Source organism: Rhinopithecus roxellana, chromosome 7 (genome assembly GCF_007565055.1).
Source record: "Rhinopithecus roxellana isolate Shanxi Qingling chromosome 7, ASM756505v1, whole genome shotgun sequence".
Taxonomy (NCBI): domain Eukaryota; kingdom Metazoa; phylum Chordata; class Mammalia; order Primates; family Cercopithecidae; genus Rhinopithecus; species Rhinopithecus roxellana.
The window spans coordinates 140,715,156-141,003,513 of NC_044555.1; the positions used below are offsets into that span (position 1 = coordinate 140,715,156).

The window sequence follows — 288,358 nt, forward strand, 5'->3', positions numbered from 1 at the left end:
GCTTTAGGGTAAAGATTTTGAGGTCCACAAGATATTTCCTTGTGGGAAAATTGTGAAAGAGGCATGTAGCTTTTTAAAATATTTGTAGCTATCTTATTTAAGAATAGAGTGGAAGGCAGGTTGACCCAACCTCACAGTTCCCAGTCTGACATTTCCTTTTGCTTAGTAATTTATTTTCCTTCCATACTCTAAAATTAACAGCCATTCAGGAAACTGTCAGTGTTTTATCATTCTGTCCCTTGCTCCTGGGGCAAAGTTTCTCATATGCTCCATGCATTTCTGACAAAATTGCCTCTCAAAATATAGTCTTAACATTACCTGTATCAAAATTACCTAAGAGCGTGTTAAAATGACAATGCACAGACCCCACCCCAGACCTACTGAATGAAACCCCCTAGCAGTAGTGCTGTCAAAACTGCATTTTAAAGCCTGCCCATTTGATTCTATATATGATAGCACTGATGACTGCCTTAAACTAATGTAATAGAAATAATTTCTTAAAATATACAAACATGGTAAAAAATATTAAACAGTTCAAAAGAATTTATCCTGAAAGACAAACCTCCCATATTTTCTCTGTTCCTCTGTCCAGATATAGCTGTGAACACTGAATATCTGAGACAGGTTAATTGAGAAAGTTTATTTTGCCAAGGTTGAGGACACACACCCACGAAAGCCTCGGAGATTCTAATGACATGTGCCCAAGGTGGTCAGGGCACACCCTGGTTTTATACATTTTAGAGAGAAATGAGACACCAATAAATATATGTAAGATGTACATTGGTTGCCCCCAGAAAGGCGAGAAAAGCAGAAAGGAGGCTTTCATGTCACAGGTTCATGAGAGACAAATGGTTGCATTCTTTTGAGTGTCTGATTAGCCTTTCCAAAGGAGGCAATTAGATACACATTTGTCTCAGTGAGCGGAGGGATGACTTTGAATGGAATGGGAGACAGGTATTCCCTAAGGAGTTCCCAGCTTGACTTTACCCGTTAGCTTAGTGATTTGGGGGACCCAAGATTTATTTTCCTTTCACATTTTCCCCATTAAAAAAAAAAATCTTTTGGAGAAAGCATTTAAAAAGAAAATGAGTCACTGGTCTCAGGTTTTGTCTCATCTCCCAAGTCTAGAAAGGTTTATTCCTAGACGGTGTGAAAGAAAATTAACTTTTGGGACCCCAAATTAATTTAGCCAAAGGGAAAAGTCAAGCTGGGAACTGGGTCACACAGACATGCCTCCACCTTTTGGTTCCTAAATAAGATGGCTGCAAGATAAAAAGCTACCCATCTCCCTCATATTTTGCCCACAAGGAAATTCCTGGTGAGCTGTTGAAACTTCACTAGGGCAATGCAAATTGATAGCTTATCTTTACAGACACCCTGGCCTGTTAGACACAAATGCATATCTAATTGTTCCGCTGCCCCATTTTGTCTGTATTATCTTATATAAAATGCAGATTTTGCACATTTTTCCTTTGCCCCTTTTGTTTATGTGAAAACTCTTTGCTTCCCAATGTCCCGCCCTTTCCCCTTTAAATTTGGAGCCCTCAAAATCATCTTCAAAGAAAGGCATAGATCTGTCTCTCAGGTATGTCCTTAACCTTGGCAAATAAACCTCCAAAGATGACTGAGACTTGGCTCTTCATTTTCTTTGATTGACATCTGGTAACCACGGAGGGATCCTGAGTGAAAGTGACCTGGCCTGCAGCAATTAGCCTATTGGCGCTTTGTACTGGCTTGGGCACCTTGAACCAACAGGATGAATTTCCTGAAGTTTGGGACCTATTTCCTCCAGGGATTCCTGATCTACCAACGTTTTTCGGTTGGGGGTCTGAAGTTTATTGGCTGTTTAAAAAAAATCATTTTTTTTTGTGGGAGTTTTCCCACCCGCTTCCACCAAGAATGGCAAACTCATGTGCTTCTGCATCGGCAGAGAGTGGTTTCCAGCTTGGAACCCATCACTAGGTAAGAAACTGGTTTGAGATTCTGTCTTGCAAATTCCCTAAATGACTAAAATTAGCATTAACAACCAGCTGGTATTAATTTCCTGCTTATACTTAGAGTGCTCAGAAATTATACATTTTGTGTAATTATTATAAGTTTTGCTTAACAGTTTTGTTGTTTGTTTCTGTTTTTGTGTATGTGTATATTTGTATGCTTCGGTCCCTTCCCCTATCAGATTTGACCAACTCAGAACCCTCTAGCTCATGAGTGTGGAATCTTCCACTCCAAAGAAGTAGAGCACCTTACTCCCTTCATTCGGCCTTTCAGGGCATTCTCAGGTAACTGAGAATCTCATGAGGGTGTCTAGGAGAAATGTTCCCTAAGACATACAGCAGCTCTAAATAAGTTTCCCCTTTCAGAAGAACATATTTGGTGTCTAATCTTAGCCAGCAGGTGCATATAAGAAGCCGGCCCCTCTCACACCTTGAGCTCCTGGCACATTGGTGCCAGGTAGCCATGACACGGGTGGACCAAACCTGTTCAGGGGGGAATGACCTTGAAAAGCTAGGTTCTCAAGCAGCACATTTTGGGTTCGACACATGTCCTGCCTTGGTCAAATCCAAAGAGGACCTCTAAATTACGGGGAACAAGGCCTCTAAGACCCCAACAGCTGTGGAACATAAGGTTTCCGCTTTAGAACCTCTGGCCAGGTATATGCAAAATACGTAGGCGAATTGTCATGCAAATGTTTAACCAAGTGGACCACTATAACTAAAGTAGATTCTAAGTTACAATGGCCTAAATGGAGGTCTTTTGAGATGCCCAAAGTAGTGTACCTGTGAACCAGTATGGATAACGCAGGCACAAAAACTAAGCAATCAGAATGGGAGAGTTATTTTCCTTGGTATTTGGAGAGTAGTATAGGCAAAGGCAGCCTCATCTCCCTAAAGGAGGCAAACAAGCAACTTAGAAATGCTAATCAAGAACTCCCTAATTTTTCATCTCTCTTAAAGAAATCCTCAGAGTCCCTTACTTCCTCCTTGGCACCTCTCCCGCCTCCACCTATACCCGCACTCTATCATGACCTCTCTGAACTTCTGGGGCAAGATTTGTTTTCCCCTTCTCCTCCATATTTAACACTTGCTCGACAGAAGGCAGTTGGGAATCTAACTTCAAAGACCGCATCTGCTGACGATTCCCTGACAGTCCCAATGGCCAGTTTTATCCAGGAGATATGGAACGGGGGGATTCCACAGGGATTTCTCTCATGATTGCCCCTTTTTGAGAACAACTGGTAACAGATAGGGGAACCCCAGTGATTGTTTACCAACCCTAGTGAAAGGCTAAATTATAGGCCATAGTTAAAGCATCTCCTGACCCCCATAAATAACCAATTGGGTTTGCCCGAGAATTTGAGCTGATTAGAACCTATGACTCAGGTCATTCTGACCTTTATCAGCTAGTCCATATGTTGGTCTTAGACGCTAAAGCTAAGGAATGGCTGGAGAAAGCACAATGGTCAGACCCTATAGCAGATTTGACTCCTGAAGGTCCAAAAGAGCCCTAATAACCAGTCGCCACTAAAATCCAGGAGACAGGCACAAAGATGTGCAGGAACGAGCAGCCACTCTGTTAAATATTATTCCTTCAGTGTTCCAAAGAGTTGTGGATTGGAATAAAATCCAAAAATGCCACCAGAACACAAACGAATCAATTTTAGATTATTTCACATGTTTTGATAAAACTTTAAGACAGTACTGCGGGATGTCAGCTGATTGCTTTGAAAACAGCAAAAATGATACGTTACTAAATGCGAATTTCTTACATGGACTAGATGATGATTTAGCCACCCTTATAAAATAAAACATGACAAATTGGGCCACAGCCAGAACTAATTAGCTAGTTAACTTAGCTGACCAATTATCCTGCACTATAATAAAAAAGAAAAAACAGAAGATTGTCCGGGTTATGCATTTATAGCTAAAGCAATTAACTTCTCAAACCGCTGAGCCTCAGATAGATTTTAGGCTCCCTCAGTCTGAGAACCCTTCCCTCCCAGTCTGCTACTACTGTAAAAGACCAGGACACCTTAAAACAGATGGTCTTAGGTTGAAACAAAAGAAAAGGCAGGAGAATGAAACTCAGGAAGTCTAGGTGTGCTTCGAGGAAGTACAGGGGTTTCACTTCTCCAAATATTCTACCCTGACACACAAATTGGGAGAGATTAATATAATAATAACCCATGAGCTTACAAATGCCTTTATTGACATGGGCGCCACTATATCTCTGATAAATTCCACCTTATTAAGAAACCCCATTCCTTGGAGTAATGAAAGAATTAACATGGTTGGTGTGTCTAATAAAACAATCTCATGTTTTAAGTCAAAACCTATACCTTACCATTTCATCAGGTTCAGCCACCCCCCGCCCCCGGGCTCTAAGTGTGACAGGCTCAGTAGGTCCCAAATCTTTTTTTTTTTTTTTTTTTTTTTTTTTTTTTTTTTTTTTTTTTGAGACTGAGTTTCACTCTTGTTGCCCAGGCTGGAGTGCAATGGCACAGTCTTGGCTCACCACACTCTCCACCTCCCAGGTGCAAGCAATACTCCTGCCTCAGCCTCCCAAGTAGCTGGGATTACAGGCATCTGCCACTGTGCCTGCCTAATTTTTATATTTTTAGTAGAGATAGGGTGTCACCATGTTGACCAGGCTGGTCTCGAACTCCTGACCTCAGATGATCTGCCCGCCTTGGCCTCCCAAAGTGCTGGGATTACAGGTGTCAACCACCATGCCTGGCCTCCATATCTTTCTTATATGCCCTGCGGCCCCTGTCAATATTTTGGGCCATGATCTCAAAATCCATAATGCCCATATCTCTTTTTCATCAAAAGGTGAACTTTTATTAGAATTTGAGCCAAGAGACCAAAAATACCAAATTCAAAAACGTCCTGACATTGTTCCACAGTTTAATACTACTAATGTTAAAACTTCATCTTGTGGCCAGGAAAATAAAATGGGGACAGAGAAGGAAATTTTAGGAGAGAATAAGAAACAATGGAATAAACATCAGAAAACAATAAAACTTCTTTTAGCTTACCAATTTTCCTATTAACACCAGAAGTGGAATACTTGCTCAAGGATGTCCCCTCACACTTACGGTCTCACTTAAATACAGATATAGGAAAAATATTCTCACCCACTCTAGTAAAGAAAGAGATAAACCCAAAGAAACCCCTGCCCAACCTTAAACAATATCTTATATGAAGAACACCATAAATGGAATTGCCCCTATCATACAACATTATCTGAAAAATGGGCTGGCTCATTATTCCCTGCACAAGCCTCTGCAACAATCCTATATTCCCTGCAAAGAAACCAAGTGGGAGAGGATGGAGGTTTTTGCAGGACTTGAGTGCAATAAGCTATATCGTAACACCCAGGCTCCCAGTAGTCCCCAACCCACACACCCTTCTATCAGCTATAACTACTACCAACCAGTATTTCTCAGCTGTGGATCTCTGCTGTGCCTTTTTTAAAATTCCTGTAGATTCAGACAGTCAATATTTGTTTGCTTTTACTTGGGAAGAATGGCAATATATGTGGACTGTAATTCCCCAAGGGTATACAGAAAGTTCCACTTATTTTTCCAATATTATTATTATTATTATTATTTATTATTATTATACTTTAAGTTCTAGGGTACATGTGCATACTGTGCAGGTTTGTTACATATGTGTACTTGTGCCATGTTGGTGTGCTGCACCCATCAATTTGTCAGCACCAATCAACTCATAATTAACATCAGATATAAATCCCAATGCAATCCCTCCCCCATACCCCCTCCCCATAATAGGCCCCGGTGTGTGATGTTCCCCTTCCTGAGTCCAAGTGATCTCATTGTTCAGTTCCCACCTATGAGTGAGAACATGTGGTGTTTGGTTTTCTGTTCTTGTGATAGTTTGCGAGAATGATGGTTTCCAGCTGCATCCAGGTCCCTACAAAGGACACAAATTCATCCATTTTTATGGCTGCATAGTATTCCATGGTGTATATGGGCCACATTTTCATAATCCACTCTGTCACTGATGGATATTTGGGTTGATTCCAAGTCTTTGCTATTGTGAATAGTGCCTCAATGAAAATACGTGTGCATGTGTCTTAATAGGAGCATGATTTATTTATTTATTTATTTATTATTTTTTATTTTTATTTTTATTTTTATTATACTTTGAGTTCTAGGGTACATGTGCATAACGTGCAGGTTTGTTACATATGTATATTTGTGCCATGTTGGTGTGCTGCACCCATCAACTCGTCAGCACCCATCAATTCATCATTTATATCATGTATAACTCCCCAATGCAATCCCTCCCTCCTCCCCCCTCCCCATGATAGGCCCCAGTGTGTGATGTTCCCCTTCCCGAGTCCAAGTGATCGCATTGTTCAGTTCCCACCTATGAGTGAGAACATGCGGTGTTTGGTTTTCTGTTCTTGTGATAGTTTGCTAAGAATGATGATTTCCAGCTGCATCCATGTCCCTACAAAGGACGCAAACTCATCCTTTTTATGGCTGCATAGTATTCCATGGTGTATATGTGCCACATTTTCTTAATCCAGTCTGTCACAGATGGACATTTGGGTTGATTCCAAGTCTTTCCTATTGTGAATAGTGCTGCAATAAACATACGTGTGCATGTGTCTTTGTAGCAGAATAATTTATAATCCTTTGGGTATATACCCAGTAGTGGGATGGCTGGTTCATATGGTACATCTAGTTCTAGATCCTTGAGGAATTGCCATACTGTTTTCCATAATGGTTGAACTAGTTTACAATCCCACCAACAGTGTAAAATTGTTCCTATTTCTCCACTTCCTCTCCAACAACTGTTGTTTCCTGATTTTTTAATGATTGCCATTCTAACTGGTGTGAGATGGTATCTCATTGTGGTTTTGATATGCATTTCTCTGATGGCGAGTGATGATGAGCATTTTTTCATGTGTCTGTTGGCTGTATGAATGTCTTCTTTTGAGAAATGTCTGTTCATATTCTTTGCCCACTTTTTGATGGGGTTGTTTGTTTTTTTCTTGTATATTTCTTTCAGTTCTTGTAGATTCTGGATATTAGCCCTTTGTCAGATGAGTAGATTGCAAAAATTTTCTCCCATTCTGTACGTTGCCTGTTCACTCTGATGGTAGTTTCTTTTGCTGTGCAGAAGCTCTTTAGTTTAATTAGATCCCATTTGTCAACTTTGGCTTTTGCTGCCGTTGCTTTTGGTGTTTTAGACATGAAACACCATGCCTATGTACTGAATGGTACTACCTAGATTTTCTTCTAGGGTTTTTATGGTATTAGGTCTAACATTTAAGTCTCTAATCCATCTTGAATTAATCTTCGTATAAGGAGTAAGGAAAGGATCCAGTTTCAGCTTTCTACTTATGGCTAGCCAATTTTCCCAGCACCATTTATTAAATAGGGAATCCTTTCCCCATTTCTTGTTTCTCTCAGGTTTGTCAAAGATCAGATTGCTGTAGATGTGCGGTATTATTTCTGAGGACTCTGCTCTGTTCCATTGGTCTATACCTCTGTTTTGGTACCAGTATCATGCTGTTTTGGTTACTGTAGCCTTGTAGTATGCTTTGAAGTCATGTAGCGTGATGCCTCCAGCTTTGTCCTTTTGACTTAGGATTGTCTTGGCAATGCAGGCTCTTTTTTGGTTCCATATGAACTTTAAAGCAGTTTTTTCCAATTCTGTGAAGAAACTCATTGGTAGCTTGATGGGGATGGCATTGAATCTATAAAGAACCTTGGGCAGTATGGCCATTTTCACGATATTGATTCTTCCTATCCATGAGCATGGTATGTTCTTCCATTTGTTTGTGTCCTCTTTGCTTTCACTGAGCAGTGGTTTGTAGCTCTCCTTGAAGAGGTCCATTACATCCCTTGTCAGTTGGATTCCTAGGTATTTTATTCTCTTTGAAGCAATTGTGAATGGAAGTTCATTCCTGATGTGGCTCTCTGCTTGTCTGTTACAGGTGTATAAGAATGCTGGTGATTTTTGCACATTAATTTTGTATCCTGAGACTTTGCTGAAGTTGCTTATCAGCTTAAGGAGATTTTGGGCTGAGACGATGGGGTTTTCTAAATATACAATCATGTCATCTGCAAACAGGGACAATTTGACTTCTTCTTTTCCTAACTGAATACGCTTGATTTCTTTCTCTTGCCTGATTGCCCTAGCCAGAACTTCCAACACTATGTTGAATAGGAGTGGTGAGAGAGGGCATCCTTGTCTTGTACCAGTTTTCAAAGGGAATTTTTCCAGTTTTTGCCCTTTCAGTATGATATTAGCTGTGGGTTTGTCATAAATAGCTCTTATCATTTTGAGGTATGTTCCATCAATACCGAATTTATTGAGCGTTTTTAGCATGAAGGGCTGTTGAATTTTGTCAAAAGCCTTTTCTGCATCTATTGAGATAACCATATGGTTCTTGACTTTGGTTCTGTTTGTATGCTGGAATATGTTTATTGATTTGCGAATGTTGAACCAGCCTTGCATCCCAGGGATGAAGCCCACTTGATCATGGTGGATAAGCTTTTTGATGTGCTGCTGCATCCGGTTTGCCAGTATTTTATTGAGGATTTTTGCATCAATGTTCATCAGGGATATTGGTCTAAAATTCTCTTTTTTTGTTGTGTCTCTGCCAGGCTTTGGTATCAGGATGATGTTGGCCTCATAAAATGAGTTAGGGAGGATTCCCTCTTTTTCTATTGATTGGAATAGTTTCAGAAGGAATGGTACCAGCTCCTCCTTGTACCTCTGGTAGAATTCAGCTGTGAATCCATCTGGTCCTGGACTTTTTTTGGTGGGTAGGCTATTAATTGTTGCCTCAATTTCAGAGCCTGCTATTGGTCTATTCAGGGATTCAACTTCTTCCTGGTTTAGTTTTGGGAGAGTGTAAGTGTCCAGGAAATTATCCATTTCTTCTAGATTTTCTAGTTGATTTGCGTAGAGGTGTTTATAGTATTCTCTGATGGTAGGTTGTACTTCTGTGCGGACGGTGGTGATATCCCCTTTATCATTTTTTATTGCATCTATTTGATTCCTCTCTCTTTTCTTCTTTATTAGTCTTGCTAGCCGTCTGTCAATTTTGTTGATCTTTTCAAAAAACCAACTCCTGGATTCATTGATTTTTTGGAGGGTTTTTTGTGTCTCTATCTCCTTCAGTTCTGCTCTGATCTTAGTCATTTCTTGCCTTCTGCTAGCTTTTGAATGTGTTTGCTCTTGCCTCTCTAGTTCTTTTAATTGTGATGTTAGAGTGTCAATTTTAGATCTTTCCTGCTTTCTCCTGTGGGCATTTAGTGCTATAAATTTCCCTCTACACACTGCTTTAAATGTGTCCCAGAGATTCTGGTATGTTGTATCTTTGTTCTCATTGGTTTCAAAGAACATCTTTATTTCTGCCTTCATTTCATTATGTACCCAGTAGTCATTCAGGAGCAGGTTGTTCAGTTTCCATGTAGTTGAGCGGTTTTGATTGAGTTTCTTAGTCCTGAGTTCTAGTTTGATTGCACTGTGGTCTGAGAGACAGTTTGTTATAATTTCTCTTCTTTTACATTTGCTGAGGAGTTCTTTACATCCAATTATGTGGTCAATTTTGGAATAAGTGCGATGTGGTGCTGAGAAGAATGTATATTCTGTTGATTTGGGGTGGAGAGTTCTATAGATGTCTATTAGGTCCGCTTGGTGCAGAGATGAGTTCAATTCCTGGATATCCTTGTTAACTTTCTGTCTGGTTGGTCTGTCTAATGTTGACAGTGGAGTGTTGAAGTCTCCCATTATTATTGTATGGGAGTCTAAGTCTCTTTGTAAGTCTCTAAGGACTTGCTTAATGAATCTGGGTGCTCCTGTATTGGGTGCATATATATTCAGGAGAGTTAGCTCTTCCTGTTGAATTGATCCCTTTACCATTATGTAATGGCCTTCTTTGTCTCTTTTGATCTTTGATGGTTTAAAGTCTGTTTTATCAGAGACTAGGATTGCAACCCCTGCTTTTTTTTGCTCTCCATTTGCTTGGTAGATCTTCCTCCATCCCTTTATTTTGAGCTCATGAATGTCTCTGCATGTGAGATGGGTCTCCTGAATACAGCAGACTGACGGGTCTTGACTCTTTATCCAGTTTGCCAGTCTGTGTTTTTTAATTGGACCAATTAGTCCATTTACATTTAAGGTTAGTATTGTTATGTGTGAACTTGATCCTGCCATTATGATATTAACTGGTTATTTTGCTCGTTAGGTGATGCAGTTTCTTCCTAGCCTCGATGGTCTTTACATTTTGGCATGTTTTTGCGATGGCTGGTACCGGTTGTTCCTTTCCATGTTTAGGGCTTCCTTCAGGGTCTCTTGTAAGGCGGGCCTGGTGGTGACAAAATCTCTAAGCATTTGCTTATCTGTAAAGGATTTTATTTCTCCTTCACTTATGAAACTTAGTTTGGCTGGATATGAAATTCTGGGTTGAAAGTTCTTTTCTTTAAGAACGTTGAATATTGGCCCCCAATCTCTTCTGACTTGTAGAGTTTCTGCCAAGAGATCTGCTGTTAGTCTGATGGGCTTCCCTTTGTGGGTAACCCGTCCTTTCTCTCTGGCTGCCCTTAAGATTTTTTCCTTCATTTCAACTTTGGTGAATCTGGCAATTGTGTGTCTTGGAGTTGCTCTTCTCTAGGAATATCTTTGTGGCGTTCTCTGTATTTCCTGAATTTGAATGTTGGCCTGCCCTACTAGGTTGGGGAAGTTCTCCTGGATGATATCCTGAAGAGTGTTTTCCAACTTGGTTCCATTTTCCCCCTCACTTTCAGGCACCCCAATCAGACGTAGATTTGGTCTTTTTACATAATCCCATACTTCTTGTAGGCTTTGTTCATTTCTTTTTCTTCTTTTTTCTTTTGGTTTCTCTTCTCGCTTCATTTCATTCATTTGATCCTCAATCGCTGATACTCTTTCTTCCAGTTGATCGAGTCCGTTACTGAAGCTTGTGCATTTGTCACGTATTTCTCGTGTCATGGTTTTCATCTCTGTCATTTCGTTTATGACCTTCTCTGCATTAATTAGTCTAGCTGTCAATTCTTCCACTCTTTTTTCAAGATTTTTAGTTTCTTTGCGCTGGGTACATAATTCCTCCTTTAGCTCTGATAAGTTTGATGGACTGAAGCATTCTTCTCTCATCTCGTCTAAGTCATTCTCTGACCAGCTTCGATCTGTTGCTGGTGATTGGCTGCGCTCCTTTTCAGGGGGAGATGCTCTCTTATTTTTTGAATGTCCAGCTTTTCTGCCCTGCTTTTTCCCCATCTTTGTGGTTTTATCTGTCTCTGGTCTTTGATGATGGTGACGTACTGATGGGGTTTTGGTATAGGTGTCCTTTCTGTTTGATAGTTTTCCTTCTGACAATCAGGACCCTCCGCTATAGGTCTGTTGGAGATTGCTTGAGGTCCACTCCCGACTTTGTTTGCCTGGGTATCAGCAGCAGATGTTGCAGAAGATAGAATATTGCTGAACAGTGAGTGTACCTGTCTGAATCTTACTTTGGAAACTTCCTCTCAGTGGTGTACTCCACCCTGTGAGGTGTGGGTTGTCAGACTGCCCCTAGTGGGGGATGTCTCCCAGTTAGGCTACTCAGGGGTCTGGGACCCACTTGAGCAGGCAGTCTGTCCGTTCTCAGATCTCAACCTCCGTGTTGGAAGATCCACTGCTCTCTTCAAAGCTGTCAGACAGAGTCGGTCGTGTCTGCACAGGCCTCTGCTGCTTCCCCTTTTGTTGTTTAGCTGAGCCCTGACCCCAGAGGTGGAGTCTATTGAGACTAGCAGGTTTCCTTGAGCTGCTGTGAGCTCCACCCAGTTCAAGCTTCCCGGCGGCTTTGTTTACCTACTTAAGCCTCAGCAATGGTAGGCGCCCCTCCCCCAGCCTCGCTGCTGCCTTGTGGTTAGATCGCCGCAGACTGCTGTGTTAACAATGAGGGAGGCTCCGTTGTGTGGGACCCTCCCGGCCAGGTGAGGGATATATTCTTCTGGTGTGCCTTTTTGCTTAAAGCGTGGTATTGGGGTGGGAGTTCCCCGATTTACCAGGTGTTGTGTGTATCAGTTCCCCTGGCTAGGAAAAGGGATTCCATTCCCCCTTGCACTTCCCAGGTGAGGCGATGCCTCGCCCTGCTTCAGCTCTCGCTGGTCAGGCTGCAGCAGCTGACCAGCACCGATTGTCTGGCACTCCCTAGTGAGATGACCCCAGTACCTCAGTTGAAAATGCAGAAATCACCGGTCTTCTGTGTTGCTCGCACCAGGAGTTGGAGACTGGAGGTGTTCCTATTCGGCCATCTTGCTCCCGTCCCAGGAGCATGATTTATAATCCTTTGGGTATACACCCAGTAATGGGATGGCTGGGTCATGTGGTACTTCTAGTTCTAGATCCTCGAGGAATCGCCATACTGTTTTCCATAATGGTTGAACTAGTTTACAATCCCACCAACTGTGTAAAAGTGTTCCTGTTTCTCCACATCCTCTCCAACACCTGTTGTTTCATGACTTTTTAATGATTGCCATCCTAACTGGTGTGAGATGGTATCTCATTGTGGTTTTGATTTGCATTTCTCTGATGGCCAGTGATGACAAGCATTTTTTCATGTGTCTGTTGGCTGTATGAATGTCTTCTTTTGAGAAATGTCTGTTCATATCCTTTGCCCTCTTTTTGATGGGGTTGTTTGTTTTTTTCTTGTAAATTTGTTTGAGTTCTTTGTAGTTTCTGAATATTAGCCCTTTGTCAGATGAGTAGATTGCAAAAATTTTCTCCCATTCTGTAGGTCACCTGCTCACTCTTATGGTAGTTTCTTTTGCTGTGCGGAAGCTCTTCAATTTAATTAGATCCCATTTGTCAATTTTGGCTTTTGTTGCCATTGCTTTTGGTGTTTTAGACATGAAGTCCTTGCCCATGCCTATGTCCTGAATGGTATTATCTAGGTTTTCTTCTAGGATTTTTATGGTTTTATGTCTAACATTTAAGTCTCTAATCCATCTTGAATTAATTTTTGTATAAGGGGTAAGAAAAAGATCCAGTTTCAGCTTTCTACTTATGGCTAGCCAATTTTCCCAGCACCATTTATTAAATAGGGAATCCTTTCCCCATTTCTTGTTCTTCACAGGTTTGTCAAAGGTCAGATGGCTGTAGATGTGTGGTATTATTTCTGAGGACTCTGTTCTGTTCCATTGGTCTATATCTCTGTTTTGGTACCAGTACCATGCTGTTTTCGTTACTGTAGTCTTGTAGTATAGTTTGAAGTCAGGTAGCATGACGCCTCCAGCTTTGTCCTTTTGACTTAGGATTGTCTTGGCAATGCGGGCTCTTTTTTGGTTCCATATGAACTTTAAAGCAGGTTTTTCCAATTCTGTGAAGAAACTCATTGGTAGCTTGATGGGGATGGCATTGAATCCATAAATTACGTTGAGCAGTATGGCCATTTTCACAATATTGATTCTTCCTAACCATGTGCATTGTATGTTCTTCCATTTACTTGTGTCCTCTTTCATTTAACTGAGCAATGGTTTGTAGTTCTCCTTGAAGAGGTCCTTTACATCCCTGGCTAGTTGGATTCCTAGGTATTTTATTCTCTTTGAAGCAATTGTGAATGGAAGTTCACTCATGATTTGGCTCTCTGTCTCTCTGTTATTGGTGTATAAGAGGGCTTGTGATTTTTGCACATTAATTTTGTATCCTGAGACTTTGCTGAAGTTGCTTATCAGCTTAAGGAGATTTGGGGCTGAGACAATGGGGTTTTCTAAATATACAATCATGTCATCTGCAAACAGGGACAATTTGACTTCTTTTCCTAACTGAATACCCTTGATTTCTGTCTCTTGCCTGATTGCCCTAGCCAGATCTTCCAACACTATGTTGAATAGGAGTGGTGAGAGAGGGCATCCCTGTCTTGTGCCAGTTTTCAACGGGAATGCTTCCAGTTTTTGCCCATTCAGTATGATATTGGCTGTGGGTTTGTCATAAATATCTCTTATTATTTTGAGATACATTCCATCAATACCAAATTTATTGAGAGTATTTAGCATGAAAGGTTGTTGAATATTGTCAAAGGCGTTTTCTGCATCTATTGAGATAATCATGTGGTTTTTGTCTTTGGTTCTGTTTATATGCTGGATTATGTTTATTTTTTGCGCATGTTGAACCAGCCTTACATCCCAGGAATGAAGCCCACCTGATCATGGTGGATAAGCTTTTTGATGTGCTGCTGGATTCAGTTTGTCAGTATTTTATTGAGTATTTTTGCATTGATGCTCATCATGGATATTGGTCTAAAATTCTCTCTCTCTCTTTTTTTGTGCCTCTGCCAGGCTTTGGTATCAGGATGATGTTGGCCTCATAAAATGAATGAGGGAGGATTCCCTCTTTTCCTATTGGTTGGAATACTTTCAGAAGGAATGGTACCAGCTCCTCCCTGTACTTCTGGTAGAATTCAGCTGTGAATCCATCTGGTCCTGGACTTTTTTTGGCTGGTAGGCTGTTAATTATTGCCTCAATTCCAGAACCTGCTATTGGTCTATTCAGGGATTCAACTTCTTCCTGGTTTAATCTTGGAAGAGTGTAAGGGTCCAGGAAATTATCCATTTTTTCTAGATTTCACAGTTTATTTGCGTAGAGATGTTTATAGTATTCTCTGATGGTAGTTTGAATTTCTGTGCGGTTGGTGGCGATAGCCCCTTTATCATTTTTTATTGCATCTATTTGATTCTTCTCTCTTTTCTTTGGTGGATGTGGGTTGGGGCCAACGAATCTGCACTTTAAACAAGCCTGGTAGGTGATTTTTTTTTTTTTTTTTTTTTTTTTTTTTGAGACGGAGTCTCGCTCTGTCGCCCGGGCTGGAGTGCAGTGGCCGGATCTCAGCTCACTGCAAGCTCCGCCTCCCGGGTTTACGCCATTCTCCTGCCTCAACCTCCCGAGTAGCTGGGACTACAGGTGCCCGCCACCTCGCCCGGCTTGTTTTTTGTATTTTTTTTAGTAGAGACGGGGTTTCACTGTGTTAGCCAGGATGGTCTCGATCTCCTGACCTCGTGATCCGCCCGTCTCGGCCTCCCAAAGTGCTGGGATTACAGGCTTGAGCCACCGCGCCCGTCCCCTCTTCTCTCTTTTCTTCTTTATTAGTGTTGCTAAGAGTCTATCATTTTTGTTGATGTTTTCAAAAAATCAGCTCCTGGATTCATTGATTTCTTGGAGGGCTCTTTGTGTCTCTATCTCCTTCAGGTCTGCTCTGATCTTAGTCATTTCTTGCCTTCTGCTAGCTTTTAAATGTGTTTCTCTTGCTTCTCTAGTTCTTTTAATTGTGATGTAAGAGTGTCAATTTTAGATCTTTCCAGCTTTCTCTTGTGGGCATTTAGTGCTATAAATTTCCCTCTACACACTGCTTTAAATGTGTCCCAGAGATTCTGGTATGTTGTATCTTTGTTCTCATTGGTTTCAAAGAACATCTTTATTTCTGCCTTCATTTCGCTATGTACCCAGTAGTCATTCAGGAGCAGGTTGTTCAGTTTCCATGTAGTTGAGCGGTTTTGATTGAGATTCTTAGTCCTGAGTTCTAGTTTGATTGTACTGTGGTCTGAGAGACAGTTTGTTATAATTTCTGTTCTCTTACATTTGCTGAGGAGTGCTTTACTTCCAATTAAGTGGTCAATTTTGGAATAAGTGTGATGTGGTGCTGAGAGGAATGTATATTCTGTTGATTTGGGGTGGAGAGTTCTGTAGATGTCTATTAGGTCTGCTCGCTGCAGAGATGAGTTCAATTCCTGGATATCCTTGTTAACTTTCTGTCTCGTTGATCTGTCTAATGTTGACAGTGGGGTGTTGCAGTCTCCCATTATTATTGTATAGGAGTCTAAGTCTCGTTGTGAGTCCCTAAGGACTTGCTTTATGAATCTGGGTGCTCCTGTATTGGGTGCATATATATTTAGGGTAGTTAGCTCTTTCTGTCGGATTGATCCCTTTACCATTATGTAATGGCCTTCTTTGTCTCTTTTGATCTTTGATGGTTTAACGTCTGTTTTATCAGAGACTAGATTGCAACCCCTGATTTTTTTTTGTTCTCCATTTTCTTGGTAGATCTTCCTCCATCCCTTTATTTTATAGCCTATATGTGTCTCTGCAATGAAATGGGTCTCCTGAATACAACAAACTGATGGGTCTTGACTCTTCATCCAGTTTGCCAGTCCGTGTCTTTTAATTGGACCATTTAGTCCATTAACATTTTAGGTTAATATTGTTATGTGTGAACTTGATCCTGTCATTATGATATTAACTGATTATTTTGCTCGTTAGTTGATGCAGTTTCGTCCTAGCCTCGATGGTCTTTACATTTTGGCATGTTTTCGCAATGGCTGGTACTGGTTGATCCTTTCCATGCTCAGTGCTTCCTCCAAGGTCTTTTATAAGGCAGGTCTGGTGGTGACAAAATCTCTTATCATTTGCTTTTCTGTAAAGGATTTTATTTTTCCTTCACTGATTAAACTTAGTTTGGCTGGATATGAAATTCTTGATTTTAAAATTCTTTCTTTTTTATTTTTTTTTTTGAGACAGAGTCTTGCTCTGTCACCCAGGCTGGAGTGCAGTGGCCAGATCTCAGCTCACTGCAAGCTCCATGTCCTGGGTTTATGCCTTTCTCCTGCCTCAGTCTCCCGAGTAGCTGGGACTACAGGCGCCCACCACCTCACCCGGCTAGTTTTTTGTATTTTTTAGTAGAGACAGGGTTTCACCGTGTTAGCCAGGATGGTCTCGATCTCCTGACCTTGTGATCTGCCCATCTCGGCCTCCCAAAGTGCTGGGATTACAGGCTTGAGCCACTGCACCTGGCCTAAAATTCTTTTCTTTAAGAATGTTGAATATTGGCCCCCACTGTCTTCTGGCTTGTAGAGTTTCTGCCAAAAGATCTGCTGTTAGTCTAATGGGCTTCCTTTTTTGGGTAACCTGACCTTTCTCTCTGGCTGCCCTTAACAGATTTTCCTTCATTTCAACTTTGGTGAATCTGACAATTGTGTATCTTGGAGTTGCTCTTCTCGAGGAGTATCTTTGTGGCATTCTCTGTATTTCCTGAATTTGAATGTTGGCCTGCCTTACTAGGTTGGGGAAGTTCTCCTGGATGATATCCTGAAAAGTGTTTTCCAACTTGGTTCCATTTTCCCCATCACTTTCAGGCATCCCAATCAGATGTAGATTTGGTCTTTTCACATAATCACATACTTCTTGAAGGCTTTGTTCATTTCTTTCTCCTCTTTTTCCTTTAGACTTCTCTTCTTGCTTCATTTCATTCATTTGATCCTCAATCACTGATACTCTTTCTTCTAGTTGATCGAGTCGGTCACTGAAACTTATGCATTTGTTACATGTTTCTCATGCCATGTTTTTTATTTCTGTCAGTTCGTTTATAGCCTTCTCTGCATTGATTTTTCTAGTTATCCATTCTTCCATTCCTTTTTCAAGATTTTCAGTTTCTTTGTGCTGGGTACGTAATTCCTCCTTTAGCTCTGAGAAGTCTGATGGACCGAAGCCTTCTTCTCTCAACTCGTCAAAGTCATTCTCCATCCAGCTTTGATCCATTGCTGGCGATGAGCTGCGTTCCTTTGGAGGGGGGATGCTCTTATTTTTTGAATTTCCAGCTTTTCTGCCCTGCTTTTTCCCCATTTTTGTGGTTTTATCTGCCTTTGGTCTTTGAGGCTGGTGACGTACTGATGGGATTTTGGTGTGGGTGTCCTTCCTGCTTGTTAGTTTTCCTTCTAACAGTCAGGACCCTCACCTGTAGATCTGTTGGAGATTGCTTGAGGTCCACTCCAGTCCCTGTTTGCCTGGGTATCAGAAGCACAGGCTGCAGAAAATAGAATATTGCTGAACAGCGAGTGTACCTGTCTGATTCTTGCTTGGAAGCTTCATCGCAGGGGTGTACCCCGCCATGTGAGGTGCGGGGTGTCGATCTGCCCCTAGTGGGAGATGTCTCCCAGTTAGGCTACTCAGGGGTCAGGGACCCACTTGAGCAGGCAGTCTGTCCCTTCTCAGATCTCAACTTCCATGTTGGGAGATCCACTGCTCCTTCAAAGCTGTCAGACAGAGTCGTTTGCATCTGCAGAGGTTTCTGCTGCTTTGTTGTTGTTGTTGTTGTTGTTTAGCTGTGCCCTGTCCCCAGAGGTGGAGTCTACAGAGACAGACAGGCCTCCTTGAGCTACTTGGGCTCTACCCATTTAGAGCTTCCCAGCGGCTTTGTTTACCCACTTAAGCCTCAGCAATGATGGGCACCCCTCCCCCAGTCTCGCTGCTGCTTTGTCCTTAGATCAGAGACTGCTCTGCTAGCAATGAGGGAGGCTCTGCGGGCATGGGACCCTCCCGGCCAGGTGTGGGATATAATCTCCTGGTGTGCCCATTTGCTAAGACCCTTGGTAAAGTGCAGTATTGGGGTGGGAGCTACCTGATTTTCCAGGTGCTGTGTGTTTCAGTTCCCCTGGCTAGGAAAAGGGATTCCCTTCCCCCTTGCGCTTCCCAGGTGAGGTGATGCCTCGCCCTGCTTCAGCTCTGGCTGGTCAGGCTGCAGCAGCTGACCAGCACCGATTGTCTGGCACTCCCTAGTGAGGTGAACCCGGTACCTCAGTTGAAAATGCAGAAATCACCCGTCTTCTGTGCCGCTCGCGCTGGGAGCTGGAGACTGGAGCTGTTCCTATTCGGCCATCTTGCTCCACCCCCCTCTTTTCCAAATATTAAAATCTGATTTAGGTAATATAATTTTTCCCCAGGTCTCAACAATCATTTAGTACATGAAAGACATTCTTCTTTTTTCAGACACACTATCTTCCTCCCAGGAAGATAGTCTATATTTACTCAGTTAGCCACCAAGGGACACAAGTTGTTAAAAGACAAACTTCAGTTATGCTTACTGCAATTTAAGTATTTGGGTCATATTATATCAGTCAAAGGACTGAGTGTTAACCCTGGCAGAGGGAGAGAAATTGTAGTTCCGCCAGTGCCCATCACTAGAAAACAACTTAGAGGAATTTGGGCCTGGTAGGCTATTGTAGAATCTGGATACCAAATTTCTCCCTTATGGCTCAACCTCTGTCTGCGTACCTAAAAAATGAACCATATGGTCCCATCATGTGGACTCCAGAGAGACAATCAGCTGTACAACAAATAAAGGAAATTCTAACTAATGTCTCAGCCTTAGGGCACCCAAACTACAAATTGCCTTTCTCCTTTTTTATACACAAAATTGGAGGTACTGCATCTGTGGTACCGACTCAGAAACATGGTGATCATCAGAGACCTATAGGCTATCATAGCCAATGGCTGGACCCTGTGGCTTGAGGGCTGTCTCCTTGTGTGAGAGCAATAGCAGCCACAGGCCTTCTGTACAAGTCTGTTGAAGAAATAATTATGGGTTTCCCCCTCACCATTTTTGTGCCACAGTCTCTTGAGACCCTTTGATCTCTCATTATACTAACATCTGTCTGTTGAACAGTTAGCCTCTTGTGAAACTTTGCTTTTATCAGCTCCCAATATTACTATTTGCTGCTGTAATAATATTAACCTGGACACTCTTTTTCTGGGTCCTGCCAAGAAAATCCCTCATGACTGGGTTGTGATGACTGACAGACTTCCCACCCCCAGGACAGACCTACAAGAGACACCACTGGATAATGCTGAGATAGAATGGTATACAGATGGGTCTTATATAAGAGGAGAGGATGGAAATTTTACAGCAGGACATGCTGTGGTTTTATTACTAGAGGTAATTGAAGCCAGTCCTCTTCCCCAAACCAGATCAGCTCAAGTGGCTGCATTGATTGCCCTGACCCGAGTTTGTAAACTGGCAAAAGACAAGACTGCAAACATTTACACTGACAGCCACTGTGGGGTTGCTCATGACTTTGGGATGCTATGAAAAGAGAGTATATTTAACCTCCTCAGGGCAACCCATAAAAATAGACAACAAGTATCGCAGCTGTTAGAAGCTATTCTAAAACCAAAATGTTTGGCAATTAAAAAAATTCCAGGTCACTCAAAATTAGACACTGCAGAAAGTCATGGTAACAAATTGGGTGATTCCACTGCTAAAAGAGCAGCATCCAAGCCACCAGACCCAATCCAAGAAATGACCATAAAACCTGAGACACTTAGAAACACATTGAAAGAAACCAAGAACATAGCTCCTACAAAAGAGAAATCTACTTGGAAACAAGCAGCTGGATACTTGTCTCCTGAAACAAATATGGTGTGGACCAAATAATAAACCCATTATTTCAATGGGATTTCAGGTGCCCCTTACGGAATATGTCCATAATCTAAACCATTGGAATCTAGATAAAATGATATCCTGGTGTAAACAAAATTACTTGGAAATCATCCTTCACAGTGGCACAAAAAGTTTACTTTCAATATGTTATTTGTCCCAAATATAACCCAGGGAATCCCTTCCATGTGGCCCAGGATCACTTTTCCCTCCTGGCTGAACTTTCTGAGGTGTGGAAGCTTGATTTTATCCAGTTGCCATCATCTCAAGTTTACAAGTATGTTTTAGTAATGGTCTACATGTTTTCCAATTGGGTTGAACCTTTTCCCTGCAGGTAAACAACAGCCATGGCAGTTGAAAAAAATCCTACTAAAAAAAAAAAAATGTATCCCACTGTGGGGAGTCCCCTGTGAACTGTGTCACACCTGTCACAGTGACAGGAGAACTCACTTTACTGGCTAGGTTTTTCAAAATACTTGTAAAATTTGAGCGATATTTCAACATTTCCATTGTGCCTACCATCCCCAATCCTCAGGCCTGCTGGAGAGGAACAATGGAATAATTAAGACACAATTGGCTAAGTTCACAGAGAGATTTTATCTCTCCTGGCCCAAAGCTCTTCCCCTAGTGCTACTTACACTCCAATCCACCCCTTTCGGAAAACATCAGCTGTCCCCTTTTGAAATTATAATGCGAAGGCCCATGTGTGTGAGAACAATCATAACCAATCCAACTTTTCTCAAGTGAGATATATTGCAATATTGTGAGGGACTTGTTTATCACCTTAAAAAAAAAGCCAAGATTTGGTAAAGAATTTATTTCACAGTGTGCTTCCTGAAGATAAGGTACCTGATCACAAGCTGCAACCCATACATTTTGTCTATTGGAAAAGACATTTAATAAAGGATTCCCTTCAGCCTCGATGGAAGGACCCATACCAGGTACTATTGACTAATCCCCGTGCTGCAAAATTAGAGGGTATATACTCATGGATTCACATCTCTCATCTTATAAAGGCACACCCTCCTGAATGGACTGTGACTCCCACCAAAGACCTTTGCCTCCAGTCCACTAAACATCGACCTTCAGCACAGAATTAGAAGTAGATGACAGCTGATGTGGACTAATTAAACCCAAGACACAGGACCAAGCCTGTATACAAGTAAATGCTTATGTTTATTTTACAATAACTATGATAAGTATTGTTCTAGATATACTGTCTACTGCTTTCTCATAAGGAACAGGGCACTCCACTTGTCTGATTTAACACCCTTTAGTAACTAAGATGAAGTTCACAACCTTGCTATTCTTAATCATGTATTTCTACACCTTGTTGCCAATGTCACCCACTGATGCCCATGAAACACACCTGTTTCTACAATGGGTTCAGGATTATGCAGACAGATTACAAAAGGACACCTGCTAAATACACAGAATCATGCCTCTTTCCAGGGGCTCCTGGATAGAATACCAAAAATTTATTACATCACAGAAATGGTGTGAGGCTCCGTTCCAAGATAGCAGAATAGGAACAGCTCTGGTCTGCAGCTCCCAGCGTGATCAATGCAGAAGATGAGTGATTTCTGTATTTCCAACTGAGGTACCTGGTTCATCTCATTGGGTCTGATTGGAAAGTGGATGCAGCCCACAGAGGGCAAGCTGAAGCAGGGCAGGGGGTCACCTCACTAGGGAAGCACAAGGTATCAGGGGATTTCCCTTCACTAGCCAAAGGAAGCCATGACAGACTGTAGCTGGAAAAATGGGACACTCCCACACAAATACTGTGCTTTTCCCAAGGTCTTAGCAACCAGCAGACAAGGAGATTCTCTCTTGTGCCTGGCTCAGTGGGTCCCACGCCCACGGAGCCTTGCTCAGTACTAGCACAGCAGTCTGAGATTGAACTGTGAGGTGGCAGCCTGGCTGGGGGCGGGACGTTCACCATTGCTAAGGCCTGAGTAGGTAAACAAAGCAGCTGGGAAACTCAAATTGTGTGGAGACCACCGCAGCTCAGCAAGGCCTACTGCCTCTATAGACACCACCTCTGTGGGCAGGGCATAGTTGAATGAAAGGCAGCAGACAACTTCTGCAGACTTAAACATCACTGTCTGACAGCTCTGAAGAGAGCTGTGGTTCTCCCAGCATGGCGTTTGAGCTCTGAGAATGGACAGACTGCCTCCTCAAGTAAGTCCCTGATGCCCATGTAACCTAACTGGAACACACCTCCCAGTAGGGGTCAACAGACACCTAATACAGGCAGGTGCCCCTCTGGGAAGAAGCTCCCAGAGGAAGGATCAGGCATCAATATTTGCTGTTCTGCAATATTTGCTGTTCTGCAACCTCTGCTGGTGACACCCAGGAAAACAGGGTCTGGAGTGGACCTCCAGCAAACTCCAACAGACCTGCAAATGAGGGACCTGACTGTTAGAAAGAAAACTAACAAACAGAAAGGAATAGCATAAACATCAACAAAAAGGACATCCACACCAAAACCCCATCTCTAGGTCACCAACATGAAAGGCCAAAGGTAGATAAAACCACAAAGATGGGGAGAAATCAGAGTAGAAAAACTGACAATTCTAAAAATCAGAGTGCCTCTTCTCCTCCAAAGGATTGCAGCTCCTCGCCAACAATGGAACAAAGCTGGACAGAGAATGACTTTGACAAGATGACAGAAGTAGGCTTCAGAAGATTGGTAATAGCAAACTTATCTGAGCAAAAGGAGGATGTTTGAACCCATCACAAGGAAGCTAAAAACCTTGAAAAAAGATTAGATGAATGGCTAACTAGAATAAAATTTGTAGAGAATACCTTAAATGGCCTGATGGAGCTGCAAACTATGGCATGAGAACTACATGACACATGTACAACCTTCAATAGCCGATTTCATCGAGTGGAAGAAAGGGTATCACTGATTGACGATCAAATTAATGAAATAAACAGAGAAAACAAGGTTAGAGAAAAAAGAATAAAAAGAAACAAACAAACAAAGCCGACAAGAAATATGGGACTATGTGAAAAGACCAGATCTATGTTTGATTGGTGTACCTGAAAGTCATGGGGGGAATGGAAACAAGTTGGAAAACACTCTTCAGAATATTATCCAGGAGAACTTCCCTAACCTAGCAAGGCAGGCCAACATTCGAATTCAGGAAATGCAGAGGACACCACAAAGATACTCCTCAAGAAGAGCAACCCTAAGACAAATAATTGTCAGATTCAACAAGGTTGAAATGATGGAAAAAATGTTAAGGACAGTCAGAGATAAAGTTCAGGTTACCCACAAAGGGCAGCCCATTAGACTAACAGCAGATCTCTCAGCAGAAACCCTATAAGTCAGAAGAGAGTGGGAGCCAATATTTAACATGCTTAAAGAAAAGAATTTTCAACCCAGAATTTCATATCCAGCCAAAATAAGTTTCATAAGTGAAGGAGAAATAAAATCATTTACAGACAAGCAAATGATGAGAGATTTTGTTACCAGTCTTGCCTTACAAGAGTTCCTGAAGGAAACACCAAACACAGAAAGGAACAACCAGTACCAGCCACTGCAAAAACATGCCAAATTGTAAAGACCATCAATGCTATGAAGAAACTGTGTCAATTAATGGACAAAATAATCAGCTAACATCATAATGACAGGATCAAATTCACACATAACGATATTAACCTTAAATGTATATGGGCTAAATGCCCCAATTAAAAGACACAGACTGGCAAAATGGATTAGAAATCAAGATCCATCAGTGTGCTGTATTCAGGAGACCATCTCATGTGTAGAGACACACATGGGATCAAAACAAGGGGATGGAGGAAGATCTACCAAGCAAATGGAAAGCAAAAAAAAAGCAGGGGTTGCAATCCTAGTCTCTGATTAAACAAACTTTAAACCAACAAAGATCAAAAGAGACAAAGAAGGTCATTACAGAATGATAAAGGGATCAATTCAACAAGAAGAGCTAACTATCCTAAATATATATGCACCCAATACAGGAGCACTGAGATTCATAAAGTAAGTCCTTAGAGACCTACAAAGAGACTTAGACTCCCACAAAATAATAATGGGAGACTTTAACACCCCACTGTCAATATTAGACAGATCAATGAGACAGAAGGTTAACAAGGATTTACAGGACTTGAACTCAGCTCTGCACCAAGCAGACCTAAGGGACATCTACAGAACTCTCCACCCCAAATCAAGAGAACATACATTCTTCTCACCACCACATTGCAATTATTTTAAAATTGACCACATAATTGGAAGTAAAGTAGTCCTCAGGAAATGTAAAGGAACAGAAATCACAACAAACTGTCTCAGACCAGAGTGCAATCAAATTAGAACTCAAGATTAAGATACTCACTCAAAACTGCACAAGTACACGGAAACTGAACAACATGCTCCTGAAGGACTAGTGGGTACATAACTAAATGAAGGCCGAAATAAAGATGTTCTTTGAAATCAATGAGAACAAAGACACAATGTACCAGAATCTCTGGGACACATTTAAAGCAGTGTGTAGAGGGAAATGTATAGCACTAAATGCCCACAAGACGAAGCAGGAAAGTTCTAAAATCGTCACCCTAACATCACAATTAAAAGAACTGGAGAAGCAAGAGCAAACACATTCAAAAGCTAGCAGAAGGCAAGAAATAACTAAGATCAGAACAGAACTGAAAGAGACAGAGACAAAAAAAAACCTTCAAAAAATCAAAGAATCCAGGAGCTGTTTTTTTTTTTTAAAGATCAACAAAATTGATAAACTGCTAGCAAGACTAATAAAGAATAAAAGAGAAAAGAATCAAGTAGATGCAATGAAAAATGGTAAAGGGAATATAACCACCAATCCCACAGAAATACAAAATAGCATCAGAGAATACTATAAACACTTCTACAGAAATAAACTAGTAAATCTAGAAGGAATGGATAAATTTCTGGACCCATACACCCTCCCAAGACTAAACCAGGAAGAAGCTGAATCTCTGAATAGACCAATAATAGGTTCTGAAATTGAGGCAATAATTAATAACCTACCAACCAAAAAATAGTCAAGGACCAGACAGATTCACCACCAAATTCTACCAGAGGTACAAAGAGGAGCTGGTAACGTTCCTTCTGAAACTATTCCAATCAATAGAAAAAGAGTGAATCCCCCCTAATTCATTTTATGAGATCAACATCATCCTGATACAAAAGCCTGGCAGAAACACAACAAAAAGAGAATTTTAGACCAATATCCCTGATGAACATCAATACAAAAATCCTCAGTAAAATACTGGCAAACCAGATCCAGCAGCACATCAAAAAGCTTATCTGCCACGAACAAGTTGGCTTCATTCCTGGGATGCAAGGCTGGTTCGACATACACAAGTCAATAAATGTAATCCATCACATAAACAGAACCAAAGACAAAAACCACATGATTATCTCAATAGATGCAGAAAAGGCTTTCAACAAAATTCAACAGCCCTTCATGTTAAAAATTCTCAATAAACTAGGTATTGATGGAACATATCTCAAAATAATAAGAGTTGTTTATGACAAACCCATAGCCAATATCATACTGAATGGGTGAAAGCTGCAAGCATTCCCTTTGAAAACCGGCACAAGACAATAATTCCCTCTCTTACCACTCCTCTTCAACATAGTGTTGGAAGTTCTGGCCAGGGCACTCAGGCAAGAGAAAGAAATAAAGGGCATTCAGTTGGGAAAAGAGGAAGTCAAATTTTCCCTGTTTGTGGATAACATGATTGTATATTTAGAAAACCCCATCATCTCAGCCCCAAATCTCCTTAAGCTGATAAGCAACTTCAGCAAAGTCTCATGATACAAAATCAATGTGCAAAAGTCACAAGCATTCCTATATACCAATAACAGACAGTGAGTCAAGTCATGAGTGAACTCCCATTCACAATTGCTACAAAGAGAATAAAATACCTAGGAATCCAACTTACAAGGGATGTGAAGGACCTCTTCAAGGAGAAGTACAATTCACTGCTCACCGAAATAAAGAGGACACAAACAACATTGGAAGAACACTCCAATGGAATAACAATGGAAGAACATTCCATGCTCATGGGTAGAAAGAATCAACATAGTGCAAGCAACCATATTGCCCAAGGTAATTGATTGATTCAGTGCCATCCCCATAAAGCTTCCAATGACTTTCTTCACAGAATTGGAAAAAAACTTCTTTAAAGTTCGAATGGAACCAAAAAAGAGCTCACATTGCCAAGACAATCCTAAGTAAAAGGAACAAAGTTGGAGGCATCATGCTGCCTGACTTCAAACTATACTACAAGGCTATACTAACCAAAACAGAATGGTACTGGTACCAAAACAGATATATAGACCAATGGAACAGAACAGAGGCCTCAGAAATAACACCACACATCTACAACCATCTGATCTTTGACAAACCTGACAAAAACAATGGGGAAGGATTCCCTATTTAATAAATAGTGCTGGGGAAACTAGCTAGCCATATGTAGAAAGCTGAAATTGGATCCCTTCTTAACCGTATACAAAAATTAATCCAAGATGGATTAAAGACTTAAATGTTAGACATAAAACAATAAAAACCCTAGAAGAAAACCTAGGCAATACCATTCGGGACATAGGCATGGGCAAGGACTTCATGAGTAAAACATGAAAAACAATGGCAACAGAAGTCAAAATAGACAAATGAGATCTAATCAAACTAAAGAGCTTCTGCATGGCAAAAGAAACTACCATCAGAGTGAACAGGCAACCCACAGAATAAGAGAAAATTTTTGCAATCTACCCATCTGACAAAGGGCTAATATCCAGAATCTCCAAAGAACTCAAATAAATTTACAAGAAAAAACAACCCCATCAAAAATTGGGCAAAGGATATGAACAGACATTTCTCAAAAGATGACATCTATGCAGCCAACAGACATATGAAAAATGCTCATCATCACTGGTCATCAGAGCAATGCAAATCAAAGCCACAAGAAGATACCATTTCACAACAGTTAGAATGGCAATCATTAAAAAGTCAGGAAACAACAGATGCTGGAGAGGATGTGAAGAAATAGGAACACTTTCATACCGTTGGTGGGAGTGTAAATTAGTCCAACCATTGTGCAAGACAGTTTGGTGACCCCTCAACGATCTAGAACTAGAAATACCATTTGACCCAGCAATTCCATTACTGTGTATATACCCAAAGGATTATAAATCATGCTACTATAAAGACACATGCACATGTATGTTTATTGCAGCACTATTCACAATAGCAAAGACTTGGAACCAACCCAGATGTCCATCAGTGGTAGACTGGATTAAGAAAATGTGGCACATATTCACCATGGAATACTATGCAACCATAAAAAAGATGAGTTCATGTCCTTTGCAGGGACATGGGTGAAGCTGGAAACCATCATTCTCAGCAAACTATATATATATATATATATATATATATATATATATATATATATATATATATATATATTATATATATAATATATATATATATATATATATATATATATATATATATATATTATATATATAATATATATATATATATATATATTATATATATAATATATATATATATAATGGTCTGGTATTCTTAGTGCTGGCATGACAAAAGACAATATTTATAGTTGGCTCATAAAAAATACTCTTAAGGAGAAGGGACATGGGAAAAGATTTTCAGTGCAAAGGACCATCTTATTAGCTCTCACTTTAGCATTCTCCCAACTAAAACAGAAGGTGGTAACCATGCCCCAAACAATGGCCCATTTTCAAAATTGAATAATGCAAATGTGAATAATTGAATAATGCAAATGTGAGATGGATTTATCTGGCTCACCCCTTTGTTTGGCCAACTCAGCCAAATGCTCTTTTGTGCTGAGATCAAAGAAATCACACCAAGGACCTATACCCAAACACTACACGAGATATGGGGTGGATATCTAAAAGACATTGTGACCACATTATCATATCACAAGACACTGACTGGCATGCCATCAATTTGGTGCAGTGACCAAGTATTTATTGGCTAGCTCCAAATGAAACATGTTGGTTTTGTGGCACTAATTTATGGCTGTGGTTACCTCTAGGGTGGCTAGGATAATGTTCCCTAGGTTATGTTTGGGGTACGAGAATAATTCAGACCCTGCCAAAACCAGCAAACCGTTTCCATTTAAAAATCTTGGACATGTTTGGTATTCCAACGGTATAATCATTTTGTTTCAATCTTTATACACAGATAGGTATTTAAGATGTTATATGGCATATAGGGGCCTTAAAGAATTATACTCAAAAGTCCCTGAATGATAGCCACATGAGAATCTATCTCTTTGCTAAATGATGAGGTCATGCTTATGAGGAAAGTTGAGCTACAAAACTGTATGACTTTAGATATACTAATGACAACACAAGTGGGGAATTGTGCCATTATAAAAACTGAATGTTGTGTGTATATTCCAGATGAATCAAAGAATATAACCCAACTTAGGACTGATATGAAAACCTAGAAAACCAAAGTGCCAGATCAAAAACCGTTACTAACTGATTGGTTGAGCAGTTGATTTGAACCCTGGGGAATTCTGTGACAGAAACTCTTTCTTATAATATGATAATAATAATGATTTGTGTTCTGTCCTGTTTTTACTTACAATGTTGTTATTGTATGTGCTTGCAAATAGGTCGATGTGCAACTGGAAGGGCGAGGGTAATAATTGCCCAGAAAATTGCTCTGAGGAGGCAGTGATATAGCCTAACCCAACTTCTAGGTTTGCTTTCCTTTCGTTGCCATAAATCTGACCTAGGTTCTTATATAATATTTTTTCTTTCTTTCTTTCTTCTTTCCTCCCTTTTTCCCTTTTTTCTCCCCCTTTTTAAAATTTATTTTATTTTATTTTATTTTATTTTTTTACCTTCATGGGACAAGACTTCCTAGAAACGAGCCCTCATAGTGATGTGGGACCTGAACATCTAGGAATGAGCCTTCCTAGTTACATGAGACCTGAACTTCTAGGAATAAGCCTTCCTAGTGACATGGGACCTAAACTTCTAGGAATAAACCATCCTAACAATGAGAAACTAGCAAAAAAGGAGAGAGAGAAAAAAAAAGAAAAACAACCTGAGGCGAATAACCCATATTCATTTTAAAATGCTTTTCTCCAAAAGATTCTAAAGAAAAAGGTTGGGGGGCGGAATGTGGAAAGAAAATACATTTTGGGACCCCAAACTAATTTCTCAAAAAGGAAAAGTCAAGCTGGGAACTGGGTCACGCAAACTTGCCTCCACCTTTTGGTTCCTAAATAAGATGGCTACAAGATGAAAAGTGACCTGCCTCTCCCATATTTTTCCCACAAGGAAATTCCTGGTGAACTGTTCAAAACTTCACCAGGACAATGCAAACTGATAGCTTATCTTTACAGGTGCAGTCATCCTGGCCTGCCAGACAAAAATCCATATCTGATTGCTCCCTACCCCATTTTGTCTGTGTCATCTTATGTAAAATGCAGATTCCACACATTTTTCCTTTCCCCCTTTTGTTTATGTGAAAACTCTGTGCTTCCCAATATCCTTCTCTTTCCCCTTTAAATTTGGAGCCCTCAAAATCATCTTCAAATAAAGGCCATAGACCTGTCTCCCAGATGCATCCTTAACTTTTGCAAATAAATCTCCAAAAATGATTGAGACTTGTCATGTTATTTTCTTGATTGACAATGGGTATGTAGCAAGTTATTAGAAAAGCTCATTTTAGCAGGATGTGAAGTCTTATGTCCTATGAAGAGAAATTAGGGGAAGAGAGAAAAACAACAACAAACAAAAGAACAACCCTGGAAAATTGATATCAGCCACATTACTTTGGGGTCCGTACACAAGTAGGCAGGTATAAAAGTGGCTTATATATGTAAATAGGTTGCTGTTATTTTCTTCTGAAGTTTAATTTGTCTGGCTTCAGTTTTCAGGGCTTTAAGAAAGCACAGCTTAGTTATCAGTGGTTTAATATTAGAATAAATGAGGGAAAAATGAAAGAAGAAAAAAATAAAAACATTATTCTGGATACTTGCAGCCATTTAGAGTTAGAATGAAGTCCAAATTGTAGAAAATAATAGCAATTGAAAAACATTAGAAAAGACTAGAATGTAATAACCGATATACTATAATTTTTGAAACATTTTTTCTCTCTCCAGTTTTTTATTTTTATGGAAGACAAGTCATAGTAGGTCGGATTTGCTTTATTATTCTTGGCCAAATTATTTGTATACATTGCAGCAAGAATAATTATTATTCACATGGGCTTTTTAAGTTGGCTTTGATGGAACATTGTTCCATAGAAGGAATCTCAGATAAGACTTTTTAAAGTTGAGCCCAGCCATGGATTTGTACCATTGAGTATCTATGAGTTGGGTAAATTCCTCTTCTCTTGGGGTCCCAAGAAAAATTGGGGCTCCTAGGTCTGTCAGAAAGTGATGATTTTTACTAACCACAGATCAGGAATCCTGTACAGGAACTGTGTAGACAAGGTGTGAGGTCAGTTTTCCCAATGGGCTTTTATTGGCTTTATAAATCAAATTTGATTCCTTAAAGGAAAGAACACCATTCCAGTCAAAACCTTAGTAAAATAACCAGTTCTTCCAATTGTGGCCGTTACAAAGAAAAACAGATTCTTATTCCACTTATGCAAATAACTTTATTGCCATAAGTTAAGAATACTCAGTTTCCAAATTCTGGAGAAATCAGGTAGAGAGAAATATGCTCCAAATGCTGTTCATAGGAGTATACTTTACTTAATTGTTAAAAACTGTCAACAACTCGAAAGTTTTCTTGACTCTGAAAAACGAAACAGAGGATGAGCAACGTTTTAAGACAAAAGTAAAAAAGATTACTTCAGTCTTCTATTAGTTCAATCCATGAAGTTAATTCCTGTTCTGCTTGATATTCATGAACATTTTAACTCTCCATGAGTCCTGAAAGTTTCTCCTCTATTCTGTTGTCACAATCTCCAAAATTACAGGCATTTGCCACCAAGCCCAGCTAATTTTTTTTTTAATTTTAGTTGAGATAGGGTTTTGTTTTATACATAACCTTTAAATATGCTTGTATTTAACTCAAACTCCTGACCTCAGGTGATCTACCTACCTTGGCCTCCCAAAGTGCTGGGATTACAGACATGAGCCACTGTGTCCAGCCTTTTCTTTTTTTTTTCTATCATAGGCTTGCAAACTCTTGATAACCTGTTTCCTTACCCTAGCAGTTGTTAGCTAAATAGCCTTAAATCTTCATATTAAAGGAAACAACTCTTAGGTGAAAAATCAGATAGCAAAAGTTGCATCTCAAGGTACAGAGAGAAAAGTCTGGTAGTGCTGAAGAGATTAATGGTGGATACCAAATCAAATATACAATTATAGAAATCTATCATAGGATTGTATAAGGAGCCCAATTTTATTTAGATAGGGACTACCTATCTTACAACTGAATGTCTGAGATCTGGAAAAAGCCCACACTGAAACCATCAGTCTTCAAAATGGGAGAATTAATAAGAGCCTAGACCACGTGTGCTAGCAAAAAGGTGCACTTTTTATGTAAGTAAAACCCTTGAAGCAGCCAAAATAAAAGAATTTTCTTATTTTTTCTTTTGCTAGCTGTTTTTCTCCCCCTTACCACATCACCTTTGTGTGAGGGGAGAAGATGGAATTTAGCCACTTCAGAGGCCTTCTTCCCCATAATTTGGGACTTTCCTTTGGATTTGATTAAGTCAAATAGAGTTGGTCAAAACCAATGGAAAAAAAGACTGAAACAACAACAAAAACAGAAACAAAAAAAGCAGATAAGCAAAACAAACAAACAATCACACAACTTATATGATTACTGAGTGTTGTTAACGGTAAGGTGAAATTAAAACTAGCAGATTATTAATCTGAACTTTAGCCAAGAAAAATCCCAATTCAGTTACCTACCTAGGGATAAGTCTCAGGCTGAAGACTGGTCCCTACCATCCTAGAAGAAGGAAAAAACACAAACTCATCTTCTTTATTGGAAGTGAGCTCAAATTTCATAAAGGAGTTATCTGCCTTCCATTATCATGGAAGCAGGAAAACTTGCCTTCCTTGTATTGAAAACAAGAAACATTGCAAAAAAAAAAAAAAAAAAAAAAAAAAAAAAAAAAAAAAAAAAAAAAAAAAAAGAGTTGTACAGCAAAATAAACTTTAGATCTCGACCAAATTTGGAGAGGTCATGGATTCTCTGAAGGCAAAACCTTCAGGCCTTAGCAAATTGTCCTGTTGATTTGAGCCATAAAGATAGTTCAACCTCATGCCAAGCACTGATAGGAGATTTGTGAAAGGTCAGGGGCACCTCCATTCAGAACCCCTTTGTGGTTTACCAAAATGCAAACCCCAAATGTCTGAGACCCTTCTCAGCCAATCATGCTAGACTAAGTTTAGGACAATGTCTGTCATAAAGTAGATGCTCAAAATGCTTTTATTTTTCATTGACATATGATTCCCATATTATATAATTTGCCCATTTGAACTGTAAAATTCAGTGGTTTTTAGTATATTCACAATATATAATCACTTTATGTAATTCACATTATGTAATCATAACCATTATCTAATTTGAAAACGTTTTTTATTATTCCCAAAAGAAACCCCATACCATTAGTAGCACGTTTCATTCTTTCTGACCCCCATTCTCTGGCAAACACCAATCTACATTCTGTTTCTATGGAGTTGTCTATTTTGAACATTTCACAAAAATAAAACCAAATAATGTGTTGCCTTTTGTGTTTGCCTATGTTCACTTAGTGTGTTTCTAGGGTTCATCTTTATTGTACCATGTATTAGTACTTCATATCCACTTGCTGCAGCACGATTTATTGAAAGACTATTCTTTCCTCCATTGAACTGTTTGAGCATCCTTGTTTCAAATTTATTACAAATATATGAGTTACATTTTGGGCTCTCAGTTCTATTGCATTCATCTGTATGTCTGTTCTTATGCCAGTACCACACTGTCTTCATTACTATAGCTTTGTATTAAGTTTTGAAACTAGAAAGTATGAATGCTATAATTTTATTTTTACTTTTCAAGTTTGCTTTGGCTATTCTGGCTTTCATTCATTTATAGATAAATTTTAGAATCAGATTTCAGTTTATGAATAAAAGTTAGCTGGCGATTTAATAGGCCTTGTGTTGAATTTGCAGATGAATTTGGGGGAAGATTGCCATCTTAACAATATTAAGTCTTTCAATACATGAACATGGGCTGCTTTTCCATTTTTGTAGGTCTTATTTATCTTATTTAATTTATTTCAACAAAATCTGTACTATTCAATGTACCTGTCTTTTACTTCTTTTCTTAAATTTATGATTAAGTATGTTGTTCTTTTAAAATTTTTATTTTAGGTTTGGGGTATTTGTGAGGGTTTCTTACATAGGTAAACTCATGTCACAAAGGTTTGTTGCATAGATTTTTTCACACAGATATTAAGCCTAGTACAGAATAGTCATCTTTTCGGCTCCTCTGTTTTCTCCCACACTTCACCCTTAAGTAGACCCAAGTGTCTGTTGTTCCCTTCTTTGTGCTCATCAGTTCTCATTATTTAGCTCTCACTTATAGGTTAAAACATGTGGTATTTGGATTTCTTGTCCTGCAGTAATTTATTAAGGATAATAGCCTTCAGTTCCATTCATGTTGCTACAAAAGACACAACATCATTCTTTTTTATGACTGCAAAGTATTCCCTGATGATTAAGTACCACATTTTCCTCATTTTATCTGTGATATACGGACATCTAGGTTGATTCATATCTTTGCAATTGTGAATAGTGCTGCAATGAACATTCACATGCATATGTCTTTTTGGTACAATGATTTATATTCCTCTGGGTATTTACCTCGGGATTTCCGGGCCAAATGTTAGTTCTGTCTTTAGGTCTTTGAGAAATCACCATACTGTTTTCCACAATAGTTGAACTAATTTATACACTCACCAAGAGTATATGAGTGTTTCCTCATCTCTATAATCTCACCAGCATCTGTTTTCTTTGGTTTGTTTTGTTTTTACTTTTAGTAATAGCCATTCTGACTGGTGTGAGACTGTATCTCATTGTGGTTTTGATTTGAAATTCTCTAATAATCAGTGATATTAAGTTTTTTTCATATGCTGTTGCTTACATGTATGCCTTCTTTTGAAAAGTGTCTGTTCATGTCCTTTGCCCACTTTGATGGAGTTGTTTATTTTTCTCTTGTAAATTTAAGTAGCTTATAGATGCTAGATATTAGACCTTTTTCAGATGCATAGTTTGCAAATATTTCCTCTCAATATGTAGATTGTTTAATCTGTTCATAGTTTCTTTTGTTGTACAGAAACTTTTAAGTTTACTTAGATCCCATTTGTCATTTTTTGGTTTTAGTTGTGATTGCTTATGCTGTCTTTGTCAAGAAATCTTTGCCCATTCCTATATAAAGGATGGTAGTTCCTAAGTTGTCTCCCAGGGATTTTATAATTTGGTGTTTTACATTTAAGTCTTTAATCCATATTGAGTTGATTTTTTTTACATCGTGTAAGAAAGGAGTCCAGTTTAATCTTCTGCATATGGCTAGCCAGTTATTTTACCAGCATTTATTGAATAGGAACTCTTTTACTCTTTTTCCCACTGCTTTTTTTTTTTTTTTTTTTTTTTGGTCAAATTTGTCAAAGATCAGATGATCATAGGTTGGTGGCATTATTTTCAGGCTCTCTATTGTGTTTCACAGGTCTATGTGCCTGTTTTTGTACCAGTACCATGCTGTTTTGGTTACTAAAGCACTGTAGTATAGTTTGAAGTTGGGTAACATAACGGCTTCAGCTTTGATGTTTTTGCTTAGGATTGCCTTGGCTATTCAGGTTCTTTTTTTAGTTGCATAAGAATTTTGAAATAGTTGTTTTCTACTGTGAATAATGTTGTTGGTAGTTTGAGAGGAATAGCATAAAATCCGTAAATTGCTTTAGGCAGTATGACTGTTTTAATAATATCGATTCTTTTTTATCTGTGAGCATCATTGTTTTTATTGGTTTGTGCCTTCTCTAATTTCTTTAAGCAGTGTTTTGTAATTCTCATTGTAGAGATTGCTTACCTCCCTGGTTAGCTGTGTTCCTAGGTATTTTATTCCTTTGTGGCAACTGTGAATGAGATTGCGTTCCTGATTTGGCTCTTGGCTTGGCTGTTGTTGATGTATAAGAATGCTAGTAATTTTTCTACATTGGTTTTGTGTCTTTGCATCCTGAAACAGTTGAAGTTGTTTATCAGCTGAAGAATATTTGGGCCAAGACTATGAGGTTTTCTAGATATAGAATCATGTTGTCTGCAAACAGGGATAGCTTGACTTCCTCTTTTTTTTATTTGGATGCCTTTTTTTTCTTTCTCTTGTCTGATTGCTCTGGCCAGGACTTCCAATATGAACTGAAAAGAAGTGGTGAGAGAGGGCATCATTGTCTTCTCCCAATTTTCAAGTGGAATGCTTCTAGCATTTGCACTTTCGTTATGTTGGCTGTGGGTTTGTCATATATGGTTCTTATTTTTCAAGGCATGTTTCTTCAATACCTAGTTTATTGAGAGTTTTTAACACAAAGGGTGTTAGATTTTATCAAAAGCATTTTCTGCATTTATTGAGATAATCATTTGGCTGTCTTTAGTTCTATGTGATAAATCACATTATTATAATTGATTTATGTGTGCTGAATCTACCTTTTATCCCAGGGATGAAGTCTTCTTGGTCATGGTGGATTAGATTTTTGACGTACTGCTGAATTTTGTTTGCAAGTTTTTTGTTGAGTACTTTGTATTAATGATTCCATTTTGGAGATTGTTATTGGTTATTGGTCTGTTTGGGAAATCAGTTTCTTTATGGTTCAGTCTTGGGAGGGTGTATGTGTCCAGGAATGTTTCCATCTGTTCTAGGTTTTCCAGTTTGTGTGCATAGAGGTGTTCATAGTAGTTTCTGGTGGTTATTTTTAATTCTGTGGGGTCATTGGTAACATTCCTTCCTAATTTCTAATTGTGTTTATTTGGATCTTCTCTCTTTTCTTCTTTATTACTCTAGCTAGCAGCCTATCTTGTTATTTTTTCCAAAAAACCAACTCTTGGATTGATCTTTTGAATCTTTGTGTGTGTATGTGTGTGTGTGTGGTGTGTGTGTTTGTGTGTGTGTGTCATGAATTCCTTAAATCCAGCCCAGATTTTGGTTATTTCTTGTTTTCTGACAGGTTTAGTAGCTATGAATTTCACTCCTTAACACTGTCTTAGCTGCGTCCCAGCCCCTCCTTCACTCCTGATATTAATAATTTAAGCTTTCTTTTTTTTGGTCAATCTAGCTAAAAGTTTTCTCATTTTAAAGTATTTTCCAAAAATTAAGTTTTGGGTTCACTGATTTTTCTCCTTTTTTTGAGACAAAATCTTTCTCTGTTGCTCAGGCTGAAGTGCAGTGGTGTAATAAGAAGTCATTGCAGCCTTAAACTACTGGGCTCAAGTGATCCTCCTGCCTCAGCCACCAAAGTAGCTGAAACTATATATATAGGTCACCACACTTGGCTAATTTCTTTTTAGTTTGGTAGAGATGGGGTCTCACTATGTTGTACAGGCCAGTTTCAAACTCCTAGACCCAAGCCATTCTCCTGCCTTGGCCTCCCCAAACACTGGAACTACAGCATGAGACATAGAACCTGAACTTTTCTAAATTCTCTATTTCATTTAAGTCCACTCTCACTTATTATTTCCTTCTTTCTGTTTGCTTTGGGATTTGTAGTTTGCTTTTTTTTGTTCCATGTCATAAAAATGGAGGACTAGGTTACTGATTTGAGGTCTTTCTCCTTTTTTTATGTAGATGTTTTGAAGCTATACATTTCTTTTTAAGCATTGTTTTCACTGTATCCCCTAAGTTTTGTGTGTTCTGTTTTTACTTTGAGTTCAAAGCATATTTTAATTTCCACTGTGATTTATTTTTTGACTCATTGATTATCTAGGTGTGCATTTCCACATACTTGTAAATTCTCCAACTTTCCTTCTAATTTATACTACTGTGGTCCAAATATATACTTTGTATGGCTTCCATACTTTTAAGTTTATTTATTTATTTACTTATTCATTCATTCATTTTAATATTTTCACAGTGGTAACATTTAACACGAGATATACCCTGTAAACACATTTTAAAGTGCACAATATAGAGGTTGGCAGAGCAAGATGATGGAATAGAAGGCTCTACCAATCATCCCTCCCCCAAGCACATTAATTTAACATCTACATAAAGACACATCTTCATAATAACTGAAAATCAGATGGGTACTCACAGTACCTGATTTTAATTTTATATCACTGAAAGAGGCACTGAAGAGGCAGGAAAAACAGTCCTGTATCACTGATATCACCCCACCCCTACCCAGTGGCAGTGACAGCGAGGTGTGGAGAGTGTTTCCGTGTGCTGGGAAGAGGAAAAACTTAGAAATTGAGGAATTAAACTCAATGCTGCCCTGTTATACCATAAAGAACCATCAGACCAAACTCAGCTGATGCTTGATCACAGAGGGAGCATTTAAACCAGCCCTAGTCAGAGAGGACACATGGATCTCAGTGGTTAGAACTTGAGTTCCCAAAAGCCTCACCACCACTGGCTAAGGGCTCTGCAGTACTAAATAAACATGAAAGGTGGTCAGGCCAGAAAGATTGCAATTTCTAGGTGAGTCCTAGTGCTGAACCAGGCCCAAAGGGATTAGACTGGGTGGTGGAGATTACCTATTGAGACATCAGCTGAGGCAGTTAAAGGACTGCTGGCATTAATATTATTTGAAACACAGGCTGCAGACCTTATAGTTCAAAAAGACACTCCTTACCTCTGCTTGAAGAGAGGAGAGGAAATAGTGGGGGAGACTTTCTCTTGCTTCAAAAGGGCCATTATAAGAATTATTGACCCTAAAGGGAACATAGAGACATCAGGGTAGACAATTTATTTAAAATAAGTATAGACATCTTCTAAAACCTACAGAAATACATCAATATTGAATTATGAAAAGGTTATAAAACACCAAGAAAATTTATCCCAAAGACTACTTCAAAGGTATTTAATAATCAAACTTATAAAGGGAAAGGACAAAAGGATTCTAATAGCAGCAAGATAAAAACAAAACACATAACATAAAATGGGGTTCCAATACATCCAACAGGAAAGTCTTCAGTGGAACACTTACATGTCAGGATAGTGAGAGGCAAAATTTTACCCTAGAATTGTACATCTGGCTAAAATATTCCTCCTACATGAAGGAGAAATAAAGACTTTCTCAAAAAAACAAAAGCTGAAGAATTACATCAACACCAAACTGTTCCTACGATAAATAGTAAAGGGCATACGTCAGTCAGAAAAAAAAAAAAAAAAAAAACAACAACAACAATGTGCACTAAGATTACACAATTAATCAATTATAAGGAATAAATACAACAATTTTTTAACATATACATAGTATAGTAAGATAACAATAGAGATCACAAAAAGTTAAAAAGTGTGTGGACAAGCTTAAGATGTAGAGTTTTTCTTAGTTTTCTCTTTGCATGTTTGCTTGTTTGTTTATGCAAACACTGTTATGTTGTTGTCAGCTCAACACAGTGGGATATAAAATAATATTTGCAGTTCTCATGGTAACCACAAATCAAAAATACACAGAATAAATACACAGAGAATAAAAATCAAGAAACTAGGAGGGGCGGAGCAAGATGGCCAAATAGGAACAGCTCCAGTCTCCAACTCCCAGCGCGAGCGACACAGAAGACCGGTGATTTCTGCATTTTCAACTGAGGTACTGGGGTCAACTCACTAGGGAGAGCCGGACAATCGGTGCTGGTCAGCTGCTGCTGCCCGACCAGCGAGAGCTGAAGCAGGGCGAGGCATCGCCTCACCTGGGAAGCGCAAGGGGGAAGGGAATCCCTTTTCCTAGCCAGGGGAACTGAGACACACAACACCTGGAAAATGGGGTAACTCCCACCACAATACTGCACTTTAAGCAAACGGGCACACGAGGAGAATATATCCCACACCTGGCTGGGAGGGTCCCACGCCCACGGAGCCTCCCTCATTGCTAACACAGCAGTCTGCGATCTAACCGCAAGGCAGCAGCGAAGCTGGGGGAGGGGCGCCTGCCATTGCTGAGGCTTAAGTAGGTAAACAAAGCCGCTGGGAAGCTCGAACTGGGTGGAGCTCACAGCAGCTCCAGGAAACCTGCCTGTCTGTGTAGACTCCACCTCTGGGGACAGGGCACAGCTAAAAAACAACAACAAAAAAGCAGCAGAACCTCTCCAGACGCAAACAACTCTGTCTGACAGCTTTGAAGGGAGCAGTGGATCTCCCAACATGGAGGTTGAGATCTGAGAAGGGACAGACTGCCTGCTCAAGTGGGTCCCTGATCCCTGAGTAGCCTAACTGGGAGACATCACCCACTAGGGGCAGTCTGACACCTCACACCTCACGGGGTGGAGTACACCCCTGAGACGAAGCTTCCAAAGGAAGAATCAGACAGGTACACTCACTGTTCAGCAATATTCTATCTTCTGCAACATCTGCTGCTGATACCCAGGCAAACAGGGTCTGGAGTGGACCTCAAGCAATCTCCAACAGACTTGCAGCTGAGGGTCCTGACTCTTAGAAGGAAAACTATCAAACAGGAAGGACACCTATATCAAAACCCCATCAGTACGGCACTATCATCAAGGACCAGAGGCAGATAAAACCACAAAGATGGGGAAAAAGCAGGGCAGAAAAGCTGGAAATTCAAAAAATAAGGGAGCATCCCCCCCTGCAAAGGAGCGCAGCTCATTGCCAGCAACGGATCAAAGCTGGTCAGAGAATGACTTTGACGAGATGAGAGAAGAAGGCTTCAGTCCATCAAACTTCTCAGAGCTAAAGGAGGAATTACGTACCCAGGGCAAAGAAACTAAAAATCTTGAGAAAAGAGTGGAAGAATTAACAGCTAGACTAATTAATGCAGAGAAGGTCATAAACGAAATGACAGAGATGAAAACCATGACACAAGAAATACGTGACAAATGCACAAGCTTCAGTAACCGACTCGATCAACTGGAAGAAAGAATATCAGCGATTGAGGATCAAATGAATGAAATGAAGCGAGAAGAGAAACCAAAAGAAAAAAGAAGAAAAAGAAATGAACAAAGACTGCAAGAAGTATGGGATTATGTAAAAAGACCAAATCTACATCTGATTGGGGTGCCTGAAAGTGAGGGGGAAAATGGAACCAAGCTGGAAAACACTCCTCAGGATACCATCCAGGAGGACTTCCCCAACCGATTAGGGCAGCCAACATTCAAATTCAGGAAATACAGAGAATGCCACAAAGATACTCGTCGAGAAGAGCAACTCCAAGACACATAATTGCCAGATTCACCAAAGCTGAAAAGAAGGAGAAAATCTTAAGGGCAGCCAGAGAGAAAGGTCGGGTTACCCACAAAGGGAAGCCCATCAGACTAACAGCAGATCTCTCGGCAGAAACTCTACAAGCCAGAAGAGAGTGGGGGCCAATATTCAACGTTCCTAAAGAAAAGAATTTTAAACCCAGAATTTCATATCCAGCCAAACTAAGTTTCATAAGTGAAGCAGAAATAACATCCTTTACAGATAAGCAAATGCTTAGAGATTTTGTCACCACCAGGCCTGCCTTACAAGAGACCCTGAAGGAAGCCCTAAACATGGAAAGGAACAACCGGTACCAGCCATTCCAAAAACATGCCAAATGTAAAGACCATAGAGGCTAGGAAGAAACTGCATCAACTAATGAGCAAAATTATCAGCTAATATCATAATGGCAGGATCAAGTTCACACATAACAATATTAACCTTAAATGTCAATGGACTAAATGGCCCAATTAAAAGACACAGACTGGCAAACTGGATAAAGAGTCAAGACCCATCAGTCTGCTGTATTCAGGAGACCCATCTCACATGCAGAGACATACATAGGCTCAAAATAAAGAGATGGAGGAAGATCTACCAAGCAAATGGAAAACAAAAAAAAAGCAGAGGTTCCAATCCTAGTCTCTGATAAAGCAGACTTTAAACCATCAAAGATCAAAAGACACAAAGAAGGCCATTACATAATGGTTAAGGGATGAATTCAACAGGAAAAGCTAACTATCCTAAATATGTATGCACCCAATACAGGAGCACCCAGATTCATAAAGCAAGTCCTTAGAGACTTACAAGGAGACTTAGACTCCCATACAATAATAATGGGAGACTTCAACACTCCACTGTCAACATTAGACAGATCAACGAAACAGAAAGTTAACAACGATATCACGGAATTGAACTCATCTCTGCACCAAGCGGACCTAATAGACATCTATAGAACTCTCCACCCCAAATCAACAGAATATACATTCTTCTCAGCACCACATCGCACTTATTCCAAAATTGACCACATAATTGGAAGTAAAGCACTCCTCAGCAAATGTAAAAGAACAGAAATTATAACAAACTGTCTCTCAGACCACAGTGCAATCAAACTAGAACTCAGGACTAAGAAACTCAATCAAAACCTCTCAACTACATGGAAACTGAACAACCTGCTCCTGAATGACTACTGGGTACATAAGGAAGTGAAAGCAGAAATAAAGATGTTCTTTGAAACCAATGAGAACAAAGATGCAACGTACCAGAATCTCTGGGACACATTTAAAGCAGTGTGTAGAAGGAAATTTATAGCACTAAATGCCCACAAGAGAAAGCAGGAAAGATCTAAAATTGACACTCTAACATCACAATTAAAAGAACTAGAGAGGCAAGAGCAAACACATTCAAAAGCTAGCAGAAGGCAAGAAATAACTAAGATCAGAGCAGAACTGAAGGAGATAGAGACACAAAAAACCCTCCAAAAAATCAGTGAATCCAGGAGTTGGTTTTTTGAAAAGATCAACAAAATTGACAGACCGCTAGCAAGACTAATAAAGAAGAAAAGAGAGAGGAATCAAATAGACGCAATAAAAATTGATAAAGGGGATATCACCACCGACCCCACAGAAATACAAACAACCATCAGAGAATACTATAAATACCTCTATGCAAATCAACTAGAAAATCTAGAAGAAATGGATAATTTCCTGGACACTTACACTCTCCCAAAACTAAACCAGGAAGAAGTTGAATCCCTGAATAGACCAATAGCAGGCTCTGAAATTGAGGCAATAATTAATAGCCTACCAACCAAACAAAGTCCAGGAGCAGATGGATTCACAGCTGAATTCTACCAGAGGTACAAGGAGGAGCTGGTACCATTCCTTCTGAAACTATTCCAATCAATAGAAAAAGAGGGAATCCTCCCTAACTCATTTCATGAGGCCAACGTCATCCTCATACCAAAGCCTGGCAGAGACACAACAAAAAAAGTGAATTTTTGACCAATATCCCTGATGAACGTCGATGCAAAAATCTTCAATAAAATACTGGCAAACCGGATTCAGCAGCACATCAAAAAGCTTATCCACCATGATCAAGTGGGCTTCAAACCTGGGATGCAAGGCTGGTTCAACATTCGCAAATCAATAAACATAATCCAGCATATAAACAGAACCAAAGACAAAAACCACATGATCATCTCAATAGATGCAGAAAAGGCTTTTGACAAAATTCAACAGCTCTTCATGTTAAAAACGCTCAATAAATTCGGTATTGACGGAACAGAACTCAAATTCATAAGAGCTATTTATGACAAACCCACAGCTAATATCATTCTGAATGGGCAAAAACTGGAAAAATTCCCTTTGAAAATTGGCACAAGACAGGGATGCCCTCTCTCACCACTCCTATTCAACATAGTGTTGGATGTTCTGGCTAGGGCAATCAGGCAAGAGAAAGAAATCAAGGGTATTCAGTTAGGAAAAGAAGAAGTCAAATTGTCCCTGTTTGCAGATGACATGATTGTATATTTAGAAAACCCCATTGTCTCAGCCTAAAATCTCCTTAAGCTGCTAAGCAACTTCAGCAAAGTCTCAGGATACAAAATTGATGTGCAAAAACCACAAGCATTTTATAAACCAGTAATAGACAAACAGAGAGCCAAATCATGAATGAACTTCCATTCACAATTGATTCAAAGAAAATAAAATACCTAGGAATCCAACTTACAAGGGATGTAAAGGACCTCCTCAAGGAGAACTACAAACCACTGCTCAGTGAAATCAAAGAGGACACAAACAAATGGAAGAACATACCATGCTCATGGATAGGAAGAATCAATATCGTGAAAATGGCCATACTGCCCAAGGTTATTGATAGATTCAATGCCATCCCCATCAAGCTACCAATGAATTTCTTCACAGAATTGGAAAAAACTGCTTTAAAGTTCATATGTAACCAAAAAAGAGCCCGCATTGCCAAGACAATCCTAAGTCAAAAGGACAAAGATGGAGGCGTCACGCTATCTGACTTCAAACTATACTAGAAGGCTACAGTAACCAAAACAGCATGGTACTGGTACCAAAACAGAGATATAGACCAATGGAACAGAACAGAGTCCTCAGAAATAATACCACACATCTACAGCCATCTGATCTTTGACAAACCTGAGAGAAACAAGAAATGGGGAAAGGATTCCCTATTTAATAAATGGTGCTGGGAAAATTGGCTAGCCATAAGTAGAAAGCTGAAACTGGATCCTTTCCTTACTCCTTATATGAAGATTAATTCAAGATGGATTAGAGACTTAAATGTTAGACCTAATACCATAAAAACCCTAGAAGAAAATCTAGGTAGTACCATTCAGGACATAGGCATGGGCAAGGACTTCATGTCTAAAACACCAAAAGCAACGGCAGCAAAAGCCAAAATTGACAAATGGGATCTAATTAAACTAAAGAGCTCCTGCACAGCAAAAGAAACTACCATCAGAGTGAACAGGCAACCTACAGAATGGGAGAAAATTTTTGCAATCTACTCATCTGACAAACGGCTGATATCCAGAATCTACAAAGAACTCAAACAAATATAGAAGAAAAAAACAAACAACCCCATCAAAAAGTGGCCAAAGGATATGAACAGTCATTTCTCAAAAGAAGACATTCATACAGCCAACAGACACATGAAGAAATGCTCATCATGACTGGCCATCAGAGAAATGCAAACCAAAACCACAATGAGATACCATCTCACACCAGTTAGAATGGCAATCATTAAAAAGTCAGGAAACAACAGGTGTTGGAGAGGATGTGGAGAAATAGGAACACTTTTACACTGTTGGTGGGATTGTAAACTGGTTCAACCATTAGGGAAAACAGTATGGCAATTCCTCAAGGATCTAGAACTAGATGTACCATATGACCCAGCCATCCCACTACTGGGTATATACCCAAAGGATTATAAATTATTCTACTACAAAGACACATGTACACGTATGTTTATTGCGGCACTATTCACAATAGCAAAGACTTGGAATCAATCCAAATGTCCATCTGTGACAGACTGGATTAAGAAAATGTGGCACATATACACCACGGAATACTATGCAGCCATAAAAAAGGATGAGTTTGCGTCCTTTGTAGGGACATGGATGCAGCTGGAAACCATCATTCTTAGCAAACTATCACAAGAACAGAAAATCAAACACCGCATGTTCTCACTCATAGGTGGGAACTGAACAATGCGATCACTTGGACTCGGGAAGGGGAACATCACACACTGGGGCCTATCATGGGGAGGGGGGACGGGGGAGGGATTGCATTGGGAGTTATACATGATATAAATGATGAATTGATGGGTGCTGGCGTGTTGATGGGTGCAGCACAGCAACATGGCACAAGTATACATATGTAACAAACCTGCACGTTATGCACATGTACCCTAGAACTTAAAGTATAATAAAAAATCAATAAGTAAATAAATAAATAAATAAATAAACACAAAAAAGTCAAGAAACTAAATTTTATCACAAGAGAAAATGACCATCACTAAAAGGAAGACAGTAAGGAAAGAAAAAAAAAGAAAACCACAAAACAATCAGAAAACAACAAAATTATAAGAGTAATTTCTTACTTATCAATCATAACATTAAATTTTAAATTCAAATGGACTAAATTCTCCAATAAAAATGCATAGAGTGGCTGAATGGATAAAGAAAGAGACCAACTGATCTGTTTCCCACAAGAAACACACTTCACCTACAAAGACACACATAGACTGACAATAAAAGGATGGAAAAATATTTTTCCTGCTAACAGAAATCAAAAAATGAACAGGAGTAGCTATACTTACATCAGACAAAGTAGATTTGAAGATGGAAAACAATAAAAGGCAAAAAAACTATACAATGATAAAGAGATCAATTCCACAAGAGGATATAAAAAATTTTAATATCTATGCACCTATCATTGGATCATCTGTATATATATATATATATATAAGGCAAATATTGGTAGAACTAAGGAGAGAGAAGGACTCCAATGTGATAATAGCTGGAGACTTTGGCATCCCACTTTTAGAGTTGGACAGAACTCCCAGACAGGAAGTCAACAACAACAAAAAAAATGGCCTTAATCTATACTATGGAACAAATGAACTCAATAGGTATTTACAGAACATTATATTCAAAAGCTGAATAATATACATTTTTTTCCTCAGCACATGAATCATTCTGAAGGATAGAGCATATGTTAGGTAACAAAGTAAGTCTTAAAACACTCAAAAAAAATGAGATAATATCAAGCATCTTCTCTGACCACAATGGAGTAAAAATAGAAATTAAAGAAGAACAATACTTTTGGAAACTATGCAAATACATGGAAATTTAAAAATATGCTTCTGAATGACCAGTGTGTCAATGAAGAAATTAAGAAGGAAAGTGAAATTTTTTGAAATAATTGAGAAAGAAAACCCAACATCCCAAAACCTATGTGGTACAGCAAAAAGAGTACTAAGAGATGAGTTAAAAGCTATAGAGCCTACATCAAAAAAAGAGAAGCTTCACAGAAACAACCTAACAATGCATCTTAAAGAAGTAGAAAAGCAAGAAAAAGTAAATGCAAAATTAGTAGAAACAAAGACAGAATAAATATCAGAGCAGAAATTAATGAAATTAAAATGAAGAAATTAATACAAAAGATTAATGAAATAAAAATTTGGTTTTATGAAAAGTTAAACAACATTGACAAACCTTTATCCAGACCAAGAATAATGCAGAGAAGATCCAAATAAATAAAATCAGAGATGAAAAACAAGACATTTCAACTGATACTGAAAAAATTTAATAGATCATTTGTGGCTAATGTGAACAATATGCCAATAAAATGGAAAATCTAGAAGAAATGTACAAACTCCTAGACACATAAAACCTACGAAGATTAAACCATGAAGAAATCCAAAACCTGAACACACAAGTAACAAGTGGTGAGACCAAAACTGCAATAAAATACCTTCGGGTAAAGAAAAGCCTGGAAACTGATAGCTTTACTGCTGAATTCTACCAAACATTTAAGAACTGATATAAACACTACTCAAAGTATTCCCAAAATGGCAGAAGAGGGAATACATCCAAACTCGTTGTACAACCAAGTATTACGTGATACCAAAATCAAAAACTCATAAAAACAAACAAACAAAACAACAACAACAACAAAAACCCAGAAAACAAAAATTCGCAACAAAATACTTGGAAGCTGAATTCAACAATACATTCAACAATTATTATCACGTCCCAGTGTGATTTGTCACTGGGATGCATGGATGGTTCAACATATACAAATCAATTAATATGTACATCATATCAACGGAAAGAAGGACAAAAGCCATATGAGTATTTCAATTGATGCTGAAAAAGCAATTGATAAAATTCAACTTCCTTTGTGATAAAAACAATAATAAAAAAAAACTGGGTATAGAAAGAATATATCTCAACATAATAAAAGCCATATACCACAGACTCACAGCTAGTATTATACTGTATAGGGAAAATCTGAAAGTCTTTTTTCTAAGATCTGAAACATAACAAGAAGGCCCACTTTTATCATTGTAATTCAACATAGTATTGAAAGTCCTAGCTAGATTGATGAGACAAGAGTAAGAAATAAAGGACATACAAATTGGAAAGGAATAAGTCAAATTATCCTTGATAATAAGTCAAATTATCCTTGTTTGCAGCTGGTATAATTTTATTTTTCAATACCACACTTTATTTTTAAATATTTTTTATTTGTATAATTTTTAACATTCAATTTTTCTGGGTACATGGTAGGTATATGTATTTGTGGGGTGCAAGAGATGTTTTGATACAGGCATGCAGTGTGGAATAAGCACATAATGAAAAATGGAGTATCCATCCTCTCAAGCATTTATCTGTTGTGTTAAAAACAATCCAACTATATTATTGTAGATAGTTTAAAATGTACAATTAAATTATTATTTATTATAGCCACCCTGTTGTGCTAGTAAATTCTATGTCTTATTTAGTCTTTGTATTTCTTTATGCCCATTAGCCTTTCTCACCATCACCCCCTCACCCCTGCCCCACTGCCCCTCCCTGCCACTGGTAATCATCCTTCTACTATGTCCATGAGTTTAATTGTTTTGATTTTTAGATTCCATGGTATCTCACATTTTTTATATAAAAAGCACTTACTAATGGTCAGCATCATTGTTACCCATTTCAAGTTGTAGGTTTATAGGGTTTTTTTGAAGGTTTCTACTCATTCAGGCCTCCTATTTACACGTTTTTCAATACAATTTCTTTTACATTTTCTGTCTTTCATCATCTTCTATGACCTGTGTTAATATAATTTTTCAAAAATTTCTGTCTAAGTGAAGTTGTAATAGGGCTTTTACTTCTGACACATCCAAGAAGGTACAAATTGGTCACATAAGCCAATATTTAATGACAAAGTTTGGATATGTTTTCCTTACATGTCATCTATCTTTTAATGTGAAATCTTCTAAGGAAAACACTATCAATTCATAACTAATGTGTCTTTTCTGGCCTGGCAGCAATCCAGTGGCTTTAAGGTCTTAACCAAGGAATATCTGAGAAGAAACTCACAGACTATGAACAAACATATTCATATAATTTTGCCAGGGTAATGGCTACAGGGAAGGTAAGTACTGTTTTCATTTGTATACCTGGCCTTGAAATTACAAGAATGCATTTACCTGCTAGATATCCTTACTTCGTTAAGGCTCCAAAAGCTTGAACTTTGCAAATATTTTGGGAAAGGTGAATTAGGAGCAAAGTACCTGGAGAAGAACAATTTAGTACACAGAGTCTTAAAGTTTGCTGAAGGCATATGGGTCATCAGGGTCAGGTAAACATTTTTGCTACATTTGATGATACCTGGAAGCGCTAGATAATGATTTTCGGATAGCTTTATTTGCACAAAATGACTACGTAAGTGGTGTGATGGAATGACAGAGGGAGAAGGAAAGACCACATCTTAATGAAAAAATTAATTCCTTCAATGGCCAAACCAGGTGCTTGAAATGCAAATGGTTATTAAGATTGAAGTAAGAGTGATTGCTGGAGAGAAACAAATTGCAGTGGTGCATTTATCAGATTAATCTGTTGTTTAATAAGACTAGAACCTGAAACTCACAGTTTAGTTAGAGGAATAGATAGAGATAAATCTAGGCCTAATTTGAGGAACTGGGTAAATAGAATGAAGTTTCTAGGAAGATGGTCCTACTAGCTGAGGGCACTGGGATTAAAGGGATGGGGACCGCTCAAGGTGAGGCACAGATTAGAAAGGACATTGAAAACAAAGGTGTTTCACAGTTTTTTTTTTTTTTTTTTTTTTTTTTTTTTTTTTTTTTATTATACTTTAAGTTCTAGGGTACATGTGCATAACGTGCAGGTTTGTTACATATGTATACTTATGCCATGTTGGTGTGCTGCACCCATCAACTCGTCAGCACCCATCAATTCATCATTTATATCATGTATAACTCCCCAATGCAATCCCTCCCTCCTCCCCCCTCCCCCCTCCCCCCTCCCCATGATAGACCCCAGTGTGTGATGTTCCCCTTCCCGAGTCCAAGTGATCTCATTGTTCAGTTCCCACCTATGAGTGAGAACATGCGGTGTTTGGTTTTCTCTTCTTGTGATAGTTTGCTAAGAATGATGGTTTCCAGCTGCATCCATGTCCCTACAAAGGACACAAACTCATCCTTTTTTATGGCTGCATAGTATTCCATGGTGTATATGTGCCACATTTTCTTAATCCAGTCTGTCACAGATGGACATTTGGGTTGATTCCAAGTCTTTGCTATTGTGAATAGTGCCGCAATAAACATACGTGTACATGTGTCTTTGTAGTAGACTAATTTATAATCCTTTGGGTATATACCCAGTAGTGGGATGGCTGGGTCATATGGTACATCTAGTTCTAGATCCTTGAGGAATTGCCATACTGTTTTCCATAATGGTTGAACTAGTTTACAATCCCACCAACAGTGTAAAAGTGTTCCTATTTCTCCACATCCTCTCCAACACCTGTTGTTTCCTGACTTCTTAATGATTGCCATTCTAACTGGTGTGAGATGGTATCTCATTGTGGTTTTGATTTGCATTTCTCTGATGGCCAGTGATGATGAGCATTTTTTCATGTGTCTGTTGGCTGTATGAATATCTTCTTTTGAGAAATGTCTGTTCATATCCTTTCCCCACTTTTTGATGGGGTTGTTTGTTTTTTTCTCGTATATTTGTTTGAGTTCTTTGTAGATTCTGGAAATTAGCCCTTTGTCAGATGAGTAGGTTGCAAAAATTTTCTCCCATTCTGTAGGTTGCCTGTTCACTCTGATGGTAGTTTCTTTTGCTGTGCAAAAGCTCTTTAGTTTAATTAGATCCCATTTGTCAATTATGGCTTTTGCTGCCGTTGCTTTTGGTGTTTTAGACATGAAGTCCTTGCCCATGCCTATGTCCTGAATGGTACTACCTAGATTTTCTTCTAGGGTTTTTATGGTATTAGGTCTAACATTTAAGTCTCTAATCCATCTTGAATTAATCTTCGTATAAGGGGTAAGGAAAGGATCCAGTTTCAGCTTTCTACTTATGGCTAGCCAATTTTCCCAGCACCATTTATTAAATAGGGAATCCTTTCCCCATTTCTTGTTTCTCTCAGGTTTGTCAAAGATCAGATGGCTGTAGATGTGCGGTATTATTTCTGAGGACTCTGTTCTGTTCCATTGGTCTGTATCTCTGTTTTGGTACCAGTACCATGCTGTTTTGGTTACTGTAGCCTTGTAGTATAGTTTGAAGTCAGGTAGCGTGACGCCTCCAGCTTTGTCCTTTTGACTTAGGATTGTCTTGGCAATGCGGGCCCTTTTTTGGTTCCATATGAACTTTAAAGCAGTTTTTTCCAATTCTGTGAAGAAAGTCATTGGTAGCTTGATGGGGATGGCATTGAATCTATAAATAACCTTGGGGAGTATGGCCATTTTCACGATATTGATTCTTCCTATCCATGAGCATGGTATGTTCTTCCATTTGTTTGTGTCCTCTTTGATTTCACTGAGCAGTGGTTTGTAGTTCTCCTTGAAGAGGTCCTTTACATCCCTTGTAAGCTGGATTCCTAGGTATTTTATTCTCTTTGAAGCAATTGTGAATGGAAGTTCATTCCTGATTTGGCTCTCTGCTTGTCTGTTGCTGGTGTATAAGAATGCTTGTGATTTTTGCACATTAATTTTGTATCCTGAGACTTTGCTGAAGTTGCTTATCAGCTTAAGGAGATTTTGGGCTGAGACGATGGGGTTTTCTAAATATACAATCATGTCATCTGCAGGTGTTTCACAGTTTTACAAAGGGTTGGCCCTTATGATGTTTTCCAGAACTTGTGACTCTGAAAAATACTCCACAGTCCACTTGCTTAGTAAAACCACTATAATGAGTATCATAAAAATCTCAAGTCAGAATCTTGAGTTAAACCAATATCTTTTCACATTGTGAAGAAATTTGAAGCATTCACATCACACCTCCAAGATATCCAACTTGTGATTTTCACACTCAATCCACTCCCTCCTATCTCTCTTTCTTAACCACCCTCACTCCCACTCCACCCTCATATTTACTTCTAGTGCCTTGCACATTCTTTATTTTTCCACCAGATTATTCTGCTTCTGGCCTTGTTTTTCCCTCCTGTTCAGTCTATATATCAAGGTTTACAATTTCAACAATGTACTCAACACCTTTCTAGATTCCCTTTTTTACCCCGGGCCAATCCAAGTAACCTCATTTGTCACTTTGGTCCCCTAGGTTATGGAGCACCCTAGAAGTCCCAAGCAAGTTTCAAAATGTCTCCTTTAGAAAAAAAAAAAAAAAAAAAAAAAAAAAAAAAAAAAAAAAAAAGGACAACCAAACTACCTCCCTTCTTCAAGAGAGAATAGCCTAAGGCAAGGTTTTGGGGACAGAGCCCTGAAGGAGTGGAGAGAAAAATATTAAAAGTATAGGATTGCCAAAAGAGAGGGTGAAGGGGCTCCAGGGATGCCAAACATTCTGCTGTTTAGGATTGGGGAGCTAAATGATATATGTTGGAAATGATTGGCAGAACTCACTTCTCTGGTATGGAGCGCTTCCATGCACATGGTTGCACTTCTTCTTCCGAACCTTACCCTAGCCTAAGTTTCAGAGCCAGGGAAAGCTAAAACAAGCAGGAAGAGGTAAGTGGGGTTTCATTCTTCTTAAATTACCACTGAAATTATTTATTTCTCAAATATAATAAGCAAGTTAAAGGGGATTGTTTCTAAAATGCAACCTTTTCTCCAAAAGAAAAACACACCCAGGAGATGTAGTAAAGGGCACTAACTACTGAATGGGAAACTCTGATTACTGGTTTATTCCTCAGAAAAAAAAAATACAGATAATTTTCCCTTCCCTCTCCCATAAAAGCTACTGTTTTGCTTATTAGATTGATGAGGGATAACTTATGCTTCAAAGCTCAGTGTCCTAAGCCAATCTCTACTTTGCAGTAACTTTCACTGGTGCCTAAGAATGAAGAATTTTGCTTCTCAAACAGAGCTGAGTATACTTCCCCCAATCCTCAAATTTAAAGAAAGTTTTATTTGCTCAAAAAGATGCTCAATTGTTTTCTCATATTCATTTCTTCTCTCTTTTTCTAATTTCTTTAATTTTTGTACTGTTTTTATTTTCCTGTGATGAGGAGGAAAGAAGAATGCATTCAAGAAAATGTGATTATAACCGTGAATCTTTCTTCCACACTGACCATTGTCTGTTCTAGTAAACTGTAGGGGTGTTATTTAGGAAGGAGAAATATCAGGGTTTTTTGTCATTAACAGTTATGTTAAACCAATCCCTCTGTGGCCACACCACCATGCACACAGAGTCGATACTCTGGCACATAGTCTTACAGGATTTTACTAGCAGTTTTTAATCTGCTTTGTTTATTGCTGCCAACTAGTTCAGTAAACTTTGATGAGAAAGTTCTCAATGGAAAGTTTCTCCAGTATGAACTCTCCAAAAATTATGTCACTTCTTAAAGTAATTTTTGATTCTGATTTTATAACATGTACAGCTCTATAGCACTTATAAGGCAAATTTTTAATTAAACTTTCTATTTTGAGATTATTGTAGATTCACACGCAGTTGTACAAAATAATATGGAGAAATTGTATGTATCCTTTACCATTTTCCCTGAATAGTAACATCTTGTAAAATTATGGTACATCACAGCCAAGAAATTGATATTGATAAAGTCAAGATAGAGAACACTTAAAGTACCATACCAGTTGCTTTTTTGTTTGTGTCAGATGAAGTGTCACTCTGTCCCCCAGGTCGGAGTGCAGTGGTGTTATCTTGGCTCACTGCAACCTCTGCCTCCTGGTTCAAGTGATTCTTGTGTCACAGCCTCCCTAGGAGCTAAGATTACAGGTACACGCCACCACACCCAGCTAATTTTTGTGTTTTTAGTAGAGACAGGGTTTCATCATGTTGGCCAGGCTGGTCTTGACTCCTGATTTCAAGTGATCTGCCTACATTGGCCTCCCGAAGTGCTTGGATTACAGGCATGAGTCACTGCACCTGGCCTCCCATGTTGGTCTTTTATAGCCACAGTCACATCTCTCCTGCCTACTGCCAGTACCATCTCTAATCCCTGGAAACAATTGATATATTTCCCATCTCTATAATTTTCTTATTTCAAGAATGTTATATAAATGGGCCAGGCTTGGTGGCTTCTGCCCGTAATTCCAGCACTTTGAGAGGCCAAGGCAGGTGGATCACCTGAGGTCAGGAGTTCTAGAACAGCCTGGCCAACATGGTGAAACTTTGTCTCTCCTAAAAATACAAAAATTAGCCAGGCATAGTGCACGCCTCTAGTCCCAGCTACTAGGGAGGCTGAGGCCGAAGAATTGCTTGAATCTGGGAGGCGGAGGCTGCAGTTAGCCGAGATCGCACCACTGCACTCCAGCCTGGGCGACAGAGCGAGACTCCATCTCAAAATAAATAAATAAATAAATAAATAAATAAATAAATAAATAAGAATGTTATATAAATGGAATTAAATTATAGACTATGCAACATTTTAGAATTGGTTTTATTCACTCAACGTAATTATCTGGAAGTTCATCAAAGTTGTACATATCATTTCATTTCCTTTTTTAAATTGCTGGATAGTATTCCATGGTATGGATGTTTGTTTACAACAATGTATGCACTGAAGAACATCTGAATTGTCTCCAGTTTGGGGCCATTATGAATAAAGCTGCTACTAACATTTGCATACAAATTGTTATGTAAATATAAGTTTTCTGGGATAAATCCCTGGGAGTGAAATTTCTGGGTCACATGGTAGTTGCATGTTTAGTTGTTTTAAGAAACTGTCAAATTGTTCTTAAGAGTTTCTGTACATTTTTAGATTATTACCAGCAATATATGACAGTTCCAGCTTCTCTGCATAACACCTTCTTATTGTACCTGTTCTCATAGGTATGTGTAGTAATATGTCATTGTGATTTTTAAAAACAGATTTAAAGGTAAAAATGCAGTTGTGTTACATGGCTATATTGTATAGTGGTTAAGTCTGGGCTTTTAGTGTACCCACCATCTGGGCAGTATACATTGTACCCAATAGGTAATATTTCATCCCTCACCCCCTTTCCATGTTACCACCTTTTGGAATCTCCAATGGTTAATGGTCCACTCTGCATGTCCATATGTACCCATTGTTTAGCTCCCACTAATAAGTGAGAACACATGGTTTTTGAATTTCCATTTCTAAGCTGTTTCACTTAGAATAATGGCCTTCAGCTCTATCCATGTTGCTGTAAAATATGTGATTTAATTATTTTGTATGACTGAGTAGTATTCCATTGTGTGTATGAACCACATTTTCTTTATCCAATTATCCATTGATGGACACTTAGATTGATTCCATGACTTTTCTATTATAAATAGTGTTGCAATAAACATTTAAGTGTTTTTGATATAATTTATTTCCCTCTGGGTAGTTGCCCAGTAGTGGCATTACTGAATTGAATGGCAGTTATATTTTTAGTTATTTGAGAAACCACTGTACTGATTTTCAAAAAAGTTGTACTAATTTAAATTCCCACTAACAAGTGTTTAAGTGTTCCTTTTTCTTTGCACCCTCACCAACGTGTTTTCTGACTTTTTAATAATGGCCATATTGACTGGTGTAAAATGGTATGTCATTGTGGGTTTAATTTGCATTTCTCTGATGATTAGTGATGATGAGCATTTTTTATGCATTTGTTGGCCAGTTGTATTTATTCTTTTGAAAAATGTCTGTTTGCGTCTTTTGCCCACTTTGTAATAAAATATTTGTTCATTTGCTTGTTGATTTGTTTTTGTTCCTTATTGATTCTGGAGATTAGCCCTTCGTTGATGAATTGTTTGCAATTTTTTTTCATTCTGTAAGATATTATTTCTTGTGCAGTGCAGAAAATTTGTAGCTTAAGTCTTATTTGTCTATTTTTTGTTTTGTTGCATTTCATTTTAAGGACTTAGTCATAAATTATTTGCTTACTTCTTTTTCTGTGCAGAAAGTTTTAGTTTAATTAAGTCCCATTATTAGTCTATTTTTGGTTTTGTTGCATTTCCTTTTGAGGACATAAATTTCCCTTTTGGTCACAAATTATTTGCATAGGCCAGTGTTCAGAAGAGTTTTTCCAAGATTTTCTTCTAGTATTTTTATAGTGTTAGGTCATGCATGTAAGTTTAATAAATGTTTAGTTAATTTTTATATGGTGAGAGACAGGGGTCCAGTTTTATTATTTTAATTTTTCCAGCACCATTAACTGAATAGGATATCATTTCCCCAGTGTATATTTTTGTTTACTTCATCAAATGTGAGTTAGTTGTAAGTATGTAGCTTTATTTCTGGGTTCTCTATTCTGTTCCATGGGTCTACATGTCTACTTTTATACTAGTACCATAATGTTTTAGTTATTATGTAGCCTTATACTATAATTTGAATTCAGCTAACGTGATGCCTCCAGCTTTGTTCTTTTGGCTTAGGATTTTCTTTGGCTATTCAGGCTCTTATATGGTTCCATATAAATTTAAGAATCATTTTATAATTCTGAGAAAAATCACATGGTAGTTTGACAGGAATTACATTGAATGTGTAGAATACTTTGGGCAGTATGGATATATCAGTGATATTGATTCTTCCAGTCCATGAGCATTTGATGTTTTTTCATTTGTTTGTGCCATCTATTGTTTCAGACCATCCTTGCACTGCTATAAGGAAATACCTGAGACTGGGTAATTTATAAAGAGAAGAGGCTTAATGGGTGCATGGCTTCACAGGCTGTACAGGAAGCATGGCTGGAGAGGCCTCGAGAATCTTTCAATAATGGCAGAGGATGAAGGGAAAACAGGCATGCCTTACATGACCAGAACAGGGGGAAAATTGAGTGAGAAAGGTGCCACATTTTTTAAACAACTAGATGTCTTGAGGACTCACTCACTATCATGAGAGCAGCACTAAGGTGGAAATCCACTTCCATTATCCAGTTACCTCCCACCAGGCCCTACCTCCAACATTGGGGATTGTAATTTGACATGAGATTTGTGTGGGGACACAGGTACAAACCGTATCATTGTGTTCCTCTCCTCTCCTAAACCTCATGTCCTTCTTACATTGCAAAATAAAATCATCCCTTCTCAACAATCCACCAAAGTCTTAACTCATTCCAACACTAACTCAAAAGTCCTCAGTCCAAAATCTCATCTGAGATAAAGCTAATCCCCTACATCTATGAACCTATAAAATCAAAAACAGTTTGTTACTCCCAAGATACAATGGGTGTATAGCCATTGTGTAAATACTACCATTCCAAAGGGGAAAAATGGCCAAAAGAAGGGTGCAACAAGCCCCATGCAAGTCTGAAAACCAGCAGTTCAGTCATTAAACCTCACAGCTCCAGAACAACTCCTTTGACTCCATGTCTGTCACCCAGAGCACACTGATGCAAGGGGTGGGCTCCCAAAGTCTTGGGTAATTCTGCTTCTGTGACTTCATAAGGTTCAGCCCCCACAGCTGCTATCATGGGCAGGCATTTAGTGTCTATGGCTCCTCCAACTGCAGAGTTCAAACTGCTGGTGTATTTACCATTCTGGGGTCTGGTATGTGGCGGCCCTCTTCTCACACCCTCACTAGGATGTGCCTCAGTGGGGACTGTGAGGAAGCTTCAATACCACATTTTCCCTCTGCATTGCCATAGAGGAAGTTCTCCTTGAGGGCTCCACTCCTGCATCAGGCTTCTGCTTGGACATCCAGGCTTTTCCATACATCCTCTGAAATCTAGACAGAGGCTTCCAAGCCTCAACTCTGGCACTCTGTGCACCTGCAGGCTTAACACTACATGGAAGCCGCCAAGGCTTATGACTTGCACCCTCCAAAGTAGTGGCTTGAGCTGTACCTTGGCCCCTTTCAGCCACAGCTAGAGCTGAATTGCTTGGGATGTGGGTCCCAAGGCTGCACAGGGCAGTGGGGCCCTGGTCCCAGAACATGAAACCATACTGTTCTCCTAGGCCACTGGGCCTGTGATGCGAGGGGCTCCCACCCTGGTCTCTGAAATGACTTCAAGGTCTTTTCTCCATTGTCTTGGCTATCATCATTTGCCTTCCATTTAGTTATGCAAATTTCCATGGCCTGCTTGAATTCCTCCCTGACAATGAGTTTTTTCTTCTACAACATGACTGGGCTGTAAAGTTTTCAAACTTTTGCACTGCACTTCCCTTTTAAATATAAATTTTAGTTCTATATCACTTATTTGTTCATGAATATGAGCATAGGTTGCTAAAAACAAGCAGGCCACATCTTGAGTGTTGCTACTTAGAAATTTCTTCTGCCAGATGACCTCAATCATCACTCTCAACTTCAAATTTCCACAGATCCCTAGAGCAGGGGCACAATGAAGCCAACTTATTTGCTAACTTTCAACAAAAGTAGCCTTTTCTCCGGGTCCCAATAAGTTGCTCATTTCCATCTCAGACCTCATCAGTCTGGCCTTTACTGTCCATATCACTATCAGCATTTTGGTCATAACAAGTCTCTAGAAAGTTCCAAACTTTTCCTCATCGTCCTGTCTTTTTCTGAGCCTTCCAAACTGTTCCAACCTCTGCCCGTTACCCAGTTCCAAAGCTGCTTCCACATTTTCAGGTATCTTTACAGCAATGCCCCACTCCTGGTACCAATTTTCTGTATTAGTCTGTTCTTGCACTGCTATAAAGAAACACCTGAGACTGGGTAATTTATGATGAAAAGAGGTTTAATTGGGTCACAGTTCCACAAGCAGTACAGGAAGCATGGCTGGGGAGGATTCAGGAAACTTTCAGTTATGACAGAAGGTGAAGGGAAAGCATGTCTTACATTGCTGTAGCAGGAGAAAAAGAAAGAACAGACAGGTGCCACACACTTTTTATACAACCAGATCTCATGAGCACTCATTCCATATTATGAGAACCAATCACCTCCCACCAGGTCTTACCACCAACATTGGGGATTAAAATTTGACATGAGATTTGAGTGGGGACACAGACCCAAACCATGCCATCTATGATTTCTTTTATCAGTATTTTGTAATTATCCTTGTAGACACCTTTTATATTTTTTGCTATATTCCTAGGTTTTTTTTTTTTTTTTTTTGGTAGCTATTACAAATGAGACTGAGTTCTTAATTTTGTTATTTGCTTGAATGTTATTGGTGTATAGAAATGCTACCAATTTTTGTACATTTATTTTGTATCCTGAGACTTTACTGAAGTTGCTAATCAAATCTCAGAGTCTTCTATAGGAGTCTTTATGGTTTTTGAAGAATACAATTATGTTTTCAGTGAGCAGAGGTAATTTGACTTCTTCGATCTGAATGCCCTTTATTTCTTTCTCTTGCCTAATTGCTCTAGCTAGGACTTCTGGTACTATGTCGAATAGGAGTGCTGAAGGTAGGCATCTTTGTCTGGTTCTAGTTCTTAGAAGGAAAGATTTCACAGTTTCCCCAATCAGTATGATGCTAGCTTTCGTTTATCATATATGGCTTTTATTATTTTGAGGTATGTTCCCTTCATTCCTAGTTTGTGGAGGGTTTCATTCATGATGGGATGTTTGGCTTAATCAAATTTTTTTTCTGCATCTATTGAGTTGATTATATGCTTTTTAAATTTAATTATATTTATGTGGTGAATCACATTTATTGGGTTGTGTATATTGAACCATTCTCCCATCCCTGAGATAAAACCCACTTGATCATATTGCATTATTTTAATGTGCTATTGAATTTGGTTTGCTAATATTTTGCATCTGTGTTCATCAGAGAGGTTGGCCTATAGTTTTCCTATTTTTCTTGTCCTTGCATGGCTTTGTTATACGGATGATGCTAATTTCATAGACTGAGTTTGAAAGCATTACCTCTTTCTTGGTTTGTTAGAACAGTTTCAGGATTGGTATCAGTTCTTCCTTGTACATTTGGTAGAAAGCAGCTGTCAATGTGTCTGGTCCTGGGCTATATAGTCTTGTTATATAAGAAGAATTGAATCAATCTCTTTACATAATGACCTGTGTCTTAGTTCATTTTACATTGCTGTAAAAGAATACCAGTGGTTGGAAATTTATAAAGGAGTATCCTGAATTTTTGATTGTTTTATATTTAAGCTATCTATTTTGTTGAATAATTTTTTCCTTTATTTCTTGTATCTTTTTTTGGATTTCCTTGCATTGGGCTTCATCTTTCTCTGGTCCCTCCCTTATTAGCTTAATAACTAACCTCCTGAATACTTTTTCAGGTGAGTCAGGGTTTTCTTCTTGGTTTGGATCCATTGTTGGTGAACTAGTATGATTTTTGGTGAGTGTTGTTGAGCCTTGTTTTGTCATATTACCAGGGATGCTTTTCTGGTTCCTTCCCATTTGGGTAGGCTATGTCAAAAGGAGAGTCTAGGGCTGAAGGCTGCTGTTCAGGTTTTTTTTTTTTTTTTTTTTTTTTTTTTTTGTCACACAGGGTGTTCCCTTGATGTAGTACTTGCCCCCTTTTCCTGTGGTTGTGGCTTTCTGTGAGCTGAAATGCAGTGATTGTTGTCTCTCTTCTGGATCTAGCCACCCAGTGAGTCTACCCAGCTCCTGGCTGGTGCTGGGGGTTTCTACACAAAGTCCTGTGATGTGAACCATGTGTGGGTCTCAGTCACGGATACCAGTGCCTGTTCTGGTGGAGGTGGCAGAGGGTGCAATGGACTCCATGAGGGTTTTTAGCTTTGGTGGTTTGATGCTCTATTTTTATGCTGGTTGACTTCCTGCCAGGAGGTGGCACTTTCCAGAAAGCATCAGCTGTAGTAGTGTGGAGAGGGACTGGCAGTGGGTGGGCCCTGAATATCCCAAGATTATATGTCCTTTGTCTTCCACTACCAGGGTGGGTAGGGAAGGACCATCAGGTGGTGGTGGGGGTATGTGTGTCTGAGCTCAGACTCTTTGGGCAGGTCTTGCTGCAGCTGCTGTTGGGGATGGGGTGAGATTTCCCATCACTGTAGTTGTGTACCTAGGAAGATTGTGGCTGCCTCTGCTGAGTCATGCAGTTTGTCAGGGAAGTGGGGAAAGCCAGCAGTCACAGGCCTCGCCCAGCTCCCACACAAACTGAAGGGCTGGTCTTACTAATACCATGTCACCCAAAACGGCCCTGAGTGTGTTTCCAGGCGGAGGGTGGGCTTGAAAACTCGCTGGAGGCTTTCTTCCCCGAGTTGTGAAGGAGAAGGACTTCAGTTCTTACGCGGCCGAATTCGCACCTTTTCCCAAGGTCTGGCCAGGAAGCTTCTCACCCCGCCCAAACCATTACAAAGTTCAGCTACGGAAGTCCTTCTTACTGGTGGGGTTTTACCGCCTGCTCCTCTGGCCTCCCTCCTGATGGATCCCTGTGGTGCCAGGCAGGAATGGGCTGCCTGGATTCAGTGAGCTCCCAGGGCCTCACTGCTGCCTCCTCCACCCCTGTATTTCGCTTGGCTGGGCTCTCTAACTTGAATCAGCTCCAGGAAATGTCGAGAACTTCTCCTCCAAACAGACCTTCAGCTTCGCTAGTGGGGGTGTGTGTTTGAAAAACGGGGGTCTCCCATTCCCAATTCCACAGTTGGGGCACTCGCAGTATTTGAGATCTCTCCTGGGTTCTGCAGGAGCAGTCTGCTGCCTTCAGAGGGTCTGTGGGTACTCTCAGGATTACTTATTTGTTCTTGCAGTCGATCTGGAGCTAAAATTCACAGTGCAAGCCTTTGCAATGCTGCTCTATCTGGAGCTGCAATCTAGTCCTGCCTCCTGCCTGCCATTATCTGCAGAAGCTCCAGGAATACATTTCAATGTGACATTTGGAGGGGACAAATATCCAAATGATAAAAACAAATTTTTTTTTTTTTTTTTTTTTTTTTTTTTTTTTTTTTTTTTTTTTTTACTGTTGTTGATTGAAAGTCTGTTTTATCCAATATAAGCATAGCTACTTCTTGCTTTTTGTTTCCATTTGTGTGGAATATATGTTTGACCTTTTAAATTTGTGTCTGCAGTGTCTTTACCAGTTAACCAGGTTTTTTTTAATAAGCAGTATATACTCTGATTCTGTTTTTTTTGTTGTTGTTGTTGTTCGTTTGTTTGTTTTAATCCATTTCATCAACCTATGTTTTTAAGTGGAGCATTTAACCCACTTATGTTCAAAGTTAATATTGAAATGTGAGGTTTTGTTCCTGTCTTAATGTTAATTTTTACCTTGTTCCTTTGTAGTCTCAATTGTGTAATTGTTTTATAATATGTTAGTTTTAAACTTTTGTATGTTTTGATGATTGTGGGTAGTGACCTTTCACTACCATGTTTAGAAGTCCCTTGAGCATTTCTTGTAAGACTGGTCTAGTTGTAATGAACTCCTTTAGTGTTTGCTTAACTGGAAAAGGTTTTATTTCTCTTTTATTTATAAAGCTTAGTTTAGGTGAATACAATATTCTTGGCTGGAAGTTTTTCTTTTAGAATGCTGGAGGTAGAAACCAAGTCTCTTCTGTTTTTCTTTTAGGTTTTTGCTGAGAAGTCCACTGTCAGTCTGATAAGACTTCCTTCATTGGTGATAGACACTTCTCTCTTGCTGCTTTTGGATTTTTTTTTGCCTTTACATTGATTTGGGGTATTATGAAGACAATATACCTTGATGAGGTTCTTCTTGCAATATATCTTCCAGGAGTTCAGGTGTTCTCTGAGTGTCTTGCATCTGGAATTCTAAAACTCTAGCAAGACCAGGGAAATTTTTTGAATTATTTCCTTAAATAGGTTTTCTATACTTTTTATTTTTTTTCTTCCTCTAGAATACCTGTAAATGGTACTTTGGATACTTTACGTAATCCTGTATTTCACAAAGGCTTTGTTCATTTTTTAAAAATTGTTTCTCTTTATTTTTATCTGACTGGGTTAATTCAAAACATCTGTCATCCAGCTTTGAAATTCCTTCATCTGTTTAGTCTAACATATTGTTAAAGCTTTAAAATGTGTTTTATAATTTCTTCAAAATTTTTTTATTTCTATAAATTCTATTTTCATTTAAAAATATTTATGTCTTCTTTCATATTATGAATTGTTTTTCTGATTTATTTGTGTTTGTTTTTAACTTTCCCTTGGATCTCATTGAGTTTCCTTCCAATCGATATTTTGAATTCTTTATCTCTATTTTTGAATTCTCATTTTGATTAGATCTATTGCTAGAGCGGTGGTGATGCTTTGTGGGGATCATAACACTATGTTTTTTTCATACTACCAGAGTTCTTACACTGGTTCCTTCTCACTGTAAAAACTGTCTCTTCTTATTTTTGAATTTACTTTCATTTGGATGGGACTATTTTTCCCTCAAATATGTGACTGTAATATTTGTTGTGCATGGTCATTTGGCTTCACTTCTATGTTGCTTTCAGGTGGCCAAGGCTCTGCATGAGTTCCTTCACTATAGATAGGTGTTGTCGAGTGGCTTTCTCAAACGCCTCTTGTACTAGTGATTTACTGGGCATATGAGTAGGCTCGCTGACTTCTGAAGTACCAGGATTGTGGAGGTCTCAGAAATCTTCTCTCTTTCCTCAATATTGTGTGCTTGTGTTAGCAGGTTTTGTATTGGGTTGTGCAGTTTAATTTGTAGGCCAGTAGGTGGCGTTTATGGCAAAAGCCACCTGCAGCTGAAACAGATGGGTATGTGTTTGATCTTTGTTTACTGGGAGGTGCCCTGTTGTTTCAGGTGATGGGTGCTGGGCGGGTCTGTGGAATGCTCAGGTGCCCTGAGTTCTTGACCCCTCCCACCTCAGTGTGGGCTTGAGAGATAAAGATAGACAGAGCTGGACTACCATTCTTGCCCACAAATACCCCCAATGACAAGCAGCATAGGCCCCAACTCTGATGGGGGTGGCAGTAGAAGTTCCTTTTGAAATGTACCAAGGTCTCCACACAGTGGGAGGGTGTGCACCAGCTTAACATCCAAGGGAAGCAGGGATAAGATCTGTTTTTCTATCCTACCTCTGTCCCAGGAATCATGACTCTTTTTTTTTTTTTTTCCAAAAAAATATATTTAATGTGATTTAAAAATCTAAAACTGTAGACTGAAATGTTTCCCTCCTACCTTTCCTTCAGAGATAGTTGATGCATAAACAAGTGTATATATTCTCCCCATTTACTTTGTTTTTCCTCCAAGGTCTCAGTGTAATTTTATTTTCTTTTTAATGTTTGTTTGTTTGTTTTTGAGACAGGACTCGCTCAGTCGCCCAGGCTGGAATGCAGCAGTGCAGTCACGGCTCACTGAAGCCTTGATCCCCAAGGCTCAGGTGATCCTCCCACCTCAGCCGTCCAAGCAGCTGAGACTACAGGCATGTGCCACCACACCTACCTAATTTTATATTTTTGTAGAGAGAGGGTCTCACTATATGCCCCAGGCTGATCTCTCTCTCTCTCTCTCTCTCTCTCTCTCTCTCTTTTTTTAATTATACTTTAAGTTCTAGGGTACATGTGCATAACGTGCAGGTTTGTTACATATGTATACTTATGCCATGTTGGTGTGCTGCACCCATCAACTCGTCAGCACCCATCAATTCATACTTTATATCATGTATAACTCCCCAATGCAATCCCTCCCTCTTCCCCCCTCCCCATGATAGGCCCCAGTGTGTGATGTTCCCCTTCCCGAGTCCAAGTGATCTCATTGTTCAGTTCCCACCTATGAGTGACAACATGCAGTGTTTGGTTTTCTCTTCTTGTGATAGTTTGCTAAGAATGATGGTTTCCAGCTGCATCCAGGTCCCTACAAAGGATGCAAACTCATCCTCTTTTATGGCTGCATAGTATTCCATGGTGTATATGTGCCACATTTTCTTAATCCAGTCTGTCACAGATGGACATTTGGGTTGATTCCAAGTCTTTGCTATTGTGAATAGTGCCGAAATAAACATACGTGTGCATGTGTCTTTGTAGTATAATAATTTATAATCCTTTGGTTATATACCCAGTAGTGGGATGGCTGGGTCATATGGTACATCTAGTTCTAGATCCTTGAGGAATTGCCATACTGTTTTCCATAATGGTTGAACTAGTTTACAATCCCACCAACAGTGTAAAAGTGTTCCTATTTCTCCACATCCTCTCCAACACCTGTTGTTTCCTGACTTCTTAATGATTGCCATTCTAACTGGTGTGAGATGGTATCTCATTGTGGTTTTGATTTGCATTTCTCTGATGGCCAGTGATGATGAGCATTTTTTCATGTGTCTGTTGGCTGTATGAATGTCTTCTTTTGAGAAATGTCTGTTCATATCCTTTGCCCACTTTTTGATGGGGTTGTTTGTTTTTTTCTTGTATATTTGTTTGAGTTCTTTGTAGATTCTGGATATTAGCCCTTTGTCAGATGAGTAGGTTGCAAAAATTTTCTCCCATTCTGTAGGTTGCCTGTTCACTCTGATGGTAGTTTCTTTTGCTGTGCAAAAGCTCTTTAGTTTAATTAGATCCCATTTGTCAATTTTTGCTTTTGCTGCCGTTGCTTTTGGTGTTTTAGACATGAAGTCCTTGCCCATGCCTATGTCCTGAATGGTACTACCTAGATTTTCTTCTAGGGTTTTTATGGTATTAGGTCTAACATTTAAGTCTCTAATCCATCTTGAATTAATCTTCGTATAAGGGGTAAGGAAAGGATCCAGTTTCAGCTTTCTACTTATGGCTAGCCAATTTTCCCAGCACCATTTATTAAATAGGGAATCCTTTCCCCATTTCTTGTTTCTCTCAGGTTTGTCAAAGATCAGATGGCTGTAGATGTGTGGTATTATTTCTGAGGACTCTGTTCTGTTCCATTGGCCTATATCTCTGTTTTGGTACCAGTACCATGCTGTGTTGGTTACTGTAGCCTTGTAGTATAGTTTGAAGTCAGGTAGCGTGACGCCTCCAGCTTTGTCCTTTTGACTTAGGATTGTCTTGGCAATGCAGGATCTTTTTGGTTCCATATGAACTTTAAAGCAGTTTTTTCCAATTCTGTGAAGAAATTCATTGGTAGCTTGATGGGGATGGCATAGAATCTATAAATAACCTTGGGCAGTATGGCCATTTTCACGATATTGATTCTTCCTATCCATAAGACTTTGCTGAAGTTGCTTATCAGCTTAAGGAGATTTTGGGCTGAGACAATGGGGTTTTCTAAATATACAATCATGTCATCTTCAAACAGGGACAATTTGACTTCTTCTTTTCCTAACTGGATACCCTTGATTTCTTTCTCTTGCCTGATTGCCCTAGCCAGAACTTCCAACACTATGTTGAATAGGAGTGGTGAGAGAGGGCATCCCTGTCTTGTGCCAGGTTTCAAAGGGAATTTTTCCCGTTTTTGCCCATTCAGAATGATATTAGCTGTGGGTTTGTCATAAATAGCTCTTATTATTTTGAGGTACGTTCTATCAATACCGAATTTATTGAGCGTTTTTAGCATGAAGGGCTGTTGAATTTTGTCAAAAGCCTTTTCTGCATCTATTGAGATAATCATGTGGTTCTTGTCTTTGGTTCTGTTTATATGCTGGATTATGTTTATTGATTTGCGAATGTTGAACCAGCCTTGCATCCCAGGGATGAAGCCCACTTGATCATGGTGGATAAGCTTTTTGATGTGCTGCTGAATCCGGTTTGCCAGTATTGTATTGAGGATATTTGCATCAATGTTCATCAGGGATATTTGTCTAAAATTCTCTTTTTTTGTTGTGTCTCTGCCAGGCTTTGGTATCAGGATGATGTTGGCCTCATAAAATGAGTTAGGGAGGATTCCCTCTTTTTCTATTGATTGGAACAGTTTCAGAAGGAATGGTACCAGCTCCTCCTTGTACCTCTGGTAGAATTCAGCTGTGAATCCATCTGGTCCTGGACTTTTTTTGGTGGGTAGGCTATTAATTGTTGCCTCAATTTCAGAGCCTGCTAATGGTCTATTCAGGGATTCAACTTCTTCCTGGTTTAACCTTGGGAGAGTGTAAGTGTCCAGGAAATTATCCATTTCTTCTAGATTATCTAGTTGATTTGCATAGAGGCGTTTATAGTATTCTCTGATGGTTGTTTGTATTTCTGTGGGGTCGGTGGTGATATCCCCTTTATCATTTTTTATTGCATCTATTTGATTCCTCTCTCTTTTCTTCTTTATTAGTCTTGCTAGTGGTCTGCCAATTTTGTTGATCTTTTCAAAAAACCAACTCCTGGATTCATTGATTTTTTGGAGGGTTTTTTGTGTCTCTATCTCCTTCAGTTCTGCTCTGATCTTAGTTATTTCTTGCCTTCTGCTAGCTTTTGAATGTGTTTGCTCTTGCCTCTCTAGTTCTTTTAATTGTGATGTTAGAGTGTCAATTGTAGATCTTTCCTGCTTTCTCTTGTGGGCATTTAGTGCTATAAATTTCCCTCTACACACTGCTTTAAATGTGTTCCAGAGATTCTGGTATGTTGTATCTTTCTTCTCATTGGTTTCAAAGAACATCTTTATTTCTGCTTTCATTTTGTTATGTACCCAGTAGTCATTCAGGAGCAGGTTGCTCAGTTTCCATGTAGTTGAGCGGTTTTGATTGAGTTTCTTAGTCCTGAGTTCTAGTTTGATTGCACTGTGGTCTGAGAGACAGTTTGTTATAATTTCTGTTCTTTTACATTTGCTGAGGAGTGCTTTACTTCCAATTATGTGGTCAATTTTGGAATAAGTGCGATGTGGTGCTGAGAAGAATGTATATTCTGTTGATTTGGGGTAGAGAGTTCTATAGATGTGTATTAGGTCCGCTTGGTGCAGAGATGAGTTCAATTCCTGGATATCCTTGTTAAATTTCTGTCTCATTGATCTGTCTAATGTTGACAGTGGAGTGTTGAAGTCTCCCATTATTATTGTATGGGATTCTAAGTCTCTTTGTAAGTCTCTAAGTACTTGCTTCATGAATTTGGGTGCTCCTGTATTGGGTGCATATATATTTAGGAGAGTTAGCTCTTCCTGTTGAATTGATCCCTTTACCAGTATGTAATGGCCTTCTTTGTCTCTTTTGATCTTTGATGGTTTAACGTCTGTTTTATCAGAGACTAAGATTGCAACCCCTGCTTTTTTTTTTTGTTCTCCATTTGCTTGGTAGATATTCCTCCATCCCTTTGTTTTGAGGCTATGTATGTCTCTGCATGTGAGATGGGTCTCCTGAATACAGCAGACTGATGGGTCTTGACTCTTTATCCAGTTTGCCAGTCTGTGTCTTTTAATTGGAGCATTTAGTCCATTGACATTTAAGGTTAATATTGTTATGTGTGAACTTGAACCTGTCATTATGATATTAACTGGTTATTTTGCTCGTTAGTTGATGCAGTTTCTTCCTAGCCTCGATGGTCTTTACATTTTGGCATGCTTTTGCAATGGCTGGTACCGGTTGTTCCTTTCCATGTTTAGGGCTTCCTTCAGAGTCTCTTGTAAGGCAGGCCTGGTGGTGACAAAATCTCTAAGCATTTGCTTATCTGTAAAGGATGTTATTTCTCCTTCACTTATGAAACTTAGTTTGGCTGGATATGAAATTCTGGGTTTAAAATTCTTTTCTTTAAGAATGTTGAATATTGGCCCCCACCCTCTTCTGGCTTGTAGAGTTTCTGCCGAGAGATCTGCTGTTAGTCTGATGGGCTTCCCTTTGTGGGTAACCCGTCCTTTCTCTCTGGCTGCCCTTAAGATTTTTTCCTTCATTTCAACTTTGGTGAATCTGGCAATTGTGTGTCTTGGAGTTGCTCTTCTCGAGGAGTATCTTTGTGGCGTTCTCTGTATTTCCTGAATTTGAATGTTGGCCTGCCCTACTAGGTTGGGGAAGTTCTCCTGGATGATATCCTGAGGAGTGTTTTCCAGCTTGGTTCCATTTTCCCCCTCACTTTCAGGCACCCCAATCAGACGTAGATTTGGTCTTTTTACATAATCCCATACTTCTTGCAGGCTTTGTTCATTTCTTTTTCTTCTTTTTTCTTTTGGTTTCTCTTCTCGCTTCATTTCATTCATTTGATCCTCAATCGCTGATACTCTTTCTTCCAGTTGATCGAGTCGGTTACTGAAGCTTGTTCATTTGTCACGTATTTCTCGTGTCATGGTTTTCATCTCTGTCATTTCGTTTATGACCTTCTCTGCATTAATTCGTCTAGCTGTCAATTCTTCCACTCTTTTTTCAAGATTTTTAGTTTCTTTGCGCTGGGTACGTAATTCCTCCTTTAGCTCTGAGAAGTTTGATGGACTGAAGCCTTCTTCTCTCATCTCGTCTAAGTCATTCTCTGACCAGCTTTGATCCGTTGCTGACGATGGGCTGCGTTCCTTTGCAGGGGGAGATGCGCTCTTATTTTTTTGAATTTCCAGCTTTTCTGCCCTGCTTCTTCCCCATCTTTGTGGTTTTATCTGTCTCTGGTCTTTGATGATGGTGACGTACTGATGGGGTTTTGGTATAGGTGTCCTTCCTCTTTGATAGTTTTCCTTCTGACAGTCAGAAGGACTGTCTGTCGGTCTGTTGGAGATTGCTTGAGGTCCACTCCAGACCCTGTTTGCCTGGGTATCAGCAGCAGAGGTTGCCGAAGATAGAATATTGCTGAACAGCGAGTGTACCTGTCTGATTCTTCCTTTGGAAGTTTCCTCTCAGGGGTGTACTCCACCCTGTGAGGTGTGAGGTGTCAGACTGCCCCTAGTGGGGGATGTCTCCCAGCTAGGCTACTCAGGGGTCAGGGACCCACCTGAGCAGGCAGTCTGTCCGTTCTCAGATCTCAGCCTCCGTATTGGGAGATCCATGGCTCTCCCCAAAGCTGCCAGACAGAGTCGCTCACGTCTGCACCGGCCCCCGCTGCTTCCCCTGTTGGTCTTCAGCTGTGCGCTGTCCCCAGAGGTGGAGACTACAGAGACAGGCAGGCTTCCTTGAGCTGCTGTGAGCTCCACCCAGTTCGAGCTTCCCAGCGGCTTTGTTTACCTACTTAAGCCTCAGCAATGGCGGGCGCCCCTCCCCCAGCCTCGCTGTTGCCTTGCGGATAGATCGCAGCAGATTGCTGTGTTAGCAGTGAGGGAGGCTCCATGGGCGTGGGACCCTCCCGGCCAGGTGTGGGATATATTCTTCTGGTGTGCCTGTCTGCTTAAAGCGCAGTATTGGGGTGGGAGTTACCCGATTTTCCAGGTGTTGTGTGTCTCAGTTCCCCTGGCTAGGAAAACGGATTCCCTTCCCCCTTGTGCTTCCAGGTGAGGCGATGCCTCGCCCTGCTTCAGCTCTCACTGGTCAGGCTGCAGCAGCTGACCAGCACCGATTGTCCGGCACTCCCTAGTGAGATGACCCCAGTACCTCAGTTGAAAATGCAGAAATCACCGGTCTTCTGTGTCGCTCGCGCTGGGAGTTGGAGACTGGAGCTGTTCCTATTCGGCCATCTAGCTCCGCCCCCGGAATCATGACTCTTAATTCAGTTAGACACCATAGTCTATCTTCAGGCCACAATGAAGCTAGTAGTCACATGAAATGATTGTATCACAGTCCTTCATGGAAATGGTTTCAGGGAGAATCCTCTTTCCTGAGCCTAATGCAAGTATCTTTGTGGGTCATCTTTTCTCCAGTGCAACAACACTGCTGCTTTGTGTAGAGACAGAAAGAGGCTGTACCTTTTGGCACATGTGGGTTGGTGCCATATGTGATGGTGTTGTCTGTTTGGGTCAGTCTGACCTCAGATGTTTGGGGGAGTGATCAGGTGCCAGTGGTGATAAAGTGGTCTAGGCAATCCCTCAATCTCCAGGCACTTAGAGAGGCCCCCCAATAGTATGTTCTGTCCTAGAGGGACTAGATCGGGGACTGGACCAGAAGAATTTTCTTCACGTGCTGATTGTAATAGGGACATGTGGACTGGTTGTCAGGATACCAGTAGAATGCTCAGGCAGGAGAAGAGTACCTGCACTGCAGGCTCACCACCAGGGAAGGCAGACCCCTCTCACTCGGAGATGTACAGGCAGGCAGCTGTGCGGGGGCATGACTTGCTCACACCTCTGTCTGGCCACAGTGGTTACAGTATCTGTCCCTGGTTGGTATAAAGGTGCCTGATCTCCCCACTCCCCTCCCAGCCCACTGGTGGCAGGAGTGGCAGTGTCAGCAGCAGCCCCAGGGCAGAACACAGGCAGATGGGACTGTCAGGGTGGTGCTGGGCAACAGCTGTTCAGGGCTCAAGAGCTATAAGACTCTATGTGAATTCAAACAATTACTATAGGCAGCTTCCCATGTTTATCTGGAGGCCCGTGAGAGTCAAAAAGCTCTCCTGTAATCATAAATGATAAAACTCCCTGGCAAAAGTGTGGAGCATTGAGGGTTCCACATTCACCCCTTCTCAATGTCAGGGAACCTCGCCTGACTCCATATCAATCCCAGCTCAGCAGTTTGCCTGGTTTCACTCTCCTTTGCTTTCTATAATTCTCATTGCTTTCCCTGGTGAATTCCAGTGTTCTCCCTTAGATAATCAATTCTAAGTGTGAATATTTACTCACTATATTGATTCCTCTCCATGCAAGAGGTGCCCACTAGCTGCATCTAGTCATCTATCTTGAATCAAAACACTATTGTGATTTTAATTTGCATTTTCCTACTGGCTAATGATGTTGATTCCTCTTTTTCATGCCTTTATCTGCCATCTGTATATCTTCTTCAATTGAAATGTTTCTTCATGTCATTTGCCCATTCTTTTATTAGATTATTTTGGTTAAGTTTTTAGAGATTTTTAAAAAACATATTCTGCTTATTAGACCTTTGTGAAATATGAAGTTTGCAAAATATTAGTTCCCAAAATATAGCTTGTCATTTCATCCTATGATCAGGGTCTTTTGTAGACTAGTTTTATTTTTTATTTTGATGAAGTTCAATTTATGTATATTTTTTTCTCTTAAGGACAATGTTTTTGGTGAAAAGACTAAGAAACCTTTACTTAGTCTTAGATTCTAAAAATTCTCTATTTTTTTCAAAAAGTTTTATATTTGTATATTTTTTATTTGAATCTACTATGTATTTTGATTTAATTTTGTATAATGTGTGAGATGTAGGTTGAGGTTCTTTTTATTTCTTTTCTCTTCTTTATTTCTTATTTTTACTTTTTTTTTTTTTTTTTTTTGCATATACATGTCTAGTTGTTCTGGCTCCATTTGTTGAAAAGTCTATCATGCCCCCATTTAATTGTTTTTACACCTTTGTCAAAATCAGTTGAACATATACGTGTGGCTCTATTTCCAGATTCTCTATTCTATTCCATTGATCTGAGTGTCTATCCCTCCACCAATACCAACAGTCTTTGGTACTGTAGCTACATAAGTCTTGAAATCAGGTGAGTGGGTCCTTCTTTCTTTATTCTTTCTTTTCAAATTGTTCTTGCTATTCTAGTTCCTTTGATTTTCCACATAAATATTAAAATAATTTCATCTATACTGTGAAGATTTTGCTGGAATTTTGATAGGCATGTCATTAGTCCCGTAAATAAACTTGGGATGAACTAAAGTCTTTATTATTTTAGTTTTTAAATCCATAAACACCATATTTCTCTTAATTTATTTGACCATTTTATTTCTTATATTGTTCTTTTGTAGTTTTCAGCATACACACTTGTACATGTTGTTAGATTTCCAACTCAGTATTTCAACTTTTCAGAGATTATAAGTGGTATTATACTTTTAATTTTGATGTGCATGTTTATTGGTAGTATATAGAAATACAATGGATTTTTATATGTTGATATTGTATCTGCCATAGTGCTACTCATTTACTATTTTGAAGAGGAGTACTTTTTTTTGCAGACTCCTTAGGATTTTCCATGAAAACAATAATGTCATCTTCAAATTGACAGTTTTATGTTTTTTCTTGTTTTATTTCACTGATTAAAACTTCCTTCATTATGTTGAATAACAACAGTGAGAGTGAACACATAAAAATCCTTGTCTTAATCCCAATCTTAGGGATTAGGTTATAGTTTTTGTAGATACTCTTTATCAGATTAAGAAATTTCTCCTCTATTACTATTTTTCTGATAATTTTATTCATAAAAATGTATTAAATTTTGTCAAATTTTTCTTTGCATCAATTTATATTATCATGTGATTTTTCTTCTTTTGCTTGTTAAAACGGTTAATTACATTGATTGATTTTTGAACATTGAACCAATCTGGCACTCACAAAATAATCCTCACTTGGTCATGGTGTATAATTATTTGTATACATTGCCAAATTTTGTTAATATTTTGGTAAGGAATTTTCTTCAATCTTCATGTAGTTTTGGTATTTTGGATTTATTTTCAACTATAAATTTTATAGTTTTCTCTGTTTTTGTATTACCTTTGTCTGCTTTTGGTAACAAAGTAATTCTACCTTCATAAAAGGAACTGAGTAGTGTGATTTAAATTATGTGGTTAATTCACTGAATAGTTATAAAACCGTTGAGATTATCTATTACATATTGAGTGGGTTGTGGTAGTTTGTGTTCTTCAAGGACTTCATCCATTTCATCAAAATTGTCAAGTTTATGTGTGTGGAGTTGTTTTTAGTAGTCCTTATTATTCTGATGCCTGCAGGGTATGTATTTATATTCCCTCTATCACTATTAGTGATGATAATTTGTGTTTTCATTCTTTTCTCTTTGGTAGCCTTGCTAGAGGTGAATCAATTTTATTCATCCTTTCAAAAAATATACTATTCATTTCACTGATTTTATCTATTGTTTCCCTGATCCAATTTTACTGACTTGTACTCTTATTTTTATTATTTTTCTGTCTGCTTGGTTTTATCTTATTATGCTCTTCTTTCTAAAGGTTATTTGGGTGGAAGCTTAAAGATTTGACTTTCTCTATTTTAAGGTATGCATTCAATGCTATTCATTCCTCTCTAAATAATGTTTTATTTGTGTCCCACAAATTTTATGTCACATTTTTAAAAATTAAGTTTACCGAATTTTTGTATTACATTTGAGACTTTTGTTGGGCCCATAAACTGCTTAGAAATGTGCTGTTTTCTTTGCAAGTATTTGTATATTTTTTCTGTTATATTGCTCTTGTTGAACTCTAGTTTGATTTCATTGTGGTCAGAGAATACTCTCTGTATGATTTAATTCTTTAAAATGTGTTGAAGTTTGTTTCATAGATCAATATATAATCTATTTATGTTCTGTGAACACTTGAAAAGAATGCTGTATAAATGTAGATTAGATCATGTTGGTTGATGGTGTTTGTGAGTTCTTTTATAATGCTGCAAATTTTGTTTTTAGTTGTTTTCTTAATTATCGAGAGATATATGTTGAAATATCCAACTAAAACTGTACTATAATTATAAATTTTTCTATTTCACGGTTAAATTCTATTAATTTTTGCTCCATATATTTTTTATCTCTGTTACTAGGTGCATACACATTTAGGATTGCTATGTCTTCTTGGTGGATTTCTTAATTGTGGTGTAATGTCCATTCTATTTCTTTGCTCTGGAGTCTATTTTACCTCATATTAATATAGCCGTTCCTACTTTCATTACTTTATACATAATATATCTTTTTTCTATCATTTTACTTTCAATCAGTCAACATTATTCCCATTTGGAATGGCTGTATTTACCCAATGCCTGTACTCTCATTGCATCCAGGAAGTAACTAACTTACTTTTGATTTTACAGGCTCATAGGTGGAAGGGACTTGCCTTGTCTCAGGTGAGACTTTGGATTGTGGACTTTTGAGTTAATGCTGAAATGAGTTAAGACTTTGTGGGACTATTGGGAACTTGTGATTGGTTTTGAAATGTGAGGACATGAGATTTGGGGGGAACCAGAGGTGGAATGATATGGTGTGGCTATGTCCCCACCTAAATCTCATTTTGAATTGTAACTCCCACAATTCCCATGTTCCATGAGAGGAACCCAGTTAGAGGTAATTGAATCATGGGGGCGGTTCTTTCCTATGCTATTCTCCAGATAGTGAGTAAGTCTCATGAGATCTGATGGTTTTAAAAATGGGAGTTTCCCTGCACAAGGTTCTCTCTTTGCCTGCTGCCATTCATGTAAGATATGACTTGTTTCTCCTTGCCTTCTGCCACCCCAGCCACATGGAACTGTAAGTCCATTAAAGCTTTTTCTTTTGTAAATTGCCTAGTTGAGTGTGTCTTTATCAGCAGCATGAAAATGGACTAATACAATGACTTAACAAACTATCTTGGTTGGGTTACTAATTCATGGTGTTTGTCAAATAAAAATAAGAAAAGTAAGGTGGAACTTTTAAAGCTGCTATATTATCAGAGAATTCTCAAACTTGGTAAGTAACATGTACTTATTCAATCCATAAACCAGTAGATTTCAGATTTGAGCATGCATCAAAATTACCTTGTTAAACTACGGATCCCTAGGTACCAGAGTTTCTGATTCAGTAGATCTGAAGTAGGCTCAAGAATCGGCATTTCTAACAAGTTCCCAGATGATACTGGTGCTGTTTGTCCAGGGGCCACACTTTGAGAACCACTGACCTAAGTCAATCTCTAGTTCCTAGAGGCACCGAGAGAAAGCACGCTGCTAATGAGAGCAGCTTTATTAAGATAATCCAAATGCCTATCTCAGATGTGCCCATGGAGGAAAATGAACATACTCCAAGGAAGCAAAACCAGAGGCTCACAGGTCAGGTGATTGAGGGTCTCATTCTTATTGCTAGGGCAATACATCCTATTCCAGTCCAGAAGTGTATCATGTTTTATGGACTGAGGACCACGGAGTGTTATTTCCCATTGTCTCATAATCCAAATGATAAATTTTATTGCAATAATTTTGTTCTCTCTCCACCACTGCATGTTGAGGTAGTTAAAATTTTGCTCCTTTTTTATGAGGCATAGACAAGTTGATTCTAAAGTTCATATAGAAAAATAAACACAGAAGAATGGCTAAGAAAACACTGAAAAGGAAGGTCTTGAGGCAGGAGAGAACTAGCCCCATCAGATATTTAAGCACTCTACCAGAAAGCCTCCATAAGTCAAACAGAATAGCATTGGAACATTGTACAGATAAATCAATGTGATAGAATAATAAGTTCAAGGGAAAAAAAGCCAGCTACATATAAAAATGTAGTGTATGAGAAGGGTAGTATTTCTCAAATCACTTTGGAAAAGTTAGTGTTTTTACAACTGGTGCTGGAAAAACTAGATAGCCATTTGGAAAAGGATACAATTAGATACAGTCCTAACACCACACAAGAATAAAACCGAAACAGATGATAGAGCTAAATGTAAAGTATAAAACTATACAAATAGTAGAAGAAAGCATATTATTCTATAATTTACATATTGAGAAAAGCTTTCTAACTACAAGCAAAAATCCGGATAGAATAAAATAAAAATATAGTTTTGATTACATAAAACAAGTTTGAAAAATTTGCATGTAAAAGTATTGTAAAAAAAAAATGACAAATCTGTGAGAACAAATTTGCAACATATATCAGAGATAAATGGTTAACAGCCCTAATTTACAGAAAAGACTTTTCAAAGTTGAGGAAAAGAGACCAAAATCTTTTTTTTATTTATACTTTAAGTTCTGGGTTACATGTGCAGAACGTGAAGTTTTGTTACATAGGTATACATGTGCCACGGTGGTTCACTGCACCCACCAACCCGTCACCTACATTAGGTATTTCTCCTAACGTTATCGCTCCCCTAGCCTCCCACCCCCCCAACAGGCTCCCTGTGTCCATGTGTTCTCACTGTTCAACTCCCACTCAGGAGTGAGAACATGCGGTGTTTGGTTTTCTGACCCTGTGATAGTTTGCTGAGAATGATGGTTTCCAGCTTCATCCACATCCCTGCAAAGGACACGAACTCATCCCCTCTCATGGCTGCATAGTATTCCATGGTGAACATGAGCCACACCCTCTTATTCCATTCTACCATTGATGGACATTTGGGCTGGCTCCAACTCCTTGCTACTGTGAACAGTGCCACATCTTATAGACACAAAAATATAAAAACATACTCAACCTCACTCATAATAAGAAAAATACAAACTAAAACTACAATGAAGTGCCATTTCTTACTCTGCAAGTTGGCAAAGATATCAAAGTCTGTCTATGCACTCTGTCGGCGAGGCTAGGGAAAATCAGGTGCTCTCATATACTGCTGGGAAAGATATAAAATGGCATAATGCTTATGGAGGCGATTTTGACAATAGTTAACAAAATTAAACATGTACTTATTCTCCAATAGAGCAATCTCAATTTCAGAAATTTCTTAAAATGATACATCAGCAGTATGAAAATGTATACACATAAGGTTATTTATTGCAGCATTATTTGTAATTGTGAAATATTGGAAATTACCTGTCAAAGCACAGGAGTTTAGTTGGATAAACTATAGCACATATACACAATGAAGTACTATGCAGCTTTAAAAATGTATAAGGAAGCATACATATACATTTGCTTATCTTTGAATTAACACATAAAGCATGAACCCCAAAACAATGAAGTTGGTTACCTACAAGGAGTATGGGAAAATGGGGTGGGGAAGACAAAGAAGAAAGTGACAGTTCTCTGAGTATACCTTTCTGGTTTTTACTTTTGAAAATATGTTAATATCTTCTACATATTCAAAAAAAATCAGTAAGAACAGAAAAATGGGGCTAAAACTGAAATTAAATGTAAACAAATAAACCCAACTAAATTTCAAATGGAAAACACAATGATACTGAAGAGAAACTACAACAAAACTTATCTATAAGTCAGCCATCATCCCTCCCTGAGGGAACTATAAATCACCTAGTTCTTTGTTCTGAAGTTACATTACAGAGATGGATCATAATTCAGGTATTCTTTTCGGGTAATGGTGGTATATGCATTATATGTAGGCATAGGCATTTAAAAATTGCACATATGGGAAGGATACTGAGTAGCCAAAAGGAGAATCGGAAATTTAGTTTGCTATCCACCACCTATTTGCCCTTATTCTGGTTACAATGCATTACTTTCCTTCAGAGGGATCACCCCTTTTCCCCCTTTCAGTTCAATTATTTCTTACGGAGTTGACTCAACCCCGAGGAGCTACACATGAGAGAGGAGGTAAAGTTTTGACCTGCTATTTCCATCTTGCTATTGTAATGCCTGAGAATGGGCCAGCCAAACTGAAAACAGATCTGAGAGATGGAGAAGAAAATGTCCCCATGACTTTTGACTAAGATATGAATCTGCCAGTAATCCCTTATGCTTTTTAAACCAGTTTAGCTATGGAACTAGTACTTGCAACCAAAAAAATGTCCTAATGGATTTGTTGCAAAATCATGGTTAAAGACATTATCCAGTTCCATGCCCCTTGTATAAGGTTCTTCTTTTTCAAATGCTTTAAAAACCTTAGTATCAGCAAAAAGTATCTGTTGAAGAATTAGCATTCTTCCTCTCACATAATTATGGAACCTGCTAAATATCTCTTCTTGCCTTTCCTGTCAGGAAGCTCAGAGTTAAATTAATGTTCAAGTAAATTCCTTATTATCCCTGGCTCTTGGCATACTTTTTGTTTTTCCTTTAATTTTCATGATTTTATGTTTCACTTTAGCATCCTTATTGTACATAAGGCTGTTACCATAAACAACCTTGAATCTCTTTTAGAAAGAGAATAAAATCAGTGTCTGGCACAGAAACAGAATACACATTTGTTCAGTTAAAAAAAAAAGTGAAAAAAATACTATTAGCGAAGTATTTCTGTCAGAAATGGAACAATCAGAGATGTCACATATGGTGGTGTACTTTACAATACTTTCTTTAAAAAAAAAAAAAAGTGTAGATCACCGTACCTACATTCGGAAAATATACCATATGTATCTGAGAGTCCTAAAGCAAAAGGAAAGAAAAAGGCAAAACCTGGGTTCTAACCTATGCTTAGGCATGGAGGTGGGCCAGAGGGATGAGGAAATAACAGACCTACAAATAGGTTGCTTTGTGCTTGGGTAGAGTAGGTTCTAGTTCTGGAAGAAGCCAATAGTAAAAGAATGTAAACTCCATCTTCAGAAATATGTCCCCAGCAGTTTCAATCTGTTTGTTCAAGAGGACACGTGGGGAATCATGGGAGAAGCAAATTGTGGTCTGATACTTCTATCTTTCATTTTGAGGTACTTTGAGGGTACCTCAAAGTTAACCATCCTAGCTAACACGGTGAAAACCCGTCTCCACTAAAAAATATAAATAAATAAATAAATAAATAAATAAATAAATAAATAAACAAATAAATAATCCGGGCATGGTGGCAGGAGCCTGTAGTCTCAGCTACTCGGGAGGCTGAAGCAGGATGGTGTGAACCCGGGAGGCAGAGCTTGCAGTGAGCCAAGATCGCGCCACTGCACTCCAGCCTGGGCGGCAGACAGAGACTCCGTCTCAAAAAAAATAAATAAATAAATAAATAAAAATAAAAATAAAAATAAAAAAAACAAAGAACAAACAAACAAACAAACAAAAAACCCTGTATCATGTTTAGTTTGGTAAGCCTAAATTATTTAAAGGTCTCATTGACCAAAAAATTGCATTACCTATTTTGGTAGCTAATGCTTAAAATAAAACTGCAGAATGTAGTAATACTTTTGTAAGAATAAGTTTCTTAAACTATTAGGTATAAATGGTGATCAGATATTTTATTAAGGGGTTGTGAGATGGAAGACATAGCAAAAGCAGAAAAGAGATTAAAAAGAGGTGGCCAGTAGGAAAGCAATTTTTGCACACTTACCAAAGTTGGCCTAGTGTCAGTCCTGTTTACCTTAAGAAGTTGATTGAGAGAAGCAGAAGTAGTACATGGCGCTCTCAATCACCAGGCTCCAAATGCATTTTTGACCCGCATATGAAATAAAATTTCTGTGTATAAGTACAGCTGTTATAAATTAACATGGCATACACATGTGACTTTTTTCATACATTTCTGTTACTCTACTTGATTCTGAGCTTTAAACATTTTTGCCAATCTTTAGACTAATTTTATTTATTTTTTTTGCTGTAGAAAAGGTTGTCACCTTATCTAACTTGCAAACAAATGCATTTTCCTGATAAGTCCTAAAAATACTGTAAGCTTTAATGTTCATTTTATTGAATTTCCTTGCCTTATGAGAATATTAGAAGAGTAAGTGGGAAAAATACTAGAGCTTAGGATATATCAGGGTATATGCATAAAAAACCAATATCCTGAAACACCTGTTACATCTGGCCCCTGAAGAAGGTGTATCATTTCCAATGAATTCTGCAATTAGCTGTATGTGTTTAATAAAAGCAGACACAAAATTTTATATCCAAAAATGATCAAGCAAGGTCAATGGTACAATGGTAAAAATGTTAGAAAGTTGCAGCCTTTTTATTGAGTACCCAGAAAATGCCAGTAATTTAACACATCTTGATAATTGTTGCTCACAGAGTTTTGACAAGAACAAAAATAAATATAACTTCTATGCCTTCTTTGGCATGTTGTAAATTCAGAATGATAGCCATTTCTTTAGCAGCATTGTGAGAAAAAAAAATTGTAAAATGCACTACTGGATTTGGTCTTACATGATAAAAAATGTAGTATAATAAATGAAAACTTTAATGTCAAAAAACCCAATGGTTTAAAGAAAACATTAATAAAATAAATGGAACATAAAATTCATAATATAGTCAGAAAAATAAAATAGTTTTTGAACATTGGGGATTAACTGCAGCTTTTAAGTTTTAAGTACATGTAAATCAAATTTACACACTTTTATTTAATGCCATTTCAGTCTTCAGAAATGCAATGAAATGTCAGTGTGTATATATATATATAGTGTATATATATATACTATATATCGTATATATATATACACTATATATCATATATATATATATATATATATATATATATATATATACTATATTTAATATCAGAAATAAGTTTAGGAATTCAAAAGTGCTTGGGACGTGTTGGCAAACTAATTTTTTAAAAATGTGGCTACAGCAAACTGTGGTCGCTTCATAAAGCCTATGTAACTCTCCACTACCAACAGTACTTCCTGTTTTTTTTTTTTTAATCAAACAGAAAAATCACCTTCTCCCTTTTTTCTACTTTGGAATTTAATGCAAGATAAATTCTAACTTACAAACCATGCTGGCATTTGGATATTTAAGGTTTCACGTGTAACTTTTTAAATCGCTGTTTCTTTTCTTTCTTTCTATTTTTTTTTTTTTTTTTTTTTTTTGAGACGGAGTTTCACCCTTGTTGCCCAGGCTGGAGTGAAATTGGCACAATCTTGGCTCACCGCAACCTCTGCCTCCTGGGTTCAAATGATTCTCCTGTCTCAGCCTCCCGAGTAGCTGGGATTACAGGCATGCACCACCTCGCCCGGCTAATTTTGTATTTTTGGTAGAGACAGGGTTTCTACATGTTGGTCAGGCTAGTCTCAAATTCCTGACCTCAGGGTGATCCACCGCCTCAGCCTCCCAAAGTGCTGGGATTACAGGCATGAGTCACTGTGCCCGGCCGGCTGTTTCTTGATAGACTGCTTTCCTGCTGCTAAAAATAATTTTATAATACTAAAAAACAAACCTACATATTTGTTATAAAACAAACCTACATATTTGTTATAAATGGTAGCAACTTCAGAGAGAATGAATTTGGAAAGAGAAAGAAAATGTGAGCTGAGCAATATTAGTTCATAGGAAAGATAAAAGTAAATAACCTAATCGGTAACATTTTGACAATTTTTAAGAAACGAATGCAGTTAGTACATTCTCTATAATTGTCCACCTTAAATTAGATGCTTAATATCTTTTGAAGAATAAGTTAGTTCCCATAACTAGACAGTTGGAATTATAGCAAAACAGTCATCCACAGAAGCTCTATTGTCCAGCGTTTAGAAATGTGAATACAAAGCAAACCCTAACTTGGAAATTACATATATATATATATATATTTATAAGCATTTAGCTAAAATTTATTTAGTGAATAATTGAAACATACATAATTTGCCAATATAAAGTAAGCTTGGATTTCCATATTCTAAAAGTACTTTTATGTCTTTCTAAATATTTCAAAGAAACTTATGTCTATAATTTAATATCTTCAAGTATAGTTCCTTTTTCTTTTATGTATTAGCAATCAAACTGAATTTTAGGTGATCAAGCATAACATTTTATTCAAAGTATATGATGGAATTCACTATACTGTAAGACTAAAACCAGGAACAGTGCATCCATTAGTATATGTTGTGAATAATCACTATCAATGCCACTATATTCCCACATAAAAAGGCAAATAGTCCACTATTGATTTATTCTGCTAATTTCAACAATCATTGATCTTGAGGTACACGCCAAAAATGTCCGAATAAGCTTTGAAATGTAAAACAAAAATGTTTTGAAGAAATTTAATTGCAGTTGGCCAATATATATTTAATATGGTGTGCATTTTTATTTTGAAATAGTATTGTGACTTAAAGGATTTCTAGGTCCTAAAATCTAGAAAAGGGATCTAGAAAAATTTGGACTCCATGATTAATTTGGATTCAATCTTTCTGTGCTTTTTTTTTTTTCTTTATAACAGGAATGGGACGGCGGTTGGGGGGAATAAAACTTCTTACGCTATATAGGTCATGTACTGTGAGAAACAATAACACAAAACTATGGGTTTAAAAACAACATATGCAGAAATAACCGCCAATCTCTGTCTACCTCCACATCACTTTATCATAGAAGTTCATTAATTGTGATTAAAAAGCTTAAAAGATTTTAAGAGAAAAGGTAGATTGAGAAGTAGAAAGGAAGTAGGAAGGAAATTGTGCAAAAAAAAAATAAACAGTTTATTAGATACTCTGACCCTGGGACACACTGTTCCTTTCCCCAAAAATATCTTCCCTGATAAGAACTGAATTTAAAATTATTCTCACCTTGTTAGATTGCCTGAAGATCCAGCAACTAGAAACTTGATTAATGCACAACTTCCTTAAAAATGTCAATTAACTATTAGCTACTGACAGAAAAATGTAAATTAATTTAATAGGATAGTTTTCCTTTCAACTTTTTAGCTGGAAATATCTGTTCTGAGAGAATGGATATCCTGATTTGGGGAAGAGGAAGAGGAAGGAACAAGGAGTAACGACCACAATCACACAGAATCCTCCTGGGGATAGGGTAAACTTCATTGATGGAGTATTGCTGTGAGGTGCTCAAGAAGGATAGATAGCATGAAGGGGCTGGAAAGCCAGCAGAAAGAGAATGTACACAATACCACAAACATGCTTTGCCTACTTTAAAGCCTAAGTTTTCTCGCGGGCCTTCGGGTCAATATAAATGGTTGTTTTCCTTCTTCATATATAAAAGACTTCTATCTAGAAAAGACTAGTCAATCTGTATGCAAGTTTCTCTGGGCACTACTATTTTAACATGTTGTTCCAATGGGCAGACATTATAAATACCAAGCATCTGTTCTTAAGGTTGTGGGTTGCCTAAACATATGGAATCCCTTTGAGCCAAACAGAGGTGCTATCAAAATTGCTTTATTGTGTTGAATTACGAATGACAATAAATTACAAAAAACAATGTTTAGACATTGCTGAGTCTAACAAAATAGGCTGAAGTTTGATCTTTGTGAAAGTACTTGAAACCATTGTTCTTTTTTCCCACAAAAATCCCCATCACCAGCACTGCATTCTAATTTTCTTGAAAATTGTTTCCTGAGTTTATTCATGGTAGTATGTGCTTAAGGACAACAGGTTGTTAGTCTATTTGAGCAAACCTGATGTTTTCTCTAAGAAAAACAAATTCAATATCCTCCCCCTTCAAGAACAATAAAACCCCAAACTGTGCTATCATTAAATACTACCAAAAAACATTAACTAGAAAAACACAATGCAAAATAATTATTCAAGAACCCATTAGAAACCACAGTATTCTAAAGTCTTATAGAAAAGATGTGTTTTTACTAGTTACGCATTGATAGATGGCCCATCAAAAAAATGTTCAATCCAAATCTGCATTTTTGGCTATAGAGTTCTAGCCAAACTGGACAGGATTAGGCATCCTTACCTGGGCTCCTTCTACAAAATTGCAGTGTATTTTGAAGCTTTCCCATATAATAAGGTTTCCCCCTACTACTGTTGTTACGCTAGCGTATTTGAGTTCTTCAGCAGAAAACCCTCAAACAATTATCGGGTACATCCAGTAGCACACCTGTGTCTTTTATACACTATCGATCCTCACTGGGTGATCAGAAATCATGCTGTTCATTGTTTAATTCTTATAGTGTTCCTTTTACGATAGGACTGTATGGCATGACCTTTCTGAGCAAGCTAATTTAAAATTAATTAAGACTATCTACTTTTTAAAGCCACTGATTATAGAAAACCTGGAAGTTATTTTGTAATCATTTTTCATTTTCCAATTTCACTTCCCCTAATTTTATTACTTAAAATTCATCGATGGAAATAGTAGCTCTGTCCTGAAAACTTCAACACCAAATTCACACCTCTGAGTTTAACATATCAATTCTGATAGGAAGAAGGTATAACAGCACAAGATAATGACAGAAGGAAAATAAGTCAGAATCTATACATACAAACTGTTACATGCAAGTACATATAGTAATAAAGCAAATGAGGAAAAAAAAGCCAAATGGAACATAAAAAACCATAAGACATGATACCTACTTCTAAGTAATTATTTTTCATGTGGCATAAATTGTTCTTTAACCTCTTTCAATTATTTCCAAAAGATACCTCAAAATAAGAATACATACTTTTATATATCACACCCAGGAAACAGATCTTTGTGCATGGGGTATAGATTATTTACATTACAAAGAGAATATGTATAGTTTCTTTTATTAAATACCAAAGTTACAAGTTTCCTAGTCTAAATTGTATAATTCAGCACTCAGTAATCAACTTTCTCTCTGAATGAAGCAAAGTAAAATACATAGCAAATAGTACACCTAACACACACAAGTAGTTCACTTATATTCACTAAAGAAAACTGTGATAATCCTCCAGTTTACATTCATGAATTCTTTCTGTCAGCAGCAGCAGCAGCAGCAGCAGCAGCAGCAGCAGCAGCAGCAGTAGTAGTAGTAGTAGTAGTAGTTGCTGCTGCTGTTGTTGTAGTAATGGTATTTTCTTCAACAGCGTGAAATTATTCTTTAGCATTTCATCATTTAGAGAAAAGAATACATACTACACAGTGGTTCTTAATTATACATTAAATAAGACCAATTTGGCCAGCTTTTTTTTATAAATATGATTTTGAAATGTGCTCAAATTTTATGTAGACCATTAATATTATTCATATTTAAAATGTTAGTTTATCTTCATGAAGTAAAATGATTAAGTAGCATTGTCTAAAGTTTACTGTAATACAATATACTATATCATGTGTGCTATATGCACAAGTCCACTACAGTAAGATGTCAAACTGTATTATCATAGGATTCAAGGTAGAATAATATGCTACACTGTACTTCAAAGCACATCGAAGTCAGAAAAACAACAGTGTAGTTCATTTATAAAGGGGATAGATGATGATTAAATCCAACTGGTTAACTTGAAAGTCGGTTTATATAACACCAGGATAGTGTCAACACCACATACTTCATTTTCAAAGGCTTAACTATGACCTATTTATAAGATTACACCAACAGTATAAAGCCTTTGGAAAAAAAAAAAAAGCTTCACTTGTACTAAATTTCCATGTGATGTAAAATTTACAGAAGCCTTATAAAAACCTTTATTTCTAAATGAGGCCACTTATGGATAATATACAGATCTGCCTGCACACATTATCTGAGATGTAATTCTTCTATAAAAACTTTGGCACCAACTATATCAAGAATTCATATATTAGCACAAATGTATTTTGCTCTGGCACCAAACCACTATGTTTACATTTTAGTACAGTGAGTCAAACAAATGGAGTCCTTTGGTTTTACAGAATAACTAGCTTTTATAATATGTTTTTATTGTTTTTCTTTTTTTAAAAAAGTCTATCCTTCAGGATCTGATGTTAAAAAATACTAACATTGCTTGTCATTATACTATATATATATATATATATATATATATATATATATATATATATATATAGATTGTTGGTAATGACGCCCCAAACCATAATTGTATGAAAAAAGAAAAAATATTAAAGTAACTTTATTTGAAAGGAATTTTAGAAGCTAGTGTGCAGAGAAGTTGTGAGGACCTGGTGGACACCAACTATATGCTTAAATAAACACTTGAACACTACTGCAAACACACAGTATGAATATTGTGGACCTGTGCATGGTTTTTTAAATCTCACTTCCCCTAAAAATGGGGATTTATATTACTTAATATTCAAGTAATTAAGCAGAAAATGATGCCTTTGATAAGATTAGGAAAAAAGCCACACATTTAATTTCATCTTCATCCAGTTTTGCCTAGGAACACCACAAATCTTACAGGCCAGTTGATGTTCGCTTTTTCATGCTCCGTCGCTGGGCTAAGCTTGAAGCAGCTACAGGCTCTAGGACTGGTTGAAAGGTCTTGTGAGTCAGGGCAGAGTATGTTGCAACCATTGCTCCCTACAGTAATGAGAAAATGTCACAAACTAAGTACAAATTCTGGAGTTAAAAAAAAAAAAATTCACATGATATTATGAGACATATATCTAGAACAAAATGTCTTTTCCTAGGAAAATAATTGAATATATTAGATCTGTGCACTGATGAATCAATATTACTTGTATGTTTTTCATTTAAATAACTATGCATTTTACAAAAAATTGTTAAAACACTAATATTTAAAACCTTGGTTCAATGTATATGGATATAGGAATGGTTTCATGAACAGTTATAAATTAAGAACTAACAGCAATCTTTTGTTTCAATATGAAACTTGCATTTAGCCCAATCCTAATTCCAGCATCTCTCAAAAGCAAGGCGGGTACAATCAAGAAATTTTTATTGTTTCAGCCGAAAGGCAGTGGTAAAGTAAGCTAAGAAAAGCACATGGTTGTTAATATAAAAAAATCTATCTTTAAAAAATAAAGATATTTTAAGGAATTATTTAAGTGTCATTAGCAAGTGGCACACAATGGGTTTATTACGTATCTGATATTTTGAAGGCACATAAAAGTATGTTTGTTTTACCTTAACAACATGTGACACATCATTTCTCTTTGGCTGATCATTTGGCAACTGGTCTCTGTGAGTTATCCATGAGTGCTTTAATATTTGTTCAGTAGTATACCGCTGACGTGGGTCCATATGAAGCATATGGGAAAGCAAATCCTAAATTAAAATTTAAAAAAGTGTGTGTGTATATGTGTGTGTATACACACACACACACACACACACACACATACATATATAATTTTACAGTTACTGAAAATGTGACAGCACTGATAGCCTTGCAATCTATTTATTTTACCTACATTTATGTAAAGTAAAATCTATACTCTACACAGTTAACTCTCAAGAGAATCTTGAGAGAGATTTTTCAATATATATTAAATCCCTATACAACACTTTTAAATCGGAAGATGCCAAATCTGTGAAATTAGATGTGTGATTAATGAGGGAGGAGGAAAATGTAAAATGGCAGAAGTCATCCTGGAATATGCTAAATCTTCAGCAGGAGACAGGAGCTACTGAACTTTGCTGTTAAGCTGTGCCCCAAGGTGTAAGGGTACGTGTACACAGATAAAACATAGAGGGGAGGGCCCCATGTAGTTAATTCATTCAATAAATGGTGGCTTACTATATAACATATTAAGAAAGCAAACCATAAATCCAATGTTAGCAACTGGCTTCTATCATAGTAGTGCTCAGAGTATTGTAAGTTTTTCATCAGAGTAAGTGTGAGTTTGCTTATGTTATCTCTGTTGTAATAAAAAAAGTTGTAAATTTAATACAATCACACAGGAAAAGTTTTCAGTATATTAAGAGATGTAATAAACTGTATCTCCAAAATATCCTTTAGAGAAATGAGAAGTAAACTCCTTAAGAAGCATTTTTGGAGAATCTGGCAAGATGGCCAAGTAACAGCTCTGGTCTGCAGCTCCCAGTGAGACAAACGCAGAAGGTGGGTGATTTTTCCATTTACAACTGAGGTACCCAGTTCATCTCATTGGGACTGGTTAGCCAGTGGGTCCAACCCACAGAGGGTGAGCAGAAGTAGGGTGGGGCATCGCCCCACAGGAGAAATGCAAGGAGCCAGGGGACCTCTCTCCCTCAGCCAAGCGAAGCCTTGAAGGACTGTGCTACCCAGCCCAGATACTACGCTTTTCCCACGGTTTTTGCAATCCACAAATCAGGAGATTCCCTGGTGTGCCTACACCACCAGGGCCCTGGGTTTCAAGGACAACACGGGGCAACTGTTTGGGCAAACACTGAGCTAGCTGCATTTTTTTTTTTTTTGTTCATACCCCAGTGGTGCCTGGAATCCCAGCGAGACAGAAACATTCACTCCTCTGGAAATGGGGCCGAAGCCAGGGAGCCAAGTGGTCTCGCTCAGTGGGTCTCACTCCCACGGATCCCAGCAAGCTAAGAACCACTGGCTTGAAATTCTTACTGCCGCCAGCATAGCAGTCTGAAGTCAAACTGGGACAATTGAATTTGGTGGGGGGAGGGGTGTCCACCATTACTGAGGCTTGAGTAGGCAGTTTTCCCCTGACAGTGCTAAGGGGGCCAGGAGGTTTGGACTGGGCAGAATTCACCACAGCGCAGCAAAGCGGCTGTGACCAGATTGCCTCTCTAGATTCCTCCTCTCTCGGCAGGGCATCTCTGAAGGGCAGCAGCCCCAGTTAGGGGCCTATAGATAAAACCCTCTTTTCCCTGGGACAGAGCACCTGGGGGAAGGGGCAACTGTGGGTGCAGCTTCAGCAGACTTAAACTTTCCTGCCTGCTGGCTCTGAAGAGAGCAGCTGATCCTGACAAGGAGGATTCTCCCAGCACAGCGCTCTAGCTCTGCTAAGGGACAGACTGCCTCCTAAAGTGGGTCCCTGACCCCTGTGCCTCCTGACTGGGAGAGACCTCCCAACAGGGGATCAACAGACACATCATACAGGAGAGCACCAGCTGGCATCAGGCTGGTGCCACTCTGGGACAAAGCTTCCAGAGGAAGGAGTAGGAAGCAATCTTTGCTGTTCTGCAGCCTCCACTGGTGATACCCAGGTGAACAGGGGCTGGAGTGGACCTCCAGAAAGCTGCAGCAGACTTGCAGAAGAGGGGCCAGACTGTTAGAAGAAAAACTAACAAACAGAAAGCAACAACATCAACATCAACAAAAAGAACCCCCCCACAAAAACTCCATTCAAAAGTCATTAGCCTCAAACATCAAAGACAGAAAAATCCACAAAAATGAGGAAAAACCAGCACAAAAACGCTGAAAATTTCAAAAAAACAGAATTCCTATTTTCCTCCAAATGACTGCAACTCCTCTCCAGCAAGGGCATAAAACTGGACAGAGAATGATACTGATGAATTGACAGAAGTAGGCTTCAGAAGGTGGGTGGTAATAAACTCCTCTGAGCTAAAGGAACATGTTCTAACCCAGTCCCAGGAAGGTAAGAAACCTGATAAAAGGTTACAGGAACCGCTAACTAGAATAATCAGTTTAGAGAGGAACATAAATGACCTGATGGAGCTGAAAAACAGCATGAGAACTTCGTGAAGCATTCACAAGTATGGATAGTTGAATGGATCTAGTTGAATCGATCAAGTGGAAGAAATGATATCAGAGATTGAAAATCAAATTAATGAAACAAAACGTGAAGATTAGAGAAAAAATAATTAACAGTAACGAACAAAGCCTCCAACAAATATGAGACTATGTGAAAAGACGAAATCTACAATTGACTGATGTACCTGAAAGTAATAATGGTGGGGAGAATGTAACCAAGTTGGAAAACACAGTTCAGGATATCATCAAGGAGAACTTCCCCAACCTCGCGAGACAGGCCAACATTCAAATTCAGGAAATACAGAGAACACCACTAAGATACTCCTTGAGAAGAGCAATCCCAGGACACATAATCATCAGCTATTCCAAGTTTGAAACAAAGGACAAAATGTTAAGGGTAGCCTGAGAGAAAGGTCGGGTTAACCTACCAAGGGAAGCTCATCAGACTAACAGTGGATCTCTCTGCAGAAACCCTACAAGCCTGAAGACAGTGAGGGCCGATATTCAACATTCTTAAAGAAAAGAATTTTCAACCCAAAATTTCATATACAGTCATACTAAGCTTCACAAGCAAAGGATAAATAAAATCCTTTCCAAACAAGCAAATGCTGTGAGATTTTGTCACCACCAGGTCTGCTTAAAAGAGTTCCTGAAGGAAGCATTAAATATGGAAAGGAAAAACTGGTACCAGCCACTGCAAAAACACACCAAAATATAAAGACCAATGACAATATGAGAAAACTGCAACAACTAATGTATAAAATAACCAGCTGGCATCATGATGACAGGATCAAATTCACACGTAACAATATTAATCTTTAATGTAAATGGGCTAAATGCTTTCCATAAACAGAACCAATGACAAAAACCACGATTATCTCAATAGATGCAGAAAAGGCCTTCAATAAAATTCAACACTACTTCATGCTAAAAACTCTCAATAAACTAAATATTGATGAAACATATCTTGAAATAGTAAGAGCTATTTATGACAAACCCATAGCCAATATCATATTGAATGGGAAAAAGCTGGAAGCATTCCCACTGAATACCAACACAAGACAAGGATGCCCTCTCTCACCATTCCTATTCAGCATAGTATTGGAAGTTCCGGCCAGGGAAATCAGGCAAGAAAAAGAAATAAAAGTATTCAAATAGAAAGAGAGGAAGTCAAATTGTCTCTGTTCACAGATCACATAATTATATATTTAGAAAACCCCATCGTCTCTGCCTAAAAACTCTTTAAGCTGGTAAGCAACTTCAGCAAAGTCTCAGGATACAAAATCAATGTGCAAAACCCACAAACATTCCTATACACCAATAACAGACAAGCAGAGTGCCAAATCATAAGTAAACTCCCATTCACAATTGCTATAAAGTGAATAAAGGAGTACAACCTACAAGGGATATGAAGGACCTCTTCAAGGAGAACCACAAACCACTGCTCAAAGAAATAAGAGAGGACACAAACAAATGGAAAAACATTCCATGCTCATGGATAGGAAGAATCAATATTGTGAAAATAGCCATAGTGCCCAAAGTAATTTATACATTCATGACTTTCTTTGCAGAATTAGAAAATACTAATTTAAGTTTCATATGGAACCAAAAAAGAGCCCTTATAGCCAAAACAATCCTAAGCAAAAAGAATAAATCTGGGGGCATCAGGCTACCTGACTTCAAACTACACTACAAGGCTACAGTAACCAAAACAGCATGGTGCTGGTACCAAAACAGATATATAGACCAATGGAACAGAACAGAGACCTCAGAAATAACGCCAAACATCTACAACCATTTGATTTTTGACAAACCTGACAAAAATAAGCAATGGAAAAAGGAGTCCCTATTTAACAAATGGTGCTGGGAAAACTGGCTAGCCATATTTAGAAAACAGAAATTGGATCCCTTCCTTATACCTTATATAAAAATTAACTCAAGATGGAGTAAAGACTTAAATATAAAACCTAAAACCATAAAAGTCCTACAAGAAAACCTGGGTTATACCATTAAGGACACAAGCATGGGCAAAGACTTTATGACTAAAACATCAAAAGTACTTGCAACAGAAGCCAAATTTGAAAAATGAGATGTAATTAAACTACAGAGCTTTTGCACAGCAAAAGAAACTATCATCGGCATGAACAGGCAACCTACAGAAGGGGCTAAAATTTTTGCCATCTATTCATCTGACAAAGGTCTAATATTCACAATCTACAAGAAACTTAAACAAATTTAGAAGAGGAAAACAACCCCATCAAAAAGTGGGCAAAGGATATGAACAGACACTTCTCAAAAGAAGATATTTATGTGGCCAAAAACACATGAAAAAAAGCTCACCACCACTGGTCATTAGAGAAATGCAAATTGAAACCACAATGAGATACTATCTCATGCCAGTTAGAGTGGCGGTCGTTAAAAAGTCAGGAAACAACAGATGCTGGCAAGGATGTGGAGAAGCAGGAATGCTTTTACACTGTTGGTGGGAGTGTAAATTAGTTCAACCATTGTGGAAGACAGTGTGGCAATTCCTCAAGGATCTAGAACCAGAAATACCATTTGACCAAGCAATCCCATTACTGGGTATATACCCAAAGATTATAAATCATTCTTGTATAAAGACATATGCACATGTATGTTTACTGCAGCACTATTTACAATAGTACAAATTTGGAACCAACCCAAATGCCCATCGATGATAGACTGGATAAAGAATAGATGGCATATATACAACATGGAATACTATGCAGCCATCATATCCTTTGCAGGCACATGGATGAAGATGGAAACCATCATTCTCAGCAAACTAACGAAGGAACAGAAAACTAAACAGTGGGTATTCTCACTCATAAGTGGGAGTTGAACAATGAGAACATATGGACATGGGGAGGGGAACATCACAAACTGCGGCTTGTCAGGGGTTAGAGGCAAGGGGAGGGAGACGGGTGGGGGAGAGCATTAGGACAAATACCTAATGCTTGCGGGTCTTAAAGCCTAGATGACGGGTTGCTAGGTGCAACAAACCACCATGGCACATGTATACCTATATAACAAATCTGCACATTCTGCACATGTATCCCAGAACTTAAAGTAAAATTTAAAAAAAAAAAAAAAACTGTTCTAATATAGAAACAAAATCATTGTATGCAAATGTTTCATCAATTGCAGAAGCAGTGAAACTAAAGACTCTAAGTAGTACTATCAGATTCTGAAGAATAATGTAATTGGTTGAAACCATGTAAGGGACTAGGGCAACCAATCAAAAGCCATACTGGGGAAAAATGTGCAAAAATAAATGGACAATTAATACTAAAAAGAAGATAACCATGATTTCAATGAAACAAACCTAAATGGTTATTGGATAAATGATAAAATTTCAATAGTCCGAGGCTTTCTTCTTCTGGTCAAGATGAAATACCAAGGACTGGATGTGCCTATCTGCCCGAAACAACCAATTAAAAAAGAACATAAAATATAGAATATGTCAACAGTTTTCAGGTTATCAGATGTTAGGCAATAAAGGAAAGTGATTCCTAATAGTGGGAAACAATCGGGTTAGCATAGTGATAGCTTCAGCTTACAAACCCGAGAGAGTTTTTTTTTTTTAATTTTTATTTTTTTTATTTTTTATTTTTTTTTATACTTCAAGTTTTAGGGTACATGTGCATAACGTGCAGGTTTGTTACATATGTATACTTGTGCCATGTTGGTGTGCTGCACCCATCAACTCGTCAGCACCCATCAATTCATCCTTTATATCATGTATAACTCCCCAATGCCATCCCTCCCCCCTCCCCCGTCCCCCCTCCCCATGATAGGCCCCAGTGTGTGATGTTCCCCTTCCCGAGTCCAAGTGATCTCATTGTTCAGTTCCCACCTATGAGTGAGAACATGCGGTGTTTGGTTTTCTCTTCTTGTGATAGTTTGCTAAGAATGATGGTTTCCAGCTGCATCCATGTCCCTACAAAGGATGCAAACTCATCCTTTTTTACGGCTGCATAGTATTCCATGGTGTATATGTGCCACATTTTCTTAATCCACTCTGTCACAGATGGACATTTGGGTTGATTCCAAGTCTTTGCTATTGTGAATAGTGCCGAAATAAACATACGTGTGCATGTGTCTTTGTAGTATAATAATTTATAATCCTTTGGGTATATACCCAGTAGTGGGATGGCTGGGTCATATGGTACATCTAGTTCTAGATCCTTGAGGAATTGCCATACTGTTTTCCATAATGGTTGAACTAGTTTACAATCCCACCAACAGTGTAAAAGTGTTCCTATTTCTCCACTTCCTCTCCAACAACTGTTGTTTCCTGATTTTTTAATGATTGCCGTTCTAACTGGTGTGAGATGGTATCTCATTGTGGACAAACCCGAGAGAGTTTTGTAGCTGCTGTGCAGGTAAGGGAAACTCGGGTGAAGCCTGGTTGGTTTGAGCTGAGGAGATAGAACTGAGACTCAGGGGAGACCAAGGCAGACATAGTTAGCAGGACAGGGTATGAAAGGGATGAGAGGAGCAGAGAGAGAGAATTACAAGGCTCTATAAAAGGTCTCACTAAAGTATCTAGCAGATTACTACTGATAAAGACATGTGAGGAAACAACCCAAGACCTTGGAAAGAACTATCTGAAAGGATTGGATGAAAATCAGGACTCACACAGGTGGGGTGGATTGCCTGTTTTCACTCGCCAAAATGGAAAACATCATAATTCATGAAGTATATTACACAGTATTTCGAAGCACTTTGCCTAAACAGTGAGTAGCCCTAAACACTAGTCTGGCCCTGCCTAAAAAAATTTAAAAGGAGGACCCAAAAGTATGAAACTGTTTCCAGTAACTTAACTGCTGCCCACAATAAAGTTCAAGCATACTCACAGGAAAATGAAGAGCAAACTAAACCAAAAATTAGGAGAAAATAAATAATAAACATCACAGAATAAATAAACAAAATAGAGAAAAAAACAAATGATAAGTGAAAAAGAGTTGGTTTTATGAAAAGATAAACAATTGACCAACCTTTAATGGGACTAAGAAAAAAGAGAGATGATTGAAATAAATAAAATCCAATGGAAGACATTACAATGGTATCACAGAAACAGAAAGAATTATGAGACTATTACAAACAACTATATGCCAACAAATGGGAACACCTAGAAGAAATTGATACATCTCTGGATACATGAAATCTATCAAAATCGAATCGATAAAATAGAAAATACGAACAGACCAATAACAAGTAGCAGGATTAAATCAGTTACAAAAAGTCTCCCATCAATGAAAATCCCATTATCTGACGCCTTCACTGATGAATACTTATAATAAATACCAATCCTTTTCAAACGATTCCAAAGAATTAAAGAGGAGAGAATCCTTCCAAATTCATTGTATGAAGCCAGACTAACCCTACTGTTCTAACCAGACAGAAAGAACATAACAACAACAAAAACTATAGGCCAATAGCCTTAAAGAACATAGATGCAAAAATCCCCAACAAAATACCAGCAAACTGAGTTTAACAGCACATTAAAAACATCATTCAACATTTTCAAGAATAATTTATCTCAGGAATAAAAGGATGGCTCAACATATGCAAATGAATACACATAACACATCACATCAACAGAATCAAGGACAAACACCATAGGATAAATTTAAAATGCAGAAAAAGCATTTGATAAAATTCAACATCCATTCATGATAAAAAAAATTAAACAAATTAGGTATAGAAGAAACATACCTCAACATAATAAAGGTCACATATGACAAACCCACAACTAACATCATACTGAATAGGGGGAGGTTGAAAGCTTTTCCTGTATGATCTGGAATAAGACAAATATGCCCACTTTTACCACTTTTATTCAGCATAGTTCTGGAAGTCCTAGCCAGAATAATTGGGGAAAAGAAGAAAGGGGCATGCAAATTGGAAAGAAGGAAGTAATACTGTTACTGTTCACAGATGACATTATCTTATTTATAGAAAACCCTAAAGATGTGACCAAAAATTGTTAGAATAAACAAAGTGCAGTAAAGTTGCAGGATACAAAAGCAACATATATAAATCACTAGCATTTCTATATGACAATAGTGAACTGTCTGAAAAAGAAATCGAGAAAGCAATTCCATTTAGGACCTGCAAAAAAATAAAGTAGACAGGAATAAATTTAACCAAGGATGTGAATGATCTCTACAATGAAAACTATAAAACACTGATGGAAGAAACAGAAGAGGATACAAATAAATGAAAAAATATTCCATTTTCATGGATAGCAATAATTAATATTGTTGATATATCTATACTACCCAAATCAATCTATAGATTCAGTGCAATCTCTATCAAGGTATCAATGGAATTATTCACAGACACAGAAAAAAATTATAAAATTCGTATGGAAGCACAAAAGACTCCAAATAGCCAAAGCCATTTTGAGCAAAAAGAACAAAGCTGGAGGCATAACACTGACTTCAAAGTATTCTATAAAGCTACAGTAACAAAAACAGGATGGTGTTGGCATTAAAATAAACATATAGACCAATGGAACAGAACAAACAACACAGAAATGTATTGATGCTCTTACAACCAACTGATTTTCAATAAAGGCACCAGGAACACACACTGGGTAAAGGACAGTCTCTTCAATAGACAGTGCCAAGAAAACTGGACATCTATATGTGGAAGAATAAAACTAGACCACCATCTCTTACCATATATAAAAATCAACACAAAATGGATTGAACACTTAAATGTAAGACCTGAAACTATAAAACTACTAGAAGAAAACATGGAGGAAATGCTTTGTGACATTGGTCTGGATAAGAATTTTTGGATAAGAATTCAAAAATACAGGCAAGAAAAGCAAAAACAGACAAATGGGATTACCTCAAATGAAAAAGTTACTGCCCAACAAAGGAAATAATCAACAGAGGAAAGAAACAATCTATAGAATAGTAGAAAATAATCTGCAAAGTATATATCTGAAAAGGGATTAATATCCAGAATATATGAAACATTCAAATAACTTAATAGCAAAAAAATACATAATTTGATTAAAAAGTGGTCAAAAAATCTAAATAGACATTTTTCAAAAGAATAAATACAAATATCCAATAGGTATATGGAAAAATGCTCAATATCACTAATTATCACAGAAATACAAATCAAGACCATAATGGGATATTATCTCACCCCAATTAGAATGGCTAGTACAAAAATGACAAATGCTGCCATGGATGTGAAGAACTGGGAAATGTGCTATACTATTGGTGGGAACATAAACTAGTACAGCCACTATGGAAAACTGTATGGAGTTTCCTCAAAAAATTAAAAACAGTACTACCATATGATCCAGCAGTCCCACTGCTGGCTGTTTACCCAAGCGAAATGAGAACAGTATATTGAAAAGATATCTGCACTCCTCTATTTACTGCAGCACGATTCACAATAGACAAGATATAAAAGCAACCTATGTGTTCACCAACAGATAGTGGATTATAAAATGTGGTACATACAAACAATGGAATACTATTGGTCAAAAGAAATGCTGTCATTTGTGGCACTATAGATAAACCTGGAAGACATTATGTTAAATAAAATAAGCCAGGCACAGAAATACAAATACCATATGATCCACTCATTTGTGGAATTTACAAAAGTTGATCTCATAGAGGTACAGAGCAGAACAGTGGTTACTAGGGATTGAGGAGGTTAGGGTTGAGGGAGGGATGGGGAGAGATTACTGAATGGGTATAAAATTATAGACAGGAGAAGTTCTGGTGTTCTACTGCAGAGTAGAGTAAATATAATTAACAATACTGTATTATATATTTCAAAACAGCTAAAAAAGAGGATTTTTGAATGTTCTCATCACAAAGAAATGTTAAATGTTTAAGGTGATGGATAAGTTAATTACCCTGATTTGATCATCATACAATGTACACATGTATTGAAACATCACACTATACCTCATAAATATGTACAATTTTTATGTGTTAATTAAAAATAAATCTTAAGAAAAACACATTTGACATTAAGAAAATAGAGCTGGGCGTGGTGGCTCACGCCTGTAATCCCAGCACTTTGGGAGGCCGAGGCGGGCGGATCACAAGGTCAGGAGATCTAGATCACCCTGTCTAACATGGTGAAACCCCATCTGTACTAAAAATACAAAAAATTAGCCGGGCATGGTGGCAGGCGCCTGTAGTCCCAGGTACTCGGGAGGCTGAGGCAGGAGAATGGTATGAACCCAGGAGGCAGAGCTTGCAGTGAGCCGAGATCCAGCCACTGCACTCCAGCCTGGGTGACAGAGCTAGACTCCGTCCCCCTCCCCCCACCCAAAAACAAAGAAAGAAAGAAAGAAAGAAAGAAAGAAAAGAAAAGAAAAGAAAAGAAAAGAAAAGAAAGAAAGAAAGAAAGAAAGAAAGAAAGAAAGAAAGAAAGAAAGAAAGAAAGAAAGAAAGAAAGAAAGAAAGAAAGAAAGAAAATAGAATACTTATAGGAATATAAAAGTATCTAGCACCCACCAAGGTAAAATTCTCCACATTTGGTATCTTCTCAAAAATTAGTGGCCAGGCAAAAAGCACAAAAATGAGGAGAAAGAAAACAATCAATCAAAACTGACCCAGAACTGACACAGATGCCAGAATTAGCAGACAAGGATATTCAATAGTTATTATAACTGTATTCCTGATGTTCAAAAATTAAGTAGAGATAGAGAAGATATAAAAAAAAAAAAAAAAAAAAAAAAAAAAAAAAAAAGACTCAAAGCCGGGCATGATGGCTCACGCCTGTAATCACAGCACTTTGGGAGTCCAAGGCGGGCAGATCATGAGGTCAGGAGTTCGAGACCAGCCTGGCCAACATGGTGAAACCCCGTCTCTACTAAGTAAATATACACAAATTAGCTGGGTGTGGTGGTATACCCCTGAATCCTAGCTACTCAGGAAGTTGAGGCAGGAGAATTGCTTGAACCTGGGAGGCGGAGGCTGCAGTGAGCCAAGACTGTGCCACTGCACCCCAGTCTGGGAGACAGAGCAAGACTCCATTTCAAAAAAAAAAAGAGACTCAAATCAAACTTCTAGAGATAAAAACTAAAATGTGAGATAATAAATAATGAAACTAAATCAAATAGACACAACAGACACTTTCCAAAAAGAAAAAAGAGTATAAAACAACAAAAGAGCTGTTTGAGTGAGCTGTGAGACAACTTCACATGGTCTAATATATACATGTAGTTGAAGTCCCAGAAGAAAATTGGGAGCAGAAAAGAATATTTAAATAAATAATGGCCCCCAAATGTCCAAATTTGATGAAAACCATAAATTCACAGATACAATAAAGTCAATAAAACCCAAGTACAAGAAAAATCAAGAACACCACATCAAGGCACACCAAAACCAAATCACTCAAAACCCAAGACACACAGAAAATATTAAAAGTAGCTAGAGAACAAAAGGACATGTTATATGTGAAACAAAGATAAGGATAACAACAGATTTCTTGTCAGAAAAAAAAAATTGAATGGGAAGACTGTGGAGCTATATATTCAATATACTGAAAAAAATGTCAACCAAGAATTTTATATTGTATGAACATATCTTTCAAAAACAATGGCAAATATTACAAGGTATAAAGAAGGTCATTTCACAACATAGAGGGGATAAGTAATCAAGAGAAGAAAATTATAAACGTTTATTCATGTAACAAAGCTTCAAAACACATGAAGCAAAAACCATTATAACTACAAAGAGAAATACACAAATCCATAATGATAGCTGAAATGAGAAAGTAGACATCAGTATAGATTACAGTGGTTACTAGCAGATATTAACCAGTTAGTAAGAAAATATTATAAGAAAAACTTCATGCCAATGTGTTTGACAGTGGACAAATCTTTTGAAGTAAAAAAAATGCCAATGCTCACTCAAGAAGAAACAACTAAATAGCCTTATACCTTTTTAAGAAATTGAATTTATAGTTAAATATTTCCAACAAAGAGAACTGTAGGTCCAGATGGCTTTACTGATTAATTCCAATAAACATTTAAAAATAAGAAATTCTAATTCTAAATAATTTTTTCAGAAATTTGAAGAGGAGGCAATGTTTCTCAACTCATTTAAGGCCAGTATTACACTGAAAGCAAAATCAGACAAAGATACTTACAATAGTACATTCATATCCCTCATGAACACAGATGTAAACATTGTCAACAAAATTTTAGCAAATCAAATTTAGCTATATACAGTCTATTACGATCACGTGGTACTCATCCTGGGAATAGAAGGTTGGCTTAGCATTTGAAAATAAAGGTAATTCAAATGTATATCAATGTAACAACAACAATAAAGAAAATCATGTGATTATCACAGCAGACATAGGAAAAGCCTTTGACAAAATCCAACATTCATCTCCAATACAAATTTTCATCAAACCAGAAACAAAATGGAACTGCCTCTATGTAATTAGAAGCATCCATGGAAAACCTACAGCTAACATCATCCTTAATGGTGAAAAATAAATGCTTATACTCAAGATCAGGAACAAAACAAGAATGTCCATTCCTTCCACTTCTACAACACTATACTGGAAGTTCTAGTCATTGAAAATTAAGAAAAAAGACATCCATATTAGAAATCAAGCACTAAAACGTCCTTATGTAAATATTATCATCTATGTAGAAAAACTGATGAAATCTAGAAAAAAGCTACTAGAATTCATAAGTGAGTTTAGCAAGCTTATAATATATAAGATCAATATAATAAAAATAATATTTCTGCATACTAGCAACAATAAATAGAAAATAAAATTTTAATGCCATTAATATGATTAAAAACAAAATATTTGGGGAAAATATATGATAAAAGATGTTTAAGACCTGTATATTTAAACATATAAAACATTGTTGACAGAAAGTAAAGACCTAATTGGAAAGAGATACTGTGTTTATAGATAAGAAATGTCAATGCTGTTAAAATGTCAATTCTTCCCAAATTGATCTATAGCTCCATCATCATCTCATTCAAAATCCTAATGGACTTTTTTTTCTGATAGAAATTGAGAAGCTGATTATAAAATTCATATGGCAAAGGACCGTAAATAGCAAAACAACAACAAAAAAACCTCAAAAAACTCTGAATAAGAAAAAAGCTGAAACACTCATGGTACCTGATTTCAAAATTTAATTATAAAGCAACATAATTAAGATAGTATGATAAAAGTGTAAAGATAGACAAGTAGATCAGTGAAACAGAATAAAAGTATAGAAACAGAACCATGGATATTTGGACAATTGATATAAATACAAATGCAATTTGGTGAAGAAAGGATATTATTTTCAAAAAGTGGTACTGGAACAACCGCATATTCATTCACATGTAAAAATGAACTTTGACCATATGTTGTACCATATACATATGTTAAATTAAAAAAAGAACATTGATCTAAAGATAAAACCTAAAATGATAGAACTTCTAAAAGAAAACACAGGGGAAAATACACATGCTCTCATTTATTAAGGGGTTACGGCCTTGAAAAATACAGACTATTGATTGTTAACCCTCATAATCACATGGCTGACTGGGAGCAACTACCTAGCATTGCCAGAGTATTTTACTGCACATTGCTAGCCCAGGAAAAGATAACAATTCAAAGTCCAAAGTAAAGTTTCTATTGAATGCATGTTGGTTTCGCTCTATCATAAGTCAAAAAATCATCAAACGATCCTGAAGTTGGGAAACCTCTGTATTTGAAATCTTTGGTAAAGCAAAAGTTTATTAGCTCTAATATCAAAAACATGACATACGAAAGAAAAAGAATAATCTTTATCACATTAGAAAGGACTGTTCTTTGAAAGACACTTAAGAGAATTAAGAGACAATCCATAAAAAGAAAATAATTGCAAAGCATAGATCTGATAGAGAACTTGCATTTAAAATATTTTAGGAACACTCAAAAACCCAGTGAAAAAGGGAAAGGTAAAAGATAAATGGGCAAATAAACACATGAAAAATGCTGAACATCTAGGGAAATGAGAATTAAAACTACTTTCAAATAGTATTACACACCTCTTAAAATAGCTAATTTTTTTTAAAGGACCATATCCAGTGTTGCCAAAGATGTGGAAGACTAAAATTTTCATATGCTAATAGTGAAAATGTAAAATAGTTCAGGTAATTTGTAAAACAATTGAGTGGTTTCTTAAAATGTTAAACACATGACTCAATCATTCTGCTCCTAGGTATTTATACAAAAAAATAAAAAGAAATACACACATAAAACCACTGACACATATTCATAGCAGCTTTATTGGTAACAACACAAAACAAATGTCCATCAACAGGTGAATAGATGGACAATGATGTATCCATAAAAAGAAATACTATTCAGCAATAAAAAATAATTAACCATTGCTGTACTTCAACATAGATAAATCTCAAAATAATTATCATATATAAAAGAGATCAAAAGACTGCAGACTTATGATTTAATTTGTAAACATTTCAAAAAACATATAAACTTGTAGTGGCAGACAGCACAACTGTGTGTGCCAGAGAATGAGGGGCGTGGAAGATTATAAATTGAAGATATAGGGCAGAAGGAAAGGAATTACAAAACAGCATGAGGAAATGTTTATGGTAATAGATACGTTCATTATCTTGATTTTCATGGTGGTTTCATGGGTGTGTATATATGTCCTAACATTATATACTCTACATGCATTTCATTTGGTATCAATTCTACCCCACTATAGTTGCTTAAAAACAAAACAAAACAAAACAAAAAAAACTCAACAGTCTAGCATATAAGTTCTTGAGGGCTGGTAAGACGGCCGAATGGGAACAGCTCAAGTCTGCAGCTCCCAGCTAGATCAACAAAAAAGGTAGGTGATTTCTGCATTTCTAACTGAGGTACCCGTAGTTGATCTCATTGGGACTGATAAGAGAGTGGGTGCAGCCCACAGAGGGCGAGCTGAAGCAGGATGGGGCATCACCTCACTCAAGAAGGGCAAGGGGTCAGGGAACTCCCTCCCCTATCCAAGGGAAGCCGTGAGGGACTGAGCCACGAGAAACGAAGCATTTTGGCCCAGATACTACAGTTTTCCCACCGTCTTTGCAACCTATAGACCAGGAGATTCCCTTGGGTGCCTAAACCACCAGGGCCCTATGTTTCAGGCATAAAACTGGGCAGTCGTTTTTTGGCAGACACTGAGCTAGTTGCAGTTTTTTTTTTTTTTTTTTTTTTTTTTTTTTTTTTTTTTTTTCTTTTTCATACCTCAGTGGTGCCTGGAACGCCAGCGATACAGAACTATTCACTCCTCTGGAAAGGGGGCTGAAGCCAGGGAGCCAAGTGGTCTAGCTCAGCAGATCTAACCCCCACAGAACCCAGCAAGCTAAGATCCATTGGCTTGAAATTCTCGCTGCCAGCACAGCAGTCTGAAATCAAACTGGGACACTTGGTGGGGGAAGGGGCATCCACCATCATTGAGGCTTGAGTAGGCAGTTTTCCCCTGACCGTGTAAACAAAGCCACCAGGAAGTTCAAACTGGGCAGAGCCCACTGCAGCTTGGCAAAGCAGCTGTAGCCAAACTGCCTCTCTAGATTCCTCCTCTCTAAGCAGAGCATCTCTGAAAGAAAGGCAGCAGCCCCAGTCAGGGGCTTATAGATAAAACTCACATCTCCCTGGGACATAGCACCTAGGGGAAGGGGCAGCTGTGGGTGCAGCTTTAGCAGACTTAAACGCTCCTACCTGCCTGCTCCAAAGAGAGCGGCGGATCTCCTAGCACAGTGCTCGAGCTCTATTAAGGGACAGATTGCCTCCTCAAGTAGGTCCCTGGCCCCCACGCCTCCAGACTGGGAGACACCTCTCAGCAGGGGTCAACAAACACCTCATACAAGAGAGCTCTGGCTGGCATTTGGCAGGTGCCCCTAACACCTCATAAAGGAGAGCTCTGGCGTCTGGCAGATGCCCCTCTGGGAGGAAGCTTCCAGAGGAAGGAACAAGCAGCAATATTTGCTGTTCTGCAGCCTCTGCTGGTGATACCCAGGCAAACAAGGTATGGAGTGGACCTCCAGCAAACTCCAGCAGACTTGGAGCAGAGGGGCCTGACTGTCAGAAGGAAAACTAACAAACAGAAAGGAATAGCATCAACATCAACAAATAGGACGTCCAGACAAAAACCCCATCTGAAGGTCACCTACATCAAAGGTCAAAGGTAGATAAATCCATGAAGCTGAGGAAAAACCAGTGCAAAAAGGCTGAAAATTCCAAAAACCAGAATGCCTCTTCTCCAAAAGATCACAACTACTCGCCAGCAAGGGAGCAAAACTGGATGGAGAATGAGCCTGACAGATAGACAGAAGTAGGCTTCAAGAGGTGGGTAATAACAAACTCCTCTGAGCTAAAGGATCATGTTCCAACCCAATGCAAGGAACCTAAGAACCTTGAAAAATATTAGAGGAACTGCTAACTAGAATAACTAGTTTAGAGAAGAACATAAGTGACCTGAAGGAGCTGAAAAACACAGTGTGAGAACTTTGTGAAGCATACACAAGTATCAAGAGCTGAATTGATCAAGTGGAAGAAAGGATACCAGAGATCGAAGATCAACTTAATGAAATAAAGTGTGAAGACAAGTTTGGAGAAAAAAGAATGAAAAGTAACCAACAAAGCCTCCAAGAAATATGGGACTATGTGAAAAGCCCAAACCTACATTTGATTGGTATACCTGAAAGAGATGAAGAGAATGGAACCAAGATGGAAAACACTCTTCAGGATATTATCCAGGAGAAATTCCCCAACCTAACAAGACAGACCACCACTCAAGTTCAGGAAATACAGAGAACACCACAAAGATACTCCTTGAGAAGAGCAACCCCAAGACACATAATCGTCAGATTCACCAAGGTTGAAATGAAAGAAAAAATGTTAAGGGCAGCCACAGAGAAAGGTTGGGTTACCTAAGAAGGGAAGCACATCAGACTAACAGCAAATCTCTCTGCAGAAACCCTACAAGGCAGAAGAGAGTGGGGGGCCAATATTCAACATTCTTAAAGGAAAGAATTTTCAACCTAGAAATTTCATATTTAGCCAAACTAAGCTTCATAAGTGAAGGAGAAATAAAATCCTTTACAGACAAACAAATGCTGAGAGATTTTGTCACCACCAGGCCTGCCTTACAAGAGCTCTTGAAGTAAGCACTAAATATGGAAAGAAAAACCCAGTAACTGCCACTGCAAATACATACCAAATTGTGAAGACCACCAATACTATGAAGAAACTGCATGAACTAATGGGCAAAAGTACCAGCTAGAATCATAATGACAGGATCAAATTCACACATAACAATGGGAATGCTTCCAGCTTTTGCCCATTCAGTATGATATTGGCTATGGGTTCGTCATAAATAGCTCTTGCTATTTTGAGATATGTTCCATCAATACCTAGTTTATTGAGGGTTTTTAGCATGAAGGGGTGTTGAATTTTGTTGAAGGTCTTTTCTGGATCTATTGAGATAATCATGTGTTTTTTGTCATTGGTTCTGTTTATGTGATGGATTATGTTTATTGATTGGCATATGTTGAACCAACCTTACATCCCAGAGGTGAAGCTGTCTTGATCGTGGTGGATAAGCTTTTTGATGTGCAGCTGGACTTGTTTTGCCAGTATTTATTAAGGATTTTTGCATCGATGTTCATCTGGGATATGTTGTTACAAGAACTTACAAGCGATGCCCATTGGCTATGGGTTCGTTGAGAGTTTTAGCATGAAGGGGTGTTGAATTTTCTCTGATGGTTTTTTGAAAAGATTAATAAACTAGATAGACTGCTAGCCACACTATTAAACAGGAAAAGAGAGAAGAATCAAATAGACACAATAAAAAATGATAAAGGGGATATAACCATTGATCTCACAGAAATACAAACTACCATCAGAGAATACTATAAACACCTCTACGCAAATAAACTAGAAAATCTAGAAGAAGTAGAGAAATTCCTGGAAACATACACCCTCCCAAGACTAAACCAGGAAGAAGTCGAATGCCTGAATACACCAACAACAAGTTTTAAAATTGAGGCAGTAATAGCCTACCAACCAAAAAAAGTTCAGGACAAGAAAAATTCACAGCCAAGTTCTACCAGAGACACAAAGAGGAGCTGCTGCCATTCCTTCTGAAACTGTTCCAAATAATAGAAAAAGAGGGACTCCTCCCTAACTCTTTTTATGAGGCCAGCATCATCCTGATAGCAAACCTGGCAGAGAAACAACATATCCATATCTACAAACATCTGATCTTTGACAATCCTGACAAAAACAAGCAACGAGGAAAGGATTCCCTATTTAATAAATGGTGTTAAAAAAGTTGGCTAGCCATATGCAGAAAACTGAAACTGGATCCCTTCATCACACCTTGTACAAAAATTAACTCAAGATGGATTAAAGACTTAAATGTAAAACTGAAAACCACAAAAACGCTAGAAGAAAACCTAGGCAATATCATTCAGGACATAGGCATGGGCAAAGACTTCATGACAAAAACACGAAAAGCAATAGCAACAAAAGCCAAACTTGACGAATGGGATCTAATTAAACTAAAGAGCTTTTGCATAGCAAAAGAAACTATCATCATAGTGAACAGGCAACCTATAGAATGGGAAAAAATGTTTGCAATCTATCGATCTGACAAAGGGCTAATATCCAGAATCTACAAGGAACTTAAACAAATTTACAAGAAAAAACAACCCCATCAAAAAACGGGTGTAGGATATGAACAAACGCTTCCCAAAAGAAGACATTTATGTGACCAACAAACATATGAAAGAAAGCTCATTATCACTGGTCACTAGAGAAACGCAAATCAAAACCACAATGAGGTACCATCTCACACCAGTTAGAATGCCAATCATTAAAATGTCAGGAAACAAAAGATGCTGGATAAGATGTGGTGAAAGAGGAACGTTTCTACACTGTTGGTGGGGGTGTAAATTAGGTCAACCACTGCGGAAGACAGTGTGGCAATTCCTCAAGGATCTAGAACCAGAAATACCATTTGACCCAGCAATCCCACTACTGGGTATATACCCAAAGGATTATAAATCATTCTGCTATAAAGACACATGCACATGTATGTTTATTGCAGCCTTATTCACAAGAGCAACGACTTGGAACCAACCCAAATGCCCATCAATGATAGACTGGATAAAGAAAATGTGGCACATATACACTATGGAATACTATGCAGCCATAAAAAAGAATGAGTTCATGGCTTTTGCAGGGACATGGATGAAGCTGGAAACCATCACTCCCCACAAACTAATACAGGAAAGGAAATCCAAACACCACATGTTCTCACTCATAAGTATGAGAACACATGGACACAGGGAGGGAAACATCACTCACTGGGGCCGATTGGGGGTGGGGTACTAGGGGAGGGATAGCATTAGGAGAAATACTTAATGTAGATGATGGGCTGATGGGTGCAGGAAACTACTATAACATGTGTATAACTATGAAACAAATCTGCACGTTCTGCACATGTATACCAGAACTTACAGTATAATAATAAAAAACGAATGAATTATAGGAGGTCCTCACACACACACAAAAAAGAATAAGTGTAAGTTCCTACACTTCCACTCATCAAAAATATGTTTCAACATATATCACCTATACATACTAAAATTTAGTAAGGAGAAAAATCATACTCTGCTCATCATTAAACCTTATCTGACTTTTTCCATGCATTTGCCTGAGTATTCTGAGGGATTCTTGAAAAGTATAGTTAGTGATAGAAGTGAGATAATAAATAAGAGTTTTATGAGATAGGCCTCTTCAAATATTAAAACGTACTTCTATGTCTTAAATTTTACTCCTGGAGGTGTCTATTGGTAATGAAAATTTGAAAAAGTAACATTTGATTGTCTGTCAGAGTGCTTTTATACATTTTTAACAATATCACATAACAGTTACTGAACACTTACTATGCATCACATATATAATCAATTTTTATACACATACACATTTATATACTACAGACAAGCTGTTTAATCTTTCTAACAACACTGAGGTAGGTAGTATACTATCTTCAGTTTACAGATGTGGAAACCGAGGTACAAAACTTAATCAACATTCCCAAGGTCACACAGCTTACATGGCTCATAAGTAACAGGGTCAGGCTATAAATCTAGGCAGTCCGACTCCTGAGTCATAGTCTTAATTGGTAAGCTATACCAGCGCTCATTCTTCCCCCATTAAATTCAAATATGATGCCTGAGCTTTATATAATTATTACTTTCTTTTTAAAGTAATAACTATCACACAGACACAGCAAGTGCTCAATGTTTGTAGCATTAAGACAGCATTCTTGGAAAATATAAAAATCCCTGTTCCAGAAAAAAATCAATTTTTCATGATGAAGTATAAAATGTTAAATTTTATTATATATCCACCAAATGCACTTAAAATAAATTAGGTACAGTTAATGCTAGGATGGCCACAAAATTTGTCATGTAAATAGTGAAAGGCATAAACCAGGACTCTCCCAGGCAAACTGTGATACACGGTCATTTTTGTTTAAAAAAAAAAAAAAAAAAAAAAAGGATATAATTACTCTTGGAGTAAAATTCAGCTAAGTTATATATGACTAAGTTACATTTACAGATGTTCTACAGGTACGTTAACTTACAAGATGGTCAATTTAGACTGGTCAAAAAAGACTGACTAACAAAAGCAAAGTAGATTATCCTGATGTGTAGCTCAAAATGTTAATGTAGTAAATGTCGCCCTGTCATATATACAAAACAAAATTTTATAATCACTGTTTCCTAAGATATTAACAGAATGCTGATTAGTTCAAAGATATTATTAAAGAATGTTGAAGTCATCAAATGACTTCATAGCAAAAGTATCAATATTTTGTTACTTTCTTTAATGGAGCCTAAAGTAGTTTTAAGAGTACAGAATATATTTCTTTTTAACCTTCCTCAATATTATATAACAAACTCTCCTTCACTGAATGAAAAGCAGAGGATGAATGACAAATGAAAGAGAAAGTGCCATTATCTGAGGTATTAAATAATACTCCCTAAATTTTCTTGGTAAATAAGAGAAAAATAAGCTCATCCATATTTTTAAAAAATCTGTCATTTTCATATGAATAACTTTTCATTTTTTTGAAGTAGATATGTTAGTGCTGGCCAGTTAAAAATGAAATATACTGAGCTATGACAAAAATAATCACTTATAATCAGGCATTTAGTAAGATGACCTAATTGGAAGAAAACCATTATTACCCAAAATTACTAATTTAATCTAACTATCTGACTTGGACCTCAAATATTTTAAGTTGGTCCATTTCTTGACTTTATTTTTGTTCCATTGATCTATTTCTTTTTCCTCAGATTTTAAGTTCTGGGGTACACGTGCACGATGTGCAGGTTCGTTACATAGGTAAACGTCTGCCATGGTGGTTTGCTGCACAGTTTAACCCATTACTTAGGTATTAAGCCCAGCATGCATTAGCTATTTATCCTGAGGCTCTGCCTCCCCTGATCCCCGTAACAGGCCCCAGTGTGTATTGTTCCCCGATATGTGCCCATGGGTTCTCATTGTTCAGCTCCCTTATAAGTGAGAATACTCAGTGTCTGGCTTTATGTTCCTGAGTTAGTTTGCCAAAAATAATGGCTTCCAGCTACATCCATGTCCCTGCAAAGAACATCCATTTATGGCTGCATAGTATTCCATGGTATATATGTACCACATTTTCTTTAACCAGTCTATCATAGATGGGCATGTGGGTTGATTCCATGATTTTGCTATCATAAATAGTGCTGCAGTGAACATATGCATGCATATATCTTTATAAGAGAATTATTTATATTCTCTTGGGTATATACCCAGTAACGGATTGCTGGGTCAAGTGGTATTTCTGGTTCTAGTTCATTGAGAAATCACCACACTGTCTTCCACAATGGTTGAACTAATTTACATTCCAACCCACAATGTAAAAGTGTTCCTATTTCTGCACAGCCTTGCCAACATTTATTGTTTCTTGACTTTTTAATAATTGCTATTCTAACTGCTGTGAAATGGTATCTCGTGGTTTTGATTTGCATTTCTCTAATGTTCAGTGATATTGAGCTTTTTTACCTATATTTCTGGCTACATAAATATCTTCTTTTGAGAAGTGCCTGTTCTTGTCCTTTGCCCACTTTTGAATGTTTTCTTTTCTTGTAAATTTGTTTAAGTTCCTTGTAGATTGTAAATACTAGGCCTTTGTCAGATGGATAGATTGAAAAATTTTTCTCCCACTCTGTAGTCTCTCTGTTCACTCTGATGATAGTTTATTTTGTTGTGCAGAAGCTGTTAAGTTTAATTAGATCCCATTTGTCAATTGTTTGCTTTTGTTGCAATTGCTTTTGTCATTTTTGTCACTGAAATATTTGCCTGTTTCTATGTCCTGAATGGTATTGCCTAGAGTTTCTTCTAGGGTGTTTATAGTTTTGGGGTTAACATTCAAGTCTTTAATCCATCTAGAGTTAAATTTTGTATAAGGTGTAAGGAAAGGGTCCAGTTTCAATTTTCTGCATATGGCTAGCCAGTTCCCCAGCACCCTTTATTAAAGAAGGAATCGTTTCCCCATTGCTTGTTTTTGTCAGTTTTGTCAAAGATCAGATGGTTGTAGATGTGGTCTTATTTCTGAGTTCTCTATTCTGTTCCATTGGTCTACGCGTCTGTTTTTGTACAAGTATCATGCTGTATTGGTTATTGGAGCCTTGTAGTATAGTTTGAAGTCAAGTAGTGTGATGCCTCCAGCTTTGTTCTTTTTGCTTAGGATTGTCTTAGATATTTGGGCTATTTTTTGGTTCCATATAAGTTTTAAAATGGTTTCTTCTAATTCTGTGAAGAACGTCAATGGTAGTTTAGTGGGAATACCCTTTAATCTACATATTGCTTTGGTCAGTATGGCCATATTCTTGATTTCGATTCTTCCTAACAATGAGCATGGAACGTTTTTCCACTCGTTTGTGTCCTAATTTCCATGAGCAGTGGTTTGTACTTCTCCTTGAAAAGGTCCTTCACTTCCCTTGTTAGCTGTATTCCTAGGTATTTTATTGTTTTTGTAGCAATTGTGAATGGGAGTTCATTCATGATTTGCTTCTCTGCTTGCCTCTTGTTGGGGTATAGAAATGCTAGCAATTTTTGCAGATTGATTTTGTATCCTGAGATTTGCTGAAGTTGCATCAGTTTAAGAAGCTTTTGGGCTGAGATGATGTGGTTTTCAAGACATAAGATCAAGTCATCTGCAAAGAAAGAAAATTTGACTTCTCTTTCTATTTGAATACCCTTTATTTTGTTCTCTTGCCTGACTGCCCTGGCCAGAACTTCCAATTATACGCTGAATAGGAGTGGTGAGAGAGGGCATCTTTGTCTTGTGCCTGTTTTCAAGGGGAATTCTTCCAGCTTTTGCCCATTCAGTATGCTATTGACTGTTGGTTTCTCATATTATTCTCTTAATATTTTGAGGCATGCTCCTTCAGTACCCAGTTTATTGAGCGCTTTTTTTTTTTAACATGAAGTGATGTTGAATTTTATCAAAGGCCTTTTCTGCATCTATTGAGATAATTGTGGTTTTGTCTTTAGTTCTGCTTATGTGATGAATCACAATTATTGATTTGCATATGTTGAACCAACCTTACATCCTGGGGATGAAACCAACTTGATTATGGTGGATAAGCTTTTTGATGTGCTGCTGAATTCAGTCTGCCAGTTTTTACTGAGGATTTTTGTGTTGATGTTCACCAGGGATACTGAATTGGAGTTATTTGTTGTTGTTATATTGCGGTCAGGTTTGGTATCAGGATGAATCTAGCCTCATAAAATGACTTGAGGAGGAGTCCCTCCTTTTTGATTTTTTGGAATAGTTTCAGAAGGAATGGTACCAGCTCCTCTTTGTACCTCTGGTAGAATTCAGCTGTGAATCCATCCGGTCCTGGGCTTTTCTTGGTTGGTAGGCTATTACCGCCTCAATTTCAGAACTCATTATTGGTGTATTCAGGGATTCAATTTCTTCCTGGTTGTCACAGGAGGGTGCATGTTCCAGGAATTTATCCATTTTTCTAGATATACCAGTTTATGTGCACAGAGATGTTTATAGTATTCTCTGATGGTTGTTTTTATTTTTGTGGGATCAATGGTGATATCCCCTTTATCATTTCTGATTGTGTCTATTGTCTAATTGATTCTTCTCTCTTTTCTTCTGTCTAGCTAGTGGTCTATTTTATTAATTTTGTTTTTTTAAAAATCAGCCCCTGGTTTTGTTGACTTTTTGAGGGTTTGTGTTTCTGTATCCTTCAGTTCAGCTCTGATTTTGGTTATTTCCTGTATTCTCATAGCTTTGTGTGTCTTTGCCCTTGGTTCTCTAGTTCTTTCTGATGTGATGTTAGCTGTTAATTTGAGATCTCTCTAGCTTTTTGATGTGGACATTTAGTGCTATAAATTTCCCTCAACACTGTTTTAGCTGAGTCTCAGAGATTCTGGTACATTGTCTCTTTGTTCTCATTAGTTTCAAAGAACTTCTTGATTTGTGTCTTAATTTCATTATTTATCCAGGAGTCATTCAGGAATAGTTTGTTCCATTTCCGTGTAGTTATGTGGTTTTGAGTAAATATCTTAATCTTGAGTTCTAATTTGATTGTGTTGTAGTCAGATGACTGTTATGATTTCAGTTTTTCTTTTTTTTTTTTTTCCTGCATTTGCTGAGGAGTGTTTTACTTCCATTTGTGTGATCAATTTTAAAGTAAATGCCACCTGACAATAAGAAGAATGCATGTTCTGTTGTGTTTTGGTGGAGAGTTCCAAAGATACCTATCAGGTCCTCTTGATATAGAGCTGAGTTCAAGTCCTGAAGGTTTTTGTTAATTGTCTGTCTTGATAATCTGTATAATATTGTCACAGGAGTTCTTAAGTCGCCCACTATTATTGTGTGGGAGTCTAAGTCTCTTTATAAGTCTCTAATAACTTGATGAATCTGGATGCTCCTGTATTGGGTGCATATATATTTAGGATAGTTAGCTCTCCTTGTTGACATGAACCCTTTAACATTACATAATGCCCTTCTTTGTCTTTTATCTTTGTTTTTTTTAAAGTGTATTTCGTCAGAAACTAGGATTGCGACCCCTGTTTTTTTCTGTTTTCTATTTGCTTAGTAAATTTTCCTCCATCCTTTTATTTTGAGTCTATGTGTGTCTCTGCAGGTAAGATGCGTCTCTTAAAGACTGCATACCAATGGGTCTTGACTGTTTATCCAGCTTGGCATTTTGTGTCTTTTAATGGAGGAATTTAGCTTATTTACATTTAAGGTTAATATTGTTATATGTGAATTTGATCTTGTCATTATGATGCTAGTTGGTTCTTTTGCATACTTGTTTATGTGGTTGTTTCATAGTGTAACTGGTCTGCGTACTTCAATGTGTTTTTATAGTGACTGGTACCAGTTTTTTCTTTTCATATTTAGTGCTTCCTTCAGGAGCTCTTGCAAGGCAGGCCTGGTGGTGACGAATTTCCTTACCATTTACTCATCTGAAAGAGACCTTATTTCTCCTTCGCTTGTGAAGTTTATTTTGCTCAGGTATGAAATTCTGGGTTGGAAATTCTTTTAAGAATGTTAAATATTGGCCCCCAAGCTCTTTTGGCTTGTAGGGTTTCCACAGAGAGGTCAGTTGTTAAGTCTGATGAGTTTCCTTTTGTAGGTGACCTGGCCTTTTCTCTCTGGCTACCCTTAACATTTTTTCTTTCATTTCAACCTTGTAGAATCTGATGATTATGCGCCTTGCGGTTGATCTTCTGGTGGAATATCTTACTGGGGTTCTCTGGATTTCCTGAATTTGAATGTTGGTCTTTCTTGCTAGGTTGGAGAAGTTCTCCTGGATAACATCCTGAAGTGTGTTTTCCAACTTGGTTCCAATCTCCCCATGTCCTTCTGGTACCCCAATCAGTTGGAGACTTGGTCTTTTTACATAGTCCCATATTTCTCTGAAGTATTTTACATGTTTTCATTCTTTTTTTCTCTATTTTTCTTTGCCTGTCTTATTTCAGAAAGATAGTCTTCAAGCTCTGAGTTTTCTTTCCTCTGCTTAATCTATTCTGCTATTGATACTTGTGATTGCATTGTGAAGTTCTTGTGTTTTTCAGCTCCATGAGGTCACTTATGCTCCTCTTTAAACTGGCTATTCTAGTTATCAGCTCCTGTTACCAGCTATTGCGTTATCATGATTCATAGCTTCTTTGCATTTGGTTACAACATGCTCCTGTAGCTCAACAAGGCTTGTTATTACCCACCTTCTGAAGCCCACTTCTGTCAATTCAGCCATCTCAGTCATGAGGGGAAGAGGTCCTCTGGCTTTTTGAGTTTTCAGCATTTTTGCATTGATTATTTCTCATCTTTGTGGGCTTATCTACCTTTCATCTTTGAGGTTGCTGACTTTTGAGTGAGGTTTTTGTGGTGTCTTCTTTTTTTTTTTTTTTGATGCTGTTGTTTTGTGTTGCTTTCTGTTTGTTGTTCTTTAAAAAGTCAAGCCACTTTTCCATAGAGCTGCTGCAGTTTGCTGGGGTACTGCTCCACACCCTAGCTTTCACTGATTTTCCCTTACCTGGAAATATCACTGGTGAAGGCTGTGAAATAGCAAAGATGACAATCTGCTCCTTACTCTGGGAGTTCTGTCCCATGGGGATACTGACTTGTTGCTGACCTGTATGCTCCTGTAGGAGGTGTCTGGATATCCCTGTTGGGAGGTCTCACTCAGTCAGGAGGGATGGGATCAGGATCTCACTTTAAGAAACAGTCTGGCTGCTTTTTGGTAGAGCAGGTGTGCTGCATCAGGGGAACCCTTCCTTGTCCTGACTGCTTGGCCTCCCCAGAGACAGCAGGCTGGAAAGACTGAGTCCAATGACCTGCAGAGATGTTGCCTACCCCTCCCCCTGGGGACCGATCTCAGGGAGAAATCAAGAGTTCTGTCCCAATAACCTTGGCTGGAGTGGCTGAAATTCCCATAGGGAGGCCCCACCCAGTGAAGAAGGATAGATCGGGGTCCCAGGAACAGAAGCAGTCTGGCTATGATCTGGCACAGCAGCTGTGCTGGGTTGTGGGGAACTCCTCCTCCTCTGGACTGCCTGGACTTCCCAAAGCAGGCAGGCTAGAATGGCTGTTGACTGAACTGCAGTAACTGGCGCCACCCCTCCCCCAAGGGGCTCCATCATAGGGAAACATCAAATTTCTTCCTCTATAACCCTGGCTGGAAGTGCTGAAGTCCTCCAGGGAGGACCTGCCCAGTGAGGAGAGATGGATTGGGGTTCCACTCAAAGAAGCAGTCTGGCCACAATCTGTCACAGCTGCTGTGCTGCTTCATCAGGGACTCCTCCTCATCTGGACTGCCTGGACTCACTGGAGCTGGCAGGTTAGAATGACTGACCCAGCCAAATCAAAGAGTTGGTAGCCACCCCTCCCCCCAGAACTCGGTCCATCTCAGGCCATTTCCAGCCTGTTGCAGCTGGTTGGCTAGAATTCCAAGTCAGTGGGTCTTAACTTGTGAGGTGCCATGGAAGTGGGGCCCACAGAATGATGCTGCCTGGCTCCCTGGATTCAATTACCTTTCTAGGATAGAAGTTTGGAAGGGTCTTCTGCCCTGCTAGAATTCCAGGAGCCAGAGTATGCAAAATTCTTGGGTCTTGGGTCTCTGTGTGTGCCTGAGCAGCTGCCCCACTGAGAATCCTCACAGCTCTGTATATCGAACCAAAGGCCCTGGTGGCATAGGCTCATGAGGGGATCTACTGATCCATGGGTTGCAAAGATCCATGGGAGAAGCATGGTTTTCTAGGTGGGGTCACACAATTGCTCACCACTTGCCTTGGCTGGGGGTGGGGGTTCCTTTGTCTCCGTGCCACTCTGAGGGTGTGTCATCACCCCACCCTGCTATTCTTTGTCCTCCATGGGTCGAGTTGTCTGCCTAATCAGTCTCGATACAAGAAACTATATATTTCAGCTGAAAGTGCTGAATTTACACACCATGTTCATTCCTCTCCATGAAAGCTGTGGACTGCACCTACTTCTAGTTGGCCATCTTGGCCCCTCTCAATGTACTCAGGTTTCTTATTTTTAATGTTCATTTTAAGTGGATAAAAGCCAGCAAAACTCCAAATACTTTGAACACACACGAATATAGGAGCATAGAAATTTTCCTATTCTCACAGTATTCAAATTTAATTCCAAGTTGAAGTTTGGAAAATACTGATTAATAATTAATCACTTCTATTTTCAATGTAATCATGTGTCCGAGGTAAAACTTATTTATTACTCATACTGTAAGCATGTTTATTTGGTCAAATGTGTAACAATTAATATATCCTCAGTATAAATGAATAACTTCCACACATACTTAAGCAACGCCTGCTTTGATCACAAATAATAATAAATAGTTATCTCTCAGAAAAAACAAGGGTAGATTTCTAATTATTGCATTTGCTAATGTACCTTCCTAGCTTGGTTTAGATAGTGTAGTCTTTCACTAGTATAATTTGGCATGAGGCATTTGAAAACTATGGTACTACTATAAGTTCTAGATGAACTTCAATGTATTATTTTAACTGGAAAACTGCTCTGTAGTACAGATCATGTAAAGGATAATGTATTAGTTCATTCTCACACTGCTATGAAGACAGACCCAAAACTGGGAAATGTATAAAGAGGTTTAATTGACTCACAGTTTTGCATGGCTGGGACAGCCTCAGGAAACTTACAATCAGGGCAGAAGGAGAAGACCAAGCAAGGTCCCTTCTTCCCAAGGCGTCAGGAAGGGGAATGGATGCAGGGGGAACTACCAAACACTTACAAAACTATCAGATCTCATGATAACTCATTCACTATCACGAGAACATGGGAGAAACTGCCCCCATGATTCACTTACTTCCACCTGGTGTCTCCCTTGACACATGTGGATTATGGGGATTACAATTCAAGATGAGATTTTGAGTTTGGACACAGCCAAAATGTATCAGGTAATAAGGTTCTGTATACTTCATGTCCATTACTACAGAAACAAAGTGAGTCAACAATAATACCTTTCTTTTGAGTCTTCAATTGTTAAAGGGTTACAGACCTCTCATTCCTCCATTTAACCTGCATGAAAAAAGCTAATAAATACTTTTTTTCCTCTAGGAAGTTTTCCCTAATGTGAGTGGATTGAAAAGAGTACTAAACTGAAAATCAGTTCCAACTGTGCCACTCATTAATGTGTAAGTTAAATTCTATATGCCTTGGTTTATCTGCAAAATGATGAGGTGATGGACTACTTGCCTTCTAGCTCTATAAATCTATGACCTGTAAATACATGAAAAAATCATCTTCTATTAAAAGCAACTTCAAGCCAAAATGAAAAATAAGTATTTATGTAAAACCTCACTGCTTACTGCAAATTATAGTCACTCATAATAGGACAATGGCTGTATAAAATGTATCAAAAACACTTGCTGTGTAAATTAACAATGCAAGATATACCAGAAGAAATGATTAGCTTATGAAAGTGTATCCAATTGAGTACTCATTATGCTAGATGTGATAGAAAATGCAAAAATAAATATGTTATTTAAGGCTCCGTAAGTGTGAAGAACAAAAATGTACCCAAGTGAATATATGACCAGGCAGAATGTGGTAAATGCTGTTATAAAGTACATACCAAATAGTAATGGGAAAACAGTAGAGGAAAAGTAGAAGAAATAACAGATGCTGGTGAGGCTGTGGAGAAACGGAAATGCTTTTACACTGTTGATGGGAACATAAATTAGTTCAACCATTGTGGAAGACAGTGTGGTGATTCCTAAAGGATCTAGAACCATGAATACCATTTGACCCATCAATCCCATTACTGGGTATATACCCAAAGGAATACAAATTATTCTATTATAAAGATACATGCACGTGTATCTTCACTGCAGTACTATTAATAGCAAAGACATGGAATCAACCCATATGCCCATCAATGGTAGACTAAAGAAAATGAGGTAAATATACACCATGGAATACTATGTAGCTATAAAAACAAACAAACAAACAAAAAAACTATCATCTCCATTGCAGGGACATGGATGGAGTTGGAAGCTATTATCCTCAGCAAACTAACGCAGGAACAGAAAACCAAATACTCCATGTTCTCACTCATAAGTGGGAGCTGAACAATGAGAACACATGGGCACAGGGAAGGAAACCACACAAACCAGGACCTGGGACTGTTGGAGGAGGGGCGGGAGGAGAGACAGCATCAGGATAAATAGCTAATGCATGCAGGGCTTATTACCTAGGTGATGGGTTGATAGGTGCAGCAAACCACCATGGCACACGTTTACCTATGTAACAAATCTGCACATCCTGCACATGTATCCCAAAACTTAAAATTTATAAAAACATTATACTTTTCAAAAAAAGAATATTCAGGGAACCATGACCTCACCAAATAGACAAAATAGAGCATCAGGTGCTACATGAACAGGTGCTCAAAATCACTAATCATCTGGAAAATGGAAATCAAAACTGCAATGGGGGCTGGGCACGGTGACTCAAGGGTGTAATCCCAGCACTTTGGGAGGCTGAGGTGGGTGGATCACGAAGTCAGGAGATTGAGACCATCCTGGACAACATGGTGAAAGCTCATCTCTACTAAATATACAAAAATTAGCTGGGTGTGGCGGCACCTGCCTGTAATGCCATCTACTCGGGAGCCTGAGGTGGGAGAATTGCTTGAACCTGGGAGGCAGAGGTTGCAGTGAGCCAAGATTGCGCCACTGCACTGCAGCCTGGAGACAGAGTGAGACTCGGTCTCAAAAAAAAAAAAAAAAAAAAAAAATGCAATGAGACATCACCTCACTCCAATCAAAGTGGCTACTATCAAAAAAATCAAAAGATAAGTGTTGACAAAGATGTGAAGAAATGGGAACCCTTACACACTGCTGGTGAGAATGCAAATTAGCACAGTCATTATGGAAAACAGTATAGCGGTTCCTCAAAAAATTCTACCATTATTATCCAGCAATTCCACTGCTGGATATATATTCAAAGGAAATGGAATCGGTATGTAGAAGAGCTATCTGTATGCTCATGTTCACTGCAGCATTATTCACAACAGCCAAGATATGGAATCAACCTAAGTGTCTATCAACACATGGACTGATAAAGAAAATATGGTGTGTATATACATAATGAAATATCGTTCAGCCATAAAAAAGAATGAAATCCTGTCACTTGTGGCAACATGGATTAACCTGGAGGACACTGTGTTAAGTGAAATAGCCAGGCACAGAAAGACAAATACCACATGATGTCACTTATATGGAGAATCTAAAACATTGTTCTCATAGAAATAGAGAGTAGAATAGTGGTTACCAGAGGATGGGGAGTGGTGGGTGAGGAGATGGTGAGAGATTGTTCAATGGGTAGAAGTTAATCTTTTAAAAGAGACAAACGAAGAGGCAATAAATAATTTATGTCTGATGGGCAGCAAATGTCACAGTTCTCACAACTAAAGGGCACTAGTTTAAGAGGTTATGGGAAACTGAACAACAGTTTACTTTCATGGCTAGTTTAAAACAAACGTAAGCAGTAGAACTGTTAAAATGTACATGAGATAGTTTCTTAAAAGGTTCTCATAGCTCCTAGAAAAGTTTCAAAGACAGAACTAAAGTCACCGGATCCATAAAAAGGGATTATCTAAGAGACCTTATGAGATATGTCAACAATATCCCTAATATCTTTTTCTATGAGAAGTTTTCCAGATTACCAGGCTAAAAGAGGACATAAGAATAAAACTAAGTTTTAATATGTATTATTACTTAAACACCAGACAGGCCTAAACTTAAAATTCATGGAACACAGAAAATTGAAAATTTGAGCACAATTGGCATGTAAGTCCCCATCTATTTCAGCAGATTTTGCATTTTTAAAATAGATCAGTTTTATTCTGCTAGTTCCATAAAAAACAATGTAAACACAAGCATTCTGTACATCTTGCTAGTGAATTCACATAACGCTTAGTTCCCTAATCCTTTGACCTGCTCAATTTCTCCAGTTATTTTCTGTTTGGACCACTGGTCACAGGAGTGGAGTGAGGTTGGGGCTTAGGAGAGAACAATGTGGCTTTTTGGTATGGCTTGTTTTATTGCTTGCCCTTTCAGCACACTCCCATTACTCCTAACCCAAAGTTTGAGATTTAAGCCCTTAAACCTATAGGAATCACCATCAGCTTTTTCTCTTTCTGTTTGTTTGTTTGTTTTGCATAGGCATAACTAGGTTAGTAATGGGAGACTGGTATAGAAAGTGGTGAGGAGCTGAGGCCAACAAATTGCTTTAAACACAAGATGAAAATGCTCTGTTCTGTCCACACAAAGAATCACCTAATACTGGTGTGAGGCAGTCTCACCTAGCTGTGGAGAAGTCCTTGGAACTAGATCTCAGAAAGACATTTCCAGCTTTAAGTCAGTAGACCTTTTGGCAATGGGCTAACTCCCTTGAAGAAAAATAAAAAATAAAAAAAGAGTTCTACTTTAAAGACCTTGCAAGTGGAGACCGGACACAGTGGTTCACACCTGTAATCCTAGCACTTTGGAAGCCGAGGTGGGCAGATCACGAGGTCAGGAGATCGAGACCATCCTGGCAAACACAGTGAAACCACATCTCTACTAAAAAAAAAATACAAAAAATTAGCCGGGTGTCATGGTGGGTACCTGTAGTCCCAACTACTCGGGAGGCTGAGGCAGGAGAATGGCGTGAATCTGGGAGGCAGAGCTTGTAGTGAGCCGAGATCGCACCACTGCACTCCAATCTGGGCGACAGAGCGAGACTCCGTCTCAAAATAAATATATATATATATATATATACACATGTAAATATATATAAATATACATGTAAATATATGTGTATATAATAAATAGATAGATAGATAGATAGATAGATAGATAGATAGATAGATAGATAGATAAAAGACCTTGCAAGTGTAGAACTTGTCCTACAAAGATTCTTGGAAATGTTAACGGAGATAACTGACATGGGTAACTATGGGCCAACCAGGAACTATCAACAGCCTGATCTCAGCAGATGTTTTTAAAAGGAACACAGGAGAATCATATGCATGGCTTTAAACATTAAAATTGATCCTTGGTAAAGTGTATTTTCTGAAGCATAAACTGGATGACTAGAAAATACATATTTAATGAATAATACTAGTAGTTCTAATCACATTACATGGGCAAATTTTGCAAATTACAAATAAACCAAATTGCATAGAAATGAATTTTGGAGTTACAAGGAACCAAAGAAAGATTACCACTCAGTTTTCCTGGCTTCTACTCAAGTGTTCCTTCTACTATACCACACGGCATACTTGTACTAAGGTTAAGATCCAAACAGAATCCCTTGTTTGTTTTTCTAATGTTTACAATTTAGTGACAAATCCCCAGTTTATTTATCCTGACAACGATCAGGATGCTGGAGTTACTTTGCAATGTATTCCACAAACTGGCTAGTGTTCTTGAGATAATTAGCACATATTAACTATAAGCAATTACTTTTGTCATAAAATGTGTTCTACTTCAAATTGTAGCTTAAAATCTTCCGGGACCTAAAAGCCACACGGTGACAAGCGATGAGTTTTCATTTAAAACTTAAAATTTAAAAATTACAAATGTAAGAAATTAGTTTTCAAGCCTGGATTGACTATTTTTTCCCCAAAATAAATAAGGCCAGTTATGCTGAACCTTCACGAACATGACAGCCACTGGTCATATGTGGCTATTAAGTACTTAAAATGTGGGTAGTCCATATTCACACAGCTATAAGTATAAAATATACAGTAAATTTTGAAGACTCTGTATAAATATAGAATACCTAAATTTTTATATTGATTAGATGTTGAAGTAATAGTATTTTGGATATATTAAACAACATATATTATTAAATTTAATTTCACTTAAAAAATTTTAATGTGGCTACTAGAAATTTTTAAAGTATGTATTTGACTTGCATTATATTTCTTTTTTTTTATTTATTATACTTTAAGTTCTAGGGTACATGTGGATAACGTGCAGGTTTGTTACATATGTATACTTGTGCCATGTTGGTGTGCTGCACCCATCAACTCGTCAGCACCCATCAATTCATCATTTATATCATGTATAACTCCCAATGCAATCCCTCCCCCCTCCCCCCCGCAATGATAGGCCCCAGTGTGTGATGTTCCCCTTCCCGAGTCCAAGTGATCTCATTGTTCAGTTCCCACCTATGAGTGAGAACATGCGGTGTTTGGTTTTCTGTTCTTGTGACAGTTTGCTAAGAATGATGGTTTCCAGCTGCATCCATGTCCCTACAAAGGACGCAAACTCATCCTTTTTTATGGCTGCATAGTATTCCGTGGTGTATATGTGCCACATTTTCTTAATCCAGTCTGTCACAGATGGACATTTGGATTGATTCCAAGTCTTTGCTATTGTGAATAGTGCCGCAATAAACATACGTGTACATGTGTCTTTGTAGTAGAATAATGTATAATCCTTTGGGTATATACCCAGTATTGGGATGGCTGGGTCATATGGTACATCTAGTTCTAGATCCTTGAGGAATTGCCATACTGTTTTCCATAATGGTTGAACCAGTTTACAATCCCACCAACACTGTAAAAGTGTTCCTATTTCTCCACATATTTCTGGACATTTGGGTTGATTCCAAATGACTTGCATTATATTTCTATTGGACCACTCTAAGCCATCAGGAATGAATATCCAGATGCTACAGATACATAGTCCATTCATTCTCTAAGAAGTTAGCATTATAAAAATTGTCTACATAATCAAGTCAATTTCTGAGTGAAAAGAAAATGATATGGAAATACATGGTAAATCTAGAAATAAACTTTAGTTGGCTTTAAATATATCCTGTTTCCAAAATTTATATTTTTTGTTTTGGTTAATACAGGAACTAGTTAATATTCCCTGCACATATGTAAACTGATCAGAAAGGAAGGTGGCTGAGAAACATGGTAAAACCAAAAGTTATCCTTTGTACATTGTTCAATTTACTCATAGATGTGTTAATTAAAAACACATATGATACCATCAGATATTCTGCAAACACACACAAGCTGTAACTTAGGGATTTTAGCAATTTAACATGAGTGCAACAAAACAAAATGTTATAATTTATACCTTTGCTCCGCCTGAAATATTGTCCCAGTTTCCACCACTCAAAGAGAACTTTCCATTGCCTATACGCAGCAGTATCTCTTCAGGAGTATCATTGGGGCCATTAGCAAATGGAGTGTAGCTATTAATAAAACAGATTTTAATAGACACTAGAGGGTAACATACCCAAAAAATGAAAGAGATACAAATATTTACTACATGCAAATATTTACTTCAGCGAGTAAGAATATCATCTCACATTTTCTTTCACTGTTAAAGTCAAATTTTATATTTCAAACCATAAATTTAACCTTAATAAAATTTTTAATAAAATGGAGAATATTGCTTACATCAATTCTTTCGTCATTGATCAGCTAATCAATGTAAAATAAAATAAAGGTGGTTTTTCATGTAAAGCTTCAGTCTTAAAACTAGACAATATTAAACACACATATTCCAGCATAGGTTAGCAAACAAATATACCTAGTACAAAGAAAATATTAATTTCACATATTCATAATTATTTATTGTCTTATTTCAATGTAGTCATTAACATTTCATCATTATCATCAGTGGAAACGGTTATCATTACTTTTTATTAATATCTATGAAAACTTGGTTGGGTAAATATTTATATCGACACAAAACTCCATAGCCATTACATTTATTATGTAGATCAATCATGTAGATTAATTGTATTTGATATGCAAACTTTAGCTACCCTTAAATTTACTATGGTCTAGAACTAAATATTCTGCATAAATTTGTAATACCTAAAAGTCTATTAAATGTACTGAGATGTGTAATTATCACCAAGCCATTAAACTATTTAGAGTCACCATTTTATAACATATTCATAGAGTTCTTGGTACGTCAAGCATATTTAAACCATACTAAATGCACTCTTTGAAATATTATGTCTAAGTACATTATAATTACTTGCTAAACTTGGCCATTTTTTCTATCACAACCCTCGTAGAATAATTTCTACAGCCATAAATTTTCACTTCTAAATAAAAGTGCTACTCATTATTGAGAGTAAAATAGTACTCGTATTATTTGTAAAGTATCAACATTAACATAGTCCAATTGTTATTACATTTGTTGTGAGCTTTTCTTTATGATTTCAAGGGAAGGTAGTTGTGTGTGTTTCCGCAGTTTAGCATTGTTACTATATAGATTTGCAAAATCTTACTAAACCTGTAGTGCCAGAATAGTTAGAATTCAAGTGCTTAGAAAAAAATAAACACACTATCAACAAGTTAAGGGGGCAATTTGTTGGTGAAACATGCAATTATTTTATGATTAAGTAAATATTTTCAAGATCAAAATAGAAATGCACTTTATTTTTAAAAGTTTTAGTTCCAGGTGACAATTGCCTTTTAAAATTATTATGTCACAAATTAGTAGTGCCTCATTCTACACCTTGCTTTATGTTTTTTTAATTTTATAAGTAACAATCAATATTGATATTTTGAAATGTAAATGGCATTTTCCTTAAAGTTATTTTAATCTATTCTCTTTCTAGATGAAGATATACAGATGAAAATCAAATAACAACGTTAATGCTTTTGGATATATGTTTCTTACCCAGCCAACATTGTGTAAAAAAGGACTCCTAAACTCCAGATATCACAAGCAGCATCATATCCCTGTTGCATAAGAACCTAAGAAAGAAATACTCATTATATGGTGTTACTCAGTATAAACTCAATTTTCTCCTAATGAAGTTGTTTTACTTCTAATAATCTCACCAAAGTTCATTATATAAAAACTTCAACCATTTTATGCACTTGTAGTAAAGACATAATCCCTGACACCTCAATGAGTTTTCTCTCCTCCTCTTAGGAAACCAGATACAGAGAAATCTAAACTTAAGATTAATATGTACAGCGATTTTAATGTATACTATATACAGTACTGAGGCTTTTAATTCTGTCACTGATTCTATGAGGTAGATAATATTCCAGTTTTGAAGATGAGGAAACTGAAGTGAATGTTAAGTAACTTACCCAACATTACAAAACTAGTAAGTAGCAGAACATGAAGTCTTACTTAAGCCTGTGTTTTTAATATCTATAACTGCCTCTTTACTACACAAGATATGGCAAGATAATATATGATCTCACAAAAGCAGAATGAATTTATATTTTACCATACAAGGCCAATGTCTTGAAAAGAGCAGTATATTTCTGGACCACAAGTACACATTCGATAAATACTGCATGGCTTCATTAATTTTTTATACAACAATTTAGGAAGCTGTTTTTTGGTGCCAGTGTTAATAAAAATCAAACAATACGTTTGTTATGTATTCATGTGAGATTTAGCTACAAAATTATTGAGTTCATTAGAAAAATAAAGAGATGAAATAATGCCATTTTCTTTTCATTTAGAAAAACAAGCCCACTGCTACAGCCTCTAGGCATAAGAACAAAATAGAAACATTATTAATGCATTAACACTGGGGATTATATAACCACCAGTATGAATTTCTCATCTATAAAAGGCTAAAAATGTTAGTGTTTGGCTTTGACAACTGCCAAACATGAATAAAGAGTACGTAACAAACTTAAAATTTGAAATACGTTTTTTTCTAGTCTTAGTGTATTTATAAAAACACACATATGTGCAAAATTAAGAGGGTAAAGAGGATATAAAAATATAATTGGCTTATATAAATAATATAAGTAGGGAACTATAAAGTACTTAACAAATAACAAGGTATAGCTAAACCACTCACATCATGGTAAATATTAAGTTGGCATACTCTAGTAAAACACAGACTTCTACTGATTTTATTCCCTTATCTGTTTATTTTTCTCATTACATCTTACAGTTCCAGACATCACCAAGTTTTCCCTGATTCCCTTAGGAAGCGTTTTAAAGTTTCCCAAGTGATCCAATGCATAACTAAGGTTGAGGGTCACTGCGTAGAAACCACGTGGACAGGTGAGAGTTAATCAATTTGGCTGTAGGTACCATATACTCCTATAACCTTCCTAGTTATGAGGACAGTCTCGCACAGGAGGTGTCATATTGCTTAATTAGGGCCAAACATGAAAAACTTGTTTTAGGTAAAGAAGAAATGGTCCACTTTTTTTCTAGAGCTAGATTCAATGCCCTTATAAAAGTGAGCATATAATCATAAAAGAAACAAGGCAGAGTGGTAGGATGAATGAAAGAGTACAGAGGGTATGTTTCACACCTTTTTACTTGTATCAAATTAAATACAAAGATAGAAATCACAATTAAAGTAGTCAGTGGCATAAGTCTCTCTCTCACTTGGCTTCCCAAGTCAGCAGAAAGTAACATACACAGAGCTCCTCATTCCTGTTGCTCAAATCAATTAACGTTTGGGGCAAACAATTTGACAGCCCCGAGAAAGAGCAAAGGAGAGTTAACTTCAAAATTAGTTTATAAAAAGCTGCAGACACAGTATCCCTCAACTTTTTTGTAAGCTCCATTAATTCAGGAGCATTCTTTAACCTCAGTAGGCTTATAATATCAGTTGAATAATATAACATAGTGGATTTGCCTTTATTAAATAATAAAATATTTTAGAGATATATTCACTTTTTGCAACGCAGGTATAGTAGAAAAGCACATCTACCTAATAAACCCTAAGATGTTGATCAAACTGATGCATAATCTAAAAACAAAAAGAATATTCTCTCCTTAAGCTAAAATTGCAATAATCAATGTAGCTCTTAGCAAACAAAAACTGTTTATGCACTGTGAAATAATGAATGTATACCCCCATAAATGCCATTTTTTATTGAAATATCTGTACTGACACTTGAATCTTTCTGATTCTAGTTTAAAAAAGAATGCATTTTTATATTTTACCTTTTGAAAGCATCTGAAATTTTAGAAACAAACTGCACTAAAAGTACTCTCTGTGGTTCATTAATAACAATGTACAAATATATTATTGATTCCTAGCATGGGCTTCATCACTCAAAAATAAAACTTTCAAAGTATTTTGAAAATACAAATACTAGTCAAAGGTAGTTCAATCACTATTTAGAGAGAAGTGGTCTCCAGATGCCCACCTGAAAACCCTCACTATTACAATGGTAATAGTGTCTTACTACAGTGTACGTCTGTTGGGGAAAAAAACATCAATGAGCTGTATTCTACTCTCTGGGTTTGCTTACCTAACCATTAATCTAAAACTGTTTACCTAATCATTAATCTAAACACGGACATATTATATATTTTTCATTTTAATGTCCATTTTTTATATTTTCATATGGTACATATTCATCTCTAACCTTTTTCCAGTGAGAAGTTGCCATAATACTAAGCAGTTTAGGTCCACAAGATTAAGTCAATATTAAATATTTGGCTATTAAAATGGTTATTCTATACTCTGCTCTTATGTTTACTGTATAAATCTGTTACAATATTTATGATGACCTTTATGATAACCATATATGCTATACATAACAGAAGAGCACTATCTCAAATATTCTGTCTTCCAATCCTGTAAAACCACTGAAATGTCCTAAAAAGGCTAATATTTTGTATGTTCAGGCTTTTATCTCATACACCTAAGGGCAATCTTGTAAGAGATAAAAACTTGCATATTATTTTATGAATTTTATTAAAATATAGATTAAATCACATTCTCTGGATATATACATAATTTCTCATTAGTCAAATCTCTTATCATAAAAAGCTTATAAAACAGATGTTCTGTCTGTTCTTCAATATCAGTAGAGTATTTTCTATATTTCTACTTTCATTACGAAAGTTATTTTTATAGTAGCTGCTTTAAAATATAGACTTATTTACATTAAAATACAAATGGCTTATTGTTAATATATCTGATGTGCAATATTTCCCTGAAAAAGCTAGCATTTGATATAAAAGTAAAATCATAAAATATATACAAGATAGGAATTCTTCTCAAATTATTTTACTCTGCTTCTCCTTTGATTAGACACATTCGATTTTTTCAAACCTGGAGAGTTTTAGGTATTTAGATTTTTGTTGAATATGTAATTACGTCAGTTGGTATTATCCATAACATATAAGAACAGCTACTGACTTAACAAAGAAAGCTTATCTAGAACTTATATGGCCAATGCCATCTGTTGATTCATTTTTCCCAACTTTACTTTCACTACTATGGAAATTGCTACTGTCAAAACTCCCATCCCCATAGTTAGAATGAATGTTACAGCTTCCCAAATGTGAAATCTGTACCAGAGCTTCCCCTTTCCTTACTCTTCTCCCTAAGAGCATCACCTTTCCTGACTCTTCACCCTAAGATTTAGATATAAATATTATTTTCTGAGAAAAATCCCCACGGCTTACAAAAACCCCTGTGTGGCTATTTTCTCCGGGAGTTAGAAGATCTTAAAGACAATCGAGGATGGCACTGCCCTTATATGTTATTTATAATGCTAATCGATATAAATTACCTAATGTTCAGTACAATTTAACATACCTGATGAATCTATCCTAGTTTTGTTATTAAGTGAATGCTGGGTCTTGAATAAGTCATTGAAGTACCTCGAGCCACAGTTTCCTCATTTAGAATACATAATACCTTGAAGCTGTGGCTATCTTTACCCTACCACCCAACTCTAAAATGGTATGATTCAGAAATTAGTATATAACCCAAGAGAACAGAATAGCCTGATTATTACATTCTGGTTGGTTTTAGATGCTAGTTACCAGTGTAAATATTTATATTAGGGGCTATGAGAATTCACGGATTTAAAGAACTTTAAAACTGAAAAGGGCAAGATAACAGCTTTTATCTGCCTACCATAACATACACATGGCATCATATAGATTCAACTAAAGGAAAAGAATGAAAGGCAAACGGTGAAGTTTTTAAGGAATACCTCAGGTGCAACAAAGTTTGCAGTGTAGCATGGGGTTAAGAGAAGTCCATTTTCTCCTCGAAGTTGTTTTGCAAACCCAAAATCACATATCCTGATTGAATCTGCACTGGCTGATTCATCCATGTATAAAATATTACTAGGTTTAAGATCACGATGAACAACCTTGAATATAAAGGAAAAAAGCATTATATCTATATAATTAACTAAATATCTGAGAAATAAAACATTATATCTACATAATTAACTAAATATCTGATAAAAAGAAACTTTCTGAATTACAAAATTTTGAAAATGACATGTTACTCAAGCTTAATAGCCTAAAATATACACAGGAAATTATCTCTGTCAGATAGATGTTCCAGTTTCCATTCAAGCCACTAGTTTTGTTAACCACTTCTAATCTCAATATATCTAAGTTCAATTCTCAGATCCACTTCTGGACATGCCATAATTTATATCACTTAGCATTATGCATAACATATAAGAACAGTTCCTGACTTACAAACTAAACTAAGTTTGGACTTAGTCCATAATGGACTAAGACCCTACTCAACACCCTCCTCCTTGTAGCAAACAACCATAAAACCTGGATATAATACAAAAATCAACTATCTGGAGGCACTGGATAATGAACAGAAGGAGATACACTCTGATGAGGAGTACGCACTTTGTTGAAGGAGGGAACACAGGAACCTATACAAGGAGGTTTCCATATCTGTGGCTTTTAGCCTGGGTTTAATTGCAATCCCTATGGTACACAGTGGTGGTAAAAACATGTGGAAAAAACCACAGTCCTTCTGGCTTGGAGGACCAGAAAGGAGATGCTGGAAAACTCTGAATGCTGAGTGGAGAAACATTATAAAGGAAAGAGCCAGAACTGATCCTTGAATCAAAAATGTATGGAACAGGATCAAAATAATTTGTATAAAGACAAATAATATGAACAAAAACCAGAGCTGCTGGCCCCAAAACTAGTTTTCAGTTCAAGCTCAGCCAAGAAAATTACTCACTTAAACAAATGAAACAATAATAACTATTGGAGAAAAATAACAAAATATGAAAATCTCTATAACTGATTATCATAATGCTTAGGATACAATCCCAAATTATGTAATATACAAAGAAACAAGAAAATGGGACACAGTCTTAAGAAAATCAATGAATTCTGATTCCAAGATGAACCATGCTAAAATAGATAAGGATTTCAAAGTGACTATTATAATGATCTTCAACAAAGAAAACAAAACATACTTTCAATGCATTAAACTCTCAGCAAAAAAAGGGAAGTCTCAGCAGAAAAATAGAAACAATAAAGAAGAAACAAATAAAATGTAGGACTGATAAAAAAAAAAAAAAAAAAAAGGCTAAAATTCCCCCATGTGATAAGTTTCCTACTAGTACTATCTACTTTATGTAAGTTACCCTTACCTTTAATCAGAGTTTACTATGCTAAAGCTCTTTAAGGGCAAGGACCAAATCTCACTCATGTTTGAATCCACAACACTTTTTACAATGCCTGGCATGTAGAAATGCTTGATATGTGTCTTATTAATTTAGTTAACTGATGTAAGAACCGGAAGGTTCATACAATAATAAAGAAGAGATGCCTATGATTCTCTTCTCGAAAATTCTCTTCATGCTTTACTTTAGAGAGTGCTGGTAAAGACAATCAAATAATTAAATTATCAAAAAGCTACTGCTTTAGCATCATACATTTCAAAATACTGAAAATATACTTTATTAAACCACACACAAAATTGAGTACCAGTTTATTTTTATTAATTATAAGAGGGGCTCATGCAGAGTTTTCATTACATCAATTCTTAACTGCCATTTTTAATTTATTAAGTTGGTACATATCTACTATCACAACTGATTCAAACTTAAATTTTTAAATTATTTCCTACTTTTTTTTTTATACAGTTATATATATTAAAAGTTGCCTCTTTTGGTAACTCAGTTCATTTGCTTTCTTTATGAAAGGACAGGAAGCAAAATAACAAGCCTGCCCCTTCACCACAAAATTTAATATAGTAATACTTCAAATGTTTAGAATACACATTTCTTACTGTAGCTAGGGGAGGAGCTGGCAAGGTTCAAGAGATATGTTAGGTAACCTGAACTTTCTATGTTAGGTAACTTGAATAATAGTCACTGTATGTCTTTGGTTAATTCTTTTATATTTGACTTTTAAGTCTAATTATGTTTCATAATTTCCAGGTCAAAGTTAGGTACTTTTATGTAATTTAAACCACTTTTTAAATGAATATGCTTTTAAATCAGGGCCAATTGGCAGAGAGAAAATAATTATTTCCTAAATCCATAAACTTCACTACATTGTGAGTTCTATTAGGATATTCTCTATAGACATATATGTGAATAAAAGCAATTTATTTTAGGGGGCATCATCTCCTATATTTTTATGAAGATATAGGTCCCAGAATAGAAAGAAAAAAGTTAACTACAACTTACTCCTTGACAATGAAGATAGTCAACTGTCTTACTTATTACATATAGTATATCACTAGCCTCCCGTTCCGAGAAACATTTTTGTTTGAGAATACGGTCAAGTAATTCTCCTCCTTTCATTAAATCCGTAACAAGGTAAACATATCTACCATCATCAAAGACCTATGAAAGAACGCAGTTTTAAAATGTTATTATTTATAATTACAATTCTATAATTCTTAAATTATATTTTAGTTATATTTACCTTTCTACTAAACCTGCCTCTAGTATTAAAAACAAAAAAAGACATTATTCCTTTACTGTTAATGCAGTACAGGCTGTACTAAAGGTTGAACTGGCTAAACAATCACCTACACAGTCCCATGAAACTATGTTAAACATATAATTGTATTACCTTTTGAAGTTACAGGTTGCAGTTCATCAAATAATATAAATTAAAAAAATAGAACTCTGTGCCTCTCAAATGACCTCTATCTCATTTTTTTTACTGTATTATAGCTACTTCTCTTCCCCAAACGTAAGCTTCTTTCTGAAAGTAAATGTATTATTTAATTTTATATGCTTCCCTCAGTCCATTATCTGATGTGGTATCTTAAATATTGGTTGAATTCCAATAGTATACCAAGGAAAACAAATAAGAAAAGTATTTATACACTTTTCACTCAGGGCATGTATGATACACACACACACACACAAACACACCCCCCACAGTAGTTTAAAGATTACAAATCAAAGTGCATATCATTTTCTGACACAAATTGATCAAGGTGATAGTTTTTTCTGTCTTGTATAAAGAGAAAAGAACATTATCTCCTTACGTGAAAAGTGAGCATTCAGTAACATATTAATGAGTTATATATTCATTTTACAAAACTGTAGACTAACACTATTTCACTCCAGAAACAATCCATAATGCTATAGCCAATTACCATACAATCAAGAAAGTAAAATATTCAAGAATTTGGCAGATCCCCAATGTCCTGTATCTTCTATATTGATAGCACTACAGAATAATAAATGGTGTTAGTTACAATGTTAACTAGTTAACCAGCCAGAATATATTCAAGCAATCCAGAAATTCTCTTTTACCAATCATCATAGTTATTTTTGATATTCTATAAGACCAGGAGTATAGAATCATGGGAAAAAAAAAATTAAAGTGGCAATTTAAGAGTCTTGAGATTTTTGAGGCATGAAATTAAATATGCTAAAGACATTAAAAGTTTCAATAAGAAAAATAAAGTTCCAATTCATAACTTCATTAGCTTAGCTGATATCTAGATTTAGAAATACCTACATCCTTCAAAGTAATAATGTTGGGATGTTGTCCATAGCGCATCAGTATTTCAATCTCTTCTGAAGGGTCTCGTTTACTTTTGTCAATGATCTAAGAAATAAGAACAAAAAATATCTGAGGCAAACAAATTATTTTGTCTAAAAATGAGTATTTTCAATTTGGTTATATTTTTGAAGAAGTGCTTAAAACCTCAAGAACAATGCTTACCTCATATTATTTTAACATTTAAAAACATCTTATAAGTTAAAAACTTAACAAAAGAAAAGAACATTTTAACATTATATCCTATTTCACTGAAACTGTACCAATAATGACGTGATTGTAATTGTCACAATTGCTCAATCTTAACATAATACATGTATAACAAAATTATTCAAATGCAAAAATTCATGAAATATATTGTTCCTACATAATAAAGGCTTGAAAAGAAATTCAAGAAAATTTTCATTTTCAAAAATGAAAATATTAAGTCTCAGAGTTCTTTCTCATCATCTTATATTTCCTATCTTCATTTACTCAACTGAAAATGTTTGTCAGTTGACTCATAATTTAAATTACATGCATAAAACAAACAAGAAAGCTAGGCTCAGAGACATACCTTCACTGCAAATTCCATGTTGGTAGTTGCATGTACGCATCGCTTGCAAACAGAATAGGAGCCAACACCAATATCCTCTTTCAATTCATATACTTCACCAAATTGTGCAGCATTTCCATTTATCTGTTTGTTTTTAAAAAGTAAAATACTAAGGAGAATGAAATATTTTCACATTTTCTGTCTTTTGTCCTAAATATACATTCATCTTAAATCTTTAACTAGAATAATTCATTCTACAGAAGCTTTATCAACATTTATAAATGGCGTGAACCAATCCTTTCTTGATACCCACAGGCAATATAATAAATCAACTAGCTTATACATCACCTTTCTATTTTATTCAAACGAGGCCACATAAATATAATTTAAAAGTTACCACTGTCTGCTCTTTTCCAAAACATACAGGGACATACTTAATTCATGATTTATACCAAGAGATAAACAAAGTAGTTAAAAATCACTGAAAAAAACTATTAAAAATACATTAGCAATAACAGAGAAATAATTATCCCAAAACTGAATAATGTGATTAAGTGGAATTTACCTGAACAATTGGTAATACATTTGCACTTGTGATAGGAGTGATTTTATATTCTTCTGCAATAGAAGTTGCAACAAAGCTGAATCCTTTGAAGAGCTGATGAGCATTTGCACTGGCTGGCAAACCAGGAGAATCTAATGTCCAAATAATTTCATTTAATTATAACTACACGCAGAATTCTATGATATAAAGTGTCAGAATTTCTTTAACTATAAAGGAAACCATTCAATGCTGCTATCTAACATATTACATATTTGATTTATTATATATTATCTGTCTCCTCCCATCTGTATACATGCTCCATTTTAGTCAGTAATTTTTGTCTGTTCTTTTCATTGTTGCATCCTCATTGCTTAATACATGGTAGGTATTCAATATTTCTTGAATGTATATATGAAACTGTAAAAGACTCAGTAAAATATCTGATGTCTTACCTCCTACCCCATCCTGCAAATCATTAGCATGCCAAAGGACTTATAAAGCAAAGAAAGAAAGAAACTTGCCACCCTTTGACCAAGTTCCTGCCTTCCTGATAAATATTTCCCATTTAAAACATCTACTTGACAGCTGCCAAAGCAATGTTTTGTATAGGATCCATATTTCCCATGGACAAACTACCTCTCTGCAAATTTACCATTCTTTTAGTTTTTACTTCAGAAGACAGTTTATTTTTAAACTACTTAAATAAAATCTCTAATTTTACAGATAAACATGCATTACCTTTAGGTGTTTTTGCAGTAAATTCAGGATCAAAACAAAAAGTATCATCTGGTTTTCCAGAAGCAGGTTTGAAAGGAGGTTGAACTTCTCTTTTATATAATTTCTAGAAGGGGCAACCAGATACCACAAAACATATAAGACTTTAAAAATTATTATACTTTGTAAAAGAAAGCAGAACATAATATTCACAGTACATAATAGAAGACTAACGATTTCATACAATAAATTTCAACAGGTTTCAGATACCTGTTAACCAAATTCTAAAATTCTGAGAGCTAATGTTCAAAATGTAATGAGGCCAAGAAACATAGCAATGATGCCACAAGCTGAATTCACAAGGATTGCTCAATTTTGGATATCAGAAGTTTTTGAATGCTCATTCATAATATAGCCATGCAAATACAGCACAATAACAACTAAAATGCTCAAGGCTTTCAAAATCAATAGATTATTTTTAAGAAGTACATATTTCATCTAAAATATTATTTTCACATAAAAACATACATTAAATGTACTGTTGAGGCTTGTATCAGATAATTGAAAAGTTTAGTCTTGTTTAACAATCTAGCTTGCTAAAATCTATGCTTTTGAAAGGCATAGAAAGTTTCTAATAATACATAAAAAGCTACTTTTTTTGAAATCTATTTTTTAAAAAGCTTACAGTCCCACAGTGGGGAAAAATAAATAGGGAATTACTTTTGAGTAATTTTCATTTATTTAAATATGTAAACACGACTTCTGGTTCAATATGTCTTATTAGAAACAGCTCGTGGGTGCGTCTCTCATGAGTAATCAAAATAGCAAGTAAATATTGACACTTCAAGTATATTTTCTAAGAGGCCACACTGGAATTCATCAGAGAAGCGATGGAATTGGGAATCACAGAAAGAAGAGAACAAAGCCATGCCATCAGGTGAACTGAGACTGGTGTGGAGCCAGGAGATCTTTGATGCAGGGAAGGGAAGATTGAGTGAGAGACCTCCAGGATTCCACAATTCACGATTCTGTCACAGACTTTCAATGCTAACTATAGGTAAGCCCCCTTGAATCCCCTAGGCCTCCAGTTTAATACATGGAGCTCCTGGAATCCGTGCAAAGGTACTGCTCAAGCCCATGTGGAATCCCATGAACTTTTGATCCCTGAGCAGCTTGGCACCGTCTGCTGCCACCCCACTAGGCAGGGAGCAGGTAGGTCGGTACTTGTGCACACCTCAAAGACAGATACTGCAGCTGCAGTACCAGTACAGAAGAGTGAGCAGAATGCACGCTGCAAAGACTGCTGGCCTCAGCTGTTCCCTTCTAAATGAGGCCTCCCTTCTTCAGTGTTGGGTCTACAGCACAGCTGCCCTGCCCCTACATGTATATAGTGGCCACAGCCTGGCGTTCTTCTTAGAGCCTAGCTCCCAGAGGCTGGTGACCCACTCTTAAGCTCCCTCAATAGTTGTGCCTGACACCACCATCACGCTTGTCACTCCTGGGCCAAGGAGACAGTGGGGAAACTGGGCATCTCTGTGTGCCCCCAAAAGTGAAATCCACTGCCGCTCCATCAGGAGGGAAGTGCAGGTGGGCCAAGCACCCCATAGCTGCCAACCTTCATTGCTTCAGCTGAAGGGGTCTGCCTTCCCCAGTGAAAGGCCAGCAGCCCTGCTCCCAACTGACTATTTCACCTGTTACCTAGAGGCCTTCTGAGAGCCTAGTCCCCATAGGCCTGTGACGGGCCTTGGGACTTCGATCACATAAGCATTCTACAGGCTGTTCTGAGAGCCCAGACCCCAAAGCATGTGATCAGCCATGGGAATCCCACCACCAGAGCATTCTGCCATAATCTGAGAATCCCGTGGGCCCTTTTAAGAGCCCAGCTCCCACAGGCCTGTGATCAGCCATAGGAACCCAGTCACCTGAGTGTTTTGCTATATTCTGAGCATTCTGTGGGCGCTTCTGAGAGCCCAGCCACCACAGGTCTGCAATATGCATTGATGCACCAACTGTCTGAGCATTCTGCAACTGCCTAAGCGTTTTGTAGGCCCTTCTGAGATCCCAGTCCCCACAGGCACATGATGTACTCTAGGACTCCCACTTCCAGAGTACTCTCCCTGCCTCTGCTTGAGAGTTCTGCTTGTGACTCCGAGAACCAGCCCATCACTCCCTATCATAGCCAGCAGCAGGATTCTAGAGACTTAACAAGTCCAATGTCCTGGTCCTGGTCCACTTCTTATAGGACTCATACATGCTGTCCATTGGGCAATCTGGGGGATAAGGAATTGGAAGTTTGCCTAGTCCTATCCACCACTGCTAGTACATGACCATGCCCCAACCTGGGGTCTGAGCTCAGATGGACCCAACCAGATGATACTCCCACAGCTAATACCCAACTGTATGTGCTAAAAAGTGGAGCCCCTCTGTGATATCTACAGAAAGCAGCAGCATTACCCACTGGCAAACAGGTGAGTCGCAAAGCTGTGTGTATTAGACTGATTCAAGAGGTTCCACCCAGAAACCACTCCCATAGACAACTGCAAGACAAGTGTCTTCTGTGGCTATCAGCTATACTGTGGTCTAGAGATACACGGCAGTTGTGCATCTGAACTGAGAGCCACAAACTCTGAGTCAGGGGTGTGACAGGTAAACAGAACATATTGCTACCCGTCTAGGATGTGAAGCTAGTCCCCCTACCCTCTGCTGAGACCTTGGCACAACCATGCCTGTCAGGGCTGGTTCCCCAGTTCATCATTGGGGTATTTGTGTGCAAGCCAGGCAGTCAAGCTCTGCCTAGCTCTTTCCCCTCACCCCTCACGGGACAAGAAGGTCAAGGAACCTGGCATTCCACTGTCCAGCCCATCATCTGAAACAACAGAGAGCACCACACAATAAACAAATATCAACTGCATACTGATCTGCTTTTGCCACAGCTGGCTTGTACTGGGAAATGCCACCTACTGCCCTATAGATTGAACTGTAAAACCCAACGTAAAAACCTGATAAGAAGTGCACGGGCCTACAGAAACAAAGCCAAGAGACTTTTGGCTACGTCCCAACCTACTCTACAGTCACATCCCCCAAGAGGGATGGCAGCAGGGGGTGAACCACATCCGAATGAAACAAATTCAAAAGCAATATGTGACAGCTTCTACAGATAAGAAGGAACTAACATAAGAACTTCAGGACTATGAAGAAAAAGAATGTAATGATATCCCCAAAGTATCACAGTAGCTACCAAGCAATGAATCTTAATCAAATGAAAACTCTGAAATGACAGATAAAACATTTAAAATATGGATTGTAAGGAAGCTCGATGAAATCCAAAAGAAAGTCAAAAACATACAAAAAAACACAAAGAAATCAGAAAACAATTCAAGAGATAAAAGATAAATAAATATATATATTAAAATTCTGGAAGTGAAAAAAAAGATGAAAGGAATTTCAAAACAGAGTTGAAAACTTTAATAACATACTAGACCACGCATAAGAGATAATTTTGAGCATGAGGCCTAGTCTTTTGAATTAAATCAGATAAAATTAAATAACAAATAATTTTTTAAAAATGAACAGTCTTTGAGAAATATGGGATAACGTCAAGTGACCAAACTTACAACTTATAGGCAGAAAGAAAAAAAGAAAAGAAGTTTGGAGACCGGGAGGCGGAGCAAGATGGCAGAATAGGAACAGCTCCAATCTCCAGCTCCGAGTGTAAGCAACACAGAAGACAGGTGATTTCTGCATTTTCAACTGAGGTACTGGGTTTATCTCACTAAGGAGTGCTGGACAATCAGTCAGCTGTTGCAGCCTGACCAGCAAGAGCTGAAGCAGGGCGAGGCATCACCTCACCTGGGAAGCACAAGGGGGAAGGGAATCCCTTTTCCTAGCCAGGGGAACTGAGACACACAACACCTGGAAAATTGGGTAACTCCCACCCAAATACTGCGCTTTAAGCAAACAGGCACACCAGGAGATTATACCCCACACTTGGCCGGGAGGGTCCCACGCCCACAGAGCCTTCCTCATTGCTAGCACAGCAGTCTGTGATCTAACTGCAAGGCAGCAGCGAGGCTGGGGGAGGGGCGCCCGCCATTGCTGAGGATTAAGTAGGTAAACAAAGACCGGGGAAGATCAAACTGGGTGGAGCTCACAGCAGCTCAAGGAGGCCTGCCAGTCTCTGTAGACTCCACCTCTGGGGACAGGGCACAGCTAAACAACAACAACAACAACAACAAAAGCAGCAGAAACCTCTGCAGACGCAAACGACTTTGTCTGACAGCTTTGAAGAGAGGAGTGGATCTCCCAACACGGAGGGTGAGATCTGAGAACGGACAGACTGCCTGCTCAAGTGGGTCCCTGACACCTGAGTAGCCTAACTGGGAGACATCCTCCACTAGGGGCAGACCGACACCCCACACCTCACACGGTGGAGTACACCCCTGAGAGGAAGCTTCCAAAAAGCAAGAATCAGACAGGTACACTCGCTGTTCAGCAGTATTCTATCTTCTGCAGCCTCTGCTGCTGACACCCAGGCAAACAGGGTCTGGAGTGGACCTCAAGCAATCTCCAACAGACCTACAGTTGAGGGTCCTGACTGTTAGAAGGAAAACTAACAAACAGGAAGGACACCCACACTAAAACCCCATCAATACGTCACCATCATCAACGACCAGAGCCAGATAAAACCACAAAAATGGGGAAAAAGCAGAGCAGAAAAGCTGGAAATTCAAAAAATAAGAGCGCATCTCCACCTCCAAAGGAACGCAGCTCATTGCCAGCAACGGATCAAAGCTGGACAGAGAATGACTTTGACGAGATGAGAGAAGAAGGCTTCAGACCATCAAACTTCTCAGAGCTAAAGGAGGAATTATGTACCCAGCACAAAGAAACTAAAAATCTTGAAAAAAAAGTGGAAGAATTGATAACCAGAATAATTAACGCAGAGAAGGCCATAAACGAACTGACAGAGATGAAACCCACGACACGAGAAATACGTGACAAATGCATAAGCTTCAGTAACCGACTCCGTCAACTGGAAGAAAGAGTATCAGCGATTGAGGATCAACTGAATGAAATGAAGTGAGAAGAGAAGTCTAAAGAAAGAAGAGGAAAAAGAAATGAACAAAGCCTGCAAGAAGTATGGGATTATGTAAAAAGACCAAATCTACGTCTGATTGGGGTGCCTGAAAGTGAGGGGGAAATGGAACCAAGTTGGAAAACATTGTTTAGGATATCACCCAGGAGAACTTCCCCAACCTAGTAAGGCAGGCCAACATTCAAATTCAGGAAATACAGAGAACGCCACAAAGATACTCCTTGAGAAGAGCAACTCCAAGACACATAATTGCCAGATTCACCAAAGTTGAAATGAAGGAAAAAATCTGAAGGGCAGCCAGAGACAAAGGTCGGTTACCCACAAATGGAAACCCAACAGACTAACAGCAGATCTCTCGGCAGAAACTCTACAAGCCAGAAGAGAGTGGGGGCCTATATTCAACATTCTTAAAGAAAAGAATTTTAAACCCAGAATTTCATATCCAGCCAAACTAAGTTTCATAAGTGAAGGAGAAATAAAATCCTTTACAGATAAGCAAATGCTTAGAGATTTTGACATGACCAGGCCTGCCTTACAAGAGACCCTGAAGGAAGCACTAAACATGGAAAGGAACAACTGGTACCAGCCAATGCAAAAACATGCCAAAATGTAAAGACCATCGAGGCTAGGAAGAAACTGCATCAACTAACGAGCAAAATAACCAGTTAATATCACAATGGCAGGATCAAGTTCACACATAACAATATTAACCTTAAATGTAAATGGACTAAATGCTCCAATTAAAAGACACAGACTGGCAAACTGGATAAAGAGTCAAGACCCATCAGTCTGCTGTATTCAGGAGACCCATCTCACATGCAAAGATATACATAGGCTCAAAATAAAGGGATGGAGGAAGATCTAAAAAGCAAATGGAGAACAAAAAAAAAAAAGCAGGGGTTGCAATACTAGTCTCTGATAAAACAGAGTTTAAACCATCAAAGATGAAAAGAGACAAAGAAGGCCATTACATAATGGTAAAGGGATCAATTCAACAGGAAGAGCTAACTAACCTAAATATATATGCACCCAATACAGGAGCACCCAGATTCATAAAGCAAGTCCTTAGAGACTTACAAAGAGACTTAGACTCCCACACAATAATAGTGGGAGACTTCAACACCCCACTGTCAACATTAGATAGATCAACGAGACAGAAAGGTAAAAGGATACCTAGGAATTGAACTCATCTCTGCAGCAAGCCGACCTAATAGACATATACAGAACTCTCCACCCTAAATCAACAGAATATACATTCTTCTCAGCACCACATCACACTTATTCCAAAACTGACCACATAATTGGAAGTAAAGCACTCCTCAGCAAATGTAAAAGAACAGAAATTATAACAAACTGTCTCTCAGACCACAGTGCAATCAAACTAGAACTCAGGACTAAGACACTCAATAAAAACTGCTCAACTTCATGGAAACTGAACAACCTGCTCCTGAATGATTACTGGGTACATAACGAAATGAAGGCAGAAATAAAGATGTTCTTTGAAACCAATGAGAACAAAGATACAACATATTAGAATCTCTGGGACACATTTAAAGCAGTGTGTAGAGGGAAATTTATAGCGCTAAATGCCCACAAGAGAAAGCTGGAAAGATCTAAAATTGATACTCTAACATCACAATTAAAAGAACTAGAGAAGCAAGACCAAACACATTCAAAAGCTAGCAGAAGGCAAGAAATAACTAAGATCTGAGCAGAACTGAGGGTGATAGAGACACAAAAAAATTTCCAAAAAATCAATGAATCCAGGAGTTTGATATTTGAAAAGATCAACAAAATTGATAGACTGCTAGCAAGACTAATAAAGAAGAAAAGAGAGAGGAATCAAATAGACGCAATAAGTAATGATAAAGGGGATATCACCACTGACCCCACAGAAATACAAACTACCATCAGAGAATACTATAAACACCTCTACGCAAATCAACTAGAAAATCTAGAAGAAATGGATAATTTTCTGGACACTTACACTCTCCCAAGACTAAACCAGGAAGAAGCTGAATCCCTGAATAGACCAATAGCAGGCTCTGAAATTGAGGCAATAATTAATAGCCTACCAACCAAACAAAGTCCAGGACCAGATGGATTCACAGCTGAATTCTACCAGAGGTACAAGGAGGAGCTGGTACCATTCCTTCTGAAACTATTCCAATCAATTGAAAAAGAGGGAATCCTCCCGAACTCATTTTATGAGGCCAACATCATCCTGATACCAAAGCCTGGCAGAGACACAACAAAAAAAGAGAATTTTAGACCAATATCCCTGATGAACATCGATGCAAAAATCCTCCATAAAATACTGGCAAACCGGATCCAGCAGCACATCAAAAAGCTTATCCACCATGATCAAGTGGGCTTCATCCCTGGGATGCAAGGCTGGTTCAACATTCACAAATCAATAAACGTAATCCAGCATATAAACAGAACCAAAGACAAAAAACACATGATTATCTCAATAGATGCAGAAAAGGCTTTTGACAAAATTCAACAGCCCTTCATGCTAAAAACGCTCAATAAATTTGGTATTGATGGAACGTATCTCAAAATAATAAGAGCTATTTATGACAAACCCACAGCCAATATCATACTGAATGGGCAAAAACTGGAAGCATTCCCTTTGAAAACTGGCACAAGACAGGGATGCCCTCTCTCACCACTCCTATTCAACATAGTGTTGGAAGTTCTGGCTAGGGCAATCAGGCAAGAGAAAGAAATAAGAGTATTCAGTTAGAAAAAGAAGAAGTCAAATTATCCCTGTTTGCAGATGACATGATTGTATATTTAGAAAACCCCATCATCTCAGCCCAAAATGTCCTTAGGCTGATAAGAAACTTCAGCAAAGTCTCAGGATACAAAATTAACGTGCAAAAATCACAAGCATACTTATACACCAGTAACAGACAAACAGAGATCCAAATCATGAATGAACTTCCATTCACAATTGCTTCAAAGAAAATAAAATACCTAGGAATCCAACTTACAAGGATGTAAAGGACCTCTTCAAGGAGAACTACAAACCACTGCTCAGTGAAATAAAAGAGGACACAAAGAAATGGAAGAACATACCATGCTCATGGATAGGAAGAATCAATATCGTTAAAATGGCCATACTGCACAAGGTCATTTATAGATTCAATGCCATCCCCATCAAGCTACCAATGACTTTCTTCACAGAATTGGAAAAAATTACTTTAAAGTTCATATGGAACCAAAAAAGAGCCCGCATTGCCAAGACAATCCTAAGTCAAAAGAACAAAGCTGGAGGCATCACGATACCTGACTTCAAACTATACTACAAGGCTACAGTAACCAAAACAGCATGGTACTGGTACCAAAACAGAGATATAGACCAATGGAATAGAACAGAGTCCTCAGAAATAATACCACACGTCTACAGCCATCTGATCTTTGATAAACGTGAGAAAAACAAGAAATGGGGAAAGGATTCCCTATTTAATAAATGGTGCTGGGAAAATTGGCTAGCCATAAGTAGAAAGCTGAAACTGGATCCTTTCCTTACTCTTTATACGAAGATTAATTCAAGATGGATTAGAGACTTAAATGTTAGACCTAATACCATAAAATCCCTAGAAGAAAACCTAGGCAATACCCTTCAGGACATAGGCATGGGCAAGGACTTCATGTCTAAAACATCAAAAGCAACGGCAACAAAAGCCAAAATTGACAACTGGGATCTTATTAAACTAAAGAGCTTCTGCACAGCAAAAGAAACTACCATCAGAGTGAACAGGCAACCTACAGAATGGGAGAAAATTTTTGCAATCTACTCATCTGACAAAGGGCTAATATCCAGAACCTACAAAGAACTCAAACAAATTTACAAGAAAAAAACAAACAACCCCATCCAAAAGTGGGCAAAGGATATGAAGAGACATTTCTCAAAAGAAGACATTCATACAGCCAACAGACACATGAAAAAATGCTCATCATCACTGGCCATCAGCGAAATGCAAATCAAAGCCACAATGAGATACCATCTCACACCAGTTAGAATGCCAATCATTCAAAAGTCAGGAAACAACAGGTGCTGGAGAGGATGTGGAGAAATACGAACACTTTTACGCTGTTGGTGGGATTGTAAACTAGTTCAACCATTATGGAAAACAGTATGGCGATTCCTCAAGGATCTAGAACTAGAAGTTCCATATGACCCAGCCATCCCATTACTGCATATATACCCACAGGATTATAAATCATGCTGCTATAAAGACATATGCACACGTATGTTTATTGCGACACTATTCCCAATAGCAAACATTTGGAATCAACCCAAATGTCCATCAGTGACAGACTGGACTAAGAAAATGTGGCACATATACACCATGGAATACTATGCAGCCATAAAAAAGGATGAGTTTGTGTCCTTTGTAGGGACATGGATGCAGCTAGAAACCATCATTCTCATCAAACTATCGCAAGAACAGAAAACCAAACACTGCATGTTCTCACTCATAGGTGGGAACTGAACAATGAGATCACTTGGAGTCGGGAAGGGGAACATCACACACCAGGACCTATCACTGGGCGGTGGGGGGGGGGGAGGGATTGCATTGGGAGTTATACCTGATGTAATTGACGAGTTGATGGGTGCTGACGAGTTGATGGGTGCAGCACACCAACATGGCACATGTATACATACGTAACAAACCTGCACGTTATGCATATGTACCCTAGAACTTAAAGTATAATAATAATTAAAAAAAAAAGAAGTTTGGAAAGCATTATTGAGAAACTAATTCAGGAAAATATCCCCAAACTTGTTAGAGATGCAGATATCTAGATATAAGCAATTCAGAGAACACCTAGGAGACACTATAGAATACAAACGTGACCTAGGGATATAGTCGCCAGACTATCCAAGTTCAATGTGAAAGAAGAAATCATAAAAGAAGCTAGAGAAAAGCATCAAATCACGAATAAAGGAAATCTCATCAGACTGACAGTGAACTTTTCAGCAGATATTTTAACAAGTCAGAAGAGAATGGGGACCTAATTTTAGCTTCCTTTAAAAATGGCATCCAAGAATTTTATATCCAGTCAAAATCAGCTTCATAAAATGAAGAATACATAAATTCATGAACAGAAAACACTAGAGGAACTTATCACCATTAAATAGGCCCCATAAGAAATGCTCAAAGAAGTTCTAAAGATGAAAACAAAATTATGTCACTCACCATCATGAAGGCACACATAAGTAGAAAGCTCAAAGATCCTATAAAACAATCATACAATTGAGAATCCAAGGCAACTAGCTAGCAACATTATGACAGGATTAAAACCTCATATATCAATATAACCTTCAACATAAATGGCATAAATGTTCCATCCACAATATGTAGACCAGCAAGTTGGGTAACAGACAAAAACCAACCATTTGCTGCCAAAAAGAGACCCGTAGAATAGTAAGCACATTTACAGACTTAAAGTAAATGGGTGGAAATACATATAGCATGCAAATAAAAAACACAGCAGAGCTGAAGTAGCCATTCTCATATCAGATAAAACAGACTTTAAACTAGCAACAGTTAACAAAAGGCAAAGAAGGGCATTATATAATGAAATGATAAGGGCTCCATTAAACCAAAAGATTTAATTATCCTAAATATATATACATCCAACACCAGAGTGCTCAGATTCAAAAACAAATACTACTAGACCTAAGAAAAGAGATTGATGGCAATACAATAATAGTGTGGGACTTCAATACCAAATGACAACACTAGACAGGTCATCAAGGCAAATGTCAACAAAGAAACTCTGGACTTAAACTGGACACTAGACCAAATGGACTTTTACAGAATATTCTAATCAACAACTACAGCATATACATTTTTCTCATCTGCACATATAACACTCTCCAAAATTGAACATATGCTTAGCCATAAAGGAAATTTCAATAAATTCAAGAAAATCAAAATCACATCAAGTATCCCATTGGACCACAGTAGAATAAAATTAGAAATGAATACCAAGGGGAACTCTCAAAGCTACATAAGTACATGGAAATGAAACAAGTTGCTCACGAATGACTTTTGGGTGAACAACAAAATCAAGGCAGGAATAAAAAAACTGCAATGAATGAAAATAGAGACACAACATAGCAAAACCTCGGAGATACAGCCAATGCAGTGCTAAGAGGAAAGTTTTTAGTGTTAAATGCCTAAATCAAAAACACAGAAAGATCTCAAATCAATGACCTATTGTTACACTACATGAAACTAGAATAACAAGAAAAACCAGACCCAAAGCTAGAAGACAAAAAAAAAAAAAAAAAAAAAAAAAAAAAAAAAAAAAAAAAAAGAAACTAAGTCTCATTTAGCTGAACTAAATGAGATTGAGATCAAAAAAAGACACAAAGGATCAACAAAATGAGAAGCTGGTTCTTTGAAATAATAAACTAAGTTGATAGACCACTAGATGGTTTAAGAAGAAAAGATAGAAAACTGTAACAAGTACAATTATAAATTGAAAAGGGCACACATTGCAATGGATACCACAGAAATATATATAAGATGATCAGTGATTACTATGAACATGTATATACATACAAACTAGAAAAGCTAGATGATGGATAAATTCCTGGAAAATTACAGTCTCCCAAGACTGAACCAGGATGAAACAGAAAACACAAACAGACCAAAGGAATAGTGAAACTGAGCCAGCAATAAAAAATGTTCCACCAAAAAAGGCCAGGATCACATAGGTCTATAAACAAGTTTTTCCAGACAAGCAAAGAAGAGCTGGTGCTAATCTTACTAAAACTGTTCCCAAAAATTGAGGAGTTGGGAATCCTTCCTAATTAATTATACAAAACTAGTATCATCCTGAGAGCAAAATCAGGTAAGGACACAACCAAAAAAGAAAACTGCCAGCCAATATTCCAGATGAACATAGATGCAAAAATCCTCAACGAGATACTAGCAAAGCAAATCCAACAGCACATGCAAAAAAATAGTTAATCATGATCAAGTGGATTTTATTCTAGGGATGAAAGGATGGATCAACATTTACTAATCAATAAATGTAAATCACCACATAAAATTATAAACACAAATCATGTGATCATCTCAATAGATGCAGAAAAAGCATTAGAGACAATTCAACATCACTTGATGATTAAAAACCCTCCATATAATAGGCATAGAAAGAACATACTCCAATATCATACCAAATGTGGGAAAGTTGAAAGCATTCCCTTCAGGAACTGAAACAGGTCAAGGATGTCCACTTTTACCACTCCTAGTCAACATAGTACTGGAAAGTCCCAGCCAGAGCAATCAAGCAAGAGAAAGAAACAAAAGACATCCAAATTGGAAAAGAGGAAGTCAACGTACCTCTGTTCATTGATGATATAATATGATACTGAGAAAAACCAAAAGACTCCTCCAACAGACTCCTAGACTTGATAAACAAATTCAGTAATGTTTCAAAAAAAAATCAACATACAAAAATCAGTAGCTTTTCTATACAACAATGATGTTCTAACTGAAAACCAAATGAAGGTTCTCATTAACAATCTCATTAACAACAGCCACAAAAAGTAAAATACCTACAAATACATTTAACCAAGAATGTGAAAGAGTTCTACAAGGAGAACTATAAAACACAGATGAAAGAAACTAGATCAAATGGACAAATGGAGAAATATCTCATGCTCATGAATTGGAAGAATCAATATCATTAAAATGACCATACTAGTCCAGGCACAGTGGTTCACACCTATAATCCCAGTACTTTGGGAGGCTGAGGCAGTAGACTCATTTGAACCCAGAAGTTCCAGACCATCCTAGTCAACATAGCGAGACCTCATCTTTACCAAAAAAATTTACATTAGCCAGGCATGGTGGCATACACCTGTATCCCCAGCTACACAGGAGGCTGAAGTGGGAGGATTGCTTAAGCCTAGGAGGTCAAAGCTGCAGTGAGCAGTGATTGTGCCACTGCATTCCAGCCTGGGCAATAGAGAGAGATGCTGTCAAAAAAAAAAAAACAAAAAAACAAAACAAAAAAAAAACCAAACAACATACTGACCAAAGCAATATCCACATTCAGTACAATTCCTATCAAACTATGAAGATCAGTCATCCTTCAGAGAATTAGAAATAACAATCCTAATGTTTACACGGAATCAAAAAACAGCCTGAATAGCCAAAGCAACCTTAAGTAAAATTAACAAACCCAGAGGCATCACATTTCCTAATTTCAAATTATACTACAAGGTTATAGTAACTTAAACAGCACAGTACTTGTACAAAATTAGACACATAGATCAATGGAACAAAACAGAGATCCCAGAAATAAAGCTGCATACCTATAGTCATCTGATTTTCTACAAAATCAACAACAATAAACAACGAGGAGAGAACACTCTATTCAATAAATGGTGTTGGGAAAATTGCCTAGCCACATGAATAATAAAACTGGACCCCTATTTCTCACTATTCCCAATAATTAACTCAAGATGGTTTGAAGACTTAAACATAAGACGTGAAACTACAAAGGTATTAGAAGAAAACCTAGGCAAAACTCTTCTGGACATTGATCTATACAAAGAATTTATGACTAAAATCCCAAAAGCAAATGCAACAAAAACAAAAGTAGACAAATTGGACTTAATTAATTTCCTGCACAGTCAAAGAAATAATCAGTAGAGTAAAAAGATGACCTACAGAATGGGATAAAATATTTGCAAACTATGTCTCTGACAAAAGACTAATATCCAGAATCTACAAGGTACTCAAACAACTCAACAGGTAAACAAACAAACAGACCTATTAAAAGGTGGGCAAAGGATATGACCACACATTTTACAAAAGAAGACATAAAGCAGCCAACAAACATGGAAAAATGCTCAATATTACTAATCATCAGAAAAATGCAAATTAAAACCACAATGAAATACGATTTTATATCAGTCAGGAGGGCTATTATTAAAAAGTTAGAAAATAACAGATGTTGGCATGGATGTGGGGAAAAAAAAATGGGTACACTTATACACTGCTGATGGGAACGTAAATTAGTACAACCTCTATGAAAAACCATATGAAAATTTCTCAAAGGTATAATAATAAAAAAAAATTGACCCAGCAATCCCACTAACAGGTATGTACCCAAAGGAAAATCAATCATTATATAAAAAGGACACCTGCATTTGTATGTCTATCACAGCACTGTTCACAATAGCAAAGTTATGGAATCAACCTAAGTGTCCATCAATGGTTAATTCGATACAGAGATTATGGTATATAGACACCATGGAATACCATACATCTGTAAGAAAGAACAAAATCATTATCTTTCCAGCAACATGGATGGAGGTGGAGATCATTATCCTATGTGAAATAACTCAGAAAATCAAATATCCCATGTTCTCACTTATAAGTGGGAGTTACACAATGGAAACACATGGACATACAGATGGAAATAACAGACACCAAGGACTCCAAAAGGGAGAAGTTAAAAGGGGGTTGAGGGTTGAAAAATTACCTAATGGTCACTGTTTTGTTGATGGATACATTAGAAATCCAAACCTACCATTATGCAATATCCATGTAAAAAACCCACAAATGCATCCCCAGATCTAAATTTTTTTAAGAAAAAGAAAAATAAATACATATATAAACATTCCACTGATTTGTTATTTAAATTAAAAGCAATAAACCTTTAATCTCCTGTGTTGGTCATACGAAGTTATTCAATAACAAGCTTTCTACTTAACTTACATCCCAGTCAATATTTGCAAAAAACAGATGTCTTTTGATTTCTTCAACTCCTTCTGATCCTATAAAAAAAGAAATGATATTTTAATTTTATGATTTTTTAAAAATCTTGCTCCCTGGCTTCCAGACTGCTATCTGTAAACAGGAATACACATATTTCATACATTCCTTGAAAATAAAATTATATGATTTCTTATCTGGCATTTTATTAGCTTGTCCTTTCATTTTATTGTGATAAAAAATAACTAATGTTCATATTGAACTACAAAGAGTATCATGAAATATTAAAGTGTCTCTCACATTAAATCAAAATAGTATTAAACATAATACTTAAAAACATATTTTTTCACCCCTAATTTATCTTATGACCTTATATTTATATGCCAAATTAAAAGGTACAAAGGAATAAAGGGACACTGAAATGTTCACACGAGGGCATAAATAATAGGATTGCATCTGGATACAGGGAAAGGCTACCAGAAAGGGGTCAAAAAAATAGTTACAGAAACATAATGTTTACTTCGAAGAGTATTGGGAGGGGCAAAATATCTATCTTCAAATATATAGAAGATTACCTGTACAAGGGAGAATCTGTGTATTATTTCAAAAGAAGTAACCCATAATACATACTTAATAATAGGTTGAACAGAAGCTTTCATTAACTAGACTACTTCAGTTTTAAATCATGGACATAACAGAGTTTACTTTGTCTGAAATGCATACACAAAATGAAGAATTCTATGTATAGAAGTAATGTGCTCAAATCAAACAAGAAAACATAAAGATTTAATTATCCTCCCAAAACATGCAGTTACTTCTATAAAAGCTAAGAAAATAAGCAATACCCAATCTATTTGCTGGATTCCTTTTGAACAACATCCTTAGAAGACTTTGTGCTTCAGCACTAAGAAATTGAGGCATTCCAAGTTTTGCTCTGAAACAGAGGATTTTAGAGTTTCACTTCAATTTAGCCACGCATTTGATTTGAAAAATCTCAAAAAGAATTTTTAAAAGTGCTTTTACAAGGGTAAATAAAGTCCTGTATATGGTAGAAGGGAACAAGACAGTGAGAAAAATGTTCTCTTGTGTTATTTTAAAACCGCAATAATTTTCTCAAAACTGAAAACAAGAGATTTTTTTCTCAAAAGAAAAACATACTGTTTACACTTACTTTAATATCATATTCATGGTCTCATTTCTGTCTTTACCTTGAAATGGCAGAGTACCAGTAAGCATTTCAAACTAAAACAAACAAACAAAACATCACCACACAATTAGAACACCTTAGAATATATAGTAAGATTCTTTAGAAAAAATTGAGACTTCTACTATATAATCATCAAACTGTAAGATCTACATGATAGTAGATCAAAATGGGACCAGAAAATTTGGTTACTTAAAGAAATAAACTTCTGGTATCCCCTCTCTCTCTCTATATATATATGTAGCTCAACTGATGGTGACCTGTAGCAGATGAAACCAACCAATTCCTCTTCGGTTCTAATTTGGCTACGTTTTCAAAGCCAAAGTAATTTGAAAATATGCACAATGCACTTTCTGTTAAAACAAAGATATTATTTTGAAGCAAATGTTTAATAATAAAGGAAAAGGAAAAATAAGCAGAAAAGCATTTCAAATTCATACATGCCCAACAAAGATTTAACTATTCTCATTTCCTCCACGGCCCCCAAAACAGGACCCAAAAAAGAGGTAGAAGCAGCAGAACACACCACCACCACTCCCCCACCCCCCGACACGCATGCCAATAGCTTTAAAAAAGAAACATACACCTTAGTTGTACACAGAAGAAGGAAAACATTTTCTCATAGAGAACTGACTGCAATGTGACTAACTAGAACATTAAATAATGGTATAAAAAAAGACTACTTCTAAAAATCACTATAGTACATTAAAGAGAAGTTTTTGTATCTCCAGTATTTAAATCTCAAACTTAGATTCAATAATGGCTTTGTCCTTTAGTCTTCTACTCATTTATCTGAACTCACAATCTAAGTGAGCTTATACGTTCAAATCTCCCCTGTATCTTAATGTCTCCCAAAATCTGCTGTTCAAGCCTTAATCTTTCTCAAACTCCAGCTTTCCTTCCCAAATCTTAAGTAATAGTACACCACCAAAGACTGGAGGAGTAGAGGTGACAACTTCAGGGAGAGAATGAAGGATCATATATAGGACTCACATCTTCCCTCAAAGAAACTATAGGTTGGGTAGTTAATATATACATATTAAGGTCTCCGAATGATTCTGATTCTCTCTCCACTACCCCTTCTAGTTTATCACCACCCAGTGGTGAGTCATTAACCTAGAGTAACCTATGCTACATATTAGAAATTATTTTTTCCCACTTCCAAAACCAGCTGTCCTCCTCAGTTATCTCTTCTATTAACTTACCATTCTTTCAACCACCTAAAACTCACAAATTGTATAGGCATTTTTATCTTTGACAATTCATCTCTTTTTCACCTGTGTCATCTAATTTGCTACCAAGGTTAGTAACAGATTACTTTGAAATCTCTATAATCTTACAATTGTCTTTTAAGATCTCTTTTGTCTTCCTATTTCTAGTTTCTTCCAATACAATCCACTTACATAATGCTGTCAAAGCTAATCTTCCTAAAATACAATCTTCTCTAATTTCCATCCTGTTTAAGAATCTAAAAGTTTCCTCCTACCCAAAGAATCATGTGTAAATGCTTATAGGTTTATAGCTTCACTTCCTCCACCTTTGCCCTCTTTCTCCACTTCTCTAGTCAAACTGGTTCTCCAAGTCTTTGCTAATATGATCACAATACTCTCCTTCTTGACACACAACTATTCAAATTTTATCCATCCTTCAGGGCTTAATTTTAATTCCAACTCTTTCAGTTTGCCTACATCAGCTTACATTAAATCTTCCCTGAACTCCTAAGGTACTTCTTGAGAGTTTATTTAGCTACTCCAGTTGAAAAAGACCAAATATTGTACTTAGAATCAGTCCTTACCCCACAGGCCTCCTAGTATGTCAGGCTTATAATAGGCACTTAACATGCTGATGTGTCATTTGGTATGCTACTCAGTGATAAATGGACAAAATGGATCAGCCCTCAAAAGCAAATTATATCTAATTCAACAGCTATCTATCTATCATCCTACTGACTACTGCAAATTCTATGCTTAATCTCATACCAATGGTCATTAAGCATCTACTGTATTAAGCACCTACTGAAATGCTCACTATGCTTGGTACTATTGGAGATGAAAAGTAGTATAAGACATGATTCCTCTGTTCAACAGGTTTATAACCTTTCCAGGGAATGCACGGAACAATCTGACAATAGGACACTATATGGTAAGGTGCTAAGTTCTGTAACATTCAATTAAAATACCACGTAACTGATAAACTCATCATTCTGAAATATAGAATCTGACAGACCTTTTCATAAGTATCAAATATGAATAGTTTATAATAACAATGCTGCCATTTACCTTTTCACTAGCAACTTTAAAATAAATCAGAACACCAAAACCTTAATTTTTATTGTATAACAGCTAGCCAATCACAAGGTTTTTGGTGCTAATTATAAATTATCAGAACCCCTTTCTGACCTGCTAAGTCCCAAAATTTGAAATAATTTTTATATTTTGAAACAAAATAAAATAATTTATATATCAATCACAGGTTGGCATAATTAAAACAAATAATGCTACTTACCATAAGAACACCATATGACCACCAATCAGCACTCTGGGAATGGCCTCTCCTATTTACTACTTCAGGAGCCATATACTCTACTGTACCACAAAATGAGTAAGCCTTCTTTTCTTGATCTACTGACTCCTTGCTGAGTCCAAAATCTATAATAACAGTATTACCAAAAAATGTGTCTGAAAAACTTCAGAAAACAGAAAACATCAAAAGAAACAAAATAATGTATTAAACATTACAATTATTTATGGATGGCCTACAATTATTCTTAAGAAAGTTCCTGTGAGATCAATAAGAGAAAGTAGCTTGTATTTCATAACAATACTTTTTAAGGTCATTTAAAGATCCTTCCATTAAATCTCATCCTCAAAATACATGCTTTCAGGTCTGCACTAGAATACAATGCAAAAAATGTGAGGGAACAACAATTAAATCAAAGCTGCCATATTGATCTAAGTTTTAAAATAGACTAAGACAAAACAGAAATAGTAACTTATACTTTTTAAAATATTAAAAAAACAAATTTTGCTTTGGCTTTGGTGAGCTTCCATTTTTGTTCAAAGCCTTCAAAGAGCTAAAGATACCAATATATAAAAATCAATCTTATATCCTGGTATTACTAATGAACAACTGGAAGATGAAATTTAAAAAATACCATTTATAATACCACCAAAAATATCAAACATGAAATCTACAGGTATAAATATACAACTACAGCTATAAAATATATATGCAAGAATCATATGCTGAAAACTGGAAACACTGATGAAACAAATCAAAGTAGACCTAAATAAATGGGAAGATATACCATGTTCATGAATTGGAAGATTTAATGTTGTTAAGGTATGAATTCTCCCCAAACTGATATACCAATTCAATGAAACTTTAATGAAATCCCAGCAAAATTTCTTTTGTAGAAATCAATAAGCTGATTCTACAATTTGTATAAAAACGTCAAGAAAATAAAACAGTCCAAACAATTTTGAAAAGTTGGAAGAATGTTGAAGGACTTATACTACACCTGACTTCAACACATACTATAAACCTATGGTAATCAAGACAGTGGGGTACCAGAAAAAGGTTGGACATATATATAAACAGAACAGAAGAGTGTACAATAATAGACTAACATATACAGTTAATTTTACTATAATGCTTCTTTTGAAAATGCAAATTTGTTCTAATGCAATTGATATCTTAGCAAACAATCTAAGTATAACATGAATTTCACACTGGCTTATGGGTGATTTTGTCTGCAGGAAACATCATATGAGCACAGAAAACTGAACCAGCTCAGCTTAGGAAAGTAGAAATACATAAAATGCACATATGCACACACCTCAAACATCTACCAGCTACTTCACTGTATTTGTTATGAGCCGCTCCTGTCCACCTCTAGTGTTAAAATTTTCCTTCCAGTTCCAGATAATCTAACTTCCACTACATCATTATAACTTACAAACTGTAACTTTTCTGACACCCACTTCCACAAGCAAACTTCAGGTCTTTTTCAAGGTAAGGAACTGTATTTATTGCAGTCTTTATGTATTTCTTAATCATTTAGAACATATAAAACAATGCTACCCTTTTTACTTTCTTCTCTTTCGCATATCGCTGATTAAACATTTTAAAGTTATGCCCCTTGCCCCATTTTTCCCGTAAGTTCTGTGGTTCATATACTATGGATTTATGCATACTGCAGTGATTTAGATCACATACATCACATTATAACAGAACTGGCTCTACAATGTCACTTAATTTATCGCAAAGGTGCAAAAACAATTCTATGGAGAAAAAGCAGTCTTTTCAACAAATGGTACCAGAACAAGTAGGATAGAGATATAGAAAAGTTCATCCTCATACCATGAATAATTAACTCAAAATGGATCATAAACCATGTAAAACCTAATATAAAATTTACAAAAAAAAATAGAAAATCTTTGTGATCTTGGGTTATACATGAAAAGTATAATCCATAAAAGAAAAATAATGATAAACTAGACATTATCAAAATATACAAAACTGTTCTTCAGAAAATGGTATTAAGAAAATGAAAAAGAAGCTACAGGAGGAGAGGATGGAGCAAGATGGCGAAACAGAAGCCTATACCATTTGTAGCTTCTGCAGGAACACCAAAGTTCAACAACTCTCTGCACACAGAAAAGCACCATTACAAGAATCAAAAATCAGGTGAGTGATCACAGTACTTAGTTTTAACTTCATATTGCTGAAAGAGGCATTGGAGAGGGTAGAGGAGACAGTCATAAATCACTGATGACACCCCCTCCCCATGCCCCAGCAGTAGTCATGCAATGAGGAGAGTCTTTGCAGATAGGGGAGGGAAAGCTCAGCAACTGGGGGGCTTTACATTGAATTCAGTGCTGCCCTGTTACAGCAGAGAGCAAAGTCATGCTCGCCTCAGCCAGCACCCACATATGGAGGAAGTTTTTGTTATTTTTTAAGTTTGTTTTTTTTTTTTTTTTTTTTTTTTTGAGATGGAGTCTTGCTCACTGCAACCTCTGCCTCTTGGGTTCAAGTGATTCTCCTGCCTCAGCCTCCTGAGTAGCTAGGATTACAGGCATTTGCCACCATGGGTGGCTAATTTATTTCGTGCTTTTAGTAGAGGCAGGGTTTCACCATATTGGTCAGGCTGGTCTCGAACTCCTGACCCCAGATGATCCATTCACCTCAGCCTCCCAAAGTGCTGGGTTTATAGGCATGAGCCACTGGACCTGGCCGGAGGAAATTTTTGGACAAGAACTAGACAGAAGGGAATTGCCCATCCCAGTGGTCTAAATTTGAACTCCTCAGCAAGCCTCATCATCTTGGGACAAAGTGCTCTGGGGTCCTAGGTAAACTTAAAAGGCAGTCTAAGATGAAAACTCTGCAATTCCAAGGCAACTACTAGTGTTGAACTGGAATTAGAGCCAGTGGACTAGGGTGGCATGTGACCTACGTAAATGCCAGTCAGGGTGGCTAAGGGAGTACTTGTGCCACCATTCCCCCAAATCCAGACAGCACAGCAACAAAAGTGACTCCTTCCTTCTGTTTAAGGAGGAAGGATCAAAAAGTAAAGAGGACTTTGTCTTGCATCTTAGATATCAGCTCAGCCAGAGTAGGACAGGACACTGAGCAGAGTTGTGAGGTTCCCATTCCAGGCTCTAGCTCATGGATGATATTTCTAGACACACCCTGGGCCAAAAGGAAACCCACTGTCTTGAAAAGAAGAACCCAGTCCTGGCAGGATTAATTGCCTGCTGATTAAAGAGCTCTTGCACCACGAACAACCACCAGCAGCAATATACCCAGGTAGTACACCATGGACCTTGGGCTCTGAGACATGCTGGCTTCAGGTGTGACCCAAAAATTGAGAGCTGTGGTAGCTACAGAAAAAAAATTCCTTCTGTTTGAGAAAAGCAGAAAGGTAATGCACCTTAGGCACCAGCTTGGCCACAGTGGGGTAGGCCAATAAGCAGGCTCTTGAGGTCTCTGAGTCTAAGCCTAGGCTCTTGGATATCATTTCTAGATCTGCCCTGGGGCATAAGGGAGCCCAGTGTTCTGAAGAGTGAATTCCCAGTCTGGCAGCATTCACCAGTTGTTGACTGAAGAACCACTGGGCTTTAAGTGAACGTTGCCAGTGGCCTGACAGAACCCCTGCTATGGGCTGCTGGTGCTGAGGGCTACAGGGAGAGGTTCCTCTGCCTGTGGAAAGGGGAGGGAAGTGCAACAAAGATTCTGGATTATGGTCTGAGTGCCACCTTAGTTGCAGTAGAATAGAACTTCAGGTAAATTTCTAAGGTATATGACTCTAATCCTTGGCTCCCAAACAGCATGTCTGGTCCTACCTGGGGCCAGGGGGAACTCACTGCCCTGAAAGGAAGGACACAAACCTGTTTGGCCTTAACATCTGCTGATTGTAGAGCACTATGATCTTGAGTGAAAATAGGTTTTACCCCGGTAATAGTTACAGTGAGCCAAGGGCGAGACCCAGTGTTGTGCTGGCTTGCAGTTTGATTCAATACAGTCTGAGTGGTGGCAGCCATAGGGGTGATTGCATAACCACATCCCCATTCCAGGTGGCTCAGCACAGAGATAGACTCCATTTGTTTGGGAGAAAATAAGGGATAAGAGTGAGGTTCTCCGACTGGTAATAGAGAGAATTCTTCCAGAATTTATCCAAGGCCACCAATGGGGTACCTCTAGGAGCCTATAAAACTGCAGCATTATTGGGCTTGGGGTTCAACTCTCAGTGAATACCTGTAAAGTCTTCCCAAGAAGGACAGGTACAAACAAGCCTGGAGTGCGAAGACCAAATTAAAAATCTAACTCATCGATGCCCATACACTCCCAAGCATCTACAAGCAGCAAGACCATCTAGAAAAACATGACCTCACCAAATGAACTAAATAAGGAACCAGGAACCAATTCTGGAGAAACAGAGATAGATATGCAGGCTTTCAGACAGATAATTCAAAATAGCTCTGTTGAGGAAACTCAACGAAACTAAAGATAACAAAGAGAAAGAATTTACAATTCTATCAGATAACTTTAATAAAGAGATTAAAATAATTAAAAAGAATCAAGTAGAAATTCTAGAGCTGAAAAATGTAACTTGACATACTGAAGAATGCACAACAGTCTCTTAACAGAAGAACTGATCAAGAAGTGAAAATAATTTGTGAGCTTCAAGACAGGCTATTTGAAAACACACAGAGGAGACAAAATGTAAAAAAAAAGGAGAAGAATAAAGCATGCCTACAAGATCTAGAAAATAGCCTAAGAGGGGCAAGTCTAAGAGCTACTGGACTTGAATAGAAAGTAGAGAGAGAAAGAGGGGTAAGAAGTATATTCAAAGGGATACTATCAGATAACTCCCGAAACCTAGAGAAAGAAATAAACATACAAGTACAAGAAAGTTATAGAACACCCAACAGATTTAAACTAAAGAAGACCATCTCAAGGCATTTAATAATCAAACTCCAAAAGTTCAATCATAAAGTATCCTAAAAACAGCAAGAGAAAATAAACAAATCACATAATGGAGCCCCAATACACCTAGCAGCATACTTTTCAGTTAAAACATTATAGGTTAGGATAGAGGGGCATGACATATTTAAAGCACTGAAAAAAAAAAATAGTCTACACTATTATAACTGGCAAAAAGTATTATTCATGCATGATGGAGAAATAAAGACCTTCCCAGACAAACAAAAACAGAGATTTCATCAACACCAGACCTGTCTTATAAGAAATGCTAAAGGGAGTTCTTCAATCTGAAAGAAAAGCATGTAATGAGCAAGAAGAAATCATCTGAAGGTACAAAACTCTCTATGATAGTAAGCACAAAGAAAAATGCAGGGAATATTATCGCATCGTCATTGTGGGGTGTAAATTTCTCTTAAGTAGAAAGACTAAATGACGAACCAATCAAACAATAACTACAAAAACTTTTCAAAACATAGTACAATAAGACATAAAGAGAAGCAATAAAAAGTTGAAAAGTGGGGAGACGAAATTCTTAGCAAACTATCACAAGAACAGAAAACCAAACACCGCATGTTCTCACTCATAGGTGGGAACTGAACAATGAGATCACTTGGACTCGGGAAGGGGAACATCACACACTGGGGCCTATCATGGGGAGGGGGGAGGGGGGAGGGATTGCATTGGGAGTTATACCTGATATAAATGATGAATTGATGGGTGCTGACGAGTTGATGGGTGCAGCACACCAACAAGGCACAAGTATACATATGTAACAAACCTGCACGTTATGCACATCTACCCTAGAACTTAAAGTATAATAAAAAGAAAAAAGAAAAAAGAAAAAAAAAGTGTAGTGTTTTTCATCAGGTTTTTCTGCATGTTTGTTTAGACAATCAGTGTTAAGTTTCCATCAGTTTAAAATAAGCGGTATTAGATCATATTGGCAAGCCTCATGGTAATCTCAAACTGAAAAACATACAATATGCAAAAAATAGAAAGAGGCCAGGTGCAGTGGTTCAAGCCTGTAATCCCAGAACTTTCGGAGGTCGAGGCAGCCGGATCACAAGGTCAAGAGATCGAGACCATCCTGCCTAACACAGTGAAGCCCCGTCTCTACTAAAAATACCAAAAAATTAGCCGGGTGTGGTGGCAGGCACCTGTAGTCCCAGCTACTTGGGAGGCTGAGGCAGGAGAATGGCATGAACCTGGGAGGTGGAGCTTGCAGTGAGCCGAGATCGCGCCACTGCACTCCAGCTTGGGCGACAGAGCGAGACTCCATCTCCAAATAAATAAATAAATAAATAAATAAATAAATAAATAAATAGAAAAAAACTAAATCACAGCACCACAGAAAATCACCTTCAGTAAAAGGAGGGCAGGGAGGAAGAAAACAAGGAAGAGAAGACCAGAAAACAACTAAAAAAATGGCAGGAGTAAGTCCCTATTCATTAATAACAACACTGAATATAAATGGACTAAACAATCAAAATACATAGACTGGATGAACCCATGAAAAAACAAGAAAAAAAATGATCTGTTGCCTACAAGAAACACGCTTCACCCATAAAGACACATACAGACTGAAAATAAAGGAATGGGAAAAGATATTCCATGCCAATGGAAACCACAAAGGAGCAGGAGCAGTTATATCATACAAAATAGATTTGAAGGCAAAAGTTGCAAGAAGGGAAATGGAGGTCATTATATAATGAATGATAAAGGGGTCAATCCTGCAAGAAGATAGAAAAATTATAAATATCTATGTACCCCAAACTGGAGCATCCATATATAGAGAGCAAATATTATTATAGATAAAGAGGGATATAGAACTCAATACAGTAACAGCCAGTGAATTCAACACCCCACTTTCAGCAGTGGACAGATCTCCCAGACAGAAAACTCAACAATGAAACATCGGACTTAATCTGCACCATAGAAAAAGTGGACCTAATAGATACTTACAGAACATTTCATCCAAAGGCTGCAGAATACACACTCTTCTCCTCAGCACATGGATCATTCTCAAGAATAGACCATATGTTACATCACAAAACAAGTTTTAATATATTAAAAAATCTGAAATAATATCAAGCATCTTCTGTGACCACAATTGAATACAACTAGACATCAACAACAACAGGAATTTTGGAAACTATATAAATACATAGAAATAAAATAATATGTTCCTGAATGACCACAGAGTCAATAAAAAAATTAAGAAAGAAATTTAAAAAATTCTTGAAACAAATGATAATAGAAATACAACATAAAAAATCCTATGGAATACAGTGAAAGCAGTACTAAGACGGAAATTTATAGCTGAAAGTCCTTATATATATAAAAAAAAAAAACTTCAAATAGCCTTATGATGTATCTTAAAGAACTAGAGAAGCAAGCAAATTGAACCCAAATTTAGTAGGAGAAAAGTAATAAATATCAGAGCAGAAATAAATGAATTTGAAATGAGGAAAATAATACAAAAGATCAATGAAATAAAAACTTGTTTTTTGAAAAAATAAACAAAATTGACAAACCATTAGCCAGACTATCAAAGAAAAACAGGAAAAAGACCCCAATAATTAAAATTAGAGATGAAAAAGGAAGTATTATGACTGATACCACAAAAATTCAAAGGGTCATTAGTGGCTACTATGAGCAACTACATGCCAATAAATGGGAAAATCTAGAGAAAATGGACAAATTCCTTGTCACATAAAACCTACCAAGAAATCCAAAACCTGAAGAGGCCAATAACAAGTAGTAAGATCAACACAATAATAAAAAGTCTCCCAGTAATGAACAGCCCAGGGCCTGATGGCTTCAGTGCTACATTCCTCCAAACATTTAAAGAAGAATTAATATCAATCCTGCTCATAATATTACAAAAAATAGAGCAGGAGGGAATACTCCCAAAGTCATTCTATGAGGCAAGTATTACCCTGATACCCAAACCAAACAAAGATACAACAACAACAAAAAACTACAGGCCAATATCTCTGATGAATAATAATGCAAAAATCCTCAACAAGATACTAGCAAATTGAATTCAATAATACATCAACAAGACTGTTCATCAAGACCAAGTGGGATTTGTCCCAGGTATGCAAGGATGGTTCACCATATGCAAATCACATAATATGATACATCATACCAAGAAAATGAAGGACAAAAACTACATGATGATTTCAACTGATGTTGAAAAAGCACCTGATGAAATTCAACATCTCTTCATGATAAAAAAAAAAAAAAAAAAAAAAAAAAAAAAAAAAAAAAAAAAAAAAAAAAAAAAACCCTCAGAAAACTGGGTATAGAAGGAACATGCATCAACATAATCAAAGCCATATATGACAAACCCACTGTTAGTACCATAATGAATTGGGAAACACTGATATCCTTTCCTCTGAGACCTGGAACACAACAAGGATGCCTGCTTTCACTACTGTTAATCAACATAGTACTGCAAGTCCTAACCAGAGCAATCAGACAAGAGAAAGAAATAAAGAGTATCCAAGTGAGAAAGGAAGAAGTCAAATTATCCTTTTTTACAGATGGTATTATCTGACATTTGGAAAAACCAAAAGACTCCTCCAATAAACTATTAGAACTGACAAACTCAACAAAGTTGCAGGATACAAAATGAACATACAAACATCAGTAGCATTTCTACAGACCGACAGAGAACAATCTGAAAATGAAATCCAGAAAGTGATCCCACTTATAATAGCTAAAAAGAAAATCAAATACCTAGTAATTAAACAAGAAGTAAAGTATCTCTACAATGAAACTACAAAACATTGATAAAAAGAAATTAAAGAAGACATGTAAAAAGGAACGTACTAAAATGATGCAAGAAATTGAGAAAGACACACAAAAAATGGAAAGATATTCCAAGTTCATGAATTGAAAGAATCAGAATTGTTAAAATTGTCCGTACTACCCAAAGCAATCTACAGATTAAACACAATACCTTTCAAAATAGAATGAGATTCTACACAAAAAGAGAAAAAAAAAAGTCATAAAATTTATATGGATCCACAAAATACCCAGTATAGATAAAGCTACCTATGAGAAAAGAACAAAACTGGAGGAATCACATTATTGACTTCAAATTATACTACAAAGCTGTAGTAACATGGTACTGTCATGAAAACAGAAACATAGAACAGGGGAATGGAATCGAGAACCCAGAGATAAATCCATGTATCTATAGTAAATTCCTTTTTGACAAGGTGTCAAGAACATACAATGGGTAAAGGACGGTGTGTTCAATAAATGGTGCTAGGAAAACTGGATATGCATATACAGATGAATGAAACTATAACGCTAGCTCTTGCTATATACAAAAATAAAAACAAAATAGATTAAAAATTTACATCTAAGACTTTGAACAATATAACTACTACAAGAAAACATTGGATAAACTTGCCAGGACATTGAACTGGGCAAAGATTTCTTAAGTAATAGCCCACCAGCACAGGTGATCAAAGCAAATATGTACAAATTGGATCACATCAAGTTAAAAAGCTTCTGCACGGCAAAGGAAACAATCAATAACATGAGGAGACAATTCACGGAATAAGGGAAAATATTTGCAAACTGCCCATCTGACAAGGGATTAATAACAAGAATATATAAGGAGCTCAAACAACTCTACAGGAAAAAGTCTAATAATCCAATTAAAAAATGAGCACAAGATCTGAATAGACATTTCTCAAAAGAAAGCATACAAATGGCAAACAGGCATATGAAAAGGTGCTCAACATCACTGATCACCAGAGAAAAGCAAATCAAAACTACAGTAAGATATAATTTCTCCCTAAAATGAGGTCTTTATTCAAAAGTCAGGCAATAAAAAAATGCTGACAAGGATGCGGAGAGAAAGGAAATCTCATACGCTGTTGGTGGGAATGTAAATTTGCACAACCACTCCTCAAAAAAACTAAAAATAGAGCTACCATACGATCCATTAATACCACTGCTGAGTACATACGTAAAAGAAAGGAAATCAGTACAATGAAGAGACATCTGTACTCCCATGTTTGCTGCAGCACTGTTTTTAATAACCATGATAAGAAAGCAATCTAAATGCCCACTGACAGACAAATGGATAAAGAAAATGTGGCACTTATACAAAACAGAATACTATTCATCCATAAAAAAGAGTAAGAACCTGTCATCTGCATTGTGGGTGGAACTGGAGATCATTGTGTTAGCTGAAATAAGCCAGGCACAGAAAAATAAACTTACGTTCTCACTTATTTATGGAAGATGAAAATTAAAATAATTGAACTCATGGAAATAGAGAGTAGAAGGATGGTTACCAGTGGCTAGGAAGAGTACAGGGGGAAGGGACTTAGAGGATGGGGGATGGACAATGGGTTCGAAAAACAGTTGGAGAGAATAAATAAGACTTAATATTAGCTAGTACAACAGGGTGAGTATAGTCCAAAATAATATAATTATACATTTTAAAATAACTAAATGCATATGACTGGATTGCTTGTAACACAAAGGATAAATGCTTGAGATGATGTATATACCCCATTTACCCTGATGTGATTATTAGGCACTGCATGCCTGTATCAAAATATCTCATACAACACATAAATATATACAAGTATGTACCCACAAAATTAAAATTTAAATTTAAAAAATATAAAAAATTATAGGTAGAAAACCAAACAATCCATTTTTTAACGGGCAAAAGATCTGAATAGACACTTCTTCAAAGAAATAAATACATGAAAATGTGCTTAGTGTCATTAGTTTTAGAAAAATACAAAACAAAACCATGATAATTCTACCTAATGCCTATTTGAATAGATAAAATAAAAAATACTAACAATACAAAATGCTAGTGAGGATACAGATACACTGGACATTGCGGGTGAGTATACAAAATATTACAACCACTTTGGAAATCAGTTTGAAGTTTTCTCACTTAGTTAAATATTCTCAACATATGATCAACTGATCTCACTCCTTATGTATTTACTTAAAGGAAATAAAAATTTATGGTCAAAAAACCTATACATGAAGGTTTACAGTGGCTTTATTCATCATTGCCCAAAAGAGGAAACAACTCAAATGCCTCCTCATTGAGGAATAGATAAACAAATCATGGTACCACCATAAAATGAAACACTACTTAGCAATTTTAAAAAATATTCATTGATACAGCCAACAATATGGATGAATCTCAAATGCCCTATGCTAATTAAATGAAGCCAGTCTCAAAAGGCTGTATACTGTATGCCTCTGTTCATAATTACATTATGGAAAAAGCATACATATGGGAACAGAAAGTAGACTGGTAGTTGGCTTGGGGTAAAGGAAGGATTGACTTATAAGGGGAGAATTTGGAGGAGGAGGGTTATGGAACTGTTCCATATTTTTATTTTGGTGATAGTTACAAGGCTGTACGCATTTATCAAAACTTGCAGAACTATACACAAAAAAGTGATTTTTAAAAATTAAACTTTATATTTTGAGATGATTGCAGATTCGCATGCTGTTACATGAAAAACTACAGGGATCCTGTTTATCCAGTGTCCCCCATGGTAAAATCTTGCAAAACTATAGTACTATAACCACAGCCAGGACACTGACGTTGATGCAGTCAAGACACAGGATAGTTCCATCACCAAAAGACATCAGAAGGATGAGTTTTAACATATGTAAAGTATACTTTCATTTTAAAAATTAAAAATCTATAAGCCCTATATTGCTCGTTTACAACAAAACATCAACATTAACTCTTAATTTTAGGCCCCCCAAAACTGATTTTCTAACTCTGCGCAATATTTTCATTTAAAAAATCACTTATCCTTAGATAATAGCTTAATGTATTTTAACTTTCAGTATAATCTTTAAAAATCTTTTCACTGCGCCACTATGTTCTTTCTCTGTATATTGAAACTTGTAAACTCTGCACATTCCATTTACAAAAGTAAACATAATTAACATCTAGTCTTCCAGGTCAGTTCAGCTGAATATAACATAGCTTGTGGAGAAGAACACTGGTTTCTTTGGCCATTCCAGAGAGAAGGGGGGAGAGAAGAATTTTCTTATTCGTCTGTTACCTTTCAGAGATTTATGCCAATCCACAGAGTTCCTTTGCCGTACTATTTCTGACTAAACTGTTATTTAACAACTATAATTTGTTCAGCAATCAACTAACAAAAATTGCACAACTATAAAACTAACTATAAGATTAGATAAGTCATATGTTATACAATGGTTTTTCCAAATCACTAATTTGAAAACAAAAGAAAATGTACAATTCAACTATATAATGGAAGGGTTATTTTGGGGGGTAGGTTTGAGTGTCAGTGTTTCACATCTTTGTATTCTAAAAGACTCTTTTGTAAGACTTTAAACTTTAAAAGCACACTCAGAATATAATACTTTAATGAATATTTACTATAAATAAAAGCAATCTCAGTGATTAGTTTGCAAGTAACTATAAAAACGACATAGAATTATTTTCTCAAGTACACATTTTTCTCTTAAATACTCAGCTCAAGTAGTGTGTGATTTACATCTCTGACCACTGTATATTTTTCTTCTCTCTCTTTGTAGAAGTTGCTTCTGAATTATGTCTCTCAGAAAACACATTATAGGCTGGGCACAGTGGCTCACACCTGTTACCCCAACACTTTGGGAAGCCGTAGCAGGAGGATTGCTTGAGGCCAGGAGTTCAAGACCAGCCTGGGCAATATAGCAAGACTCCGTCTCTACAAAAAAAAAAAAAAGCTGGATGTGGTGGCATGTTCCTGAAGTCCCAGCTACTCAGAAGGCTGGGGTGGGAGGATGGCTTGAGCCCAGGAGTTAAATAAAGGCTGTGATAAGATGTGATCATGCCACAGCCCTCCAGCCTGGGTGACAGAGTAAGACTCTGTCTCTTAAAAAATAAAATAAAATTTAAAAAGTGCAACAGATTAGAGTAATTACAGTTCAAATAGATTCTGTATTCAAGCTATCCTTTTTAATGGGATATTATGATTAAATATTTTTTCTAAAGAGGCAAGTCGTATTATAAAGTTATTTTTATATAAACTATGGGAGGGATTTTGTACAGAGTATGAAAAGGATGCAGGATTTCAGAAAAAAAAAACTTAAGTCTTACAATAATATATAATATAAATAATATATTAGTAAGGATGTAGATATTTGGGGATATCCACTCTCATCCACTCTCACTCTACTGATCTGCTATAACAATCATAAACTCAGAATGAGGCCAATCAGACTCAAAGCACAGTTATAACACGAAAATTTCTATAGTCCATTGTAATTTCACAGCAGCCTGTCATTTCAGATATTAGGTCCATTCCTTATGCCTGGAGAATTTTTAAAGTGGACTGGTGGAAAAAAAAAAAAAAAAAAAAAAAAAAAAAAAAAGTATTGTCATTCTCCTGCAATTATTCTTGGAAAACAGAATGCTAGTAAAGACCCTCCCTAGGTGAGACATTGCTAAATCATAACAACATGCACACAGCCCCCTGGTGTCAACAACAAATAGCAATCAATCTGGTATTTTTTACTGTACTATTCAATATGGAAGGAAAGAAGGAGATAGGAAGAGACGTCTAGCAGGGAGGAATGACACACAGGAGGTTAAGAAAGAAAGAAAGCAAACAAGAAAAATTAAAGAGAAAGAGAGATAAAGAACATAAAATAAATTAAAAGAAACATTGTAAAAGAATTCTTAAACCCATTTATGCCTAGTGTTCCATTATTGGAACGCTAAGCATGTGGGAGTTATTTATATCCTACTGCTCAAGGTCATCATCAAAGTCTGACTCCAAAAATTCAAAAAATTGCAGCCTCAGGCATAAATGGGTTAAAATACTTGCTGTGAGTGGTCATACTTTAGCCAACCTCATTGGAATGCTGTCAGGGTAAATCTATAAATGTAGTCATTACAAAACCTTGACCTAGGTTATAATCACAAAACTGTAAATTATCTAATATTTATTATTGTACACAGTCTTTAAAAGAAATGTTTGTGCCATTGCAAGGAAAATAAATTGAATTGTTAAAAAAATTATGAATCACATTTCTTCCTGTTACATGCTTTGTGTCCCTTGCTTATAAATTAATATTGATCCTATCTATTCTTCCCTCCTCAGACAGTTTAAGTCTCTAAAATCTATCAAAAGCAGAATTAAAATGAGAATACTAAATACAAATCAACTTGGCATCATTATTTACGTAACTAACCTTAATGTAGAGAGAGAAAAATAGGGTTTTTTCTACTCTTTCCCACCTCTCTTTCTCACCTCTGACAAAAGAGGTATACTTTATTAAGCAAAAATGAAAAGAGGAATTAATTTTTAATTTTTTTTAATTGCTGTAAAATACAAATTTATGTATTTTATAAAAATCTCGAAACTCTACTGTTCCCGATTGTTATTTTCCTTTCCTTTTTCTCTTTAAATATCTTCGAACCCACATAATTTCTTTTGTACATGAAAAAGATAATCAGGCTGTGAATCAGTAAGAGTCACTAAACTTTATTTGAACTTTTTCATATTTATGTCAGCTTTTGAGGTAAATTTTATTTTTGCACTGATGCAGTATACACAGGAATTTAAAGCAACTTACCTTTAAACTGTACCTATTTAAAATTATCTGTAAAGACCACATCTTCATTTTACCTCTGTTCTAACATTCAAATAATAAAATACAGAATTTACTATCTATTGAAAACACATGTAACCTTTTGAGACTGGCTCACTCAGCACAACGCCCTTGAGATCCATCCAAGTTGCTGGATGTCTCAACAGGTCTTTCTTTTTTACTGCTGAGTAGTATGCCATCACATGGACATATGACAATTTATATTTATTCATTCCCCTTTTGAAGAACATTTAGGTAACTTCCAGTCAGGCTATTACAAGTAGGGTTGTTATGAACATTCATATACAGGCTTTTATGTGAACATAGGTTTTTATTTTTCTAGGATAAATGATCAGTAGTGTGACAACTGTATGATTCTATTTCTATATCATTCTCAAAATAACAAAATTATAGAGATGTAGAACATATAAGTGGTTGCCAGGAGTCAGGGAAGGCAGAGGGAAGGTTGTCACTATATTTCAAATGTGATGACTACTTGTGATACATCATTCTGTCTAGACTGAAACTCAGATGACGTATTGTTACCTAAAAAACTATCATTAATTATTTACAATAAGTGTATCTAATGTACAATTTTTTAATATTATAATTAGAACATATTGAAAGCAGTCTAACCATCAAATAACATTTAATTCACTAAAGAGATGAATAAATTGCAAATCAAATTCAGAAAGAGAAAAAAACAGGCTTAGACAAATTTATATTAAAATAATAAAAAATATGAATCAAGCGGCTAAGGGTATAATAAGAAAATCTGCATACCTGTTAATTTGATATGTCCTATTTCATCAAGCAAAATGCTGTAAATCAAAATTCACATTCAACAAGATGGAATAAAATATTTTACATAAAACATTTACATAAAAATCATAAAACTAAGATAGATCAGTACCTATTTAATATATTTTAAAAATTTAAATGATTAACTTAAAGTCAATGTATGTCTTACAAAGATTACTTTTTACAAACAAGTTTCATGTAATTCATATAGAATTCCCTATAATATTTAAAAGACCTAATGGAGTTTGACAAAAAGTACTTCCAGAAACACAGACAATATGAATACAAAAGAAGAATACAGCTTTACTTTTCTGGCTTCAGGTCTCTATAAACAATTCCTAATTGGTGCAGATGATCCAAAGCAAGGGCCAGTTCTGCAAGGTAGAATTTCACATCTTCCTCTGTAAACAGAACCTAGAACAAAATAATGAATTATCATTTGATCTTTCTTTCAGTATTCAGTATATTTAAAAATACTTCTTTCAAAATGAGCAGACAGACACATCTAGGAAAATAATAAGATAATAAGCATAGTCAATTCTTATTTGACTGGCATAATTATTGGCAATAGCAGAGAAATAAGATTTCTACATAAATGAAATGAAACTCTTTAAGAATGTGCCTCTTCAATATTAACCATTTTAATGTAAATCTTTCCAAAACATTATGTTGTTTGTATATCTTCTCACACTAAATGCACAGCACAAGATTCACCTTTTTTAAAGTGACTTAGTCCCATAATACCAATATTAATTTTAGTACTCTGCTATAATATAGTTACCCTTAGGGTATTTGAAATATAGAAGGTATTTTGTTTTAGCTCTGGGAATTCCACTATTTCTACCATTCTCTCTTTTACTGTCTACTATCATTTCTCAGAAATTTCACTTTTAGGGGCTCTACAAACCCAAAGCTTTTACTACACTACCACAAGTTGTTAAATTAGTAACTCTTATCTTACACACAATTGTGAACTCATCTCTGACCTAAGGGGTGGATCCAAGCCTCTTCTGTTAGTAATGTATATGAGTGTAATGGCACTATATTACTCAATCATTTTGTGCCTGGAAATACAGCTGCTATGATGAAGTGAAGAGTAATGAACTTGAATCAGAATTGGCAGTGTAATATCAGACATGTCACTTAGCCCTTTGGGCCTCAGTTTCTAAATCTGTAAAACAGGACAATAATATCTGCTCTATATAACTAACAAGGTTGTTGTAAGAATCAAATCAGTTTATGTGGAAAAAAAAGCTTTGTAAACTTTAAAAAACTATATACATATAACCATAAGGTATTATTATTATAGGTTTATATCTAAATCCATTCACTAGTGAGTATTCATTTACACATAGAATTGGACACTAATCAACCATGAGATGTAATTTTTAAGGTTTAGCAAGAACTCCAGATTGGTGAAATCAAATATTTTTCTCAAAATGGGTTATTTTCATAAAGAAACCTCTGGATTATTAAGAAGGCTCAAAACTGCATAAAGTACATGTCATAATAGCTTACAACCTGATTGCCCATTTAGAATTATGGCCCCTGCATTTCACAATGCAGATCCAGGTTACTAGTAAAATTGCAGAGAATGAGCAGTTAATAACTTCTGATATGCTAACTACTTTTTTAAATGATCAACAGAAAAACAAAGATTGTTTATTATCTAAGTTTTGGGAGCATTAATTTGAATATTATAATGGTAAAAGTATAAAAACATCACTTTCACTTGACTTTTTGTTAAGAATAAAAATAATTGTTGCCTATTCAACTTCTAACCAAGGATAATAAGAAAGTTCTCTGAAAGCTAATACATAAGAAAACCCTAAATAAAAACTATTTAAAACTAAATTAGAAAAAACTTTGCCTAGTTACAGTTATGCAAGCCTATCACCTTGTCATGAAGTTGTCTTGGTGGAAAGCCTCATGATAGATGCAAATAAAACATTACTAAGTAGAAATTATGTGCCAGGCACTGTACAATCATTATGTTATTATAGCTTCCAAACTCTATGACGTAGGTATTAGGAACATCTTGCAAATGGAGAAAGAAACTCAGAGTGATTAAGTAACTTGCCCAAAATAACACAGCTAGTAAGAAGGAGGCCCAAGACGTGAACTCAGGGATACTCGTCCATAAGAATGAACTCTTCCCCAGAAGCCACTTCTGCCACATGCTATGCTGCAATGTTTGCTTTTCTAAAAACAAATTTTAGGTTCACTGCCAATAATGCTTTCCAACCCACTAATCGTCCTACTCATAAATCACCCTCCCCCACGACAAAATGAAAATCATCCTAAACTCCAGTACTCTTGAGCTAAGCACTTTTAATATTTTGTCATCTGCTTTTCAATTTTTTGTGCACATCTGTGTTTGAATGTGTCTACGAATGTGTGTTTTAATACAGTTGAAATCAGACTACCGTATAAGTACTGTTTAGTGGCCTCCTTTATCCCCAGTTGATATTATATCATAAGCATTCTATGTCTTTAAAATTTCCAATAGTTGTACAATATAACCATACCAATTTACTGTAAGTTACCTAAACATTCTCCTTCTTGACATTTAGGTTATTTCCAGTTTTTCACTATTTGAAATAACTCTGCAATATGCATATGTACATATTACTGATATTTATGATTATTTTCTCAAAATGAATTAAGAATTTTTTTTAAAAAATGAAATGCTGGGTCAAGGAGCATAAATAGTCAAAGATTCCTGACATACACAACAAAATTATTTTCCAAAAAGGTTATAGTAATTTCCACTCCCATCAGCAGTTTATGAAAGCATTTGTCTTACCACATCCTTGATAGCATGGAATATACCCTGTAAAAAGTCTTTTCGTGTGCGAAAATGGCATTATTTTTTAAATTTAAGTTTTGATTTTTAGGCTGAACACTGTTTTTCATGTTTAGTAGTCTTTCTATTTTTTTGTGAATTATCAGTAATGTTTGTGTCTATTTTCTATTACTGACTTACTGTTTTGTCAATTGGTACAAGTCACTTAAATATTAAAAATGTCAGTTTTCTATCATATTAGCTGCAAATACTTATCCAATTTTGTGCTAGTTTTTTATGCTCAGTAATCCTTAATTTTTGCTAGTCAAATATATAGATGATTTAAGGAGAAATTCACCATCCAATGGTCAACAAAATATTTAGCTGGTTTTTCAAGATTTAGCTCTTTTATGTAAGTAAGATTTATTTTTGGATATGGTAGAGATGGCATTTTAAAACGATTTTTTGAAATATTTAAGCGATTTCTCAAATACTGTTTATTGAACAATCTCTTTGCCGCAATTTGTGATTCTTCCTTTATCATAATGATATATGGTAAGTAATCTATAACAGGATACTTTGGGGATATACAGTATGTTTCTAATCTCGTGTTGATACTATAATGTTTTGTTTATGCACACTTTATAAAGTTTTAAACAAGAGAATTTGGGGAGGCCAATGCATGAGGATCACTGGAGCCCAGGAGTTTGAGACCAGCCTGGGCAACATAGCAAGATCTCATCTCTACTGAAAAAAAAAGTAGCCGGGTATAGTGGCGCATGCTTCTGTAGTCCAAGCTACTCGTGAGGCATGAGGATTGCCTGAGCCTGGGAGGTTGAGGCTGCAATGAGCCAGGATAATGCCACTGCACTCCAGACTGGTGACAGAGTAAGACCCTGTCTCAAAAAACAAACAAACAAACAAAAAATGTTATTTCTTTGCATTTGTTTACTTTTCCAAGGAAACTATAAAATCTGTCAACATCAAACAAAAATCCCTATTGTGGCTTTATTTGGAATTTTGTTAAGCCAATAAATTAACATTAGAAGAACTGACAGCGTTAAAATAATCAGCCATTCATTCTACTACATTTTCTTGATATAAGCAAAATAAAGCACAGCTTAAGAGTTCTGTTTGTTTACCTGTGTATTTGTGTGTGTGTGGGGGGGGGGTGTGTGTGCATTTTGAGGAAGGGAAATTTGGATAGGTATCTTTCCCTTTAAAATACAAATGACATACATTATAAAATTCTTTAAAACACACAAAAATGTACTTAAAAAGTCTTTTTCTAAGCTATAAAAACATGTCCTCATTTTGGATTATTTAACAATTTTTTGTACACACAAGTGAAGTATAACCAACAAACATCTGATTATTAATAAGCTGTCTACAGAAGTAACCATTGAATCATTTTTTAAAAGACTGCTCAATCAATGTACTAATTTATTATCTTTTGGGTAATGCATTTAAAATGCTTGCTCTTACCTAATATTCCAGACTTAGGAATCAAAACTTACTGACTGCATCTCTGTGCTAGTATGGGTTTAGATAGTCCCACATCGAGAATGGAGGTCTGAAGAGTTTAAAAGAAAATTAGAAATGACTACAAGAATTTCTCAAGCATATTTGTGACACTTCTAAAATCTAACGCAAGAAATCATGAATAATGGAGCCTTATTATACTGTTGTCCTTCTATGCCTTGGTACCAGTTTTTAACAAGGTCCTTTAAAGACCCTCCTTAGAAGGGGGTCCTAGACAATCCCTTTCACATATTGAATTATGTTCTATAGTTAATAATATACCAATAACACACCCTATGCTCACGCATGGCACATTCTACACTGGAGGTAGACAGATATAAGCCAGAGACCTTAGCCACTTAAGCACTGGCTAGCATACCAGAAACACACTGTTCCTTTATCACAGCAAGTTCCAGAGCTCTGGGAATCAACAGTAGCTCTCCCACATTCTACACTGTAAATTCTGGAAGTAAGACATTGAACTACTATCACCCAATTAAAATGCTACTCCCAGACTACTACTTAAAGAAAAAATGAAGCAGACAAAGACAGGATTTAATCTCATGCCTGAAAAATCTAAATCACAGGACAAAACATATGAAATGATACTTTTCAAGACACTGGACATCAAGCAACAAAAGACACTGAATACTGAGAGACAGAGAACAAATGAATTATGCCCCACAACTGCCTTAGCTTACTACCTGGAAAGAGTTTCCAAGTGGTAGTACAGGGAGGGCTAAGTCAGGTGGAGCCTGAAAGACTTCCTGAGTAGATAAGCCAGAACAGAGAGTCTTGGAGAAGGAGGACAAAATTCACAGGATAGAGTATTAGAGAAGAGTAAACTGCACAAAGAGAACTCTGTAGATATGCAGACAGTCTCCTTCAATCATTCAGCAGAGAAATACTCAGCACATGTGAGTGAGGACATTACCCTAAACCAGGAAAGGAATGAAGGGTTAGAGGAACCAATCGATGAACTCACCATGGCCAGGAATAGTTCCTGTTGCCTTCAGCCAAAGCAGAAAATCTCATAATTCATAAGACATCAGACAAAGTAATTAGAAGGATTTTGCTTCAGTAGTGGAGCAAAATTAACCCCTGACTGAAAGCTGTGTTGGTCCAATCTAACAAACTTTAGAAGTAAGACCTATAGGGATCAAACTAGTTTTATATCTCAGAACAGAGATCAATAATAGTTACAGAAATACAAAAATGTTCATCACCTTAACAAGCTAAATGTCACAATGCCTGCCATCCAATAAAAAACTGTCAATCATGGGCGGGGCACTGGGGCTCATGCCTGTAATCCCAGCATTTTCAGAGGCTGAGGCGGGCAGATCACTTGAGTTCAGGAGTTTGAGACCACCCTGGCCAACATGGTGAAATCCCATCTCTACTAAAAATACAAGAATTAGCCAGGCTAATTGTGCACCTGTAGTCCCAACTATGCAGGAGGCTGAGGCAGGAGAATCACCTGAAGCCGGGAGGCAGAGGTTGCAGTGAGCTGAGACCACGCCACTGCATTCCAGCCGGGGCAACAGACTGAGACTGCACCTCAAAACACACACACACACACACACACACACACACACACACACATACATACATATACACAGTCAAACACGGATCCAAGGAAACTACCCCCGCCCAAGTCCAGGAAGAGAAAAACCTTAAAAGATTAAAAGAAAGAGCCCACTCAGCTCACAAAGGACTGAGCTAGCTCCTCTTCCCAAAAGGGAGAGTGAAAAGCCTCATAAATCAAAGAGTGTTTGTTAGAGTATAAGAAAGGACATGCTTCAATACTGAGAAAAAATTAATCTTAAACTAAATACTTCCCTAGTCCCACATGACTAAAGCTTAAACACAAGGCCCAAAATGATCAAAGTGTTTACAAGACAATGAACTGCAACCTAGAAAAGAGCTAAATACTACTTATATGAAAATAAAGGTATCTAGAATGTAAGAAAATTAAATCCACCATGCCTGCTATCCAGTAAAAATGACTATGCAAGTATGATTCCATTGAAGTACAACATAAGGAACAGACAATACTTAAATAAATGAGTATGGTTATGTTCCAATGAAACTTTATTTACAAAGAAAAGTAACTGGCCAAATTTAGCCTGAAGACCGTATTTTCCTGATCTCTGAGTTAAAACTTATACTACAAATCCTAAGGCAACTATTAAATTATACAACAAAGTGTTATGGATAATATTTACAAACCAACAGCAGAGATAAAAATGAAATTGTAAAAAAAAAAAAAAAAAGTAATTAAAAAGAAGCCAGGAGAAGAGGGAAAAAAGAACAAAGAACAAATGCAACAAAAATAATCCCGAATAGCAAGATGGTAGATTTAAATACAACTGCAAAAATAATCATAAAATGTCACAGGTCTAATATCCCAATTAGAAGACACACTCTCAGACTGGATTAAAAAAACAAGGAAATTATGCTTCCTTAAGTACCACACATTAAATATAAAGACACAAATAGGCTAATGTTAAAATATGAAAAAAGATATACCAAACTAACAATACTTTTTTAGAAAACAGTTGGAGTGACCATATAAGTATCAAATTAGATTTTGAAGAAAAGAACATTACCAGGGACAAAGTCAGTCATGTCATCTCATAATGATGAAGGGATCAATTCATCAAGAGGGAATAATAACCCTAAAGGCTTATGTACCTAATGACAGAACTTTGAAACACATGAAACAAAAACTAACAGAAATTCAAGAAAATATATACAAATTCATAATTAAAGTAAAAGGTGTCAATCCTTGTCTCAAAAATTTGTAGAATAGGCAGAAAATTAGAAAGAATATAGGCAATTTAATATCACTATCAAACAACTTGATACAGTCCACATTTATAGGACCTTCCACCACCCAAAAATAGCAGAATACACATTCTTCTCAAGTGGACATGGAACATTTACCAAGATACATGATATTCTGAAGCATAAAGCAAATAAAAGTAAGTTTAAGAGAATTAAAGTCATACAATGTATGTTTTATGACCACAACAACATTACAGTAGAAATCAACAATAGAAATATATGTGGAAGAATGCCCAAATATTTGTAAATTAAGCAGACTTCTAAATATCCAATGAGTCAAAGAAATAGAAAGGAAATCATAAAGTACATTGAATTGAGAGAAAATAAGTGACACATATCAAAACTTGTGGGATGACCCTAAGGCAGTACCCAGAGGGGAATTTATAACACAAAACACCTACATTATTAGAAAACAAGAAAGGCCTCAAATTAATAACTTCAGCTCCCATCTTAAAAACCAGAAAAAGAAAAGCTAATGAAACACAAAATAAGCAGTAAAAAAGATTAAAGCAGAAAACAATGTAATAGAGAACAGAAATAGAATACAGAAAAATCAATGAAACCAAAAGCTGTTTCTTTGAGAGTAATAAAATTGATATATCAAATCTCTAGTGAGGCTAAACAGAACAAAAACAGAGCAAACATGAATTACCAACATCAAAAGTGAGAGCAGTGACATCACTAACAATTCCACAACTACAAAAAGGACAATAAGGGAATATTATGAACATTTTTATGCCAATAAATTTAGTAACTTTGATGAAATAGACAAACTCCTTAAAAGACACAAGTTATCAAAGCTCACTCCAAAAGAAATAACGCAAGTCTATTATATAAATTGATTTTGTAGTTAAATACTTTCCTGTAAGAAAAACTTCAGGTTCAGATGCCTTCACTGGTGAATTCTATCAATCATATAAGGGCAATTTGTCACTGAATCTACACAAACTTTCCCAGAAAGTTAAAGAGGCAAAAACTATACCCAATTCATTCTATGGAGTCAGAATTACTCTAACACCAAAAAGAGACAAAATAATACAAGGAAATCACAAATATCCCTCATAAAAACAGATGCAAAAATTCTTAACAAATTTTCAGCAAATATCATCCAACTTTATAAAAAGGGTAATACATCAAGACGAAGTGGGGTTCATCCATAAATGCAAGGTTGGTTCAACATCTATCAATCATTGTAATTCACCACAGTAAGACTAAAAAAATTATAATCTCAATAAATGATGAAAAAGCATTTGAATAAATCTAAAATTGATTTCTGATTTTTTATAAAACTCTGAAAAAACAGTTACAGAAATCTTTCTCAACCTTTGAAATCTATTTCTAAAAGTTGCTAGAAGTATTAAGTTTGGCTAGACTGTGGGAAACAAGCTCAATACACAAAAAATTGACTGTGTTTCCACCCAATTTAAAATTGATATTAGGAAGTCAATTCTATTTACAATAACATTAAAAACAGGATTTACTTAGAGGTAAATCTGACAAAAGCAGTGCAAGAATTACACTGAAAACAATACTGGGAGAAATTAAAGATGACCTAAATAAACTGAGAAAGATATCATGTCCATGAATTAAAAGACTCAATATTACTAAAATGTAACTTATCTGCAAATTGACCTATACATTCAATAAAATCCCAACCAATATCCCAGCACGGCATTTTTGTACAAAGTGAAAAGCTGATTTTAAAATTGATATGGAAATGCAAAGGACCTAGAAGAGCCAAACTTTCAAGAAGAAAAGCAAAGTTCAAGGATTTGCACTACCTCACTTCAAGACATATTATAAAGATACAGTAATTCAGACAATGTATAATTGCAATAAAGATAGACAAATGGACCAATGAACAGAATAGAGTATCCAGAAATAGGCCTTCATATATATGATCAATTGGTTTTCAAGAAAAAATGTAAGGTGATTCAGGGAAGAAAAGACAGACTTTTCCAACAATGATGCTAGAACAACTGGATATCTATGTGAACAAAAGAAAAGGACTTCTGTACATACCTATAACCATATACTAAAATGAACTCAAAACGGATCCTAAATCTAAATGTAAAATTCAAACTACAAGACCTCTAGAAAACATAATAGAAAATCTTTACCTGTAATTAGGCAGATATTCCTTATATAGAACATTAAAAACACAATAAAAGGAAAAAAATCCTATAAATCAGACTTCATCAAAATTAAGAACTTCTGCTTTTCAATACAGTGTTAAGAGAATGAAAAGACATACTATAGACCAGAAGAAAATATTTCCAAATAACATATATGATCAAGGACTTACATCCAAAATATATGAAGAACTCTCAAAACTCAATAAGAAAACAAACATTCCAACTAAAAAAAAACAGGCTGAAAATTTAAACAGACATTTTACCAAGAGGATAGATGGCAAATGAGCTCATGAAAAGATGCTCAATATCATTAGTCATTAGTGTGACGTAATTCAAAACCACAATGGGATACCACTAAAAACTAATCTAATGTTCAAAAATTTTAAAAGACTGACCATACCAAATGTTGGCAAGGATGTGGAGCAACTGAAACTCTCTTACGCTGCTGGTGGGAATGTAAAATTTATATAATCACTTTGGAAAACAGTTTGGCAGTGTCTTTAAAAGTTAAACATACACCTAGCACATGACCCAGTCATTATACTCTTAGGTATTTACCCATGAGAAATGAAAACATATGATACAATCACTTGTACATGAATGTTTATAGCAGTTTTATTAGTAATATCAAAAACTGCAATGACCCAAAATTCATCAACAGGTGAATGATAAACAAATCATGACGTATCCATACAATCAGTAATACTACCCATCAATAAAAATGAGTAATTAGTACATGCAACATAGATGAATCTCAAAATAATTATGTTAAGCCAGACAAAAAAAAATGAATATACCATATGATTCCATTTATATAAACTCCTAGAAAATACAAACCAAATAGTGACAGAAAGCAGATTCAGCAGGGTTAGGGCAGGAAGACGGTATCACAAAGGGACACAAGAAAACTTTAAGGAATGACAGATATGCTAATTATTCTTATGGTAATGATGGTTTCACAGTTATATACAAATGTAAAAACTTATAAAATTGTATACTTTAGTATGTACAGTTTATTGTATGTCAATTATACCTCCATAAAGCTATTTTAAAATGAATAAACACTACTCCCAGAGGTGTTTAGGTAGCTTGAGTAGCCAAAGTCCTAGGCTTGCCCGTATCTACTTTATCCAGTTATTCATATTGCTCTTCTGCCTAAGAAAATGAGTAGCACATTGAGATGATAGAAAATGCCATTATCAGGCAGATTACCAAATACTATGCAATGAAACAAACAGAGTAGCTACCATTTAAAATTTCAATAGGAAAAATGTAATTAGTGGAAGAACAAAAGTGATACTTTTCTTAGTTTTGTTTCAAGAAAATATAGTAAAAATGTACAGCTACTTACCTCTTTGGATAATCTTGTGAAAACATCTCCTCCCCTGAGAAAATCCAGTATTAAGTACAGTTTCCCTTCAGTCTGAAAGGCTAATTAAAAATTAGAATGTAGTAACAGGACAATCTCAAAGGCTTAAAAAGCTTAGTATGCTTTTAAATTAATATATGTTTAGAATTTCACAGTATTTACTCACATGGTCCATTAATGGATAACATCTCAAAATTAAACCCAGTGTTTAATCCAGTGTTGAAATAGCTATAAACCCCTTCCCAGAACATAATCACCCTTGAATGTGGCTTTACACAGAACTTCTACCATCAAAAATTTCCTAATTTATGAAGTATGTTCTACTGCAATTGCCTAAACTTAGCCTATCAAACCTACTGAAAATTTACGAATTCTACAAAGCTGAAAAAAAATGCCACTTCCTCTATTAAACTTTCCAGGATGTCTCCCTTTTCACATTTTTCCACAGCTTCCTTAACCTCTTCTTCATTGAAATTACTTGCTGCTACTTTTGAGATCTTATTATATTTATACCTCTTTAATAGTACTTATTCCATTTTGATTTGTACAATTAATTTCTTTACATCTCTGTGTTCTCTATAGGTTATAAACTTTTTGAGGTCAAAACGTGTTTCATTTCTATAGTCCACTGAATTTAATACACTATTTTTGCACACAATAAGCGTTTACGGATTGACTTACTACAGATTTGGGAAGGTCTTTAGATGTTACTTTTTTTATTCTGTTAGTATAACAAGGAGTAAAAGAATAATGGGTGGAAATTTCTTATGGGTTTTTAATAGTGATAATTGGGTATATATTTTAATGCATTATTTGTCAAAATTACACTAAGAATAAAATCAACAACTGCTACTTTTTTAAATATAGAAAAATGGAAGTGACAAAGTACACTATATCTGAGATAGAGAGAGAGAGAGAGAGAGAGAGAGAGAGAGAGAGAGAGAGAGAGAGAGAGAGAGAGATAGACAGACAGATAGATAGATAAAGTTGATCTCATCCATATGTTAAATTAGCAATGGAGCCATGATTCAAATTGAGAAATGTCTAACTCCAAAGTTCATGTTCTTTCCATTACATCTACTGCTTCTTACTAATAGTCCTTTTCCATTAAGTATAAAAAATAACTCAAGCAGACTAACATAACCACATGGTCCTCTAGAATATAACCAGGAAATAGATAAGTGTGGTCATTATGTAAATTATCACAACAGTTTATAGTCTAAGATTATGAAGTTACAGCCTAGTAGAGTACATAAATACTACCAGACAGGTAAGTGAAAAACACTATCTTGTTACTTTAAACAAGTTAACCAACTTGGAAAAATGAAGGACATACAACAAATAACTAAATACTGATATTTATTTCAGAAAAAATACATTTTACATAGTTGAATATACTAAATAAGTCTAAAGTATTTATTTCCTGTTATAGTATTGTGTGAAAGGAAATCATAATTCTCTAATTCCATATTAATAAATAAGGATTAAAATAAATACAAGAATAAAAGAAAGATTACATACCATAGTGCAATTTGACAATAAATGGATGATTTACTTCCACCAGTATATCCCTCTCCATCTTTGTCCGAACTCTGTCTCGAACTAAAAATTACATAAAGGTACAATTTTTACTCTCTTATATCATTTCAATTAAGAGTCTATCAATAATTTACCAAACAACAAATATAAATATATAAAATGTAACTTCATAAATGCCTAAATTTTCAGTTTTCATATTCTTAGATAATAATGACCATATTCTCAGAAAGCAAAAATATTCATTACATCTAGAGACAGGTTAAGGTGGCATAAATAGGTATGTAGCGAATATGCATTTATTATGTGTTCATCTTTTTTGGTGGTTGTTGGTGGTGAGACAGGGTATTGCTCTCTTGCCCAGGCTGGACTGCAGTGGCAAAATCTCAGCTCACTGCAACCTCCACCTCCCAAGCTCAAGCAATCCTCCCATCTCAGCTTCCCAAGCAGCTGGAACTACAGGAGCGTGCCACTACACCTGGCCCATTTTTGTATTTTTTGTAGAGACAGGGTTTCACCAGGTTACTCAGGCTGGTCTTGAACTCCTGGGCTGGGCTCACGGGTTCAACCCACCTCAGCCTCTCAAAGTGCTAGGATTATAGGTGTGAGCCACCATGCCTGGCCTATTATGAGTTTACTGATTGAAAGTGATCATAAGCGGTATTTTTATCACACCCTAAAAGATAGTGCGTGCAAATGGTTGTGCTTTCTCAAAATGTAATACTGACACAGACAGAAAAGGAAAAGTCAAGAATTTTGAAAGAAAAGAGTATAGCCCAATTAAGTTAATAAGCTTAAATTAAATGAAATATGTCACTTTTTTCTAGCATCAAATTTTTACTAGGGTGCATTCTCACTAAGTTAAGGCATATGCCAATATCAAATCCAGTAATATTACCTACTGGCTAGAAAAACTGCCACAAATACCAATGTTAAAAATAGCTACATCTATTCACCTTATGCAAGTAATACACAGCATATTTCTTAAAATACGCTTTGCCAAATTCTATTTTAATAAACTTTCTAATTTTCTACCTTTTAAAGAGGCTTTTTTTAACACCTTCATTGCATAGAGTTGCCCAGCATCAGGACCGGTCTTCTTTCTAACAAGAAAAACCTAATAGAAAATTGAACAAAAAAAAAAAAAAAAAAGGGAAAATTCACATTTCTAGTCATTCTTGCTCTACACAAACACACCAGCATACACTTGTATCCTTGCATTTTCTCTAATTTTATAAACATATGCCTTCCCATAGAGGGAAAGGAGAGATAGTGAGAGATTTGTTGAAGGATGCAAAATTACCCTGATCTGATCACCACACATTATATGGATCAAAACTTCACTATGTACCCCATGAATATGTACAACTATTTGTCAATTAAAAAAAAAATGAAAAATGTTATACCTTCTCCTGTAAATTATGCTATAATTTACATTATTAATATTTTCTCACTTTCCTTAGATTTAATAAATCATAATGTATATAAATACTACTATAGAAATGAAAATTTTTAAAATAGATGACCTGGTCCTGACCTTGGAGAATTTTATGAGGTAAGAGATAAATAACACAATGAAAGACAAACTTGAGCTACATACCTCCTTTTTAAGACCCAGGCCCACTTTTTGTTACCTTAATAAAGAGCAAACAAATATTATGACCCTATATACCTTAATTAAATATGCTTTATTGCTAAAAAATGCTAACGATCATCTGAGTCTTCCGTGAGCTATAATCTTATTGCTGGTAGAGGGTCTTGCCTCAATGTTGATGGCAGCTGAGTGATCAGGGTGGTGGATGCTGAAGGTTAGGGTGGCTGTGGCAATTTCCTAAAATAAGACAATGATGAAGTTTGTTGCACAGATTGACTTCCTTTCATGAAATAATTTTCTATAGAATTTGATGCTATTTGATAGCATTTTACACACAGTAGAATTTCTTTCAAAAGTGAATTCAATCCTCTCAAATCCTACCACTGCTTTAATTAAAGAAGTCTATGTAATATTTTAAAGCCTTTGTTGTCATTTCAACAATGTTCATAGCATCTTCACCAGAAGTAGATTTCATCTCAAAAAACCCATTTTCTTTGTTCATCCACAAGGAGCAACTCCTCATCCATTCAAGTTCTATCATGAGACTGCAGCACTTCCATCACATCTTTAGTTTCACTTCTAATTTTAGTTGTCTTGCTATTATTTCTACCACATCTGCAATGATTTCCTCCAATGATGTCTTGAACCCCTCCAAGTCATCCACGAGGGTTAGAATCAACTTCTTCCAAACTCCTGTTAATGTTGATATTTTGACTTCCTCCCATGAATCACAAATGTTCTTAATGACATCTAGAATAGCAAGTCCCATCCAGAGGTTTTCAATTTGTTTTGCCCAGACTCATCAGAGCAATCACCATCTACAGCAACTATAGCCTTACAAAATGTATTTCTTAAATAATAGGACTTGAAAGTTAAAATTATTCTTTGTTCCATGGGCTGCAGAATGGATATTGTAATAGCAAGCATGAAAACAATGTTAATCTCCTTGTACATCTCTATCAGGGCTCTTGGGTAACTAGGAGTATTGCCAATGAGCAGTAATATTTTGAAAAATGTTTTTTTTTGTTTTTTTTTTTTTTTTTTCCGGAACAGTAGGTCTCAACACTGGGCTTAAAATACTCAGCACACCATGCTATAAACAGATGTGCTGTCATTCAGGCTTTGTTGTTCTATTTACAGACAAAAGGCATAGTAGATTTAACATAATTTTTAAGGGCCCTAGAATTTTTGGAATGGCAAATGAGCACTGGCTTCAACTTAAAGGGTCCAGGATCACTAGCCTCTATCAAGAGAGGCAGCCTGTCCTTCGAAGCTATGAAGCTGGGCACTGACTTCGCTCTAGCTATGCAAGACTAGATGGCATCTTCTTCCAATAGAAGGCTGCTGCTTCTACAATTAAAACCTGTTGTTTAGTGTAACCACCTTTATCAATCATCTTAGCTAGATTTTCTGGCTAACCTGCTATAGTTTTTACATCAGCATCTGTAGCATTACCCTGCACTTTTATGTTACAAAAATGGCTATTTTCCTTAAATGTCATGAGCCAACCCCTGCTAGCTTCAAACTTTTCTTGTGCAGCTTCCTCACCTCTCTTAGCCTTCACAGAATTGAAGAGAGCTAGGGAATTGCTCTAGACTAGGCTTTGGCTTGAGGGAGTGTTGTGGCTGGTTTGATCTTCTATTTAGACCACTAAAATTTTCTCCATATCAGCAATAAAGCTGTTTCACTTTCTTATTATTCATATGTTCACTGGAGTAGCAATTTTAATTTCTTTCAAGAACATTCCCTTGCATTCACAACTTGGCTATCTGTTTGGCACAAGAATCTTAGCTTTTAGCCTATCTCAGATTTTGACATGCCTTCCCCACCAAGCTTAATAATTTGTAGCTTTTGATTTAAAGTGAGAAATGCAGAACACTTCCCTTCCCTTGAACACTCCAAGACCACTGTAGAGTTACTATTTAGATCAATTTCAATATTCTTGTAGGTCAAGGAATAGAGGGGCCCAAGGAGACAGAGAGAGATGGGGAAACAGCTGGTCAGTAAAGCAGTCAGAACACACACACCGGTTATCAATGAAGCTCACTGTCTTATGTGTGTGTGGTTCATGGCACCCTGAAACAATGATAACACTAACATCAAAGATCACAGATCACAAAGAACCATAACAGATGTGACAGTAAGGAAAACATTTAAAACACTGCAAGAATTACCAAAATATGAGACAGAGACAGAAAGTGAGCATATGCTAGAGGAACAATGGCACCGAAAGACTTACTCAACACAGGGTTACCACAAACCTTCTATACACACACACACACACACACACACACACACACACACATATATATATATTCACACACATACATAATATCTGTGAAGCACAATGAAGTGAAGGATATCTGTGAAGTGCAATGAAGTGAAGCATAATAAAAAGAAGTATAGCTGCATTAAGAAGATGACAACATCAATGTGGCAAATAAACATCTGCCTAAATTCAATTATTTGCTGGAAAGCTCAGATTCTACCATTGACAAAAAGAGTATCAGTTGTTTTTCTATGAACAGGCTCATTTCATTCATTTTTGAGAAAACACCTACCAAATAAGCATATTTAGGTAACCATAGTTTATTGTCCTTTAAAGGAAAAGTGGTGATCCATGAAAACAATGGTTGGTTCAGGTCACAACTCAAAAAATTTGTACAAGTCCTCTGCCTTGAGACAATCATTCTATTTTGTTATGTGGCTAAAGGGCTTAACATGTACTTCCCATTTCATCACAGATTATTCAAAAAAAGGGTATTCAAGGATTGAGATTTAATAAATGTAATAATTGTTAATGTCTCATCAAGGACATTCTTAAACTGTATATGTAAGAAAATGAAGAATACAATGACTACTGGTACCATTTGAAGTCACTGCCTTGATTGGCCAACATGCCAGCAGTTGTACAAATAGTATCTTAGGATGATTGTGAAGTAGCTTTGACTTGAGGACTCCCTGAAAAGGTCTTGGGATTGTCCAGGGGTATGCAGACTACAATTTCAGAACCACTCTTACAAAACATAGCCCTCAGTGGGATTGTAAAGAATGGAGTATGAAGAGTGAGAAGACGCAAGCAAGGAAGAAAGAAAGAGATAGTCTAGTTTTTCTGAAGACACTGCTGCATAAAGGAGCCACTTTTTCCCCCTACTTCTTCTAACATTCACTAGTATCCCAATATGGCATTTAATAGGATGCATCATTCGCAGTCTAGAGAAGTAACCTGTTTATCATCTGATCTGTTTTTTTTTTTTTTTTTTTTTTTTTTTTTTTTTTCAGGTCTTATGAGTGACTTTTCTGGTGTGAGAAAATATCATATCTCACTGCCCCCTTCCCAAAATCAACTACAAAAGTAGTTCTTTTTCCACCCCATTCTTATCTATTGCCTAACATTTCTCAACCTTCCCAAGGCTATGTTTGCTGATCTTTATTATTATAATGTCCTTTTTTGTCATCTGAAATTCTCCCTCCTCCTTCCACCTCACTTTCTTCAGTTTCTGCACCATTCCAAAAGCTTAACAGTAGTAACAATCTAATTTGAAATGAGGTGATAATATACTTATCAGTGATCTATTTCTTTTTTCCTAAGATAAATCATCCTTGAAAAATTTCCTTAACCTGGTATAATAAAGTTGTGCTATATCACCTTATCTTCCCATATATGTACTCATTAGTTATTCAATCAACAAATTAACACTCATTAAGCACATATTCTGTATCAGACACTGTGCTGCACACTGGGGGATACAGAAATAAACTGTGAACTTGAGGACAGAGAAATTTGTCAGAAACATCATGTCCTTTAAAGAAACAAATACAAGTATGCTACAGGCTAAATTATGTCCCCTCAAAGTTAATATGTTAAAGTCCTAACTCCCAGTACCTCAGAACATGACTGTATTTGGGGATACGGTGCTTAAAGAAATAATTAAAGTAAAAAAGTTGTTGCATGGCTTCAAACTACTGTACCTAAAACCGTATCTATATTGATAAAACAGGCTTCTTTTCAGTCACCCTAATCCAATCATGGGAAATTGTCCAGAAAAATAGGTGAGTTACTCCAATGTACTTTTTTCTCAATCACATGGACGTTTATATTTTCCTATAAGAATATTCAGTAATTGTAGTGAACTAGAAGATCACACATATTTAAATGCTGATTGAAGAGAAAGAACGAACTTCAGGAAATTTTAAGATGTAAGCAAATGTTTTCAAAAACTATCACTTGAGAGTTGATCAATTATTTAAGAGTACAAGTATTCAATATTTTCAAAAATTCATTTTTAAGTGTAAAGTCTTCACTATCACAAAAGCAAAATTTTTTTTTATAATCCACAAATGTTAAAATGTATGTTTTATATAAATATTATTTGGCACATGATATATAAGGACAACTAATCAGACAATTTCAAAGGTATTTTCATGTGTTTGTGTTTTAAAATAATTAATGTAAGTTGGTTAGTATACCTTTCAACTCATACATTAATGATCATTAATAGCATTATACTTGGTGTGCTTAGGACAGAATATTACATGCACCTTTCATGATAATAATGCATGCTTCCTTAAACTACAATTTTAAGTTGACTTTAGCAGGGTTCCCCCACTGTTAAATAGACAATAAAAACATTTAATGTTATAAGGCTTTATATGGGCTAAAATCCCATTTACTGCATTTTAACAACGGAACTTTTGAAGAAAAACTTAAGACTCTGCAGCTCAGAGTCTCTTGGAATTGCGCCTACACTTATCTGATTCACGGTCTTGGCCAAATTCCTCAATAGGTTCAGCATATAACAAGTCACACCTACACAATGCCTACGCAAATGATGTAACACTGACAAGCAAGTATATTCACATCCTAGGGAGAAAAGAAGCCACCTCCTTAATATTTCTTTGGTTGATTAACTACATAAAGATCACTATTTTGTATTTTAATATTAGGAATTAAAAGGTTTCAATGATACTCTTCTTAAAACTAAATCCCAGCACAGACAAAGCTGAGATCTCCCTGAATTTAAGGACTACATGACAACTTTTCAGCATGTTGCTATATTTAACATGAAGATGTTACTGAATATATTTCATTATGTTATACAGTAGTTTCTTTACGAAAACCCATGAGAGAAATTTCTCTGGTCTGTTTAATCTGTTTCCACCTTTAAAATACTGTCAATTATAATACACTCAAATATATTAGCTTCTTTATAATGGCTGCTGGAAAACTTAAGTCTTAATTTTTGACCTACTAGAAAAAGACTTACAGACCCTTATGTCATGCTTTTGTGAACAGAGTGTACTCCTGGCTTCATCTAATCTTTCCTGCTCTGCGTTTTCTGTTTCCATCATCTTCACTACTTATTTTTAATTTTATTTAGTATCCATCTATGAAAGCCTTAATTCCTTTCTGGAACAAAGCTGGAGATAAACAAAAGCATATATGAGTAAATACATACATCAAAAGACAAAGCAGGTAATTTTAATAGCTTGAAATGTTTGCCTGGTGATATTTTATTTAAGTGAAATATTTAAGCATTTATACATCTGGAATATAAAATAACTTCATCTCTGTTCTTCTAAAATTAGCACCATAAAAATAGCTATAAAGTGTAAAATAGTTAAAAGAATATTGCACTTTTAGAAACTTTAAAATAAAATTGTATATAATATACATGCCAACTCTACAGATCAGTTCTATAAACACTCCCCACCGACATCATGATCACCACCACCACCAATCTATTAACAGTTCCTTCTAGTTTTTCTCTCCTCAGAACACTGTTCAAGTGCCATCTCCTTGTCTTATATATCTCCTGTACCAATTCACTGCCAAGCCATAATTCATCTCAGTTTGTCCTTTTTGTGCCCTGAAAATGTTTCTTTATATTTCACTTTATATTCTATAATGCATAAATATTAGGTTTCTTTAAGACGACATCTATTTTATACTCATTAATACTGCTTATACAACTGTTGTGAACACACCGAGCATTCAATAAATGTCTTTCCTTGGGAGGCTAAAGTGGGAAGATCACTTAAGGCTAGGAGTTCGAGACCAGCCTGAGCAACACAGCAAAACCTTGTGTCCAGATTTTTTTTTTAATTAGCTGGGTGTGGTGGTGCATGCCTGTAGGATCAGCTCCTTGGGAAGCTGGGGATGGAGGATCACTTGAGCCCAGGAGTTCAAGGCTACCGTGAACTACAATCGTGCCACTGCACTACAGCCTGGGTGACAGAGCAAGAACCCATCTCTAAAACCCAATAAAATAATAAAATAAAAATGTATTTATTTTAAAATGTTCCAGAGGACTATAAATAATCTATGTTCAACTGCCTTATTTTCCCCCTTTAAAACTAAATCTCAGCCACTTGAAATTAACAGTTTCTCTTTATCTTTCTCCCCTTAAATTGTGGTTGATACTGTTTTTCTCAAGGCTGTTGCTATGTGTAAGCAATATTTTTCATGTATTAGATGTTAGGTATATAAAGGTCAGGAACCAGACCTATACACTTCTTTTCTAAAACCATGTTATTAAGTGATTAATAAACAACTTTAGTAATGACTATAATATTTAATCTTACTCAATTTTGCTTTCTGCCTTGAAATGTAAGCTCTCTGAAGACTTAAATTTGACACAAACCACATATCACCCAGTAACTACCCTTGTTCTACTTTACACACCCTTGTTCTACTTTATTTTAACAGATGATAGACGAATTCATACATGAATTAAGATATAAATTCTGATTTCTGTGACACAGCTAAGAAATGTAGATTAAATCACCAGGAGAAAACAAGCCGTATTCATGCCAGCATGTGAGCAAGGAGATAGGAATACCATTTTTTACAAAAATCAAGCTACTTTGATTTAAGCAGCTAATAAAGAGTATGCTATATTTTTCCCTAGAGAAATCAGTAAGCCTAGGGAATTGGAAAACCTTGATTGTTATAGAGAAGTACAAAGAAATGGTAATAAAAGTACAACAGAAACGAAAGGAATAAAATTAAAGAATTACCTTTGTGTGCATCCTTTCAGAAGTTTAGAAACAAATCATTAATCAGATTTCTACGTGTGTGTTCACTTTTTTTTTTTTGCTAAATGTTTAGAAGAGAAACAAATGGGGAGAAAAAAGTATTCATTACCTTTCCAAATGACCCCTGACCAAGAACTTTGAGCAACTCAAACTGTGCAGGATCTGCTTTCTCATAGCCTTCCTTAACATGATGAGTAATAGGGATTTCTTTAACAACTCCTTCATCCTGTAAAAAGAAATCCAAACAATATTTGAATCGATTTTCAACATCTTCTGATTAGTTCCATTTAAAATCAGAAGTCATAATAGAAATAATATACCCAACTCCCTCAATGTAGCAGAGACTTTTATGGGCTACCAGTATCCTTATTTCCTTGTTTTCTAACACATACAGCACATACAGATGCACCACCACCACCTTCCCTACTACATAATTTCATGTAAATAAAATGTAAAAAGAAATCTATGCTTCAGCTTTCCCTTCCAGCTTGGTAGCAATATAATAAAATTGTTAACAACAGTCTCAAGACCCTTCACTGGACTGTGACTAATGAGGTAGAGGCAGGAAAAGTCAAGAAAAAACCTTGTAAATAGTGGGGCATGACCAAAAAACGTGACTTCAAGAGTTCTTTTAAATAGTATTTCACTATACTATTTTAAATGTTTAAATGGTCAACTAACCACATCAATGAAAAAGAAACTGGCATAGACCAACAAAATCTGCAGAGCCCAAACAAATGTTTCCAGGCTATGGCCTGTTTACTGAAATTTTATATATAAATTATATGCCAGATTTCGTACCACCTGGGTGAAGCAGAAAGGATGCCACCCAGTGAGTGGTTCTTCCCCTTGATGCAGGACTCCACTCAGCTGTGATGACTACATTCAAATAAGCTGTAATTAATTCCAGTCCCTAGAGAAGCACAATAGCTAGGATGACAGATGTATATCACAAAATAACAGAGTTGGAAGGGATATCTTATCCAACTCTCTGACTGTATAAAGAAGAAAACTAAGACTCACAGAATTTAAGTTTACATGACTACTTAATCACAATGTCTATAAATCTTGGTAGCATTCCATTAGAGCATACTAATTTTAGCCTGGATGCCAACAATGTTCTCAATCGATTCACTCTTCAATTAACTGATTAGTCAGTGGTGATTGTAGCCAAAGTGAACAAGAGCATGGTCCCAAATGAGCAAGACTTCATGGCAGCTAAAATAAGGTCCATAGGTAGTCCAATAAGGTAGTCAGACATTCACTATCTCAAGAGGGGTACCTAGGCAAAGAAATTTTAATTGTAGGTGTCAGGAACCACTAGCAAATCAACAAGAAATGAAGAATAACTGATTCTGAAAGTATATCATGTGTTTCTTATACATCAAAATGGTATTTCACCAGACCCTTTTAAATAGTGATGGCAACTTACAAATGTTTTCTGAAAACAAAAATTAAATTAAAATCAATCTGCTATGGAAGTGAATTTCCCTGTTTGAAAGGGTCCCTGTTTTAAAAAGTCAACAACTTTTTTTAATGCAAATATATATGCTTTGTAGCTGACATCTGCGGACTATATTAAAGTATAATATATCTGTAGTGCCTATAAGCTAAGAAACCTTAGCTAAATCACAAACCCCTCTCTCCTTCAGTTTTCTCACATGACAAAGGGGTTTTGTTAGATGGGTCTCTAAGGTCCCCTCAATGTCTGTGACTCTATATTGAACACAATATAATATTTTTTATGTTCAAGAAGGTTCTTCAGGTCCCTGCTTATGTTTAGATTATCACTATAAGCATGGATCATAATGGCATCAGTTTTTTGAGAAGTGTTCAGAGTTAGGAAACGAATTGTACTCTAGTTAGTTTCACCAAACCTAAGCAGGTTTTCCAAATGAAAATGTTTGTCCAATGCCCTTTTACCGTTTATTAATAATCCACACATGCCCATCCTCTAAAATGCAATGTCTTTCAATTTTCAGCAGCAGTACCCTAAAAAGTTCCCAATATGAAAATGCAACTAGATGAGAAAAATCACTTTTCCCAGGAGACAGCCAACATAAAATGTTACACTGTATCCTAACAACCAATTACTGTGTCTTTCTTTCCCACTGGACTGTGGGCTTCTTAAATTCAGGTATTATACCACATTGATCTCTTTATTCCTAATGCTTAGCACAATACTTTTTTGATCTCATAAGAGCAGAAAGACAAAGAAATCTGCTCAATGTTATAAAAGAAACAGGAAAAAATACATACTTTTTAAAACGAAGATAGTGTTTACCACCAACAAATAGGGCAACTGTGAGATGATGGATGTTAATTTGCTTAACAATAATAATAATTTCACAATATATGTGAAAACACCCCATTGTACACCTTAAATATATACAATAGAAAAGAAAGATCTTAAAGGTAAAATTAGTAAGAAATCTCAAAATTATTCTTAAATACAGTCTACAAAACAAAATATATATATACCCACAATTTATTTTTTTAAATATATAAAGGAAACAAGGAAACAGGAGATTCTGGCTAATGAAATTGTGTCAGCTTTGAATATAACTAACTTTGTGATAATATTTCTAAATAAAATACGCAAATTTTCCCATACACTGTGAAGAATATAAACTTTTTCCATATTATCCACTGTCAGTATTTTTATTACACTGTGCTGAGTATGTGTTGTACTCAACACAAATAAAGGATACAATAACCGCTGAATATTAACTTAATGCTTGGCCATTTGCCTTTTTAAATAAAGACATATGTTCCTAGGACAACAAGTACTACATATTATATCCCTGAATTATGACTACTGTGCCTTTACACAGACAATTTGTAATGCTCTGGTTGCCCATAAGAATCACCTGTAGAAGAAATATTTATTTACTACACTTGTTTGGGTCCCACCCTCAGAGATCGTGGTTCAGAAGAACTATAGGAGGACGTAAGCATGTGTATTTTTTAAGCCTCCCAAGTTGATTCAGACACATGGCCAGGATTGAAAAACAATATTTGGGTGCTTCTAAGATTCATAGTTATATAGATATATAATAGATATACACACAAATACATACTCATACGTGCATACGTGTGCACACACACATATACACATGTGTATGTGTTTATATATAGCAACTTACTACTTTTATCATTTCTATGCCACTAGCTCTTTTTTACTCTCAAAGTATGTGATACCCTCCTGTGTCACCATTTCCAATACTTACTCTGTCTTACTCCATCTGCTCCCTGCCCCATTCTTGTCTATTGCCTAAAATTTCTCAGCCGTCCCGAGGCTATGTTTATTGAATTTTTACTATTTTAATGTCCTTTTTGTCAACTGAAACCCTCTTTCTTCCCTCCACCTCCCTTTCTTCAGGTTCTGCACCATTCCAAAAGCTTGATAGTAGCAACAATCTAGCCTGAAATAGGTGGTAATGTACTTATAAGTGATTTATTTCTTTTTTCCTAAGAATAAATCATCCTTGAAAAATTTCCCTATCCTGGTATGATAAAGTTGTGCTATATCACCTTATCTTCCCATATATACACTCTTATTATTCACCCAGCAAATCAACATTCATTAAGCACATATCCTATTATCAGACACTATGCTGCACACTGGGGATACAGAAATAAACTGTGAATTTGAGGATAGAGAACTTTGTCAGAAACATCATATCCATCAAAGAAACAAAAAGCTACAAGTATGCTATGGGCTAAATTATGTCCCCTAAAAGTTAATATATTAAAGTCCTAACTCCCAATACCTCAGAACATGACTGTATTTAGGGATAGGACCCTTAAGGAAGTAATTAAGGTAAAATGAGGCCATATGGGTGGGTTCTAATCCAATATGACTGACATCCTTATAAGAGGAGGAAATTAGAATACCTACACCCACAGAGGAATGACCATGTAAAGGCACAGGGAGAAGACTCATCTATAAGCTAAGGAGAGACTATTCAGAAAAACCAACCCCGCCAACACCTTGATCTCAATCTTACAGAATGCAGCATCTTGGGAAAATAAATTTCTGCTGTTAAAGCCACCCATCTGTGGTTATTTGGTTAGGGTAGCCCTAGCAAACCTATACACGGTACACAATCTTAGTTGATCTTTGGAAACAATGTTGCTACTGTGAAATGAAGATTTAATAATCTCCAAATAAGGACCCCTAGGCTTTCTACATCAAATAACAAATCTGAATCTGAATCATAGCCAGGAAGACTATGAATTAGGTTTTATTATTTTTTTGCAAGCATAAAGTAATCAGTGATATATAGAAGAAGTATGAAGGCTCAACCACAACCAAAATAGTATGCTCTGACCTCTATAATCTGTGATCATCTTTTTAATCCAGAGGGCCAACAGTGCTGTAACACTGGGAAAACACACTGTTAAAGTACAAAATGAACTGTCAAATCTACTATTGCTCCATTCATTTGATAAATGATTTGTTTAGGAAGATGAAATCACCTGTTAATTGAAAAGAGAAAAAGCTGATGACAACCTAATAGCAATACACTATAGCTCAATTACAACAGTTTTCATATGACTGTGGAACTAACCTCCAGAAAACAAATCAAAACAAAAGAATTATTTTTAAAGCCTGAACTTGTTCATTTTTATTTAATAATAAAACATTCATCTATTCAAACATCTGCTTTATTTGTAGGTACAGGCCAGTTTGGTGAAAAGATCACCCTAAAAAATCCAAGAATCATTTAGTTGTGGATTTGTTGAAACATATATGCAAAGACCCAGAAGAGCAGCTTGATATACCCTTCTCATTCACTGAATAATATCGGGTCACTGAAAACCATGTCAAATATTAGCAAATTTTGAAAGAAAGCTAAGGGTAATATCAATATAAATGCCAAAATGCCATGAGGGTGAACTAAGCACATCAAAATTATATACACAATGGAAGGTATCTGCAGAAGACTTAGGTTTGTAAAAGTTTGCATTGATGACTGAAAACCAAAGAATGCTGGCAAACTAGTTCCCACTTGGTTTGGTTTATTCTACTTACGAGGGTCAGCTCCTTAGTTCCCTCATCTACAAATTGGCAATAATACCTACTCTATTTCAGATCTCAGTCATACAGATCAACTGAGAACTCTGAAAACCACAAAACATCCATAAAAATTGAAGTTACTGAACTTATTTGTACAGATGTTCCTGGACTTGTGACTGTGTTGTCCCAATAAACCTACTGTATGTTGAAAATGCACTTTCAACTTACAGTGAGTTTATCCAAACATAATCCTATTGTAAGTTGAGGAACATACTGAATATCACTTTTGTACCACTATAAAGTTGAAACTCATAAGTTGAACCATCCTGAGTCAGAGACCCTCTGTACCACTTATCTTTGCATACCTGATGGTGCAGCATAACTCCACTTTATAGTGGCTAACCAACATTTTTTAGTTGAACAGTAATTATTCATCTGAGAGTTTTGCATATCTATAGGACAAGGGTTCCACTTTTTTAAGTAACTGAATAGAAATTAGATGTAAACACCAGCATTGCAAGAGAAAAAATACTGAAGCATAGTAAGGCTAAATGTGCATCAGAATAGAAAGACAAATAGAGGGAAAAAAAATCCACCATACAAGAAGCAGGTATTCTCAGCTTGAAATAGTTGCTACCTGTGGTTTCACTGAGTCTAAGTAAAACACACTTGTAAAAAAGTATTTTTGAAATAATTCTTAAGAGATATATGTCAAGAATAGTTTTTAAAATAAGAAATTCACGGCTTAAAAATATCAGGATATCAAATTTGTTTTTCAAAATATACATTTTCAGATAACTATGACATTTATATCTCTGCGTAATAAAAATATAAATCACTTTAGAGACTAAACACGTTGCTGACCTTTCACTAATGTAATCAACAAAGAATCTAATTGCTAACTGAATCTTCTTTGAAATTTTAAAGATATTGATAGCATTAAAAATATGTATTTTATTTCAGGAAAAAGAGATACTGGGTAGAGTTTTAAAAATAAATACAAATGGATCATAAACTACCAAATATAAGACAGCTATGCTTATTTTGACAACAAATAAAAAATTAATTCATGTCAGCCAACTACCAAAGGACACAAATCATAACATACTTTTTCTAACCTTGACATTGAAAGAAGTAGGAGACTAGGTGGTGAAATATGATATTAGATATAGTTTACCAGCGACCTGTTACCAAATGCTTACCATCACAGAGCAGTGTCTACAATCCTATACTATTTTAAAATGGTAAAAAAAAAAAAAAAAAAAAAAAAAAAAAAAAAAAAAAAAAAAAAAAAAAAAAAGCCAACCACAAAAAAAACACAGCAATCACGAAGAAAAAAAAAAATCCTAGCTATATATTTAAAAATTTTAAGGGATAAATATATATGGTGTTTTTAATCACTCATATAGTTTTATTGACACAAATTGAGTACTTTAACCATCACACACCCAAAGTACATGGTTTCAAGTCCAAATAACTCAGGCCACAAACTAAATCAAATCCTTGGAAGTGATTCTAAGTCCTTTACTCTCCAAAATTTCACACTCTACCTTTTAGCCACTGAAGTTGATTGCATAAGGTAGATCATATGAGTAACTAGCACTGTATATTTTTACTGCCTTTCCACTGAAAACTGAACTTCCTGACTTATCTTCTGTTAAAATTATAAAGGTAAATATTTGCCAATCACCCTGTGTATGTGTCCTTGAGTTTATGCACCACACACACTGTTCCCCTGTGGTGTGAGGCATGATGTCCTTGTGAATTTATTAATGCTAAAATATAACAAGCAGCATTCTCCACTGCCTTTTATAGTTCCTTATACTCCTTTATCTTTTATAAACTGGCAACATTAATATTACTATGCCTATTAGTCCGTATGATCTGTAGACAAATCTCTAGATAATGTTTTGATAGTTTACATTTAATTATACTCAAAATTACAATATATTATTAATATTAAGTAAAATGCAAAAGCTACAAAGACAACATTGCATCTCTCATCTTGTCAATCAAAATTAAAAGTGTTGTTACATGGTTACTATCTGCAAAAATAGTTACATAGAACATTTCAAAGGATAGTTTTGGACAAACCCAATTTAATTCTTTCTGCTGGTTTCTACTGAGCTAATTCCAATTATGAACAAGTTTTGGTGGAGGGGTCATCAAAGTTGATTTCATCCACAACCAAACAGTAAAAGGATAATGTTCTTCTTATCTTCCACTTCTTCGGGTCTACACAACATATCTGACCGAAAAGGAAGCACACTGCCCTAAGTCTTGATTCCGCTACTAGCTAGTTTTATCACCTAGTATAAATCACAGACTCTCCAGGTTTCAGTAGACTATTCCATACAATGAAGTATTACATAATATCTCTGAGGTTCTTCCCAGCTTAAAAAATCTATAACTCTATGAAACGATCTATAGAAATAACAACCATGAAATAACAACACAAATGGAGATGCTGATTTAATCAGACTCTCCCTAAAAGTTTTAAGAATACTCTCTGCAAAACTAGATCTTGTAAAATAAGACTCTAGTATATAGGCATTACATAGAATGGTCCAATGGCTAAGCACTCTTTAAAACTAGTTAGAAACTTCTGAAATAATTTACATGTAATCCTTTCTAAAAGCCAGGAAATGGATTTTAAATGATTTCAAGTTATGCTTATATAGTTCAGTATTTCCAAGTCAGATATCCTTTCTACCCTGAGGTTGAAGATAATCTTCTCAAAGGATTCTATATTTAAGTATAATAATTCAGTTACTCATACACTGGCAAGTGAAAATTTTATCCATTACACTTAAAAATTCAATAGCATGTAAATTATGTCTCAATAAAGCTGTTTATTTTTAAAAATGCATGCATAAGTATTTCTGTCAGGAAAACCTGTACTATATTTTAAACTGCAGTTGAGTTATTAATAATTCCATTTGCCTATTACCAACTTACCTGAATATGTTTGTTTGATAGGAGCTTTTCTCCTTTCCCTTTATTCTTTTTCCTTATATGCTAAAAATGAGGCTTAATAAATTAACATAAATACTTACATGACAAGAATCTGCTTCTCCCTCTTCCATTGGCTCATCAACCATTTTAAGACCATTTACCTGAAAAACATTGTTCAAAAATTGAGGTTCAAGAGTATTAAAACAAGAGTGATAACTAAGAAAAATATAACCCTAGGCATTTCCTTCCACAATCTAACAAGATCCACACTTACTGAAAAACAAAAGGACAAAGGACACATAGAAGTACTTAGAAAAGGAACACTATTAACATGGTTCCCAGATTCTCCTTGAGAAACTTTGATTTTCAGAGCTTTATGCTTAATTTCATATTGTTTACAGCTCTGCAATAACAGATAACTATATACTAAGTATATAACCTATGTACTTTCATTAAATTGTCCCCAACCAAGTATTTATGAAAGGAAAAAAAAAAAGCCACAGAAATCTACCATGAGGGTGTATTCAAAGCAAATTACAATAAGAAGAGTTTTATATAATTGCACTGTTGTGAATTCCTCTTTCATTCAGTTATTAAACATCATCAGATACTATAAAGAAGAAAGAACAAACTATAGGAGAAAGATATAAATAATCATGGAAACAAAATAATTCAACATGCAGAGCTCAGTAGGTAATATTACTCACTTTTTAACCACTAATTCAAGAAACAGTAAAGTAGAGGACTTAGATCAAGGTTCTACAAACTATAACCCATGAGCTAAATCTGACCTCCTGTCCGTTTCTGTAAAACTTTTACTAGAACACAGTCAGATCCATTTTTTCCATCTTATCTATGGCTGCTTTTGCACTACAACAGCAGAGTTGACAAGTTGTGACAGAGACCCTATGCCTGCAAAGTTTAAATTTTTCCTATCTGCACCCTTACAATCTGCCAAACACTGACCTGAGATGTTTGAAAATTAGGTAACAGGAAGACGACCTAGATACAAAGGATTTTTACCACTGCCTATTTGTAAGTCAACATAAAAAAAATTAAAAAGTAAATTAGAGTTTCTTGTGACAGTCAAAATGAAATAAGCTCATAAGCTTATCTCTCCCCTGATTATAAACTAAAATCCTTATGTAGAATACAAAAAGAAACTACCTAAGAATTCCTAAAATGAAACAATAACAAATTAATTAGGGAAAATCAAAATTTGAAAACTAACTCTGATGAATTCCCTAGGTTTATTTTCCACCTTTATCTCCTGAATTTGACCCGAGGAGAGAATAAGTCACAAGATTACACAGTAGACATCAACAAAAATTCTAAGAAAAATCCCATTTTCTATACAAAGGACCAGGAAAAGACGTACTTTTGAGCCTATAAACATAAGGAGAATCCAAGATTCTCCATGTACACACTTTCTCTTTTTTGATGCTGAGCCCAACTCCAAGGCAAGCCCTGATCAACAGAAAATCCATCTCTTTGGCCAGAGGAAGCAGGAAAAGAGGTCCCTATTATAAGAAAAATGTGAGGGTAATCCCTGTTAACTTTTTTTTTTCACTCTCTTCTTTACTTCATCCAAAAGGCAGCTCCAATAGTGTAAAGTTATATTACAGCATAAAAGGCTAGGACTCTGAGAGAAACTCATATTTCTGGCCAGCAGAACACAATAAAGGGCCCATGGGAATTGAAGAATGTGAAAGAAATCAAGAGAGGACAGAATGAAGACAGCAGATCCCTAATTCTGTGTATGAACCAACACAAGTCCTGGTCACAACAACAAACTGCATGTGTGCAGAAAAGACTAAAGAAACATAACAAAGTCTTTGAGTACTGAACTACAATACCGATAACTGCTCGTCTCAGACTAACCACTGAATTAGCACATCCAATGAGTGGCACATGCAGAGTGCTGACCCAAACTCTCTGAAAACTGAATTAACATTGGAACCATTATCCAGAGAGGACAAGACATAACTTTGGAGTCAACCTAACTAGGTAGATTGCCTGCTGAAACAAACAAATAAATCATCAAGTATCAACTCCAAGATGGCTCCAAAGTTGAACTATCTGACAAGAATCTTAAAGCAGCTATTATAACTATGCTTTTCTGGATAAAAATAAACACACCTGAATGAAATGATAAAAGGTTCTCAGCAGAGAAATAGAAACTATAAAAAAAAAGTAATTCTAGAACTAAAAATCATAATATATGAAAAATTTTAAAAATACTGGATAGGCTCTATAAAAGAATGGAGGTGGCTGAGGAAATAAAGCTTAAGACAGATTAACAGAAGTCATCCAATATGAAGAAGACAGCGAAAATGATGAAAAATAAACAGCCTCAGAGACATATGAAACACTATCAAACATTCTAAAATCCATGTCATTAACATCCCATAAAATAACAGAGTAATACTGAAAAAATCACTTAACAAAATAAAGCCAATCTCATTCATATGAAATAATGAAAACAGGGAAATGTATAGAGACAGAAAGCAGACTAATGTTTGGTTGGGGTGAGGTATGTGGAGACGGAGGTCATAGCTAAAGGGTACAATGTTCCTTTTTGATGTGATGAAGAACTTTTAAAATTCACTGTTGTGATAGTTGTATATATTTGTGAATATAATAAAAAGTATTGGACTGTATATTTTAAATGGGTGAATTATATGCTATGTGAATTTTATCTCACTAAAGCTGTATTTTCAAGATAAATAATGGCTGAACATTTTCCAAATTTGAAAAAAAAAAAAAATACAGTTTCAAGAAGTTCAGTAAATCCCAAACAGAATAAAATTAAAGAAATCCACCCCAAGACACGTCTTAAGCAAACTACTTTAAACCAAAGGAAAAATTGGGAAAAAATATTGAAAGGAGTGAGAGAAAAAACTACACAAAGGGGAACACCAAACTGAAAGACTACAGATTTCTCGTAAGAAATCATGGAGACCAGAAAACAGAGAACATTAACCTGAAATCATTGGAAACATGTTAAGACACAAATCTGTACATACATTTTTACAGCACCTTTATCATTGTCATAAATCAGAAACAATCAAGATGGTCTTCAACTGATGAGTGGATAAATAGAATACTACTTTTTACTCATCAATAAAAAGAAGAGAACTGTTGATACTTGTAACAACATTGATGAATCTTAAAAGCATTTCTGCTAACTGAAAGAAGACAAATCCAAAAGGCTAAATATTGTATGACTTCATGTATAAGATACTTTGAATAAAGCTAAACTGTAGGGAAAGAATTAAGATAATTGGTTCAACTGGTTGGGGGTAAAGGAAGATATCACTCAGCAATTAAAAAGAATAATATATTGATACATTCAACAACATGGATGAATCCCAAACACATTGTAAAGAAAAGGACCAAGATTCAAAAGGCTACACTCTGTAGGATTCCATTTATATGTTATTCTGGAAAAGGTAAAACTAAAAGGAAAGGAGAAGAAATTAGTGGGTGCAAGGAGTTAGGGATAGGGGAGAGGCTGACTACAAAGAGGTATCACATGGGAAGAGTGTGTGTATGTGTGTGTGTGTCTGCTGGGGAGGGTGGGTTATCGAACTACTCTTTATCTGGATTGTGGTGATGGTTACACAACTCTACATTTTTTAATCTCAGAACTCTACATGAAAAAGAGCGAATTTTACTATATGAAAAATTGGAAACCAATTCATTGAAAAGTAAATTAGCATTATTTACTCAACTAGCATCTTTATTCTAAAAAAATCCCATTGAAAACCAGCAATGGTCGAGGGCGGAGCAAGATGGCCGAATAGGAACAGCTCCAGTCTCCAACTCCCAGCGCGAGCGACACAGAAGACCGGTGATTTCTGCATTTTCAACTGAGGTACTGGGGTCATCTCACTAGGGAGTGCCGGACAATCGGTGCTGGTCAGCTGCTGCAGCCTGACCAGCGAGAGCAGAAGCAGGGCGAGGCATCGCCTCACCTGGAAGCGCAAGGGGGAAGGGGATCCGTTTTCCTAGCCAGGGGAACTGAGACACACAACACCTGGAAAATCGGGTAACTCCCACCCCAATACTGCGCTGTAAGCATACAGGCACACCAGAATATATCCCACACCTGGCCGGGAGGGTCCCACGCCCACGAAGCCTCCCTCACTGCTAACACAGCAGTCTGCCGCGATCTATCCACAAGGCAGCAGCCAGGCTGGGGGAGGGGCGCCCGCCATTCCTGAGGCTTAAGTAGGTAAACAAAGCCTCTGGGAAGCTCCAACTGGGTGGAGCTCACAGCAGCTCAAGGAAGCCTGCCTGTCTCTGTGGTCTCCACCTCTGGGGACAGCGCACAGCTGAAGACCAACAGGGGAAGTAGCGGGAGCCAGTGCAGACGCGAACGACTCTGTCTGACAGCTTTGGGGAGAGCCATGGATCTCCCAACGCGGAGGTTGAGATCTGAGAACGGACAGACTGCCTGCTCAGGTGTGTCCCTGACCCCTGAGTAGCCTAGCTGGGAGAAATCCCCCACTAGGGGCAGTCTGACACCCCACACCTCACAGGGTGGAGTACACCCCTGAGAGGAAACTTCCAAAGGAAGAATCAGACAGGTACACTCGCTGTTCAGCAATATTCTATCTTCGGCAACCTCTGCTGCTGATACCCAGGCAAACAGGGTCTGGAGTGGACCTCAAGCAATCTCCAACAGACCAACAGACAGTCCTTCTGACTGTCAGAAGGAAAACTATCAAACAGGAAGGACACCTATACCAAAACCCCATCAGTACGTCACCACCATCAAAGACCAGAGACAGATAAAACCACAAAGATGGGGAAGAAGCAGGGCAGAAAAGCTGGAAATTCAAAAAATAAGAGCGCATCTCCCCCTGCAAAGGAGCGCAGCCCATCGCCAGCAACGGATCAAAGCTGGTCAGAGAATGACTTGGACGAGAGGAGAGAAGAAGGCTTCAGTCCATCAAACTTATCAGAGCTAAAGGAGGAATTACGTACCCAGCGCAAAGAAACTAAAAATCTTGAAAAAAGAGGGGAAGAATTGACAGCTAGACTAATTAATGCAGAGAAGATCATAAACGAAATGACAGAGATGAAAACCATGACACGAGAAATACGTGACAAATGCACAAGCTTCAGTAACCGACTCGATCAACTGGAAGAAAGAGTATCAGCGATTGAGGATCAGATGAATGAAATGAAGCGAGAAGAGAAACCAAAAGAAAAAAGAAGAAAAAGAAATGAGCAAAGCCTGCAAGAAGTATGGGATTACGTAAAAAGACCAAATCTACGCCTGATTGGGGTGCCTGAAAGTGAGGGGGAAAATGGAACCAAGTTGGAAAACACTCTTCAGGAAATCATCCAGGAGAACTTCCCCAACCTAGTAGGGCAGGCCAACATTCAAATTCAGGAAATACAGAGAACGCCAAAAAGATACTCCTCCAGAAGAGCAACTCCAAGACACATAATTGCCAGATGCACCAAAGTTGAAATGAAGGAAAAAATCTTAAGGGCAGCCAGAGAGAAAGGTCGGGTTACCCACAAAGGGAAGCCCATCAGACTAACTGCAGATCTCTCAGCAGAAACTCTACAAGCCAGAAGAGAGTGGGGGCCAATATTCAACATTCTTAAAGAAAAGAATTTTAAACCCAGAATTTCATATCCAGCCAAACTAAGTTTCATAAGTGAAGGAGAAATAAAATCCTTTACAGATAAGCAAATGCTTAGAGATTTTGTCACCACCAGGCCTGCCTTACAAGAGACCCTGAAGGAAGCCCTAAACATGGAAAGGAACAACCAGTACCAGCCATTGCAAAAACATGCCAAAATGTAAAGACCATCGAGGCTAGGAAGAAACTGCATCAACTAACGAGCAAAATAACCAGTTAATATCATAATGGCAGGATCAAGTTCACACATAACAATATTAACCTTAAATGTTAATGGACTAAATGCTCCAATTAAAAGACACAGACTGGCAAACTGGATAAAGAGTCAAGACCCATCAGTCTGCTGTATTCAGGAGACCCATCTCACATGCAGAGACATACATAGGCTCAAAATAAAGGGATGGAGGAAGATCTACCAAGCAAATGGAGAACAAAAAAAAGCAGGGGTTGCAATCCTTGTCTCTGATAAAACAGACTTTAAACCATCAAAGATCAAAAGAGACAAAGAAGGCCATTACATACTGGTAAAGGGATCAATTCAACAGGAAGAGCTAACTCTCCTAAATATATATGCACCCAATACAGGAGCACCCAGATTCATAAAGCAAGTCCTTAGGGACTTTCAAAGAGACTTAGACTCCCATACAATAATAATGGGAGACTTCAACACTCCGCTGTCAACATTAGACAGATCAACGAGACAGAAAGTTAACAAGGATATCCAGGAATTGAACTCATCTCTGCACCAAGTGGACCTAATAGACATCTATAGAACTCTCCACCCCAAATCAACAGAATATACATTCTTCTCAGCACCACATCGCACTTATTCCAAAATTGACCACATAATTGGAAGTAAAGCACTCCTCAGCAAATGTAAAAGAACAGAAATTATAACAAACTGTCTCTCAGACCACAGTGCAATCAAACTAGAACTCAGGACTAAGAAAATCAATCAAAACCGCTCAACTACATGGAAACTGAACAACCTGCTCCTGAATGACTACTGGGTACATGACGAAATGAAAGCGGAAATAAAGATGTTCTTTGAAACCAATGAGAACAAAGATACAACATACCAGAATCTCTGGGACACATTTAAAGCAGTGTGTAGAGGGAAATTTATAGCACCAAATGCCCACAAGAGAAAGCAGGAAAGATCTAAAATTGACACTCTAACATCACAATTAAAATAACTAGAGAGGCAAGAGCAAACACATTCAAAAGCTAGCAGAAGGCAAGAAATAACTAAGATCAGAGCCGAACTGAAGGAGATAGAGACACAAAAAACCCTCCAAAAAATCAATGAATCCAGGAGTTGGTTTTTTGAAAAGATCAACAAAATTGACAGACCGCTAGCAAGGCTAATAAAGAAGAAAAGAGAGAGGAATCAAATAGATGCAATAAAAAATGATAAAGGGGATATCACCACTGACCCCACAGAAATACAAACTACCATCAGAGAATACTATAAACGCCTCTATGCAAATCAACTAGAAAATCTAGAAGAAATGGATAAATTCCTGGACACTTACACTCTCCCAAGGCTAAACCAGGAAGAAGTTGAATCCCTGAATAGACCAATAGCAGGCTCTGAAATTGAGGCAACAATTAATAGCCTACCCACCAAAAAAAGTCCAGGACCAGATGGATTCACAGCTGAATTCTACCAGAGGTACAAGGAGGAGCTGGTACCATTCCTTCTGAAACTATTCCAATCAATAGAAAAAGAGGGAATCCTCCCTAACTCATTTTATGAGGCCAACATCATCCTGATACCAAAGCCTGGCAGAGACACAACAAAAAAAGAGAATTTTAGACCAATATCCCTGATGAACATTGATGCAAAAATTCTCAATAAAATACTGGCAAACCGGATTCAGCAGCACATCAAAAAGGTTATCCAACATGATCAAGTGGGCTTCATCCCTGGGATGCAAGGCTGGTTCAACATTCGCAAATCAATAAACGTAATCCAGCATATAAACAGAACAAAAGACAAGAACCACATGATTGTCTCAATAGATGCAGAAAAGGCTTTTGACAAAATTCAACAGCCCTTCATGCTAAAAACGCTCAATAAATTCGGTATTGATGGAACGTATCTCAAAATAATAAGAGCCATTTATGACAAACCCACAGCTAATATCATACTGAATGGGCAAAAACTGGAAAAATTCCCTCTGAAAACTGGCACAAGACAGGGATGCCCTCTCTCACCACTCCTATTCAACATAGTGTTGGAAGTTCTGGCTAGGGCAATCAGGCAAGAGAAAGAAATCAAGGGTATCCAGTTAGGAAAAGAAGAAGTCAAATTGTCCCTGTTTGCAGATGACATGATTGTATATTTAGAAAACCCCATCGTCTCAGCCCAAAATCTCCTTAAGCTGATAAGCAACTTCAGCAAAGTCTCAGGATACAAAATTAATGTGCAAAAATCACAAGCATTCTTATACACCAGTAACAGACAAGCAGAGAGCCAAATCAGGAATGAACTTCCATTCACAATTGCTTCAAAGAGAATAAAATACCTAGGAATCCAGCTTACAAGGGATGTAAAGGACCTCTTCAAGGAGAACTACAAACCACTGCTCAGTGAAATAAAAGAGGACACAAACAAATGGAAGAACATACCATGCTCATGGATAGGAAGAATCAATATCGTGAAAATGGCCATACTCCCCAAGGTTATTTATAGATTCAATGCCATCCCCATCAAGCTACCAATGAGTTTCTTCACAGAATTGGAAAAAAACTGCTTTAAAGTTCATATGGAACCAAAAAAGAGCCCGCATTGCCAAGACAATCCTAAGTCAAAAGGACAAAGCTGGAGGCGTCACGCTACCTGACTTCAAACTATACTACAGGGCTACAGTAACCAAAACAGCATGGTACTGGTACCAAAACAGAGCTATAGACCAATGGAACAGAACAGAGTCCTCAGAAATAATACCGCACATCTACAGCCATCTGATCTTTGACAAACCTGAGAGAAACAAGAAATGGGGAAAGGATTCCCTATTTAATCAATGGTGCTGGGAAAATTGGCTAGCCATAAGTAGAAAGCTGAAACTGGATCCTTTCCTTACCCCTTATACGAAGATTAATTCAAGATGGATTAGAGACTTAAATGTTAGACCTAATACCATAAAAACCCTAGAAGAAAATCTAGGTAGTACCATTCAGGACATAGGCATGGGCAAGGACTTCATGTCTAAAACACCAAAAGCAACGGCAGCAAAAGCAAAAATTGACAAATGGGATCTAATTAAACTAAAGAGCTTTTGCACAGCAAAAGAAACTACCATCAGAGTGAATAGGCAACCTACAGAATGGGAGAAAATTTTTGCAACCTACTCATCTGACAAAGGGCTAATATCCAGAATCTACAAAGAACTCAAACAAATATACGAGAAAAAAACAAACAACCCCATCAAAAAGTGGGGAAAGGATATGAACAGACATTTCTCAAAAGAAGATATTCATACAGCCAACAGACACATGAAAAAATGCTCATCGTCACTCGCCATCAGAGAAATGCAAATCAAAACCACAATGAGATACCATCTCACACCAGTTAGAATGGCAATCATTAAGAAGTCAGGAAACAACAGGTGTTGGAGAGGATGTGGAGAAATAGGAACACTTTTACACTGTTGGTGGGATTGTAAACTAGTTCAACCATTATGGAAAACTGTATGGCAATTCCTCAAGGATCTAGAACTAGATGTACCATATGACCCAGCCATCCCACTACTGGGTATATACCCAAAGGATTATAAATTATTCTACTACAAAGACACATGCACACGTATGTTTATTGCGGCACTATTCACAATAGCAAAGACTTGGAATTAACCCAAATGTCCATCTGTGACAGACTGGATTAAGAAAATGTGGCACATATACACCATGGAATACTATGCAGCCATAAAAAAGGATGAGTTTGCGTCCTTTGTAGGGACATGGATGCAGCTGGAAACCATCATTCTTAGCAAACTATCACAAGAAGAGAAAACCAAACACCGCATGTTCTCACTCATAGGTGGGAACTGAACAATGAGATCACTTGGACTCGGGAAGGGGAACATCACGCACTGGGGCCTATCATGGGGAGGGGGGAGGGGGGAGGAGGGAGGGATTGCTTTGGGGAGTTATACATGATATAAATGATGAATTGATGGGTGCTGACGAGTTGATGGGTGCAGCACACCAACATGGCATAAGTATACATATGTAACAAACCTGCACGTTATGCACATGTACCCTAGAACTTAAAGTATAACAAAAAAAAAAAAAAAAAAAAAAAAAAAAAAAAAAAAAAAAAAAAAAAAAAAAAAAGAAAACCAGCAATGGTCAATAAAGTCAGTAATGGTGTCTATTTTGCTAACGGATCCATCAGTCATTATCTTATTTGATCTCTCTGCAGCATGTCACAGGTGACCACTTTCCTATTTGAGTCTTTAGCTTCTGTAATACCATATACTCATTTTATTTTACTCCAATTTCCTTTGCTGCTTTTTTTCAATACCCTTGAAACAGTATAATTCCTCAGGAAATGGACTAGGATCACCTTCTCATCCCACTCCACATTCTTTGCCCAGGCAGCTAATTTGCTAACATGATTCACGTTTACTCAGTGACTAACTCTCAGTTCCCGATCCATATATCCAACTGCATACTTGACATTTCCACATGTTTATCTCAGATGTCTCTCAAAAATAACCAATACAAAAAGGAATTCTTGACCCCTGCTTCATGTCTGCCCTTTCTTCAGGGTTTCCCATTTCATTAAATGATAACACCATCTACCACCTTAGCTCAATAAAACAGATTATGTGAGATTAAAAAAAAAAAAAAAAAAACTGTGACAGATTCATCGTAAGCATATAGGAAGAAGAGCATTCAGAAAAACAGTGCAGAAATCAATATTAAGACAGAATCGTGATAATTAAATTTTTACCATAAAATGACTTTCAGAATTTATCCATAGAAAAAAGGATTATGCATAGAAAGAGGATTATCCATAAAAAAAGAAAAATATTGCTTTCCTCTGTTACCTTAGTTACTGGTTACTTCCTATTCATACCATCTTATGACTAATTTATCATGAAGCTGTGGGTCTGAAGGAACTAGAAATAAAATGAATGTGAATGAGTCAAGAAGATCACTCTATCCTGGAAATTATTTCAGTCAGAAATGGCCTTTAGAAACAGAACACTCCATTACTCCCATCTCATCTACCCTCAAGGTACCAGGTTTTCAGTATAAGAATATTCATCCTACGGAGAACCACACTGGATATTCATTGATATTTACTAAAATTTAAATCATTTTCATCCACATAAAAACAAAAATAATTTCTGAATTCTCTGGGACAATAAATCTTTATTTCAAAAATAAAATTTGTAATTTAAAAAGATAAGCAGACATGCTGCTTTCCCCTTTAGTGCCAAATGGTAAGAAAAAAATCTACATATGATTCTGGAATGTTTACCACCAATAATAAAGGTAGTAATAGTTTACTCACATATTTCAAAATCCGAGTGAACAGACTCTCGTACCAGGGCTTAGAGAATAATGCTTTAAAAATTATTTTTACATTTTATCAGAAAAGACTTAAATCACTTCCAAGTATGCTGGACAAACAGAAATACTAAACTGAGTTGCTGTACTCATCTGATCTCAGAAAATCACATAGGTCAGTTCAAATCAATTGCTTTCTTACTACTATTGACCAAAGCAACTCATCAAGGAAAACTGAACTGAGAAATTAAAAAAAAAAAAAAAAATCCCTTTCAGATGCTTGGAACTGGAGGTGGTATGGGATAGTGAACATATGAATACACATAGTTTAGTAAAAGAGTTTACTGTTATCTATGATACATAAACCTGTTCCTTAGTGTTACACAAAAGGAGGAATTTAACAGAGCTAACAGCTTGGTGCTGGAAGATATATTGAAACTTAGAAGTAGGTCCACATCTAACTAGAATAAAATCTACTTTTTCCTTATTTGTGTGCACCTCTGAAGAATAAAGTAGAGAGGTACACCTTTCTGAAGAAGATAGTAGAGAGATACACAAGTAAGAACTAGACAGAAAGCGAGAATAAATATGGGTGATGTAAATGATTAACAAAACATACACAGGACAGCAGTTTCCACAATACATTTGACCGGATTATATATTTTCAGGTATTCTCCAGGATCTCCAAAATCAACCTATTAAAAAAAATATTGGGAAGGCACAGTGGCTCATGTCTGTAATCCCAGCACTTTGGGAGACTAAGGCAGGTGGATCACCTGAGATGAGGAGTTCGAGATCAACCCGGCCAACATGGTGAAACCCATCTGTACTAAAAATATAAAAATTAGCTGTACGCAGTGGCACACGCCTGTAATCTCAGCTACATGGGAGACTGAGGCACAACTGCTTGAACCCAGGAGGTGGAGGTTTCAGTGAGCCAAGATTGTGACACAACACTCCAGCTTGGATGGCACAGTGAGAATCCTTCTAAAAAAAAAAACAAACAAAAACAACAACAAAAAAAACACCACTATAGTTATTTAGTACCTAATGTTAAAAATATACTTAAGAAGATGACATTCTAAAGAAAATGTATCTCTCAAATAAGCTTTACATTTACATATTAGTCACTGATAGCTTTTGTAAAGAAGAGTTCTTCTATTCAATTTTTTCACTTTATTTAAATAACACAAGTAAATTAGAGCTAAACATAAAGGTGGGTCCATATCTACCTAAAATAAAGATCTGGCCGTGCATAGTGGCTCACGTCTGTAATCCCAACACTTTGGGGGGCCGAGGCAGGTGGATCACCTGAGGTCTGGAGTTCAAGACCAACCTGGCCAACATAGTGAAACCCCATCTCTACTAAAAATGCAAAAATTAGCCAGGTGTGGCAGTGTGCACTTGTAATCCCAGCTACTGGGGAGACTAAGGCAGGAGAATAGGAGAATTGCTTGAACCCGGGAGGTGGAGGTTGCAGTGAGCCAAGATCACGCCACTGCATTCCAACCTGGACAACAGAGTGAGACTCCAGCTCAAAGGCAAAAAAAAAAAAAAAAAAAAAAAAAAAAAAAATATATATATATATATATATATATATATATATGCCTGTATATTAAGCCCAGGACAAAATAAAACAGAGAAAGAAACCTACCAATTGAGCAATGTGCTGGACACTCTAAGATGGGTCTCCATGATCCTCACCTCTTGCTGTTTACGCCCTTCTATAATCCCCATCCCCTTGAATGTGAACATGGCCTATCACTGAATTCCAACCAATAGAATATGGCAAAGGCGATGAGATTTTACATATACGGTTACACTATGTCATATAAGACTCTAGAGGCTCTCCTTGCTGGCTTGATTGAAGTAATTAAGTGACCATGTTGAGAAAGTCCACATAACATGGGACTGTGGCCATCCTCTAGGCACTACAGGCAGCCTCTAGGAGTTGAAAGCAGCCTCCACTCAACACTCAGCAAGAAGCCAGGGACCTCAGTCCTGCAACCACAAGGAAAGGAACTCTACCAAGAACCTGAGGGAGTGTAAAAGTAGATTCTTCCCCCAGTCAAGCCTCTATATAACAATGAAGAACAGCTCAAACCTTGATTACATTTTGGTGGGAATCTAAGCAGAGGACCAAGCTGACCCATGTGTTGATCACAGCTTTGTGAGGCCCTAAGCAGAGGATCTAGTTGAGCTATGCCCAGATTCCTGATCCACAGAAACTGTGAGACAATAAATGTGTCTTGGTAAAGCTGCTAAATTTATGGTAATTTTTTGCAGCACTAGTTAATACAATCAAAAGTGTCAATGACAGAAAATTCTCCCCTGAAACAGACTTTCCAGAGACATATTTTACAGTTTAATTGTTTTAAAACAGATCTTTTCTTATTAAACTCACATATTTGTTCTCATCTGGTAGAAATAAAACTATAAACTATACACCAGTAAGTGACCTAGGACAAATATTCAAGTGGTGCCAAATTTTTAATTTTAGTTTTAATAAACTTAAAATTGAACAGTTCTATTTTTGTCCTTTAATCTTGCTTTCTGAAAAATCAATCACTAACTTAAGTACAGTATAGAGAACATAATTTCTTTTTTTTTTTTTTTTTTTAAGTTCTGGGATACATGTGATGAACATGCAGGTTTGTTACACAGGTATACATGTGCCATGGTAGTTTGCTCCACCTATCAACTCACCATCTAGGTTTTAAGCCCCACATGCATTAGGTATTTGTACTAATGTTCTCCCCACCCTTTTCCTGCCAACCCCCGACACACCCCAGTGTGTGATGTTCCCCTCCCTGTGTCCACGTGTTCTCATTGTTCAACTCCCACTTATGAGTGAGAACATGCGGTGTTTGGCTTTCTGTCCCTGTGTTAGTTTGCTAAGGATGATGGTTTCCACCTTCATCCATGTCCCTGCAAAGGACATTAACTCATTCTTTTTATGTCTGCATAGTATTTCATGGAGTGTATGTGCCACATTTTCTTTATCCAGTCTATCATTGATGGGCATTTAGGTTAGTTCCAAGTGTTTGCTGCAATAAATAGTGCTGCAACAAACATGCGTATTTATATATAGTGTTTACATATAGTGCAGCAATAAATAGTGCTGCAATAAACATTCATGTGCATGTGTCTTTATAGAATGATTTATAATGCTTTGGGTATATACCCAGTAATGGGATTGCTAGGTCAAATGCTATTTCTGGTCCTAGATCCTTGAGGAATCACCACAAGAACATAACTTCATATTCCTTTAACAATCAGGGATATCTCAATATCTTAAGAACTAACCCTCTCAACATGAATTATCAACAGCATGGCTTTGTTGCCATGAAAGATGAAATGCAAACTAAATGCAGAATATATCCTGGAATTTACTTTTTCAAAATAATTCCACCATACATAAGGATGTGGAGAAATTGGAACCTCTGTGCACTGTTGGTGACAACGTAAAATGGTATAGCTGCTATGAAAACCAGTATAGCAATTCCTTAAAAATTTAAAATAGAATTACCATATGACCTAGCAATCCCACTTCTGTGTATAGAACCAAAACATCAAAAGCAGGATCTCAAAAAGACATTTGTACACCTATGTTCATAGCAGCATTATTTACAAATAGCCAAAAGGTAAAAGCAACCCAAGTATTTATCGACAGATGACAAGTTAAACAAAATGTGGTATATACATACAATGGAATATCATTCAACCTTAAAAAGAAATGAAATTCTGACGCAGGCTGCAACATGAACCATGATGATATTATATGAATTGAAATAAGCCAGTCATAAAATGACAAATATTATATGATTCCATTTATATAAGGTATCTATAATAGTCAAATTCATAGAGATGGAAAGTAGAAAGGTGGTTGCTAGGGCTGGTAGAAAGGGGAGAATGGAAAGCTTTTGTGTAACGTGTAAAGAGTTCCAGTTTTGCAAGATAAAAAGAGCACTGCACAATAATGTGAATGTACTCAACACTTTTGAACTGTATTCTTTAAAATGGTTAAGATGGTAAATTTTGTTTCATATATATGTATTTACATATATGACAATTTAAAATTGTAATGCTAAAAATAAGATTAGTAATACACCGTATCAGGTAAATTTCTTGTCATGTGCATCTAGACTTAAAGCTCCTTGAGGAATGATGCTGTGTTTCATTCATTAGGCAGGCATAGTATGTCATGAAAACAGCAATTCTTCAGTGTCAAGTATACCAAGATTCAAACTCTAAAGCTCTACTTTTACTGCCTTTGAAAAGTTTATTAAGCTTTCTCAGTTGCGATTTCTTCATCTGTAAAATAAGCAACCTAGGATTGTCAGGATTCATACAATGTTCCTAAAGCAGCTGGCACAGTGTCTGACATGTGCTCAATAAATGCCTGATGGGGGAATGATTTTCTGACAAAAACAGAACACAGAAAAAAATATATAAAAACATTTTAGCTAATAAGTCATCAGAGGTGAATAATGCTCCCTGTATAGAGAATAATAAATCTGTGAATCAAAACTTACTGCCATATCATTATCATAATAGTATTGACTCAATAGTTTTAGTTTAGTTTTTTATTTCATTTATTTATTTTTTGAGATAGGATGTCGCTTTGTCACCCCAGGCTGCAGTGCAGGGGCAGTGCGAACACAGTTCATTGTAACCTCGAACTCCTAGGCTCAAATAATCCTCCTGCCCCAGCTTCCCAAAGCACAGGGATTACAGTCATGAGCCACAGTGCCCAGCCCTAGTTTAGTTTTGATATGTCATACCGTTGTGGAAAGATCACTTTTAAAATTATGATAGAATCACTTTTGGTCAACGTGAAATGAATCTACCAAACCAACCCATAAAGGTATATACATATTCATGAACATATTCCTTGCTTTAAGAAACACAAATTGGAGAGAAATAAAAAAGTATCTTTGTATATTTTTACTATAACACACTTTATCAATTTATCTAACAGTCTTTTAAGCAAGACATTTCCAAAAATAAGATTTAGTTGGTTTGTTTTTTTGGATTCACCAGGCGAATTTTAATTTGTACTCTGTCTTTTATACTACCAAATACTTTCAAAGATTTATTAATATTTATGGTCATTTCCCCAAAACACTTTAATCTTTTCAAACTTTTAAATTATATTGTCAACATACTGCTTATGAGAAATCCGATGACAACTACAATAATCATTTTAAATGATCTACTTTGATCCTTTCTGGCTTTCTCATTATACAATATTCCTGTAGTTTGTACCTCAAAAGGTTTGAAATATACCCACCTAATTATTGTCACTGCTTCAGGGGGGACTTAAGGAAGGGCAATTCTGTTTCAAATCAATTTAAAAGAGATGTCTTTTTTTTAAAGAGTCTCAGAATGGGACAAGAGTATACAGCCTCCGAGCAATTACTTTAGTCAAGTATTTAAATGCAATCATGAGGCTCTGTTGTAAAAGTATTAGCTGATAAAACATATCCATGTTCAAATTAGGCATAAAACCAAGTCCAGAGTTAAATATGAATGATATTTGGAGTATTTGCCATTTTGAATTACCTGTGCTTTTGAATGTCAATTCATCTTTATCAACACTCACGTTACACTTTCCCTTTTTCCTTCCACCTTACCCTACGCAGACTTCTATCAGTAAACACTGTGTTACTTGTTAAGTATCTGTTCCATCTATCTATCAGACTGTAAACTCCTGGAGGAAAGGGATCACATCATATTACTCTTGGTTACCACAGTACCTAGCATAATATCTGGAACATAATAGACACTGGAAAAATAGTTACAAAATGGAATGACTAAAATCTGGGATCTAAATGAATAAAATTTATAAAATAACTTCAATAATAAGCAAAGGCCATTATTTTTCCTTAGATTTTTATTAGTTTTCTTACTAAAAATGTTTAAAACCAACTTTAAAACATAATTTCATGAAGAAGTTACAGTAAGTCATTTTACTTCTCATTTCTGACTCTTAAATGCTAACAGCAAAGAGGAATTCAGCTTTTTCAAAATCACATTAAAATATATTGTTTGGGTTAGTCATAAAATTGTTTTCAAGAAAAAAAATCTTAGAAATTCTTTGCATTTCACATCTTGCATGGCAATCACATTATGAACCTCAGTATCCATGGGACATTGGTTCCATGACCTCTCGTGGATGCCAAAATCCACAGATGCTCAAGTTTTGTATATAAAATGATGTAGCATTTGCATATAACTATACACATCCTCCTCGACACTTTAAATTCTCTCTGTTATTTATCTGTTATATCTCTTCCTCTATATTTTAAATTATCTCGACTAACAGCTATTTAAACGGCATTTATATTGCTAGATATTACATAGCAATAATATTATCTCTATTAACAGCTATTTACATAGCATTTATAAGTTAGCTATTACACAGCCAAGAGTAAGGAGAGCTATGCAAAGCAAGAATATGGCACAAACTGAACTGCCATACATATCGAGGCTCTACTTTCTTGACAGCTTATTTGAGTAGGAGGAAATCAGGTATTATATTTTAGAAAAGCAAAAGGGTGGGAAAGATCTATTAGTGAATCTGTGAAAAATGCCACAGGAGTATGGAATTAAAACATTAACAACCAAAATATTTTTTAAAATCTTTCTATAAGGCTAAATTTGTTGGTATTTGTGACATAATATATCATCCTTCAGTTCAGACATTTCTTCGTGCATTACAGAAAAATGGGTAGATACACAGTTAATTAGTTTTCAGTTATGAAGACAGAAATTGAGAGTAATAACCAAATGAACCCTATCTAGTAACACAACACTTTATACATATTAAATCATAATTTGGTGAGTGCATGCAAAATAATATTTAGAACCAATTAAAACAAATCCAATTATCATCATGCTTTTAAAAAGGACTATTTTTAAAAAAATAGTAGTTGTACTACTACTATTACTACTGAGTTACTACTGAGTCACTGAGTAACTACTGTTACTACTGAGTTAAACTAAGTACATCAATATTACATAAACATTAGAAGGTATTTCCAGAACATTTGAGTTTTTACAACCTTGTTTCAATGACAGAAAAGCAGCTCCCTGGTTTCTATTCAGGCAGGAATTTGTTTACTCTGCTTAGTTGAAATCAGAGCTAATGACTTTATTGGTTTTGAATAGCTCTAAAGTGTTCCCAATGCAAAGGCACTGGCTGTCTGGCCAGTCTCATATGGGCTACAACACATGAATTTGGGAAGTTTACTTTCCAAAAAATATAAGTATTCCTGTGGTATAAATGAAGTCCCATATATATGCAACCTACATACACACATGACATTCTGAGGTAGTAATTCTCACTGTTGTAACCTCTTCAAGATATGAAGTCTATATAATCACATTAAAATACTACCTTTGGGGTATGAATTAAGTTTAAATTGTCTACTGAGTTATATATCAGGGTTAAAGAAGTACTTTGTCTAGAAAACCTAAATCTTTCGTTATTTTTTGAAAGGAAAAATAACTTTATTATTCTTGACAAACATTACATACAAAGTACAATTGTGTTACTTCTCAAAACAATCATAAACATGTTAATTCCCATTTTATATGTGAAGAACTGATTAATTAACATTTACCTAAAAACACACAGCAAGCTAGTAACAGGATAAAGCAACTCGTTTGTCCCAGTGAGTCACAGTTCCTAAACATCCTACATCATATTACTCTATTCTTTCATCACTTCATAAACAATGGAGAATAAAGGAAAAAATTTAAAATCGAAAATGGGTTTCTATGTGGAAGAAGGTCAAAAATAGACAGCTATTACACAACCTTAGCTTGAGGTCAAATTCTACCTGATATGTGTGGGGTTTTTTTCCATTAATAAATGTTTGCTGTCAAAAAACTACTCAGAGAAAATCACAAGTCAATAGACTACAGAAAACAGAAGCTCAGTGAATACAAAAAATATAAGCTCAGTAAAAGCAGTACCATCCTCTTGAGAAATGAACACAAAAAAGAAAAAGCAGCCTTACTACAGCTAATCAAGGAAGAATAAAATGTTTCAAAACTCAAGCCACATGTAGAAGCAGATGGTCAAAAAGGAGAAATGTGTATTTGTATATAAATACCTTTAAATAAGAAGAAATTCTAATAACTGCATAATTAGATATGATACTTAAATATCATTATACAATAGTTGATTTTTTTTAACTTCCAAGCCTGTTAATCTTCAATAACTCAGGTTGCAGATGTGATATATTTAAAAATAATAACATTTACTGAGTACTTACAATGGAAAAGACACTCTTCTAAGTGCTTTACATATATTATATGCTACTGTTATCCCCATTTTACAGATAGAGCGACCAAGTAAAGTACAGAGAAGTAACTTGTCCAAGGTCACACAGTAAATAAATAAACAGCCAGAATTTAAACTCAGGCATTCTAGCTCTAGGGAACCAGCTCTTATCCTCTATGCTATTCCGAATTTCTAAAGAATCTGAGATGGCTAACCAACTGTTTATATTTCCTTAAAGTTTAACAATCAACTTAATTAGCACAATATTCTCAATACAAACCCAACCTACATTATTCTCATATTTCCTCTTTCACGTAGGAAGGCATGAGGCACTTAGTATCATTAACCAAGGTTAAAGAAAGTAGTTTAAAAATGTTTCTCAAAGAACGAATGTCATTCTCTTCTTAAAACCAAAATGAATATGCAACTACTATTTGTCAATTTTAAAAACTAAAATAAATTGTTTTTGAGACAAGGTCTCGCTCTGTAACCCAGGCTGGAGTGCAGTGGCCTAGTCATGGCTCACAGCAGCCTTGACTTCCCAGGCTCAAGTGATCCTCCCACCTCAGCTCCACAAGTAGCTGGGACCACAGGCATGCGCTACCACACTCAGCTAATTTTTTATTCTTTTTAGAGACAGGGTCTCACTATGTTGCCCAGGCTGGTCTCAAACTCCTTGGCTCAAGTATTCCTCTCATGCTGCCTCCCAAAGTGCTGGAAATACAGGCATGAGCCACCATGCCAAGCCAAAATAATTTTATTTAAAAAGAGCAAAATTAAATCTATGTTAATGATGGTTAACAAAGTTCCAACAATCCAGGCTCCCATTTTCTTGGCAAATAGATAGTTTCTAGAATATGAACTGAAGCTTATTCAGTCTTGTAGCTCTCATGTCTAGTACTAAGCAACTAACAGGTCACAAACTGCTACATAAAAAATGTTAGGGGTAATGTACAGATATGGGGGAGGAGATAAACAGAGAAGTACCACTGCAGAATGAGAAAGTTCACACAAAACTTCCAGCACTATTAGGTTTTCTCATCTATAAAAGGGTCTAAGAACAGTCACTTAATGTTTTGAAAATTAATGACTGCAAAGAAAATATACCACAGAAATTATTTTGTTTTTTAATAAAGATTATTTCACTAAACCCGATACAGAAACAACCTTAAGAATTTTATTAACTAATTTTGTTAATTTATTTTATTAACACCATATATCTATGCTCAGTAAGTGCAATTCTGAAGTTCCATAGGACTAATTCATTAAAATTATTAATGAGAACTACACATATGTGACAAAATGATTTTTGATATAGTACAAAGGCAATTAATTCAAAGGAGAACAGGTAGTCTTTTCAACAAATGGTGGCAGAGCAACTGGACATACCTGTGGGAAAAAGTAGACTTCTACCACACTACCCACCATATTCAAAAATTAACTAGAAAAGGATCAAAGACCTAAATTAAGACATATAACTAAAAAACTTCTAGAAGAAAACTTAAGGGAAAATTTCTGTCACTTTGGATCAGGCTAGGATTTCTTAGATACAACACCAAAAACACAACTCATAAAAGAAAAAAAAACTGACAAACTGGACTTTGCTAAGATGAAAAACCTCTACTCTTTGTTAAGAGAATGAAAAGACCACAGAATGGGAAAAATATTTGGAAATCAATATCCAATAAAGGACTTGCATTTGGAATATAAAGAATTCTCAAAATTCAATAATAAGAAAACAACTCAACTTGAACAATTTCAAAAATTTTGAAAAGACAACTCATCAGAGAATATATATGGATGGCAAATAAGCATATGAAAATATGCTTAGCAACATGTGTCATTAGGGAAATACAAGTTAAAATCACAATTAGATACCGCTACACTCCAATTAGAATAGCCAATTTTTTCCACTTAATCTGACAACACTAAGTGCTGACAAGTATTCAGAGCAGCTGGAATTCTCATACAGCAACCTCACTCGTAAGTGTTTACCCAATATAAGTGAAAAGTTAGGTCCAAACCGAAATTTTCACACAAATGTGTATAATGGCTTTATTCATAATCACCAAACACTGGTAACAACCCAAATCCAAATGTCCTTCAACTTATTAATGAACAAATAAACTGTGGTACATTCACATAACAGAATAGTGCACAGCAATAAAAAAGAAAGAACTAATAATACATACAATATCATGAATAAAGACCAAATAAAATCAAATTAATATTGTTTGTAGATATGAAGTTGCTGAATGACCATGTCTTTTTTGAAAATCCGTATTGACTGACCTCCCTTAAGAGATTCTATAAGTATTCACTTATCCCAACATAATTGCTCTACACATGATAAACACAATAAATGTTTTATGATTGTGCCAGGTCTAGAGTTACTCTTCTCCATCTGTAAAATACAGTACAAAATCATATACAAATTATTTTACATATGTTCTGTCATTCTTGTATATGTCTCTATAATCAACATATGGTTTTCTGTATATGCCCATGTAAGTTTGAAATGGAATTGTTTCCAACAGCATTCATTTATCACAGCATCCAGTCCAGGTGAACAATCAGGAATGCAAAATATTTTTTATCATATCAGACCTAATGGTTTATCTATTTCCCTTAATTTTGAATTTTGACTATTCTCAATTAGTACAATTTCTTTAACACATACACCAAACCCCTCTCATGATGCTGTATTTAAGAAAAACTAAAAGTCATTTGAAACCTAACATTCAGTCCACATTTCCCCTCATATGACATTTTTCTCCTTTGCTTTCTGAAGTTTTGTCCACTCTGATCCTTTAAGTAGAGTAATAAATCCCTATACCTCAACTCTCATCAAGCTTATGATTTTTAGGATAATTCATGTTCCATTTTCACTTATGCCTTAATGACTAATTTCAACTGTAGTAATTGAAAATAGCAAAAATGTTTTATGTAATAATTTCCCCAGAATCTTCAGAAAGAAAGTGTAAATTTTAATTTCTGCTTTTTTGAAAAAGGTAGCAAATTTCCCCCTAAAATTTCCTTAGATTTTAAAAACTGATCTTGATCTTTATTTTTTTAGTTTTTGCATTTTTTCTCAAAATTCAGTTGAGTGTATTTGTGTGGCTCTATTTCTGTGTACTCTATTCTGGTCTACTGATCTATGCTTCTATTCTTCCACCCATACCACATTGTCTTTATTATAGTTACATAGTAAAACTTAATATCCAATAGAGTAATTCCTTATTTTATTCTTCTTTTTCAAAACTGTTTCAGAGTTTCTAGGTCTTGTACTTTTACATATACATTTTAGAATATGCTTGTCTGTTTACAAAACAAAACAAAAAAACAGATTTGCTGGGATTTTGTTGACATTTATTTAACTTAAATAGACAGGCATGGCTATTGAATCAGCACATCTGACTGCTGATCTAATATGATTGCTAACAACTTACCTATATTCTCTCCTTATTTTCAATATCGTCCTTAGTGGGGAGATAGCAATGTATAGAGGAAAAAGCATGAATTTAAAATAATCTAGTTTCAAATTCCAGACATACTTCCCACTAACTTGCATGTATCTTTCTATTCTGTTAAAAAGACACAACTGTCTTACCAAGATGTTTTGAAGAGTGAATAAAACTGAGATAATCTATGATGCATCTAGTACTAGCTGGTACATAGTTCATGCTCAATAAACACTATATATCTTTCTCTCTTAAGATTCGATACCTTTAAATGGAATGGATTCCAACATTTTTTCAGGTTAAAAAAATTTGTATTGGGTATTTAAATTGCTATATTTCCTCTTAAAGTTTGTCTTTAATCACTTTACAGGAGAGGCAGAGGGATCCACAGTAATAATTATCCATGGGTTTTGAAATTGTTTGTTAGAGATGTAATGGGATATTTGTCATTCAAAACAGTCACTATATCCTTACTTAGCTAGTAAAATGGATGAACAAGTAATTTAACCTCTTAGTTTTATGGCCGAACTGTATGAAAATTAGCTACGGTGCTAAAATTTTGTTTTTAATGCTACTGGAAAAGCAAAGTCCTCAAAACTAAACAGCAAGAACATACACGGCAGTTTAAACAACCTCATTTGGCTCCAGTCATATCTTAAAACAACAACAAAATAAAACACACAGAAAAATATCACAATTCACAGATAATTTACTGTAGAGCTAATTGCTAGCTTAAACATTAATATTCTTTTGTTTTCCTATTGAATAGTGACAACTATGTGACTATTTCTCTTTTTATTTTGGCCTAGAGCTGTGGTTTTTAACCCTGGCTGTACATCTGGGGAATCTAGATTAGTTAAATGTGAATCTCTGAGTGGAACACTGGCATGGATATTTTTTAAACTCCCAGGTAAACATAATACACAACCAGAGTTGAGAAAAATCAGCTAAGGAAACTCAAGGTCAAATTTATAATTCAACTATATTTTAAACATGTCGTAGACCCTTACAGCCTGCTTATTTGTGCTCTATTTTATCCTTCACTCCCTACCCTCCAGCCTCTTCATATATCTCCTACTTTGTTTTCCCTCATCCTCAATATCAAAATAGTTATCAGATTATATGTCCCATACACTATCTCAAATACTTGGTAAAATGAAGCAAATGACAAGTAACACACATGCACTCTACTCCACCCTCCCTCTTTCTCTGTCTCTTCTCTTCCCCCCTCTCTCTCTCACACACACACACATGCAGACACACACGTGCACACAAAATTACAGCAGGACCTGTTTCTAATGTAGAGATACAGATTAAAATCTAGCAGTGAAATCAGTTATAGAATGTCTCCCAGGGCAATTTAGAAAACATCTCTTATCTGCAAAAGCCAGATTTAGCTCAGCTCTCTAAATCTCTCTCCCATTCAACTCCTTTCCCACCTAAAAACAAACAAAAATAAAGAAAATACACACACACAAAAAATTATCGGCAGGAACAGTAAATAATCCTTGGAAATAACATAAATGAATAAACATTACATAGCAAAATCTGACAAAGTACTGAAAGGCTTATACCTCAAGATTCCCAGTGCTTACCAAATCTTAAGAAGTGCTGCTACATACAATGGTGGCACCAAGAAAGAAATTACAGGAAGGGAAAAAAATCTTGCATTTCCTCATCAAAATTCTAGACGAGAGAGTAGGTACTAAAACAATATGGCCCAGAAAAGCAACTACACTATCGGTAGGTCTTATTATGGAACACAGAGGTAATGATTAGCTCTCTTGATGAACTAATCAAGGTAGGGAAATATAGAGGCCCTGCCCCGAGGAACTGACCTGAATATTTCCAGATCAGACTGGTTTAAAGAAAGATTGACTTGGAGGAACTGAGAAGGCACCTGTGGCAGGGAGGGGCCACTGTCCTCTGACTCCTCCCTGCTTGTCTATTCCAAATAAACCTGGTGAAAGCATACAAACAATACAGATGTCCCTGCTCTCTTTCCACATTCCAGAAATAAGTACTGGTCACTATTTTCAGAATAGGACTCTGTACTCACGGCTGCTGACTATTTAAGATGAACATTGGTGAAACAAGAATTACAGACCTAAGGCCCATTTAAAAAGAATAAAAAAATGTTTTAGCTAGTAATAAGCGTATTCACCTTTGGTAGTAAAGAATTTAAGAATTCTAAGCACGATCAGAAATCTTCAGAGTGGAGTGCTATTATTCAATACAATATTAGAAAGGGGAGAGTTCATTTTAGCTTTCTATCTCCCTACACTACAAAGATCTATTGATTTTTGTATTAGTCTAGTGGCTAATATAGAGACTTATATTGGCAGGTATGCATTAAATACCTGTTATATTGAATTAATTCCTACCAGGATGCTTCTAATCTCAGTTGTTTGTTATTTCTTCTTACTCTCCAACATCCAATCATTTACCAAATTGTAACTATTCTACCTCTGCCAAGTCTCTCCCATTAGTCATCTCTTTTCTACCCTTTCTGTACCAGTTCAAAAATCTCATTACTACTTCCACTAACACAATAGCCTCCTAGCTGGAATTCCCCACCTTCCATATCTCCCCCATTCTTCACCACCATCAATTATTTTTCAAAGCACAAATCTAATGTCACTCATGTTCTCAAAAACCTTCAGTGACTCCTATTTATGAGATAAAATTGAACCCTTAAACTTGCTTTAAAAGTCCCATTCAATCTAGGCCTAGCCTACCTGTAATACATTCCTTATCTTATCTCTCACTATATCCCCTCTCCCACATCACAGACTTATAACAGCATCAGACTCTTCCTTCTTTCAGAACATTCCCATGCCTTTTCTTATATTGTCCCCATCCACGTGAAATATGCTCCTTTCATCTGTGAAAATATTACCACTTTCTAATGCCCTGCTCAAATTCCACCTCCTTCACAAAGGTTTACCAGATCCATTCCTAAACCACCACCACCCCATTGTTGATAATCTTGTGCCTTCTACAATAACAATTTCCATACATGCCTGTCCAACTACCTGAATGTAAACCTGTGGGGGTAGGGTAAGCATTTTACATTACAGCACTATGTACAGCACTGCCTTGTACTCAATAAATGCTTCATGAATTGAACCAATTCCTACCATGACAAGAGTTCAGAATTTTTAAAAATATTAAAAATTTCAATGAAACACCTCATCAGCCAGATATAATAAATGAAATTATCTGTCTCTTATCCTTCCAGTGTTTCTAAATATAACTTTGTATTTAATCCCTGGATCACCCTATCTGTGATTACAAACATTCACAGTGAGAGCACCACTATACTTAGATGAAATGATCAAATTTAGGAAGGGTTCTTAAGAAAAACTGCTTACAAAACGGAAAGTTATGGCCATGGTTATCTGAATCCCAGGATTTTAACATAAATAACAATAATTCAGAGTTTAGGGGCATGGAAAGAGGCATGATGGCTGTGGGAAAAGAGAAGGAACTATTGTGTACTAGAGACTATGTGCAAAACATCTTGCTAAGTTTATTAAACCCAGCACTGAATTTTCTTTACAAAACAACTCTTGAAGATGGTTTTTTCTCCAACTTATAGATAAAAAAAAGTGAGGTTCAGAAAAGTTAGGTAACGTGGATTGTGTCACACCATGAGTATGGCATGGAGCTCAGACAAAAACTCAGATTTACCTGCCTTCAAAGCTGTTCTTTCCTCTATTACTATAGGGTCTCATGAGAATTAATTAAAACTAGAAGTTTTTCCCAAATTGGTTTTATCAGTAAACTACATACTCTCAAAACTAATTTGCTTATACAGGCATGGTTCTGAGCACCTGCAGTCCCAGCTACTCGAGAATCTGGGGCATGAGGATTGTTTGAGTCCAGGAGTTCGAGGCCAGCGTGGATAATGGACAATGACACAGAAAGACTCTGACTCGAAAAATAAATAAATAAATAAATAAATAAAAACTAACGTCCTTAAACAAAAATAGCATTGCTAAAGAAATAATATAAAAGTACTAGATATTTACTATGATATGAAATGTGAAAATTCTATAATCAACTCCATAAGGAAGCACTTGGTTCATCACCAAAAAACAACTAAGTGAACAAACTGTAACATGTATGGCATTAAATCATGAAAAGTTCACATTAGTCAAATAGGTTGTTCTTTATGATCCTTGCCCAGGAATGACCCATCCCATCTCAAGTAAAAGCTCTTTCTTGATCCTGACAGAATCCAATCAAAAGCTAAAATTGTGACTGCGTGAGGGGTGATGCCCTTTGAAGTTCCTATTCCCAGTAGACCTGATTGAGACAGTCCCTGCAAGAGCTCTCACAACCAGTTTCTTGCTTACCCTATTTCCCCTCTTCTAAGAACTCTCTTCCCAGAAACCAAAAGATCCCAGGTTTCCCCTTCTCAGGCCCATTCTCCTCCTCTCACTGGGACCAAGTTAATTATTGGTTGAAACCTGACACATTTCACCATAGAACAATTTTACAAACAGTGGTTAGGCTCGGCATCATTATACCTCGTTATTGTGTACTGATCTAAAACTATAAGTACCCTTGATAAGTTTTTCCTGTGGGAAAACATGTTAAGAGTCTCAAACAACCAATTTACACACTTCTGAATGGTAATTCAAAGGTTAACAACTGTCCATGCAAGCAAGACAGGTAAAAGATACAAAAAGACTCCAAAATATATGGTATTGTCTATAATCTTTAATCTTACCAGATTCAACACACACAGAAATGGACGGAAATTATTTCTTTTGACATTAAAGTTAACAGATTCTTACCCACATTTTATTTAAGGATTCTAGCACATTTTAAAAATATATATTCTACAACAAAAACACTCTTAGTCCTAAAATTATCACGATTGAGGGTTGTAGAGCTTGTACTCAAAATTAGCATTTCTAAAGCCAACATCAACAAATTTGTAATTAAAATAAATATAAATTATCAAAAGTAAACTTGTTTACTTCTTATCAAAAGATTATAATTAAAAACAAACTCTTCTAAGTACTAAGTGGGTCTGTTCAAATGTAGCATTTAGTTTTCACCTAGAATATTTTTTATTAAGTAACTTGCAGGGTTAAATCTAACCAATCATAACTGTTTTAGAGAAAGAAGGCAGAAATACTATCTTCACCACATTACCTTCACCTTTCGTTTTACTTCATAGGGATTAACAATTTCCACTCGAGTATTTTTCCAAATTGCTGAGGTAGAGAGACCCATTGTTAAATCTCTACAATACCTAAAACATACTGCAAACAATAAAAAAACCATATGTGGTAATTACAATTTAAAACATACTACATTCAAAGTTAACAGAAATAATAAAATAGTAGGCATGCAAAAGGCTTCCCACCTCCCATCCCATCCTTATAGGGCAAAGCATTTAACTGTTTTTATAAACTAAATGCCTATGACTATAAGTTCTGTAAGTTACATATATGAATAAAACAAAGTTCCTCTCCCCTTCAATAGACTTGCTAGACAATTGTGCAGTTAGCATTCCCACATTTCAACAAGAAAGGAACACCTATTCATTCATCTTGTTCTTACGAGATGTAAAATATTAAAATGTATATTGGAATTGCTTGGTTTACTAGTAAAAGATTTCCTATAAGTATAGAGGGTTCAGATTTAGGGTATTTCTGAATTTATTTCCACTACATTCCTTACCACATGCTATTCTAGCATGTAATCTTAACCCCAGTTTAGTTGATAAACAACAAAAAAATTTAAAGAAAAAAAAAACAAGATAATCATACAACAGCCAAATGTGTATATTTTTTTTTTTTAATGGACCAAGTACTTGAAGAAAAGTTGCACCCTTTAGATGTCGAGGATTGAGAGTCTTACCTCAAAATATCCTACTGTGAATCAATTTCACCAACTATTTTTAGGAGGTGTATGGTGGCCTCTACTGGAGTAGTACGCAGTCGATTAAGTTATCAGAAAAGGATCCAACTTTCTATCACAAAAGACACGTTTTTGTGTTTAAATGCTGCCCGCTTTTATAACAATAAAAACAAAGCACCTGTGTACATCTAAGTTCTCACTGCACAGCTGACCAAAGCCCAACCAGAACAGTTTCAGAGGTAAGAACAGTGGGAAGAGAGGTGAACCAAAGTATTTTGGTTGAACCTCGCTAAGTCTTACCAAAGATTCGACTTATGTATAAGGGTTGAGGTTTACTTTGCGTCTTCTTTTACAGACCAACGGGGCGGGGACAGCGGTTGTGGAAAGGAGAAGGGGCGGAGCAAGAGTGCAGTAGAATCAAGGGGACCTGAGAGGAAGCAGTAGAACATCACCTGAAACCTGGCAACTGGAGATAGGTCGCCAGTGTATCTCGACTTGGGTCATTACAAGGAACCATAACAAGCCACGGAGAAACGAGAAAGCTGTTACCAGGGAACACTCGTGCCTATGTGCAAATGTCCCCAGAGTTACTTAGTCACCTTGGTGTGTTTGTTGCACTGGGTTCATAAAGCGCCCGGGGTTCAACAGCGAGCTGGAGTCCGCAGCTGTCCCCCAAAATGTTCCCAGCCAGCAAACTAGGCGCGGCGGAGAAATCGGGACGCGCGGAGTCAGGCACAGCACCCCGCCAGTCCCCCAGTTCCCCTTCGGGTCGGAAAGTGAAGAAACTTAGTCACAACAACTCTGGCGTGGCCCGCCAGGCAGGCGCTCCGCCCAAGGCCGAGCCCGGGCCCAGGCTGCACTCACTCCGCATGCCCGAGCCCGCCGTCTCATCCCCGCCCGCTCCCCAGCGAAAGGGCAGTGCAGGCAGCATCTAGGGGGCTTGCCCGGGAGCCCGCTTCCCGGCCCCACGCCTCTCCTCTCTCGGTCCCCAGCCAAGGTCTTGAGGGGAAGGAGGCGGGGGTTGGCTCCAGCCCGTCTCGGCCACCACACTAACCTCGCCGCTGCTCGCGCCGCCGCCGCTGAACACTTCCATTTCTCGGTCCCAAGGCTCGTCCTGAGGAGCGAATGGTAGCATCTCCCCTTCAGGAGCACTCGAACAGGAGCTGCCGCCTACCGCTGGCGCAGCCGCGCATCCTGTCTATTGAACTGGCCCGCCGCCGCCGCAGCAGCGACCCCCAGCCCCGCCTTCAGCGACCGCTGCCCTCGCCGCCGGGTCTCTCACAGGCTGGGAGCAGGGGGTCGCCGCCGCCGCCGCCCGGTGATTCCCATAGAGAAGACAACTCTGTGCTGCCTCTCCGAGAGCTGCCGCTCGGCTCGCGCTCACCACTGCCACCACCACGACGGCCGCTCGGTGGTGACTCCCCCCAACACCCCGCTTCCTCGGGTCCCCTCCCCGCTCCCTGCTCTGTCAATATGGCGGCAGCGGCGGCGTTACCTGTGCGGCGCCTGGACCCCCCCCCCCCCCCACGGCGGCGGCAAAGCGGCGTCACCCAAACGTCAATGGAGATTCCCCAGCTTGGGGTGAAGGGGGCGGGATAGAGGGGCGGGGTGGATGCGGAGGACCGCGTGGTGGGTGGTGGAATAGAGGGGAGGGGGGCGTGCTGGGCTGGGGAGGCTGCTGAAGAGTAGTAAAAGCCCCTGCTAGCGCCTCGGTAAACCGGCCCGCTCCACGGAGCATGCGCAACACTCTTCACACATGCTCAGCAGGCCCTCTCAAGTCCACGGAGCAGCACTGCTGGCGGGCGGTAGGATTCTCAAAAAGGATGCTGGAACTGAAGGACCCTCCGGAGCACTTGAGGAGTCAGGGGCAGGGTAGGACTCCAAGAGTATCTCTTTGCAGGGCTTACGAAAAGCAGGTGTCTTATATGCCAAACCACGCCCATTTCAATACTTAGTGACAAGTACTAGGGCGGGGATTTTAGTACATCATACATTATCCTCCTAGGAGGTAAAGGCAGGATAACCCCCATTTAAAAAAAATAAATATGCCTGTCCTCCCTACCCCCCACCTCACTTGTCCCTCTCAGTATGCTCCCGCTGGTTGCCCTCACACTATTGATGACACACAATGCTTCTCTTCTTCACACATGCACACACACAGGCAAACATATGCCACTTAATGGACTCCACTTGTGGCAACAAAGGCATGATTCCGAAGCTTGCCCATCCTCCAGTCCCCTCTGAGAATATTGCGTCTGTAGTGACAATAATCATAATTTTTGCTACCTTCCTCAAAGCGAGCTTTACTACTTCGCTACTCTAAGCCACACACTGTATTGGGAGCTGGCGATATAACAGAGATAAAGTACAATCTTACACGGGGGGTGATCAAGATGCCTCTCAACATGGAACACTCCTTTTCTTTTCCTCAGTTGTCGCCCTCGTGGGAGGAAGGAGCTCTTAGTTACTCTTTTGTGTTGCCCTTCTTTCCATCAAGGGGAATGTTCTCAGCATAGAGCTTTCTCCACAGCATCCTGCCTGTGTGGACTGGCTGCTAATGGAGAGCTCCCTGGGGTTGTCCTGGCTCTGGGGAGAGAGAAGGAGCCTTTAGTCCAGCTATCTGCTGGCTCTAAACCTTCTACACCTTTGGTCCGAGCACTGAATGTCTTGTACTTCAAAAAAATGTTTGAGATGACTTTCTACCTTACTGTCTTCCTGGAGATCCAAGAGGATCCCTACTGTTTTCCGTTTTATGTGTTTATACATTGTATGTAACAATAAAGAGAAAAAAATAAAAAAAAAAAAAACACTTCAGAGCTGAAAGTTTAAAAGTTATTCCGCATTTGACACTTCAAAGACTTAAAAGAGCAATTGTAACAGCGGCTAAACCAACTCAGGACCTTGGAGAGGTTTCTAACGTTCTTCGTAAAAGGCGCATTACCCCCTTTCCCCTTCTACACCTAGGGCTATTGAACTACGCCCTCCGTTTATTTCATCATCTGGTCTCAAGAGCTAATGAAGCAAAGCTGGCCACAGAGATTGCACTGAATTACAAACAAGGATAACTGATAGTGTCCTCCCACTTACTCTGCTGAAAATCTCAAGGGAAAAGTGAGCTTAACGAACAGGGTTCTCTAAAAGTCAAAGCTTTGAAAGTAGTGGGTGCACGGGGCTATAAATCGTGAAAATGTGTGAGAGTGTGTGCACGCACACACGCATAAACTCATATGTGGCTGAACTGACAACTAGGTACAACCAATTTTTTTTTTTTTTTTTTTTTTTTTTTTTTTTGAGATGGAGTCTCTCTGTTGCCCAGGCTGGAGTGCAGTGACGCGATCTTGACTCACTACAACTTCCACCTCCCGGGTTCCAGCGATTTTTCTGACTCAGCCTCCCGAGTAGCTGGGATTACAAGTGTGTGCCACAATGCCTGGCTAATTTTTGTATTTTTAGTAGAGACGGGGTTTCACCATGTTGGTCAGGCTGGTATCGAACTCCTGACCTTGTGATCCGCCCACCTCAACCTCTCAAAGTGCTGGGATTACAGGCGTGAGCCGCTGCGCCCGGGAGGGCCAACCTTTTGAGCGCTGGGTCTCCTCCAGCTCCTCTTGCCTACCCAAAGGCTTTGTTCTGCCACCCGCGCCCCCCACTAACATCATGTATTTTTTTTCTCTCTACTGAATCTCTCCCGTCAGCAAAAACATGTTATTGACAGCTTGCTTGAACACTTGCTGGTATTTGATGGAAGTTCATGACTTACTCTTTCTTTAAACATTTTCTTTACTTGGCCTCCGGAACAAGATAATATTTGTTTTTCTCGTACATCATTGTTTCTCTTATACATCTTCCTGTCTCTTTTACTGGATCATCCCTCCTCTTCCCAATCGCTGCCTGTTGGAACTTCAAGGTTCAGTCCCACCCTCTTTCTTTTTCAGCATTCTAGATATTCCCGTATCCCATCCAGACCTGATATGGTTAGGTTTCGTGTCCCCACCCAAATCTCATTATGAATTGTAATCCCCATAATCCCCATAATCCCCATTTGTCAAGGGAGGGACCAAGTGGAGGTAAGTGAATCATGGGGATGGTTTCCACCATGCTGTTCTTGTGATAGTGCGTGAGTTCTTTTTTTTTTTTTTTTAATTTTTTATTATACTTTAAGTTCTAGGGTACATGTGCATAACGTGCAGGTTTGTTACATATGTATATTTGTGCCATGTTGGTGTGCTGCACCCATCAACTCGTCAGCACCCATCAATTCCTCATTTATATCATGTATAACTCCCCAATGCAATCCCTCCCCCCTCCCCCCTCCCCATGATAGGCCCCGGTGTGTGATGTTCCCCTTCCCGAGTCCAAGTGATCTCATTGTTCAGTTCCCACCTATGAGTGAGAACATGCGGTGTTTGGTTTTCTCTTCTTGTGATAGTTTGCTAAGAATGATGGTTTCCAGCTGCATCCATGTCCCTACGAAGGACGCAAACTCATCCTTTTTTATGGCTGCATAGTATTCCATGGTGTATATGTGCGTGAGTTCTAACAAGATCTGACAGTTTTATAAGGCGCTCTTCCTTTTTTGGGCACTTCCTCTTCCTGACGCCAGGTGAAGAAGGTACCTTGTTTCTCCTTTGCCTTGATTGTAAGTTTCCTGGGGCTCCCCAGCCATGATGAACTGTGAGTCAATTAAACCTCTATTTTTTAAATAAATTACCCAGTCTTGAGCAGTTCTTTGTAGCAGTATGAAAACACACTAATACAATCAATTGGTACCAAGGTAGTGGGGTGCTGCTATAAACATACTCGAAAATGTGGAAGCGACTTTGAAACTGTGTAACAGGAAGAGGTTGGAACAGCTTGGAGGGCTCAGAAGAAGACAGGAAGATGTGGGAATGTGTGAAACTTTCTAGAGACTTGTTAGATGGCTTTGACCAAAATGCTGATAGTGATACAATGAAGTCCAGACTGAGGTGGTCTCAGGTGGATATGAGTAATTGTTGGGAACTGGAATAAAGGTGACTCTTGCTATGCTTTAACAAAGAGACTGGTGGCATTTTGCCACTACCCTAGAGATCTGTGGAACTTTGAACTTGAGAGAGATATGTTAGGGTACCTGGTGGAAGAAATTTCTAAAAAACAAAGAATTCAAGAGGTGACTTGGGTGCCCTTGGAAACATTTAATTTCATGCATTCCCAAAGAGACAATTTGGATTTGGAACTTATGTTTAAAAGGGAAGCAGAGCATGAAAGTTTGGAAAATTTGCAACCTGACGATGTGATAGAATAGAAAAACCAATTTTCTGAGAAGAAATTTAAGCTAGCTGCAGATATTTGCATAATTAACAAGAAGCCAAATGTTAATCACCAAGATAATGGGGAAAATGTCCCTAGGGCGTGTCACTTTAAGACCTCATTATATACAAAGAAAAGTTGGCATGCCAATAACAAATTACTAGTCTATATAGTTGAACATAATTAAAATGCCTTTTATTCTGATGCCCTGTTAAGGAATCAGATTATGAAAATGGGTAAATTTGGAGGTGTCAATAAGAGATTTTATATATATACATATATATATATATATATATACGTATATATATATATATATACATATATATATATATACATATATATATATATATATATATATATATATATATATATATATATATCTCACACATACCATAGAGAGAAAGAGAGACAGAGAAAGGGAAACAGTGATGCAGAGTATTCGTTTAGACCGAGAACACATGCGGCAGGTGATAGACTTCTAGGTTACGTGTGGTCAATAATTCAGATATAAGCAAGTTGAAATTAGGAAAATAGGTAGACATTGAAATAGGCAGAGTTTTTGCCCAGGGTGTCATGACACCTTTGGTACACATGGTCTAGTACCCTGGATAGCTCCCTGGAAGATAAGATGATTTGAGTCTAAGCCTGGTTTCAAAAAGAGAGCCTTTTTTGGACTTAGATTCCCACCCCTCACTAGGGTTCTGAATATTAAGGAAGCCCACACATTTATGTAAATTTGAGTCTCTGAAAAATAGAAAGTGGAGAGTTATTTCAATATCCCAAGTAACATTTGGACCTCCATTGCATAAAAGGGGCACATATTTTGGCCTAGTTTGGAGCAATGTAGGAGTATACATATTCTCCAAGTAGGCCTACGACAGAGTCCTTATACAAAACGAGATGTTTAAAACCAAGTGTTGGTTTTCCATACTAAAACTCAGAATTACTTTCATTATTTTCAGTCTGCATTTAGTGATTCAAAGTTCATTTGGGTACTAAATTGTTTTGTGAGTCAACCTACTAGGTTTGAAAGGTTTTAAAAGTAAATGTTATACAAAAAGTTTCAAAAGTAAATGTTGTTCAGAATAATCTTATAATCTCTTGACATTTTCAAAAACCTTGATCTTATATAACCATAAAAATTATCCAAAGGCAACACAGCTTCTACCTAACTTGCCTGCTATTTACATCTTTGAGTATGATCTAGTATACTTGAATGGAAATTTAATTAAAACAAGATTAAAACCTACCCTTATTTGAAGGTCCAACAAAGACATTACTTATCTTAAAAATGTTTTCTTGCTTTTATTGATACATAACAATTGTACATATTTATGCAGTACATACAATATTTTGATACATGCATAAAGTGTTTAATTATCAAATCAGCATATTTAGGATATCCATCACCTCAAAGACTCATCATTTCTCTGCACCGGGAACATTTCAAATCTTCTAGCTACTTTGAAGTATACAACAAATTACTAACTATATTCACACTATTGTGTTATTGAACACTAGAACTTATACCCTTTATCTATCTGCATATTTGTACCCATTAACCAACACCCCTTCACACCACCACCCTTCCCAGCTTCTGAAAATCATCACTGGACTCTCTATCCCCAAGAAATAAAAATTTTAGCTCCCATATATGAATGAGAATGTGCACTATTTGTCTTTCTGTCCTTTGCTTATTTCACTTAACATAATGGCTTCCAATTCCATCATGTTGCTGCAAATCAGAGGATTTTATTCTTTTTATGGCTTAATAGTAATACTCCTTTGTATATATGCACCATATTTTCTTTATCTGTTAATCCATCGATGGACACTTTTGTTGGTTCTGTATTTTGGCTATTGTGAATAGTGCTACAATAAGAAATACAATAGGGATGCATGTATCCCTTTGATATACTAATTTCCTTTCAGTTGGTAAGTACCCAGCAGTAGGATTGCTGGATCATAAGGTAGTTCTATTTTTATTTTTTTGAGAAACCTCCATACTGTTTTCCATGACTGCACTAATTTATATTTCCACTAACAGTGAATAAGAGTTCCCTCTTCTCTCCATCCTCACCAGCATCTGTTAATTTTTTATATTTTTGTAATAGCCATTCTAACTGGGGTAAGATGACATCTCATTATGGTTTTCATTTACATTTCCCTTATGATTAGTGACGTTGAGCATTTTTTTTTTTCATATACCAGTTGGCCATTTGCATGTCTTCTCTTGCAAAATGTCTATTCAGATGTTTGCCCATTTTTAAGTGGGACTGTTTCTCGGTTTGCTGTTGAGTTCCTTATACATTGCAAATATTCATTCCTTGTTGGATAAATATCTTGAAAATATTTTCTCTCATTCTAAAGTTTGTTTCTTCACTCTGTTAATTGTTTCCTTTGCTTTGCAGAGGCTTTATAGTCCTGTTTTTTATTTTTGTTTTTGTTGTCTGTGTTATTGAAGATTTGCCATAAAAATCTTTGCCTTGACCAAGGTCATGAAGTGTTTCCTCTATATTTTTTTCTAGTAGCTGTATAGTTTTGGGCCTTATTTTTAAGTCTCTAATACATTTTGAGTTGAATTTTGTATGTGGTGAGATATAAGGATCTAGTTTCATTCTTCTGTATATGGATTATGGATATACAGTATTTCCAGCACCTTCATTTGAAGACAGTGTCCTTTTTTAAATGAATGATCTTGGCACCTTTGTCAAAAATCAGTTGATTTTAAAAACATGAATTTATTTCTCCACTTGCGGATCTGTTCCATTGGTCTACTGTTTGTTTTTATACCAATAACATGCTGTTTGGGTTACTATACCTTTGCAGCATACTTTGAAGTCAGGTTTTTTGATGCCTCCAGCTTTGTTCTTGTTGAGTATTGCTTTGGCTTTTTGGGGTCTTTAGTGGTTCCATATAAATTTTAGAATTATTTTTATTTTCTATTTCTGTGAATAATATCATTGGTATTTTGATAAGGATTACATTCAATCCGTAGCTTGCTTTGGATAGTATGGTCGTTTTAATAATATTAATTCTTGCAATTTGTAAACATGAGATGTATTTTCATTTGTTTGTGTCCTCTTCAGTTTCTTTTATGAGTATTTTCTAGCTTTTGTTGTAGAGCTCCTTCTCCTCCTTGTTAAATTTATTGCTAGGTCTTTTATTTTTTTGTAGATATTATAAATGGAATTGCTTTCTTGATTTCTTTTTCAGATAGTTCACAATTGGTGCATAGAAATGCCACTGATTTCTTAATATTGATTTTGTATTCTGCAACTTTACTGAAATTTTAATCATTTCTAAGACTTTATTGATGAAGCCTTTAGGCGTCCCCCCTTCCCAATTGAGACAGAGTCTCACTCTGTCTCCCAAGCTGGAGTCCAGTGGCACGATCTTGCCTCATTGCAACCTCTGCCTCCCAAGTTCACGCAAGTCTCCTGCCTCAGCCTCCCGAGTAGCTGGGATTACAGGCATGCGCCACCATGCCTGGCTAATTTTTGTATTTTTAGTAGAGACGAGATTTCGCCATGTTGGCCAGGCTGGTCTCAAACCCCCGACCTCGGGTGATCGGCCGCCTTGGCCTCCCAAAGTGCTAGGATTGCAGGCGGGAGCCACCGCTCCCAGCCAGCCTTTAGGCTTTTCTATATATATGATCATATCAACTACAAATAGAGACAATTCGACTTCCTCATTTCCAATTTGGATGCCCCTTCTTTCTTTCTCTTGCCTGAATGCTCTGTCTAGGACTTATAATATTCTGTTAAATAAGACTGGTAAAAGTGGGCATCCTTGTTTTGTTAAATTTCTTGGAGAAAAGGCTTTCATCTCTTCCACATTCAGTATAATGTTAGCTGTGGGTTTGTCATATAGGGCCTTTGTTATGTTATGTTCCTTCTATGTCTAATTTGTTGGACGGTTTTATCATGAATTAATATTGAATTTTGTTAAATACATTTTCTCCATCTAAAATGCAGATGATCATATAGTTTCTGCCCTTTATTCAGCTAATGTGATGTATCTTTTTATAAATTTACATATGTCGAAAAATCCTTGAATCCCTGAGATAAATCCCACTTTATAATGGTGTATTATTTTTTTCATGTGTTCTTGGATTCAGTTTGCTGGTATTTTGTTGATGATTTTCGTACCTATGTTTATCAGTGATATTGACCTGTAGCGTGTTTTATTATAATTATTAACATTGTATCATTGGCTGGTTTTGATATCAGAGTAATGGAAGCCTCATAGTATGAGTTTAGAAGAATTTCCTCCTCTTTAATTTTTTGGAATAGTTTTAGAAAAATTTGAGTTAGTTATTCTTTATAGGTTTTGTAAAATTCATCAGTAAAGCCAGCCAGATCTGGGCTTTCCTTTGTCACTAGACTTTCTATTACTGATTCAATCTTACTACTCTTTATTGGTCTGTTCAAGTTTTTCTATTTCTTCCTCATTAAATCTTGATAGGTTTGTATGTGCCTAGGAAATTATCCATTTCCTCTAGGCTTACCAATTTCTTAGCATATAGTTGTCATAATAGTTTCTACTAATCCTTTGTATGTCTGTGGTATCAATTGTAATGTTTCCCTTTTCAACATTGATTTTATTTGGGGCTATCTTCTCCCTTCTTCTTTTTGTTTAATCTAGCTGGTGGCTTATCCATTTGTTTATCTTTTCTTGAAACCATCTTTTTATGTCATTGATCCTTTGTATTTTTAAAAATCTTTGTTTATCTTAGTTGTCCTCAAATATTTGTTATATCTTTCCTTCTACTAATTTGGGGTTTGGTTTGTTCTTGCTTTTATAGTTCCAATAGGTGCATCATTTGATTGTTTCTTTGGGATCACTTTACTTGTTTAATTTCTTTTTTATTTTTACCTTTTGTGCATATATAGTAGGTGTATATATTTATGGGATACATGACATGTTTTATTACATGCATGAAATATGAAATAATCACATAATGGAGAATGGACTATCCATCCCCTTAAGCATTTATTCTTAATGTTACAAAGAATCCAGTTACACTTTTAATTATTTTTAAATGTGCAATTGTTATTGACTATAATCACCTTATTGTGGTATCAAATAGAAGGTCTTGTTCATGCTCTCTCTCTAACTATCTTTTTGTACCCATTAATCATCCCCAACTCATCCCTGGCTCCTCACTACCATTCTCAGCCTATGATAACCATCTTTCTGCTCTCTATGTCCACGAGTTCAATTGTTTTGATTTTTTGATCCCACAATTAACTGAGAACATGCAATGTTGCTTTTTTGTGCCTAGCTTATTTCACTTAATATAATCATCTCCAGTTCCATCCGTGTTGTTGCAAATAACAGCATCTCATTCTTTTTATAGCTGAAGAGTACTCCATTATGTATAAGTACCACATTTTCTTTATTTATTCATCTGTTAATGGACACTTAGGCGGCTTCCAAATCTTAGCTATTGTGAACAGTGCTGCAACAAATATGGGAGTGCAGTTATCTATTCAATATACTAATTTCCTTTCTTTGGGGTGTATACGCAGCAGTGCAATTGCCAAATTGTATGGCATCTCTCTATATATAGATTTTTAAGAAACCTCTAAATTGTTATCCCTAGTGCTTGGAATACTATACAGTCATAAAAAGACATGAGAATATGTCCTTTGCAGTGCCATGGATGGAGTTGGAAGCCATTATCCTCAGCAAACTAACACAGGAACAGGAAACCAAACATTGCATTTTCTCACCTATAAATTGGAGCCGAGTAATGAGAACACATGGACACATGGGATGGAACAAGAGACACTGTGGCCTGTTGGAGGGGGTCACTGGTGGGAGGGAGAGCATCAGGAAGAATAGCTTATGGATGCTGAGTTTAATACCTAGGTCATGGGATGATCTGTGCAACAAACCACCATGGCACATATTTACCTATGCAACAAACCTGCACATTGTATACATGTACCCTGAACTTAAAATAAAAGTTCAAGAAAAAAAAAAAGACTTAAATGTAAGAACTGAAACTGTTAAAATACTAGACAAAAACTTAGAGAAAACTCTGGATATTGTTGTAGCCAAGGAATTCATGACTATACCTCATAAGCACAGGCAACAAGTACAAATATAGGCAAGTGGAACTTAAACTATAAAGCTTCCACCCATTAAAATAAATAGTCAACAGAGTATATAGACAGCCTGCAGAATGAGAGAAAATACTTGCAACCCCAGTGAGATATCATCTGGCACCAGTCAGAATGGCTATTACAAAAAGTGAACAAACAAACAAACACCAAAAAAACCTAACAGTTGTTGGCAAGGATATGCAGAAAGGGAAACACTTATAAACTGTTGGTGGCAGTGTAACTTAGTAAGACCTCTATAGAAAACAGTCTGAATATTTCTTGAAGAACTAAAAATAGAATTACCATTTGATCCAGCTCTCACTACTACTGGCTATCTACCCAAAGGAAAACAAATCATAATATAAAAAAGATACTTGCGCTCTTATGTTCACCACAGCAATATTTACAAGAGCAAAGATATGTAATCAATCTGAGTGTCCATCAACAGGTGACTGGATAAAGAAAATGTGGCATATATGCACAATGGAATACTATTCAGTCATAAAAAAATGACATCATATCTTTTGCAGGAACATGGATGGAACTGGAGGCCATTATCTTAAGTGAAATAATTCAAAAACAATGTCAAGTGCCACATGTTCTCACTTATAAGTGGGGGCTAAATAATGGGTATGCACGGACATACGGTGTGGAATGATAGACACTGGATACTCCTTAGAGTGGCAGGGTGAGATGAAGGTGATGGATGAGAAATTACTTAATGGCTACAATGTACATTATTTGGGCAGTGGATATGCTATAAGCCCAGACCACTACACAATCCATCCATGTAACAAAACTGCCCTTGTACTTCTTAAATTTATATAATTTATTTAAAAAATAAATTTTAAAAATTAAAAGAAAGACAAATAGGTCAATGGATTATAATATACTCAGAAATAGGCCCAAATGTAAATGGCCAACTGAGATTTTACAGAATTGGAAAGGTAATTCAGTGGAGAAAGAATAGATTTTTCAACAAATGGTGCTGGAAAAATTTGGATATCCATGTGGAAGAAAATGAAGTTTGATCCATTGCTTGCGATACATACAAAGAAAAACTCAAAATGGATTATAAACATAAGTACAAAACCTAAAATCTATAACATTTCTAGAAAAAATAATGCAAATAAGAAGAAAATGTTTGTGTTCCTTGGATGGGCAAAGGTTTCTTAGATTTGACCCTAAAGGCATGATTCATACAACCAAAACTGGGCTTCATCAAAATTCAAAATACGTTCTCTTACAAAACATCATTAAGAGAATGATAAGACAGGCCATAGAAAGAAAAAAAAAATCAAATCTTATATCTAAAAAGGATCTTGTATTCAGAATACATAAGAAACTCAAAATTCGGCCGGACGCCGTGGCTCACACCTGTAATCTCAGCACTTTGGGAGGCCAAGGCAGGCAGATCACAAGGTCAGGAGATCGAGACCATCTTGGCTAACACAGTGAAACCCTACTCTACTAAAAGTACAAAAAATTAGCCGGGGTTGGTGGCGGGAGCCTGTAGTCCCAGCTACTCGGGAGGCTGAGGCAGGAGAATGGCGTGAACCCAGGAAGCAGAGCTTGCAGTGAGCAGAGATCGTGCCATTGCACTCCAGGCTGGGCAACAGTGCAAGACTCCATCTCAAAAAAAAAAAAAAAAAAAGGAAGAAAGAAAAGAAAAGAAACTAAAAATTCAATAATTATGATAAAAACAACTTGTAAAATGTATAAATGATTTGACAAACACTCCACCAAAGAAGATGTACCATGGGAGCAAACCATGTGAAAAAATGTTAAACACCATTAGCTATTAAGAAATCCACATTAAAACCACAATAGGATATCACTGTACACCTGTTAGAATGACTAAAAGGCAAACAACTAGGGAAAAAAAAAACTGAAAATATTAAGTATTGAAGAAAATCAGTATCAGCTGGAACTCCCTTAACTTTCTGGTGGGAATGCAAAATGGTGCAGGCACTTCGGAAAACAGTTCAGAAGTCTCCTACAAAGTTAAACATACATTTATATAACCTTGCATACCAATCACAAATATTAACCAAGGAGATGAAAATGTACATTCACACCATAAATTTTGTGTGAATGTTTATAGCAACTTCAATAATAATTTCTGAAAACTGGAAAACACCAAAATATTCTTCGACTATAGAATAGATAAACAAAATGTGGTACATCCATTCAAAGGAATACTACTCAGCAATAAAAAAGAATAAAATACTGGTACCTGCAACAAATTGGATGAATTGCAATTACATTATTTCAAGTGCAAAAGATGGCCTTGAAAAGCTTCATATTCTATGATATCATTTGTATAACATCTTAGAAAAATGTAAACTGTAGGGCCAGAAAACAGATTAGTGGTTGTCAAGGGTTGCAGATAAAAGGCAAGGGTTTTGTTCAAAGGGCCACATGTTTTGGGGTTGATACAAATGTTCTGTGGTTGTGGTTACATGATTGTATGTGTTTATCAAAACATATAACTGTATCCTAAAAGTGTGTTTTATTCTACAAAAAATATTCTTCAGTAAACCTCACTTATAAAATAGGACATCAAACAAGCAAAAAGTATGGAAAAACGCATATAAATGCACAAATTATGAACAAAAGTGAAGGGTAATGGTAAAAGGCTTGAAGGTAGAGAAGTACAAATAGTATATTTTGCAAAAGGACATTTTGAGGTTCAAGGAGAGTATTTAAAGGTGAGGAAACTTTGTGACAAAACCAGCCCTGGTTCCCTTTGTTATGGGTGGGAGTGTTTATGTGCCAATTATAGAAGAGTATCTCATATCTTGTTTACCAATAGCCTATAATTTCACCTTATTTTTCCTCCCTTGAAAATACTGAGTACTGTCATTCTAGAGTATCTATGCAACATATTCCCTGCAATACTGCAGAGCTTGTGAAAATGGGGAGTCCAGAGTGATTGTCTTGATATGCTATACCCTAAGGTCAATTGCTCCACCTAAACAGATTTTGATCAATACTCTCAGACAGAAGCACATGCAAATTTGAAAATTTTAATATCTACATGTGTTATTTGGAGGTGGCCACAACATACCTTAGATTGCTTTAGTAAATGGCAGAAAAGTTACTTAGGTTTCTGAAATACATTTTACTCACATTCGGTTAACATATACAAGAGGAGTGGAAATCATTATTTGAGTGCTGTTAGATTCCTTTTATTTGGAATGTGTTTAAGATATATGTGATAAAAACATATATTTGGGAAATGTAATATATTTAAAATGTAATATTCATGTTCATTATCATAGAAATGAACATATGTGCGGATACAACAAATACTAATGTTGAGAACACTTGCTTAAAGTAAAAGGTTATACTGCTTCTCAAATGCTGCTATTTTGAGTTCCTTATGATCACTTGGGTCTATGCTACTGAGTTTCTGATTACTACATTATTACATTTTCACATTATCACAATTTGCAGATGAACATGTTTCAGAAAAAGAGCAACATTTTAAACTTCTTCAAAGAGAAAAGATAGCCATAATACCAGTCTGTTCAGTAACGAACACCCCTACCAACCAGGTGGCTTTATGCCATTGCAAGTTATCCTGTTGCTTAATCTTAATTATACATCTTCTTTTGGGGGGAAAGTAAATTAATAGTGAAAGAGAATTATTTATTAATATATTTTTACATTTATAATTTATTTACCCCGCCTATACCCAAAAACAATTTGAGGCACCACATTGTTTATATTCACTGGAGCAAAGAAATGGGCATTAAATAAATGACTTAAATTAATAGAAGTTAAATTATCCACAGATGCTATCCATTCCCTTTATTTGGAGTACATCTAATTGTAATATCCAGCTGGTTGCCTTCACAACATCCCACCTCCTTCAACCTCCTTTTATTCTTTTCCAAATTCCCTCCCACTTCTGCCTTCCCACTTTCTTCTCTCCCCACTCTGGATTCAGACTCCATTAGCCCCTTTGCACTCCCTATTGACTCTCTTATCTCATTCTTGCCCCCTCAATAAAACTGCCCTTCTCCCTCCTTTGCACTCTCTCCTTAACACCTTCATTCCCTTCATACCAGGCCCAGCCCCCATCCCTTTGTCCCCTTCTCACTCATGCCTTATATCATCCCTGATCTCCTGTCTCCCAGCCCTTCTACTTTTAGTCTACCCTCGGTTTCAGGGAACACTCACCTACTACCTCCCTAATACTACTTGGATTACCACCTACTAGTTACCACTATGCCCTCTGGACAGTGTTACGTGCCTTCTAGTCTTTTATTATATGCAGCTAAGTTTGTTCCAAAGTGGCCATCTCACTTTACTGAGAATGTTAAACTCCAGCTACTCACCTCTCATGGCATATGGTCCGTGGTGCTTTTGACTAAGTTCACATTCTTACATAAACAGTGATAATCATATGTGCTGATTGTCATTTCCCTTACAATAGAATATCAGATAAACATGTGGTGCTAGAACAGCTGAGTATGTTTAATAAAAATGCTAAGGAATTATTTAGAACATATTGTATGGAGTCATTAGAATTTATTTATTCAATCCTTGTATCTCTGTTAACTTCTCAAATAATGATACCTATCACTCCTAATTGTCTTACTCTGATATGACTATCTATCTACTCAGGCTTGATTAATATCACCCATTTATTGCATGTGTACTATGGAAAGGTAACAATGCACTGTTGATCTCACCTTAATCAGAATCAGCACTCAAATCTTTATCGGGAGCACAGGGCTCTGTTTAGATTAGATTATTTTCATCTAGCATAGATGCTAATATGCTTGCAATTTTAAAAACAATTTTACTTTTCTACTTGTACTTCGAAAATAATCTGCATTTTGATTTACACACCTAATGAACAGATGAGAGTTAGATCCATTGTATATAGTGTGTCCCACTTACTTGAATAAAGATTCTGATTTAGAAATATTAATTCATCACGATAAATAATTTCACCTTGTTTTCAGAGATAAAAATCAAGCTGCCAGAAAACATTTACTTAAGCTGACTTTATAAGTCTTATATAAATGAACTGTGTATTATCACTGATGCGTGCTCTGGCACATCTTTTTTTGTTCAATCATTGGGAGGAAGAATTTGCTTATAGCTAACGTATTTATGATTATTTCATGCTTTAGTCTGCTCTAGAGCTAACTAAATAAAATGAAAAGGTATAATTTATAGAAACAAAATTATGATTAAAATATAAGAATATAAAACTCAGTTTACATTTTCAGTACTTTTCCCCATTGAGCCTAAGTTGTTAGTGTCATACTCAGATGTGATCCTGCAAGGAGTTTGACTTGACTCAAAAGGATAACAAAGTGACAACTTCCACCTGCTTTGACTCCTGTCCAGTTCCTGTTAGAATTTTCAGAATCTTTTTTCACTATATCATATTTAAGGGTAGGGTCAAGGCAGGAACTACTGGACTAAGGAAGGCACGGACTCTTGTCCCCAAATGCTGGAACTCTTTATAGCCAGAGCAGCTCACTTGGTGCATAGTGTATAAAGGAAAGGATCTTAGCCATCCTGTTGCCAGCAACATTTCGCTACGAAGTTCTTTCAGCATAACTCTTCTATTTGGGAAATACCCTTATTGCAACTTTTGGTCCACAATCATCTGCTCTTTTTGCAAAAACCTCAGTCAAGCAAAGATACTTCTGCCAAACCCCACCTTCTATCCCTTTACTTTCACTTCCAGCCCATTTCTCCTGAGAAAACCATATTGCCATGGGAATTTATTTACTATCTGTTCCCTCCAGACATAATCTCTATCAGACTTAATCAAGCCTACTACTTTTGATTATTCATTTAAATTATTCTCTTTCTTGACTATCCTAGTGCCAACTCCACCAGGAAAGATCCAAGTAACCATCCTGGTGCAAGCCCCTGTTATATCTATAGTTATTCGGTGTAACAACAGATTAGCTGCTAACAGCCTTGTTTTAGCCCCATTGTTTATGAGATCTTTCTTTCACAATGTGCTCAGTGTGCATGAGTATAAGAATCCTTAAGAGTTTCATTTTGATTCTGCTCTGTTCACCTGAGCCTTTCCTGCATAATTGATACTCGTTAGCCCCTACTGCACTACTCGGGGGTGCTGTGCTAGTCCGACAGGTGTAAATTTTATTAAATGTGTGTCACTACAGCACTCTTCTTGGAGATGATGTTTTAAAATATCGAGTATTGACACATTTCATTTCTCTAATAATCAATGATGCTGAGCTTTTCACATATATGATTGTTGGCCACATGTATATCTTCTTTTAAAAAGTGTCTGTTCATGTTCTTTGCTCACTTTTTAATGGGGTTGTTTGTTGTTGTTGTTTCTTTATTTGTTGAAGCTCCTTATAGATGCTGGATATTAGACCTTTGTCAGATGGATAGTTTGCAAATATTTTCTCCCACTCTGTAGGTTGTCTGTTCACTCTGTTGATAGTTTCTCTTGTGCAGAAGCTCTTTAGTTTGCTTGGATTTCATTTGTCAATTTTTGCTTTTGTTTCAATTGCTTTTGGTATCATTGTCATGAAACATTTGCCTATTCCTATGTTCAGAATGGTATCGCCTGGGTTGTCTTCCAGGGTTTTTATAGTTTTGGATTTTATATTTATGTTTTTAATCCATTGATCATTAGAATAATGCAAATCAAAACCACAATGAGATACGATCTCACAACGGAGTGGCTATTACTAAAAAGTCAAAAAATAACAAATAATGAAGAGATTGAGGAGAAAAAGGAGCATGTGTACAATGTTGGTGGGAATGTAAACTAGTTCAACCATTGTGGAAGACAGTGTGGCAATTCCTCAAGGATCTAGAACTAGAAGTCCCATATGACCCAGCCATCCCATTACTGTATATATACCCACAGGATTATATACCCGCTCTTGGGTATATACCCAAAGGAATATACACTGATGTTGGAGTAAAGATGCATGTCTGTACTTGAGAAAATCCCCTCTAATTACTCAGCCACCACTGTTTGTAGCTACTTTTTCATATGCTCTGTATTATTTGACTTGCTGACATTTCAAATGTTAACTTTAGAGTCCCTTTTTTTCCTTATTACACATTTTTGGTACCATTTTACATCAGTAACTACAAAAACCAGCTTAGAATTTCTGTCACCTTTTCCCCTTTCCTAATAAGCTTGCTTTCACAAGGATAGTTTAGTATTGCCAATCGTCTTCAAACAATTCCTTTTTTTTTTTTTTTTTTTTTTTCAAAAATCTACAGTATACTATGTTTTTCATTAATTAGCACTATGGCTGTTAATGTTCAGACAACATAGAAGTTGAGGATTTAGGCAGTTTTCTGAACAAATGTTACATTTGTAAATGTTTAACACCAATATTTTCCTAGTTTCAAGCAAAACTTGAATTTTGCTTAAAATATCCAGGTGCTATAATTGAGGCCAAAGAAGTCACCTTTTTGTTAAATCAGGTGGATAATTACCTTAATTCTTCAGTTTACTTTGCATGAAGTAATTAACTGAGAGAAATTTCCACTGAAAATTTCAGTGAAAAGAAATAGTCAAAAATGAGTGCTGAGTATCTTCAAGCCCAAACAAGTAGCTAATTGCCTGAAGTCACTAGTTGTTTAGTTAACCAGTCTCAGTTTTTGAAATATAACCATGGTGAAATTGGAAGAAAGAAAAATAAACATCCCTTTAGCATGCCTACCACAGTGCTCAATCATATATACTCAGAGTTAGTAGCACATTCAAAATTATACCTTTTCTTCAATTTCTCATTTTACTTCTTAAAGTAAGTTTATGTTGTCAACATTTATGTTAGTACAGAATAAAAAATGACTTGAGACAAGCTTAGCAGTTCACTTTATTTGAGTCAATTTTCACAAACATCTGCTTTGGACATGAAGAAAGACTCTAGAGGTAGAAAACTTAGCAAGAACTAGAATAATCTAATCAATCTGAAATGTGATGATTAACCAGAAATATTTTCACATATATCATTTCTATTTTGCTAGAACACAGCCTATAAAGTCAGGATAAACAAATGACAAATGTATAGGCATACTGAAAACTGGAAAAAAGGTTGGTGTTAAATAATGTCAAACGTAAAAGAGGGTCTCGGAAGTCTTAACATCTATGAAACGGTTTAAAAACATCCCTGAGGGCAAATGATATCGAAATTATGAGAAACAAAATGAATGTATAGGAGTCCAATTTTCCCCTTTGAACTGGTGAATGAACCTTATTTCACAACCTTCTATTACTCACAAGGTTTTGCAAAATTCAAATAGACCCACTTAGCCATATATATGGCCAATCTGTACTAAAGTCATTTCATAAAGTTAGCTATTTACATTATTCAGAGAAATCTCAAAGGGGAAAATTGTAAACCTATCTTTACTTTTAAATACATCTACTTTTTTAGTATTATAGAGTGAGGAGAAATGTTACATAAAAAATAAACTTCTGACTTGCCTCACTATAATTAAAGCTTATCTCATTTAGTCTGACTTGGGTGGAAATGTTGAACAGCTGTCTGATCCATCCCTTCTACCCCTAATACCTTTCCAACTATTTGAAAACTTGTGGTTAAGCTAATCCTTCAGTTCTCCTAGGTTTCTTTTACAAGGGCAATTTTCTAAAACTTTCAAAGGAATCACTTTGGCTAGCTTACCCTGGCCCTTCTCTAAATGCCCCCTGAATCTAAAATAAAAGTTGAAATTATTAAAGTAAAAAGATAAATAAATACTCCACGTCTCAATTAGACCATAGATGCTGAAACTGAATACATTATTCCACTTGGAAGACATGAAAAAAACCTAACACAGAATATACCAAGATTACATCTCAGCTCCTTCATGCTATTAATATATCTATATAAAAGATAATGTTCACATTTACAACCAAAGGGCATTCCATTACTGGCTTTTTTAAAAAAAAATTTAACCTATGACTCCCACAGGCCTAATGCAGTTATTTGCTATAATTATATATAATGAATCCAGGACCATCTTGTACTCCTCTGAAATCTGGTATTCCTCCCTCAGTGGGCTTACTTTTAATTGACTTTGTCTTGATTATTTTTACCCGTTTCAACTTGTCAAACTTGTTTAGCATCCCAATCTTATCCTACTTCTCCTAACCCCTATACTGACAAAAGCAGAATTCTTTGAGTATGCATTCCTTAAAGAAAGTCTCAAACATGATATACCTATTTGATGAGTCTGCATACAGTCATGACACTAAGACATTCAACATTCCTGCCCCTTGTTCACTGCCTAATAAAACCCAAAGTCTTGTTTATTGATGCTCTTACCTGATTCCCAGGTCTTTGCTAATGTTCAAAGAATGGGATGCAACAGCACAGGCTTAAATTGGAGTCAGCCCTACAGCCAGATGCTCTACAATGTGTTCTTCTAGAACTTATTGCACCTCAAAATAGTTACTATCTGTAAGCGTTTTCCCCCTGGAGTACAACCTGGAAAAAAAAAAAAAAAAAAATGTGACTCCAGCCGGAACAGTGGTAAAGCTGGGAAACAAGGCAACTCAGTACATGAGGAAGGGGAGGGGACAGAATGGGGAAACAAGTTCCCAAAATAGGAGATATCACGTTAACTCTTGCTCTCTGGGGTTTCAGAGATAGCTTTATGCTGTCTGTAATATATGAGAGGAAGAAAACACAAAAGAAAGGGTGAATGAGACTTCACCCCTTACAAAATGTAGGCCTTACATATCCCTCAGGCACAGAAAGGAAAATAGGCCAACTTATTCCCTCTTCCTCTAGTTTCTCCTGGGATGTTCACTTATACTTTCTTACTTAAATTCCTGGTATTTCCATTTTGGAACTGTCTCTATCCCTGGGCAGTTATTGGCATAAATATACCCTTCCACCTCAGCCCAGATGTTCTGGGCCACCAGCCAATTGTTTATGTCCCCTCTATCAATAATTAGATTGTGCCTAATCATATAGCATTTAGATGCTACAAATATCAACATGAGTAATTAACTTGGACTGTGAACCCAATTTACAGCATTCAATACATATTAAGTCATAATAAACTAGTATATTATTATATCCGTGTAAGTTTGTGACAAAATTTAAAAATAGATTATATCAAATTATTTAGGGTTTGTGGAGATTAAAGTATTTATGTGTTGAGAAGATACTTGGAATTTTAATTTCCATAGTATAGATGTAAGCAAAGTTAATTTGGAATCTTAAGCACTTGGATTTGTGTGGGACAGAGGACAGCTGAAGCCTGACATTTAATTTTTATTTTATTCATTTCTAATTTATACTTAATTCCAAAAAGTATTCAATGTAGCTGGCATTGAATTGGAGGTGTGCTATAATCAATCATATATTAAATAATTTCATTCAAATATTTTTTAAATGAATGACTCTAATATATTTGCACCATTTCTATTTTTATTTAAATGCCCCCAAATAGCTAGGTTGAAAAACAGTTTTTATCCTTTTTAAGGAACATTTAGTGATGAGAGGAATTGCAAGGCATATTTCTGAAACGCCAGGTATTTGTTTTAAGGAATGGATATGTGACAGAACATTTTTCTCCATTAAAATAATGTATCCCTATCTCTCTACTTTTTCAACTCTCTTCAATTTTGTAATGTAATTTAATATAATAGAAGAATAGTGTTCTTCCTATTAGAGGTAAGTAATCATTACTACTGTATAATGATGTCTTATTTTCTCATTTTTTAAAGGTACTCTTTGAAAGCATTTCTTCACATTAGCTGTTAGAATCAATTATCAAGACTGCAAACTCACGATTGTTAGTCACCCTTGACTGAGTTAATAGTTGACTATAAGCATTGTGACTGATATGAATCAAAACAATAAAAATAGCATCCAATTTTATAGATGAGAGTGGTTAATTTTGAAGAAAAATAAAATGCAGGAAGAAAAGGAAAAAATCTAGTCTAGGTAATATGCTAGATTCTTCATATAAGTTACCTAATTAAATCATGAAAATTCTATAAAATAGGTATCATTATCCCCATTTTGCAGATAAGAAAACTGAAGTTCAAAAATGTGAATTGCCCACAACTAATTAGTGGCATAGCTCAAAGTGGAATTGAAATCTGTTTGAGTTCTAAGGCTGTGCCCTTAATCACTACTCACCACTGTGGTAAAGGGAGAGCATAATGAAGAATGAGGTACAAAAACAAACTAATTTCCAATAAAAGTGGCTACTCATTCCTTTCCTTGCTGCTCTTCTACTCTGCCCCAACAATAAAACAAAATAATATAGATTCTCTATTAACTGCCAAAGTATATTTACATAGCTGAACTACTTCTAAATGAATTGCGTTTATGAAAATTGATGAAGACTTTTGCATGTCCACATTCAGAAATAAGTGTTTGAAAAAATGAATTTAAGTACTGAGGTTTAGAACTGTTAGTTAAAAGCATTAAATATCTTTGCTATTTCAAGTCCCCAAACTAGCCTGTGTGTTTATAATATAATCATTTATACTGCCATATAAACTCTTGGGAACCTATTCCCAAAAAATAAAATTAAAGAAAAACATTGTGAGGGTAAATTATAAATGATTAAACAGGAGCTGACAAGGATGTAGCATTAGTATCCTAACACCAATGTACAATGCAGAATCGACTAAAGGTCTTTATTGGCTCTGTACATTGGTTGATGACTTGATGGATTTGGTGAATAACTAGAAAATTTTACAGCCAGAGCATGTATGTAATAATAATCAAATATTTGAATCTTTAGCAACTTCCTAGAGGCATAGGTCTTTCCAAACCTGAAAAACAACCATTATTTAATCTTACTACCCCTCTAGCTATCACCTTATTTTGTTTTCATTTAATGGTCAAACTTCTCAAATAGTCTACATGAGCTTACTCCTCTTTCTATATAACCTCTCCCTCTAGATACCACTTCAGTTTTATTTCTGCTCCACCTCACTAGGGCAACTGCTTTCTCACAGTTTACCAATGACCTTCTTGTTAAGAAATCCACATTCTCTCTTCACAGTATGTTGTTGCCCATCACCTCCACCTTGAATTTTTTTTTCATTGACCTCCATACCACTATCTATCTTTATTCTTTTCCTTTCTCCCCATATACTTATTCTTTATTAACTTCACTGGTTACTCTTCCTTCTACACCTTTTTGTGGACTGATTTTCCAATGCTCCTGCTCTTTTTTCATTCTTTACTCTAGAAATTTCATTCATTTTAATGACTTCTATGACATCTGTGTTCATGACAGCTGAAATGTAGCAGGACGAGCCACAGACAAAACCCCTCAGACACCAGGTTAAAGAAGGAAGTGGCTTTATTTGTCCAGGAGCATCAGCAGACTTGCATCTTGAGAACTAAGCTCCCTGAAGAAAGAGTTCCTGACCGTTTTAAGGGCTTACAACTCTAAGGGGTCCACATGAAAGGGTCGTGATAGATTGAGCAAGCATGGAGTATGTGACTAGGTGAGGGTGGTGAGCAAGGCAAGTATTTCTCCATACCATTGTCTGTGATCTATAGATAGCACAGCGGTTAGGGTGGGGGTTAATCTTTAACCCACAGGCCTGACCACTGGTGCTGATCAGTCTGTTATTTTTCAGTTTTTACTTCCTCCTTTTCTTTGGAGACAGGAGACAGTAAGAGAAATGACCTCTCTCCTCAAAGCTAAATCTTCAGACTACCTCCAGCATCATAATTCCTGCTGAATATGTTTACTTGATTATTAATTATTAGTATAGATTAGTCAAGTCCAAAATAGAACTCATCATATTCTCCACATAAATATCTTTTCCCTGTCACCTTCATCACTGTAACATTCTCCCATCTATGATTTTTCTCTTTTCTTCACTTGTTACATCAAGTCAGCCACAAGTTCTACCAAATTCTCTCTTTCTCACTGTTCTTATGCCTCTGAGTCAATTGGACACACCTGTTCAAGTTAGAGCTGGCCCAAAATACAAAGCTACTACCAGCACTTTGCATTAAGGCTCCAGAATTTACCAAGTCTAGATCTCATGCTTTTGCTCTACCACTTGCTCTGTCATCCTAGATACTTGCATATTGGCCATTTTTCTCTCCCAGTTCTCTTCTAAAATATTAGTTTCAAGGATTTAGCATTTTATATTTAACATTTGTTTCTTTCCAGGACATGATTTCCAACTTTTCCCTTCTGGTAAGACTGTATAACATACCCAGTGGCCCTGCCATGTAATAGAAATTACTGATGTTTTGACATATTTTAAGAACCTAGAAACTATGTAATTCTACTGCCTGCCTGCTTGCTTGAACTACAACCCTCTTGGAAACCCAATCAGGGGAAAAATGGAATAGACTGTTCCTGTCTTAACTTCTCTATTCAGCGTAAATCCCACTATCAAATATTTCAATTATTCTTTTGACCATTTCCTTACCTTCCTTATTCATTGTCCTTGTGTAGCATCCACATGATAAAATTCAAACCATGTGTCAATCCAAATGTCCACCTCTCTGGCCCTGCTATGCTGAGCTCCTGAATGTTGTTGGAGAAAATTACAAATTAGTCTATTGCAAGTTCTTGGTCTTTAATCCCAACTTGCTTCCAATGCCACCCAGTAATCTCCCTATTGTTCTCTCTTAATAACAGCTCTTTCAAACCTTCTCTACTCTCCTACCACTACTACCCCTCTGCCCCACAGTCCCTTCAGATAATTTCACCTCTTATTATGTGGAAAAATTAAAAACCATCATAAGAGAACCCTTCAACTGTTCTGCCCTGCCACCTATAAACATCCCTGCTCAGCACTCAGTCTCCATTCCTTTTTCTGTAACAATAGAAAAGGTGATCTACTCTAATATAAGGCTAATACTTCCACATATACTCTTGATCCTATTGTTTCCTGATGTCTCAGACTGCCATTACTTCATCAAGTCCCCCACCCCAAGTATGCCTGCTCTCTTTCTCCTGAATCTTTGTCCTTTCCCTCCCTACTATATCTTCCCAACAGCACTGAAATATACTTAACTCTCTATCTTAAAAAAAAAAAAGAACATGACTCCCCTTGATCTGATGCCCACACTAATTACTGCAACAATCTTTGATTATGCATAATACCCAAGTTTCTTTAAAGAGTTGCCTATCCTAATTGTTTCAATGTCCACTCATATCATTTATTATTTAATTTACTATAATTTTGTATCCACTCCATTATTCATTGACATTGCCAAAGTCAGTAATGACCAATGTAATATCCAGTGGTCACATGGACCTCTCCCTCTTACTGAAATTCTTTTGGTTTCTAAGACACTATCCTGCCTTTCCCCCTAGCTTTGTAGCTGCTGCTTCCCTGTCTTTTTGGGGGGAGAATCTCTACTTCCTTCAACAGTCCTTATTTTTCCTTTTTTTTTTTTTTTTTTTTTGAGATGGAGTCTCACTCTATTGCCCAAGCTGGAGTGCAGTGGTGCCATGTGGCCTCACTGCAACCTCTGCCTCCTGGGCTCAAGCTATTCTCCTGCCTCAGCCTCCCTGGGATTACAGGCACATGCCACAATGCCCAGCTATTCTCTGTATTCTTTGGTAGAGATGGGGTTTCACCATGTTGGCCGGGCTGGTCTCGAACTGCTGACCTCAAGTGATCCACCTGCCTCGGCCTCCCAAAGTGCTGAGATTACAGGCATAAGCCACCGCACCAGGCCCAGAAGTCCTTTAAATGTTGATATTTCTTAGTGTTCTATCCTCAGTCCTTGACTTTTTTCATTTTACATTGTCTTCCTTATGTAGTCCTATTCCCGTATGCTAATAAATCACAAATTTAATCTTCGACCCAAATCTCCCTTTTAAACTATGAGACATCTCCTACTTAAACTTCCCTCAGGCTACTCCATTCAATATATCCCAAACTGCATTTGTCAACTTCTATCTTTAACTTCAAATTTCCAGAACTGCTCCTCCCACTTTGTTTCTATTGCCAGTAAATGATCTCATCATCTACCTCATTGTCCTAACCCAGAAACCTAGATGTCAACTTTGACTATTCTTCTTCACTGAACTTCTCAACATACCCTAGATGGTCAGCACTTTCACAACACAGTCCTTTTGCAAATAATGCCTCTCTGCCTGAAATACGCTATTTTCTTCCTCTTTACCTAGGACACCTCCTACTAATCTCACCCAGATTTCTTCTTGAAGACTTTACATTAAGAACCCCTCCAGGACTTTACTCTTCTGAGTTTCCATAACATCCTACTCAAAACTTTGCTGTGATATGTACCCGATTTTCTTCACTTCTCTATGTTCCCCATAAGACTGTAAGCAATGTGAAGGTAGAGGCTTCTGCTTTAGTCATGTTTGTATCCATGCACTTAATATGGTATAACATTGACACTTACAATGGGCTATTGAATAACATTTTAAAGGTTTATCAGAATAAAATAGGCAGACAGAAAGAAAAACTAGAGAAAATTATCAAAATGGTTTTGGTAAGAAGATGTGGAAGTGTCCAATCTGTGGAAAACAGAGATTTTTCCTTCATCTCTCAACATTAACACATTTTAATCACCTTTTAGTCTAATTATTAAACTATAGTGCTAACTGTAGGATTATTAGAAAACACAAATAAATTTTTTTATTATTATACTTTAAGTTGTAGGGTGCATGTGCACAATGTGCAGGTTTGTTACATATGTATACATGTGCCATGTTGGTTTGCTGCACCCATTAACTCGTCATTTACATTAGGCATTTCTCCTACTGCCATCCCTCCCCAATTCCCCCACCCCATGACAGGCCCCAGTGTGTGATGTTCCCCGCCCTCTGTCTAAGTGTTCTCATTGTTCAATTCCCACCTATGAGTGAGAATATGAGGTGTTTGGTTTTCTGTCCTTGCGATGGTTTGCATAGAATGATGGTTTCCAGTTGCATCCATGTCGCTACAGAGGACATGAACTCATCCTTTTTTATGGTTGCATAGTATTCCATGGTGTATATGTGCCACATTTTCTTAATCCAGTCTATCACTGATGGACATTTGGGTTGGTTCCAAGTCTTTGCTATTGTGAATAGTGCCACAATAAACATACGCATACATGTGTCTTTATAGTAGCATGATTTATAATCCTTCGGGTATATACCCAGTAATGGGATGGCTGGGTCATATGGTATTTCTAATTCTAGATCCTTGAGGAATCGCCACACTGTCTTCCACAATGGTTGAACTAGTTTTCATCCCACCAACAGTGTAAACGCATTCCTCTTTCTCCACATGCTCTCCAGCACCTGTTGTTTCCTGACTTTTTAATGATCGCCATTCTAACTGCTGTGAAATGGTATCTCATTGTGGTTTTGATTTGCATTTCTCTGATGACCAGCAATGATGAGCATTTTTTCATGTGTCTGTTGGCTGCGCAAATGTCTTTTTTTGAAAAGTGTCTGTTCATATCCTTTGAGCACTTTTTGATGAGGTTGTTTGATTTTTTTCTTGTAAATTTGCTTAAATTCTTTGTAGATTCTGGTTATTAGCACTTTGTCAGATGGGTAGATTGCAAAAATTTTCTCCCATTCTGTAGGTTGCCTGTTCACTCTGATGGTAGTTTCTTTTTCTGTGCAGAAGCTCTTTAGTTTAATTAGATCCAATTTATCTATTTTGTCTTTTGTTGCCATTGCTTTTGGTGTTTTAGTCATGAGGTCCTTGCCCATGCCTATGTCCTGAGTGGTATTGCCTAGGTTTTCTTCCAGGGTTTTTATGGTTTTAGGTGTAACATTTAAGTCTTTAATCCATCTTGAATTAATTTTTGTATAAGGTGTAAGGAAGGGATCCAGTTTCAGCTTTCTACATATGGCTAGCCTGTTTTCCCAGCACCATTTATTAAATAGGGAATCCTTTTCCTATTTCTTGTTTTTGTCAGGTTGGTCAAAGATCAGATGGTTGTAGACGTGTGTTGTTATTTCTGAGGCCTACGTTCTATTCCATTTGTCTATATCTCTGTTTTGGTACAGTACCATGCTGTTTTGGCTGCTGTAGCCTTGTAGTATAGTTTGAAGTCAGGTAGTGTGATGCCTCCAGCTTTGTTCCTTTGATTTAGGATTGTCCTGGCAATGCAGGCTCTGTTTTGGTTCCATATGAACTTTAAAGAAATTGTCCCACAATGGTATCATAACTCATTTCAGATTATTTTTAAATATCTTCATGATGAAAAGTTATGATGAATATTATAACGAATTCCTGTATATCCCATGATTATTACTTCTCGAGAACTCTTAGAAAAGTGGGAGAGAAAGTCAGAAGAGGAGGTTAGAATGATGCAATGTGAGAAAGACTCAACCTGCTGTAACTGGCTTTAAAGATGGAAACAGACCATGAACCAAGGATTATGGAGGCCTCTATATGTTAGAAAAAACAAGGGAACTGTTTTTCCTCTAGAGCTTCTAGAATGAAAGACAGACCTGCTGCCATCTTGATTTTAGCCCAACAACAACAACAGAAAAAATAATAACAAGGAAAAGTAAAATACTTGTGTTACTTGTGAAGGAAACTTTCCTGTACAGTTGGTCTGCCTGCTACCAGGGATCAGGAACAAAGGAGGTAGAACCTGAAGAAAAGGATTACCAATTCATTTTTGACAAAAGCACCAAGAACATACTTTGAGGAAAAGGTAGTCTCTTCAATAAAAAGTGCTGGGAAAACTGGATATTCATATGCAGAATAATGAAACTAGGCATCTATCTCTCATCATATACAAGTTGTGTCCCAGTGTCTCATACATGAGAAGCATTAGCATATGAAATTGTGGAGGAATCATATTGGGTATCAAAGCCAACATTATAGAGGAATGTTGGCTTAGGCCCAGTGCTACAGTACAAATTCAGGCAAATCAGCTCCCCTCTTTGAATTCTAGTTTTCACATATTCAAATGAAGGGATTTGGATAAGATCCTATAATTAGTGAATTCATTCTTGGAAGTAATGTGGTGCAGTTCTATTGTAAAGGATGATAATTTTACACTTGAATGGGCAGAGCTGACACTGACACCTGCACAGGTGGCTCCCTGCCTGGAACATGGACACTGCTTCCATTACAGCAGGTGGTGCATGGCCACGCTCAGCAGCTCCAGGATTTCATCCTCTCATCTGCACTCTGCTATTGGGTTCATCCCGTGAATTAAAAAAAAAAAAAATTAATTTCACTTTTTAGTTGTGTAGCTTCTATTTGGTCATTTTAAAAATAACTTCTATTTTTTTACTGAGGTTTTCTATTTTTTAATTTGTTTCAAAGAATTTGTTATTGATTTTTGGATCCAATTTATGATGTCTGCTTTAAAATTCTTGTCAGATAATTTCAACGTCTCATTTTTCCTGGTGTCAGCTTAAGTTGTTTGTGGTTACCTCATTCAAATTGTGGTTTTCCTGGCTCTTGGCATAAAAGGTGATTTTCATTTGTGAAAAAAAAAAAGAACTCTTAGAGGCTCTACAGTCTTTCTCACATAGTTTTCATTCCCATGGGTGTTTTTTTCTCAACGTAATGTTTAAAAAGTTGTTTCTGGCCAACCGAGATCTGTCCTGCTATAAAACTAAGGATGTTTTTCCATCTGCAAATTTTCCATGGTCGCAGAAGACAAGTGATGAGTATCTCCCTTTTCTTTACATAAACTGCCTTCATTTTCCTGTGGACAGAAATTCCTTATCCTTCTCTTCCTCAGACAGAATAGCCTTAATTATGTTAGGGCTAGTCTCCTTCTTGATGAGTATTTGGGTCCATTTTCAGGAAAGTTCCTCCAGTTTTTGCAAGCCTTAAACCAAATAGAATGCTATTTTCAAAAAGTAAATAAGCTAAAGAGCCATTTGATAATAGTAAAAGACATATTCAGCTTAGAAGATGAGAACCTACATTTTAACAAAGCACCAGGAATGCTTTTGTCTTTTCCAATCCTCTGTTCAGGACCACACAGAAGCAATGTCCTTTTTTCCTTGTTAATTCATGCCTAAAATGAGGTGTTCAGGGGTTAAAAAACACCAGTGAATTACTCACTGTATACAGTTTCCAGCTCTTTATCAATGCCACTCTTTTTCACAGCCAGATTTCATGCAAAGTCAACATTTTAAAGTTTAATAATAATAGATTTCTGCAAGTTAATCCTGCTGATTCACTGTACTTGGTTGAGGCTGATATTTTCCCCTCAATTTCCATAGCTACCTAGACCATAAAGACAAAAGTTTCTCATCACTTTATAAACTCTTACACATGACTTTTCACTAAGCAGTCTGCTAACCCAAAAAGGTTGATAAAATTGTTTCCAATTAATTTATATTATATCATACTCCACTCATTCTCAAGACTTCTCCTTGAATTTATATTCAGTGCCCACAGGAGAGGACAAATGTCTTTGCCTTCTGTAAGCCAGGCTGTTTTCTATCTTTTTTCCCTGTCTATAACCCTGAAAAGAAGTGAACTCAAAAGGGAGAGGAGGCGCTTATGGTAGCTAAATGGTGTGTTTTACTATCATTACCATCTTCTGCTCAACAAGCGCTGAAGAAAATAGATACCATAAATAAGAGGACAGTGCATTAGAAATAGGCTAGTGTGCTCAGCTAAGCTATAAATGAAGAAGACAGGCTTTTTGGCCTTGTGTGTGTATCTTCTTTCTCTCCCTCTTCTCATGTGGACCTTACCCCTGTGATGCCTGGGCCCAGATTGCCTTTGCATCATCCTCCCAAATGCCCAGGTTTCCCTCCCAAACCCATTTGGCTGAAAGAGCCATCTATTATCTGGACCTTTCTCCTCCTCTATCTCATTAGTAACACTCAATTATAGTGTTTTTTCCTCCCAAGGCCTTGCTAGGCGATTGAAACTGATCTGAGAAAATAACTCGGGCTAAGATATTAATAAATGATAATGACCTAATGAGTTTCTGTTCTGAGGTAGCAAATGAGGACCATTACAGGAGCCTTCCACATCTTCTTAACTCCAAAGTGTGACACTTTCAGGCACTATGGAAGATTTTGAGAGATAAATTTGGGGCTTGCTCCAGTACCCTTTAAATCACATGCCACAGGCAGCAGCAGCTGGAATCTCTTGAGTTTCTATTACAGGTTGATAACAGTCACATATTCTCATTTTTCTTCCCTTTTAATTTTTACCTATCAAACCCCATCCCCTGTCAGATATGATCAATGACAGAAAAGGACCTTTATAGTTTATAAAATATTGCCCGGGGACATCTCCCTTTCTTCCCCTCCCTAATAATGTGATTCTCCCTGTTTGGACAAGTGCTTAAGTGCCTGAACAAAGAGGCTTGTGTTATTAATTATGTATGTATACTCAAGGGCCTCTGCAATGGGCTTAAAAAAAAAAAAAACTGAAAGAATAAGTAAACCAGTAAAAGGATCATGTTGGTTAGCACTTAGGGGCAAATAGACACTCTGGGTTCAGTGCCCCTTTCAATTCCACACTCCTGGAAATACCCAATTAATGCATGCGCATTGCAAAGAAAGACCAAATGGGAATGTGTTTTGTCAGGGCTCTGCACAACCCTTGCAGAGATCCACTCACAGTTACACTAATCAGATCATTAGGTTGCACTCCACAACTTACATACATGCTAGACACGGCATTTTAAAATGTTGATATCACTGATAAATCCAAAGCCATTTGAGAACTTCTCGAATGCACTATTAAAAGCACTAAAGTTTAAAGTATGTTTAATTATTTCCCATAAACATAATTCTGAAAGCTTTTTTTGTTTATTTCAAGGGAAGAAAATCAATTTTCCGTCTGCTGTTGCTAACTCAAATACTGGATGGGAAATTATATTTATACTTATTTTTATTACTTCACCTTATATTTTTCTAGCTGTAGATCTCATTGACATAGCACTAATCATAGAAACTCTAAAATGAAAAGTCATACGGATCTTCTAAACAGGGTTTTTAAAGGAAAAATATTTGGTAGCATCAAGCACAACAATTTCTCGAGTGACGAGTTAAATGGAATTATTTATAGACTGCCACCCATTGCTTTAAAAATTACTTCTGTTTTTATACTTGCCATGAATCACTATTATCTCTCCATCTCCCTTTCTGTCTCTAGGTCTCTTTGCTCCTTCATATTCACACCTACACATTCATTCACAGTCCACTTTGTCAGAAACTAAATGATTATTCTTTGCAGCTGCTGACTCATCTGAGTCAGCTAGAAGTGCTAGAACCCTTCCTGCCCATCTGCCTAATTACTGACCAAGCACTGAATCAGAAATTGCAGTAAGTAATCACGTAGAAGACACAGAAGATGTCAATTCTCTTAGGAGAGGGTGAATAAATAGGCAGAGATTGTGAAATATGTTGCCTTTGGATTTTAGCTGATATGAATGTTTAATGAGCAGCTTCTTACAAGCCAGACATCGGATTTTTACCTGAAATCTGGGGTGCATTTTGCAGCAGCATTTCTTAGAATCCAGAAAAAAGAAATGATACATTGCTGCAGCAAAAATGAAAATGCTCATGCACACATGAATAATGTTTTTCTCCTCCGAATGGTATATACCAACTCAGGATATGTGGAATCATTTACTGATGGATGTACTGATTTAAACCGAAAACTCCTTTAAAGTTAATAATCTATCAACATTCCTGAGGAAGATTATGATATGGCCATGAAGTTATGTTATTATCTTCCTTGAAGAAATATTCCCACAATTGGCAAAATTTCTTAGATTTGCAATCAAATTAGAAATCTGGCTGGTCATGGTGGCTCACGCCTGTAATCCCAGCACTTTGGGAGGCAGAGGCAGGTGGATTGCTTGAGCTCAGGAGTTCAAGATCAGCCTGGGCAACATGGGGAAACCCTATCTCTACCAAAAATACAAAAATTAGCCAGATGTGGTGGTGCACACCTGTGTCCCAGCTACTGGTGAGGCTGAAGTGGGAGGATCGCTTGAGCCTGGGAGGTGGAGGTTGCAGTGAGCCAAGATCATACTACTGCACTCCAGCCTGGGTGACAGAGTGAGACTTCATCTCAAAAACAAAAACAAAACCAAACAAAAATAAATCTGGTGTCATCCCTGATTTGACAATTAAATTAGAAAACATACAAATTGCCTGGCTCAATTTTTAATACCAATAAGCTCAGTGAGAACACAAACATGTATTCCAAGGGCTTCTCTATTTGCTAATGGATGAAGTTCAGCTTTCATTTTAGTTGGAGGCTTTGGGTATCAAGCCTGGCAGAAACTGTTGTGGTTTTAGGAGAAACAGTTGTTTTGGGGATAGATGTAATGTTTAATTGGTCGCTAGATTTTATTGTTTCCATGACTATAGTCCCTGGACTGACTTAAAGGTGGACTCTGAACTAAGAAGCAGAGAGGTTTCAGAGGAAATACTGGATTGAAAATAGAGACACCTAGTTCTTGCACAATCCCTACCTCCTACCTCCTTTCTCCTACTTGCAGACTGAGAGAAGACAATCACTTAACTACACTGTGCCTACTACTTCACACTCTATAAAAGTGGCCAAAGAAGTGCTCCGCATCTTAATTAGATACTTTTACATATCCAATAAGCATTATATAATCAATAAATACTTGTTGAAAAAAGTGTCAATTTTCAAAGGAAATCACAAGCTCCAAGCTGAATCCTCATATAGCCATTTTGTTCCTCTGGCTTTGTCTTCTCAAGTTACAAATGGGGTCTATCCCCTAAAGCTGTAGGGAAAAATCAAAGGGATCATACTTGTAAAGCAGTAATAACAAAAGTATCTAAAGATAAAGCTGTCCACAAACCAGAAACCCTTGTTTCTGAATGTGCATAAATGCTCAGTTCACTGTGTCCAGATATGAAGGTATAGAGGGAGGAAGATAAAGCAGTTCATTATTCATCACTTAAGGCAGTCATAAAAAGGGACACATTTTCATTAACAGTGGTTTGAATCGTTAGAAAACCTAAACTACTCAATCCATATTCAGTGCTTGCTCTACTCTGCTGTACTAAATGAATACTGGATTGGAGTAGGTGGTTGCTGTTAAATAAGATTGAGGGTTTATTTTTCTGTGAATTCAAACCAAGAGCTCAAAAACTTCAGCGGTAGTTAATTTTGATCAATCTCTTTTTGTAGTATAAAGTTTGAAATTCAGCCCAAAGATTTCAGATGTTTTAATAATCCATCTTATCTAACAGTAACTTCAAAGCTGTAACTTCTTCCTCACTCACTTTTTCCCAGATGGTGTTGCCTAACATACTGCTTTCTATCCACTCCATTCCCTGTCCCTTCATTTTCACATCTCCCCCCATCCCCATACTCTTTTTATTTTAATGTCTTCTCATTCAAATCCCTTTGCAATCTCCTCTGTAGTCCTTGAGCTTTGAGATCCTTCATTTCCTTTTTCCCCTCTTTATGAAGGTATTTTTTCTTTATTTTCTTCCAGAAAAAAATTATTTTGGATAGTAAAGGTAGGTAGAGAGGAAGCATCAATATTTTATTTCTTTTCTATTCTTGGTTATCTGTCTATCTATCTATCTATATATTTATCTAGCTATCTATCTATTATAAATTTCTAACTCTCCTGGTAATAAATTTTTATCTCCATTTCTTGTATAGACCATCATTTTCTTTTTTGTTCTTGGAGTTTATATTATTTAGTTTTACAATTTCTCCAAAATCCCTTCTCTCTCTTACTATCCTTTTGTCCTACTCTTAAAATCATCCTATCATTTTAACCAATTTTGCAATCTATAACTTCAGGCTTTAATGGTTTACCAATCAAGAGTTTCATGTCTCCTTTGCTGACATGTTCAATCTAGGCAAACTGGTTTGGTTAAAATGAAAACCAATTTAAAAATAAGAAAACAAAGACAATCTTTCTAGTAATTTTTAATAGTATGTTTTTGTCAGTATAAGTTTTGACTGAACCCTTTTTTTTAAGGAAAATTATGGTAAAGATTTCTGGAGATATTGTCTTAGTCAACTTTTATGGTGGGGGGCTGATATATTATTCACCTTGTATCATCATTCACAATCCCTTATAGATAACAGCGGGTAGAATAGAACAGGAGGAGTCAGTGTGCTATTTTGTTTTCCTATAGCTTTTCCCCTTTTGCTCTTCCTTTCTTAATGGAGTTCTTACTCATTAATAAAGCTAATAATAACACTAATAATAACCATCCTCTCACAATATGACATCCTATAATTCACTTGTCCTAGGTCAGCTCACCGCTCCCCCACAGTTAGATAACATCTACCATTAGATTTCAAAGCCTCACCTGGATGGCCTCCAAGCCACGTAGATCAAGGGTTGAAGGACTGACATGTAGGGCAGTTTCCTCAATCATATGTTCCTCTCTAATGCTTACAGATAGGCTCAGTGGAGGGAGGCTGCAAGCAACAATCTGGTTGGAGGGAGGCATAGCAACTCATATTCCCCTGAACTCTTGCAATTATCACAAAACTTTAGTGAAATACCCATGGCTCCTCATCATAGAATGTTGCCATTTTATTCCCTTTAAGATGATTTTACAATCCCCAAAGCAAGAAAATAAAATGAATGTGTTGGAGGTCTTGATTACTGTGACCAAAATAAGAAGAGGCAAAGCAAAAATTAAAGTTGTTGCTTTAATCAAAAGTCAATCTGACATTGTTGACAGTGAAATAAGTGTTACTATCCAGTCATTAGGCACCACAAAAAAAGTTCAAGTGCCACCACAACAATAGTCTCAAAGAGGTTTGGGAAATACAAGTCACCCAATCACCCAGTGACATTTCCCAGGATTCACATTAAATAGACAAGAGGAATGGAATTATGCTATTCTTATTAAGCCATTCAACTAGAAAATGGCAAAATAAAAGATAAGCCAGCAAAGGATCCCTGTAACTTCCCTCAATACCCTCTTTGCATCCCTATTAAGAAGAGGAAATTAGATAAAATGAACAAAATGCTGCAGTTGGCAGCAGGCCACTGAAGAAGGAAACTTGCTAACTACAGCGAAAAATCAATGCTATTAAACAGGTGGTTGCAGAAGAATGGGGATTTAACCAAACAGTAAATAAAGAAGCTCCTAACGCTGATTAATCAGAAGATGGAGTTGCTGCTTGGAATGATGAAAGAAAAGAGCCAGCAGTTCCTGTGAAAGGAAGAATATATAAATGTTTGACATAATGGAAAACCATATTAATCTTACCATGAACTTATTTAGGGATACTAAAGCTCTATTGGAAACAATTCCTGTGATACAAACCTCCAAAAGCTACATATGATAAAAATTTGTCAAGTATTAGAAGTATTCCAAGGCCAGGCATGGTGGTTCATGCCTGTAATCCCAGCATTTTGGGAGCTCAAGGAGGGAAGAGCGTTTGAGGCCAGGAGTTCGAGACCAGCCTGGGAAACATACAGAGACCCTGTTTCCACTTAAAAAAATATATATATTAAAAAAGAAAAGACTTCTAAAGAGACCACAATGAATCTATTTTAAACTCTAGTTATTCTCTGTTTAAGTACTTATTTAAGGGTTATGTTGAGAAAGTTGAAAGTACAGGCTAGCCTAAAGCCTACAAACAGAATGTTGTGTCTCATATTAGTAGAGATTATGGATATCACAGCACTATCCACAAGTGTTAATAAATAACCTTAAATAATTTTTTGAGACAGGGTCTTGGTCTGTTGCCCGGGCTGGATGCACTGGTGTGGTCAAGGTTCACTGCAGCCTCGACCTCCCAGGCATAAGTGATTCTCTCACCTCAGCCTCCCAAGTAGCTGGGACCACAGATACATGCCACCATGCCTGACTAGTGTCTTTATTTTTTGTAGATATGGGGTCTGGCTGGTCTCAAACTCCTGGGCTCAAGCCATACTTCTGCCTCAGCCTCCCAAAGTGCTGGAATTAAAGGTATGGGTCACCACACCCAGTATAAGGTATTTATATCTTATACTGTCTATATTTTGAAAAATTGCTGTCATTATTATTTTTGATTGGTTCAAATTTAGTTTTCCTGCTCAAGATATGAGTAGTTTACACACAATTACAACATTATGATATTCTGCACTTCTCTATATACTTACTATTAGCAATGAGTTTTGTATCTTCTGATGATTTGTTATTGCTTGTTAAAGTTCATTTCTTTCAGATTGAAGCATTTCTTGTAGGACAGGTCTGGTATTGATAAAATCACTCAGCTTTTGTTTGTCTGGGAAAGTTTTTATTTCTCCTTCATGTTTGAAAGATATTTTCACAGGATATTTTATTCTAGGGTAAAATTGTGTTTCCTTTAGCACTTTAAATATGTCATACCACTCTCTTCTATCCTGTAAGGTTTACACTGAAAAGTCTGCTGCCAGGTGTATTGGAGCTCTATTGTATGTTAGTTGTTTCTTTTTACTTGATGCTTTTAGGATCCTTTCGTTATCCTTTACATTTTGGAGTTTGATTATTAAATGCCTTGAGGTAGTCTTCTTTGGGTTAAATCTGTTTGTTGTTGTATAACCTTCTTGTACTTGGATATTGGCATCTTTCTCTAGGTAGGTTATCTGCTACTATCCCTTTGAATAAACTTTATATCCCTGTCTCTCTATTTTCTCTTTAAGGCCTGTAACTCTTAGTTTGCTATTTTGAGGCTATTTTCCAGATCTTGTAGGTGTGCGTCATTGTTTTTTATTCTCTTTTCTTTTGTCTCCTCTGCCTGTGTATTTTTGAATAGCTTATCTTCAAGCTTACTAATTCTTTCTTCTGTTCTGATGCATTCTTCAGTATGCCAATTGCATTTTTCAACTCCAGCATATCTGTTTGATTCTTTTAAATTCTTTCAATATCTTTGTTAAATTTGTCTCATAGAATTCTGAATTCCTTCTTTGTGTTATCTTGTATTTTGTTGAATTTCCTCAACACAGCTATTTTAAATTATCTATCTGAAAGGTCATGTATCTCTATTTCTCTGGGATTGGACCCCGGTGTCTTATTTAAATCATTTAGTGATATAATGTTTTCCTGAATAGTTTCAATGCTTGTAGATGTTTGTTGATGTCTGAGCATTGAATAGTTGGGTATTTATTGTCATTTTCACAGTTTGGGTTTATTTGTACTCATCCTTTTTGAGAAGGCTTTCCAAGTATCCAAAGGGAAATGAGTGCTATGATCTAAATTTTTGGTTACTGCAGCTGATACTGCGTTAAGGAGCATCCCATGCCTATTGATGACTCCATGACTCTTGCAGGTTCTTAGAGATACGTTGGTGGTCTTGGGTAAAATCTGGGAGAATTCCCTGGATTACCAAGCAGTGCCTCTTGTATTCTTCCCTCACATTGTCCCAAACAAAGGAAGTCTCTCTCTTTATCTCGAGTCACCTAAATCTGGGGGTGATGCAAACACCTCTGTGGCCACCACCACTAGGATGGTGCTGGGTCAGACCTGAAGCCAGCACAATACTGGGTCTTGTCCAAGGCCCATGGTGACTATTACCTGGCTACCACTGATGTTTATTCAAGGCCCAAGGGCTCTTTAGTCAGCAGGTGATGAATCCAGCCAGGCTTGTGTCGTTCCCTTCAGGACAGTGGGTTCACTTCTGGCCCGGAGTGGGTCTAGAAATGCTGCCTGGGAGCTAGGGTATGGAGTCAGGAACTTTAGGAACCTACTTGGTGTTTTATTTTACTGTGATTGAACTGGCACCCAGGTTGCAAGACAAAGTCATTTCTACTCTTCCCTCTTTTTTCCTTAAGCAGGAGTCTCACTCCATGATCACCATGGCCGGGAACGCACTGGGTCACACCTGAAGCCAGCATGGTACTGGATTTCACCCAAGGTCTGTGGAGAGTACTGCCTTCCTACCACTGACGTTTATTCAAGGCCCAAGGGCTCTTTAGACGGCAGGTGATGAATCCTACCAGAACTGGGCCCTTCCCCTCAGGGCAGCAGATTCCCTTCTGACCCAGGGTAGGTCTAGAAATGTTGTCCAGGAGTTAGGGACTGTCATGGGGGCTTCAGGACTCTGCTTGATGCTTTATTATATTGTGGCTAAGCTGGTATCCAAGTTGTAAGACCAAGTCCTCTTTACTCCTCCCTCTCCTGTCATCAAGGGAAAGGAGTTTCTCCCAGAGTTGTGAGCTAGGCTGCCTGGGGTAGGCGGATGGGTGACACAAGTACTCCTTTGGCCACTCCAGCTGGTGTCTCACTAGGTCACGTGTACCCCAAGTCCACTGGCTCTGAGCCAAGCACAGCACCAGGATTTGCCAAGGAATTGTAGTGTGTGACTTAGGCTGCCTTACAAATTTATTTAGGACTTCCCAACTCTTTAGCTAGTGTTGGTGAGGCTAGCTGGAACCCAACTGCTGGGATAGATGACTTCCCTCTGGCTATCACTGTTCTAAATGCTCCCTCCATGGACACCAGCTGAATCCTGCCCTGTGTTGCTTTCCGCTGGACAGGGCAGCACTGAGTTCCAATGAGAAGTCCCACAAGTACCTAGATTCTCTGCACCAAGGAGCTGGCTGCTGCTGGAGGATGAGGGAGGGGTGGCATCAGCAACTTAAGACTGTCTTTCCTGCCCTCTTCAGTGCCTCTTTCCTTCATATGATGTTGAACCAGGTACTGTGATCACTCACCTGATTTTTGGTTCTCATGAAGGTACTTAGGTGCTTTCCCCTGTGGACAGATTTTTTTGATTAGGTATTCCTGTTGGGGTAGAAGGGGAGGATTATCGCTGGTGGGGTCTATTGGCCATCTTGCTCTGCCTCCTGTCTCTACAAGAGTCTTGAATAGACTGTTTCTTTTAAGTTAATGTCCACAACACCTGAATGGTCTCAGATATAACTGATTCCTGGAAGCAGGTTCCTTCGGGTCTGAACAAAGGTTAATTGCTAACTAGAATACAGGTATTAGTTACCCTGATGTGAAAAGCCCCAGGGCAAGGCAAGCAGCCACATGCAGAACACGCCGACATGTACTGCCCCACTCTTATAGGTTGGTGCAAAAATATTTGCAGTTTTTGCCATTAAAAGTATGGCAGAAACCGCAATTACTTTTGCACCAACCTAACACATCATTCTTTTAAATAAAAATTGGAATTTTACACAAGCTCCAACCTCAAAGGGCAGGAGCTAAGCTAGGAATAAGGGGAAAACAAACCATCTTTTAAAAATATTATTCACATGGAAATTCCAATAAGGATCTCTAGAAGACTCAAAAGCTATCCTGATTACGACTGTTCCAAGTTGAGTATTGGGGGGACATACACTTGATTATAAGATCTTGGAATTTAGGACAAGAATTTGGGAAACAGCACAATAGTATAGTGCTGAAACAATGTGCTTTAAGCAAAATAGAAAGTTATTTAACAATTATTCAAGCATTACCTACTAAAGAATGTGAACAAGAGTTTGCTATCCAAACCCACTAGCCATCTGAAAGTACTGAGCTCTGAATTGCTGTAAAATTTGTAATACAAGGTGCTCATGCCAATACCCAGAGTTACAGCAAAATATTTCTTGGTAATATTATAAAAACCAGCACTAGACAGCACTGCTTCAAATTTTACCATGTGTACACTTACCATCCAGCAAAGAATTCTAGAGAATACCCCCCAAACTGTGACAAGACTAACATTATGAATGATAAACAAGGGACATTTTAAAGTAGCCAAAATAGGCACTTGCCTATGTGTTATGATTTAAGAGGCATTGGGAAAGGCACATGACCCAAACTACATCCTTCACTAATGGTTGAAGTCTCATCTTACCGATTCCTTAATTTAAGGATTTCAAAGCTGGTATGTTTCCAAACTTCCCTTAGCCCTAAATTAAAATATAATTGTTGCCAACGAGGGCCAAGGGCTGATCTTTTTGCAGTCATTAGTTATTAATATGTAGTACTTTACCAGAAATACTCACAAATATGACCACTAGTTAAGAGAACTTCATTCTATGTTGGAAAGTGACCCTAGGGCAAGATTACAACTGGAAATGATGTTAAAATGAAAAAGAGAGAAAGAAAACTTTGCTTACTTCATTTATCATTTTGCCCAAAGTTGGTCTTGCTTATAGATATGGACGACAGATAAAGCAAAGTTCTTGTAAATGCAGAGTAAGAGTAGAATTAAGGACGTGGTATATGAATTAGCATTGTAATTAAAAAAAGAACACTTACTCCATAGAAGATAATGTAGAAATGGTACTTGGTGAAAAGATAGAGATTTGAGTGGAGAGAAGAAATATTTGAAGTGTCTCATTTATACAAACGTCTACTTCTCAATGTCAATGTAAGCACTACTTAGAGGACACATGACAAGGATAAGGTTGGAGTTTGGGACTTAACCCTTTCCCCATTTGAGCTTAGAATATGCGCTGGCAGTGCTTGAGGCTGCATCGTTTACCCTGAGATAACTTTGTCACAAAATATCTCACTTTTATTATTATTTTTGTATCTTTCTAGTATATGGACTTTGGAAACAAAAGACATAATTCTATTTATAGCATTCTTTTTTTAGTGGTGATATTTCCATTTACAAAATATAGTAATTCACAGTCACTGAAAATGTCAAATCCTAGAAAATGTAGCATTTCTAACACATGATGTTAACATCGTTCTCAAATATTTGTTGGCCGAAGATCCATTTAATCAATCTGATTTTTCCGAAATGGATGATTCTGATGATTCAGACAATGCTGATGTTAGCTCTGTTTAGAAATAACTCCAAGAAGAGGTTTTATATTTTATTTTCACATTTAAAATTAGTCAGATTTGCTTTAGCCTCAAAGAGGGTGTTTATGTAAAATTAAATGAGCACTGGCACTGAGCTGCACTTACTTTTTATAAACAGGAAAAGGATACTAGAAATTGTTTGGAAATGTGATAGAGGTTTACAAAGAATCTGAGCTTCCTCTGGTGACCCTTGACTGCCTATATATAGGAATGGAGAAAACATACAAGAGAATCAGTCTACTAATGACAAAGTATATTATGTTTCACCTGAAAGCTGTAATTGAACCAATGGTTTTTCACATGAAGGCAGAAAAGAGACAATATTGGGAATTTAATTTTCCCCAAATTGTCACACTTGAAGTAAACCTTTTAAAGAAAGTGTGGTTATAATCTGTATGAGGATGTTAGGAATGATTAGTTCTACACCACTAAAGTAAAGAGCAGGAGATGATGTATTAGTTCCTTGATTACACTATAACAACCTAATAGCAAAATCAGCCTTGAAAACTGAGTTTCACTGTTCTGAATTGTATTGACTCAGCCAAGATTTTAAATGTAAAACAACATCAAATTATCTTAAGGCTAAAAACAGATAGATTGCTAAGTGACACTGAAGGATTTGGTGAGTTAAAATAGTGATAGTCATTAAAAATTACACTAAGACCAAATTTTTTTGACATTCGTGAAAAATATCTATACTCTTTAGAAAAACTAAAGGATTACATTTTACTTTCAAAAGGTAAAATAATTGAAGCACATATTTAACTTAAATATACATGTGAATATTTCTAAATTATATTTGGCCAAAATAAGGGTAATGGTCCTAAGATTCATCAGCAAATTAAGAAAGAATGACACATGAGAAACACAGGGTTGATTTAAAACAAGAGGCAAGACCTCACGATATTTGGTTCACCAGCAATTAGCTTTCAAAGCTGACAAAAGAATTCTATGACTGTGTCTGATCATCACCATATGATTCACTGAGAAGAAACTATAACAACAAACCAATAAAGTTTGGTCAGGAGACAAAGGATTTTGCCATTAAGCACAATCTCTAGCACAGTGAAATAATCATGTAGCTTTGTCGCTTAGTATCTAAATTTTATACAGTACTTTCACAGTCTGCAAAGCACTTTCACAAACATCATCTCTGTTCATTGGTTTAAGATTGGTTTCCCATGAGTTAAGTAGTGTACACAAGGTCGCAGCAATAGAGCTAGAACATAAAACGTGACCTTCAGACTCCAAGTTCCTCTCACTCTGCTGTTTTATAGGTGTCTCTCAATAGATACATTAAAAAAATACTTTTATAAAACAAATAATTAAGTATATAACTTTGGCAAAAAGATGGATACATTTCTAGACCTTACCTTGGTAACTAGAGAGGATTCACAAATCCTGGTAACAAATCATTGTCCTTACTGACAATCTGAAACATAGCAATTATTGATAAGTTTTCATCTTATTAGGGTATTTCTAGTCCAAAAAACAAATCACTGTAATAATATTGGGAAACTGATTTTATGTTATGAAAAATTTACACCAGATTAATCTGAGGGGTTTTGATTATGTGTTGATCACCATAACAACAATAACATAAATCAAAGAACACCAATTTTTTTCCATTCTATTAAAATAGAGAGCAATACTGCACCCTCTTATGAGATAGCTTCCTCTTGGGTACTTCTATTTGGGTCCAGGTAAAGGTAAATTCTTCCATTTTCATCATTGATAATTCAAGAGGAGTAGGGGCTCCAATAACAAGTGTGCCCTTTACTAATTTGTGACCTTAGATGAGTGACTTCATATCTGTAAACTTTACTTCTCTCAGTTGTGAAATGGGGATTGTAGTGGGGATGAATGGTTATAGGTTATATGAAAATACCTTGCATGTAATATGTCATTTTTATAAAATTAATTCTTTTACTAGTGTGTGAATCAGAAAAGAGACACCATCTTGACTGTAAACAAGAGATAGAAGAGGGTAGAACTAAGACATTTCCTCTCATTGTGAGCATAGCAGAATTGAATATAATTGGCCTTAAAATAACATGAAGTGTTAGTCCTCTTATACTTGGGACTCTGCTATTAAGAACCCATACAGAAACCATGAGGCAGCCAGCAGGAAAATGTATCAATCAGAACGAATTTATGTACTTGCCTTTCATTAGGTTTTTGTTTTGTTTATTGTTTTCCAAAACCAGTCACAAAAGCTAGATCTGTTCTCATAATACTTTGAGGTCCAAAATTTGGAATAAATTAACTTCACTCACTAGTTGTTCAAAGTTGTTTTTGTTTGTTTGTTTGTTTTTGTTTTTTGTTTTTTTTTGTTTGTTTGTTTTTTACTTTCTAATTTCTTCTCTATATACACAGGAAAATATCTAAAAAGCAACAAGTTCCTATTTCCAACATGCATAGAAGTTTGATAAAATGTCAGTAATGAAACCAAGATCCCATCTTACTGCTATGAAATTATTTGTACTCTTTAAGTCCTAAAACTTCTTAACAAACACTACACTTGTAGAAATTTGTTCATCAATGGGAACACATGAACACAGAGAGGGGAACATCACACACCGGGGCCTGTTGGGGGTTGAGGGGCTCTGGGAGAGATAGCATTAGGAGAAATATGTAATGTAAATGGTGAGTTGTTGGGTGCAGCAAACTACCATGGCACATATATAACTATGTAACAAACTGGTACATTGTGCACATGTACCCCAGAACTTAAGGTATATATAAAAAAAAGAAATTTGTTCATACATCTTTGTAAAAAAGCTAAGCTAATTCCGTGTTGAAGTACATTTGACTGAGTTAAAGTTTAGGCAACCTGTTAAAATAATAAGTTTCAATAGAAAGTATGGAATTGTAATAACTATACAGACCGTCACAACTCCAGAGAATACCTTACTCAACTGGCAATACAAAGCAATAGAACAAAGGAAAATCTTAATTCCTATAAATTAGAAGCCGGTGAAAGAAGTGCCTCTGGAATTTTATCAGCTTGAAATGACCAAATGAACATATCCTTTTCAACAGTTAAGTATTGCCTGGAAATTTGCTACGGTAACTGCTCTGAGATTATTCACACGAAGTAACCTATATTAAGTAGCCCACACAGTGTGTTATAATTTCTGCACATATTAAATGACCGTCAAGGGAAAATGAATGTAGATAGAATACATCATCTAATCACATGAGTGGGCACACTCATGCATTATACCCAAGTTCACTAACGATTTTTAAGATATCTGATTGATGTGGCAGCTTAGAAAGCAATTGTATCCTTGTAGCTTTAAGTTGCAGAAATCAATTTTGCACTGATTTAACAGATCGCTTTGGCATGAGAAAAACAGAGCAATCAATGATGATATCAGCAGCCTTTTTGTCATGCTGACCTAAAGGAGCTGGCTATAATCAGTCTGAAGCAAAAAAAAAAAAAAAAAAAAAAAAAAAAAAAAAAAAAAAAAAAAAAAGCATCCACTGCTGCCAATATATCAGCATTAGCTACTCAGCTCATTTTTTTTTTTTTTTTTTTTTTTTTTTTTTTTTTAGTGTTGAAATAATCTGATAAAAACAAAAGGAAGAAACCTCAGGCCTTGAAACACACAGTTAGAAATAAAGACCATATATATTAAATACGTTAGTGAATTGGTTCTCAAAATGAAGACAAGAGAGGTTTATAGAATGAACATGGGTTTATATTCTAAATAACATACAGAAATGAATTGGAATTGTTAAGAGAAGCTCAAAGGGAAATGTTAGAGCTTGTGGCCAGTGAGGTGGATGAATAATGTTCAATAAAGAATATTTCTGTAATAGGTATTTGGAAGAATTGTGAATGTAAGGGAGGTTCATATGCTCCCTTAAACTACAGGTGAGAAAGAAAATGGGAGAAGGAGAAAATTATTTTAATAGTAAGTACTTGGTAGAATTCACCAAGTGTACTTGTAATATAAATGGGAAAGAATATAAGAATTATTATTTATTTAATACATTTTTTACATTGAGACCACTTGATATACACTATTTCTGAAAGTCGTTGAACAAACTAACAACAAAAGTTCATAGTTATACAGGAATGAACCTGTTAGATTTTATTTTCATTCTTTTTTCTTCCCAAAATGCAGCTTCATCACATTGCTTTGAATTTAGTTTTTCTTCTGAGACTTCTGTCATGTCAGATGTAGAATCACATTTCTTCCATCCCTATGAAGTAGCTAGAGGAAAGTGGGGAAGGATAGGAAGGAAGGAAAACCCAATTATTTCTGTATAAACACAGCAAGTTTATAAAATTTGTAATAATTCAGCCAGGTAATCATAAGTTAGTAAGAAAGAATAGCCAAGAATTCAACTCTGACTCTCCAGTTAAAGACAAAGAATGAGAGCAAATGCTCCCTATGGGCATGTATTAGGAGAGAGAAGTAGCATTTCATCCGTAATACAATATTTTCTTTATAAAATTTTTTTTAGGTAAAGTGAGATTTGCAGAGTAGCTAACAACAATAAGTAAGTATCTGAATATGAACTTAGAAGACATTGCTTTTTGTTGACTGCTAGTCTAACTTTAACCTTTCTTGATTGTGTAAATTGAGAAGGGTTATGTGACTTTCAAACCCCCAGGCCATAATCCTCTCAGTTCTAGACAGAAAATCAAATACCAATATAATTTTCTCCATTTAGACACATTTGCATGCCTACCATGTGCAAGGCACTGTGGAGGAAGAGATAAAAGAAACTGCCCATGCCTGCTTGTTTTTAAGTAGCCCATACTCTAATAGAAGGGATAACACATAATGGATAGGTTAAACTGGGTCAAGAGACAGGAGGCAGTTAGAAGGCTGTTACAATATTGCAGTAACCCATGTTTTATAAAAAAACTAATTAAAACATGAACTAGAGTGGTGGCAATAGAATTTGAAAGGAAGAGGCACATAGAAAAGATATTTCAGAAATAGACTTGGCAACTAATTTTATGTGATATATGAGAAAGGAGGAGGAAAAGATGACTCCCAAGTTCCTAGTTTGGGTGACTAAGAGAATGATCAAATCACTGATAGAAATAGCTAGGTCAAGGGGAGGAACAGATTCATAGGGGAAACAAAGGCATTTGATTTTAGGCATGATGAATTTCTAACAAAAGTTCTCTAATCTTGTTTCTGTCATCCTCAAACCAGTGATCTCTATATTTTGTGTACCCCATCAATACATGTTGGGTATTCACCCTCCAAATTTGTAGGTCAATTATATTAATCTATCTATCTATCTACAAAATTAGAAAATGTAAAAAACAAGTTAAAACTAACAACAGCTTTATGCTATTTTTATATCCACACTCCAATAGCTTGTTTTGCATAGTTCACATAGATCACTAAAGAATTTAGCTATACCTTGGCTTTTCAACTTGTAACACAGAAGAACAATATTGATTTGTCGAACCCAAGTTAGTGATAAGGAATTCACATTATAGGAAAAAGCGTATGCTGCATTTCTTAGGTTGTATATATATATATATATATATATATATATATATATGTGTGTGTGTGTGTGTGTGTGTGTGTGTGTGTGTGTGTGTGTGTGTATCCATCATTAATAATGCTCGATCTTTCAAACTTTGGCATCAGTTCAAAAGGCAGGGAGATTTCCATAAACTTGATTGGATTCACATGGGCATCTTATACTAATAAAACCTTAAAAAATAGCAAGCTAAGACTCCCCCCAAAAGACGGGCTCCAAAAAAAGAACAGCAGGAAAGTGAGTCCCTGTTGAGCAATTTCTCTTGGCTTTTATATTTTGTGAAGGAAGCATTTGAGAGTGAGGCATATGCCCTTTTAACCTTCACAACAACTTCATGAAGTATTATCCATCTGAAGAAAAGATGCAAAAACCTGGAAACCAAGGCTCGAAAGAATTAAATTACTTGCCCAAGCTCACTCAGTTAGTATGTGCTAGAGCTCGGATTTGACCCCAAGTCTTGACCTAGAATTATATCCTTTTAGCTAGACCACAGCTGCCTTAAATCCTTTTGACTCCTTTGGTTTTTAAGACTGTTTCAGTTATTCTATCAATGCACATTCTTTAAATTTCTGCCTGGTCTCTAACTCAAACTTCAGAAAAGAAAGAAACAAGATGATTCTAAAGGAATAGGAAAAAATGACAGACTAATGTAATTCTTGTCCATCTCATTTTCTTTCCTAACAGACTAAGGTTATATTCTCTCAATTTCCCAGCTTTTATTTCTATCATACTGACTTCTATATTGACTTCTGGGTCAGTTCTGTGTTAAAAATGACTGTTTCTGAAACATGAGCTCTGCCTGTTGGAATTTGAGTTCCACTTCTGGGTATGGTCATGAAAGTACAAGTACTCTGAAGTCTGAGGACATGTAATTAATCCTGGTTAAATTCAAATAACTTAAACTGGCAACTCAGAGACTATTTCATCTTTAATACACTAGCATGGGTTCACAGACAACAAGTCAGGCCAAACTAACTTCATTTCCTTTTTTGATAGCATGAACAACCTAAAAGAGCAGATGAATGCCTAATTGCTAGTGTATCTGAATTGAACAAAATGTAATCTCCTTGTTGTTAGGATAGACAAAATGTGGCTTGAGGGAATAGGAGAATTTATAGTTAGGTGACTAACCATTCTCACCAAATATATTAATTAATTCTGTGTTGACAACAGTGGAAAATTATAAGCCTCTCCTATTTTATTCACATTGTTATTAGAGTCTCAAATAAAAATAGAAAAAGAATCATTTTTAAATTGACAGATGACAAAACTGCAGGGGAGAGAAACTTCGTCTGATGCCAATCTGTAAAGATGGGTAAAATCTAGCCACATGAACTCTAAGAAGTAATTAATACAAAATACCTGAATTTAGTTTGAAAAACTAATTATAGAAAGATACCTGTCTTAGCAACAGTATGTGTAAAGAGATCACTGGAGCTTTTCTTGTTGATCACGAGCACAGAATGCCAGTAGTGAAAGGTAGCTGCTGAAAAGCAAAACCCAAAAATGGAAAACACCACCACCAAAAAGCAAAGCCAATGAAATTTTAAAACCAGGAAAATGCCATTTAAAACACTACAGTGTCTAGATCAAATTGTTACACATTTTTCTTAACGTAACATATCATATTGGAGTGTGAATATCTGGAAGTAGGGGCACATTTGAAGGAGGACATTGACAAACTGGTATGTGAAGGAAGGCAGAAAACCATCCTTTTGGAAGAGACTGTTGGGTTACACAGGACCCAGTAGCAACTTTCAAAACTTTTAAAGTCTGTAAAATGAAGACTGGGTTCATTCTCATTTTGATAAGGCACGTATCTAAATCTCAATTAATAGAACTCAGTGTTTTCATTAACTAAACTATGAAGCCCATGTTGGATAAAGTAATGTAATCAGTTTTCCTGGAGTGTAAGTCACTACCCGACTATACGTGATACATTTTTTAAGAAATTTCACTTATTCTTTCAGGCACTATGATAATATGCTCTCATTTAGTTTTACACAATAGTGACATATCTCAGGAGCTAGGGGAAGTCCAAGTTAGGGCAACTGCCAAATTGCTTTCAGTCAGGCAGTTGCTTGATTCTGGAGAGAATCTGAGCTATTCCTGCAGTTGTGGGTAAATTGAAGGGCCACATTACAACTGTAAACGGGAAGAGTGGGTAGACAGAGTCTGTTCAGGTATGTATGTTCTCAGTAAGTTGCCTAAAGGCTGGGTTATCTCTAGGAGGTTGAAGATCTGAGAGAAATCACACTGTGTTCTCTTTTTCTCAACATGTGGATTATAGGGAATAACATGGAAAGTCTGAGAGTAGAAGAATCACTTAGAGGTCAGCTTGATGGTACGTGCATGAAATAGAGAAAAGACAAGGCCACCCCTGGCTGTTTTGCTTTGGAACAGAGGATAGGCATGGCTGCAGAAGAAGAATGGGATGTTTATGTTTTTGCATATATGTGTATGTGTGTGTGTGTGTGTGTGTGTGTATGTGTGTGTGTATGCAAAAGGGAAAAACTAAGGTCAAAGACCCAGGTGTCATAGTAAAATAGAGGGAATGGGATATGGACAGAGTTAAAATAAGCAGTGAGTTTAATTCATATAATATATATGAGCTTCAGGTCTTTTAATATTGGTTGATGAAATGTCTTCTTCACTCCCTATCCTCCCATAGGGATGTCTGAAAGTTAGAACCCCAGGGAGATCAGTCCCACTTGCTATATTCTAGGAACAGCTCTGCCCATTGACTTGGAGAGAGAAAGTGCCCGTTTTACAGCTCATCTTAACAACCAGAGCAGAGCTTAAAGATAATTATTTGAAGAGAGAATTTTGGCTCGATCTGAGTCTCTGAGTTTCTGAGTGCCAATCCTGGTGTCCCCTAGAAATTGCAACCATGCTTCAAATGACTGGCTGTGATCAGAAACCAGCCTAGTGGCCCTGACAAGGGTGTGAGACTTCTATTCACTGCCAAAACTCTGCAAGAAGAAAACTGTGTGAGTTTAGCAAGGTTATCAGCTCGAACAGCAGAAATGGGCATTTTCTAATTTAAGAAACCAATAACTAGTAGCTATCTGTTAGGAAAGAAAGGATAGATTTGTTGCTAAAGAAAGCAAAGTTGAATTCTGGAAAGCTAATCAAGTGTACTGAGACAAAGTAGCCCAAGCCCCCAAGAATAACCAGTGACAAATTAGTTTTGCATTCTGCCGCTTTCATGCATGTTTTAAGAATATTCTTGAAAAACTACTCCACAGAGAAGCTGGCCCTTCACCTTCATCCAGAGGCAGTCAGCCTGCTGCAATGGGAGGGCATAGGGCCAGAAATCAGGAGCCCTGCTTTTTAGTTACACCTCTGCCACTGACTTGTTTTGTGACGTTGCAAAAGCTCCTTTACCTCTAACACCACATCTACCTCACAAATGTGCTGCAAGAACTCAGTGAAATAATGAATGTAAAAACTTTGCAAAGCATGGAGCATTGTAGAAGTATAAGGGATTATTATCCAAGTAGGTTTCTTGCCAACCTTTCTGGTATCACCCTCAAGTCTTCTTCAGCTTTGGCACAAGGTTCTCAATTCTCTGGTTGCTCCTTCCTGACTTGGAAACAGAAGTTTTCACCCTCCCTTCTTTTGTCAGCTTTCTCCTTGATGGGGCCTGCTGAATTTAATTATTCTTTATCAGTTCTAATTTCTCCTAGAGAGACCCAGTCTTCCTCAGGAAAAGAATCCACCTTTCTATAAACACCAACTCTTCAGGCACAACATACTCATGTGGCAGGTGTGATGCATGGGGGAAAGGAAAAGGAAGCAATATACAGCTCCAGGAGAGAAATCTGTGATTTCAGTGAGACTTTCTTGATGAACTTTCAGTGCCCAGAATTCATTCTCTCTCTCTCTCTCTCTCTCTCTCTCTCTCTCTCTCTCTCTCTCTCTCTCTCTCTCTCTCTCTCCCCCTCCCTCTCCCTCCCTCCCTCCCTCCCACATTCTCTTAATGAAAGACTCAGGCCAGTCTATATACTACAGCAATCAGAAGTCTTACCTGATACTTGCTCTTTGCTCCTGAGCCTATGGTGGCCACTCTGTCTTCTCTCTACCACATGTGAAGGTTTTAATTCAGTGCTGCCCATTTATACCCTAATAAGAATGGCAGGACTCCAGGAACCTCTATCCTCACCAATCATAAGTCAGAACTCCCAAATTCTTGGCCATTTCTGATTTAACCTTGTCTAAGATGTCAGCTTTCTAGCTGAGGTAAGGATTTAGCCTCAAAAATCAAGAAGCTGCTGTCTTGTGCCTGCTCTCCAGACCCTGGACCTGCCTTCCCCAATTCCAATAGACAACTCTGTGTGTCAGTAAGGCAGAAAGAATACCCTGGAGAGTAAGTCTTACAGGCAACATGAGGAGAATGGAGAAAAAGAAATCAAGTCCTACAGAATGAGAAGCTCAAGTGTATAATGGATCCAAAGGGAAAAACTAAGGTCAAAGACCCCGGCGTCATAGTAAAACAGAAGGAACAGGATATGGGCAGAGTTAAAATAAGCAGTGAGTTTAATTCAGGATTGGCACAAGAGTACATAACAAAGCAGGGTCCTAACATGCAAGCTTAATTTGTTAACTTGACATCCTAACTGTCATGGACAAAAGTGGGGTCTATAGATAAGACATGGGGCAAACTGAGGGTAGAAACTGAGCCTAAGAATAGTACCCTAAGCTCTGATGCACCCAGATAACCCTTCACAGTAGGAGGATTTCATATGTCTGAAATTCTTAGACCAGGAGTTCCAATTTTCAGCACCTCACCTGGTATGAAAAAACAAGAACCTTAGAGAAGAGAATAAGACTATACAGGGATCAAAACTGAAGTTAAAGCAATGTACAGGATTCTGGGATACTTTTCTGGATCTAACTAAATCTTCAGGCAAATACTCTATTGGAATAGAATATAGGGTTTGCCTTTCTGATTTGAAGATTGGGATATCTCATTTCATATTCTGTCTTGGAGACATGGCTGGTAGGCAAAATAGTTCTCTCTTTGTCCCTTCATGCTCTCTACTGCTTCTTGCTCATTTACCTTATTACTTACTCCAACTTCAGGTTTATTCGTCCCAAAATATAACTCAGGGCTTGGATTAGTATACCACGAAAGAGGTCTGCTACTGTTAGTCTACTCCCCACCACATGTAATTGGCCAAAGGGGACAAGAATTGCAGGATAAAAAGGCATTAACTTTTGGCAGAACTTCCCATACTAAACCAGTCCCTACTGGAGGTGTCTTGGGACTACATCCACTGTAGAACATAATTCTCATTCATAAAAACAACAATAAGCATCCCTGGTTGTCCATAGAAACAGAAACAGATGAAAGACATTTCACAGAGTAGGACCCAGGTGGTAGCAAGACACTGTGCCAAAGGCAAAAGGTATGAAATGGTGACCAGATGTTGCAACAGATTGTGTAAAGAGGATCACAGGAAAAGAACTAAATCTTTTCTCAGGTAGCTCCATTTAAAATAATACCTACACACCACACAACCTAAATGCCCATCAACCAATGAGTGGATAAAGAAAATGTAGTATATATACAACAGGGAATACTACTCAGCCATAGAATGCAATGAAATAATGGCATTTGCAGCAACTTGCATAGACTTGGAGACCATTATTCTAAGTGAAGTAACTCAGGAATGGAAAACCAAATATCATATGTTCTCAATTATTAGTGGGAGACAAACTATGAGGATGCAAAGGCACAAGAATATATAATGGAATCTGGGGACTCAGGGGAAGGATGGGAATGGGATAAGGGATAAAATACTACATATTGGGTATAGTGTACACTGCTCAGGTGACAGGTGCACCAAAATCTCATAAATCATCACTAAAGAACTTATCCATGTAACCAAAAGCCCCTTGTTCCCCAAAAGCTGTTAAAATAAATTCAATAATAATAATACCCACATGAAGTTTTCCTTGTGTTAACTGGCACAGTGCCTACCTAGCACAGAGCCTGGCACATAGTAGGCAGTCAATAAATGGTGGTTGATTGAATGAATCACAAATTACACACTAAAACAGTCAGGCGAAACTTTTCAAGATCTTTAATCATAGCTGTTAAAAGGATGTAAGTTGTAGTAACATTCCCTGTGTATTGAATTAACTACTTTGATAAATACGTTTTCTTAGCTGAAGTTTTACTTTTCCTGTCAGGATTTTAAGGCCTCAGCTTTGTACAACTATTTCCTTAGGTGTAATGGGGAAAATTATCTAAGACCCACTAAGATTAGAGGGAGGTGGAGGAAATTGGAAGGCAACCAGTGAAAGGTAGGAAGGAATCCAAGCATGTTAGATTGGGAGAGAGAGAACTATCCCTCACCTCATTAATGTGACTATAAAATTTGTTCTTGCAAAAAGCAATAGCTAAAAAAATTAAAAATAAACATACTCATGGATTTATCCAGTCAACAATTATTGTTCTAAACCCCCTTGATATGATTCAATTTAAATTATAGAAAGATATAATATGGGCAGGAAAATTTTCAGTTTCCAGTCTATGGCATTCTAATTCTTTAATATACCCTGCTAGATGAAGTAAAAGATTGCTGGGTAAATGTACAGGCCTAAGTTAAAGTATAGCCTGGTTCTGGAGGCAAGCAGGGTCCAGAGACTTAGAGACCTGAAGGTTATCAAGAGGATCACAGATGTACAGGTCTAATTAGTTTTAATATGAAGGCAGCAGCTATTTCTTTCCGCTTGATTTTAACCTACTATCTGGGTGTGGTTGTACAGGTGTGGATCACAGTTAAAAGAAATTAAAAAGCCTATATGCGTATTCTGCCATTATCAGAGAGCCAGGGAGAGAGATGGTAGACTTACTCCTCCTATTTTAATCTGGTCCCTGCGCTAAGTGTAAAATAATAGTCACTTAAAAGTCTCCTGCATATTAGTATCAACTTTTGGGGTCTATCACTTTGCTGAATCCATTCTTTTTATTTTCCCAAGTTTGCTGCTTTTTCCATGCCCCAGTTCCTCTCCCACTGACTGTTTTACTGTGTTTCTCCCCTCTCTGCCCACACTACCCCCCACCCAATTTATTGCCCTTTTTTTTTTCTTGCTCCCTGAAATGTGTTGGACTTGCAGAGGTATGGACAGTCTCTTTAAAGCCATTTTAAACCTGGATCTTTCAGTGTCTTTGGCTCATAGCTCATTTGTAATCCCATAAATACCAATTTGATAGGAAAAACTAAGCAGAAAGAAAATCAAATCCAAATGTCGTGAAAAATTTTCCTGCTCATCTTATATTTTTCTGGTTTCTTAATGGTGTTTTTCTTTATTCTAATTGTGGACTATGGAGATGTGAAGGACATTTCTTCTTCTGTATTTTATGTACTATGCGGCAAGATAGGTCTATTCAGAATGTTCTAAATAACAATATCAAACATAAAATACTATAATTCAGTTGTGTTGTGGAGGGCTTAGATATTTCTTCAATAAGCACTTCATGGAGAAGCAGCCTAGTGTAGAAGAAAGATTACTGAACTAGGAGTTGAGAAATACATTTGAATCTCAAATATTTCATTTAATTCTGGTGTAACTTAGACAAGTTACTCTCCTTCCCCAGTAAAGCAACGACAACAATAGTAAATGTGTATTATGTATTTACTATGAACCGAGCAATTAAGGAGTACTTTATATAACATATAACCTTTAAAACATCCCTATATGGTAGAAACTATTATAATCAACACTTTATAGATTAGGTGTGCAGCTCAGAGCGGGCAAAAAAAATATGCCCAATGTTGTACATAGCCAAAGGGCTGTGCAGGCTTCAGAACTGAAGGCCAAGCAGTTAGTAAGAGTCAAGACTGGCACTCAACCTCAGGTCTGTCTGACTCCAGAGATCACACTTTTAACCAATATGAAATGCTGTTGCTTTACCACATTCTATTGATCCTTAGTTCCCACATCTACAAAAATGAAGATGTTCTATTGATCTCCGAAGTACCTGTTAGCTCTAACAGATTGAGTCTAATGTCAAAAGGATATTGAGATCTCCAGTAGTAGCTGAAATGGCAAAAAGAGCCAAAAATCAGGAATCAATTGTTCCCCTCACATCACGTGGAAAGAGATCTATCATGCCATTGCTCTTCCTTAATGATGTTGGGAAGAAGCAGGAGTGTGTAGCATCAATAAGGTTTTGAGTTACTAAGTCAACGGGAGAGAAAAGCATAACACTTCCGTCACGAAACTAAAGATCTGAGAGAAATCTCCAGCTTCTCGGTTCAGGAATCTATTAGGAAAAAATAATTATTCTCTTCAAAGAGTAGAGAAGATGAGCCCCGCACAGATTGGCAACCAATAACAATGTAGGAAAAACCTCTGAATCTTCTCAGGAGAATTCAACAAGGCTTGAATTTCAATTAAAAAAAGAATTGGTATATTAATTTCAGTGTCATAAATGATGAATTACCTCCAGCGAGTAACATTCCAGAAGGGAAATTCATTCTTTTGGTTAACATACCAAAAAGACATGGAACACTGGTGAGGCAAGATTTAGTTTGTGTAAATATATAATAATCACAATTTATAACATTTACAACTTTATCAGAGTACGTGATATTCATACTCTATTGTGTAATCATAATCTCCCCAGTTTATTCTGAGGCCGTGATTAAATGGGATAAATATTCACAACAGATAGTTTTTCTACAATGTCTCCATTTTTCTTTTTAGTTAGTCAGTCATTCATCATTTACAGTTATTTATTTATTTTTTTTTATTTTTTTGAGACAGAATCTCACTCTTGTCTCCCAGGCTGGAATGCGGTGGTGCGATCTAGACTCACTGCAACCTCTGCTTCCCAGGTTCAAGCGATTCAGATGCCTCAGCCTCCCAAGTAGTTGGGACTACAGGCGTATGCCACCATGCTCAGCTAATTTTTTAATATTTTCTCTGTAGAGACAGAGTTTCGCCATGTTGCTCAGGCTGTTCTCGAACTCCTGAGCTCAAGTGATTCACCAGCCTCAGCCTCACAAAGTGCTGGGATTACAGGCGTGAGCCACCTTACCAGGCCCACAGTTTTTTTTAAAAAAGTTAAATACTTTATTATTCAGTAGTTTTTATTTTCTCCCTCAAAGAAGACTCATGGTTGTTATATATTCTGAGTTATTTAATGCTTTAGAATATCTGCCTGTCAATTTCATATTTGATCTAAAACTTAGCTAGTATTCTTGGATCACACTGTAAGCTTGGCTACTATTCTTGGATCACACTGTTTTTTAGAACATTATATTTTTCCATTGGCTTCTGACATCACATATATCTTAGAAGAAGATTCACGTGAGCCAGTTATTTTTCCACATGTACATGACTTGCCTTCTTTATCCTTAAAGTTTAAGGATGTAATCAGGATGACTTAATTTCAATCTTTATCAGATTCACCTGAAACACAAAGTATAGTGTTTAGACTTGCATATTTAATTCTATCATCAGTTCAAGGAATTTTCCTGCTGTTATACCGTCTAATAATTCCTTTATTCTATTTGTAGAATAGAGGTTATTCTCTGTTAGCATTCTCCTTACTAGATCATCTTTGTTATCCATCTTTACTATTTTCTCCTGAATCTAATTTGTCTTTATCCTCTGCAATTACTGTGATTATCTCAAAATTTTTCTCTTTTATTAATTTGATTTTAAGCAATTCTCCTCTATTCCTTGATATTTCTAGTTTATTCATTTTTAAATAGTGAGGTTGTTGTTGTTGTTCTCAGTTTGTTTCCTTCGCTTTGTGCAAATCACATACCTGTTTTCAGTTCATTTAGGTATATATCTAGGGGTAGAATTACTGGGTCATATGTCACCAAAAATGCCACACCTGGAAAAACCATCCTTCAAATATGAAGCAGAAATTAAGACAATCCCAGATAAACAAAAGCAAGGGAATTTGTCTCTGGATATCTCCTACAAGAAATGCTAAGGAGAGTCCTTTAGACTGAAATGAAAGGAAGCTATATGGTAACTCAAAGTAATATACAAAAAAAAAAAGGTCTCTGGTAAAGGTAACTATACAAGTAAATGTAAAGTCTAGTATTATTATATTTTGGTTTGTAACTCCTCTTTTTGTTTCTTATATAACATGAAAGACAAATGCATAAAGTAATAATCATAAATCTATGTTAATGGACACATAAAAGATAAATATTAAATTTGTGTCAATAAAAACATAATGCACATGAGTAATATAAATCTCATAAAAATCAGGAAGTGGTGGAAGGCAGTATAGGAAGTATAAGAGTGTTATTTCCCTCATCTTTCAAGGCAGAGAATCAATACATATTATGTAAAATTAAAGCATAAAGCTCAACAATTTCTGAATCCAAAATCTCATTATTTTTAATTCTCTTATAGTGGCTGTTCATAAAACATTCTATGCATAGTCCCACCTCCCCAACTGATGGTGTGATTATGACAGTCACCAATCCACAACCTGAAAAGCAAAGGAAGAATGTGCACTGGAAGACAGAGGTAAGATATGTGGATTTCTGAGTCAAGGTCAGCTATTGATTAGTCAGCTTCCACTACTAAATATTGCTAAAACTTGATAAGTTCACCAGGCCCTGGAAAGTAGGGACAAAAGTAAAAAATCTGACTCACTAGATGTTTCAGTGCACTAAAGCAATAAATAAAAGGATTTTTAGTGGCACTACCACCTCTCAGGGAGGTGATTTGAGAAGATGTTATTGAATGAAAGGGAATACTGCTTTAAAATAATTTCTGGCAGTAGAATGATTAAGAGGTAGTTACAAGGTAAACTCTAGGGCATAGGTGAAAACCAAAAGGTTGGGGGGCCAGGTTGACATGATCAAAGGCTCTAAGTACACAGACAAGGCATATCTTCACAGGGTAAAGTTCTTCCCATAGGGAGCTTCAAGAGCAGTGAACTATGTGACAATTCTGGCACTTTGCTAGCTATATGATTCTAGGCATGTCATTTCCTCTCTAGAGGCCTCAGTTTTCCTCACTCTAAGGATATTCTTCATACTTTTTATATTACTGAGTCTGATACCCATGGGCCTACTTTTTCAGGGTCAGCTGAATCTAGACAAAGTTTTCCAAGTAGTGACTACTAGACATCCATTTCCAGGCAAAGTCCCTGACAAGAGTATGAGATTGGCAAAGTTTATCTCTGAAACCCTTCTACCTTTCTAGTTTGGTGGGCACTCCTCATCTTGCTGCTTCTTTCAATTCCTCCCTCAATCCTTCAACAACTAATCTAAAGTCCTTCAAAGATTAGTTGATAAAAGTTTAAATACTGATGGTGGGACAGTGGTCAGAGATTAGGGAAGTATTTATGGAGAAGACAGGATACCATTTGAAGTGGAAACATATGGGACAAAGGGAATGGTTTAATTCGTTGAACACACAGGGTAGATTTCTGGGAGAACTGGCCTAGAAAGTTTAGAATGGGATGAGATCGTGGGGGCCTTATTCCCTAGGATTGAAATATTTAGAATTAACCTGATTAACAATGAAGAGCCTTTGAAGATTTTGCCCAGAGAGTGACATTAACAGTATAAAGCACAGTCCTCTAAAAAGCTCCAGTTAAAATGAAAATTACTTTCCCTGGGACGCTAATGCATTCATTTGTTAGCATTTCTTAACACCTTAGAGAGATACATTATCAAAAAACAAAGTGCCCTAGGGGACTAGGTCACAGGCACAGGACAGAGTAATATTGATTAGGTAGGAAAAGGGAGCAAACAAAGTTTAGAGAACAAGCTGAACCAGAATGTATATTACAAGGGGCTCCTAAACAGATGGAAAGCAACAGGAGAGCAGCACTGAGTCTGAGGTGAGGACACATAGGTCACTGATAGTTAGGGTGTGAAGCTAGGTCTTGGGCCCAAGTATGGCAATCTAAAGACAGCTTCTGTTTCAGAACCTGTCTTCTGTTAGCTGGAAATCATACCATTAGAGATTAATTCTTTAGGATCTGGAAAGTTTTTTGTTTTGTTTTGTTTTTAAGATGTCTTGAGACCTCTAAGAAACTCAAGGCCGGGCACGGTGGCTCAAGCCTGTAATCCCAGCACTTTGGGAGGCGGAGACAGGCGGATCACGAGGTCAGGAGATCGAGACCATCCTGGCTAACACGGTGAAACTCCGTCTCTACTGAAAAATACAAAAAACTAGCTGGGCGAGGTGGCAGACGCCTGTAGTCCCAGCTACAGGGGAGGCTGAGGCAGGAGAATGGCGTAAACCTGGGAGGCGGAGCTTGCAGTGAGCTGAGATCGGCCACTACACTCCAGCCCGGGTGACAGAGCAAGACTCCGTCTCAAAAAACAACAACAAAAAAAAAAGAAACTCAAATATCCCTGGGAAACAAACATTTAATGCTATTGGACTCTAGTCTCATTTCTCCTCATAGCCTCCCTTTTTAGATCTGTAAAATAAAGGCAAAACGTGTTTTGTTAAACTTAAAAGCTTGGGACAAGGAAGATCATCAGAGGGTCCGATGAGATAGTAGCTGTTACAGCACATTATAAATGATAAAATGCTAGACCAGTGTAAATGAGGGTGAATATTTTATAGGTTGTCTTTCCCCCCCCCACACTACCTAGCAGAGAGATGAGCATTTTGTTGTATACACTTACCAAAATTAGATTAAAATAAATAGGTGTAATTTAATATAGTTTCACAGAGATTATGTTGAGCTGAACATCTCTAACAACAAAAACAGACAAAAAGTCTTTCTGATGGAAAGGTTGATCATGATCATAATTTAGACTCCAGAAGATATATGGAAGCTTGAGAGGCAGCAATTATTTATATTTACTTGTGTAGTCTCTGGAAGATTTATGGTTAGGCCGTTGAAAATCCAAATTTTGATTCAGATTATCACTATTTCCAATTAAATTCAATTACAGAGTACTGCTCTATGCTATTTTACTTTAAAGATGTGAGCCACTACAATTCGTTTATTGAAACAATTTCTTGCATTTATTTTTTTAAAAAAACTTTTAATTTTTAATTTTTATAGGTGGGTTTATAAGTTTATGGAGTGCATAGGATATTTTGATACAGGCATGCAATGTGAAATAATCACATCATGGAAAAAGGGTTGTCCATCCCCTCAAGCATTTATCTTTTGTGTTACAAACAATCCAGTTATGCACTTTTAGTTAAAGTGTACAATTAAATTATTTTGACTGTAGTCACCCTGCTTTTCTATCAAAGATAAAGTCTTATTCATACCTTCTAATTGTTATTTTTCTGTTCATTAACCATCTTCACTTCCACCTACCCCTCCCTCCTCCACCAGAGTCCCTGCTGTCTAGTCCAGCCTCTGGTAATCATCTTTCTACTTTCTATCTCCATGAGTTCAATTGTTTTGATTTTTAGATCCCACAAATAAGTAAGAACATATGATGTTTGTCTTTCTGTGCCTGGGTTATTTCATATAACATAATGACTTCCAGTCCCATCCATGTTGCTGCAAATGACAGCATCTCATTGTTTTTTATGGCTGAATAGTACTCCATTGTGTATAAGTGCCACATTTTCTTTATCTTTTCATCTGTTGATGGACACTTAGGTTGCTTCCAAATCTTAGCTACTGTGAATAGTGCTGCAATAAGCATAGGAGGGCAGATATTTCTTCAATATACTGATTTCCTTTATTTTGCATATATACCCAACAGTGGGATTGCTGAACATATGGTAGCTCAATTTTTAGTTTTTTTGAGGAACCTCCAAACTATTTTTCACAGTGGTTTTATTAGTTAACATTCCCATCAACAGCGTACAAGGGTTCCCTTTTTTTCGCATCCTGTCAGGTATTTATTACTGCTTATCTTTTGTATACAAGCCATTTTAATTGAGGTGAGAAGGTATCTCATTGTAGTTTTGACTTGTATTTTTCTGATGATCAGTGATGTTGAGCACCTTTTCATGTGCCTGTTTGCCATTTGTATGTCTTCTTTTGAGAAATGTCTATTCAAATCTTTTGCCAGTTTTAAATCAAATCAATATTTTCTTTCTTTCTTTTTTCTTCTTTTCTTTTTTTTTATTTTTTTAACTTTTTTTTTATTTTTTATTTTTTTTGAGACGGAGTCTCACTCTGTTGCCCAGGCTGGAGTGCAGCGGCATGGTCTCAGCTCACTGCAACCTCTGCCTCTCAGGTTCAAACAATTCTTATGCCTCAGCATCCTGAGTAGCTGGGATTACGGGCATGTGCTGCCACACCTGGCTAATTTTTTATGTTTTTAGTAGAGACGTGGTTTTGCTATGTTGGCCAGGCTGGTCTCAAACTCCTGGCCTCAAGTGATCTGCCTGCCTCAGCCTTCCAAAGAGCTGGGATTACAGGCATGAGCCACCATAACTGAACAATAATTTTTTCCACAGAGTCCTTTGAGCTCCTTTTACATTCTGGTTATATTAATTCCTTGTCAGCTGGGTAGTTTGCAAATATATTCTCCCACTCTGTGGATTGTTGCTTCACTTTGTTGATATTTTCAATAACTCTTGGTATAATATCTCTGGTGCTAAGTTTTCTCATTGGTTAAGGTATGGTGGATGGACTAGATAATATCAAAATTTATTCAGAGGCTAACATTCTAGCATTTTTGCTTCACAATATGACCTGAAGCCTTGAGTTCCTGGTAAAGTTGAGTACCTAGTGCACTGGCTGTTAGCAAGCACTCTGATTGGAAATGTGAGACGAGGGAAAAATTTAGATAATGACTTCTTAGATGTTCTATCTGATGATAAATGTTCAATAAATCACCCACTGGTTCTGAAATAGTAAAGGAATTTCATTCTCACAGGATCTAAATGTTTATGTATAGGGTTGAATAACTGAAACGAAAGTATAAAGAATTTTTGCAGTTTCAACTTTCTTGCAGAGAATGGGATGGGTGAGCAATAATATTGATCCCTGTGAAGGCAGTCAAGAAAAGGTTCACTAAATTTCAGTCTGATCATGAGTCACCAAGATCCATTAAACTCAAGAAATATCTTAGCCATTATATGAAAGAGGTATCATAGGACAGAGAGCCCCATTTTCAATAAACTTTATATACATATACATATTTAGAACTTTATGTTCATTAAAACCCTCTCAGCCCTTATAGCTACTTATCTGAAAAAGGAACATATGTTCATACCTAAATAGGATGCTCTTCACTAAGTTCATGAAAAATAAGCAGAAACTTAATAACTTTAAATCTGATGTTTCAACATGAAGGTCAAAGGTCTATTACAGTAGTCCCCTTCTCTATGATTTTACCTCCCAAGGTTTCAATTACTCGAGATCAACCATGGCCCAAAAATATTAAATAGAAACTTCCTAAAATAAACAATTCGTAAGTTTTAAATTGTGCACCATTCTGAGCAGTGTGGTTAAAATCTCTCACTATCCCACACTGTCCTGCTCCATCCTGCCCTGGATATAAATCATGACTTTGTCCAGTGGGTCAACGAAAAGAGTCAAACTCTGTAAAATATTTTAAAAGATTTATTGTGAGTCAAATATGAGTGATTACGGTCTGTGACATAGCCCTCAGAAGGTCCTGAGAACATATGTCCAAGGTGGTTGGGGCACAGCTTGGTTTTATACATTTTGAGAGGCATAAGACATCAATCAAATACATTTAAGAAATACATTGGTTTGGTCCAGAAAGGCATGACAACTCAAAGGTGTGGGGAGAAG

The 288,358-nt window shown here is 36.8% G+C and overlaps 1 protein-coding gene across 3 annotated transcripts; it reads right to left on the reverse strand.

The window, feature by feature from the left end:
- Window positions 1-85,312: 85,312 nt before the first annotated feature.
- On the reverse strand, window positions 85,313-226,264 carry RPS6KA6 (ribosomal protein S6 kinase A6). Of its 3 annotated transcripts, XM_030934024.1 has the most exons (24): window positions 226,158-226,264; window positions 225,104-225,215; window positions 224,393-224,502; window positions 196,382-196,441; window positions 188,412-188,528; window positions 180,706-180,787; window positions 179,656-179,736; window positions 178,117-178,196; window positions 167,785-167,891; window positions 167,460-167,497; window positions 152,073-152,215; window positions 149,535-149,605; window positions 149,209-149,297; window positions 148,367-148,425; window positions 133,535-133,637; window positions 132,818-132,948; window positions 132,274-132,396; window positions 131,676-131,765; window positions 130,382-130,540; window positions 127,910-128,071; window positions 123,639-123,715; window positions 122,073-122,190; window positions 86,306-86,446; window positions 85,376-85,738 (listed from the first exon to the last, which is right to left on the reverse strand). In XM_030934024.1, the coding sequence occupies exons 3-24, from the start codon at window positions 224,471-224,473 to the stop codon at window positions 85,613-85,615; spliced, it is 2,238 nt and encodes a 745-aa protein (XP_030789884.1). In that variant the 5' UTR covers window positions 224,474-224,502; window positions 225,104-225,215; window positions 226,158-226,264; the 3' UTR covers window positions 85,376-85,612. The 3 variants fall into 3 exon arrangements, with proteins under 3 accessions (XP_030789883.1, XP_030789884.1, XP_030789885.1); XM_030934025.1 differs by lacking the exons at window positions 224,393-224,502; window positions 225,104-225,215 and adding an exon at window positions 192,637-192,784; XM_030934023.1 differs by lacking the exons at window positions 224,393-224,502; window positions 225,104-225,215 and having other exon boundaries at window positions 85,313-85,738; window positions 226,158-226,243.
- Between the last annotated feature and the right edge of the window lie 62,094 nt (window positions 226,265-288,358).

Coding starts and splice junctions, on each gene's coding strand:
- RPS6KA6 (XM_030934023.1), bottom strand. CDS start 226,238: ATGCTACCATTCGCTCCTCAGGACGAGCCTTGGGACCGAGAAATGGAA. Junction 167,892..178,116: donor TCACAAGATTATCCAAAGAG/GTAAGTAGCTGT, acceptor ATTTTGTTCTAG/GTTCTGTTTACAGAGGAAGA. Junction 123,716..127,909: donor CAAACTTTGTTGCACCTGAG/GTATTCCTTAAA, acceptor TTTCTTTCTTAG/GTTCTTATGCAACAGGGATA.